Source organism: Spermophilus citellus (genome assembly GCF_964194105.1).
Source record: "Spermophilus citellus genome assembly, chromosome: 6".
Taxonomy (NCBI): Eukaryota; Metazoa; Chordata; class Mammalia; order Rodentia; family Sciuridae; genus Spermophilus; species Spermophilus citellus.
Genome location: NC_138187.1, coordinates 81,109,441 through 81,324,713, shown reverse-complemented (window position 1 = coordinate 81,324,713; position 215,273 = coordinate 81,109,441). Strand labels below are relative to the sequence as shown.

The 215,273-nt window shown below is 36.0% G+C and overlaps 1 protein-coding gene across 7 annotated transcripts; it reads left to right on the top strand.

Moving 5' to 3' along the window:
- The first annotated feature begins 74,961 nt into the window (after positions 1-74,961).
- On the top strand, positions 74,962-215,058 carry ARHGAP21 (Rho GTPase activating protein 21). 7 transcript variants are annotated; one of them, XM_081297759.1, is made up of 26 exons: positions 74,962-75,338; positions 76,726-77,166; positions 135,273-135,452; positions 137,859-137,883; positions 163,257-163,349; positions 165,036-165,114; positions 174,632-174,686; positions 182,385-182,414; positions 183,712-185,608; positions 193,488-193,646; positions 193,755-193,857; positions 196,427-196,463; positions 198,622-198,747; positions 199,719-200,003; positions 202,597-202,661; positions 202,740-202,876; positions 203,423-203,565; positions 204,359-204,514; positions 204,606-204,684; positions 205,178-205,251; positions 205,329-205,418; positions 208,318-208,443; positions 208,632-208,673; positions 208,976-209,081; positions 210,962-210,993; positions 213,187-215,058. In XM_081297759.1, the coding sequence occupies exons 2-26, from the start codon at positions 77,089-77,091 to the stop codon at positions 214,876-214,878; spliced, it is 5,889 nt and encodes a 1,962-aa protein (XP_081153885.1). In that variant the 5' UTR covers positions 74,962-75,338; positions 76,726-77,088; the 3' UTR covers positions 214,879-215,058. The 7 variants fall into 7 exon arrangements, with proteins under 7 accessions (XP_081153885.1, XP_081153881.1, XP_081153887.1 ...); XM_081297755.1 differs by having other exon boundaries at positions 202,737-202,876; XM_081297756.1 differs by lacking the exon at positions 74,962-75,338 and adding an exon at positions 75,354-75,738 and having other exon boundaries at positions 202,737-202,876.
- The last annotated feature ends 215 nt before the right edge of the window (positions 215,059-215,273 follow it).

The following is a 215,273-nucleotide window of genomic DNA, read 5'->3' as shown; positions in this document are numbered from 1 at the left end:
TGGTGGGATCTTTAAGAGGCGGGGCTTAGTGGGAGGAAGTTAGATCATTGGGGCTATGCCCTTTGGATACAGGTCTCCTCCTTCCTTCCCCTCTCTCTCCCCCTCCACCATTTGCTTCTTGGCTACTATGAGGTGAGCAGCCTCCACCACCACACTATGATGTACTGTAGCTGCTGCCACAGACTCAAAATCAATAAGACTCAGCAATCATAGACTGAAACCTCTGAAACTATGAGCCAAAATAAACTTTGCCTCCTTGTAAGCTGATTTCCTTGGGTATTTTATCATTGACACAGAAAGCTGATTAAAACAACATCTAATTAAGGGCAAGACAGACAAAAAGCTGCATGGCCTCCTAGCCAACAGAGCAGGAAGAGTAGTAATAAACAGAAGCCTGTTTCTCTATTTGAGTCAGTGTCAGGGAGAATAAACCCTGTACATATTCACTCTTTTGAGGGGTGAGGGGTAATCAAGGATTAAACCCTGGTGCACTTAATTGTTGAGCCACATCCCCAGACCTTTTTTTATTTTTTATTTTGAAACAGGATCTCACTAAGTTGCTTAGGGCCTCTCTAAGTTGCTGAGGCTGGCTTTGAACTTTTGATCCTCCTACCTCAGCCTCCTTAGGATTACAAGTGCTCAGTTATATTAATTCTTTTAAACATCCATGAAGTATCTATGGATTATTTACAGCCTCCAAGAATTGCTGGGCCTCCTTAATTTTCAATAACATTAAAAAGGGATGATTTTCTATTGGAATTGTTATGACAAAATACACCTGTTTAAAAAAAAAAAATGCCCAGGGTGTGTCCATCATATCCCGGAGCCAGCATCACACCTGGACTTTGAGAACTCCATCACCATTCTGCAATGATTTATGTAGCTCAGGTAACAGCATTACAATTACTGATAGTTGCTAATGTGGCCTGCTGGGAAACTGTGCAGGTAATTTCTTTCTTCTGGTTTAGTCCCTTAGCTATCAAACCAGGGCAGATTCTTTCGTGTCTCAAATGTCAGACAGCTAGCTGCCTCAAGTTATGACAGGAATGTTTTAAAATCTGGTTTCTCTTCATGAGGTCATTTCTTATGACTTGTTGATACACGGTCACTGGACCAGCCAAACAAACTTGTTCACTGCCTCTGAGCAAGGCTCTCACCCATTTCTGCTTTATCCTTTGGCACAAATGGTCTTTCCACATTGAATGCTTTTTACTTTCTCTCTTCCAATTCACATCTCTTTTACCTGTCTCCTTCCGGGTTACCACCATCCTGACCAGATTATCATTGAAGTTCTTCTGTTCTGACACATATACCAGAGTCATGAGGTAAGGGTCTACTTATATCCACCAACAGTTACATTTATGTATGGTGTGTGTCCCCAAGAGAAGGCACAAACCTTAGAATGGGAGGAATTGTATTTTCTGTTTCTTTTCTGTCACATCCCTGCCAAGATATTAATGGGGACAGCCTTCAGTTTTCAGTTAAGCACGTAATCCATGTACTAACTGCGTTTATTCTTTCACACAGGTGCAGGGAGCAGACCTCAATTTTAATCCTGGCCCTGTATCCAGCCACCTGAGTGGTATTAGCTAGGGCGCTTGGCCTCTTGCCCCTCAGCCTCTAAATTACAAAATGAGGAAATGGCTGAATGACTTCTAAAGGTTCTTTTAGTTCCAAAGTACAATGCATAGACAGTGTTTCTGTTTCTCTGCTGATCCCTCCAGCCTGCCCTCTCCCTTCCCAGTGCCACTGTTGAACCCCTCTGAGACTCTCCCAACATCTGGAACATTCTTGAGGCACATTAAGTATTAGGAGACCACCTGGCTGGCACCAGTGACAGCACCTGGATGGCTTTCTGAGCAGACACCCGAAAGATCCCCTGCTATGTTTTATAGCTATCCCTGAAGGTGAGCAGACTTGTTATTGGGATATCAACTCCAGATGTGTTCCTTTCTCAGACATAAAAGAACACCAGGTTCCCTTTTTCCCCCAAACCCTTGCTCCCCTGGGAGCCTTCTCAATGGCCTGTCTCAAGGGAGAGCTGTTTGTGTCATTTTGTCACAGACAACGGGTGAGGCAGCCACCTGGTCTGGTGGAATGCCCCTTAGCAAAGAGCCTTCATGGGGGGCCCTAGGTACCAATTTGACAAGGCTCACTAGGTGTGAACTTGGGTAAATTGCTTAAGCTCCTTTCTCACCTGGAGTTGTTAATGGAACACACATCAAAGGGCTCTTGTGAAAATTCCAGCAATTAGAACTGGGCTGTGATTGGGTTTGTGGCTCAATGAGAGGGCATTTACCTAGCATGGACACAGCCTTGGGTTCCATCCCCAGCACAAAAAAGAAAAAAAAAAAAAAAAAAAACCCTGGGCCAGTTACATAAAAAGAGCTCAGTAGGTGTTACCTCTTCTCATTAGCATTATTATTAGGGAGATTCTTAAATCAATTCCCAGTGGGGCTCCTTCCCCTGTGAGGACGGAAGCTCAGGCAAGGCAGAGAGGTGAGCTCACATAACAGCCAGCGGCTGCTGAGAAGCAGAGGAGCCCGTTGTGCCTCGTGCCAATATTTTTAGCAGGAATGGTGAATCATGAGCATTTAGTGTCAGAAGGACTTAAAATTGAAACAGCTTCTAACATTTCTCCAGTATTTTTACCACACTGTTTTTTATCTGGGCATAAAAATATATAGTTTTAATTATATCTTGCTCTGCAGAAAAAAAAAATTAAAAGAACCAGTTGCTTGGTGTCTCCCTTCTTTCAATGCATCTTTCATTCTTAATGAACAGTGAGCTTCTAAAATGATGACATCCAGTTGTGGGCGGGTGGGGGGCGGGGGCAGGGGGGTCTCTTGGTCAGGTAGAACTGGCGGGCTGGGCCTCCTGTAGCCCATTGTTATTACAGGAAATGAATGCATTGTATTGAAGGTTCTTTGTGATCCCATTGTTTCCCAGGCTTGGTCCTGTGTGGGACTGTTTGTACTCTAGCACACACAGCAGCCATTGTGTCCCCTGCAACATCCTACATGCAGCTGTGAACAGTTGTGCCCGAGCCAGTTTATCAGCCTCAGAATTCACTCCGAAAGGAATTGGGAACAACATACCAACAAGGGCCCTGCCATTCTCTGGGAATGTCCTTCGCCCTCCAACATTCCTCTTCCCACTTGGCCAAGAAAAACAAGCAAATAGAGGCCCCCTTTGATGCACATACCTCTGGGCTATTCAGAGGTGAGGCTTTGGGGTAACAATTTCCAATCTCTACAAGAAATCTTCATTCACAACTTTCTGACCCCTGAGCAGAGGGAACAGTCATGCCCACATTGCCAGATGTGGCTTTGCCCTAAGGCAGCAGAATCTAAAAGACAAAGGCTCTCCATGCCACTTGAGGGGGTGTCTACCCTGGTCATTTAACAGCATGATACCTATGAACCTAACCTGCAAAGTGACTCTCAGAACACTGTGTGGTCCTTTCAGGTTTAATTTGCCCCACCTACCAGAGGACATATAGTTTAAAACCATCAGAACAGGTCCCAGGCCATTTCTAGCCTGCTCCCAAACTAGAAATGGTGGTCCAGGAAGACAGGCAGTGACCTCATACACATCAATTTGGGGACTCAGCAACTGCAGCTACCACCTCTGGGTGTTTAGGTGTGACTATTGGGGCTTGGCTCAGTAAGGGTTGTCCTGGAAACATTGATTGTTTCCTCTTCAGCACAGGGCCTACAATTTTGGTTGGTAAGTGATAGTGTTTGAAGGTTTAGTTGTATGAAGAAAGCAAACCAACCATTTGGTGCTTCACCTAGGACTATAGTGTTCATTGACAGAATATTTTGCATGAGAAGACATAAGCTAAATATTTGCCATCCAACATATCAGTGTACCTATATGTATATGTACATATAAAATGGTGTGTATATACTTACCAGGATATCTCTAACAAACAACTTATCAAAATTTGCCAATAAATTTGGAGTAGGTAAAGTTTCGAATATTTATTTAAGTAGTATACAAATACATACATGTTAAGTTTTCCTGATTGGCTAAATTTCCAGTTTTCGCTGTTAAATGTGACCCTGTGTTCATTGCCAGGGCAAAGGAGAAAAGGAACTAAACTCAATCTCAAGCTTTCTCTTCAGTCTGAAGCCTTGTGGGGTTATGTTCAACTTCCATGCAACAGCCCTGGCACTAAAAGGCCCTTTACCCAGTTGTCCCTGCTGCTGCAGAAATTGACCTCCGCTGGGTGTGACTGCCCTAGCAAAAGAATGTTATCCTTAACCGTGGTTACTAAAGACCTCGATTCTCTGCAACTCCTTTGCTGAAGGAAGTCCCTGTTCTCTCTCCATCTCCAGCCTCAGCAAACTGTTTCTCTTGCAACTAACAAATAATAGAACAAATCTAGTCTTGGAAGGAGTGTCCCTGTGAACCACTTTTTCCTGGGATAGTTATTTATTTTTAAGTTTCTTTTTTAATTTTTCCAACAGGAAAGCGTTCTCCTGATAACCAAATTTCCAGTTTTATTCTCAATTCTTCCCCCTCAACTGATATTTGAAGCTCGGAGTGACAATAAAAATAAGTCCACATAGAAGGCTAATTATGTTCCCTTCCTACCATCCTCCTTGCCATTTTTCTGTTTTTCTTCTTCTCCATCTTCTTTTTTTTTTTTTTTTTTTGAACACTGAAAAACTGAACAGAAGAAGGAGGAGGAAGGAGGCAACAGAGAATGAGGACAGATCAGGCTTTAAAATAGAAGTGTGGATGTGGTTCCCTGCAGGATGTGCTCCTTGATCTAGTAACTGGTAATCTATAGTCTACTTGTGGTCACCAGTATTTAGATTTAGTATTTAAACAAATTTATTTATTTATTTTTTAATATTTATTTTTTAGTTGTAGTTGGACACAATACCTGTATTTTATGTATTTATTTTTATATGGTGCTGAGGATTGAACCCAGGGCCTGCATGGGCCAGGCGAGCGCTCAACCGCTGAGCCACAACCCCAGCCTCTTAAACAAATTTATAAAATAAAAATACTCATATGAACAAATAGCACAGGATACAAATTCATAGAAATTAGTCTTCGGAGTACATTTGCAAAACACTCTAAATTGAAAGTCCTTAAACATTTTCTTCACAGCTCCCCCAATTCACCCAAAAAATAATCTTGAAAAACTACGCCCTTGTTCACCTGTTTTAAGGATAACATTAAAATTTTTTCAACATAAGTTTAATTAGTTGCCAAAGATGTAATTTCCACTGGACTGTAAATGTTAATATTTGAAAATGAAACTGCATATCACTTGTACATTTGTCTGATGGAAACTAACTATCCAGATGATTGCATGCCCATTCTCATCCACTAAAATCTATGTGAAAAACTGTTGTTTAATATTTGGAAATGATACGTCCTTTTTTTTCTTTTTCTCCTTGAATTTATATCCATGTCACTCTCCACATAATTTTATCCTAATGAAATTTATTTGTATCTTTGAGAGTCCTTTATTAATCCTACTGTTGGACTTCTTTTTAACAAAAATAGGTTTACAAACTGTGCTTATGGCTGGAGATTAGATGGAGGATTGATGGTTTGAGGGACTATAGCTCCCCTGAGAAATTACTCAACAGTTTGGCTCAACATCATGTTCAATGTGATAAGCACAAATGGCATGGGGTGTGGGACATAGCCGTTTCTACTGGTTCATCTTCAGTAAACAAGCATCAGAATCTCACTGGGGGAAGAGAAGAAGGCAAGCAAAACTCTGTGATATTTTGGGAGCATAAAGCAACACTACTTTGACCCTAAAGTTTTTTTTCTTTAAATACCTTTATTTATTTATTTTTATGTGGTGCTGAGGATCCAACCCAGTGCCTCACACGTGCTAGGCAAGCACTCTACCTCTGAGCTACAACCTCAGCCCTGACCCTAAAGTTAACAGCAAGGTTTGTCCTTACTTCTGTTAGACCATTTCTGCATAGGGCATCATGGATTCATGAAACTGTCACCCCAGGAAGCAGCATGTAGAATCAGCATTTGCAGACGCCAAACTAGCACCCACTCTGGTGGTGGCTGCCCTATTAGGAGTGGTAGAATGCACCCCAGAACTAGCAGTAGAGTCAATGTCGTGGGAAGTAGCTCCAATGGCAGACCCATCAGAATGCCACTATTTGTTTTAGCATGGTATTGGCAAGCACACCCCAACATCAGGCACAGCAGCCCTGAGGCAGCAATGTCTTCAGTGGTTGCTGGTGGCTTCTGTCAATACCTTTGCTCAGACAGAGGGGGCTTTGCTGCAACTTCCAAGATGACATCTTTGAAGGGAACCAAAGTGGAAGAGAAAACAAAGCCAACCCTGGAAAGCCTTATTTACAAGCACCAACTAGGCACTAAAAAAAAAAAAAAAAGAAAAAAAGCAAAGAAAAGAAAAGAAAAAAAAGAAAAGAAAAGAAAAGAAAAAATTGGTGTGGACTTTCAACAATCCTAGAGATACTGCAATCAAAGAGGGAAACCAGAACCAAAAAAATTAATTGCTTTCCTACAGAGATCTGCCTCTATTTATCCATAAAACATAAACTAGGAAATTTCCAGTATGGGATATGGTCCAATCAAATTAAGGAAAAATAGTATACTGTGGGTCAAATCAGGACAAGAGTAGAAGTAATAAAGGAAAGTGGAATTCAGCATGGTGAAGCCTATTTTCTGATTCTTGCACAAGTAGAAATGGGAGAAAAAAAAAAAAGGCATTTGCTGATAATCAATCACTAGTTCCAACCATAACCTCAACTGGACGGCACTAAGTAGCTGATTTTAGTTGCATTTTCAGGCAGTTTAAAGTTAGATGAGTGAGAAGTAATAAAGATGTGTCAAATATTTTACTGATGCCTGAAACAGAAGTCTCTCCTCCTCTCTGAGCAAAACTGGGTGGGGGAGGAGGCAGAAAGAGAATCTGTGGTCTAGAGAAGACATCATGCTATAAAAATTGAGGCCCTACATCTAGCGAATTGGCAAAATTAAAAATCAGTAGGCAGTTGAGCCTGGCACAAAATATGTTCCGAAAAGAACTTGCTGTATTCACTAACATGTTCCCTTTGAATTTTTTTTTTTTTCCCTCAAGATGAGAAAACAACCCTGTACTGAAACAACACTGAGCTAGGAAAGCATTCTGACTCCGGAAGACAAATCAGCATGTGCACATATTCCCAGAAGGCCCTAGACCCCATCCTACACTGGCAGGTGGCCCCCAACCCCCAGGTAGCTCTGGAAGAGGTGAAGACAGCTTCCCTGAACTCTAGGCTCTACTGCACAGGTGGATGATTGAGGCCACCAAAGCTCAGTCTCTCTTCCTCTGAACTATGACACATCTCTAGACTTTTATCCACAGTCCACTACTTGGTTTAGTTCCATATTACTTGTCTACTTTTTCTGGCTTATTTCACAAAATTATAAGCTCTTTTCTTCTTTCTTTATGTCCTCTGTACTACCCAGGATACTGGCCAGGGCTTTAAAAAATACTGTTAAATTGATTAGATGCACATGATTGAATTGCTGAGCATAACAAGCCATTGTCAGAGATAATTGAGGATAACCCTGAAAAACTTAACCCCTGCAGATCCTTCAAAAGTGAATATCTTGTAGGCTAGGGACATAGCTCAGTTGGTAGAGTACTTTCCTTGCATGCCCAAGGCATTGGGTTCAATCCCCAGAGCCACCAAAAAAAAAAAAAAAAGTGAATGCCTTTTGGTACAATCTCAGCAGAACTCTGTGCATTCTCGTGTTGCCTGTACCAGATCCTATCTTGCTGTGGGAAGATGGAAGATGTATTTATGAACTGGTAAATATATTTAGTGGAGCAAAGAAAAAAAATTAAATTGCCAAGCAGTTTTATCATATGTTAACTCACTCATTTCTACACTACAACACTGAGAGCTACTTGCTTTACAGGTGAAGAAAGCAAAGTTTATAAAGCTGCAAGAAATTGAATTAGGAATCAAACTGGAGCACAGATCCAACAGATGCTGCATCCTGGCTCTTTCTAGAACACTATGGTCCTTCTTTGGGAGGGAAATCGAGGTTAGGACAACTAGGTCTGCTAGTGCTTGCTGACCTTTGGCTCCTGTGTTGCAGGTCCTCCTCCAACCTCTGTGAACTCCTTACCTTTCCACAGTGTTGGGCAAAGTTTCAATACTGCACAGCTTCTCAGCCAAATCTAAAGCTAGTTATGTCCTTCCAAGCATATTGCATCTATTAATAGGAAAGGAACCAGATAAGAAAGGAGACTTCCTGAAGAGAAGGAAAGAGGAAATGCAGGGATGTTGCATGTGCAAGTAAAGCATCTCCTGAACCCATTCAATTCATAGATGGAGTATAGTGTGCAGCTTTATTAGCCATACTCTAAGTTTTGCCTTGGAAATATTGAAAACTCATATAGCAAATAGATATGGTGGGTCTTCAAAAAGGACTCCTTTATATGTCCTCTGAGACTTGACTGCTAAGAAATTAGCTCCACATCTTACATTTGATTCACACCTGTGACTCCAGACTATTCTGTTTTGTTTTTCCTCTAATAGGCTTTTTGAAAACCAAAAGTAACACTCCTGACATCCTGTCGTTTGAAATAACACAGTAATAATCATAGCAAGCACTTATACATTACTTAAAATGAGTGATATATTATTTTTAATTTTATATTCACTATGTACCCTGGGAGCTGATTTATATTGCATCCCCATTTCACAGATTAGGAAGCTAAGGCATAGAGATTATCTTGCACAAAGTCACAAGATTAAGAAGTTATATCTGAAAAGAACTAATAATAATAAAAACAACAACAATAATAATAAAGATTAACATGTGGTGGAACCAGAATTCAAAATTAAGTGACTTTACTCCATCCTGGGTTCTTATCAACTCTAGGAGAGTTGAAGGGTGCTACAGAAAGAATGATAAGTGAATCATCTTAGATGCAACTAAACTATGGTGACAAGCATTTTATTTTATTCTTGCCTTTGCTGAAGTTGTCAAGAAAGATAAAAAGGAGAAATTCAGAGTCTGGTGTCCTGAAGATGAAGTAACATGGTTATAATCTCATGTCAGAGCTGCAAATGCTAGAACTCAAAACAATTCCTACCTCCATAGTATCTGGTTAGCCCATGTATCTGTGGCAATGGATATTTTAATCATTAACATCCAAGGAGGGCATTATGGCTTGGATATGCAGTGTTTCCCCAAAGACTTGCTGAAGATTTGTTCCTAAGTGCAGCCTTATTCAAAGTAGGGCTTTGGGAAAGTGATTGGATCATGACCTCACTATTGGGTTAATTACTGGGAACTGTGGGAGGTGGGATCTGGTTGGAGGAAGTAGGTAAATGGGAGTGTGCCCTTGGGGTCTGTTTCTTGGCCCCTACCCCTTCTTCTCCTCTTTCACTCTCTCTATATACTTTTTTTTTTTTTTTTTGTACTAGAACTCAGGGGCACTAGATCACTGAGCCACATCCCCAGCCCTATTTTATATTTTATTTAGAGACAGGATCTCACTGAATTGCTTAACACCTTGCCAATGCTGAGGCTGGCTTTGAACTGGTGATCCTCCTGTCTCAGCCTCCTCCGGAGCCGCTGGGATTATAGGTGTGGGCCATCAAGCTGATGGTCTCTCTCTACTTCTTGGCTCCCAGGCGCTGAGCAGCTTTCTTCTGCCACACCTTTCTGCCATGATGTTTCTGCCTAGAAGCGAACTGACCATAGACTGAAACCTCTGAGATCATGAGTCACAATAAATCTTTCCTCCTCTGAGTTGTTTTTCTCAGGTATTTAAAAAGCTGACTAACACAGAGGGATGGGGAAATCAGCAACAGATAGGACCTCAGGCAAATGGGAAAAGCTAGAGTCAATGATTTTTGTCTGTATCATTCACTGCCAGGGGCCAATGAGTTAAGTTTACTAAAGAAAAAAGAAAACATATATCCCTACTCTTTGTCCTGTTGTGAAATGTGTCCCCCATAATTCCTCAGATAGAAAAACTGTGGCCATTTCAAGTTTCAAAGACTCCCACTGAAAGCTCTTTAGACTTTTGATTAAATATGGTGGGTTTAACATAAGCTGAATAAATCTAATAAAATATCAGGTTTAAAACAGTGAAAAGGCCGGTGCAGTGGTGCATACCTGTAATCCCAGGTTCAGGAGGCTGAGGCAGGAGGATCAGGAGTTCAAAGCCAGTATCAGCAAAAGTGAAGTGCTAAGCAACTCAGTGAGACCCTGTCTCTAAATAAAATACAAAATAGGGCTGGGGATGTGGCTCAGTAGGCAAGTGTCCCTAAGTTCAAAACCCGCCCCCCCCAAAAAAAAAAAACAGTAAAAGTTTGGAAAAAAACAAATGAATAATATATTAACATTTATTTAAAAGACAGAAAAAAGGAGGGGATAGCAAACCAGAATGGAGACCCCAATCACCTCAAGTGCCTGCAAAGAGGAACAACAAAGAGAGACTGTTTGCCCTCCCAGATCCTGAGAAAGCCTCAGGTTTTATAATCACCAAGTCATATTGAAAGTTGTATGAGGCAAAACTAAAAATATAGATGGAATAGTCTCCTCTTATCCATGGTTTCTCTTTCTGTGACTTCAGTTACCTGTAGCCAACTGTAGTCTAAAAATGTTAAATGGAAAACTCTGGACATCATTCATAAATATAGAATAACTTGTAGTATAGTACAATCTTATAAGTGTTCTATTTTATTATTAGTTGTTGTTAATCTCTAGCAGTGACTAACTTGTAACTTCAACTTCACTACAGGTACATATGTATAGGAAAAACACAATAAATACAGACTTTGGCACTCTCTTGCTTTCAGGCAGCTGTGAAACATCTTGGAACATATACCCCAGGGATAAGGAGAGCTACTGTGTTGGATGGAAGTCTGTATATACAGAGCAGCTTCTCTGCTTTTCCTCATAGAGTTGCACAAACTACCTGTCCCACTTCACTCTCCCACCCTCACATACAGGAAATAAGAAATTATCCTCAATCTGAGACTCTGGATATAAAAGGGCATGTCGAATATCTACTGCAAAGGACCCAAACCACTGGGAACTTTCACAACCTAAAAAATAAAGAGGAAATTTTCTAGAGAGGAAAAAAAGAAAGAAAAAAAAAGTTACAAAAAAAAATGTCAAAAATCAAAATGGCACTAAGATTTTTCATAACAATAGAAAAAATGACAGATCAATGTATTATTATCTTTTAATATTTAGAAAAATCAGAGGAAACTTTTTTTAAATTTAGACTTCTATATCCAGTCAAGTTAACCAAGGATAATGACAGAATATGGAATGATATTAGAATACTGAATGACATTCTTTGGGAAAATCAGGGCAAAAACCAAGAAACAGAAATTATAGGAAGCACAGGACCCAACACGGGATGACAGTTGTAAAGAAGGTGTGAAACCAGTCCAACTCTAGACAGAAGATCTCCCAGATTTAAAACAAAAACAAAAACTGATACACTTGATCGAGTGGAATATAGAATCAAGGGCTAGGGATGTGGCTCAAGTGGTAACACACTTGCCTGGCATGCGTGGGGTGCTGGGTTCGATCCTCAGCACCACATAAAAACTAAAAAAAAAAAAATAAAGATGTTGTGTCCACCAAAAACTGAAAAAATAAAAAAAAAATTAAAAAGGAATATATAATCAAGGGGCATACTCCAGAGCTATTAGAGTAGTTAAAATTAATGATTGCATAAATTAGGAAAAAAAATTAAAAAGAGTCAGTAACTCCAGGAACATATTTTAAATTTGAATAGGAAAAGGAACATAATCATGCTATTCCTCTTAACTTCGCCAAAAAATAATTTACATGGTCATAATAATACAAACTCTGAATATTGATTTCCCCAAGAATTATTATATAAATCAGAAAGAATGAGAAGTAGGGAGAGCAATGGTATCATCTCATCTAATAGATGATTTAATTCCATAATTGACTAAGTCCAAAAGATAGTGGCATAAACATAATTATGGAGGAAAAGGCCACAGGAAGCTGTGTTGAAGCAGATACCTTTAGAGAAAAGGACTGGGTTGGGGAAGCATCTTCTGATTGATTGACTGAGTGATTGGTTGGAAATGGGGTTCTTGCTATGTTGCCCAAGCCCCCAGGTTCAAGTAATCCTCTGCTTCAGCTACCAAGTATCTGGGACTCCAGGTCCTGGCACACACCATGGTGCCAGGCTTCTGCTTTTTAAAAAACATCTTGGCATTACTATTAGATTTATAAAACTGCATTCACGAGTTACTTTGATAAAAATTAAAAGTAATTCATTTTAAAAAGAAGTGTGAACGTGTTATTCCAGTCACCCATGGTGCCCTGTTTAAGTGTGGGCTGCACCTTGCATACACATAGGAAAGGAAACAAAGGTTTTGGAGACAAACCTCTTGTGTTAACTTGTGAAAGAGGATCACGAGACACAGGAAAATGAGAAAAATCAAAAGGATTCAGAGAATAAAAAAATTTAACTAGCAGTTTATGCTTGCCTTGATAATTGAAATAATCACATAACTGTTTAAGAGGGAATTCAACTATAGTTAAGATTATTCAGAGAGTTTATTCTTATCCCATATAGCTATGCATATAACAGTAGCATATATATCAATAGATAGCAAGTTTTATATTTGTGTATGTTATATATATGTGTGTGTGTGTGTGTGTGTGTGTGTGTGTGTGTGTGTGTACATATGTATAAATGGAACTTATGGGTATACATGTATGTTTCATGTATATTCCAAAACATTCACAGTGATTAGTAATATGGTGATTGATGTTGATATTGTTTGTAAATGATCTTGGGTTTTGTCTCTGTGCTGTTATTGTTATAATCAGAAAAAACAGATTTAAAGTGAGCTCTTTTGTATGCATTTTCTGTTTACTTTGCCTTTTGCATTCATAAAATTATAACATTTAGAATTGGAAGGGACATGAGATTGGATTAAGATGGTTAATGGAGCACAGATGCCTGAAAATGACAAAAGAGATTACATAATATAACTGGAGAACAGGAAGGGATATTCTTTATGGACCAGAAAGAAAAAGGAATTCCTAAATAAGAAAAGGCAGGCAGGACTGGATCAATAGAGGAAGCTGTTTTTTCAAAAAGCAAAAGGCTAGCACTGAAGGAAGAAATCATTCATGCTCTGAGCCCCCAACCTGAGGCTGGGAGGAGGCAGATACAGGGAGAAAGAGGGGAGTTGAGAGACAAACTTAGCATTGACTGGTTTCAAAAGTTCATTAGGAGCATCAGATGGGCCAACTTCTAATTTCTCCTTTCTAAATAGATGTGTCTGACCTCAGGGAGGAGCAATAATATGAGCTTTGGAAGAATGCTTTGGAAACACCCAGAAATAATGGGGACTCCCACATCCAGAAGACTAACTACTGGCATCCCCTCATCTGTCTGTAGGTAGATTCCGCCCCTGCTTGAGAATGCTACGAAGCAAATGAAGCAGAGAGGGTGTCAGGAGACTCCAGCAAGAATATGAGTTCACAGGTAAGAATGGTCAATCATTTGAGAAAAACCAGTATCCTGATACTCAATAAGTAGAAGTTCTTTTTTTTTTTTTTTTCCTGAGGACACAGGGATAATATCCTCAGACATACACACACACACACACACACACACACACACACACACACACACACAGAGAGAGAGGATATTGCATCCTTGAAACTAAACAGGACATTTTCTTTCTAGGAAAAGGGTATAGGCTTAGAAGAAAAATTATGATGATCAAAACAAGAATCTATGGGATCTAGTCTGTATTTTCCCTTTTTTGCATTTCTGACCATCTGTATTGACAAGGAACTCACTACCTTATCAAAAGTCTACTCTGTTGTTGAAGAGCTCAACTTTAAAAGGTTAACAGTTCTCTCTTATTATTGAACCTTGTCTGTCTCCTAGCTCTTAAACCCATTGGTCCTGAACCTACCTCTGGAACACAACTAAATCTGCTTACTCTTCTACCAAAAAAAGCAATTTAAGTCTTTGCAAACATGAATCTTATAATGCCTCTGCCAGAATGTCTGCTTGTCTGCAAGCTAAATGGCCAATTCACTCAACTGCTTGTCATCTGCCAGCTTCCAGAGTCTTCATTTTTCTGCTAACCTTTCTTTCAGTTTTTTCTAGATTTTTCTCCCATATCTAGGATAGAGACTACCTATAGCAGGCCTAGAATTTCTTATATTTCAGGCATTTTTACTCCTTTTCCCCACAATGCTATCATTACTTCCTCTGGTTACTCAATTTCTATTAATAACATCTAAGTTGACATGAGTGTGATGCTTTCTTTGAAAAACTCCAGGAAATGAGTAAGCAGATCTGTTTGTCTAATGTTAAGTATTAGTTCCGTCTGTTTAGTAAATATTTATTGACCGCAAGCATGCTCCTGAGACTCTAGTAGGTGCTATTGGGGTTCTAAGATGTATGAAGCAGAGTTATGGCCCTGAGTAAGTTTACAGTTCAATAGGAAACTTAAGATACATGTATAAATAACCTCCAATGTAGAAAGTGGTACAGATGGTAAAACAGAACGGATATGGAGCTACGGGGTCAACAGGGGATATTTAATATGAAAGCAGAAATGCTTCCTGAGAAACAATATTTCAGAAGTCCAAAGATAGACTCCTTACTTCTCAGATTCCTTTCTCCAACACTTGTTTGCCCCATTTTCTTTTCCCAATTTCCCAGTTTTAGGGCTGCTTGTGTCCATTTGTCCTCGTGGTTCCCTTGTGGCTTGAGGATGGGCTGAGAGGATTGGCCTTAAGAAACAACTCAACCAGCAACCCCACTTCTTGGCATTGCCCACCTCTCCTTTTAAAAAATTAAATGCAAGGACTTGAACATACATTTACGTCCATGTTCATCGCAGCACTATTCACAATAGCTCAGAGGTGGAAGCAATCCAAGCATCCAGTGATGAATGGGGAGATAAACAGAACGTGGTTATACACATACAATGGAATACTGTCCTGTCTTAGAAAGGATGGAAATTCTGACATACGCTACAACAAGGATCAACATGGAAGACAATATGCTGAGTGAAGTAAGCCAGTCTCCAAAAGACAAGTATTATATGATTCCACCTACCTGAGTTACCCAGGTTAGTCAAATCCTTAGAGACACGGTAGAACAAGTGGTTGCCTGGGGATGTGGGACTGAGGGGATGGGGAATTAATGTTTGATGGGCACAGAGTTCAGTTGAGGAAGATGAAAAAGTTCATGTGTGTGTAAGGGGGGTTGCTGGGGGTGCTGGGCATTGAACCCAGGACCTTGTGCATGCAAGGCAAACACTCTACCAACTAAGCTACATCCCCAACACAAAGATGAAGAAGTTCTGTGGATAATTGCACAACAACATGAATTCCCTTAATGCCACAGACCTAAACTCTTAAAATTGGTTAAATGGTAATTTTATATTATGCATATTTTACCACAATAAAAAAAAGAATCATCCCATCCTCGACACTTAGATATTACAGAAGTGCATTCCTTGTCTCTTCTCCTGGCTCTGACTCAGACTTTGCCCATTCTGCTAACTAGTGTGTTGATTTAGAGGTATTCCTAATATTGGTCTCTTGGCTACTGTGACTAGGACAAAATATTAGCCGAGGGAAAAACTGTTCCCAGAACAAGGCCTTGTCTTTAAGAGCACCAGCCAACAAAATTATGCCAGAGTCCTCTGGGGTGAATCTGGAACTTCACTCAGGGTCTCACATCCCCATAAATTTGTATAGAGTAGGCTCAGTAACTAACCAGGAGGCTTGCTTGGCTGTAGTCTGGACTGGACTTGAAACAAAAAAATTCCTGTCCCCATTCCTGTACCCATCCCTGCGAATCTGCCATTTTTCACAGAAGCTCAGTTTGAAGGAGACACTTTCCAGTATTTCTCCCTCCATCCCTAGGAGAGAATCTTAAGTGCATAGTGGGCAGCCTTGGGTCTTAGTGTTGAAGTTTTCAAGTTGGTGAATGAGCCAACAGATTTGAGGAAACTGAAGTAAGTCTGTCATAAAGAGCAGTCTATTAATTTATTTTGACAAGGGCTGCTTAATTTGAATTATTTATGATGCTTGATAGTCCACTGGAGACTGTCCACAACTCATTCAATAGGAGGCAATCCACAGAATAACCTGAGCCTCCCTCTCAACTGTCAAATCCTTCTTGCAAGGAAGGATGAGTCTTCATAAGATACAGAGTTATTCATTCATTCAGTAAATATTTGTTGATATTGATATGACAATTATATGGGTATATGATAATAATAGGTATAATATTAAATAGGTGTGTAATTCCTGAGATGAAAATTGACTAGTTATAGGTCCATAAATATCCTGCTTTTATAAGAAGACTAGCCTAGACCCCAAGCAATTATATCTCTTGGGTATTCAGGAAAGCCCCTAGTGCTAAGACTCCAATGTAATGTACTAAATTGTATCCCCCAACCCCAAATTCTTATGTTGAAGTACTAACCCCTAATACTTCAGAATGTGACTCTGTTTGGAAATAGGGTTATTAAAGAGGTAATTAAGTGTTAGAATCCTTTGGGGGCTGTGATACAAAGTACCATTGACTGGATGGCTTATAATCAACAGAATTTATTTCTCATCCTTCTAGTGGCTGGGAAGTCCCAGGTGAAGGTGCTGGCAGATTCAGGATCTGATGAGAACTCACTTCCTAATTTATATCCACATCTTCTTGCTGTGCCTTCACATGGCAAAAGGAGGGCTGTCTCGGGTCTCTTTCATAAGGCACTAATATTTATGAGTTCTTTATCTTCATGGCCTAATCACTTCCTGTAGTAGTACAGTTTTTATTAAAATAATGAAATACCTGAGGTTGAGTAACTTTATTTTAAAAGGGGAGGTTCAAGCTGGGCATAATGGCACACACTCATAATCCCAGCAGTTTGGGAGGCCAAGATAGGAAGATTGCAAGTTCAAAGCCAGCCTCAACAACTTAGTAAGGCCTTAAGCAACTTAGTGAGATCCTGTCTCAAAATAAAAAATAAAAAAAGATTTGGGAATATGGCTCAGTAATTAAGCACCCCAGTGTTCAATCCCATGGTACCAAAAAATAAATAAATAAATAAATAAATAAATAAATAAATAAATAAAAAAGGCGTTTCATTTGGCTCAGAGTTCTGGAGATTTGAGGGCAGTGTGCCAGAGCTGGCTGAGCTCTGAGAAGAACCTGATGGCAGATGGAATCATAGTGGTGAGAGCACATGTAAGAGAGAGAAATCACATCACAAAATAGGAAGACAAGATAGAGGGAGATGGGTTTGCTCTTTTGTAACAACTCTCTCATGAGAACTAATTCAAGGCCCCACAAGAACTGCATCCTAAGGGCAGCACCCCCCAGTGATCTAAGGGCCTGCAGCTTAGCTCCATCCCTTCCTAGTATTCCCACACTGAAGACCAAGTTTCTACCATGTGATCCCTTGGGAAGGTTCACCTCCTAATACCATCCCACTGAGGGTTAGGATTAGCCCCAGCGAACGAATATACTCTGCCATTGCCCAGCCCACTTCTTGTTCAATTAATAATCCCATTCCCTTTGGTGACATTTTGAGACAGAAATCTCATCCAAGACATTAGGACTGAACTGTTTGGATTCATGAGGAAACCGAAGAAACACATAGCTAACAAATTTTCTTAGCAACACAGTGTGCTTTGGGAAAGAAAAGAAATATGGTGGAGAGGGGGTGGATGCACCATGTTGCAGCTCAGCAAGCTGTTGAACTACTCAGAAAGCATATTTGTTATTCCTCACATTTCCTTCCAGTGTAGGAAGGCTCCCTGGAGCTGGCATTGCCGCATTAATGTGCAACACCCAGGAAACTATTTACCACAGTTGCCAGCAGCTGACTCAAATTATTCCATCTTTAAACTAAGAACCTCACCTAGATTATAACTTTCATGGACATGAAAATTCCTTAACTCTAATCCCCAGAGAAGGGTGATACCCTCAGCAGTCAGAGAAGGTAGGTGGTTAGCTCTTTACCTTTGCACTCCTACAGGTTTACCTTGGACTTCTGTCTTCACCACTAACCCCAACACACCTCACCAGAGCCATGAGTCACATCTCCTCCCCAACTTGGCAATGCCAAGCAAGGTTCACTTTTGCTTCTTCAAGAACATTGCGGGGCTGGGGATATGGCTCAAGTGGTAGTGTGCATGCCTGGCATGCGTGCGGCCCGGGTTCGATCCTCAGCACCACATACAAACAAAGATGTTGTGTCCGCAGAGAACTAAAAGAAAAATAAATATTAAAAAAAAATTCTCAAAAAAAGAAAAAGGACATTGCAGATTCGCAACCAAATAAACTCATTGGCTCAAGCATGTTTCTGGTTCTATAGTTTCTATTGATTGCTAAATTTCTTGCCAGGATTTTAAACTATTTTCTCAACGTTCCCCTGGAATTTCATTTATTTATTTATTTTTTATTTTGGGTACTGAGGATTGAATCCAGGGGAACTTACCACTGAGCCACATCCCCAACCCATACTAAATTGCTGAGGCTGGCTTTGAACTTATGATTCTCCTGCCTCAGCCTCCCAAACTGCTGGGATTACAGGTGTATGCCATCATGCCCATGCCCAGATTCATCTGGAATGTCTTGATCCCTGTTGCCAGTGAGCTTTTTTTAATTGTTAATGCACCTTCATTTTATTTATATGTGGCGCTGAGAATCAAACCCAGGGCCTCACACATGCTAGGCAAGCACTCTACCACTGAGCCACAACCCCAGCCCCCCTGCAATGTGCTTCTTAATTCGTTACCACACCTCTATTTCCAGTTTGTCCAGGACAGTGCCTGGCTTAGGTTTCTGCAGTTCATCTGGGTAACTTCATCCTGTTCTCACCTACTCACCTGAACTTGCCTTTTAAGTTGTCCTAGCTGCAGATTCTGCACCTGTCCCTGATCTCCTAGCCTAATACTGATACTAACTTTTCAGATCTAGTAAGAAGTCCCCAGGTTAAGCAAACTATTTGCACAAGTCACCTTTTTACTGTCCAAAGTCTGGCCAATATTTAAATACTTCTGCTTTCTTCTCATCTTGTAGAAGTAATATTTGTGTTCACTTCAACATTAAAAAAACTTTTCCAATATTTATTGAAAATTGGGCAAAACAATTGCCCTATGTTTTCTTCCATCAATATTACTGCTAGCAAATCCACCTGGCAAATCTAAGAACCCTATCTGCTCTCACATTGGAATATATGTTAGATGCATTATCATTTGCAAAATATGAAGTCAGACTTAAAATGCAGTTTCCATCCATTGTAAGTTATCATTACAATCACTCCTTTCTGTTTTATGACTTTTTTTTTTTTTGAGACAGATTCCAGGCTGACCTGAAATTCCTCAAATATCCTCCTGCCCCAGCCTCCCAAGAAGCTGGGACTATAGGTGCACAAAATCATGCTCCCAGAATCCTTTTCTCTTCTAAGGATTCATTACCTAAACCAACTCAACCACCTTATTTTGCACGTACCCAAACCACTCACTGGTTCTGAGGCCAGATAACAAGTTTATTGGGGTCACCTTGCACCCTGTTGTCTCCCTCCTCGGCAAATTAGCCACATTCATGCTGCATCTCCTAGAATTCTGGGATGCCTTTCTTACTCTCCCATTTCTGTCTGTACTTTTCTTATCATACTGCTTCTGCCCACTCAAAATCACAGCATTGTGTGTGCAGAGCTGTTTACGCCCAAGGCTGTGCAGTGTTTGCTGGGAGTAGAGTGGACTCCTCTGCACATAGTACTGCCCTAAGGAATACTAATTGCCTTGCTGATAAATTGAGGGGGAGTGGAGGGAGCCCCAGAGACAATACCAGACCCATTTTAGAACAAACGCTGGAAGCACATCTGCAGAAATGTCAGTAAGAAAACACATCCTTTTCTTTTTTCAAAATTTTTCTTCCTTTGGTTTCATCCTTTCTCTTCTCTTAGGCCATTCCAGAATCATCCCTTTCAAGATCTGAACAGAAAGACCCAGCCAAAACAAAACAAAACAAAACAAAAAAAAAAAACAGGGCTCAGAATCAGGGTCTCTGCTATTTTGTCAAGTTCAGGATTAGCTGAAAAAGCCCTGCCTTTCTGGTCTTGCCTCCCCCCATCACGAAGCACCATTTTCCCAAGTCATTCTTCTAATACGTCACCATTCACCAATCAGAAAGCTCAGTGGGGTGAGATTTAATTCATGTCTGTCAATCACGACACGAAGAAAAGGCCTTCAGCTGGCCACCGAGAGAATCCTCTGCTGACTGAACAAAGAATCCGTGGGGATCTCTGGTCCCAGCCACGTTCCCAGGAGTAGGCTCTTCACGGCTACCAGGCCCTTGCATGGTTTCAAAATAACTGTGGCTTTGGGAGCCGCAAGGCAGATGAAAGAGATTAAATCAGCAGAGCATCTCTGCGACGTAGGAGAGAATAAGATTGTGACTCTTGTGTTTGAGCTCCTCAGTCGCAGATCAGTATGTCCTTGGCATTAGATTTCTGTGTCACATCCAAATATTTTAATTTTCGAGTCAACTGCTGCAGCCTCCGGACTGGTGGTTGTATTAAACCAAGTCGTTTGATAAGATCTAGAGTATAAAAAATTTAAAAGCTTCACTTCCATGACCAGCATTGATCTTTGGAGGTTGGAGGGATATGAATAATAAATAAATGAAATGAAACACTTCCGTGGCAATTGTCGGTAACACAAACACAGGATTCAAAAGCAGCAGCTGGGTAACAAAGGAACAGTTCCTCACGTTCAAGGATTTTTTTTTTTTTTTTCTTAAATCAGTCACTGGGAAGTACAGCATGTTTTCTCTGCTCCCAGCTCCTCCTGTATATGTAATGGAATCAAAATGCTTCTGATTGTTGATACTGTGTATGGGGACCTAGAGCTGATGCTTTCCATGGTGCAAAACCTATCTCCACATTTCTTTCTACCCCAGAAATTCTTTCCATTTATTTTACACTTTTTCTTACAAAACATTTTCATGTTTATTCACTCCGTTTTCTAGCCTTTTTCTGGACCCTTTTTACAAACGGAAAAACTAAGGGTAGGTGGTACAGAAATTAATGAGGGGGCAGGGGGTCTGGGAATGGAAGGAACTAAAACCAAAGTAGTTGGGTTGAGGATAGGAAAGACCTGGTTTTGCACCTCAGCCCTTCCAGTTTCCAACTGTCTGACTGACAAGAGCTTAACCATTTTGATCTTTAGTTTTCTTTCCCATAAAGTGGAAATAATGTCTACCACACAGTATTCTTGCTTCAATTAGATTACACAGGTGAGGGTTCCTGGCACTTAGTGGGCTTTTTTCTTTTTTCAGTCAGGAGAAGGTTTATAGCAGAGCTGGAATATCTGTCCCTGTCCCACGAGGGACAGGTTACTACTGTCACAGGTCTTGTGGCATTATCCCTAGGCTACAGGGCCTTTGGGTTCCCTTCTTGCCCCACTATCAATAGCAACCCTTCCAGAAGTTTCTCTTTTTATTTGCTTATCCTCTATGGAAAAATACGGCAAGAAATTTTTCAGGAAGAGGTTAAAATTAACCCTTTAGACTTGGGGTCTTTATTGCCCTAAATGTTCCTATCACCTTAAGTTATTTAAATTTCCAATAGCCGTAGTTTTAGCTATTTGGCATGCTGATGCAGGAGGATCACTTTAACCCAGAAGTTTAAGGCCAACCTGGGCATCATAGCAACTTGTCTCTTAAAAAAAAAAAAAAAAAAAAAAAAAAAGGAACAAGCAAGCAATATTTGGGCTGGGGGTATAGCTCAGTAGTAAAGCACCTTAGCATGCACAAGGGTCTGGATTCAATTTCCAGCAGCCCCCTCCAAAAAGGTAGTGCCTGCCTTATAAAGGGGGAAGAGATAATGATAAAATTTAACAATGCAAGTTAGGCTAGGCTATAGCTCAGTGGTAAAGCGCTTTCTTACTATGCACAAGGACCTGTATTGCAAAATAAAATTTAAAACAAAATAAAGCACGTTAGCATCCTTAGCCTTTTCTCTAGGCTTGGTCTTTGAACTTGAACTTGAAGATTCATTTGGATTTTTTAAAACCTTTTTAACCTCAGTTGTAAAATAAGGTGTTTGAATGAGAGTTTTTATTCTTTTTTATTCATTTTTATTCTCCATGTAGCGTCCACTTTTAATTACCATAGTACAGGAATAATAATACTTCATATATAAGTTTTTATAAGGCCTAAATACCATTACATTTATATATGTATAATAAATTATATATATTTATTATATGTATAAATATGTAATATATGTATATACACATATACATATATTAGGTATAAATCTTAATCCAGAAATTCAGGTGTAAAAAATGTCATATATACATAATTTCTTAAAAAAAATCACATATTCTCTGACCCATAATCCAGGTTCCAGGAAATCTAACTTGGGGCTTCTACACCCATATCCCAGGACAAAATTCCAAAGCTTTATAGAGTAAGCCATCCCTTGGACTGAGAGGAATCCAGGACCTCCTGTGCATGCCCAAATTCACAGATGCTTGATCTCTTATACAAAATCACATAGAATTTGCATAAAACCTCATACATCCTCCCACATACTTCAAATCATCTCTAAGATAACTTATGATACCTAATAAAATATCACTGCTGTGTAAATAATTGTAATGCTATGTTGTTTGGGGAATGATGACAAGAAAAATCTGTGCATGGTGGAATACACAGTTGAAAAATCCAAAGATACAGAGAGCCGACTATACTAGAGTATAGCTGTGGATGGAGGGAGAGGGATTCTTGTCTTTTTTGAGATGTCTATCGCTCTGGTTTGCATGAACCTTTCAGTCAGTCCTGCCATGCTTGGGATAATGAGGCTGGAAAGCCCATTGCCTCTGGTCTCCTCCTTTCCTGAAGTCTTGCCCCTAGTCAGCCTTGATTTCTCCAGGGGGTCTCTTGTATCCTCCAAGATCACCATGCTAAGGAGCTGTATGTATCTCACTGAGTCGGCCATGATCTCTCACACTTGATTGTTTGCTTTTTCTGTCCTCTACCTGGAATATCTTCCCATGCCTTCCTTCCAAACAAATCCACTTGTTATTCATTCTTGAGCTTAAATTAACTTGTCACCACATTCAACCAGCCTTCTTTTATGCTGCCTCCTGACTGGGTTAACTCCTCCTTCTCCTAGCCACCTACATAGCTCATAAGTACAGTGCAACTGATGTCATCTTATTGTAATGGCCAGGGTGTGTCTCTTTCCACTACTCATCTGAAAGCAATCTGAGTTTCATCCTTATGATCCCAGCCGCTGCCTGACATATGACAAGTGCCCAGTGGAGGCTTCTTATGTAAATTCTTCTTCTTCTTCTTCTTTTTAGTTGTAGATGGACATAAGGCCTTTTATTTATTTATTTGTTTGTTTATTTGTTTATTTTTTATGTGATGCTAAGGATCAAACCCAGTGCCTCACATGTGCTAGGCAGAATCACGAGCCACCACACACCTTGTAGATTCAAACAGCAATTCTTTATTCCCGAACTCACACCGGCCTCTACACACGTTCTGGGGAAATCCAAGTTCTGCCGCACCATTCACGTCCCAAAAACTTTCTCAATTCCACGAGAACTCAACGGGAACTCAGGCAGCAGGATACGCCCTATTCCCAGCAGCAATAACCTTAAACCTGGAACTTCCCTAAACCCAGATTGTCTTAAACCGGGAACGCCTTAAAACCAAATTATCCTAAACTGGGATACTTCCTAAAACCTGCAGGATACACCCTAAACCTGGATCCACCCTCGTCCTTGAGCAGGGTCACCTTTCTCAAACACACATGCAATGTCACAGCGAATTTCCAAGGCAAGTCCATTTAACATGGGGTACACTGGCAAGGAAATTTCGATGCGTCATTCCTATTTGGCAATGGCCCTCAGCAGTAATTGCTCTACCACTGAGCTACAGCCCCGTTATGGAAATTCTTAACAGCATCCTTGCTCCTTAAGCCTTCTCTCCTGATGACTCTCGCCCTCTACACTTGAATTCATGGCAGTGATGTACATGTTTAAGCTATTTGGGTATTCATGTGACCCCCAGGTTGCCACAGATTTGCAGGAATTATATGTTCCCTCTTCTAACCTCCTACTTTCAGATCCAGGAAGGGATCTTAGTGGTTAGTCAGTCCAACTTCCCAGGTAACATAGAACTCACCTTATAGATGGTCACTGAGTCTCCATTTAAATTCTTCCTAAGGCTTTTATGTTAGGTAAATCGCGTGGCAGTGTCATGGAAAACATTAGCATGTGGGTAAACATTTCCAAGAACACACTGTGGCATGCAGGACTTACTTGCTTCACTCTGTTGAAAAGGACACACAGTCTGGAACAGATAGATGCCGAGAGAAAAGGGACATTCTGGTTTTGGTGGAGCTTATTTTTCTTTCAGATTAAAGTCCAGGCAAAAAGGAGACTTGACTGCCCTAATCTTGTGGGCTGTGTCCTCTGAATTGGTTCTGGCTGAAATTCTACAGGTGCCATGACTGGAGCCCTCTGCTCAGTCTTCCAGGAGCTTTTGTGATCTCCACAGTGAGTTTTGGACTCTAATAGTTTTTGGAGAAGGAAAAAAAAAAAAAAAAGAGTGAAGGACAGTGGTTCTTTGTGTCTCTCAAAGGAAGCACTGTTTTCCCAAACTGGCACAACCCACAGACAACGTGCTGCCCTTCATGTGAGATTGTTTTACTGACCCAACACACGGACTGCACTGTGCCAGCCTTTACACAGGAGGGAAATGCTGGTGTCTCTTGCAATATGAGGACAAGTTACAGAGCAGCAAATGGAGATAACCCTCTGAAGGTGACTGTCAACAATTCACAGCCTCCTCTTCCATCTCTGTGATAAGGGGAGTGCTTCCTGTCATGGGATTGTTTATGATCCCTCTGGCCTTAGGTTTAGAAGAAGTGAAATTTCTGAGGACATCTCTCACATTCCCCTATTTACTCATTATCCAAAGTTGAAAGTCAATGACATTTTTTATTAATCAGTTAAACATGACAGCAGAATACTCTTCAATTCATTGTACACAAATGGAGCACGATTTTTCACTTCTCTGGTTGTACACAAAGTAGAGTCATACCATTTGTATCTTCATATGTGTACCCAAGATAATAATGTCCATCTCATTCCATCGTCATTATTACCCCCATACCCCCTCCCCTCATATCTCTCCCCTTTGACTAATCCAAAGTCCCTCCACTCATCCCATGCCCCCCAACACCATCATGGGTTAGCATATACTTATCAGAGAAAACATTTGGCCTTTGGTTTTTGGGGATTGGCTTGAAAGTCGATGACATTTTAATCTTTGGAGACAACTATTTTCTGGGGCTATCTGAACTACCAGAGTGATTATGTATCATCTATTCATTGACGTTAGCAAACACTTGTTGAGGACCAACTGTATGCCACCCACTGTTTCTGATGCTAAGGATAAGTGAACAGACAGTCACCATGCACTGGGATGAGTGACAAAAGTGGCACTGGGTGCTCTGGAGCTAGAGGAAGGGCTCATGCAACATAACCAGGTGGAGTCAGGGAAGGTTTCATGTTATGGGTGGTGACTGAATTATTATGGTGGATCAATAGGAAAGAACATTCAGAGAACTGAAATTAATTTTGAACAGCTAAAGTGTGGGATGTATAGTAGAAGGTGATATTGATGAAAATATAGAAAGGTTTGCAAATGAGCCTTTGGGTGCCTTTTGGATTTTATTCTAAATGTAATTGGAAGCTTTTGAAAGATTGGTGCTGAATGGTGATACGAGCACACAGGCCATAAGTCAGGATAGTAAAACAATTCTACAAGCAAGGAAACAGTGCTGCCACAAAATACAACCTACAGAAGCCTGGAACTTGTCCTGTGTCCCTTGGGATAGGGAGAGTGGATGTTGTACTCTCTAAACCCTGTATTTCTAAAAACCTGTATTTCTAAAACCCTGCTTAATAGATACATGGTAGGTACTCGAAACGTTTGTTGAATGAATCAATGAATGGTTCTGCCCTCTGGAGAAGACGGCACAAATATAATACCTATTTTACAGGATCTCATATTAGAGGAAAGTATTAGCCTCATTCTTGAACACCACTATTATTTTACACTTATGTTTTCAGGCTCTGCATCCTTGAAGCCTTCAACTATTCTTCATAGAATATGGTTCTTTCCCCATTTCCTTATTGAATTGACTTTCATTTGCTTTCTCCCCTCTTATTAAAATACAGTCCTCAGAAATCCTAAAGCTTCAAATCAGTTCAGGTCAGAGAAACTTCTCAGGACTCTTCATATGGTTGCTTTTTTTTTTTTTTTAAAGAGAGAGAGAGAGAGAGAGAGAGAGAGAGAGAGAGAGAATTTTTAATATTTATTTTTAGTTCTCGGCGGACACAACATCTTTGTTGGTATGTGGTGCTGAGGATCGAACCCGGGCCGCATGCATGCCAGGCGAGCGCGCTACCGCTTGAGCCACATCCCCAGTCCCATATGGTTGCTTTTTTACCTCTGTTTAACCCAATTATTTTGGCAAACACTCAACACTGATGACTCATATTATACTATTAGTAAATTAATGTCCTGAAATACTTCTATATATTATTCTACTTTTGACCCATATCTCCTTCCACAAAAATAAAATACATCTAAAATATTTCCTCTATTTGGCATATAGGGTTTATATCTTTTGGGGGGGGGGGTGCTACTGAGGACTAAACTCAGGGCACTCCGCCACTGAGCCACAACCCCAGCCCTATTTTGTATTTTTTAATTTAGGGACAGGGTCTCACTGAGTTGCTTAGTGCCTCACCATTGCTGAGGCTGGCTTTGAACTCATGATTCTCCTGTCTCAGACTCCCAAGCTGCTGAGATTACAGGCGTGCACCAATGCACCCAGCTGTATTTATATCTTTTAGACACAAGGATACGGTTATACATTTAAGCTCTTTTAAGCTCTAACTTGTTTTCTTCGGCTCACTATCACAGCCTAGTAAGGCCATATTAGCTTCCACCCTGTCATCTGCTGACAGGGTCAATTGTTTAATCAAGGTCCCAGTTCAGCCCCCGATAGGAATATTTAACAGGTTCTATCCCTGTGTTCTACCAACTAGAAACTTCCTTAAGGACAGTGATTTTCAAACTACAGTGGGATCCTTTAATGGATCATGAAACAATTTTGTGGATTGAAATTGGCATTAAAAAAAAAAGCAGAGTATAGAATAGGGTACAGCAGAGTTGACTGCGTGTAGCAAATGCAAATTGTATTTTGTGAAACTTTTTAGTCATAGCACCCATTACTAAGATCTACATAGCACAATCACAGAAAGATATAAATAATATCATCAAATGAATTACATAATTAATTTGGAGAAGGAACACTTCACTACTTCTTTAAAACATATCAAATAGATTAATATAGAAATGAAGTGAGAGTCCCCATCATCACACTTGTAATTCTTGACTTTTTAAAACCCAAACTCTCATTGTTCAACCACCAGACAACTCTTTTCCATTAAGATGTAGTTTCAAAACTTTGATCTAGGGTACTCTAGTGTCTAGGGACCACAGAGGGGTCTCTGGGCTTCTAATCCCAATCCTAGAGTTCAGTTTTATACGCTCCATTTTCATATGCTATGATGCTGCAAACGATTTTATTTGGGAGTCCATTGGATGTGAGAGATTTTTATCTGGCTTAAATGCAAAACAAAACAATAAAAAAACACAAGAGATTGAAATCTACTAACAAAGATCACGCTTTCTAATAAAACTGATTCAAAATTGTCTGTGACTTGCTAATACCATATTATGTTAAGATTATTTCTCATGATCATTTGTGTTTCCTTCTGTTGGACCTAAGCAATACTTTTTTTTATTCACTAATATTAACATATTGATTAGCAAAAAATGTTAAAAGTTCCTTTTACAGTCCCCCAAAACCTTCCAGTTGTTGTTATTAATGATTTCTGTGGATTTCTTTATACATAATGGTCCTTGGTTTATAACTAGTTTTTCTTTTATCAAATGTGATATGGTGGTCATTAAAGCTTGTTGTAGAATTGACTTTGTTTTTCTGAAGATGATCATGGCCATGTGACTTGCTTTGACCAATGAATTAGAACTCAAGGTGACATGTGACTCTTCTGCAAGAAGGCGTTTCATTGCCAGTGCTAAAGACTGCAGTGTTCCGTTCCACCTCCCATGTTGATTAGAGAAAGGCCAGCGACAAAGACAGACATCCTCCTTGCAGGACCATGCTGAACAAGAAGCATAGCAAAAAAATGAGCCTTCTTGTCTTACGCACCTGAGATTTGGAATGTATTTGTAGCAAAAACATAAACTAGTCCATCCTAATATGTGGCTTATCATACACTTATTTTTTTTTTATACTTTAAGTCATAGTTACTTTTTGTTTTAATTTGTATCCTTGTTTCTATAGCAATAAATCTTGATTGTTCTTCCTATGGCTTCATACTACTCAGTGAGCTGTAATAATCCTCTCTTCTGACTTTCCAGTAGGGTTTTTATTTTTTTATTTTTCCTGTGAAATAGTCACATTACAAGAATCTCTCTTGAATGACTATCAATAATGGGGTAGTTGGAAGTCATGCTTTTTTCATTATATTTGGCAAAGAAAAAATATACTTCTTCTCAGAGGCTCTCCACCCTTCAGCTGTAACTCATTACTGTCTACCTAAATGTGCTAGACTGGCCAGAAAGCAAATGTTTCCCATTACAAATGACATTTATCAGCTAGTCTCAGGAATAGGTTTCTTTCAAAATTCATCTAATTTGGAAGTAACAGTTATGACTCACTACTGGATCTCTCAGTGCTTTCAAAGTGAAGAAGTATAATGGATGATATGATTAACCTTGAACCACTGCATCTTTTGTATGTATATATCAAATGTAACATTTATTTCTCCAATAAGATACTACTTTTGGCTACCAGTATCAGAGTACTTTCCTGAGTATGTCTGACAGTTCTTTCTTATTTGCAATAATACTTTGCATTTGAGGTTTTTCATAGAACATACCATTTATATTCTTTTTTAAAATTTTTTAATATTTATTTTTTATTTTTTTTTTTAGTTTTCAGTGGACACAACATCTTTATTTTATTTTTATGTGGTGCTGAGGATCGAACCAAGTGCCTTGCGCATGCCAGGCAAGCGCTACTGCTAGAGCCACTTCCCCAGCCCCCATTTATATTCTTCAAGGTTGTGATTTTATTTTGTACTGTTGTCCATAAATTCAATTACACTGTTAAAAATTTGGGTGTAAACACCCATGCACTCTTTAAAGTTGATTAAAATAGAGAAAGCCCACAATTTCCACATAGGTTTTGTTCTAAAAATTTATGTTCTGCTTTTTAGAGCTTGGGTGACATATCCTGAAAATAATTCTGAAATTCATCATTGATTCCCATTCTAGCCACCAAAAGTCATATTATGCCCGAAAGCAGATTTAATGCACATTTTTGGTGAGTTATGTTAAAAGTCTAATCATCATTTAAAACAATATTTTTTTTAAACAAACCCTTTAGTATTTAAGAAAAAAAAAAGGCACACATTGATTTGGAGAAAATGTTAACTACCAAACTATTTAATGAAAAGGGAAGAAACAAGGCAGCCCTACAAAGATGTTCTCTTTCATACAGCCATGGAAACAACAGACTGCTGATAAGTGGTTTTTAAAGAGTGTGGACATACTCTTCAGTGAATTGAGTCTCTTAAAACATCTGGTATAGCTTCGAATGGATCATAAGACAAAAAAGTTCTTGTAGGACAGATACTTTTAATTTTAAACTTACTTTCATGCAGTAGCTTAAAAGATACTTGAAATAGATTCAAGTTGAAGCAACCTAAAGTGAAATTAACTCAAATGGGATCTAGCCTTCTTCCAATTTTCCAGTTGTAAAGTACCAATTACGATCTAATAGGAATAGCTGTCTAATAATCATTTGGGTGGGGTGGGGGGGAGGGGATACTGGGGATTGAACTCAGAAGCACTCAACCACTGGGCCACATCCCCAGCCCAATTTTGTATTTTATTTAAAGACAGAGTCTCACTGAGTTGCTTAGGGCCTTGCTTTTGCTGAGACTGGCTTTGAACAGGTGATCCTTCTGCCTCAGCCTCCTGAGCCTCCAGTATTACAGGTGTGCGCCACCATGCCCAGCCAATAATCATTTTTAATGAGATGACGTAGTGACAAAACCCACCCACACTCCAGCAAGTCCATCCCTCCAGTGTCATGTGAAAAAGGAATGGGATGACTTTGAATCTTCTGCATGCATATATATGGAATAAAAAGCATCTATTAGTGATAAACTGTATATTTGTGGTGTCCTGCCTTCCTGAACCAAAGCTAAACTACCTCAGTATTAAATAAGCAGGGATTAAGATTTAAGGCATTATTTCTTCCACTTTGAAAGCCATAATATGGTGGCACATGGACAAGAGAGGCAAGTGAAGAGAAAGATCTGTGACCCAATGAGTAATTTATACAATGATTCTGCCTTTGGCCACAATTATTCAGTACTATAAACTCAAGAAAAGGGGGTTTTCCCCTGTTAGGAAATACTTTCCAAAGGAAATAGAGAACGGAATCAAAACAAATATCTCAGTTTTGGACATCTATGATTCAGATGTTCAATTAATACTGACGGCAGAAGTTTTCCCATCATTTGAAGAATGAATCTAGAGTCAACTGTGAGGTTAAGTGGTCTTGAGGAGATTATCTTGTTATTGTAAAACTGCCTAGAAGACAAATTAATTTTCTATAAATTGCCAGTATTGACCTGTTTGTTAAATCGAGGGAATGTCAGGCAGTTTGAAAACTCTGGGAAAAGGTAAGACAAAATAAAGAGCACTGTAGGAGAGTAGACAGGACCTGAATTTTGAACCAGGAGGTCTTGTTTCTATTTTGTCTCCTATACTAATTTCCTGATCATTTTGATGATTAAGATTTAATTTCTCTCTACATTGATATTATATTGGATTACTAGCTCTGTAATTCTATCCTCACTTTAACATGTCCATATCTCAGCAATCTATCACAGGTCTACTCAGTCATATATAGAAATTCCTACATACCAGGAGGTGGACAGCATTTGCTCATTGATATTAAGTGTTAAGTAATAAAAATCGCAGCGGATTCAACTACCAGTCATTGAGAGTTTATTCTAGGAAAGATTCTATGTTGAGTTTTTTACATGTATTCTCTCACTTAGTCTTCAAATTATCATTAGAGATTTTATGTAATTTATCCAAATCCTCCCAGCTCTAAAATGCCTACAGTAGAAAGAAGTAGCAGATATTGATCTTTTATCATCTGCTCAGAAATTAACTGCCATAGTAGCTTTGAATGAAAACATAAATCTAATACATCCATTCTTACTGGAAGTCAGATGTCTGTGTGTGTTGGCAACAGTTTAGGTAACATATGGATCCATTCATGGATATAATGTGCTCTAAATACATTCATAAAATCATATGATATTAAACCTATTAGGGATCTTAAAGACTGCCTAGTGATGCACTCACTGTTCAATACAGTAATCATAACCATATGTGGCTATTTAAATTTTAATTAATTAAATTAAGTTTTACTGGGTCTATCACTAGCCACATCCAATGCTTAGTGGTTACATGTGGCTACTTCCATATTGGACAGTATATATACATAAAATTTCCATCACTATAGAAATTTCTATTAGACAGTATGGCTATAGTGATTACATTCTAATTCAACCCCTTTGTAGCAATTAAGATGCCTTTGGTCACAAGTGGAAGAAAATCTGACTGAAATGGATTTAATTTAAGAATAAAAGGAGCGAGGCACAGTGGCACATGCTTTATTCCCAGCAGCTTGGAAGGCTGAGGCAGGAGGATTGCAAGTTCAAAGCCAGCCTTAGCAACAGAGAGGCACTTTTGCAATTCAGTGAGACCCTGTCTCTAAATAAAATACAAAATGGGGCTGGGGATGTGGCTCAGTGGTCGAGTGCCCCTGAATTCAATCCCTAGTACAAAAAAAAAAAAAAAAAAAAGAATAAAAGGGTAGAAAATTTATTGGCTTTCATAATTGAATGGCCCAGATCTTGACCCAGAAGTTATTCAGGCCATATGAGTTCTTAATTCTGTTACCTGCTTATCTCTCATCTCTGCCCTTCTGCTTCACTCCCAAAGCCCCAGCTTTGTCTTAAGCCCAGATCTACTCATGGTGACAATCATGGCTGTAAGACGTTGTAGACCTTCCTACCCTATCAAGATGAGGAATTTCCTTTTGAGGTACTTAGAAAGCTTTCTTCTCAGAGTCTTCACCATGTATATCATTATGTCTCATTGACCCAAATTTGATGGTTTCCAATGCTATGGTCAGAGAGATAGGATGTTCTGATAGGTTTAAGCCAATCAAGTCCATGCCATCATCAATATTACCCTAATTACTAATTTCATGGCTGCCATACAATGAATTAGTAGAGACTTCCCCCCAGATCCTAACATACTTTAAGCAGAAGGAAAGATAGGTTTTGGATAATATCTTAAGAACATGCATCATATCCTTTATTTACACTGTTTTTGCAAAACAAGGTCTAGGAATATATTAAAATGCCACGCTGAATGTCAAGGGACTCAAGCAACAGCAGAGCCTGAATTAAATTTCTGTATCCCACGCAGCACACTTTCCACAATATCACAATGGCTCCCCCAAACTATTTGATTTCAATGTGGTCAAAGTCCATAAAATATTTTGAACGCAGATTATATTAAAAGATACACATCTTCGGTAAGTAAATTAGGAAGTTTAAAATTATTAGATTCATTACAGTCATGGGAATTCAAGTTCAAGAGCCTTTCCTAAACCCAAGGAGGAGAAATACAGTGGACACCTATGACTCTGCATAATCCCGTGTAATTTGGTTAACCTCTGCTAGGTAGGGTTTTATAGCACGTGTCGCCTTTTGATACCTATAATGCAAATCAATACAGTAACCACCACATTATGGCATACTTGAGGCTTCTGGGTCTACATTAACGTTTTGTAAAGCTCTTTAACACTCCAGGGTAGAGGGTGCTACTGTATGTGAAGAACATTTTTATCCAGTCTCACTAAAATGGGAAGGAAATGGTGTCAGCAGCCAATAAACACATGTCTTTTGGGTCTTTGGTCCCAGTTTTAATAAATACGAAATCTGGGTCTTATATTAAATTTCTAAAGGTAATGTAAATTTATGCCCAGGAGTAATACCCCCAACATGGTTCTGCCTCAAATATAAATATACAAAAGAAAAATCCACACAAGTCTGTTTACAATTTAGGAAAAAAAAAAAGAAAAAGTCATGGTGATGAGTCCTGAATGTCCGAGCCAGTTTTAAGTCAGCTGGCCTTTGAGTTGCTAAGTGTGTTTATTTTTTCCGTTCTCTTCTGAAACCACCATTGCTACAAAATCCCAGAACCCAAACTGCAGTGAATCTACAGAACGACTCTATTCCCTCAAACCCTAGTCACCAAACTGTGATTAAATGGGTGTGAAGAGTAAAGCAGCTCAAGATTCCTAAAATGTCACATATTTGCAATTTGACCAAAATGGAACTGAGCCTGTAGGCTTGTCTCATTACTTTTTGGCAAGAATAAAGGGAATGGCCATGAAAATGCTCCTAAAAATTGTCCTTGTTTTAATCTGGAGGGGGAAAAAAAGGTATCAATTTATAAAATAAATTTTAATCCTAGTTAAAGGTGTCAATAGATCCATAGAACAGAGATTCTCAAAGAAGAACCAACCTCCCCAAAACTTTGGTGTTAGTGCTACGCCTGGAGAGGTAGACAGCTGAGCATACATTTCAAAACACATCTGTCACCTTTATTAGCTGCATTATGAAGAGCTTTCTCTCCTTCAAAATGGCTGCCCTCTTTCCTAGGTCTAAATGCTGGGTTTTCCAGGACAATAACCATCTCTGTTCTCTGAACTCATCTAATCAGCCCCTTTTAAACTGATAAACACATTTTAATGACCTCTGATTATGATGAGGCCATTTCTTTCTATGTAGAAAAGTCCATTAGAGAACTCAATAGACCCAATATTCTAGTCATAGTTTCCAACAAAAGATTCTACAGCGATAGCTTTGTCTATTTATTTGTTCTAGAAGTTTCTGAAGATGACAATAGCATATATGGTCCCATCTTAGCTCCTCAATTAAGACAGCAACCTTGTCTATCAGCTTAACTATCTCAAAAATCAACCAGCCTCCCTTCCTCCCTCCCTCCCTCCCTCCCTCCCTCCCTTCCTTCCTTCCTTCCTTCCTTCCTTCCTTCCTTCTTTCCTTTCTCTCTCTCTCTGTCTGCTTACTGGGAATTGAACCCAAGTGTGCTCTACCACCCAGCTCCTTTTTCTGATGTTGTTTATTTTGTTTTATTTTCTGAGATAAGATCTTGCTATGTTGCCCATGCTAACTTTGAACTTGCAATCCTCCTGTCCCAGCCTCCTGAATCACTGGAATTATGGGCATGCACCATCACTCCTGGCTGTCTTCCTTCTTTCTTAAGGAAAAAATAATGAAAATAGAATCTTCTGAGCCTTTTCCACACCCCTCACTGCAAACCTGTGCCTTTCAGGATGAGTATTTGACTTCCTGGGGACAATAGACAAGCTATTCAGGGTCTGATAGTATTATAGCATAGTCATAAAATGTTACTGATCTTAAAAATATTCTTGCATGACTTTCAGATATTAACCATAAGTCATTAATTAGACAAAATAAGAGAATATATATATGAATGTTTCACTGAGGTTCGACCTAAAGAAATGTAAAACATGTTTAGTTTATGTAAAGAACCAGTTAGGAAAACAAATGTTTCTTTAAAATATCCACTGCTACTCAGTGTTGTACTGGAGTTTATAATCTGTGCAAGAGGGGACATGATAGATTGGACAGGAACGAGTACAACTGGACTTATTCACAGATGACTTTGTAGTAAATGTAGAAAGTCCTGTGGAATTTAAAAAACACAACAGACAGTCCAAGAATAGATCCAAACATATATGATAAATTAATTTTCCCAAAGGTCCGGATACAACTAAATGGAGAAAAGAAAATTCTTCTCAACAAAAGACTCTGGAATGTCTGGATAAGCATCTGGGAAAAGAAATGAACTTTGCTATGTCGAGCAGCATACAAAAAAAGCAATCAGACTTGGATGGTGGAGCTAAATACAAAGCTAGAACTAAAAGCTTACAGAAGAAAACAGAATAATGAGATTTCAAAAAAATTAAGAACTACATTTACCAAGAAACAGCATTTAGAAAATGTAAAGGGAAGTCACAGACTAAGACAAATACATAAAATAAGCATACATAATAATCTATAAACACATATACAAGTTTATATACATATATATGTTATATACATAACCCAATGTATATAATATATATACACAAACCAACGTATAGAAAACAAATGACTTTTATCTAGAAAAATATATATGAAGAAAAATTACACATAAATATTAAGGATAAATAACTCATTTCAAAAAATGAGCAACAGCCTTGAACATACACGCCACAGGGAAAACCTGGGAATGGCAGATAAACACACAGATGCTCAATATTATTAGTTATCAAGGAAATACAAATTAAAACTAAAATGAAATACTATTTTAAAATGTTAAAAACTCACAACATCAAATGTTGGTGAGGGTATAGGCCTACTCAGACTCTCATAGGAATGTAAAATGATATGTCATTTTGGAAAAGTGTAAGTTTTTCAATAAAACTAAACATATAAACATACTTTATGATTCAATAATTCTTCTACTTGGCATTTACCCAAAAGAAAAGAAAAGAAAAAAACACAACATCTAGTACACAAGATCTAGTGTACACATTCTTGTGAATAGCCCCAAAGTGAAAACAAGCCAAATGTCTTATCAACCATTGAATGTATAAACAAATCATAGTACAATCATGCAATGAAATACTACTCAGCAAGAAAAAACAACAGCTAATGTACAATAACATTATTAATCTCAAAAAAGTATATTAACTGAAAGAAGATAGTCACCAAAGTATAGAATTTTATCACATGAAATAATAGGCAAAACTACCCTATGGTGATAGGAATCAAAACAGTGGTTGCCCATGGGTGTTGAGGATCAACTATAAGAAGGAATGAAAAGAGTCGGGTGCAGTGGTGTATACCTGCAATCCCAGGAACTTGGGAGGCTGAGGCAGGAGATTGGCAAGTTCAAGACCAACTCCAGCATCTTAACAAGCCCCTATGCAATTTATTGAGATCCTGTCTTAAAATTAAAAAATAAAATAAAATAGGATGGGGTGATACTTCAGTGGTAAAGTGCCTCTGGGTTCAGTCCCTAGTACCAAAAAAAAAAAAAAAAGAAAAGAAAAAAAAAGAAAAGAAAAGAAAAGAAAGAGCAAAAGAACAAAATAAGGGAACGAGAAAACTTTCTGAAGTGATGGAAATGTTTTTCTAGATTGGGACAGTGGTTTCATGAATTAATATATTTATCAAAATTCATCAAACCGTATTCTTTCTATTTCTGCATTGTATTCTACATAACTCTTACTTACAACTCAGGTAAATATTAACCTTGTCAGATGACAGATGATAATTGATAGTTTGCATTTCTTGTTTATAAGCTATTAGCAAATATTTTGCAAATGAGTATTTGTTTAATTTTTTAAAGTAATTTTCACATTTCTATTCCATAAAACATCTATTTGGACTTCAAAATGCCAGTGTTTATAAAAATTATGTATATTTCTAACCCTTGATCCAAGAGTTAACAGTTTTAAGAAATACAAACATTGCTGAGACGTGCAAAAAATGGAGAAAATATATATATAAAAAAATGCTACTAAAAGTTTGGGTGAGATCGAATGGATTCAAGACTGAAATGAAATTCCACAATCACAAAGATAGAGAATGATGATGAAAGTGAAGAACAAATAAAAATTACAAGAATAGTTCCACGCCCCAGGACTAATCCAGGAGAAATAGTGGATGTGAATAACCAACAAACAAGGATCGTGTGGAGGAGCATAGCTCACGAAATATGTGTTACAACTGTGAGCCCTGCCACGACCTTGGGTCCTGTTCTCATACCACACATACCTCTCATTCCATGGGACACAAATATGCCTTTCATATTAGAAAGAAGACTATTTCCTATATGCTCAGTCTTTTCAGTGGCCACCAGCAAAGCACAGGACAGGCAGTTGGACAGAAGCTACTTATGTTCTCCAAACCCTTTTTTTCCTCCTGAACAGCTATCTATTATTCTCCGAAAGTGTGTCCACTGGACGCATCGAGAGCTATCTTTGAGGACAACATTTTAACATGTGTTTTTAATAAAACATATCACTTGAGAAATAAGAGGTTATTAGCATTAATAACTATTAAGATCTGTTGGAATGGAGGGAGTCAGGAGGCTATGGCTATTTATTTACGGTTTGCTTTATTTTAGAGTTGCTGGCTTGCTCTATTTGCTCTGCTTCACTATAAGCACAAACCTCCAAAGGGCATGGAGTGTGTTTTACCTCTTGGTGTATTTCCTGGGAAGCTTTGAACATGTCTGGATTTTAACAATTGTTTACATTATTAAAATCAATAGAATCGCCTTTCACTTTTCCCTGGGCATTTCCAGGCCCTGGCAAAAGTTCCTCTACTCTGACTCTTTTTTGACTCTTGGTGTGTTTTGAAGCAGGATATTTTTAATTCATTTATACACCGCTTTAACTGAGTTCTTTCTTCTTTTCTGAGGACTTCAATCGCTAAACAGATAAACCGTTTCCGTTTGTGGTAGGAGTCCTCTGTTCTCTATGATTTCCTCCAAAAGAAAGAGCAATAAATAAAACAGAGCAAATATGAGCTGTGTCAACACAGCAAAACACCTGCAGGACAACAACTCCAAGTTGACAAAGACTTATGCAACTATTTAACGGTTTGTCCTGGATCTGACAGCAAGATTTTCCTGACACTAACTCTCTCCCTGACAGTGAGGTCATGACCCTTGAATCTGGTAGAGAAATGGAGTATAATACGGTATTGTTGCTTCTGGGAATCACAAAATAAAATATGTGATTGGAGTTCGTAATAGAAGATTTATGTAGATTAGCACACAGGCAAAAAAAAAAAAAAAATGATGGGAGCAACCCAAACATCTAAAGTATATCTAAAAGGATATACTGCTTGGAAGGTAACATTACATCAGTCCTCCCTTGGGCCAGGCGCATGATACAACAAATCTAGGAGCATCTATAATTTTCATCATAGTACAGATGAGGAAATCATCTCTGAGTGGAGGTGTTTATTCAGGGTCACAAAATCATATTCCTCTTAGATATTTCTGACTTCTATGTATTAACATCTAATTCAGTTTATGAAATATGTAGTATTATTAGCTACTATCAGAATCATTCCTCAATATTGTTTCAAACTCATTAATATGACTCTGGTTTACAAATACAGGAAGTTTTTCCCAAGTGCCCATCAAAATAACAATGAAATTATGGAAGAAAAGAAGAAAAAGTCTCACAAAGAAAATTAAGATATGCACATCAGAATCTTGGATGATTCTTTACTAAACAAATATTATATTTGGCAAATACTCATGAGATATTTGAGCATTTATTCCGTACAGGCACTATGCTTGCTACTAAGAATATACCATGAACCAATAAGATCACCTTTCTGATCTTACAGAGCTTATGTTAAGGGGGACTAAAAAAAATCTGCCCAATATGGCTTCATAATGTACCTACATCACATGAAAGAGGTGATTTTTACCATCCCTATTATGCCTGAATTTAGAGGTCCTGTATCTGAATCAACTAAAATATTAGGTAGAAGATATTTTACAATAGATCCAGCCCTATCTGGCAGCCACAGCCTGAAACCCTTCTTCTTTTTTTTTTCTTTTTTGTGGAGGGGGAGGGGTGTATCAGGGATTAAGCTCAAGGACACTCAGCCACTGACACATACCCAGATCTTTTTGTATTATATTTAGAGACAGGGTCTCACTGAGTTGTTCTTAACACATCACTTTTGCAGAGGCTGGCTTTGAACTCACAATCCTCTTGACTCAGCCTCACAAGCAGCTGGGATTACAGCCATGCACCACCTCTCTGGGTGAATTATTTCTTCTTGTTCTTGCTCTTCACCTCAATCTCCCATTTTCTCAACACCTTTCCATATTTTTACATTGGTGGGACAGCATGTGTACAATCCTTAGCAAAGTCCTCGAGTTAGAATAAGTTCCCATCAATGATGGCCACTTTTCATTATCACTTTTACTCTTTATAAAGCAGGGGTAGCAATCCAGACACTGACTGGGCAGAATGGAGATCTCAGGAAAACTGGAGGTAGTACACTGCAGGTGTAGACTCCATGTGTGACCTTCCAAAGGCAGAGGGTGAAGACTGGAGCAATCCCAGGTCGGTTCTCCAGGGAAACAGAACCAGTGGGATGTGATCTATCTCTAGATGGACTTATCCTCAGGTAGTGGCACACGGAATTATGGAAACTAAGTTTCCAGGTCTGTAGTCAGCAAAGTAAAGAACCAGGAGAGCCAAGAGTGTAGATCCACGCCCAAGGCCAGAAGGCTTGAGACCCCAGAAAAGCTGATGTTCCAGTTCCAGTCTGAAGGCAGGACAAAACTGGTGCCCCAGCTCAAATACAGCCAGGCAGGAGGAGCTCCCTCTGACCCTGCCTCTCTGTTTCATTCAAGCTTTCAGGGATTGGACCCACCCACATTGGGGAGGGCAGTCTGCTTCCCCCACTCTACCCAGTCAGAAGTTCATCTCATCCAGGAACACCCTCACAGACACCCACAAGAACCTCTGACCATGTCTGTGCCCCTCCTAGGCCAATCAAATGGCTACTGAAAATCAACCATCACAGGTACCTAGTGACTAGAGTAATTTTTCCTGAACTCCATAGTTTCAAAGTCCAAGGAGTGATATGAGAACCTCAATTACTGAAAACACCCCAAAACTGCCCACTAGACATTTTAATCTGTTCTCAAACAGATCCAGGAAGGGAACTCAATCTTCCCCTGAGTATGCAGAGTAGAGCCCTGGCAGCCCACTCTAGCTGTTGACAAAAAGCATGCCTAAATCTCAGTTTACTCAACAATGAGCAAGAGGGACTGGGGATATGGTCAGTGGTAGAGCATTTACCTAGCAAACGTGGGGCCCTGGGTTCAATTCTTAGCAACACACACACACACACACAGTCTAGAGGAAAAGAATGATCTCCCCACAGTTCTCAAGAATTTCAGGAATCTTCAACAGAATGCAGGAAGATGGTATCTCAATGAATTAGAGCAGAAAGACAAAGAGAAAGATAAAAAGAGCACAAAGTGAGATTATTTTTTAACAAAAGGATGATTTGAAAAATCAAAATGGTTAAAACACAAACACAAAACTATAAAACTAAGTCAGGCATGGTGACATACACCTGTAATCCCAGTGACTCAGAAGGCTAAGGCAGGAGGATCAAAAGTTCAAAGCAAGCCTCAGCAATTTAGTGAGGCCCTAAGCAACTTAGTGAGACTCTGTCTCTAAATAAAAAAAAGTGGGGGGCTGGGGATGTGGCTCATTGGTTAAGTGCCCCTGGATTCAATCCCCAGTACCAAAAAAATTAAAAAAAAAAGAAAACAAGGAATCAAGGAATAAGAAAATATAATGTCCAGGTTCTCTGCCCTACGTCATTATTGTTATTCAGAATTGCTCAGGCTTCCTAGTCATGAAATAAGACAAGAAAAGAAATAGACACTAATATCAGAAAGGAGAAACAAGCAAAGCAACACAAGCTAATAAGAGGTTCAATAAGTTCTATTTTGAGTACATAGCTAATACTGATCACTTCCCTGTGTGTCAGGAAACAGTTTGGCTACGCATAGGCAAAATTTCCAATCTCAAATCACTGTATGTTATAAAACACCAAAGAATAAACTCAATGAGAAACAGGTAGGCATAACGTGAGATCATTATTAAGGGTTAGTACACCTGTTCACCTGATAAAAGAAGACAGATAGCTGAAGAGAAAATCTTTTGCTACCTCCTGATGGCAACAATTATGACACCACATTGCAAAGGACAGAGCAGAAGGAAGAGAGAAGAGCTGGGACCCTTTTGGTAACCAGTAGTCACCAGTTCATGCCTTTTCATCCTATCCAGCAGGGAAGGCAGGGAGGGAACCCAGGAGAGAGTCAGTTTCTTGATCAGTCAGTCTGGTTGATCCTGCTGTATGATCTGCAAGGGTTTCCCTTCTTCAGTGGTCTCAGTGGACACACCAAGAGCTTTGTTATAGAGTCTTCACTTTCTAAGCACCAAGACTCAAACACAGTATGGATTTTCACATTGCATTAAATAATTCAATGTCTTAATATATCAATTCCATAACTTTAAAATTTTGCATATATTCCATAGAATATAATTTATACTTCTTGTAGATGGTATAAATTATATTCTATGGAATAGATTCCTATAGTAACTCTCAGGATGCTCCATTGATATCTTTTGGAGAAGTTAAGGGACCATATTTTTAAAAATTTTCTCTGGGTCGGATGACGTGTGCTTGCCTATAATCCCAGCAGCTCAGGAGGCTGAGGCAGTAGGATCTCCAGTTCAAAGCCAGTCTCAGCAAAAGCAAGGTGCTAAGCAACTCATGAGACTCTGTCTCTAAATAAAATACAAAATAAGTCTGAGGATGTGGCTCAGTGGTTGAATACCCCTGAATTCAATCTTCAGTAACCCCTGCTCCCAATTTTTTTATCTGTTCATTTTTTTCAAACAAATTTGTTTATGTAGCAGAGAAGGAATTTAGAGTTCTAGCAGTGGCTTTAGAATAAGCCACTATTAATCTGCCTCTGTATTTAGATTAGTTTTATGCAGTGTGCTTGTATTTGTATTAATATACTTCTATTTTTAAATCCTTTTTGTCCCAAAGGCTAGAATGTGTTCATTGCTGAATGTCAGCCTTAATGAATTATAACTTTAAATGGGCTTTATATATATAAAAATAATGCTATGCTTCCATTTAACTTTTCAGTTTATGCTTACAAGTCATTCTTATGATAAAGGGACATCTGAAATGACTAAATGATTATGTTCTATGCCATCTGAATGTCACTCACTATTCTAAATAGCTTATAAAAACAAACGTCAGCATGCTTGCCAAAAATTAAGATCACAATAATTCCTTTCCCAATGAGTATAACTTATATAATCACTATGTGTTCTGTTCATTTGATATATAACTGTGCTTGTGCCCTAAGCTGTGCTATTACATAACATTTTGGGTTAAATATTAAATTAAAATTAACTGATACATATTGGATCCACCTGCCAGGACATGAAAATATAAACAATCAAGAACATGAGAATGCAAGCTATAAAATGCATGATGACATCAGAAAGACCCTACCCACTGCCCTGATAGCTTTTGGTCATGCTTTATATAATGGCTTCCTGCCTTTGAGAAATAACCAGGAATCTTCTCTCTCCAGTTTTACAACACTGAAGGTTTCCCGTGGCTGCTTTTCTGTTGTTGGCTCTTTCCCATTTCATTAATTTACTCTTAAGCACTTCCTCCTTCTCATTAAAGCAGTCTACAATTCTTTTAAAATCAGCATGAATTAGGTACTCCAAGCATGATTATGTAACTGTATTAATATAGTGTGGGTTCAGTATTCTATTGCAACAACAGCCAAGATTTTTCTTTGTTTTCCTTATTATTCACTTGGTATAATAGCTTGTTATTAAGAGATAAAAAGAAAACATAGTATCTTAAGTAAACACAACATTTGGCACCATCACTTATTTTTAGATTCAGATAGATCCTAACACCCAGATCTGAATATTTTTTGTTTTATTTAACAGGAATAGTAAAATTTTCTCCACAAACATCCAAACATCTATGTCTCTTGTATTAAGATAGCATTACATTTCAAAATTGTTTTTATGATGTATAATGTTAAAAGTTTTTCAAACAATGTAGAAGAACATAAAATAAATCTTGACCCTACCACCTATCATCCAGTCCCATTCTTATTTAGATTTTCCTGCAAAAATGCCTTTTCATAAGAGTATATGAATTATATATACACATGTATATCTACTTTCATCATGTATTCTATTTCTACTATTACTTTATATATCAGTGCACAAATATCTCTCCAATTCATTTGAACAAACACATAATATTTTATTTTGGATATATATATATATATATATATATATATATATAATTTATTTATTAATTCTATAGTATAGCCATCTAAACAAATATGCATTTCTTACGGAAATAGCTTTGAACATTTAATGAAACTCATTTTAGGTTTCTACATTGTAGGGGCCAAGGTTGTGGCTCAGTGTAGTGCCCTTGTGTAGCATGTGTGAGGCACTGGGTTCTATTCTCAGCACTGCATACAAATAAATAAAATAAAGGTCCATCAACAACTAAATATATATATATATAAGAATTCTGCATTGTATTTGTTGTAAAATGAATATGAAAAAATATATACTTCTCCCATAAATTGTAGATACCATTTAAGGCTTATACAATGACTGGGATGTGCTATAAAATGATCATTGTTACTAATGATTTTATTATCATTTTCTTGTCACTGACAAAATAACTTCTTTCATATTTATTCTTGAAGGATATATTTTACACTTTTAAAAATATGTAAATCTTTACAGACAATTTTAAAAAAATTTTTTTAGTCTTCAGTGGACACAACATCTTTATTTTATTTTTATGTGGTGCTGAGGATCGAACCTAGCGCCCTAAGCATGCCAGGCGGGCTCGTTGCCACTTGAGCCACATCCCCAACCCTTTTACATCCAATATTAATTTACTATGAACCTTAGAAGATTAAATATATCTTATATAAGTAAGCCTTGCTTATATCTTTGGTTTTGAGTAGAATAATCTGGTTTCAAAATCCTCTCTGTCTACTCATCTCTTCGAATTTCCTGAAATAATTAAAGGAGCTTAACATTAGGCAGACAGTAAGTCCTGCACATTCTCAGAAATTCAGGGAATCTCAATCAGATCTGTTCATGATCCTGTGAGTTGTAGAAGCACTTGCATTTTCAGATTGAAAGAATTTATCAAGTATTTATCAAGCATGAAGAGACACTCGCCTGAGCATAGGCTAATGACAGACAGGAAGTGTGAGGGCAAGGAAAAGCCCCATAAACCATATAGACACGCCCAATTTAAAAAGGCAAAACCAGGATTATTTTCTCTAACATTAAATATCAGAAGGAAATATCAGAAGGAAAAGAAGCAAATTTTAAATTTTGGTAAAATTATGCTATCAATTTTATGAAATGCCCATGAATTCTGTATAACTAAAAATTATCAAAGGTATTCATTGAAGTGCTTTGCACAGATTAACTCATTAAGCCTTCAAAACAAGATAGGTGTTATCCCCATTTTAAAGACTGGAAAGACTGGAAAACCGAGGAGGAAAGGTAGTCTATGTTTGCAAAGTCACAAATGATTGCCAGTCTCACAAGGATGTTGGCCATGTAAGAGCAGAACTTGATCTCTTAAAACACTTCTTTAATTTGACCCATCATAAAAGATAATGTGGTACTTTCTCCTTCTATTGCTTCTAAATAGAATTTTAAATATGGACATTATATATAAAACAAGCATAAGAAAAATCACATGTTCTCTATCAATAGCCATTAGGGAAAAGCAAATTAAAACCACAATAAGATATCACTATCTTAAAAAATAATGGTAGTGCCAAATGCTGGTAAGGATGCAGAGAAACTGGATCACTTGTACATTGCTAGAGGAAATACAAAATGTCACAGACATTCTGGAAAACACTTTGGCACTTTCTTGAAAAACCTGTTCCTACCATATGACCCAGCAATTGCACTCCTGGATATTTATCCCAGAGAAATGAAAATATATGCAAGAAAACCTGTTTGCGAGTAGCTTTATAGCAGTTATATTCATAACAGCTAAAAATTGGAAACAAAGCAGACATCTTTCAAAGGCTGAATGGGTAAACAAACGGATTCATCCATGGAATATTACTCAGCAATAAAAAGGAACAAATTATTGACACATACAACAATCTAGATGAATCTGCAGGGTGAAATCTCCAGGAGTGAAAGAAGACAATCCCCAAAAGTTACACATTATATGATTCCATTTATATAACATCCTGGAAATGACAAAGGTATAATAATAATGGAGAACAAATTAATGGTTGCCAAGAGTTAAGAGAGGTTGAGGAGAAGGAAAAAAAGTCAGATTGGCTAAAAATGAAAGTATAACTTGTGGGATTTTTTTGAAGCAATGGAGTGTTGTATAGTTGGAGTGTACCAAAGTCAACATCTTTGTTGTACTAGACACGCTCAGATTAACCACTTTAACATACTTTAGTGGAGAAAAGGTAGAATATGCTTGAAATTCTTCAAACTGAGAGGTCTGAAAACATTTGTCTTTAAGTGAACTAATTTTATAAAATTATGAAGTTACGGAATTGATATGATAAGACATTGAAATATTTAATGCAATGTGAAAATCCATACTGTGTTTGAGTCTTGGTGCTTAGAAAGTGAAGACTCTATAACAAAGCTCTTGGTGTGCCCACTGAGACCACTGAAGAAGGGAAACCCTTGCAGATCATACAGCAGGATCAACCAGACTGACTGATCAAGAAACTGACTCTCTCCTGGGTTCCCTCCCTGCCTTCCCTGCTGGATAGGATGAAAAGGCATGAACTGGTGACTACTGGTTACCAAAAGGGTCCCAGCTCTTCTCTCTTCCTTCTGCTCTGTCCTTTGCAATGTGGTGTCATAATTGTTGCCATCAGGAGGTAACAAAAGATTTTCTCTTCAGCTATCTGTCTTCTTTTATCAGGTGAACAGGTGTACTAACCCTTAATAATGATCTCACGTTATGCCTACCTGTTTCTCATTGAGTTTATTCTTTGGTGTTTTATAACATACAGTGATTTGAGATTGGAAATTTTGCCTATGCGTAGCCAAACTGTTTCCTGACACACAGGGAAGTGATCAGTATTAGCTATGTACTCAAAATAGAACTTATTGAACCTCTTATTAGCTTGTGTTGCTTTGCTTGTTTCTCCTTTCTGATATTAGTGTCTATTTCTTTTCTTGTCTTATTTCATGACTAGGAAGCCTGAGCAATTCTGAATAACAATAATGACGTAGGGCAGAGAACCTGGACATTATATTTTCTTATTCCTTGATTCCTTGTTTTCTTTTCTTTTTTTTTTTTTAATTTTTTTGGTACTGGGGATTGAATCCAGGGGCACTTAACCAATGAGCCACATCCCCAGCCCCCCACTTTTTTTTATTTAGAGACAGAGTCTCACTAAGTTGCTTAGGGCCTCACTAAATTGCTGAGGCTTGCTTTGAACTTTTGATCCTCCTGCCTTAGCCTTCTGAGTCACTGGGATTACAGGTGTATGTCACCATGCCTGACTTAGTTTTATAGTTTTGTGTTTGTGTTTTAACCATTTTGATTTTTCAAATCATCCTTTTGTTAAAAAATAATCTCACTTTGTGCTCTTTTTATCTTTCTCTTTGTCTTTCTGCTCTAATTCATTGAGATACCATCTTCCTGCATTCTGTTGAAGATTCCTGAAATTCTTGAGAACTGTGGGGAGATCATTCTTTTCCTCTAGACTGTGTGTGTGTGTGTGTGTTGCTAAGAATTGAACCCAGGGCCCCACGTTTGCTAGGTAAATGCTCTACCACTGACCATATCCCCAGTCCCTCTTGCTCATTGTTGAGTAAACTGAGATTTAGGCATGCTTTTTGTCAACAGCTAGAGTGGGCTGCCAGGGCTCTACTCTGCATACTCAGGGGAAGATTGAGTTCCCTTCCTGGATCTGTTTGAGAACAGATTAAAATGTCTAGTGGGCAGTTTTGGGGTGTTTTCAGTAATTGAGGTTCTCATATCACTCCTTGGACTTTGAAACTATGGAGTTCAGGAAAAATTACTCTAGTCACTAGGTACCTGTGATGGTTGATTTTCAGTAGCCATTTGATTGGCCTAGGAGGGGCACAGACATGGTCAGAGGTTCTTGTGGGTGTCTGTGAGGGTGTTCCTGGATGAGATGAACTTCTGACTGGGTAGAGTGGGGGAAGCAGACTGCCCTCCCCAATGTGGGTGGGTCCAATCCCTGAAAGCTTGAATGAAACAGAGAGGCAGGGTCAGAGGGAGCTCCTCCTGCCTGGCTGTATTTGAGCTGGGGCACCAGTTTTGTCCTGCCTTCAGACTGGAACTGGAACATCAGCTTTTCTGGGGTCTCAAGCCTTCTGGCCTTGGGCGTGGATCTACACTCTTGGCTCTCCTGGTTCTTTACTTTGCTGACTACAGACCTGGAAACTTAGTTTCCATAATTCCGTGTGCCACTACCTGAGGATAAGTCCATCTAGAGATAGATCACATCCCACTGGTTCTGTTTCCCTGGAGAACCGACCTGGGATTGCTCCAGTCTTCACCCTCTGCCTTTGGAAGGTCACACATGGAGTCTACACCTGCAGTGTACTACCTCCAGTTTTCCTGAGATCTCCATTCTGCCCAGTCAGTGTCTGGATTGCTACCCCTGCTTTATAAAGAGTAAAAGTGATAATGAAAAGTGGCCATCATTGATGGGAACTTATTCTAACTCGAGGACTTTGCTAAGGATTGTACACATGCTGTCCCACCAATGTAAAAATATGGAAAGGTGTTGAGAAAATGGGAGATTGAGGTGAAGAACAAGAACAAGAAGAAATAATTCACCCAGAGAGGTGGTGCATGGCTGTAATCCCAGCTGCTTGTGAGGCTGAGTCAAGAGGATTGTGAGTTCAAAGCCAGCCTCTGCAAAAGTGATGTGTTAAACAACTCAGTGAGACCCTTTCTCTAAATAAAATACCAAAAAGGGCTGGGGAAGAGGCTCAGTGATTGAGTGTTCTTGAGTTCAATCCCTGATACCCCCCCCCCCCCGCCAAAAAAGAAAGAAAATAAATAACTCTTAAAATCTAGCCATAGGATATAAATAGGCATTTCTCAAAAAATACATATAAATCACCATCAGGTAAAGGAAAAATTGTTCAATATCACTAAATCATTGGGGCTGGGGTTGTGGCTCAGTGGTAGAGTGCTTGCCTCACCTGTGTGAGGCACTGAGTTCAATCCTTAGCACCACATAAAAATAAACATATAAAATAAAGGTATTGGGTCCATCTACAACTAATTTTTTAAAGTCACTAATCATCAGGAAATGCTAATTACGAACACAATGAGATATTATCTCATACCTGTTAGAATGGCTATCATCAAAAAGATGAAGCACAAGTGTTCAGCAAGCATGAGGATAGTGTGATCCAATAATCCCACTATTGGGAACATATTCAAAGGGAAAAATACAATTATGTCAAAGAGATATCTGCCTTCTCTTGTTCATTACAATCTTGTTCACAATAGCAAAGATATGAAATCAACCTATATGTCCACCAATAAATGAACTGACAAAGAAAATGTAATATACATACAAAATGGAACAGCATTCTGCCACAAAAAGGATAAAATTCTGTAATTGATAGCAACATGGTTGGAACCGGAGACTATAATGTCAAGTGAAATAAGCCAGGCACAGAAAGACAGATACCACTTGAATTAACTTATATATGGAATCTTAAAAACAATTTAAAAAAATAACAACAACAGCAATCAAACTCATAGAAGTGGAGAGTAGAATTGGTGGTTACCAGGACCTGATGGAGTGGCAGAGGAATTGGGTAGATGTTAGTCAAAGGATATAAAATTTCAGTTAGAGGTAAGTTCAACACAGCGATTATACAGCATGGTGACTGTAATTGATAACAATGTTCTGTATACTCAGAGGTGGCTAGGAGAAAGGATTTGGGGAGTTCTTATTATGGGGAAATGAATGGATGGTGAGGAAGTGGATCAACTTGATCTGAACATTCTACAGTCATTCTGTGGTGTACCATAAACATACTTATTCTTTATTTGTCACTTATAATGTTTTTAAAAAAAATTTTATTAGTTGTAGATGGACACAATACCTTTATTTACTTATATATGTGGTGCTAGGGATTGAACCCAGTGCCTCACACGTGCAAGGCAAGTGCTCTACCACTGAGCCACGACCCTAGCCCCAGTTATAATCTTTTAATTAATAGCATAAAATAAGATGAAAAAATGTAATAAATAGTTCAGTAATTACACTAAGTCTTTGGGGATTTAAGAACTCCAGTTAAAAGAGACTCTCATATTGGGTTAAATAGAAAATCTAGCTGTTTGTTATGCACAACAAACGTTGCTAAAGTAAAATAAGACAAAAAATTAAAAATAAAGGAATGGAAGCAACTAATATGAATAAATACAAAAAACTAACATGAATAAATAAAAACAAAAGGGAGCAGAAAAATAATATAAATATCATGGAAATTAAAACAACTATATAGAATAATTAATATTAATGAAGTTACTATCCAAGTTTTTTTTTATTGGTTGTTCACAACATTACAAAGCTCTTGACATATCATATTTCATACATTAGATTGAAGTGGGTTATGAACTCCCATTTTTACCCCAATTACAGATTGCAGAATCACATCGGTTGCACATCACATTTTTACATACTGCCATATTAGTGACTGTTGTATTCTGCTACCTTTCCTAACCTCTACTATCCCCCTTCCCCTCCCCTCCCATCTTCTCTCTCTACCCCATCTACTGTAATTCATTTCCCACCATGTTTGTTATCCCATTCCCCCCATAACCTCTTATATGTAATTTTGTATAACAATGAGGGGATCCCTCCATTTCCATGTGATTTCCCTTTTTTTCTCCCTTTCCCTCCCATCTCATGACTCTGTTTAATGTTAGTCTTTTCTTCCTGCTCTTCCTCCCTGTTCTGTTCTTAGTTGCTCTCATTATATCAAAGAAGACATTTGGTATTTGTTTTTTAGGGATTGGCTAGCTTCACTAAGCATAATCTGCTCTAGTGCCATCCATTTCCCTGCAAATTCCGTGATTTTGTCATTTTTTAGTGCTGCGTAATACTCCATGGTGTATAAATGCCACATTTTTTTTTCCATTCATCTATTGAAGGGCATCTGGGTTGATTCCACAGTCTAGCAATTGTGAATTGTGCTGCTATGAACATCGATGTGGCAGTATCCCTGTAGTGTGCTCTTTTAAGGTCTTCAGGGAATAGTCCGAGAAGGGCAATAGCTGGGTCAAATGGTGGTTCCATTCCCAGCTTTCCCAGGAATCTCCATACTGCTTTCCAAATTGGCCGCACCAATTTGCAGTCCCACCAGCAGTGTACAAGAGTACCCTTTTCCCCACATCCTCGCCAGCACTCATTGTTGTTTGACTTCATCATGACTGCCAATCTTACTGGGGTGAGGTGGTATCTTACGGTGGTTTTGATTTGCATTTCCTTGACTGCTAGAGATGGTGAGCATTTTTTCATGTACTTGTTGATTGATTGTATGTCCTCCTCTGTGAAGTGTTTTTTCATGTCCTTGGCCCATTTGTTGATTGGGTTATTTGTTTTCTTATTGTCTAATTTTTTGAGTTCTTTGTATACTCTGGATATTAGGGCTCTATCTGAAGTGTGAGGAGTAAAAATTTGTTCCCAGGATGTAGGCTCCCTATTTACCTCTCTTATTATTTCTCTTGCTGAGAAAAAACTTTTCAGTTTAAGAAAGTCCCATTTGTTGATTCTTGTTATTAACTCTTGTGCTATGGGTGTCCTATTAAGGAATTTTGAGCCCGACCCCACAATCTGTAGATTGGAGCCTACTTTTTCTTCTATCAGACGGAGAGTCTCTGATTTGATATCTAGCTCCTTGATCCACTTTGAGTTGACTTTTGTGCATGGCGAGAGGAGGGGATTCAGTTTCATTTTGTTGCATATGGATTTCCAGTTTTCCCAACACCATTTGTTGAAGATGCTATCCTTTCTCCATTGCATGTTTTTAGCTCCTTTATCAAATATAAGATAGTTGTAGCTTTGTGGATTAGTCTCTGTGTCCTCTATTCTGTACCATTGGTCCACCCGCCTGTTCTGGTACCAGTACTATGCTGTTTTTATTACTATTGCTCTGTAATATTATTTGAAATCTGGTATCGCTATACCACCTGATTCACACTTCCTGCTTAGAATTGTTTTTGCTATTCTGGGTCTTTTATTTTTCCATATGAATTTCACGATTGCTTTATCTATTTCTACAAGAAATGCCATTGGGATTTTGATTGGCATTGCATTAAACCTATAGAGAACTTTTGGTAATATCGCCATTTTGATGATGTTAGTTCTGCCTATCCATGAACAAGGTATATTTTTCCATCTTCTAAGATCCTCTTCTATTTCTCTCTTTAGGGTTCTGTAGTTTTCATTGTATAGGTCTTTCACCTCTTTTGTTAGGTTGATTCCCAAGTATTTTTTTTTTTTTTGAGGATATTGTGAATGGAGTGTTTTTCCTCATTTCCGTTTCAGAAGTTTTGTCACTGATATACAGAAATGCCTTTGATTTATGTGTGTTGATTTTATATCCTGCCACTTTGCTGAATTCATTTATTAGTTCTAGTAGTTTTTTTGTAGACCCTTTTGGGTCTTCTAGGTATAGAATCATGTCATCTGCAAATAGTGATAATTTAAGTTCTTCTTTTCCTATTTTTATGCCTTTAATTTCTTTCGTCTGTCTAATTGCTCTGGCCAGTGTTTCGAGAACTATATTGAATAGAAGTGGTGATAGGGGGCATCCCTGTCTTGTTCCAGATTTTAGAGGGAATGCCTTCAATTTTTCTCCATTCAGAATGATGTTAGCATTGTAAAAGCATAGATAGCTTTTACAATGTCAAGGTAAGTTCCTGTTATCCCTAGTTTTTCTAATGTTTTGAACATAAAGGGATGCTGTGCTTTGTCAAATGCTTTTTCTGCGTCTATCGAGATGATCATATGGTTCTTATCTTTAAGTCTATTGATGTGGTGAATAACATTTATTGATTTCCGTATATTGAACCATCCTTGCATCCCAGGGATGAATCCTACTTGATCATGGTGCACAATTTTTTTGATGTGCCTTTGTATCCGATTCGCCAGAATTTTATTGAGGATTTTTGCATCTAGGTTCATCAGAGATATTGGTCTGTAGTTTTCTTTCTTTGAGGTGTCTTTGTCTGGTTTCGGAATCAGGGTGATGTTGGCCTCATAGAATGAATTTGGCAGAGCTCCCTCTTTTTCTATTTCCTGAAATAACTTGAAAAGTATTGGTATTAATTCTTCTTTAAAGGTTTTGTAAAACTCCGCTGTATACCCATCTGGTCCTGAGCTTTTCTTGGTTGGAGGTCTTTTGATTGCTTCTTCTATTTCATCTATTGATATTGGTCTGTTTAAGTTGTGAGTATCCCCTGACTCAGTCTGGGCAAATCATATGACTTAAGGAATTTATCGATGTCTTCACTATCTTCTATTTTATTGGAATATAGGTTTTGAAAATAATTTCTAATTGTCTTCTGTATTTCTGAAGCGTCTGTTGTAATATTGCCTTTTTCATCCCGTATGTTAGTAATTTGAGTTCTCTCTCTTCTTCTCTTCGTTAGCATGGCTAGGGGTCTGTCGATCTTATTTATTTTTTCAAAGAACCAACTTTTTGTTTTGTTAATTTTTTCAATAGTTTCTTTTGTTTCAATTTCATTGATTTCTGCTCTGATTTTAATTAATTCTTGCCTGCTGCTACATTTGCTGTTGTTTTGCTCTTCCTTTTCTAGGGCTTTGAGATGAAGTGTGAGCTCATTTATTTGTTGGTTTTTCCTTTTTTTTGAGGAATGACCTCCAGGCGATGAATTTCCCTCTTAAAACTGCTTTCATTGTGTCCCATAGATTCCGATATGTTGTGTCTGTATTTTCATTTATCTCTAAGAATTTTTTTATTTCCTCCTTTATGTCTTCTGTAACCCATTGATCATTCAGTAACGTATTGTTCATTGTCCATGTGATGTAGGATTTTTCCTTCCTTCTTTTATCATTGATTTCCAGTTTCATTCCATTATGATCTGATAAAGTGCATGGTATTATCTCCACCCCTTTATATTTACTGAGGGTTGCCCTATGGCATAATATATGATCTATTTTTGAGAAGGTTCCATGTGCTGCTGAGAAAAAAGTATATCCACTTGATGATGGTTGATATATTCTATATATGTCAGTTAAGTCTAGGTTATTGATTGTGATATTGAGGTCAATAGTTTCTTTATTCAACTTTTGTTTGGAGGATCTGTCCAATGGTGAGAGAGGTGTGTTGAAGTCACCCATGATTATTGTGTTGTGGTCTATTTGATTCTTGAACTTGAGGAGAGTTTGTTTTATGAACGTCGCAGCGCCATTATTTGGTGCATAAATATTGATAATTGTTATGTCTTGTTGGTGAATGGTTCCTTTTAACAGTATATAATGTCCTTCCTTATCCCTTTTGATTAACTTAGTCTTGAAGTCGATTTTATTCGATATGAGAATGGCCACCCCTGTTTGCCTACGAGGACCGTGTGCGTGGTATATTTTTTCCCAATGTTTTACCTTGAGCCTGTGTATGTCTTTTCCAATCAGATGTGTCTCCTGGAGGCAGCATATTGTTGGATTTGTTTTTTTAATCCATGTTGCCAGCCTATGTCGCTTTATTGGAGAGTTTAAGCCATTAACGTTTAGAGTTACTATTGATATATGGTTTGTACTTCCTGCCATGTTTGATTATTTATCTCTTTTTTTTTCTAATTTAGTTTGTTTCTCCATGATTAGCTTTCCCCCCGTCCTCTGTCTTTACCGAGGCACTTCCCGCTGATGGTTTTGGTTATTGTTTTTCATTTCTTCCTCATGTAGAGTTTTGCTCAAGACGCTTTGCAATGCTGGTTTTCTGGCTACAAATTCTTTTAGCTTTTGTTTATCATGAAAGATTTTTATTTCGTTGTCATATCTGAAGCTTAATTTTGCTGGATACAGAATTCTTGGTTGGCATCCATTGTCTTTCAGTGTTTGAAATACGTTGTTCCAGGATCTTCTTGCTTTCAGCGTCTGTGATGAAAAATCCGTTGTTAACCTTATTGGTTTACCCCTAAATGTAATCTGCCTCTTTTCTCTTGTAGCTTTTAATATTTTCTCTTTGTTCTGTATATTGGATATCTTCATAACAATGTGTCTTGGCGTTGGTCTACTGTGATTTTGTGTGCTCGGTGTCCTGTATGCATCTACAATTTTTATATCTGTTTCCTTTTTTATTTTTGGAAAGTTTTCTGTAATTATTTCATTCAGCAAGTTACTCATTCCCTTGGCATGAATCTCTGTGCCTTCCTCTATCCCGATGACTCGTAAGTTTGTTTTTTTTAAGTTATCCCAAATCTCTTGGATGTTTTTCTCGTGATTTTTTACCAGCCTATCTGAGTTGGCTAGACTCTTTTCAAGATGATATATTTTGTCTTCATTATCTGACGATACTCTCGATTGAGTTTTTAATTTGGTTTATCGTTTCCTTCATTTCTAGAATTATTGTTTGATTTTTTTATAATCTCTATCTCCTGATAAAGATGCTTAACTTCTTCTTTTATCTGTTTATGTAATTCATTTTCAATGTGATCTTTAAGGTTCCTTTCCATCTGTCTAAGGTGTTCCTTGAGTTCTTTATATGGCCATTTTTCTGATGACTCCAGGTCCTCCTGAATATTTAGGCTGTCCTTCATTGTTTGTACTCCTTTTCTTCCTTGCTTTTTTATGCTCATGATACTTCAAAAGTCTAGTAAATTAAGACTAGAAGTATAGTTTCAAGATGAAAGAATCTGAAGCCAAAAGTGTACATTTATCAGAGAAATGCTTCCTTATTAATTTTGTTTAAAATTGGTGGCACAAGCCTGTAATTCCAACTATACAGTAGGCCAAAGTAGGAGAATTACAAATTGGAGGCCAACTTGAGCAACTTAGCAAGACCCTGTCTCAAAATAAGACAAAAAGAGGGCTAGGGGAGTAGCTAAAAGTAGAACACTTGCCTAGCACAGTGTTTGGCAATTCCCGACTCTACCACCACCACCACCACCACAACAAATTTTAAAGATGAAAGCAAGGGAAAGTCATCCCCTACCACTGGAATTATGAATCAAGTGAAAAGAGAAGAAGAAAACCAAAATATATAACATTATGATTAGGGAAAAAAAAAAACAATAGAAATCGTCTACTCAATAAAATTTGTTTAATGTAGCTAAATATTTGGAGAAAATAAAATTAGAATTCATAAAAATTAATTTCAGACAAATGAAAGATTAAAATATAAGAACCTATAAAAACACAAGGAGAAAATGCAAATTATGATGTATATAATCTTTGATGTAGGAAAATGACTTCTATGAATGGTACCAAAGATAAAAACCTATAGTGCTGGTCATTGATAGTTTTGTTCACATATATTCAACATTTTTATACATTCGATCTATTACCTAAATAAATAAATAAATAAAAGAACAAACCATATGAGAAAAAGTTTGAGGAAAAAATAATAAAAATTGCTATTATTTGTATGTAAAGAGTTCTTGCAAATCAACAAGATAGGATCAAATCAAGAAGTTCATAGAGAAAAGCATCACCAATAGTTCCACATCAGTCACTCTGGATCCTCAAATGTCAAGACACCATAGGTGCTAGCCAAATCACAGTTATTAGGGGGAATAGGATATTTTAGTTTGATAAAAGCAGACAAGAGAATACAGAGCCCTATGGAAACTGCAAGTTGTCATGTTAAGCCAAGTTGTCTTTCTAAAACACTACTGGTATGAGATTAAATCTTAAGAGAAATGATTTCTGTAAGTAACAATAATTGTTGGAATTTAATAAAAAAAGGGAATCAACTTGGACCTAATAAAGTAATTTTCTTTTAAAGCTATAATTTGTAATTTTTTATTGCGGTAAAATACATATACCACTGTTTTTACCATTTTAGGTATATGATTCAGTGGCATTATGTATATTCACATTGTCATGCAACAATTATCACCATCCATCTCCATAACTTTTCACCTTGCAAAACTGAAACTTGGTACCCATGAAACAATGACTTGCCACTTCTACCCACAACCCTCCATTCCCTGGCCATAACCATTCTACTTTTTGTCTCTATGAATTGATTTGCTCTGGTAACCTTGTAAGTGAAATCATAATAGCATTTGTCCTTTTGTGACCGGCTTATTTCACTTAATGTGATGTTTTCAAAGTTCGGCTATATTCTAGCATGTCAGAATTCCCTCTCCTTTTAAGATTAATATTCCTGAGTGTGTGTATGTGTATCTCAATTTTTTTTTTTTTAGCTATTAACCCATTGATGGATAACTTCACCTCTTGGCTACTGCAAATAATGCTTCTCTGAACACGGGTGTTCAAATGTCTGTTCAAGTCCTAGCTTTCAATTCTTTTGGGTATCTATCGAGGATTGGTATTGCTAGATCACATGGTAATTCTATTTTAATTTTTTGAGGGACCACTCTACTGTTCTTCCTGGTAGCTGCACCAATTTACATTTCTACCAATAGAGCACAAGTGTTCCAATTTCTCTACATCCTTGCCAATGCTTGTTATCTTCTCTCCTCCTCCTCCTTCTCCTTTTCCTCTTCTTCTTTCTCCTTCCTCCTCTTCTTTGCTAGAAGGCATCCTAATGTGGGTGAGGATAAGTTGCGATTATAACCATTTTAATCCATTGTTATAATCAAGAATTCTATTTATACTTAAAAAGAATGCTTGCAAAATACTCTGAGATTTATTAACTACAGCTGGACATGCTAGGCTGTGTAGGCTACCATAGCACGTTGTTTAGGCAGGGTTGTTTGTCTCCTGGCAGCTGACAAAATTGCAGATACAGATTTTTAGGGAGAATCAGGTTCTGTAGGGTTACTTCAAAACACCACTTCAAGTTCATGACAGTAACAGCACATTATGGAGGCTATTTTCCCCCTCAGCCCACCTAACTAATGGTCTACAACAGCCAAGTTGGTCCTGCAACAGCCAAGTCCTACATATATATTTAAGTTGTTTCAGTTTTTATAGTGCTTCAATATTGACTTCAAATATCCACTGATTGAATTTATGATTCTTCTCCACGAAAATAAATTAAGCATTATGTTTTTATTAAGGTTTTTATGTAAATACACACCCATGAAACAATACAAAAGTTGCAATTCAATTCTTCACTTTAGAGAGATTTTCTATGGAAATAAGAAGGAAAGAAATCCCTTTGGAGAGGATGAATTCCCTCCTGTATCACTCAAGAAAAATAAAGCTATTTGGATGGGTTTTTATCACGGACTCATGCCACCACCCCCCCCCCCCCGATTTGTTTAATTTTATACAAAACCAGAATACCTTCCTGCTGCACTGCCAGATGGCTAAGGTCATCTCATGGTGACATCGCCCACACGTGCCTTAATGAAGTCCTAACAGAACAGCTCACATTTCTGGACTAAATAAGAACTCCTAAAATGCCTTCTGTTCAAGAATAGAAGCATGCAAGTACAATCTTTCACACTTTCAGAAGTGTCAAGTTCCCCTGGTGTCTCTGATATAACTGTTCCTTTTCCACAACTTACCTCTGCAGCAAATGGTTTTTAGCCCTGACAGAAGGATGGGATCACCTGCAGAGATTTTTTACATTTTGATGCCTGAACTCTCCCCACCCCTCTGAGACTGGTAACCTGAGCATCAGGAGCTTTTTAAAATCCCAGAAGTTTGGAATGTGCTGCCTTAGTTGAGAAGCACAAAGTTCTATATGTGTGATCAAATTTAGGTGTTACTTAATTTATCATTTCTATCAATTCAATTCCTAGCCCAATGAGTTGACCTTTTCAAAAATATAATTTGAATTGTAAATCAGACTTTACACCAGGGTTCTAAGATCCTCTTTGGGTGATTAAATAGCCTTATTTTATTTTGAGATGGGGGTCTCTGTGTTGCACAGACTGGTTCTGAATTCCTGGGCTCAAGTAATCCTCCTGCCTCAGCCTCCTGAGTAGCTGGGACTACAGACCTGTGACATCACATCCAGAAGAGAACTCAATCTGAAATTCATAAAGTAGATTTCACAGTGTGAACTCCCCTGAACAAACAGGAGGTCTCTGACATGTAGCAAGTCGTTATTTGGGTGAAGCACAAATCCACCCCAGATGTGCTGCAAAGTTAGTGAGCAGGAACATGCTCATCTGGTTTCAGTGTTGCTGAGCTCAGTAGGCCACGGATGGGCTCCTTGCACAATGCCTGTCTTCTGGTTAAAGAAAATGCTGGTGAAAATGAAAAGAGCAGTTACCTCGTGCTAGGAACATATACATCATAAACCTCCCATCAAAAAGTATATCCATGTTGATGTAACTTATGATTTTGCCCTCTTCCCCAAGAATATCCATATCCACCATCCTCTTCAAGATTTAGACTCCTTTAGACTCCTTCATACTGAGAAAAAGAGAAACATGTTAGCAGGTCATGATGGCGCTCGCCTGTAATCCCAGCAATTTAGGAGGCTGAGGCAGGAGGCTTGTGAGTTCAAAGCCAGCCTCAGCAAAAACGAGGTGCTAAAAAACTCAGTGAGACCTTGTCTCTAAATAAAATACATAATAGAGCTGGGGATGTGGCTCACTGGTCTAGTGCCCCAAGTTCAATCCCCAGTACCAAAAGAAAAGAAAAGAAGAGGAAAGAAAAGAAACAACATGTTAGAGGGGCTGGGGATTAGCTCAGGGGTAGAGCACTTGCTTTGCACCCAGGCGCTGGGTTCAAGTCCAGGCAACACACACAAAAACTCAAGTTCATGCTTGTTCTCAAATTGTGCAACCATATGTTTCTTCTATCTTTTGTTTTTCTCCATGACTTCTAGCTTTTGTACTCAGTTCCTCTTCAATTTGCAGCTGATTGCTTCTGAAAATCTTGAAACTATTAACCATCCTTGATACTATGTTGTATGGCCATGCTGGGTACTACATTCTGCAACCACATTTTATTTAATCAATCCCCTACTGATATAAATTTAAACTATGTCCATTTTTGATAGTCTGAAATAATGATATCTTTGAATATTTATTTTATGACTGGCTTCCTATCTGAACTCCTTGATTACTAATAGTTTGCCAGTTGTTTCCATTAGCTATTCTAGTTACATAATTTATCTGTTATAATATTGGATTTCTTCTCCAACTTTTTCAATATTTCTAACTTTTGCTTTATTTTCTTGTCTTGCACATGTTTGTAATTGCTCACCGAATCATTTTTATTTTTATGATGGCTGCTCTAAAGTCTTTGTCAGATAATTCTAACATCTCTGTCATCTTGTCCTTGCCACCTATCCATATTATCTTTCATGGATTAGTTTGAGTGCTTCCTGGTTTTTGTTAGGATGAGTGGTTTTCAGTTGAAATCTGGATCTTACTTACACCTTCTGCATTAGCTGGCTTTATTTGATATCATCCTGTAGAGGAAGCAATGTTGCCAATGCCTTACTGCCATAGATGTGGGTGTAGAAGTCTAGGTTTCTCCTTCAGCCTCTGCTGATCTCCAGGACCCATTATTGCTGGGGTTAGGGAGGTTCTGTCTCTACACTGGGCCTCCACTTCTATGCCCCTGGCTGGTAAGTGTGCCTTGCTGTTTCTCCCAATGTGATTGCCACTGTGTTGGGGTGGCCTTGTTACCAGTGGGCAGTAGTCAAAGTCCTGACTCTATATTAGGCTCCTCATACATCACCTGGGGTTGGGGGGAGAAGGGAGCAACTTATTACTGCAAAGTAGGAGTTGAGTTCCAAGCTTCTTTCAAACAGTTCCCACTGATACTGTTAGAGGCAGAGGATGAGGGCCACTAATACAGTTTGATGAGCATGGAGTTTTGGTTGGAGGTGGCATGGCCACAGTGTTTTCTCTGGTGTCTCACTGGAGTATTTATTGTTTAAAGAATTTCCTTGTTGCTTGACTGTATCTCCCCCATCCATTGGCTAGAAAGAGTAGGGTTCAGATAGGGCTTTCTGTGTCTGCGCCCACTCCGGGTGCCAGTTTCTTCAGCTCCTAGTGTGAGATAGATGAGGCAAAAAGAAACCCCAGGGGACATGCCACTTTGTGACCCCTAGCTAAGTTTCCTCCTTTTCTACTTCTTTCTGATACTTCTTATGTTTGCTCTATATGTAATGTCTAGGTTTCTTATTGTCCTTAGTGAGAGGAATAAGAGAGGAGAAGTATAAAGAATTTTATTGGAGTGAGTACTGAATGATTTAACTGTACCATTTGGATATGTTAAAATCAGGAGAGATTTATTATTGTACAAAATTGCATCTGAAAATGCATAATCCCCTGTCATGGTACATTTAATATATTATTTGTATTTAATACTAGTGTTTTATTTAAGATTTAAACTCAGGCTGTTTCTCCTTCTGGAGATGGGCTGTATTCTCCCTTGCATGTTTACTCATTTCTTTCCCCCAAAAGCCTTTCCACCCTCAAAATGGTCCCATTCTCTTTTGTTTATGTATCTGCTTTTCCCAGTGCATCTGTCACCTGTGTCTCTAAAAAGAAAAAAATTTAAAAATCAATATTCACGTGTGAAATTGTCCCCAATTTTCTTTTTTTAATCATATATTTATCATCCAAGTTTTTTTTTTTTTAAATGTTTTGGAAGCTTTTCTTTAACTAGGCCCCAGGACCATTTTTAAGTTGCATAAAAATTAAAGATCTGGTGGGAAAAAATTTCTTTCTTCCAGCAAGTCTCTTGGTATGATACTCTCTGAAAGGTAATTCTTCAAGAAATTCCCTAGTTTTCCTCCACTGTGGTTGGTTTCTTTAAGCATGCTTTGTTCTGAGTCAACTTTTGAGAGTTGTCTTCCTGATTTTCAGATATATAAACATCTATAGTTATCCCTTGTTATCGGCAGAGGGATTGGTTCCAGAACAGCTCCCCTCCCACACCCCAACTTCTGTAGACACCAAAATCCATGGAAGCTCAAATCTCATATAAGTAGTGTCTGATTTGTACATAGCCTACATACAGTCTCCAGTATATGTTAAATCATCCCCAGGTTACTTATAATACCTTAATGGTAAACTGTTATACTGTGTTGTTTAGGGGCTAATGACAAGAAAAGAAAGTCTGTACCTGTTTTATTCAGATGTAGCCGTCGTAGGCCACACTACATACTACACATCCATAATGATGAGATTTTTTTCAACCCAGTCAGTTGAATCTAGGGATGTAAAATGCACAGACATGGGAGGCCTAACATATCAAGTACTGTATTTGCTTTGACTTCTTTTATTTTTCCTTTGTCTGCGGTTTTCATTTTTATTTCTCATTCTTATTTTCACATATTCGTGTTGTATTCCTTTTTTTCTTATTTAATATTTCAACAATCTGTTATTGCTTTTATTATAAAATACTTATTTGTATATTTCTGCCTTTTGCTTTCCAATTATTTGCTTTGGCATTTTTAGTTCTTTTAATTCCTTCTTTCTGCTTTCCGTAGGTTTGACTTTTTAATTCTAATTTCTTGATTGTTAAAAAATAATTTATTTATTTTTCTTTCTTGATAATGAAAAGGTATGAGGTTCTGAGTTTTCTTATGTGTATGGCTTTGGTCACTATCATCAAGCTTTGTTAACTACCATTCTCATCCTCCTTTTATTAATTTTTATGGTAACAGGGATTGAGCCCAGGGGTGCTTAACTACTAAGTCACATCCCTAGTCCCTCTTTAAATTTTTTTTTTTTTTAATTTTGAGATACGGTCTTGCTAAGTTGGCTAGAGGCTTGCTCAGGCTGGCTTTGAACTTGTGATCCTTCTTCCTCAGCCTCCCAAGCCACTGGGATTACAGGTGTGTGCCACCATATCCGGCCTTTTGTTAATATTTTGACATTTTGGTTTCAATCAAAATAATAATGTGAGATTTGTTTAGGAGTTGGAACTTTGCATCTACTTTTATCTACTGGTTGTATATGGCAAAAAATGTTATGTAACTTTTACATTTTAGAATTTATTAAAGTCTTCATATGGCTTGATATATTGTTTATTCTTACAGTGGTTTCATGGAGGCCTAGAAAGAAAGTAGTCCTTTATTTTGTACAGGAGAGTCTAGTAGGTTATTAATTTAAACTTGTTGACTATGTCCTTTATGTCTTCAGTATTTTTATTTTTCTGCCTACTTGACTGACAAAACAAGGACTGAAGAAAACCATTTTAAACTTGTCCTTATAAAATAGAAACAATGCTTTCTCATAAACAGATAAACAAAAACTCCAAATGCTAATCACGGTACCTCTTCCCTTCTCTTTCCTATTCCCAGTTCCATGCCCTAAAGACAAATGCTATTACCAGTTTCTGGTTTTAGTTTGTGTTGTGGAATAGAGAGACTGTAGTATATAATCATATGTTATGGATAAAACATATCATATGCAAGTTGTAAAATATGTACATGTCCTCAGAACTTTTAATTAAAAAAACAAAACAAAACCTAAAGTGTTAGAGCTCTAGTCTCACCCTCGCATTCTCTTTTCTTTGCTTCCTTCCTCCCTTCTGAAGGTAATGTGAATCATTCCGTGATTTTTTTTTAATATATGTATTTTTTAGTTGTTGATGGACCGTTATTTTATCCATTTATTTTTATGAGGTGCTGAGAATTGAGCCCAGTGCTGCACACATGTCAGGCAAGTGCTCCATCTCTGAGCTATAACCCCAGCCCCCATTCTGTGATTTTTGTACTTTTAAAACATGTATATATATATATCTCACATGTATGGACACATATACATTATCAAGTTGCTCTCACTTTGTTTTTTTACTCAGGATCATTCTTTTTATATATTCCTGTAGAGCACAAGCCTAGCAAGTGTGAAGCCCTGGGTTCAATCCCCAGCACTGGAAACAGAATAAAACAAAAAAACAACAAAGCATAACATATATACATCTCACAGCGCCAAGCACCTCTCAGGCTGAATCTACATTTACCCATGCCCCCCCATGCCTACTCCGAACCATGAGTGTTGGAGATATTTATTTATTGCTCTGCCTTCTGGATAACTGCAAATTCTTACCAATCAGTCATTGTACAAGCAAAAATGATAAGTTAATGACAACATACTTGAAAGCTGGGACTCATAGCACACACAAAATATTCATAGAAGTAATTATACATATGACATGGAGGTAGATATATTTTTAGACAGTTTGTTTATTTCTGGACTGTTGATTTTGTAATTGTTTATTTGGGCAAACAAAATGAAGATTCCATTTTGGATACCGCTAAATACACCAGTATAGTTTTCCCCCTGAGTTTTGCATCCTGAATAACCAAAGTCAGTTTCACCATCTGCAAATGCACTGAAATATACTGAATAATAAACTTCTCCTTCAATATAAAAAAATTGATATGTTCATTCATTTTAACTGTTAAATAAATTCATACTGCCTAAATGAAGCATATTTTATCCATTTACTTATAGAAGAACAGGTTATTTCTTCTTTTTTAGAAGGGGCTACTTTATACACATGTAGTTGTATATATAGACAGGACAATTTTTCTGGGTGGAGAGTCAGAAGTAGAATTTTTTTATAGTAGGATATGGGAATCCTCAACTTTCCTAGCTAACATCTGGGCCTATGGGGGACATTTAAGGTCCAAACTTACATGTGCTTTCCAAAGTGATTTTTCATTCACTTTTCAACATATGATTTATTGGGTGTGTAGTATATGTCAGGATCTATTCTAGGAATAGATAAGGAATAAATAAGAGACTTATTTCCTGTTCTCCTGAGGATTACATCTAGATTGGGAAGATGAACAATAAAAATAAATGGAAACACCAAGTAGCAATACTGTTTTGAAAAATTAAAGCATAAAGGGTGGTTTTATGGTTTGGATCTTGAATGTACCCCATGGGCCCATGTGCTAAAGCCTTGGTTTCGAGCCTGTGGTGCTGGTGGAAGGCAGTGAAACCTTTTAGAGATAGGGTTTCGTGGAAGGAAGTTAGATCACCAGGGTGTGCTTTTGAGGAGGATATTGGGATCCCAATCCTTTCCTCTCTTTTCCACTTCCCTGCTGTCATGAGGTGAGCAGCCTCCACAGACACACTCCTGCCATGTGGTACTATATGTCAGCACAGGCCAGAAGCAATAGGAGGAGGCAACTCAAATCTCTGAAAGCCCAAGCCGAAATAAACCATTTCCTCCCTTTAAGTTGATTACCTCAGGTATTTGTTACAGCAATGGAAAGTTAATTCAGGTAGAGAGAGAGAAAGAGAGAGCTGTTGGGTTGGAGGGGGTAAAGATAGAAGCACTGCTATTTTAAGTAGGGTGATCAGGGAAGATTTGTTTAACAAAGTGAGCTTTAAGCAAAAGCTTGAATGAAGGAGGCCCAGGTGGATACTTGGGGGATGCTTATTCTAGCCAGGAGGAAGAACAGCTGCCAACAGTAGGTGTGATAGGAGTAGGTGTGGTGGGAGTTAGCCCAGCTGTTAGAGGAACACCAGCAAGCTGACAGGAGTAGCCTGGAGGTGGAACACATAGGCCAATGTAAACTATTGTAAGATTTTGGCTTTTTGTCTGAGTGAAATGGGAAGCCATTTAGAGGATTGTAAGCAAAGTGACATGATCTGATTAAGGTTCTAAAAGGGTTTCCCTGGCTATTCTGCTGAGAGTAGACACTAGTAAAGAGAAGGACAGAAGCCAGAAGACTAATTAAAGGCTGTCATCTTAATCCAGGTGATAGATGACTTGGCTGGGACTTAAGTGACAGCTGTGGAGGTGAAGGATTATGGATCTAATTTGATGTTAGAGATGACAGCTGTCTGATGAAGAAGAGAGGTCAAGGCTGCCTCAAAATTTTAGATTTTCAGCAACCAGATGAACAAATTGCCATTCAATATGGGAAGAGTAGATTAGGACATTTTAAGTTTTAGATCCCTACTGGATATTTTGATGGGGATAATATTCATTTCAGAATTTGGTGCTTGAACAACTATAAGTGTCATATGCTGATTTTATAAATTTGTATTTCCTACTTGGAGTGTATAGAGCTTCTGTTTGTATAAACACTTCAACATTCGATTTTATGACTTATTTTTGCCAGTCTAACGGGTTCAAAATGATCTTATTATCATTTTAATTTGTATTATCCTAATTCCAGTGATACTGAACATCTTTCATTACATTTAGTGGTCCTCTGTATTTTCTTTTTTGTATTTAGCTTTTCTATTTTATTCATGTGGTTTATAGGACCTCTTAAGAAAGTCTGGATATAAATCTTGATAGATTATATAATTTGTACATAATCTGTGCCTTGTCTTTTTAATTTGATTTCTAATTATTTCATCACTCAACCATTACTTAAGACAGCTTGAACAGTTTAAGAACATTTTCCCGTAATCCCCTATAGCCAATGAATAAATTAGAGAAATTAACATTTTCCTACCTTTACTTTACTCCCACCACTCAATTTATGTTCCTACTTTTATCTTAGTACTTTTCTACTTTTCATTGTGTTTTTCTCTCAAGATTTTATATCATTCATATTCTGTAGCATCACAATAATAATTACAGTTGTTTTAATTTCACTATCAGTCCTTCAGAATCATCTTTTAGTAGATCATACCATCATTTGGAGAAAGGTGATGTATTTCCTGAACCTTTACGTATTTGAAAATGTCTCTCAGCTACTTTTAAATATGAATGACCACAAGGTTTTGATTTTTTAAGCCACATTTTTTTTTCCTTCCAAACTTTTCGTATCAATTAATGTTGAGAAGAATTCTGAGGTCAGTACTGTTTTTCTTTCGGGTCAGGGGTTGGCAAACTTCTTTTGTAAAGGGCCAGATAGAAAATACAGGCCATGTGGTTTTCTGTAGCAAGTACTCAACTCTGCTACTGTGGTACTAATGCAGCAGTAAACAACACATAAAAGAGCAAGTGTGGCTGGCTCCCCATACAACTTTATTTACAAAAACAAATGGCAGACCAGATTTGGTCTGTGTGCCATAGTTTGCCAACCCCTGTTTTAGGTGACTGATTTGCTTGTAGGAATCCTTTTCTTACACTTCATTTAATAATTTCCCTCAAATACTATTTTTTTTTTGTGGGGGGAGGGCGGTCTGAAGATTGAACTCAGAGTCACTTGACCACTGAGCCATATCCCCAGCCCTATTTTGTATTTTATTTAGAGACAGGGCCTCATTGAGTTGCTCAGCACCTCGGTTTGCTGAGTCTGGCTTTGAGCTTGCAATCCTCCTGTCTCAGCCTCCTGAGCCACTGGGATTACAGGAATGCACTCCTGTGTCTGGCCCTTTTAATAATTCTTGAAACATGGTAAATCCACTTAACCTTGAAATTGCAAAAAAGTCTTCACGTTCAATTAGGACAAAGGCTAAGCTCCTGTACCAAAGAGACTTTAAAAATACTATCGTACTTATGTAAAAATCTGGCTATGTAGAAAGTTACATCCTTTTCAAGGAACAATCAGAAGTGGACAGGTCAGGTCTGTTGTGATAGTTCTATTTTCTTTGACAGAGAGCTTTCATTTCGGGTCAAAAGCAGATGTTCCAGTTCTCGCTATTGGTAGTAGGATTCCCAGATGAAATATGGGATATCCAGTTCAATTTGAATGTTAGGTAAACAACAAATAAATTCAGTATGTCTAAATTATTGCACAAGACTTACACTAAAAATTTATTTTTTGAAAGACATACACTACAGGGGCTGGGGATGTGGCTCAAGCGGTAGCGCGCTCGCCTGGCATGTGTGCGGCCCGGGTTCGATCCTCAGCACCACATACAAACAAAGATGTTGTGTCCGCCGATAACTAAAAAGTAAATATTAAAAATTCTCTCTCTCTCTCTCTCTCTCTCTCTCTCTCACTCTCTCTTTAAAAAAAAATTAAAAAAATTCTCTCTCTCTCTCTCTCTCTCCTCTCTCACTCTCTCTTTAAAAAAAAAAAGAAAGACATACACTACAGATTTGTTATTTATCTAAAATTTAAGTCTAAGTGGGCCTCTTTATTTTTATTTGTTAAACCTGGCAACCTTATCACCAGCCACTGTGAAGTGGGGGAAAGGTCTGTGGAAGCACAGATATAATCCTTCTAAGGGAAGAACTCTATGTGACCCACAATCATTCCTGCCCACATTTCATTGCCTAGAACTTAGTCAAAAGGCCACACCTAATTAGAAGGAAGGCTGAGAATAAAGCTTAGCTTGTTAACCAAGTGCCCAAAAAAATGTTATTATTGTGAAAGGACAGAACAGATATTGGGGGACATATAGCAATTGCCATATTTTGCTTTTTTTTTTTTTTTTTTTTTTTTTTTGAGTTTTACTAGTTCTAAACTCTTCGTCAGAGACCTAAATTTCTCTAAATCAGATTTTCACCCTTACCAGTTATCTAATATCCTGTCTAATCTACCCATCTTTTCATCTCCTGTCTAATCTCCTTTACCTTTATATTTGGTGTGGTTTTTAAAAACTTGTCATCCATTCCCCTGTTTTCTGCTACCTATTTCTTATCCTTTCTTATTTCTAATCCATTTATTATTACTGCAGTGGTATGCTTTTTCCCTCTTAATATCTTCTCTTAGTACTTCCTCCTCTTCTTCCTCCTCTTCCTTCTCCTCCTCCTCCTCCTCTTCTTATTTTGTACTGGGGATTGAACCCAGGGGTGCTTGACCACTGAGCCACACCCCCAGCCCTTTTTGTTTTTTATTTTGAGACAGGGTCTTACTAAGTTGCTTAGGGCCTCACTGAGGAACTTGTGATCCTCTTACCTCAGCCTCCTGAGCCACTAGGATTAAAGGTATGGACCATTCTCTTAGCTCTTCTAATTCCCATTATAGTCCCTTGGGATTTCACTTTTGATGTATTTTATTTCTCAGGGTGTGAAACATTTGTGTCTATTTTTTTTTTCTGTTTACTGTTTACTAGGGTTAATCTTCCTCCATAATACATTCTTTCTTGCCTTTTAGAATAATATGCTACTTTACTTCATCTTTCTTCCCTACAATTTAAAATGTTTCCATGAGCCCTTTATTTCCTTTACATTCATATTTTTGAAAATCAGGATTTGCTAACTAGATTTTCTATTTAAAAAAATTATTTATTTTTTAGTTGTAGATGGACACAATGCCTCCATTTTATTTATTCATTCTTATGTGGTGCTGAGGATTGACCCCAGGGCCTTACATATGCCAAGTGAGCACTCTACCGCTGATCCACAACCCCAGCCCTAGATTGTCTATTTATACATAAAACAGAGTTTTTTTTTTAGATGAATTATCTATCAGTGTCTCAGGCCTCTTGTTGGCTGTTGGAGTCAACCAATGAGGAGCTATATAGGGCAACTGGAAGAAGACAAGAGATGAATTCATAAAATGTGGTATAAGATTGGGCTCTGTGCAGTTTGCATGTTTATTTTTTTATGTTGCAATTTAAAAAAATTAAGATATAATTGAAAAAATCTTTTAGGGGAAAAATTTTGCAAGCCTGCATGTATCCTTCCTAAGCCCAGATGTGAATTGCCACATATTATCATGCAATCTTTTCCTATCTGAAGGAAGAACCTTTGGTGAGTTGACTTTTGGATTAGTTGAGGAATGCAGGCAATTATAAGACTAGAGGAACGCAATGTACCATGCTAGAGAATATTGAAAGATTCCCAGAGTATCATTGCCTCAAGGAATGGAGAAGTCTTGAGATGTCTTTCCTGCTTCTGTCCCATGAAGATGAAAGGAAAGGCTAGGCCTTGACTTTTTCTTTTTCAAAATTATGCTGAGAAAAATCTGGTTACTCTAGATTAGGTCTATAACACTAAAAATCAAATGCTACCACAGTTTCCTAATTAGAATGGTTAGAATTTAGCATTCTTGTCCAAGATGATAAAAACATATTTGTAATATGGGTTTCTACCAAGATTACACAGAATTTTCACAGGATGTTCCTGCTCCTATTTAGGTGGGTGGGTGGAAACATTTAAAGAACTGGCCTCATATTTTTAAGAAAAATTAAAGTAATGATAAATGAAAATCATGATTCTTTGGGTAAAATAAAAAGTTACACTTTTTTTCAGTCTTGGTTTTTTCCTTAAAATATAGAAATCAACTCTTAATAATGCTGTTTTCTATGACCATCTTACCACTAAATTTTATGTATGGGGATTTGGGTGACCATTATTGAATCCAGAAGAAAATACTGAATACAGTATTAATTTCAACTATAGGTTGAAATTTTGTAATTACTACCCAAATGCAAGTGATATTAAATGACAGTGTTGTGACTAAGAAACAGCTCAGTCACCAGAGGTGAAGGTAGGTCAAAAGATACAAGATGGCATTTCTGTCCAAAGTACCACAAATAATAAAATACCACTGCTAAGAATATTAAAAAAAATACTACTGCTAATAATTACAACAGTGACACAATTATCATTTGTTTTATGAATAATTTTGTAGTGATTTCTATGGTAAAAGTTGGGGTAGATATTATGGGTATCTGAAAACAAGCCAAAGCCTCAGAAATCTTCCCTAGAGATTTATAATCTTAATAGAAAAGGAGGGGCTGGGGATGTGGCTCAAGCGGTAGCGCGCTCGCCTGTCATGCGTGTGGCCCAGGTTCGATCCTCAGCACCACATACCAACAAAGATGTTGTGTCTGCCGAGAACTAAAAATAAATATTAAAATTCTCTCTCTCTCTCTCCTCTCTCACTCTCTCTTAAAAAAAAAAAAAAGAAAAGGAGATAATATTCTATTAAGTAATGGTACAAGATTGGGTATGACCAGGTAACTAATTAATGCCAACAAACAAAAATAAATATTAGTACTCTAGTCCAGAGGTGGAAAAGATCATAATAAGCTGAAGGCAAAGAAATTATTCAAAAATACTTACTGTGTGTCACATTTTGCTAGGCACTATATGTACTGAATTAAATAGTGAGAACTTATTAATAGTGAGAACTTATTAATTCAGAAATTTATAAAAAATAGTAATTATGTGAACAGAATAAGTTTATTTAGCAAATGCAGAATATTAAACTAGTAGAGGCGATAAGGGAAGAACCCTAGAATTTGTTTATTGTAAAGAATTACTATCATCTCTTAAATTTTTTTTTAATTAAAAAAAAATAAGATAGGATCTCACTATTTGCCCTGGCTGGCCTGAAACTTGCAGTTCTCTTGCTTCAGCCTCTCTGGGAGCTGGAATTATGGGTGTGCACCACCACCAATCCTGCCTGGCTGCTCCTACCTCTTGGTTATAATTATTAAATGCCTTGTAAATAAGGTGGGATTTCTGTGGCTACTCAGTTTCATGTGAAAGTGTTTTTCAAAGAAATATGAGTAGATAATATGTCTTCTTGGATATGAATCAGAAATAAAGTCCATAGTGTTTTCCTAAAACCCAAAAAATGCTTGCTCCTCTGAGGGTCAGTGATCTTAAATACTTCAGACACATAGTTTTGCAAATGCTTCATCCTGAATTATGAATTTCACTTGTGGAATTCACTGGCAAACACTTGTGCTTCTTAGAATTGCCAGCTTCTATATTCAGAGTAGAAATCATCCATAGATTATAATGGAATGAACTCAGACCAGAGGCTGGGACACTGTGGTTCTATTTCTGGCTTTGACATTTTTTCTTGATAGTGGTTCACCAAAATAATATTATTATATCATTAACAAAGTCCAAATACGTTTTGAGGATATAGTTTCCACCTTTAAAAAATCTTGCCTGTGTTGCAAGAATTACAGTGTACGAGTTGGTCTTGTAGTTATTAATATAGGGTCAGTAATTTCTAAGACTAATTCAGGGATATGCTAAGAAGTTAGATGGTAGGAAATCACAAATTAGCCAAATGTTGAGGAAAATATCAGCCAATTAAGGTAAACAAAGGCAGAATTACCGTTAGTCCTTGCTTATCTATGATATTTGGGATAAAGAAAAATGTCAAGATATTGACCATGAAACCCAAAGTTGGTTGTATCCTTTCAGTTACAGTGACCCTCCAACTTTGTTTCACCAAATCTCTCCTTGGAGCTGTTAACACGTAGCCACAGGATATAAGTTTGGCTCCTTTTCCTTTCCCTTGCCCTCCCTCTGGTGGAGGTGTTAATGAGTGAAATGTCCAAGATGGGCAGCTGAGTAGAATTCCAAAGGTTTGCATTTTCCACCAACTACACCATCAGCCTTTGGAATGGAGAATTATTGGTTGTTGATTGCCACTTCCAGATGATCTGAGGGTGCCACATCACGTGGGTCTACTCAGAATGAATCTAAAAGAGAGTTCATATATTTATTAAGATAATATTATTGCTTATGCCTTCAGAAAAGAACAGACCTAATTTTTAAATGGGTTAATATGTTCCTAATAAATATCAATAAAATGTTATAAAGTGTAGGGTTCCTACCATTTGACCCAGCTATTCCCCTTCTGGGTCTATTCCCTAAAGACCTAAAAAGAGCATGCTACAGGGACACTGCTACATCGATGTTCATAGCAGCACAATTCACAATAGCAAGACTGTGGAAGCAACCTAGATGCCCTTCAATAGACGAATGGATAAAAAAATTGTGGCATTTATACACAGTGGAGTATTACTCTGCATTAAAAAATGACAAAATTATAGAATTTGGAGGGAAATGGATGGCATTAGAGCAGATTATGCTAAGTGAAGCTAGCCAATCCCTAAAAGACAAATGCCAAATGTCTTCTTTGATATAAGGAGAGTAACTAAGAACAGAGTAGGGAAGAAGAGCATGAGAAGATGACTAACATTAAACAGGGATGAGAGGTGGGAGGGAAAGGGAGAGAGAAGGGAAATTGCTTGGAAATGGAAGGAGACCCTCAGGGTTATACAAAATTACATACAAGAGGAAGTGAGGGGAAAGGGAAAAATAATACAAGGGGGAGAAATGAATTACAGTAGAGGGGGTAGAGAGAGAAGAGGGGAGGGGAGCGGAGGGGAGGGGGGATAATAGAGGATAGGAAAGGCAGCAGAATACAACAGACCTGAGTATGTCAATATGTAAATTAGTGGAAGTGTAACTGATGTGATTCTGCAATCTGTATACGGGGTAAAAATGGGAGTTCATAACCCACTTGAATCAAAGTGTGAAATATGATATATCAAGAACTATGTAATGTTTTGAACAACCAATTAAAAAAAAAAGAAAAAAAAAGTGTAGGGTTCCTATTGGGAAGATGGGACAAACGCTTGCTTCATAATAATTTAATAATTGACATTTAATAATGGCTTAGTTCTTTTATAACCAGAATAATATTGTTACATTTTTAAAGCTCATTTGCATCTATTATCTCATTGGTGATCTCAGCCCAGCAAGATGTAGAATGTGCTGTCACACTCAGAGGCCCCAGTAGAGGACCAGGACCCAGTTTCCCAAATCTTAGTTCTGTGCTTTTGTGCTTCTCCATCCAGATAGCCTAATATACATAAAATGAATATATTACAATGGTTCTTAAAAAAATTTCTAAATTTTGCAACATCTTAAGCATATCTATCCCAGGGATTCGATTAAATTGGTATTTAATAGACTATGAAAATTAGTAATTACTTAGTTGAGTGTTAGCTAAAATTAAGTTGCTGTTGTTATTAAAAACCATGTTAGGGGCAGTATATTGTTTTGGATAAAAGAATGGATTCTAGAGCCAGACTTGAATCCTGGCTGTGCCCCACTTATTAAGTTATATGAAAAGCTTAGTGGAATACCTAGCAGGAGGCAGTATTATCTACATGGCGATCACTGTTATTATTCGACAGTTCTAGTACTTACACAGGTAAGTAATAATTTGCCATAGGTTACATGGTAAATGATGAAGCTGGGTTATAATCTTGATTTTTATATTTTACTGCCTCTTATAGAAACGTTGCCTCTTTCTGTTATTTTCCTATAATTCCTAAAATGTGTTTTATTTCTTTTTCAAACATCTCCTTTCCTGGCCAATATTTTATTTTCTAGTACCATACTGAAAATCTTTTTCAAAGTCAACATTTAAAACAATTTCTATTACAAAAACTTTAGTTCAAATCTCCTCAGTTGTTAGGCTCTCATTTTATGCACACATGCACATTTGCATTTGTAAAGGAGCTGTTTTGTGCTTTAATCTATTTTTCCTTTCTGGACATATTCTCTATGCCTGCTAGTGTAAACTACTTGAATCCTACATTTCTATTCACTTTTTGTTAATTTACCCAACAGTATCCAGCACTAGATGTGCTATGGATCAGTGAGTGAGCTGTTTAGTAAATTACCACCGGACCAGCAGGCCCTCCCTATACTTTTATTCCTTTTTTTTTTTTTTTTCATTCTTGGTTATTGGCTGACTAGTATGCTAAGCGGCTGTCTGGAACAGGCAAATTTCAAGGCCATAAAATGATTTAGTCAATTTAGAGCTAAAAAACAAAAACAAAAACAAGAGCTCTTCAATTTTTAATTTTAATTTTTTTTTTGAGTGTGAGGATTTAGTTGTTAATTGGTGCTTTCCACTCTAAGGAAGACCAAACAACGGAGACCTAGGTATTCCTACCCCAGAGAGTGTTTTTTGTCTCCCCGCCTATCAAGAAACAGAACCGGAGGCAGTGGTCAAGGAGCAGGGGAGGAGAGGTGTCTGAGTCTTTAGAAGATAAGTGTATAAGAAAGAAGGAAAAGATAGAGACACCCCTTAGCTTCTTGGTTTTGTTCTTTTCTCCCTGAGGATGGTGGTGGCAGCTGATCAGACACAATAGCTAGCAGTCCCCCGCTGAAGTGAGGATAGAAATGACCCTCAACAGCACCAGCAGGAGGACTGGGGAAGGGAGGAGGGCTGTATTTAGGAGGGGGAGAGAAGAGGGTGACAAGGTGAAAAACGCCGCCTCCACATCAAGCTACTACTCCACTTCGGGGAGGCAAGGACCCAAGCCGGTGAGCCACCTCCCGCGACCCCTAGGCGAGATGGGAAGGGGAGACTGAGGCGGGGCTGGGGGGGGGGAGCAGGGGGCGGCGGCTTTACTCTTGGGGGCGGGGCAAAGGGTGGAGGGAGACCTGAGTCAGCAGCCTCTGATTGGTTCCTGTTCTCTTGTCGAGCCTCCCGATTGGACAATTTGCAGCGGGAGATGTTGTGAGGCGCGGCGGGGTGGAGCAAGCCGCCCGGGGTCTAAGACCGTGCCCTGGAGTCGGGTGGGGAGGGACAGCGCGCGGCTGTGCTCTGGGTGTGGAGCCGCAGTGACCTGTAGTGCAGAGAAACACAGCCACCTTTCCTCAGTTCTGCTAGTCGCTCCGAAGCAGCTCAGCGGCTCTGCAGATTTTTTTTTTTAAAGGAAAGAATTGAATGAACAACGCTCCGATGCTACCTGCTCCCTTTTTTCCCACCACGGGAAAATATTTTGCTGTCTGATGTGAGGAGGACACTCCCTTATCTGGAAGTCCCACATCTCCCAGCTTCGTGCTCTTCCCGCTTCAAAAAAGGGGCCAATAATTCACCAAGACATGTCCTTCGCAGTCTGGGACCTTTGATCCCTCGGTTCCTTAGATCTCGCTATATGACTGTCTCCCACTAAGCAACCCGGACACCAGCCACCAAATCTCTTTCCCAGGATAAACCCCCGCTCCTGGCCGCTCCGTTCAGCGCCCGGGAGGTCGGAGAGGGCGGGAGGTTTTGTGAGCCTGGTTTTGGGGTGCTGCTGGGCGTGAGGGTTTGTGGGTCCCCAGCCGCGTTGGAAGGGGGTTGGCGAGCACCCCTCCCGCCCCTGGTTAATCCTCCTCCTGCATCGGTTCCCTGGGACCGTATTATTCAAGACAGAAAATATTCAGTCCCAGAGCCTCCCCTGGGGAGGGGAGGGGAAGGAGGTGGAGTGGGAGGAGGTGGATCCAGGGAGGAAGAAGCGAGAAATCCGCCCCCGGGAAACAGCTCCGCGCGGCTGCGGAGCCAGGCGTTTCTGTCACTTGGCGATCGCGGGCGCCGAAGCAGGGCCCCGGCCGGGCCCGGCGAGGCGAGGGGAGAGTCCGGCGGCCGCCGCCCCGCCCCACGCCCTCCCGCGGCGGCTGAGAGCCCGGGGCCGGCCGGGGCAGGTCGCGGCGGTGCTTGGGAGCGGCCGGCCGGGGGCGGCGGCCTCGGAGCGCAGCGGCGGGCAGCGCCGGCTGGTCCTCCCGCTGGGTTCAGCTGGCGCCGGCGTGCGGAACACGCTCTCCGACGGTCGGCAGCGCAGTGCGGGATCCACTCGCCCCGCTTCCTCCGGTGCGTGTTTTCTTTTCCGTTTTAGCCGGGAGGGCAGAGCGCTGGCGGGGCTGTGGAGAACCTGGTTCGCAGCGGGTTCCCTCCCTTCCCGCCACCTCAAACCAGTGCCGGAGCTGGCGCGGGGCCGCAGGGAGTCTGCGGCGGGCGTCCGGAGGGGGCGGAGGGGCCGCGCCCGCGTGTGCGGAGCCTAGGAGGGCCGGCAGGAGGAGGGAAGGGCACAAAGGCCGGTGGCGGGCGCCGGGGTCCGGCCGGACGGCCGTGGAGGAGGGGCGCCTCGGGCCGCTCATGAATATTAACCGAGCCTGCGGCCTAGCGCCTCCCGGCCGGGCCCGTCGCCCGGCCCGCGTCCCCGCTCCTGCTGGCAGCCGCGCGGGGCAGCTGGGCCCGAGCGGGCGGGAAGGTGAGCCCCCGGGTTTGGATCGTTCCCCCACGCCTCCCCGCACCTTTTTCCAAGTACACATTTGGGCCACTCTTCTCGGGAGCTCGAGCTCCCCGACCCGCCTCAGGAAGGGGCGGAGGAAATAGTGGTAGGTGGGTGGTGGTTTTCTTTTTCCTTTTTTTTTTTTTTTTTCCCCTTCCCTAGGTGGTTACAGGGGAAGGGATAGTGTCGGGTCGTAGTTGGGGGAACAGCTACGAGAGAAAAGTTGCCTGGGCTGAGGCTTCGTCTGTGTAGCTCCAGAATAATGCCCTGGAGCTGGAGCGGCGCCGCGTCCCACTCGCGGCCGCACGCCTCCTTGCCCGGCCCGGTCGTCCCCACCCAGCCTCGCCGCGGGCCAAGGAAAACAGCCGCCTCCTCGGGGACGCCGGCTCGGGCGGAGGGGCAGGGTGCGGGCGGCCAGAGTCACCCGGCGGCCGGGGCAGCCCGCCTGGAGACTCCGCCAAGCCTACGCCGGCCTTGGCCCCGGCCCCGGTCTGCTTTTTGTTTGTTTTTTGGGGAGGTGGAAGGGAGCTAGAAGGTTGTAGGAAAGTATCCCGTTTTGTCCCCGTGGGGAGAAACATCCCTGAAGTGTGCGTATCCGGGTGATGCAGAACATACCTACTGCCTCTGTTCTGCCCAGGAAATTCATTAATTAAAATGCACTTGAACAGGGAATTTTTTTTTTCTTGAAGGCTGCACAGCAGCCAGCTGTGTTTGATAAAACCCTCGGGAAATTCTGAGGTTTCTCGTTCTTCTGTGTCCCTCTTGAATTTATAAGCTTTTCCTTTAATTTTTTTTCCCCCAAAATTTGATGCATGCAAAGATGAGTTCTTTTTTCACTTGTATGGTTCGTCTTCTTGGACCGAATAATCCGAGTGCCGGATACGCGAACTTGATGTCGACATGTGGCAAGGCTAAAGATCGGTGTCTGGAGAAAGTTCATGCCCTTTTAACTTCTCCCTGTTGTAGGAAGGACCTCTTCAGGAGCAGACGCTGGAGCGACCCACTGGGCTTCCTTTTGGCCCCCGGAGTTAGCATTGCTTAGAAGGGACCGCTTTCTGCAGTTGGCCTGGACATTGACTGTTAAGGAGATCTGTCTCCTTTGTTTTTTTTAAGTCTCAAGAAATGGAAGAAGACGGTGGAGTCAGTTGAAGCCAGCATTGGAAGCTTCCTGAAAAACCTTCATTCCCTGGCACGTTGTTTCACTAGCCCTGCATCTTCTCTCCCAGCCTGGTGTGAAATTCTTGCCCTTTTGACGTGTGGTGGCATTCCCCACCCAACCCCCAATGTGGACTCCAAAGGATTTGCCCTTTCTTTGCAATTTGAAATGAAATGATGGCCACACGTCGGACTGGTCTGCCTGAAGGAGATGGTGACAAGCTCAAAGCCTGCCGGGTCCCAGCCTGTGAGGTAAGCCAAGGAGGCCATGCCATTGGTGGCTGTTCTACAAGTAGGGAGTTCAGCTGTTACTGGGACTTTGAGCTGGTTGGTGAGAGTGACCTAGTTGACCAGGAGCAAGGTGAATCCTTGCCCACTCTTACTTCTCGGGGCTTCCAGTGATTCTTTTGCAAATATTGTCCTTGTCTTTGACTTGTCACCATCTTGGTCACCCCTTCAGAATGTGGAGCCCTCCCATTCTGGTGACTGTGAATACTGTAAGCCTGAGAAAAGTACGTCTCAGTTCCCTTTTTCCTTCAGCTCCCAACCTCCAGTATTTTACATGTTGAGCTGGTTGGGTTTGGTTGTGTGTGCATTTGGTGTGTATGTGTGTGCAGGGTTTGCCCTCTCTGGTGGAGAGGGTAGGTGGTGCCACTTGGAACCACTGGAGAAGGTCCTGGCTGCTGTTGATGCAGATCTCTGCTTTGGGTAGGAAAAAAAAATTTTTCCCCATGGACATTTTAGGCCCAGCCTTGGAAAACACCTTGTAGTGTTGTAATTCCAACTCCCTGAAAAATCTCCTGCCTTGACTGTTATTTTATTTATGCCCTTCCTTTCACTGCTTAGAAGGTCTGTGAGCTGCCCTGGGGTGTCAGGTGTCTTGCATTACTGTTTGAACTAGCATCTTGAGAAGGGCCCAGAAGATTTTGCTCCAGGTTTCCTGAATTTTTTTTTGAGCAGGCAGAACAGAACTCATAGAAAAATCCATTGATTTATGGCATCTATATACCCTGTCACTTTCTCATATTTTTTCTTTTTTTCTCCTTGTATTTAAAAATTGGAGTATTTGGAATTTCTTGCCATAATGAGTAGATTGTGTTTAGTTAGTTGTGTATGGTTTCTGTAATTTGCTTGTTAAATACACTGAATATTGTTATCCTGGAACTTTCTTTTTGAGACATCTATACTTTTATTGAAATCCTGAGGATATTTATTTGGGTCTCCTAAGTGTTAAATTTTAACTTCATAGCCCTTGACACAAGTCTAGTTCTAAGTGTGTGAGTCTGGGCATTGTACTGAAAATGAATTGGAAGTAAAGTTTTGGTCCATAAAACATACCTTGTGCTGTTTATTTCATATTGGAGTAGAAAGTTTGTGCAGAAACCAGGGAGGTACAGTGTGCAGATACTGCACAATTTATTAGGCAGAACTGTAGGTTTACATTTACAATCAGCATTTACTTCTTGACATCTGTAAACACCTGGTTGCAGGTAAAAGCATGATTAGGTGTAACACCACAGTCTTCAGATCATGGTAAACCATAATAACTCCTTTTGGGAGGACTGCCTACAACCTGGTGATTGCTTAATGTGTATTGTAGTTACATAATAATATGTACTGAAGTCCTAAAGCCCTATTTGTCATTGTTTTGTGAATACTTTAATTAGCATGCTATTTGCATTATATTTGCAAGAACTAATGTTTATTTGATTTTTTTGGTGTGTGTGTCATTTAAGAGATGCCTCAAACCAAGAATTTAGACAGAGCAGTTAGTAGCACACTTGGCTTTTTTAAACAGTGACAGTTGTATATTTTTTTAAGAGCTGTGAAATTTGTTTTTATTTGGACCTTACTTCTGGCTTTGCTATATTGTTTCTAATATGGAAAAGAAGAAAGAGTATAAGCAGTACTTGAATTTGGTATTAAGCTGTAATATTATTTGGCTTTTTAAAGACTAGGTAGATATTTTGCTGAGATTCTTTGTGGAAGCAGAAATAAATCCTCCGGAAACTTGTGTGGTTATTGTCTGTGTTTAATTGTGATGTGAATTTATTCCCGATTGATGCCTCTGATGTGAATATTTTTTAGTAATAGAAAGGGAGTTGCCATTGGAATGCTTTGGATTGATATTTAAGTTTCTGAACACCGCACTTAATTTTATTAAAAAGATTTTGTTTTATAGGACTGTCATTCTTTAAAAAATTTCAAAAACCAATAGCTGCATTCCTATATGTGTTCGAATGAACTAAACAAGAGACGAGCATGTGTGTGTTAGTAGTAATGCTGTCAATCAGCCAAAAAACTCAAATTTGTGGGAGAGAAGAAATCAATGTGGCAAATTAATAGGTGTCTGTTTCATGTCTTTTCTAATTAGCTAACTCCATCTTCTATGAAGTCTGTTTTGCTTTGTTGAAAACAATCTGAGATTTTTTGTTCATCATAAATATTTCAGTCTAATGATGTTGCTATGTGAAATAATTTAGGCACTCCCCTGAGAATATATGGGAGAACCCCCAAACACATAACCAACCAGTAATCCCAGCGACTTGGGAGGCCAAAACAGGAGAATTGAAAGATCAAGGCCAGTTTCAGCATCTTAGCAGAACCCTGTCTCAAAATTTAAAAAGTAAAAATAGATGTGGCTCCGTGGTAGAGCACTCACCTAGCGTCTGTGAGGCACTGAGTTTGATATTCAACACCATATTAAAAAAATAAATAAAAAAATACATAAATAAAATAAAGGTTTTTTTTTTTTTTTTTGAATAGAAGAACTGTTGCATCTGTGGGTTCAATCCCTAGTACTTCCCCCACAAGGGGTGAGAAAACAGTTAACCATGGCCCTCTTCAAATAAAGAGTTGTGATAATTCAGTAGAATATGTCTTGGCATTATACAATAAGCATATCACAAATTGTATTCGAACAAATTTATATACTTTGTATATCTAAAAGGTGTGTTTTCAAAATTGGTTTCATTCACTATGTACCACGTGTTTATAGGTGTGTGTTTATTCTGGTCTGTGAAGTATTCTGACAGCAAGCCTTGAGTAACTGCTCATAAAATCACTTTATATAGACTCTTAGAATCCTCTGTAGTGTGACTGCGCCTTCCTGTATTATATAGTTTCATCCTTTAAGTTCAACTTGCTTTGTTTTTTTAAACCAAAGAAGTGAAAACTTTCATTCAGCTTTTTAGCCATTTTTTATACAATTTCACTTTCTATCTGTAGTTCATACTACTGTCCAGTAATGGAATTTTTTTTGAAGCATTTTTATTGTTATTTAAAAACTGTATTTACTATTGCTAATTAACTTTTTTTTTTTTTTTTTGTATTTTGCTTCTTCACCTAGGCTAAGGTTATTCTAGCACTGAAATGTATTGATAGCTCATGAAAACTATTTGTTGGTTGTTTATAGAATAGTGTAAACAATAACTAGGCCATTTGGTGTGGTGGTGCTCGCCTGTAATCCCATGACTAGGGAGGCTAAGGAGGGAGGATCCTAAGGAAAAAAAAAATAACTAGGCCATTTTTCTGTGTATGAACTTATATGAACTCATGCTTTGGTTATCTTTCTGGCCTACTATCCATTTTGCTTTTGTTCTAGACTCCCTTTCTCCTTCTCAGACTCTCTCTCCCTTTCCATCTCTTTCTTACCCTTACTCCATCACTCTCCTATTCCCTCTTCCCCTTTATATATCTCTTTTTGTTCTTTCTGCTTTTTATAGTGTTCTTCTTCCACTGCTTGTCTGGTTTATATTGGATTTAACCAGAGCCAAATCTGTTCCATTTCTCCACTCTTCTCACTCCCTGGGTTTTATTTATTAATTTATTTTTCATGTGGTATTAATCCATATCTATGATTCCCAATCTATAATTTTATTTCAGATTTTATGGTTGACTTCAACCTAGGTAGCCAGTTTGCCTTTTTACTTAACAGTGTTTTGATAGTTAACAGGCATTGCAAACTCAACATATTCCACCCCTGCTACCTACCTTCCCCTTTTCTGTACTCCTTCTTTTAATGAGTAGTGCTACTGTCTACTTATTTGTCCAGATCAAAAACTAGGTCATTATCCTTGACTCCTCATAGCTAAAATCCTGTTGAGTATATTCCAAATCCCAGTGCCACTACCCAAGTTCAGGCATCAGTTGCACCTACCTGATGAACCATGAAAACAGGCTTCCTAAGGAGTTCAGTAACCCAGCTGTGCTCCTTTCCAGAGTTTGATCCCTACCATAATCAGTGATCCTCCTGAAATAGAAAGGCCAATACAGAGAGTAAGGAGAGGGAGAGTAACAGAAAAGTGAGCTACATTCTTCCCATATAAAATAATTTTCTTACTTCCTATTGCCTTTGAAATAAAGTTGAGACTCCTTAGAAGTATTAAAAGACTTGGGCTGCCCTTCTCCTATCTCCCTTGTTACTTCTTTCTATACTTCCTGTACTGAACTCCTTTCAGGTCTGTAGAGACAGAACAGTATTTCTCTTAACTTTAGAAATCTGTAAATATATTCTTTCAACCTTTTTCCACTCTCTCCTCCCCCTCTTCCCGATTCTCCATGGCTGATCTTCACTTACTCTGATCTTTTCTTCCTCAGGAAAGCCTTTTCTGACTCTTCAAGCCTGGGATTAGTAGTCTGTAGTGCATTATCCTAAAACAGGATGAACTGTGAGCAGCATTTAGAAGTCTGTTTATCTCTAGCCCCCATGGATTGTGGTCCTCATTAGAGCAGAGACTATGTTTGTTTCCACAGTGTCTGACACATAAGTGTTCAGAATATATTTGTTGAATGAATAAATATGCACAAAAAGCTTTAAATTTTATTAAATGTTCACTTAAATTCTAGTACACTGTACTCTCTTGATTATTCTCCTTACTTATTGTCCCCTCCTGATCTTCATACACCTCAGGGCTCAATTTGATCTTCTTTACTTCTTCTATATTCAGTTTCATGGTTTTAAAATATCAAATATATATTGCTAGTTCATATATATGGAATATAACACACACATGTATAATGTATATACACATACAAATACCTCTGTGTGTGTGTGTTCACTTCTAACTTACCCCTCTGTCTCTTAAATTCAGATTCCTACATCCAACTGACCTGACCACTATGAATCTCCACTTGGATATTAAAAGGCATATCCAAAACCAAATTCCTGATTCTCTGCATCCGTTCCCCATCTTCCTCCAATTGCTCCTATTAGTCTGCCTCATCTCAAGCAATAGCAATTTGACCCTTCCAGGACAGGCATCTTGGAGTGATTTTTTTTATGTCTTTCTTTTTTTCTCAGATATGGCATGCAAATCTGGTTGACTGGTCTCTCAGCTTCAGTCCTTGTGAGCCTGGAGTCTGTAACAGTAACAGTAATCACACAGTAATCTCCCCACAGTAATCAGAGTAGATCATTTATAAATCAGATCTTGTCACTCCTTTTTTCAAATTCCTGTCAAAGGGTTTCTCATTTCTCTGGAGATTATTAAAGGCCAAAGTTTTTATGGTGATCTGTAAAGCCAAGAACAACCTACTCTCCTACCTCCCTGACCTCACTTTCTGTTACTCTTCCCCTCCTTACTCTGTACTGGCCTTTCTTATCTTCACCATGCACATCAAGCTTGGTTAGTTCCCCCAGAGCCTTCCCACTTGCTGAATCTTCTTGGAACAGTCTTCCAGGTTTCTACTTGGCTCACTTCCTTGTCTCTTAGGGCCATTGCTTAGAGGTCACCTTCCCAGTGAATCTTTGCCAGCACTCTTTTGTGACTCCCCTGCTCCTCATGCCTGCCATGCCTTACCCTGCCCAGCAGCCCTCCTTCCTTGCTTTATTTATCTCTATATCATATAATGTCCACTTGAAGTGCTTATATATCAGATTTGGCTTATTTATTTGATACAAGTAATGTATATAGAATGTAAATATTAAGAGTGCAGAGTTTGTCTATTTCATTCATTTTGTATTTTATGTGCTTAGAACAGTATCTAGCCCTTAATAAGTTCTCTGTAAATACATTGTTTAAAAATTAATCAAGACTAGAAAAATTCCAAAATGTTATTTAGTTTGTGTGTAGGCATATAAGTATGTGAACACTTATTTTAGATTATGCAAAACATGTAGAGTATGAAGTTCATGTTTTTGCTTAGATTTCCTCTCCACCTTAAATTCCATTCTATTTAAATTATAACTGCTGTTCAAATTTCTGAGGCGTTTTTTTTTGTTGTGGTTTTTTCATCTTTCTTACCTTTGGGAAGCTGGTTACCAAGTAATAATAACCAAGATAATATGCAGTTTAGAGATATGAAATCATTTTCACTGAGGGGTAATGAATAACTAACAACTGGAAAGATAGGAAAAGCTATAAAAAAGTAATGTGTCTCTTTTAACAATGTTTTATTTCTTAAAATGAATATCCAGTATATGTTCCTTTTTATGTATTTTTATTTCTTCTGTCGTAAATATTTCGTGATCAGTTCAAAAAGAGATCACAACATTGACTATGATAAAATGTCAACAGTTGTTAATTCTGGATAATGAGAATATTGAAATTGCATTATTTTCTCTTTCTTGAATTTTTTCTTTATTTAATTCTCAGACTACTATAAAAAAGATACTATTTGCAGATTTTAGAAAATAGGTTGTGTTTACCATTTTTGTGAAAATCAGGTTGCCAGCAAACTACAATGCTTAAAACAATATTTAAATAGTTTTAAAGAAGTTTGTTTTCTTCTTTGGAGGCCTAGGATTTATTCTGGGCTAGCTATAACATAACTATTACTTAATTTCAATGTTTGTATTGCTACAGGTTAGGGTTAAAGGCTGTGAGGATGAGAATAATGGCAGTGGCAGCATCCGGTTATTGTTGCTGAGCGGCATTTCTGCATTTCTGCATTTCGAAGAAGCCTGGTGAATGTATGGAGTGGGACATATCACTAGATAAATGAGTACTCAGATCTGGAGAAAATTTCTCCATAGATTACTTTGAGTTCCTTGGCATTCATTCCTTCTAAGTACAGCATCTTTCAGAGTCCATTGTGTCTTTTATTTGTTTTGTTTTTGTGGTGCTGGGGATTGAACCTAGGGCCTTGTGCATACATGGCAAGCAATCTACCAACTGAGCTATATCCCCAGCCCAAAAGTCTGTTGTGTCTTCATTTCATGTTCTTCATTTCTTTAGCTACTACCAGGTTAAGTAACAGAACAAAAGTAATATTCAGTTTCTTTTGTTCTTTGTTTTGTGAAGGGACTTGTCTTCTTATTATATTTAACACTGTGTTGATTTAAGTGTGGGTAGTGCGAGTGTTGATAAGATGCACAGATGCTGTTGTTGAATTCAGCTATTTTCTGTTACAGAAGGAACATATGGTAGGCACTTGTTTTTCTTTCTGGTTGATGTGATTAGATTACTAAAATGAATGGTTATTGTACTTGAAAATTGTCTTAGTATTTATCTACTTTTAATTGACCTTAAGGAATTAAATGTTCTAAAATATTATAAGCCTTCTATATGTTCTGTTGCTTTGAAGTAGACATCTTTGTGTAAAAGCTCAGTTTTGGATTGGTGTAGTTGTGAGTAGTGCCATGTATGCAGTGCTTCTTATGATCTTTCAGATTCTTTGTCTTTCTCGTAACCTAATAAGACTTAGTTTCTGGACTTCATATTCTTTTGTTTACTGCAATAATTTTTACTATATCTTAAGAGGACTTATATTCTTAAGAGCATCTTGATTTCCTCCGTATTTACAAGATAGAGTATCATTAAAAATCAGTGGATACAAAACTGGATTTATAATTATATGTAGACATTTCTTCTGAATGTGGCTTAGCTAGTCTGATCTTGTAACTAATAGACACTTTAACCTTAAGGTATCTAGACATCCTTAATACTCAGTATCTTTCTAATAAATAAAAATTCTGTATTTAAAATAAGTTATGTAAGCTTGATCAGTAAGACCTGCTTTTTCATCTTCAAATTCTGCATGTTGGCTTCTGGAAATACATTATGTACTAGTGGATGTGAGGAGAAGGGAAAGCTCTGGGCACACTGTTAAAATCAGATCTTAAATGTAATGCTTTTAGGGAATTGTTTTTCAGTTTGTTTTTTCATTTAATAATGTATCATAGACATACCTCTTTGTCTAAAGGTTGTATAGATAGGTCTTGTCCATTTTGTAAACGGAGGAAAAGAAACTTTAAAAGTACAGTCCAAATCTGTTTTCAAAGGCTATAATGTAAAAGAGGGATTAGATTTATTTGTATGATTAAAAAGGGTAGAACTAGGATCAATGGATAGGTAGATGGGCCAATTTATTTAGTCCACTAGTTGGAATTTTTTTTTTTAATTAGAAATTAACTGAAGTTTAGGTGTTTTTGAAGAGGTAGGGTAGTAAATGACCTTCAATTAAATGTATTATTGAGGAAATTTCCTGCTTTGCTAGTAATTTAAATCAGGCAATCTGGTGAGCATTAGAATCACTTGGACAACTTTTAAAATTTCGGATTCATGATTCTACCGATTTTTTTTTTTTTTTTTTTTTTTAGAGAGAGAGAGAGTGAGAGAGGAGAGCGAGAGAGAGAATTTTTAATATTTATTTTTTTTAGTTCTCGGCGGACACAACATCTTTGTTGGTATGTGGTGCTGAGGATCGAACCGGGGCCGCACGCATGCCAGGCGAGCGCACTAGCTACCGCTTGAGCCACATCCCCAGCCCCCATGATCCTACCGATTTAATAAATCAAAATCCCTGGGTGTGACCTCAAAACCTTAATTTTGGGCAGTCATTGCTTAATCTAGTTGTTATCCAAGTTTGGAACCAACAGGACTAGATGACATTCACAGATCCTTCCAAGATCTAAATTCTTATGATACCCTGATTTTGGAATTGTTATAAGCAAACTGAAGTCATTGTAAAGAAAACAGGCAGACATATGAAGGGAAATTTTAAATTTTAAATGGCTGTAAACCAGTGAACATTTCTCTCTCTCTCTCTCTTTTTTTTTTTTCTTTTTGTACTGGAGAATGAACTCTGCTTTACCACTGAACCACATCCCCAGTCCTTTTTTTTTTTTTTTGGAGACAGAATCTCTTAAGTTGCTAAGGCTGCCTAGAACTTTTAATCCTCTTGCTTCAACCTCCTGAATTGCTGGGTTTATGGGTGTGTGCCATGGTGCCTGGCAATAAGGTATTCTTTTCAAATAAGGTAAATTTTGTGTCAAAAGAGCACTTTAAAATTACAACAGTTGTAGATGTTGTACTTTTTATATGTATGCTACATACTTAAATCAAAAGTTAAAAATTTTAAAGTGATAGAATTCTTTGTCTTATTGCAGCTAATATTGTTGCTTTTAAGCTGTATTATGAAAGTGTTTTGTTGGCATCATTTACAGAAGGGTATTTTTTAAAAATTAAATTTATTTATTTTACAGTAGAATGCATTTGGACATATAGTACACAAATGGAGCACAACTTCTCATTCCTCTGGCTGTACGTGGTTCAGAGTCTTCCAGTAGTGTAATCATACATGTATATAGGTTAATAATGCCTGTCTCTTTCTCTGTCCTTCCCATCCCCACAACCCCATCCCTCCCCTCTACACAAACCAAAGTTCCTTCATTAGAAGGGTATATTTTCCTTAAGCAAAAACTCAGAATAAATTAGTTTGTGCATGTTGTAATCACTTGTTCATATTAAAACTTTACCAAAAATAGGAAAAGTTCAGTGGAAGAATATATAAATGTAAGATGTCCTTTATCTAGTTACACATTGTGAAAGGTAACAGGAATCATTCCACCATAAATCTTTAATAACTGATAATTAATAAAGTATTTCCCCCTGCATACCCTTGCCCATTTCATAGCAGTGGCAGTTCTCTCCCTGTTGAATCAATCTTGTCTTTAAGTCTCATTGAATTGGATAATATGATGCAAGTACAATGCAAACTAATTGCAATGTCTAATTGTTAATTCTGCAAAAGAAGCAGGATTTCTTTTTTTTTATTTTTTTAATTTTTATTTTATTTTATTTTCTTTATTGGTTGTTCACAACATTACAAAGCTCTTGACATATCATATTTCATACATTAGATGGAAGTGGGTTATGAACCCCCAATTTTACCCCAAATGCAGATTGCAGAATCACGTTGGTTACACATCCACAATTTTACATAATGCCCTATTAGTAATTGTTGTATTCTGCTACCTTTCCTATCCCCTACTATCCCCCCTCCCCTCCCATCTTCTCTCTCTACCCCATCTACTGTAATTCATTTCTCTCCTTGTTTATTATCCCATTCCCCTCACAACCTCTTATATGTAATTTTGTATAGCAATGAGGGTCTCCCTTCATTTCCATGCAATTTCCATTTTCTCTCCCTTTCCCTCCCATCTCATGTCTCTGTTTAATGTTAATCTTTTCTTCCTGCTCTTCCTCCCTTCTCTGTTCATAGTTGCTCTCATTATATCAAAGAAGACATTTGGTATTTGTTTTTTAGGGATTGGCTAGCTTCACTAAGCATAATCTGCTCTAGTGCCATCCATTTCCCTGCAAATTCTATGATTTTGTCATTTTTTATTGCTGCATAGTACTCCATTGTGTATAGATGCCACATTTTTTTTATCCATTCATCTATTGAAGGGCATCTGGGTTGGTTCCACAGTCTAGCTATTGTGAATTGTGCTGCTATGAACATCGATGTGGCCGTATCCCTGTAGCATGCTCTTTTAAGGTCTTCAGGGAATAGTCCGAGAAGGGCAATAGCAGGGTCAAATGGTGGTTCCATTCCCAGCTTTCCCAGGAATCTCCAAACTGCTTTCCAAATTGGCCGCACCAATTTGCAGTCCCACCAGCAATGTACAAGTGTACCCTTTTCTCCACATCCTCGCCAGCACTTGTTGTTGTTTGACTTCATAGTGGCTGCCAATCTTACTGGAGTGAGATGGTATCTTAGGGTGGTTTTGATTTGCATTTCTCTGACTGCTAGGGATGGTGAAGGAAGCAGGATTTCTTGAAGTTGGTGAAAGTGATGAAGGCAAAGCCACTGACAAAGGATCTGGCAGTGAGGCCAGTTAACAAATGAAGAAAATGTAATCAAGGTTGATAGGCATCTCAAAGGAGAGCAAGTTGAATTCGAAGAATTAAGAGAAGCTTTTGAGAAAACTGATACCTTTGGGTATGATTTCGTAGAAGGGGATGTATTTCTTTGTTTTTTTAATATTAATTTTTTAAAGTTTAGTTTAGCTTGTTTTTTTAAAAAAATTTAATTGTAGATGGATACAATACCTTTATTTTATTTACTTTTTAAAAATATTTATTTATTTTTTAGTTTTCGGTGGACACAAAATCTTTGTTGGTATGTGGTGCTGAGGATCGAATCCGGGCCGCATGCATGCCAGGCGAGCGCGCTACCCCTTGAGCCACATCCCCAGCCCCTATTTACTTATTTTTTAATGTGATGCTGAGGATCAAACCCAGGGCCTCACATGTGCTACACAAGCACTCTGCCACTAAGCTACAACCCCAGCTCAGGGGTGTATTTCTTTTCTTTCAGAAAGTGAAATTTAGTTGGACTCAAGTTTTTTGTTTTTTTTTTTTCCTTTAGCTTTTTGCCAAGAGACACTAAAACGTAAGCATGAATGTTTTGATGGAAGAAGAAATGGGTATAGTGAACAGATTTCCTTTTTTCTATAGACAGTGCTACTGAGAGTTAATAGAAAATTCTGTCTTTTCTATTTGACTTTGAAATGAAGCTATTTAAAGGTCCAAGGTTAGCTTCCTAAGAGGTTGTATTGTTAAAGTAGTCCTTATATGCCTAAAGTTCAGTCAGTGTCTGCCAACATTTCTGATCCCCATGGGTCTTTCCTTCCCAGGAGCACCAGTAATGCCTTAGCAAAATGTGCAGTTGATTCAGATCTTTACTGTTAGGAACATGACACTGCAGACTTTGTGGGAGAGATTAGGTAACATTGGAGTCTACTTTGGGATGGTATGAGCCAGACTAGAATCTCTAGCAGAAGGTCTTGACAGAACCATAGTTTATTGCTGCTAGAACTGTCTCTGCCCTGAATGTGCAGATACATGGATTCTCTCCAGCTCAGGAACTTAGAATACTTTTTTCTTGTTTAATCCTTGACTGATGCCACCACCCTTGACTGTTTTTATTTAACCAACATAATTTTTATTTTTAACTTTGATTTTCAAACAAGTTATTCAAACATTGTATTTGGATCATTCTGTATCTCTAGGATAAAGGTAGGCCTATATTTAAAGACCTAAAATGTACATGTAAATCAGGAAACATAACAATAATCCCAAACATATGGCTTGGAAAATAAATGCTACTACTTAATTTTCCTAAACTATAGTGAAGTGTTTAAAATTTATTTATTTTTTTATACAGTTATTGATTTGTGGAGAGACTATCCCTCTGTTTCCCACACTGGTCTTGAACTCAGGTTATCCTCCTGCCTCAGCCTTTTAATTGTTGGGATACTTGGCATATTTTTGATAGGAGAATAGTGTGTCTTTTGTACTTTGTTTTGAATTGACTGCAGATTAGATAGAGATGTTATGTTAATATCTTAAAAGGATTTTGAACTTGAGAAACCAGTTGGTACTATTAACTAAAACAGAGTACACCAATATCAAGAGTAAAATGGAGGATATTATTCAGAGCCTACAGACATTGAAAGGACAAAAAGGGAATTTTATGAACAACTTTATGTCAGTGAATTTGATCACTTAAATGGGCAAATTCCTTGAGAGATGTAAATGACCAAACTAAAAAAGAAATCTGAATAGTGCCATATGTTTTGAAAAAATTGCATTTGTAATTAAAAATGCCCCTACAAAGAAGATTCTAGATCCAGTTGGTACACTGATATATCCTATCATATATTACATCTAGCAATATATGAAAAGGATAGTGTGTTATGACTACATTGGAGTCATCTTAGGAATGAAAATTAGTATCTCAGTGTAATTTACTGTTATAACAGAATAATGTAGAAAGTTCTTATGATCTCAGTAAATAAAGAAAAAGCATCTGACAAAATGTAAGTCATTTAGTATCAAAACTCAGAAAATGGAATATAATGACACTTTCTCAGTATGATAAAAATAATCTATGAAAAAAATCTACAGCTATTATACTTTGTTGAAATGTTGAACATTTTCCTGCTAAGATCAGAAATGGAGCAAGGATGTCTGCTTTCAACATTTCTGTTTAATATTATACTAGAGGTCCTATTTAATAAGTCAAGGAAATAAATAAGGAAAAACAAAATTGGAAGGAATATACAAAAAGCAACATAAACAACCCAACTAGAACTAGGAAGTGAATTTTTCAAGGTCAGAGGTTGCAGGGTTACTATACAATTTTTCCTTCCTTCTACTGGGGATTGAACCCATGGGATACTTTACCACTCAGCTACATTCCCTGTCTTTTAATTTTTTAATATTTCGAGACAGGGTCTGAGACTTGATCCTTCTGTAATCCCGGTCTCCAGAGTTGCTGGGATTACAGGTGTGCACCACCATGTCCAGACTTTTTTTTATTTCTATATATTAAAAACAACTGGAAAATGGAAATTAATAGGAGTAGCATTATTTCAGTATTTTAATGAGGACCTAAATTGAGACTCACCTACAAATTACTTCATAGAACTCAATACCAATCAAGATATGGCAGGCTACTTTTTTCTTTCTTTCTTTGGTACAAATCAACAAGACTTAGGTGAAATGCAAAGAACATAGAGGAGCCAGATCAATTTTGAATAAGAACAAAGGTGGAGGACTTACAGTACTGTTTTATAATACTTATTAAAAAAGATAATGTAGAATTGGTGTACTGATTGACTTATACGAGAAGCGAAGAAAATGGAGAGTTAGTTGGTCTTTTTTTTTTTTTGGTACTAGAGGTTGAACTCAGGGACACTCAACCACTAGGCCACATGCCCAGCCTTGTTTTGTATTTTATTTAGAGACAGGGTCTTACTGAGTTTTTTAGCACCTTACTAAGTTGTGTGAGGCTGGCTTTGAACTCATGATCCTTCTGTTTCAGCCTCCTGAGCCACCAGGATTACAGGCATGCACCAACACACCTGGTTGAAAAAGGAGAGTTGGAAAACCCATGTATTTCCATTTGAGTTTGGTGGTACTATGGAACAAGTGGATAGTAATATGAAAAAAAATGAATTTTCATCTTTATATCATATCACACAGAAAAGTTAACCCAAAATAGATCATTGATGTAAATGTAAAAGCTGACTATAAAACTTCTAACGAAGAACAAAATAATATACATGGTTTTTGAGTTGACAAAGATTTCTGTGACAGGACACAAACAGCATTAACCAGGGAAAACAAAACAAAAGACTAGTTAGACTTCGTCAAAATTAAAAACTTAGACTCTTTGTAAAATACCTGTAAGAAAATGAAAAATCAGCTAGGTGCACTTGTGAATGCCTATAATCCCAGTGACTCAGAAAGTTAAGGCAGGAAGATGGGCAAGCTTGAGGCCAGCCTGGGCAGTTTATGGAGATCCTGTGTCAAAATAAAAAGGGCTGGGGCTATAGCTCAGTGTTAGAGCATCCCTGGATTCAGTCCCCAGTACTTAAAAACAAAACCAAACAAAACAGGGAGAAAAGATTCACAAAATATATATCTGATCAAGGACTGGCTTCCAGAATATATAAAGAACTCTTATGACTCAATAGTAAGACAAACAACCCAGTTTTAAAAATGGGCAAAAAGTTGAACTCCACACAAGATCTGTAAATGACAAATAAGCACATGAATATGTTCAACAACATTGATAATCAGGGGAAAATGCAAATTAAAACTACAACAAGATATCATTATGCACCCCTTAGAATCAAACTAAAATTAAGAAGAATAAGTACCGTGTGTGTGTGTGTGTGTGTGTGTGTGTGTGTGTGTGTGTGTAAAATTGAACTTTCATACATTGCTTGATAGGGATGTTAAATGCCATGTAGTAAAACATTTGGCAGTTTCTCCAAGAGTCAAAGATACATCTACCATGTGGCTTATTTTTATGTATTTATGTTCATTTAACAGTTAACATCCCCAAGTTTTAAACAGCCCAAATGTCTATCAATAGATGAATGGATAAACAAATTATACTATATCCATGTAATGAAACAAATTATACTATATCCATGTAATGAAACACTGCTCAGCAATAAAAAAAAGAATGAATTAAGGATACACACAACAACATATGTGAATCTAAAAAATGTTGAGAAAAAGAAGCCAGACATGAAAGAGGCATGAAGGAACATGGTGCTGTGGAAATGCTCTGTATCTTAATTGTTTGGTAGAGTTGATTATATGTATTCATTTATCAGAATTCATTGAACTATACATTTAAAATGGATCCTTTTTATTATTTGAGCCTCAGCAAAATTGATTTATAATAAAAAAAGATTGGCAATAGCAAATTTCAGTGAGGATATAGAGAGCAGCTGAAGCTCTGATATATTGCTGATGACAGTTTAAAATGGTGCAACATATTTTAAAAAGCCTTTGGCAGTTTCATGTATACTTAACCACTTAGCTACATCCCCAGCTCATTTTTATTTTTATTTTGAGACAGGGTCTTCCTAGGTTGATGAGGCTGGCTTTGAACTTGTGATCTTCTTGCCTCAGTCTCCTGAGCCATGGGGATTATAGACATGTACCACCATGCCTGTTGGGAGTTTCTTGTAAAATTCACTGTGTATCTACCTTAGGACCCAGCATTTCCATCCCTAGATTATATCTCAAGAGAAATAAAACACATGTCCACGAAAAGATTTGTATAGGAGTGTTCATAGGGTTGACTGATGGTAATCCCAAAGTAGAGACAACTCAAATGTCCATTAACAGAAAACTGATAAAAATTGTAGTATATTCATACTATAAAAAAATATTTTTCAATAATAAAAAGCAGCCTGGATGAATAGCAGAAACATACTAAACAAAAGAAGGAGGAAGACAAAAGGGTACATGCTATGTGATTTCATTCATAAAAAGTTATTTATTTATTTATTTATTTCATTAAAAGTTTTAGAGCAGACAGAACTAATATATAGCAGTAGAAACCAAATGGTTGTCTTTAGGGTGTGTCTAGGTGAGTACATAGGGAAACTCTCTGGAGGTCACAGAAATGTTCTATATCTTGATGTGGTTATAAGTTATGGACTTGTAAGATTTCATGAATTGTACACTTAAGATCTCCATATTATACTGTAAATTAATATTTATACATGAGAACACAAAAGACAAAATTAAAATGTAAAACATGTTGGAAAAAATTAAGAATATAAAGAAGTTAAAGAGAAAAACTAAAACTGTTGGATAAGACAGCACCTTACCTAGTACTAAAATATTAGATCTGTTCTCTTCCACTCTTGTTTCCTCAATTTTTTTAAAAGAAGAGAATCAGAATGTTTTTAGTGTCTATGATTCTTCAGGTCTAATTTCACAACTTTAATAGAAAATTGCTTTCGGGTAGTTGAACTCTTAAACCCTGGACTTAAATTAAGTTGTACCTCTAATATATTCAGTTACTCTTATCTTCCTAAGTCCTTCAGCAAAATTGTAGTAATTTTGTTTTTTTTATAGAGGAAAGTTTTAAAATTTTATTTCCTTAATTGTAGGTCATAGTAATAAATAAAAATAGTGAAACTGAAAAACAACTGAGAGCATATATATTGCAACAAATTGTTAGGTTGCAAAAAGTTGATTTTTGAGTTTAATGAGACTGGTAAGCAAATACTAGTTGACTTCATAGAACCTTTGATTTGTTTTGGAAATGAAGATAAGTAAACTTCTCTGAGTACACTTAGTAAAAAAGTGATAACTAGTTTGTTAAGTATTGTTTTCTTTAGTTATGCCCAATGACTACATTTTGGTGTTCAGGAATTCTTGATTAACTCTTCTTTTTTTTTTTTTTAATACTGTAATAAAGTATACATGACATAAAATTTACAATTTTAACCTATTTTAAGTGCATAATTCAGTACATTAGATGTATGGTCATAAGGTTGTATAATCATCATCTCTGTCTTTCCAGAATGTTTTTTATCATCCCAAACCGAAACTCTGTTAAGTAATAACTTCCTATTCGCTCTACCTCCTAGTAACCTCTATTCTATTTCAGTTGTAGATTTGCCTATTCTAGATACCTTATATCAGTGGAATCATACAATATTTGTTCTTTTGTGTTGATTTACTTTACATAATGTTTTCAAGGTTTATCCAATTATTGGAGTTCTAGTTATTAGAGCTCCAGTATCCTTTTATGGCTGAATAATATACAATTGTATGAATATATCATTTTTTATTATCCATTCATCTGTTGATGGAAGCTTGGGTTGTTTCCATCTTTGGCTATTGTGAATAATGCTGCTATGAATGTTGGTATACATGTTTCTTTTTGAATCTCTATTTTTGTCTTTTTTGAGAGTGGGATTGATGGCAGGGTGCTTCAGGCAGAGAGAACCATGTGGGAAAGGCAAAATGTGAGAGAATGACTAAATACAAAAAATGCCAAAAAATTAAGGAAGAAAAGTCCTATTAAAATAGTAATATAATATAAACCATATAAGATTTTCCTCTTCCATTGTCTTTATGTAACATGAAATGCACACATTTTAGTGTTTGAAAAGTCTTTGCAATGCTTTTCTTTCTAGTTCAGAACTGTTTTGGCACGTGAGGGTGTACCACATAGGACATCTCTGGTATGTTTTGTATCCAGCGTTAGATTCTTAAAAAAACAGAAACAAAAAACTAGGGTTTGGCCAGCTGTAATCCAGTGAGTAATTTTTTTTTTTAAAGTTAACCTGTAAAATCTGTTAATATTCACAATCAAACTGATTTGAGGACCCTGAGAAACAAGAATTAGTGATAATATTTTTAAAGTTTTCTGTTTTGAGGGGTTAAATTATAGAGTTCTCTGTTTTAATAAATTCTGGTTTTGGGTGCTTCATCTGTCTAACCTTTGCTTCTGCTATTTTTTTTTCCTTGACCACTTTATAGTCTGTAAACTGGTGGGGCAAGAAAAATGCGTTTGTTTCTTTTAGATTAACTGTATATTTCTAGAAGAATTTGTTTGTTAAGATGGTCTTAGGGGCTGGGACTGTAGCTCAATGGTAGAGCACTTGCCTAGCACTTGAGAGGCACTGGGTTTGAGGTCAGCACCACATAAAAACAAACAAACAAACAAATAAATAAACAAATAGATATAGTGTCCACAAAACTAAAAAAAAATTAAAAAAGATGATTTTAAACTTTTGACAGGAAAACAGTCTAGTTGGATCACTCGCTCTCTCCCCCACCCCCTTTTGAGAGATCATGAGAATAGATTCCCAACAGCTAGAGATCAGAGAGTTTTTGCACAGAGTAGTATAGTTGTTAAAGAGCCATATAGTTTTTTACTCTTATTTTTCTTGGTCTGTAAATATATAAATCAGGAAAAAGTTATTAGTAGTCCTTTTGATATTTGCTATACAGTAAGTAATTGCATCATTTGTCTTTGACTTTGAATGTTTTGCAACTTTTAATATTTTTTATTTCTGTTGCATGTTAGACATTTATGCTATTGACATTTATTAGCCTTAATATTTATTTAGTGTTAAAGTACTATTCAGTACTTTGTAAGTGCTAAACTGTAATGTCTGTTTTCTAGAAATATACAATGAGAGGAAGTAGATTTTAGATAATTTTACAGTTATTAAAGGAGAACATTTTAACTCATTAAGTACCTCAAATCTTATTTATCACAGTTAATCTTCATAACAACTCTGCAAGGTATGTACTATTGTATGCATTTTTAAATTGTGGAAACTGGGGTTCAGAGTTAACTTCAAGATCACACAGATCTTCTGAATATCATTTCTTGACATTTATAGATTGGTCATATTCTTGATGAAAACCTATGGTTCATTTAAAGATGACCTACTGTAACAGGATTTAAGGAACATAGACTTATTTCACTTATTGCCTTGTTTTCCAACCTCATGTCTTGCTGGAAATGATATATCCATAGTACTCTGGCTTATGAGAAGTCTGAAGTCTTTTCATGTCTGCTCATGTTCCTTCTGTATGAAATACCTTTCCCCCATGTCTTGTCATTTATGTAAGTCCCACACTTCCTTCAAAGTTTTACTTGGTTTGTAAGCTTTTCTGACCTTATTAATCCCAGGTAGAAAGTATTTTCTCAGTTTTAAGGTACATGGTCTTGCTTTCTATGGATTTCTTCCTACATGTTTTCTCTTCTAAACTCTGTCTAGTTACCTTTATTTGTAGTGTTGTTTGTATAGATCTGTATGTAATCCCTTATCTAGAAGGGTTGGGTATTTCAGAATTCACGAGTTTTCACATTTTAGAAACGTAAGATGATGCAGGTTCTAGGACAGCATTCAACCATCAGAAGTAGCTGCTATGAAATGTATGACTGTTTACACTGTAGGAAATGTATGACTATTTACCCTGTAGGCTTGGAAAGGCTTATCATGAGCAGGTCAGGTTTTTCTGTCGGGGAGTTACAAGAGATGTTTTCACTTTCAGAGCTGTTTGAAATTTAGAAACATCAATGTGGGGTTATAGATATAGATTAACTACTTTTTGTGAAGTATAGACTGTATTTTCTAAAAAATCTTGTAATTGTATGAAACTTTATAATATTTTTGCTTCTTTCCCTTTATTTGTGGAAATGAATTGGTTTCTTAATCACCTTTCAAAGTTTGTGTACTCGTGTCTATTAATTTATCTATACCTGTCTGGTAGATGCAAATGTATGTCATGTATTTCAAAGGTCATTGTACCTTGAAGTTGTCCCATTTTTGGCCAGTGGACTTCTTTTATTTTGATGATGAATCCTTTTAGACATGAGCCTCATTGTCTTTGGGGGCTTGCTAATTATCTGGTATGATTTTCTAGTTCATCTTTTATGTAGTTTTTCACTCCAGGACCTAGAATCAGCCATGTCTTCAAGAAAATCCTGGGTTCTTCCAGTGGGAATGATATTTCAAGACCATGTGTGGTTAGGGATGCTCATTGCTACTGAGTTACACTTGACTGTAGGTCTTTACACACACACACACACACACACACACACACACACAGACACACACATGGAGTTTGACTTTTTTTTTTGAAACAACTTTGAGTTCACATAAAAGCTGAAAAATAGTACTGAGAGTTTCCTTATATCCTTTACCTAGAGTTCCGTAACATAAATGTCTTATATAATAATAGTATAATTATCAAAAGCAGGAAATTAGTAATAATATTGTTATAGTATTACTGTTATACTTTTTTGCCTTGTTAATTTTTTTGAGATAATGAGTCATAATGATATTTCCTTTCAAATTCAGGACTAGAAGTTTTTATTTTTTGGCATTAGATCTGGTTCTTTCTCCTTCCACATTAAAAATGAGGACAAAATGAGGCATTAGTATATATATTGCCAAATTACTCATGTGACTTTATTCCAAATATCACACACAACAATCTAGAAAAATAGTGAAAAAGTAGCACCCTATCAATATGATTACTGAAAACAGTTATATTTCTTTCCTGGGCTTTCCCTATTTTCTTATTAAGTTGTACTATATCTGCTTTATCAAACTATATAGGCATTATGTATATACTCTCTCCTTTTTTTCCCCCTCTTTTTTCTGGTACCAGGGATTGAACCCAGAGGTGCTTAACTACTAAGCCACTTCCCAAGCCTTTTTTATTTTTTGTTTTGAGACAGGGTCTTGCCAAGTTGCTGAGGGCTTTACTAAGCTTCTAGTTGGCTTTGAACTTGTGATCCTCCTGCCTCCCGAGCTGCTGGGTTTACAGGTGTGTGCCACTGTGCATGCCTGGCTACTCTCTCCCTTTTAACCCTTTTACTTTTGGTACAGATAGCTATATTTAATGCTCTAGATCTTATGCCCATGTTTGTATAATCATGTAGATGATCTGGAGCTCATTCTGTGATAGATTCTTTAGGAGGAGGTATGGACACACAATTCCTAGAGTTCTCACATGTAGATAAGTTTGTGACCTTTGTAACTTAAAGTGTTTGGCTGGGCATGTTATCTTTGATCACGTTTATCCTTTATTATGTTTATCCTTGATCACGTTTTCTTTCTTGTGATGTCTTCAGTATGATGCTGCATTTTGTTGTTTTAAAAAAACTTTTTGCTGTTTAAAAGTCTGATGGTCGTCTAATCCATGATAAATCACTTGGTGTTTCTGCTTAGATACATAAAGGATTTATTTATTTATTTTTTGGTCTTTCAAGCTTTGCAATTTTGCTAGATTATATCTTCATGATGATCATTTTGAGTTCATAGTTTCAGGTATCCTTAGTTCCCTTCAATGTACATTTTAGTATCTGTTCTGTTTTCTGCTTGGCTGTTTGGTTTTCTTCTTAAGGGATTCTCTTGTACACATACTGAAATCTCCTTGTCTATCTTAAGTATTTGTTACATTCTCCTATATCTCTTCTAGCTTAGTCTTTATTTCTGAATTAATTTCTTCTGATTTCTTTCCTGAGTTCCATCAGCTCATTTTTGAGTTTGTGCAATTGCAAAATAATTATGTTCTTTCATATCTTTTTTTTTTAATGTCTTTTAACTTGTACTACTCAATTTGAGTTTTGTTTCTAGTAGTGTCTCCTCAAATATGCAGCTTTTTCTTGGGAAGGAGATTTGCTTCTCCATTTTGTAGTCTTGAGTTTGGATTTTCTAACTAACTCTGTCTCCTTCAGACATGACCATAGATTCGTATTTATATACCTCGTGTCGAGTGGGTAAAACTTATCCTAGTTTTAGTTGTTTCTCTCATATTGGCTGTTGTTCTTTCCAGTGAGTACCTCTTGGCTGTTTGGGCCTACCATGATAAATTACATAAACTTGTTGGCCTAACACAACAAAAATCATATTTGCTCACACTTCTGGTAGCTCCAAGTATTCCTTAGTCTGTGGCAGCATAACTCTAGTCTCTACCTTTGTCTTCATGTGGCCTTCTTCACCTGATGTTCAGTCTTCCTCTGCCTTTTTCTTGTAAGGTCACACGTCATTGTCCCATCTAGGTAATTCAGGATGATCTCAAGATCCTTACCTTAATTATATCTACAAGACTCTTTTCCTAAATAAGGTCCATTCTTTGGTTCCAGGTGGATGTATCTTTTTTTAGGGATGATGCATTATGGGCAGTCTGTTCAGTCACATGCCCTGCTGTTTCCCTTTGACTTTTTCTCTGAAGATCCTGATGTTGTGTAGAATTTGTTATTATTAGTGATTTGTCTGTCCTCACTTTTATTTTGAGGTTCATTGGCATACCTTTTCAACTTAACTTATTTATTTATTTTTTGTGGTCCTGGGGATTGAACCCAAGGGCCTTGTGCATGCGTGGCAAGCACTCTACCAACTGAGCTATACCCCCAGCCTGTCAGCTTAAGTTTTGTTGTTAATATTGCCCATGTGATATTTTATTTTTTTGGCTTGCTGTCTACATTTTCTTTTTTCTGGGGAGGAGAGAATTTAGGGGAGATTTCCAATCACTTTTAAATAAGGAAGAGTTGGATAATCATTTAAATTTTTCCTTCATGAGTTTTCTAAAGGATTTTTCAGGTGGAGATGTTCCCCATGGGAACCATGAAAGTGTAAAAATCAAACTGTGAGTTCAAACTGTACTACAAAGCAATAGTAACAAAAACAGCGTGGTACTGGTACCGAAACAGGCAGGTGGACCAATGGTACAGAATAGAGGACACAGAAACCAATCCACAAAATTACAACTTTCTTATATTTGATAAAGGGGCTAAAAACATGCAATGGAGGAAGGATAGCATCTTCAACAAATGGTGCTGGGAAAATTGGAAATCCATATGCAACAAAATGAAACTGAATCCCTTTCTCTTGCCATGCACAAAAGTTAACTCAAAATGGATCAAGGAGCTAGATATCAAATCAGAGACACTGTGTCTGATAGAAGAAAAAGTTGGCTCCGATCTACATACTGTGGGGTCGGGCTTCAAATTCCTTAATAGGACACCCATAGCCCAAGAGTTAATAACAAGAATAAACAAATGGGACTTACTTAAACTAAAAAGTTTTTTCTCAGCAAGAGAAACAATAAGAGAGGTAAATAGAGAACCTACATCCTGGGAACAAATTTTTACCCCTCACACTTCAGATAGAGCCCTAATATCCAGAATATACAAAGAACTCAAAAAATTAAACAATAAGATAACAAATAACCCAATCAACAAATGGGCCAAGGACCTGAACAGACACTTCACAGAGGAGGACATACAATCAATCAACAAGTACATGAAAAAATGCTCACCATCTCTAGCAATCAGAGAAATGCAAATCAAAACCACCCTAAGATACCATCTCCCTCCAGTAAGATTGGCAGCCATTATGAAGTCAAACAACAATAAGTGTTGGCGAGGATGTGGGAAAAGGGTACACTTGTACACTGCTGGTGGGGCTGCAAATTGGTGAGGCCAATTTGGAAAGCAGTATGGAGATTCCTGGGAAAGCTGGGAATGGATCCACCATTTGACCCAGCTATCGCCCTTCTCGGACTATTCCCTGAGGATCTTAAAAGAGCGTACTATAGGGATACTGCCACATCAATGATCATAGCGGCACAATTCACAATAGCTAGATTGTGGAACCAACCTAGATGCCCTTCAATAGATGAATGGATAAAAAAAATGTGGCATCTATACACAATGGAGTATTACGTAGCACTAAAAAATGACAAAATCCTAGAATTTGCAGGGAAATGGATGGCATTAGAGCAGATTATGATAAGCGAAGCTAGCCAATCCTTAAAAAACAAATGCCAAATGTCTTCTTTGATATAAAGAGCAACTAAGAACAGAACAGGGAGGAAGAGCATGAGGAAAAGATTAACATTAAACAAAGACGAGTGGGGGGAGAGAAGGGAAAGCATATGGAAATGGTAGGAGACCCTCAATGTCACACAAAATTACATATAAGAGGTTGTAAGGGGAAAGGGGGAGGGAAACAAGGGAGAGAATTGAACAACAGCAGAGGAGGTAGAGAGGGAAGATGGGAGGGGAGGGGAGGGGGGATAGGAAAGGTAGCAGAATACTACAGTCACTAATATGACATTATGTAAAAATGTGAGTGTGTAACCGATGTGATTCTGCAATTTGTATTTGGGGTAAAAATGGAAGTTCATAACCCAATTGAGTCAAATGTATGAAAGATGATATATCACGAGCTTTGTAATGTTTTGAACAACCAATAAAAAAAAATCATACTGTGTGTTTAGGAATGATTTGTAAAATATTGATCTCATTAGGCCTTGAGATTTTGTTTTGTTTTGTTTTGATATGAAGTTTTGTTTACTGAATCTTATCTAGTAAGGTTTACCAGAATTACCTGAGAACTGGTGAAAATCAGATGCCTGGAATCCTTCCCTCCCCACCCCCAGATTTTTTAAGAATCTTAGGGTGGGGATGATATAGTGTCAGCGTAGGTAGTTAGGGATTTTGCTGCAATCTCATCTGCTATAACTGCTGTATTGTGCAGTTATTTAAGGAGGGAAGCAACTTGTGTTTTGCCTACAACTAGTATAATGACCTCTTTGTTCCCAAGATAAAAATTATTCTAAAACTGATTCATGTTTGATACTTTCAGGGCCAAAGATTTCTATTATATTTAGAATTGTCCTCCCACATTTATTAACTTATCCAACAAGTATTTGTTGTGTACCTTTTAAGTGAGGATACAACAGTAAAGAAATACAGATGTGGTCTAGTTCCTGCCTTCATGGGTATACATGGATAATAGGCAGTGCAAACAATGGAATAAGTACTTAGAATGTGAAGAATAAGATTTTAGATGTGCATGGAGCTATGAAAACATACAATAAAAAGAGCTCATCTAGTGTAGGGCACAGAGAAAGTTTTCTGGGAAGATGGTGTTCAAGTAGTTCCAGAACGAGTTAGCAGGGTAAAAAGAGAAGAATGTCCTTGCAGAAAGAACAGACTTAGTTTTGGAATATGCTACAGTTGAATGTAGCTATACTCAGGGAGAGTTTCTCTCATTGGAGACAAAAAAGGACGAAACCAGGGGAAGGGAAAAATATAGAAGAGAATAACAGCCTTTATTGAATCTTTCCAAAATTTTTAAGTTAATTTTTATAGAAAGAACAACTCTCATTTTTGTTCACATTTCATCAGTTTCCATTATCTTCTATAATTATAGTAACACAAAATGGACAAAAAAGGAGCTTTGTGCTTAAATACAACTGACTTGTGTTAAACTTGACTGTCACTAGATGGGAGCAGAAATGAGTGGCTAGAGTGTCTTCCCACATGTAAGAGTTAGCTGGCCTTGTGATCAGACAGAACTCATACAGAGGGAATCAAGAATTTTTGTTTATTAGGCAAGGTCAAGTTGTCCAACATCTACCATAATTATAATTTTGGCTTATTGAGGAAGATGAGGATGGAAGGAGGTCAAGGTCAGCATCTCAGGGGATGCCACCAATGAAGGGACAGGTGATTTCAAGAAGAGCTAGTTAGAAATCATTATTTATTTATTTTTTTTTAGGAAACCTCAGTTTTCAGATTTTGAAGACCTTGAATTTGATTTTCATATTTATTCTTTGATCAGCCTTGCAATTTTATTTCTCTTATGTTTAACCTGAATTTTTTCAAAGTCATTTGGCCACTGCTGACCTTTTTCATCTAACTCTAATTCATATTCTACATCCTATGGAACTAGTGGGAATGTACTTGGAGAAGCCCTGCTGTGTAGGCAGAAAGGAGCAAGGAAACGGATTTAGGCAAGGTAGTCAGATGATTAGTTTTAGGTTTAAATTTATATATACATTGCTTTTCAGCCTTTTGGCTAAGATCAAGTGTAAATTTATATATAAATGCCCGATAGGAAAGATTCCAGAAAGGAGTGAGATGGGATGTTTGGGAGACCAACTAGAGACCCCTCTAATAGTCTAGGGAAAGTTGATGGAGATCTGAATTCAGGTCATGGTAGAAGAATAGAAAAGTGACAGTTCAGAAGTGACAGGATTTGGTAACTGGATACAATAAGAAAGGAAGAGAGAGTCTGGGAAGACTCTAGTTTCTCTGTTTTGGTGACCAAGGGGATGAGTTGTGCTGTCATCATGCAAATTAGGGGATTACAGTGGTAGGTGAGGTTGTGAGAGGGAAGATAATGAGTTTGGTTTTGGACGTGTAATGTAAGGTGTTTAGGTGTGTGTGATTAGCAAGAGCTTAGTCATACAAATTTGGATCTTGGGATAATGGGTAGCACTGAAAAGAGGTTTGGAAGTAATTCATAGTTAAAATCAATTCTGGAGGATGACCTCATCTAGGTATAGTATAAGAAAGGAGAAAGTGGGCCAAGAAGAGAATTCTAATTTAGATAAGGTGAGCAGTCTTAAGAATATTGATAAGAATAATTTATCAGGTGTCTGTTAGATAACTGTCTTAAGCATGTTATAGATGTTATTTTATTTCATACAACAACAAAAAACTTCCATGAGGGCAATGTTACTATTCCTATTTTATGAATGAATGATTTGAAGTTCAAAGGTAAGGTCATTAGCTCCTTGTCTAACATGTAGTAAGTAGTTATTGAGGCAGTGGAGTCTTACTAGGACCTACACTGCCTCTTGCAAAGAAGACAAAGGAATTAAAGAAATAAAACAAAAAAGAGAGTGATAATATGGTATTCAGGACTAGGAACATTAAAGGAGCTGTTAGCAATGCGAGATGCTATTGAGAGATTAAGAAAGGACTGAATATTCTTTGGTACTCTTGGATTGAGTCAGAGTAAGGGTTGTTGATGGTGCCACAGGCTTGTGTAGGAATTTTTTGTTGTGGAACGTAGTTTGCATGATTAATTAAGTCACTTTTCCAAGTTGTGTTTTCATTGAATAAATAAATGCTAGCCTGTGATACCTAAAAAGAAGAAAAAGTGACAATTTTCTAAAAACTAAATAGTTTTAATTCTTGGATAAGACTTATGAGAAAGGCTTTTCTTCATAATGTAAATAATTTAAGTATACCAGTGATTGGGAAGATGATGTAGTTCTGCCAGTTAGCTGTAGTGGCTTAGACAGGAAAGGGAGGGGAAAGATCCTATGTGCAGATCACATCACTGCAGAGCTCTGGTGGCAGGCTGCTGTGCTGACAAAAGCTGAGTCAGAGAAGAGAGGAAGACTGCACTATAGGCAGTCATGGCCCAATTCAGGCTTCTAGACTGCATGATCAACCATAATTGGAGTTTATTGTGCAATCTGTATTGTGCATGGAGTGGTCAGGTTTGTTTAATAAATATGTAATTTTGCTTTTGAATTTAAAACTGCTATAATGTATAGAGCAAAGTGAAAATGCTAAGAAAGCATTTTTCTTTTAACAATACAAATGTAACCTTTTAAACTACTACTTTTTGTTGGAATGCTTCCTTAACATGCCATAATATAAATCTAATGATCTGAATTACTCTAAAAGAATTAACTGAAGTAGCACAGATGAGACTATTTGTAGAGTGTTAAGTTGTGGGGGAAGGGAGTTGGAATAAATTACTTAAATAATAAAACTAGCAAATAATAAAGTATTTATTAATACAATTGCAAAAATGTTAATATCTTTGGAGGTGTTTAATATTTTGTTTATAAGACGGTAGACAAGATTTTGGAATGTCTTATTTTTTATCTGGCTTTTCATTTATAATGAAAAAATGGTTCTTGATTTCTTTCACAATGGGATCAAACTGAAGTTCTTTTTTGAACTTTTTCTGTTATTAGCCAGGCTTTTGAGAAAATACTTACTTTGCAGTGGAGAAAATTTGCTGGGTTATTTTTACAATAGTTATCTGCTTTTGAGTGTTCTTCTCTAAGGAACAAAACCCATATTTCTCTTCAGTGTTGTTATCAGGTTGTTATCATAAATAATATTGTACATATTTAGCATAATAGCCTTTCTTACATAATACAAAGAAACATGGATGATAGCTTTTGTTCCACTCAATATTGAATATTTTAAAATTATGAATTAGTTTCTTCATGGGTTATTAACCATTTTGTGGCCATTATCTTCCTTATTAAAAACGTATTTTTTGAAATTTATAATTAAAAACTTAATTTTAAAATATTATTCAAAGTAATGAATGATAAATGAAACATATGAACCCACTTTGCTTCTTCCCCCATTGTCAGTTCTTCCATAGCCATGACAAACTTCTTAGTATATGAGACTTGAAATTAGTTCTAAGTGGACCTTTGGCTCCCTAAAATTTTTCTGTATGTCTTATTCTTTCTGTTCTGGAATTGTTAAAAATAAGTTTCATAGTTGAGCCTGGGGAAATTAGAGATGGAGAAGATCATTGGGTCTATATTTCTTCCAGTGTAAGATTGATCCTTTAGTGCACTTTATATAGTCTTCTCCCTAATGGATTTACATTACCGTAAAACTATGGATTTTTGAATAGCTACTAAGACAATAAAAAAGGTAGACACTGCAGTTAATCTTACTATTTAAAATGCATATATCAGAATTCCAACAGAGCTGAAACAACAACTACAAAATTTTTGTATGTTTTGTAACTGCTTTGTAGCTATTACTAAACTCATTAGTCTCCTCATGAGAAAACTTTCTGCTAAACCCTTCCTCATTCTGGCTAATGCTAAAGGAATATATGAGTTTCAGTGGATCCAAGAGATGAATTGATCCAGTGAGCCAGCTAATAGCAAGTGCTTTGGGATATGCCTTTGCTTGGGGTTTTGCCATGATTGCTATTGCTGCCTTCCTTGTGGTTTAGATCTGACATTAGGCCTTTTAGCTCTTAGCATCTTTCAGAAGAATTTGCAGAACTTAGCAGAAAGTAAAAATATCATGTGACAATATGTCCCAGGACTTTGGTGTCACTACTTAAAATTATTTGGTGAGGCTCATATATTCAGTACCTTTGGGACTAGATATTGGAGAGGATATTGGAGATATTGGGGATCATAAAAGAGTAAAGAAACTTGAAAAAAGTCAGTTGTCAGAGATTAGGGGCTGGTAGGGACTGCAGATAATGGGAGATTAATCTTTAGGAGAAAAGTTGAGTTTCACCTCTGAGATATATATAAATCTAAAATTTTGGATTTTTATGTGAACTTGTCTTAATTTTTAAATGAAGACTAATTCAAAATAGTAGGCCCTAAAGCAAAACACATCTGGTATCCAGGTGTGGTTTAGGCTTCCAGTGTATAATTTCCGATTTATAATAAGACTTATAATAGCAGTTGATTCCTTTGAGTTTCACCAGTGAAACTAATCAATGCCCAAGAATGCTACTAGTTAAAAGCTGATGGTATAGGTAGGGATGAAGTATGGGAGAGAAGGAAAAGGAGTAAATAAAAAGGTAGATGAGGAAAGAGGGAGGCAGACTGAAGGAAATACATGAAATGATAAGGGAAGTATGAGAGTGCTACCATACTGAGAATGCTGATCAGTATGGTATGCTGAGGACTCTGATCAAGGTTACCTTACTTATTACATTGTTGTAGGGAGGCAGGATAGTGCTATAGTTGAGTGCACATTTTAGTGCCCAAGAACTAAATTCAGGGCCCAAAGATGACCCTGGCTTTGTGATGGCTGTGTGACTGGAGCATTGCTTCCTCATCTCTGATAGTACTGCCGTTAGGGATTACTGTGAAGATTAAAGTGAGATAGCCAGGAGTCAGCATTTAGCAGTGTCTGGCACACTAGGTGCTTGGTATATGCTTACAAGTTATTATTAGCATATTAGATTGATATAGTATGTAGAGAGGTGATGTTATATGAGATGTATATTGGAAATAAAAATAATGTTAAAATTGTAAATAAAATGCTTGATCACTTGTAAACATTGGAAAATATAAATTAAAATTGGTTTACATAATTTAGTCTTTCAAATATGACTCCTGTTAATATTTCAACGTGTATATTTCTAGTTTTTTCTTGGTTCTTTTATATTTTCTAGTTTTTGTGTTTGTATTTTACAAATATAAAAATCATATTATGAACATTTTTCCAGTTTTGAGGCAATCATTTTTATTGGTTACATAATTGAGAAGATTTTCATATTTTAATCACATAGTTGTTGGATATTTAAATTGTCTAGTTTTGCTTTTATAAAGTGGAGATATTTTTGTGGTGAAATTTGTTTCCTGTTTATGATTATTTTCACTGGATATTGTCTCAAATGAAATTACTGGGTCAGAGTGATAAAATTTTTTAATTTTTAATTTTTTTAGTTGTACACATTACATTTATTTTATTTATTTATTTTTATGTGGTTCTGAGAAATTTCAAATGTTCTTACCAATATTTAGAGCTAGTGGTTGAAAGTTGGGAGTGGAGTTAGATACGAGAAGTTGAGCATCAGTATTTCATATGTATGATGTATCCCATCACACCAGTTCTTGGTTTTCTTTCAGATGCAAATGACAGTTGTTTCTATGTATGTATAGTAGCCATATGTAAAAAGAACTCATAAGGAATACTGGGGGCCATTGCGTTACCATTCTTTGTGTATATTTCTATATGTAACAGCCTAAAGTCTGTTTTCAGTTTAGCAGCCAGTGTTATCCTTTAAACATCAGAGCAAGGTATTCTACTCAGAGCCCCCAGAAAGACTGCCAGTATCACTTGCATAAAAGCCAAGGGCCTTCCTTCCTTATCTCCCTTACCTTGTGGACATTTATGTTTCCCCTACTCATTCTTCAACACACTGGCCTCTTTGTTGCAGTCTCAGGGCCTTTGCACTTTCCCTCTTGAAACACTGTCCTCCCAGATCTTGGATTGGCATGCTTCCTCACTTTCTTATGTTTTTTATTCACATGTCCCCTTTTCAGAGAAGAGTTTTGTTCAAGTTTGTTTTAAAATGTTAAAAATGGAAAAATAACTGTACCATCATTTTCTTTCTTTTAAAGAAGGTAGTAAAATGATTGGAATTTTTTTTATTTAACAGAAATGGTCATTCTGTATAAGTTCATTTTTGCTTTTCTTTTGTAGGGAAACCATACGGAAAATTGAAAGAGCTTCTTCATATACTTTGTTGTTCTTATGATCATAATAATGATGAGTTTCCTTCTACAAACTATTTATTTTTTCCCCTTCTTTCTTTATTGTTAAGAGAGAGTTTTATCCTTGGATTCAGTTTGTTACTGAGAGCTGTTAAAATGCTCTTGCTTCTAATACCAGTGGAAGGAGGCATTAAATTCAAAAGTTAGGAAGTTGGGAGTAGGTCTTTTGACATTTAGGGAAACTTTTTTTCTTGCTATTCTTAGTGTGATCTGGGGAACAGCATTACGTGCATACCTGGGAGCCTCTAAGACATGCAGACTTTCAGTTCCCACCCCAGACTTTCATAATCACAACTGCATTTTAACCAGATCCACAGTTGATTGTGCTGCATATTAAAGCTTGGCCTTCAGAAATGGAAAGAGTTTTAAAGGTTCTTATTTTCTATTTAAAAAAAAATTAAAGGAGATACTTAAGTTTACTTCTTGTTTAAATATTACTTTACATTATAATTTTAATTTAAAAATTAAGGTAAGTATAAAAGTATTATGTTGTTATCACTTACCATATTATTTACAAAATTATATTTACAGAAAAACTTTTTTAAGTGGCCAAATTTTCTTCCTCCTATTCTATCTCTTTCTCTTTTTCCCAATAACTAGAGAAGAGCTCAACTTAATCCAGAATACTTGAACACATAGAAAAAGATCTCAACTTTTGATGTTTTACAATATTTCATTATCAAAGGAGAGAGTATTTAATTATTGTTATTTTAATCAGTTAGGAGCCTAAAATGACTTCAGGCTAAGGACCCTGAGGGTTTTGAGCTTTTCCCTTAACTTGATCTCCAGGATGGCCTTTGGGTAGCTTCATGGATGTGATTCTGTAGTCCTCTCTTCTCAGCTCCTTGTGTACACTCTTCCTTTCTCTGTGGACAGGAGATAGGTAGGTGATATCAGCTGGAAGCAGCATGGGAAAAACTTGCTGGTGGTGAATACAGTATTAACAAAGACAATTTTCCACAGGTAAGGTTTGCAGGTGACAGTGGGTATGTGCAATTAAAGGTCTATTCATCATTGTTAGGAGAAACCCAACCAGACCACTTGCGTATTTCACCAGTGATACTTGGGAATTATTAACAGAAAGCTTTAGAATTACTGCTGTCAGAAATACTGGCCTTCAGCATAGGAGGAGAAAATACCTACAATTGACCCCATCATGCTAAGTCTCTAAGACAATGAAAAAGGCCCCAAGGAGCTTTAGTTCAATATTTTGTGAGATATTCAAAATAGGTCACATTTAGTGAATACTGATAACCTCCTTTAGTGTTTTATGATAATTATGTGGAGATGATTTTATTGGCACATTCTGGTTCTACACAAGAGGAGACTGATGAAGTGGGCTAAGTAATTTGCCCAAGTCACACATCTCAGAAGTTGCAGAACAGAATGCTGACCCAGCTGTTTGAACTTCAGAGTCCAGCTCTTAAAGCCCATACTGTACTGTCTTTATACTTAGTATAGTATTTTAGTCATCAGCTTTTAAAACTAGTAGTTCTATGGGGCTGGGGATGTGGCTCAAGCGGTAGCGCGCTCGCCTGGCGTGTGTGCGGCCCGGGTTCGATCCTCAGCACCACATACAAACAAAGATGTTGTGTCCACCGAGAACTAAGAAAAAATAAATAAATATTAAAATTCTCTCTCTCTGTCCCCCTCTCTCTCTCACTCTCTTTAAAAAAAAAAAACAACAAAAAAAACTAGTAGTTCTAAAGCTATGTTAGAAATGAGTAAATATTAAAAAATTATCTTTGTAAATATGTAATTAATTATATGTTTATATAAATTATGTATCCTCACCCCCATTGATGGCCAATTTAGAGAGTAGTAGTGAACAGTAGACTGAAAGGGATAAGAGTAGGAACAAGGGAAAGATATGGTGGGAATGTCTGGAATGATAGACACATGCAAAAGACAGAAGGTTTTCTCTTTTATTGTAAAAGAGAAAAGGTTAAAGAGTAGTCAAAGAAAAGTGGGAAAACAAAGGAAAATTAGTAATTATGGAATGATTAGTAATAACTGTAAATTTTAGGTGCCTTTTGTAATGTTAATTTATTAATAAGTTACTTGCTTAGCAGCTTCTGTTACTGAAACCTTAGCATTGCTAATATATATGCATAAACATATTGAATTGTTGAGCATGATATAAGTAATATAAACATTGAGCAAAAAATTCAGTGTTAGTTTTAAAAATGTGTCATTAATGACATTTAACAATATGCATAATTGCTTTTGAGCTGAAATGTAGTTACTATTGAATTCTAAGCAGTTTGCTTATCTAGTTCATATTAAAGTGGCTAGCTGTCTCTGCATCTATAATGTTGAGGACCCACTAGCCACCTTTGTTGTTTGTATTTGGTCTATGCCTTTTGTCTGAAAACTCTGATTGATGGCTGAAGTCAGGTTTAAATGAATAAGGAAGACAGAAGTGGAAATCTCTGAGGGGAAAAAAAAAGTAGATTTCAAGGAGACAGTCTAAATGGTGTGTTGATGAATGGAATGGCAGACCCGTCTGGATTTCTTGCAGAGAACTGAACTTTACTGCAAGGAGAAAGGCACTTAAAAACATTAACTTTTGAATGTTACCTTCTTCCCACCTTTGGGAAAAACAGTTTGCTTAAGAAGTCACAAAGTTTGGTGGAAAGAGTCCTGGGCTAAGAGTAAAGACACCTATATATTTCCTGTTTTGCCACTACTTAGTTGATTGATTCTGACCGAATCTTAAGTGTCTGGATTTTAGGGTGTTTTTTTTTTTTTTCCTTTAATGTATAAACTGATTAGATGATTTCTAGGCTTAATTCCAATTCTAACAAAAAGTGATTCTTAGGAAAGCAGGGCCCCCCCCACACACAAACACACACACTGTAACACACACATAAACACACACACTATATATATAACTATATATAGTATGCTATGGCATAGGGCATGAAATTTTAACTGGATCTTGCACAAAGTTAGTCATGATTGCTTACATAGAGGTACCATTCTTAGTGACTTTCAGTTCAGAGGATGAATGGGAGAATTCTTCACTTCATACAACTTCATAGTAGGTGTGTTAAAAAGTGGCATGCATGGGCTGGGGTTGTTGTTCAGTGGTAGAGTGCTTGCCTAGCACGCATGTAGCACTGGGTTCCATCCTCGGCACCACATAAAAATAAAAAAAAGTCATTGTGTCCACCTACAACTAAAACAAATATCAAAAAAAGTGGCATGCCTGATTTTTCAATGGTATAGAAACATAAACAAATGTAGGACCTATATAATTTACTTGTTTTATCAGCAAAACGGCTTAGAATGCTTTTCCCTAAATGTGATAACTTTTACTCTCTGTACCATCTCTTAGAAGAAGATAGGGCTCAACCTATTAGGCTTTAAAGTAGGGACTAACACATACATCAAAGTGATGACCAGTGTAAAGCTAGGGATTATCAAAAGATGCTAACTGAAAAGGAATGATAAGAGCAGGAAGAAGAAAAAATAGCATAGGAAAACAAGAGAGTGTGGGTTAGTCAAAAAGTAGGGGGTGTGTGGCTCAATGGTAGAGTGCTTGCCCCTAGCGCATGTGAGGCCCTGGGTTTGATCTTCAGCACCACATAAAAATAAATAAATAAAGTAAAGGTATTGACAACTGTAACTAAAAAATAAATATAAAAAAAAAAAAAAGCTAAGGAAAGCAAGAAAGTGGAAGCCTGGTCTCACTTTTCTTTTGCTGGAAAGCATGTCTTTATTTTCCATATTCTAAACCTCATCTTTGATCCTTTACCACAATCCCCTGTACAAGACCTTTCACACATCTCTCAGTAGCTAATAACTTCCAACTACCCTGCTTCTCTGCACAGTTTGTGATTTGCCTCCCCTGGGACATTTCCCCCCAGGCAGATGAGAACTAATAATGATAGGTTGCCCCTAGAAACAATATGTTTTATTACCTAGCTTCAGACCCCTGGGAGTCATTCTGATTTTGATATTCATTCTTGAATTTCAACTTGTCTCTGAAGAGTTAATGCTGCTGCTTGACCTCTGCTGTTCTGTAATCCTCACATCCTCATTGCTCCTTAAGAAGGCTCTGTCAGTAGCAGTGCTTTCCACTCTCAGCATTGGCCTGAAAAGGACAGTCAACACTGACCATCTCAGAGGACCCAGTGCTGTCTTGGTAAATAGAATGTCCTCTTACACCTCTGGAGGATCATTGTTAACTGGTTGATTTGGGGGTCAAATATACAGACCTTCTCTAGCATGTCCAATTCTTTGAGTCTTTAAATCCCTTCCACCATACTCTGCCTTAGCAGTTCTGCCATCTATTTAATCCATTGTGCTCTGTTGTCCTATGTATTCGACACCTATGAAAACTTTAAAAAAAATTTGTAGGACACCTATAAAATTGCTCAATTAAAAATTTTATAGGTGTTTTATATATAGGATGATGGGACATAATGGATTAATATGGAATCTTAGTTTTTCAGGTTTCTTAGAGTCATTGCAGTAGTATATTTGAGCTTCCATCAAACCCTTGCCTTAGTATTGAATCCTGTGACATGTTAGGGTGTCTCATCTTAACCTTAACTCAGCTTTATAGTCTATCTTTTTTTTTCTTTCTTTCTTTTGTCTTTTTTTTTCTTTTGTAATTACTGGAAATTAGGGATTGAACCTTCTACTTTTAAACTATGCCCCCAGCTCTTTCCTTTTTAAAATTTTATTTTGAGATAGGATCTTGCTAAGTCTCCCAGGCAGGCCTCTAATCTGCCTCCCTTAGCTGTGTATCACTGTGCCTAGCCTAGTTTTATATTTTGTTCCCTTGTTCTACTATCCTCAGAACCACCCTAGGGCATACTCTCTCATATACCTGTGTATATTAGCTAGGTTCTTTTGGGATAGAATCCCTTTCCTTTTTTTTGTTTGTTTGGTCTTGTTTTTAAGCCTTTTTAGGTGGGACCAGATCAACTTCAGGCTAATTTTGCCTCATTATTACCTGATGCCCCATGAATTAATGAGGGTTTCCCATTCTCATGGTGGGAGTAGGCACCATTCCTGGCCCTAAGTGAGTTTAAGGATTGGTCCTTCTCATTTTTTCAGTGATTCTTTCCTTTTAGGCAGTTTTTACACAGGCTTGCTGGTGTGGATCCCCTGCCTGTTCCCAATGCTCCCCTTGCTTCTGCGCTCTCTCTGTGTCTTTGTCTTGTCTGTCTGTCTCTCTGTCTCTGGAACTCTTTATTCTCTAGGACTCTGCCCTGGGAACTCAGGCTTCTCTGCCTGGTTTGCCTTTCCCTGAAGCAAGGGCTTGAACTTTTGGAACAGTAAGCTAGGACAGTTAGCCTAGCTCACTTCACTATTTTCGGGGATCTCTGTCATCTGTTGTCTGATGTCCAACATCTGGAAGCTGTTGCATAATAGATATTATCTTGACTTTAGGTTGTTTTATGTGGCAGAGTATGTTAGTTATATGTTGCTGAGTAACAGATTAACTCTCAAGCTAAGTGACTAAAACATTAACATTTATTATCTCAGTTTCTCTGTGGGTCAGAAATCCAGGCTCACCCATGTAGTTGATGGTAGGATTGAGATCCTCTGAGACTGTTGAGCCGAGGGTCTCTGTTCTTAAACTGGCTGTTGGGTGGAGGCCCTCTTAATTTTTTGCCACTGTCCTCTCCTGAGGGCAGCCTACAACAGGGCAGCTTGTTTCATAAGAAGAAACAAGGGAGAATAACCAGATAGAGAATGTGAGCAAGACAAAAGTCACAGTGTTTTGGAATATAACCTTGACAGTGGTATCTCATCACTTTTATAGAATTTCATTCTTATAAGTAAGTCACTAGGTCCAGCCCACATTCTGGGGGAGGGGATTGCACATAGGCATGAATACCAGAAGGCAAGAATCATAGTTCCCTTTCTTCTTTTGTTTTTCTATAGTTGTGATTGATTATAATACATTTTAGAATTGAGAGATGTGTTGGGAATCTCCCCAAATAAGCTTTGGTTCATTGATTTGCCAGAAGGCTTACCAGATTCAGCATACAGTAGTGCTAAGCTATGATTTATTACAGTGAAAGACACAATGCAAAATCAGCAAAAGGAAAAAGCAGATGGGACAAAGTTAAGAGGAAACCACACACAAGTCCTTTCCCAGTGGAGGCACACAGGATGTACTTAATTCCTCCCAGCAACAAATAAGTATAATAGTGTGAAGCATTGTATAACTTATTCAAGAAAAGATTTTTAACTGAGGACTGATGCTTATTCAAGAAAAGATTTTTAACTGAGGACTGATCATAGAGGTATCTTCTGCTTAGCACACACCCAAATTGTAGACTCTCTGGAGGAAAGCAGGGTCCAGCATAAATTACATTGTTTTCACACAGAAGTTAGGCAAAATAAGCTACTTTTATCAATTAGAAAATGGTGGGAACATTCTTAAAATCCAAACTGCAAGACATTAACCTTCCTGTGTTCTAAGGAGAGCAACCACATGTGCTATGTTAACATTTTTGTGTATAAGATGGAAGGGGATTTATGTTGAGCTTATAATTAATAATAGTGATCAGATAAAATATTCTGCTAAATTTGTTCATTCTGAGTCTAAGTGTAGGGGAAATGAGTGTAGGGGAAATGATACTTTCTAGGGCTTGGAGAGTACAAGAACTTAATTCTCGAAGTAATCCCAACATTGAGATCCTAACTTGGATGTTGACAACACATACTTGTTTTGAGCTTAGGAGGAAAAAAAGATGTTTCAGTGGTGAATTGATGTATACTATTTGTTATACAAATATTTATTCACCATTTGGGTTGGGCCTAGTTGCTATGCTAGGGAAGTATGGACTATAGAATGGTGAGCATATCTGTCTGCCATTTTGAGGATTATAATCTAGTGAGGGAGGCAGATATTAAACAAATGAACACAGAAATATATAATTACATAAATAGTTTCTTTATTAAATTCATTTTCTATTTATTCAATACTGCTTTTTATTTAAAAAAAATTTTTTTAGTTGTTGATGAACATACATTTATTTATTTATTTATTTATTTATTTATTTATATGTGGTGCTGAGAATTGAACCCAGTGCCTCACACATATGAGGCGAGTGCTCTACCACTGAGCCAAGACCCCATCCCTCAATACTGCTTTTTACATACCTGCTTTGTGTTATTTTTCTGGCATCAACAAAACAAAGCCCTTGCTCTTGAGGACCCTAGCTTTTAATTAGGGCTTGGTAGGTGCCCAGATAACAAATGAATAAATGCATAATAAATAAATGTATAGTATTTCACACAATCCTGTGTGAATTAAGGAAGAAAGGCCGTTTAAACACCTGCATTTCATTTAGGGGGGATTATAAAGTAAAATTCCTAAAATGGGTAGGTTGGTGTGGTGAACTTTGAGAATTATGTGGCAGGGGCCTGTGAACAGGGGGAAGGTAATAAATGTGCTCATGGGGGCTAGTGAGTTTAGGACCTAAATATGAAAAGGGTTTGGCTATACCTTCCAGTGTATTAGGAAGCCTATTGTGGAGTTTTTAGTATGACAATCAGATTCATGTTTGGTTTCCTGTGTGTTTAAATAGAAATATACCAATGCACAACATTTGTAAATTATAAATACACAGGCTGGTGAATTTTTTTTATTTATTTTATTTATTTTATTTTTTATATTTATTTTAAGGTGTAGATGGACACAACATAATGCCTTTATTTTTATGTGGTGCTGAGGATTGAACCCAGGTCTGTGCTAGGCGAGTGCTCTATCGCTGAGCCACAATCCTAGCTCATGAATTTTAAAGAGTGAAAACACCTGGGTAATCATTGTCTACATAAAAATTCAGAACATTAACAGCACCTTGGAAAGCCTCTGCCATTCCCCTTATAGTAATTATTTCTCCTCTACAGATGATCACTATATATTGGTTTTGCATTTAGTCAGAATTGGAATGACTGACATTTCATATTTCCAGCTTATAAATTTCTAGTAAATTTATAATATATTGGATTTGTATTTTTTGTGTTGTACATACTTTATAATACTTTAAGATAGTCCTTGCATAATATTCAACTTTTTTTGTATTTATAGTTATCTAAAAATTGTAACAGTTTTACCTTGGAAATGGTTTTTGAAGTTTCTAATTGCTCAATCTTTGCTTTACTAATATTGTTGGGTTATTACTCTTTTAATTGGAGCATTTTTTAATATGTAAAAATATCTGTTAAACTGATTCATTTTTTACTTGCAGTTTCTGGAAATAAATTATTACATTTAAAGGCAGTTGTATTTATAGGACATAAATTATGAAATTTTAAAAATAATGCTTTCCAAAAGATTTGTATCAAGATTCCTTTAAATATTAAGCTCCAACAATTTCCCTGAAATGTGTCTAAAATATTTTTTTTGATATTATGACTTTTCATGATTATAAAATGAATACTTTTTGCATTTGGAATTTTTTACTTAGCTGGGATTTGAAAGAGAACATAATTGAGTACAACCTTGAAACAACTGTGTACTTGAAAGGGATATTAAGGAACTATGCATTACCACATTAGAAATTGGCTTGAGGTAGCCTCGACTTTTCTCAAGGCCTGTCTTCCCTACAGGGAACTATAGGATACTCTTAGCTCAGCTTTATGTCATTTGCAGTTGTTGGACTTAAAACATCTCAATGCTGAATCCACTTGATGTTTCCACACAAAGTTAGGGAACATCTCAGTGCTCAGACTAATCAGATTGTAAGATAGTTATCCTGTGGGAGACTTGCTATCTCTTCTCCGAGACCTGGAGTCTATCCACTACCTTGGGTGATAAACCTCTAGGATATTTTATATTTTTAGCTTCCTTCTCAGTCCCCAGGGATTGTTGTTAGGGGTGGGGGATTGTTGTTGAGACATTCTTGTCAATCCCCATTCATTAATTTTACATAGGAACTGTTCTGAATTCCAGTGGTACCTTATAGTTTATTGTTTTATTTTAAAGAACCTGAAGACTGTATATTTTCCATGTTGTTTATATTAAAGGACCCTAGGAATAGGATGTTACATAACAAAGATGTTTAGCCTTACTAATAATGAAGAAAACAAAAATTAAAAGTAAGAAGCATTTTCATTTTATCACTTGAAAAAAAAATTAAAATAACCTTGTTTTAACTGGAATATGGTTATAACAGTCTTATGCTGTCCTTGGGTTTATGATTTTGTTCTTCATTTATGGACAGCACTTTGAAATTATGTATCTAAAACTAGACAAAAAGTAACAATTGGAGCCAGAAACTCTGTTTTTAGGAATTTATCCTAATGTAATTATAGTTTTTCACAAAACACTGGTCTACAAAGTGGTTGTAGAATGCCGCAGTCTGGCTGGGCACAAAATCAGGAGCCACTCAAGCAGGAACAAACTTTATTTCCAAAACTCCCGCGAATGCCATGCACAAGGCCTTCTCCTAGGACACACTACACCAACAGGAAAGCCCTCCTCCGGAATTCCCTCCTACCGCACTTCCCCAACCAATGGGAACTCTCTGGGAGTCCTGAGAGAGAGCTCCAAAGTAGCAGGCCCAGGGGAACAGCAGGGGTCTAAGCTCCAATTGAATGTTCATCTTAACATAAGCCATTATCATCTCAATGGCTTGCTGGCGTCACCTTTCAACCAAAAATGCCATGCATCATTCCTACTTGGCTATGACTCTCAGCAGTAGGAATAATAATAATAGGAGTAGTATTACAAAAATGATAATGAATAGTACATAATTATAAAGAGAAGATTGAATAAATAGTTTGTTTATGTGATTAAATACCATGTGTTAAATACCACACATATAGGTATATATATTTTTATGGGGAAAGACAATTGTAAAATATTAAGTAGTTGAGAAGAAAAAAATTCCAAAGTATACATTTGTGTATATTTACAAAAAAGTCTGGAAGGATATATACATTTGTATATATAGTTATATAAAAAAATATGGACCTCATTTTCACTAAAGGGGAATGGTAAATAAGTTATTTCCTTTTTGCTTATATTATATAACTCATGAATATAAATTATAAAGAAAAAAAATGAGGTGTTACCCATTAGCTGTTGAAAAATGAAATGTCCCATTAGCTGTTGTCCTCAAATTACTAAAATAATCTGTTAATGGTGTGGTGTAGTGGAAAAATTCCAGATCAGAGACTGGTAAATTCAGTTGTAGTTCACCTTTGTCGCTAATTAGCTGTGAAACCATCAGCAAGTCTCTCTGGTCCTCAATATCTGTATTTGTAAAATAAATTGGTTGAACTAAGTCTATGATTTTTAAATTCTTTAACTGTTCAAATTTCCAAGGAAGTATCAGGATAGAGCATGTTTCTATGTGAACTCCCCTGCCTCTATCTCCAAACAGAGCAGCTCTGTATAATGGGTATTTTATATATTGAGTTTCTGTTTTTATTCGTCGTTCATAGATTTGGGATAGGGGGAAAGAAAAGAAAAAGAAAACCTCATCTTTAAGATTCAGCAATTCAGGGCTGGGATTGTGACTCAGCAGTAGAGTGCTGGCCTAGCATGTGGGAGGCGATGGGTTCCATCCTCATCACCACATAAAAATATATAAATAAAGGTATTGTGTCCAACTAGAACTAATATATATATATATAATTTATTTATTTATTTAAAAAAGAAAGCTGAAAATATTAAAAAAATTTCAGCAATTCTAGGCCCGTTTGGTGCTGTTCTTTTTACACTTCCTACTCAACAGTTTCATCTTATGTATCAGCATGCATTCCTGGAAATATCAGACTATGATGATCTACATTCATTGACAGCTAATTAACAGAATGCTTTTACCCTAGCAGACATAAAGAACTGTATTTTTACACATGTGCAAATCATCTCAGCATTTTTTTAGTTGTTTTTCCACTTAGTCCTGAATCATTGGAGTACTCTTGTCTTCCTGACCTATCCTACTTTAATTTGGACCTTAGTGAGCTTGGGTCACTAATTTTTGTGTAATTTTAGGCCAGTTACTTAGCCTCTTGGAGTTTCAGTATTGTTTTATAAGATGGTGAATGACCAAATTGGATTGTTATCTCCAGGTTTCCTTTAGCAGTGAATTTTTGTGAAATTATATAGTCTGAGGTGGTAACTAATGAAGTTGAGTTCACTGTTAACATTAGTTGCTGTTATTATTGATGCTACACTTGGAATTATATTTGGAAAACATGTATTTTAAACAAGATGAGTTTCTAATGCTCTAGATCATCATGGTGCTGTTGAACAGTGAAAGCACCAGATATGGATCTGACCATTTGCTTGGTACTGCTTGTATATGTTCAGAGCGGATTTTATTCTTTTATTAATAGCTAGGATAATCTGAAATTTAAGCCTGACATTAAAGTTTGATTCCTGTCTATCCAATGGATAAGGAGATAATTGTTTTAAATTTGAGGATACAGTCTATTCTTTTACTCAGAGTAAACAAGATTTTATTCATATCACCAAAAATAACTTTGAAAATATCTCCACTGTATTACCTGTGATTTATAACTTCAAGAAAATATATATAAGAATAGACATATTTACCAGTTTCTGTACCTTCACCTTTTTAATGTGAAACAGTGCTATATGCATTTACCATCTCAGGAGAAAAATGAGGAAATATGTAAATATGAGCAATTCCTCAAAAAAAAGTTTTCCAGTGATAGTTTTCTTTTTTGTTATCTCTAGTTTATGTAAACCTTACTCTTTTAATTCGTATAAATCTAATCCTTTTTTTTCTTGGTATCAGGGATTGAACTCAGAGGCACTCAACCACTGAGCCACATCCTCAGCCCTATTTTTAATTTTATTTTAGACACAGGATCTCACTGAATTACTTATTAGCACCTCACTTTTGCTGAGGTTGGCTTTGAACTCTCGATCCTCCTGCTTCAGCCTCCTGAGCCGCTCGGGATTATAGGTGTGCATCACCATAGATGGCAAATTTAATCCATTTTTGAGGGTCTCCTTTCTGTTAAGGTTTTGTGTTGGGCACTGGAATAAAACTTGGATGTCTTCAGGAAATTGTTTTGTGATAAAAAATATTGTTATAGAAATGAGTAATTATAATATGGTAAAAAGTTGTATAACAAAGGCATTCTTTTTAATAATGGACCCGGGAAAGTGTTTCTAAGTATCAGAGTACAGTGGTTGGGAAGTTTTTGCCTAAGTTTTTGGCACTGAGGAAAAACATTAGCACAGAAAAAAATGTGAAAACTAATACAACTTCTTAGCAGGCATATGCTATACAACATTGCAGCCTGATGTGGAAAGTTGCTGCTGCTTGAATGCATGTTCACTATGGGAAATACATGAGTTGTTTAGGAAAAAAATAAAAAGCTCCTATTTCCAAAGATTCTGTGTGTATGGGTTTGTGAGATTAAAATAACTTGGATCATATTGTGAAGTTTTATATCTTCTTTTTTCCTTAGCATTGTACCTTGTGCATTTTCCCATGCCATTGAAAAATTTTCAGTAGCTATATTGTAATTAACCATTGCTCTTTGTTGTTGTTGGACATTTAAATAGCTTCCAATTTGAGTTTTATTGTACCTTGAGATGAATATCTTATGATTTTTGCCCTGTTACTATTTAGTTAACTTGCTTAAACAGTGTAAAATTTATGTTTGTGAATAGATAGTGCCAAGGAGGTCTACAGAAAGATTGTACTCCTAGTAGGAATATAGGAGCATTGCCATTTGATTTCATCTTGAATAACACTGTGGGACCCCCCCCCAATTAATTTTAGTGTAGTATCTTTTCTTCAATGTACTCTCATACAATGATACTTTAGAAACAAATTAATGTCATATTGAATAAGATAGTTCTATTGGTACATTAATATATCTGGAAAAGAAGAAGTTTGCATGTTTAGCTTACTTCTTGCCTTTAGGATGTTACATATTTACAAAAAGATAAGAAGGGAAAAAGCAATTAAACAGAAATTTTAATCTTGTTAATATAGAACTGCTACATGATTTGTTGAGGAAGAAATATGTGAATGGATAAAGTTACATTATTAAATTTTTTATTTTTAAACATATATTGGATTTAGTCATTCTAGTCTGCACTTTTATGAAAAAAAAGTCAACTAAAGTTTACATATTCCTGGAAAATTTTGTTTTTGGCAGGTATTTAGTTTGAAATTTTCGTTTAAGTTCCTTAAACCTTCATTAAAAAAGAAAATGCTTGAAATATATATTTTTCTGAGACTCATTTTTTAAATGCCAAAATATCCTCTCAAAGTTAATAGTTAAATATGGCAGTTGTTAATTGAACTTTTGGGATCTTGTATCCTCATATTTAATCATAATTAATATTTGAAGAATTTTTATTATAGTCACAAATATTAAATAAAATATTTATTAAATATTAATATATTAAATAGAAATATTCTTTATAAAGTAGAATTTGAGCATTCTGTTCTTTAGGAAACAACTCTGCAAGTTACTTAATATATACTAAATGCTTTACAAAATACTTTTCTTTAAAAAAATTTGTTTTTAGTTGTTGATGGACTTTTATTTTATTTATATGTGGTGCTGAGAATCAAACCTAGTGTCTCACACCTCCTAGGCAAGCGCTCTACCGCTGAGCCACAACCCTAGCCCCTAAAATATTTTTCATTTGATTTGTTTTTCTCTAAAGTCAAAGCCAGAAATCACTACTTAAAAGTAGGAGGTGGATGATTTCTAATTTCTTTGAGGATAGTACTAAGGGAGCATGAATGAAACTTTGAGGGCAAAATATTGAACAAAGCCTGTGCATGTCCAAAGGGCAGGTGATTTCCTAACCTTGTTCTCTTATCTTTGAGAGGTGATAGGGTTAGACAAGAGTGGTGACTGCTTTGGCTAGAGTCCAGATCATACATTTCAAACTCACTGTTTATTAACAAGCTGTCTTCTGGCATTATACTATAAAAACACATCCTATTTTAAAGAAACCACTTAAACACTGCATGTGTGTATAAAACAAAGAAATCATATAAATACTGAGTAACTACCTTGAAGAAACTGGTATAAAGTATATCTTTACAATAAGAAGATTTTCTTAGCAACATTAAAAAATTGTACAAGCAAAATAACTAGGGAAAACCCCTATTTCCATTTATTTGAGAAGGGATAAATAAGATGTGGTATATTTACAAGGACTGTATACATCAGTGAAAATAAATGAACCAAAGCAAACAGTGACTAGCTCTTCATCAAACTCTTTTCTTTCTGGCAGGCATCTAGGTCTCACACCTCCCAGGCATCTCTACTGTGTTTGATGAGTACTTTTAATAACAGAATTAGAAAGTAATTTCAGAGACTATTAAAGAAGAAACAATGACTGTAGAAAATATGCTAGTTAAAATCAGTTAATCTTCTGGAATAAGATTTAAGATTATAAGAAAAGTTATATAAATGTCAGAAGAAAGTAAGGATTCTCATTCCAGGCATAGTTTTGAAAATGTTTTTTTTTTTTTTTAACTTTAGAAAATTAACTCAAAACGTTTCCTGTTATCATGAAGACAACAGTCCCTAGGAGGACCAAGGGAGAGAATTAAATAAGCATATATTAAACATGTCTTTAACAATGGAAAATATGCTTAGGAAATGGGTCTGAATGATCAGTGGTTATGAAGAGAAGTGCATTGTGATTTTCTAAGACTGATAATAGTGTTACCAGATTATATGTGTCATAAATATATCAGAATAACTTTCTAAGTCATCAGAGCAGTCAAACTATTTGTGAAACATTTCTAGATGATTCACAACATTTTTTCCAACTTAAAAATAGCTATGAATTTGAAGTTTTAAAAGTGAGGATTTAAGAGCTTTGAAATGTTGGGATCTGAAATAAAGTAAATCAGAAAAATGTAAAAGTGCTATTTAGGTAAAAATTACAGTAAAAACTCAGAAACCTGAATAAATAAGGAAATCATATCATGAAAATACCAGCAATTCAAAATAATCCATAAACAAAACAATACAGAAACAACAGCAGAAAGGACCTATGTCAACAATCAACTTATAAAAGTCAGCTATATAAAAGTATTATAAATGAATGTCCAAGTGAATAATAGTCTTAAAAATTGACAGGTTTTATATTTCAAAAAATTCATTCCAACTGTTTAATTTGAAATATTATGGGCAAAAGTCACCTAGATCTTTAACCTTTTAGTTGTGAGAGCATTATGGTTTCTTTAGTCATATTAAATATCTCCCCAAATTACCTTTTGAATAATACATGAAGATATAGCTAGATATTTAGCATCAAAACAGTTTCCGTCATTTTCAACATGGATTGGCAAAAACAAAACAACAAAAACCTTTAAAATTAGAGTCTTCATGTTAAGAGTTGTGAGGACTGGGCATAGTGGCATACACTTATAATTCAAGCTACTGGGGAAGAAGCTGAGGTAGGACAATCAAAGTTCAAAGCTAGCCTGGGTAATTTAGAAAAAAGGGCTGGGGATGTTGCTCAGTGTTAAAGGACCCCTGGGTTCAATTCTCAGTACTTGAGGAATAGTGTGTGTGGTGGCCATCACCACACATAATTAACATATACAAATTGTATTTGAGAGTCTTTTAACTAAATTGAAATTAAACAAGTAAAATTCTTTAATTCAAAACATTAGGTTTCCACATACATGGAAACATTTTGCAGAGAAATATCCTATCAGTCCTGGTATGTGAGGGATTATTTGCTGTAAGATTAATTCTCCCTAGCATTAGGACTGTGGGGAAAGTGGGTTAAAAACAAGCAATATCTAAATTGTTTCTGAGCATGTCATTACTCCCTTTCTACATGTGGCATATTCTGGAAAGAGTAGGCTAACTCTATCATTTACTAGCTGTCTGTTTTTAGTAAGTTACTGAACCACTGTGAGTCCATTTCTCCAATACATTTGTGATGTATGTAAAAATCTTAAAGTTTTGACTGGTGGGGGTATTGCTCAATGGTGGTGTGCCTGCCTACTGGGCATGAGTTGATGTTAGGAATTTTGGGGGTGGGGAGTACTGGAAATTGAACCCAGGGGTGTTTTACCAGTGAACTACATTATCACCCTTTTTATTTTGAGGTAGGGTCTTGCTAAGTTGCTTCACGCCTTCCTAAATTGCTGAGGCTAGTCTTGAATTTGCAATCCTTCTCCTTCAGCCTCCTGAGTCGCTGGGGTTACAGGTTTGTGCCATTGTGCCTCATTTAAGATGAGCACAATATAACATACTTTCTTATGCTTTATCATGAGTAATTTCTGGAATGTACTAGGAAGCTGACCTAATTCTACTTTAAGTACAAATAATTATAGAAGATAGCTTAAGACATATATTTGTTATGTATACCAATATTCTTTCATAACTCTATTATATTTACTTGTGTGACAGCCCTCTCTCTTTTATCTCTGACAAAATTTAGACTTTGTACAATTTGATTTAAAGTTTCTCCCCCCCCCCTTAAGATCTATCTTTATTGAAGTATAATTTACAAACAAAAATTTTTACCCATTTTAAGTATACATTTCATTGTTTGTGGAAGATTTATATAGTTGTGAAATTTTCATCACAATATTTTAGAACATTCTCACTATCTTCTAAGTTCAGTCATGCCGGTTTGTATTCTCTATGTGAGGCTTATATAACTTGTATTGTTATACGATGGGTGTTTTCCCCTTATACTTTCTCTCACCCTTCATTTAGTTTGCTTTGTCTAGTTATTATATCTAACTTTTATAGTTAGTTTTTATCCTTTATTTTGGCTTCTCTTAACCTTGAGTATTATTCAATCAAATGACCTTGTTATGAAGTCTTTTAAGGGAATCAAATGACAGTTCTCAGTCCACAGGAATTTAACTGCTATTACTGTAGTCATTCCTTGGCTTCTTGCCCTTTCATGCCATTTGTGTACATGACTTGGTTGCTCATCATGGGGAAAAGAGATGTATGTAGAGGAATAGTATTAGAGGTCTTCTTAAGTGGAGAGTCTATGACTGCTGGGTCTTCCCACAGCTTGCCCTTTTTGTATAATCCAAGAGATCAGAGGCACTGTGGGTATGTAGAAGGAGTGAAGAAGGAACATATGAATATTTCTTTGCTGCTGCTGCTGCTACTTCTTTCTTTCTTTCTTTTTTTTTTGTATACAGGCCCATGAAAATGTAACCCTCCCTTCTTTCCTGCAGAGAAAAGGTAGGAGATTAGAGGAACTTCAATGCGATGTTCTGGATGGGTTGAATAATTGCAACAACTGAGCTGTACCATTAAAAAAATCTTAGTTTTCAGACAGCAAAAATGACATTGCCTCCTCTTCATCCCATCTTTTCTTTTTGTATAAATAGTTCAATGAAACAAGATATAGCGATCAAAATCCCAGTGATATCTTCATAGATATAGAAAAAGCAATTATGAAATTCATCTGGAAAAATAAGAGACCCAGAATAGCCAAAGCAATGCATAGCAAAAAGAGTGAAGCAGGTGGCATCACTACACCAGATCTTAATCCATACTACAGAGCAATAGTGACAAAAATGGCATGGTATTGGCATCAAAATATACTTGTAGACCGATGGTACAGAATAGAGGACACAGAGACATACCCTCATAAATACAGTTATCTCATATTAGATAAGGTGCCAAAAACATATATTGGAGAAAAGATAGCCTCTTCCAACAAATGGTGCTGGAAGAACTGGAAATCCACATGCAGCAAAATGAAATTAAGCCCCTATCTCTCACCATGCACAAAGCTCAACTCAAAGTAGATCAAGGACCTAGGAATTAGACCAGAGACCCTGCACCTAGTAGAAAAAAAAAAAAATAGGCCCAAATTTCCATCATGTCGGATTAGGCCCTGACTTCCTTAACAAGACTCCCATAGCACAAGAAATAAATCAAGAATCAATAAATGGGATGGATTCAAACTGAAAAGCTTCTTAGCAAAAGAAATCAGTGAAGTGAAGAGAGAGCTTACAAAATAGTAGCAATTTTTTACCACACACACATTTGATAGAGCACTAATCTCTAGGATGTATAAAGAATTCAAAAAACTTAACCCCCTAAGACTCCCAAGAACCCAATCAATAAATGGGCCAAGGAAATGACAGACAATTCTCAGAAGATAATACACAATCAATCAACAAATATATGGGAAAATGTTTCAACATCTCTAGCAATTAGAGAAATGCAAATCAAAACTACTCTAAGATTTCATTTCATGCCAGTCAGAATGGCAGCTATTAAGAATACAAACAACAATAAGTATTGACGAGGATGTGGGGGAAAAGGCACACTCATACATTTGTTGGTGGGACTGCAAATTGGTGCAACTAATATGGAAAGCAGTATGGAGCTTCTTTGGAGAACTTGGAATGGAACCATCATTTGACCCAGCTATTCCACTCCTTGCTCTATACCCAAAGGACTTAAACAGGATACTACAGTGACACAGCCATCATCAATGTTTATAGCAGCATGATTCACAATATCTAAATTGTGGAAGCAACTTATATGCCCTTCAATAGATGGGTAAAGAAACTGTGGTATATATACATAGTGGAATATTACTCCACACCAAAAGATAATAAAATCATGGCATTTGCAGGTAAATGGATGGAGTTGGAGAATATCATGCTAAGTGAAGTAAGCCAATCCCAAAAAATTAAAGGCCGAATATTTTCTCTGATATGTGGATGCTGAACCATAATGGGGCGGGGCATGGGAGAAAGGGAGGACCTTTTAGATAGGGCAAAGGGGAGGAAGGGGAAGGTAGAGGGCATGGGATAGGAAAGATGGTGGAATGAGATGGACATCGGTACCCTAAGTACATGTATGAAGACATGAATGGTGTGACTCTATTTTGTGTACAGCCAGAAACATGAAAAACTGTGCTCTATATGTGTACTATGAATTGAAAAATTCATTCTGCTGTCATGTATGACAAATTAGAACAAATAAATTTAAAATGTTAGTTTGCAGACAGCAAAAAAGACATTGCTTCCTCTTCATCCCTTCCTTTCTTTTTGTATAAATAGTCCAGTGAAACCAGACATAGCAAGTCTAGTTCAGAAACTTGCAACATGAAACCATGATCCAAGTTTGCTATATAATTTAAAAGAAAACTTGAATGTATTTGGGAGCTGTGAGGCCAAGTAATAATGATATACTAGAAATGAATTTAATACACATAGTTTTTAAAGTATTAGAGTCCTACAGAAAAAGAAAATGAAAAAAAAAGGCAGTAAATTAGATCAAAGAGCTATTGGGGCAAGAATCTAGGCAGGTTATAAGTTAGGAAGAGACAGTGAAAAATAATGTAATAGCAAATATTCTAGCCTCAGATTCAGGAAACCATGATTTTACTTTTTTTTCCTGATTGTAGTCAGCCATGATCTTGGATATATCACTTAACCAAATCTGTATCTTGGTTTACTCTTATTACGGGAAAGGGCTCACTTAGATTAAATCTCAGTCTTTTGTGCTTTTAAATTATGTAATCAAGGTGGCAACATGAACATGAGCACATGAACAGAAATTCAACTTCATTAGCTGTTAGGAATATGTAAATTAAGATCACAGGATATCACGTACCTATCACAGTGACTAAAATATAGTAGTACCAAATGTTGTGGAGGATGTGGAGAAACAGAAGCATTCATGGATTGCTGGTGGGCAATATAAAATTGCCAAAGAATTGGACAGTTTCTTATAACGCATGCAGTTACTTTATGCTGTAATGTGAATGTTTGTGTCCTCCCAAAATGTGTATGCTGAAATCCTAAGCCTCACATTGATGGTTTTAGGAGGTGAAGACTTTGGAAAGTGATTAGGTTATGAAGGCAGAGTCCTGATGAATGGATCTGTGCCTTTTAAAAAGAGACCCTGAGAACTTCCTTCTACTTCCATCATGTGAGAATACCACAAGAAGGGGCCATCTCTGAGGAAGAAGACACTCACCAAACACCAGGTCTGCAATTGCTTTGAACTTGAAGTTCCCACCTTTTAGAACTGTAAGAAATAAATTTCCATTGTTTATAAGCCACCCAGCCTGTGCTTTCTATTATAGTAGTCCAAATGTACATAAAACAGTAATTGTACTCTGGATATTTATTCCAGAGAAGTTGAAATTTGTCACATGAAAATAAGTCCATGAATATTCATAGTAAATTTATTAAAAAAGAGGCCCAAATCAGAAACAACTTAGATGTTCTTTTTTCCTTTTGTGGGGATCATACCTAGGGCTTTATACATGGTAGGCAAATACTCTGCCACTGAGCTACAGTCCTAGCCCTTATATGTCCTTTTACAGGTTAATAATTAAATATATTAAGTGAAGCACATTCATACCAAGGACTACTACTAAGCAAGCAATAAAAAGCAATGAAGTATCGAGACACTCAACAACCTAAATGAATCTCCAGAAAATTATAAAAAATCCAATCCCAAACAATTTCTGAGTATAATATGAGTCCATTTTTTATAACATTCTTGAATTTACAAAAATGATGGAAAGGTAGAATAGATTGGTGGTTGCCCAGGGTTAGGGACTGGGTGAGGGGGGAGAGTAGGTATAGTTGTGAAGGAGTATAGGAAAGATCCTGTGGTAATGGAACTAACGGTTCCATACCTTGGTTGGGGGAGGATACACAAACCTATCCATGTGGTAAAACTGCACAGAATCCCCCAGCCCCCCAAATAAAAAAGAAAACATGAGTACTAGTAAAGATGGGGAAATCTGAAGAAGATAGGCAGATTATATATGTCAATATTTGGGTGTTTTCCTGTTGAAGGAAAATGCACAAAGGTTACATGAGCTCTCTCTTTCTCTATTATTTCTCACAACTACCTGTGACTCTAAAATTGTCTCAAAATGAAATGCTTAATTTAAAAAATAAATTAAAAATTTAGTGCATATTTTGTTCATCCTGGGAGCTATGCTTTGTGAAACTGTGTTGTATACAAAGTACATTCTCTGTGACTATTTACTTAATGAACAAGAAGAGTGAGTGCTTGAGCTAAGAGCATGAGCTGCATATGTAAAATGATGCTTTCATTTGGATTAAAAAAGGAGAAGCCAGTCCCCACTTAAAGCTTAACCAAACTGGGTAATTAAGCCTAGAATAATCTTTAGCTTCCAGACTCTACCTAGTAATCATCTGATCACTTTTGCAGTCACTTGGGACAACGCTGCTTGAATTCTCCATGTTGATCAGTTTGGTGTTGTCCAAAGACAAAATTACAACAAATTATTATCTTATTAATTGGCTTTATTTGTGATTCTGGAATAGGGAAACACCTTACTCAATAAAACAGAATAAATACTCCCATGATATGAGCAGAAGGGGTTGGTTTTATAGACAGAAGATCTAAAGAAAGCAGAAAAAATTAGCAGATTGGTCATTTCAAAGTTGCATTCCTTGTAGGGTGTGCACAGGCGCAGGTGGGGAGCGTGGGCACAAAAGAAAACAACACACTAGTTAACACCAGGTTACTTCAAGTGTCTTTCTTTAGTAAGGGTTACAGCAGAAGGAACTTTATTATCATGCTGATTGAAACTGGCCTGTTTGGAAATTTGGTTGTTATCTCTCTCTCCTGGTTTCTCAGAATGTCATTCAACAAGGTAGTTTCAGTTTGATTTGGAACTTTAGTATGAGTGACTCTATTTTGGTTTTTAGTCTCATCTGTTGGGGCCCAGTGAAGGAGCTTATTTTATGTAGTGGCCTCGTATAATTTTATTTGACAGTGTTATAACAAACCCAAAATCTGAGAAGGAGAGATATATGATAAGTTTATCAATAATTAGTTTCTAACATACAAAATTTCTTTTTTGAGGGGTGGGTATTGGGAATTAAACCCAGGGTGCTTTACCGCTGAGTTTCAGCCCTTTTTAAAATTTTTATTTTCCTACAGGTCTTACTAAGTTGCTGAGGCTGACTTAGAACTTGTGATCCGAAATTTCTATAGTTGACTGTAGAATTCTTGTTCATCCAAAGAGCTAAAAATAGGGAGGAAAAAAATTATCTGCTATGTAAGATCCAGTTTCTTCTCATCTATTGATTGCTTAACCCAGCTTTTTTAAAAAAATATTTTTTAGTGTTGGATCTCTATTTTATTTATTTGTATGTAGTGCTGAGAATTGAACCCAGTGCCTCACCCATATGCTCTTCCACTGAGCCACAACTCCAGCCTGCTTAAATCAGCTTTGTTTCCACAGTCTCTGTTATTTGCTGAAGTTCAGAAAGTTTGCTTTAATGCATCTTTCCAACTGCATTTTGCACATTAGTTATGTTAAAACATTGTGAAATATTGTGACTTAAAGGATTACCAGGAAAAATAAATTTAAAAAGATAATTAGAGAAGATGGTATATGTTGTGTGTGCAGAGAAAGAACAAGGAACTAATATTTATTAAATGTTTCTATGCTTGGTATTTTACATATGTTTCTCACTGAGTATACATTAATTCTTTGAGAGAGTGCTTTATTATTATTTTATGGGTGAAAAAATTGAGGCTTAATAGAAGTTAAGTAATTGTCCTCTATTATAAAATCAGCAAATGGCAGAGCCAGGATTAGTGACTGATCCCAAGTTCTTTTTTTTTAAATATTTTATTTATATATGGACACAATATTTTTATTTTGTTTATTTTTTTTAATGTGGTGCTGAGAATTGAACCCAGTGCCTCACATGTGTGAGGCAAGCGCTCTGCAACTGAGCCACAACCCCAGCCCAAGTTCTTAATCACAGTGCTAAAACTGAAAATTAAAATGTTGAGTTAGATAAAAAGAGACAGAATCAAAATAGAATCTTCTATTCAAAGTAGTATCCTTTAGATATAAAATGATTGTTAATTTTTGCAGTGTTAAATAGAATTACTTTTAAGAATGTTTATGTGTATATTTGATAAATACAAAATAATATATGTAATACATATTGACATCATATGACATAATAAAATGAACCCTTAGAAACTCTTCATAGATTTCAACATCACAATGCTGTTGAAGAAACTTCTGTATTTCTTCCAGATTTCAGACCCTTTCTTTCGTATGCATTTTATTTTGCCACCTCTGATAGCCTCTTCCTGAGTTTCCTGGTAGTTATTTCATTACCTCTATTTTTGTTTGAATATCTTAATTAAGGTATGCTAGACATATAATCAATTGCATATATTTAAACCATATAATTTGACCTTTTTAGACATGTATGCACCCTTGAAAACATTACCATAGTCATAAGGTAATGAACATATTAATCACTCACCCACCCCAGTTTCTTCATGCTGCTTTGTGGTATCTCCCTCCCTACCACCTACCTGAGCAACCATTAATCTACTTTTGGTCAGTATAGAATAGATTTTAGCATTTTTTTCTAGGATTTTATACAAATGGAATCATATAGTAGTATGTACTAGTTCTTGCTTTGGGTTCTTTAAATCAGCATAATTAACACATAGCTACATATATCCATAGTTCATTTCATTTCATTGCTAAGTAATCTTGTGTTGTTTATATTTATAGTTTATTTGTCTATTCATCTATTGATAAAGCATTTAGGATATTTTCCAGTTTGTGGCTATCACAGAGAAAGCTGCTATGAACATTTCTGTATTCATCTTTATATTAACATGTACTTTCAGATTTCTCTTAGGTATTTACCTAGGAACAGAATGGTTTCTTCATATAGTAGATAAAATATATTTAACTTTTTGAAAAACTATCAGGCTATTTTCCAGTGTTTGTACCATTTTAGGTTCTTACTAGCAGTATCTGAAAGTTTCAGTTGCTTCTTATCCTTCTCATCCAGCACTTGGTATAGTTAGTCTTTATAATTTTAGTACTTCTAAGGGAATGTAGTGATAATTGTGGTTTTAGTTTGTATTTTCCTATTGACTATATGTTGGTTATCTCTTCATAATACTTATTTGCATCTAGGTAGACTTCTTTGGTAAAGTATGCTCATCTTCTGCCCCCTTTTGCACAGGTAGAGGGTTGAAGATTGTTGCTTAGGGCTTTGCTAAGTTTTTGAGGCTGGCTTTGAACTTGTGATCCTCCTGCCTCAGCCTCCCTAGTTTCTGGGATTACAGGCATGCACCACCGCACCTGGCTCTTTGATGTCATATCTGAGAAATCTCAGCCTAACCTTAAGTTCATAAAGATTTTTGTCTGCTTTTTTCCCCAGTAGTTTTAAGTGTATAATCATTTGAATTAATTTTTGTATGTGACATATGAGTTAGAGATAAAAGTTTTATATATTTTGCATGTGGATAGCCAGGTGTACCAGGACTGTTGTGTTGTAGTATTTGTGTAGTACGAAGTTAATCAAGAAAAACATGTACAGATGTTCATGTTTTTCTTGATTTAAATACCTAGGAGTAGAGTCACTGCATCATGCAATTGTGGGTCTGTAGCTGGACTCTATTCTGTTCTATGGATCTATGTCTCTTGTTTCTAACACTGTATTTTCTTGATTACTATAGGTTTTTGAGTCTTGAAGACTTGTAGTATATGCATACTAACTTGGTTCTTTTTTGAAGCTATTTAAGCTATTTTAGGTTCTTTGCATTTTAACGTGAATTTTAGAAATAGCAGCTTCTTTGCAAAAGTTTCCTGGGATTTTGATTAGGATTGCACTGAATCTACAGATGAATTTTGGAAGAGGTATGGGTTTTTGAACCATGAACATGGTATATCTCTTCATTTATTTAAGTATTCTTTAATATGTCTCAGTAGCCTTTCAGAGTTTTAGTTTGCAGGTCTTGCAAGTCTTTTTTTCAGACTTATCTCTAAATATTTCACATTTTAGTGCCACTTTTTAAATTAATTAATTAATTAATTTATTATATATATTTTTAAATGTCTTTCTCTTTTTACCAATTTCTTTTCTTTATTTTGTTTATTTATTTTTATGTGGTGCTGAGGATCAAACCCAGGGCCTCACACGTGCTAGGTGAGCGCTCTACTGCTGAGCCACAACCCCAACCCCCATTTTTTTAATTATAAATCTTTTAAATTTTCAATTACTCATTGCTAGTCTGTAGAAATACTGTTGACTTTGTATATTACACCTTACTTTTATTCACATTCTAATCATGTAGTTACTCCTACTGCAAATTCAACTGGGTAATGTTATTATCTACCTATCTTCCCATCTTCATATGAAGCAAATCTTTGTGGAAGAATAGATAAATTTACTGGTAAGAGATAATAAAAAATATAGTAGAATCAAGCATATTCAAGTATTTTCTGTTTGATAAAGGTGACATTTCAAAAAGGCTGGCTTGAAATTGAAGTCTTATCAGCAGTATAGACAGGTAAAGTTTGAGATACCTATCTGTGGAGATGTCTGGGCTAGAGATAAATATTTGGGAGTCATCCACATACATGGTGTTTATTAAGGCATAAGACTGAATGAAATCTCCAGATGACAAGAGTATGGTAGAGAAGTATATGGACCGAGTCTTGGATACTTCCAAGTTCAGAAATTTAGTAGACAAAGTAGCAAAGGAGACAGAGAAAAAAATAGCCCATGAGTTGGGAGGAAAATCAGTGTGGGAAGTAAAGTGGAGAAATTTTTCAAGGAGGAAGTAATCCCCATGTTATCTGATAGATAACGTAAGATATGAACTAAGAATTGACCATTTAGTTTATCAGTGTAGAAGCCATTGGTGATATTGACAAGATCAGTTTTAAAGAGTTATGAAGGTAACAGCCCAGTTTAATGAGATTTAAGAGAAAATGAGAGGGAAAAAAATAGCAAATATAACTTTCAAGAGCTTTGCTTTAGCTGGTGGTGCACAGCTGTAATCCCAGTGGCTTGGGACGTATAGGCAGGGGGATCGTGAGTTCAAAGCCAGCCTCAGCATCTTAGGGAGGCCCGAAGCTACCCAGTAAGACCTTATCTTTAAATGACATTCAAAAAAGGGGCAGACATGTGGCTCAGTGTTCAAGTGCCTTGGGTTCAATCCCCAGTACCAAAACAAAACCAAAAAAAAAAAAGCTTTTCTCTAAGGAGAAACTGACAAACAAAATGTTTACTAGAGAGGTTGTATGAATTTTGTAGTTAAGATGAAAGAAAGAAGTTGCAGAACATGTGGATGCATATGGGAATGATAGAGTGATGATGCAGAAAAGAGAGGGGAGAATTACTGGATCCATATTTTTGAAAACTACAGTGATGGGATCTAGAATGCAAGTGGCAGGGCCTTAGGAGACTGGACAGTATCCATTGTTGGGCACAATTGCAGACAGGCTGGTAGGTGTGACAGAAGATTAAGTTCTCTCTTCTTTGCTGCTACTTTCTTAATGTAATAGAAAGTAGGGTCATCTGCTACAAGGGAGGAAGGGAGAAGGGATGAAACATTTAGCTGAATGGACCAGAGAGAATGTATTATCATTGACTTGACAGCATTATGGGGTCTATTGAGGTTAATGATCATGACTGTAAGTGAAAATATTTTTGTTTTTCTCCATATATGTTTGTCTGCATAGGAACAGATCTAAAATAGGCAGTATTGGTTTATCTGAGGTTAGGTTTTGTCAGGTGACTGAGCAAGTAAGAATGTGTCAGAAGACGAAGGAATGAGTTGAAGTTGGCTTAAGAGGGAATTAAAGACTTAGGGTCGGTAAGGAACTGGGAAAGGGTGGTAAGATCCCCAGATTGAATAATTGTAAGGGCTGGGGTAAGAGGGAGAAGCAGGTGATGGGTCTAAGTAGGGTTCTTGATTTTGAGTAAAAGGCTTTCACTCATGACCAAGCCAAAGCCAAGAGTGCAGGAGAGTTCAAAGACCAGGATATGTTGGAAGGATTATCGATGTGGATTCTAAGTTTGTGCTCAGAACCCGAAGTCCTTTTCTATTATTTTAAAATTATTTTTGTTGCCATTGGACTAATAAGGTTAGGACTTAATTTGTGAGAGTTCCATATATCTTTCATAATTTGTTTTTTAGTTCTTTGTGCACTGTGAGATTTTATTATCTTTTATTCCTTTGTTGCATTTTAAATCTTAGTGATTGTATTTCTAATTTCCAAGAGTTCCTTTTTGCTTTTGATTAATTTTTCATAACATCATAATTTTCTAGACAAAAATATTAGTTTTTGATGATCACATGATTTGTTTCAATACATTTAATTTATGAATCAGAATATAATTCTTTGTTTCCATTAAGTTCATATCTGTATTCAGATATTATATGTCACATGTAATTTTTTTCTAAGTGAGCACATATAATGTATTCTCTAGTTAACTTTTACAAATCTTTTAACTTTAGGTATCAAAAAATAAAGATGGAAAAGAACAAAGTGAAACTGTATCACCATCCGAAGATGAAACGTTCTCCTGGCCAGGTCCCAAAACAGTTATGCTGAAAAGAACATCTCAAGGCTTTGGTTTTACATTAAGACATTTTATTGTTTATCCCCCAGAGTCTGCAATTCAGTTTTCATATAAGGTAAGATAAATAAACTTGGAAAAAACACAAGTCCATTTCTATTTCTTTTTGGTCTCCCAGACATACTTGCCTTCCCTACTGTCTTTTCTTTTTTTTTCCCTATCTTATTGTTGTATTTTCATTTTGATTATCTTTTTTTAAAGATTTTTTTCATTTTCTAGAACAAAAACTTTAGTCTTCTCTGAAAGATCAAACTAATTCTAAACTCCAGATTTATTTTTCAAGGTCTTCTAGACTGCATTCTATTTTTTCTAATATGTAACATTTCCCTAATATCTAGAAAAGTGGTAAGTTTTCTGGGCAAAGTATACAGCAGAGATTATTCATGAAAATATTTTGATAGTTATAGAAAATTAACAAGATTAGAACAATACTTTCAGATATGTAATATGATGGTGAGTTAGGATTTTAAAACAGCTTCTTGTCAGAGTACATGAAATGAATATACTGTTCCAGATAGCAATACAGTCTCAAAAGGGGAAACATACTAATTATGATTGCAGTTGACACATTGAATACTTGCTCTGTTCTTTACTATTCTTTATGTCCATTATCTTACTTGATCCACACCAAAATCCTATGGAGCAGTCTTATATAACAGATGTGAAAACTGATCTGGGTCATATAATGGGTAAGTGTACTAGACCTAGGGTTTGATTATGGCTAATAAATATGTATTCAAGGAACTAAATCTGTTTTTAAAAGGTAGTATCTAATTGTATCTGGAAACCATCTCTTTCTTATTATATTTTTGTTAAGTACATCTTTCTAGTAAAATGTTTTACTCTTTTTAAAATCAGAATAGCTTTTAAGGATTATAAATAATTATTAATTTAGAAGTAAAATTTACCAGCATGGGTTTCCTGAAATATTGTAATACTGCTGGCTAACATTCTTCTTTACCTTAAAAAGGTCTAAAATAATATTACTAATATATTAGGTTACATATCAGAGTACTTGATAATTATATTTTAGGGTTGGGTATTTTTATCTTTTTATTTTGTTTTGAATAAAAACTTTGGGTCATGACAAACAGATAGATAGTTACAGTTTTTATAAGATAATTTTACCAAGCTTAGATTAAAAGTATATATATATTTTTAAAATTTTTAATTTGTTTTTAGTTGTTGATGGACCTTTATTTCATTTGCTTATTTATATGTGGTTCTGGGAATTGAACGCAGTGCCTCACACGTATGAGGCAAGCACTCTACTTCTGAGCTACAACTCCAGCCCCAAAAGTATATTCCTAATGGGGAATATTTCTAGAAATTTCAGTAGCATAATATAATTGTTAATAGCATAGTCATTGGAGTCAAAAGAGCTTAGGTTTGAGTCCCATCTCTTTTTTAACTCTGTGACCTCACTGGTTGTGTGTTTAAATGATATAGTACATACAAAACACTTAGAACAGGAATTGACATATAATAATTGTCCAGTAAATTTCAGCTATTAATACTATTATTTCGAACAGATAATCTTGCAAATAGGTCTCAGTCTTGTATATTTTTCATGAAAAATAAACATTGAAACCTCCCCTTTTTTGTTGCAATGGTAATTGAACCAGGACCTTATGCATTTGAGGAAACATACACCCACTCAGCTACGTCCCCAGCCCCAAAAGACTTTTTTTTTTTTAAATCTCATATTGTATAGCTTTTAGAAAGCATGTAATTAATATAACAATGTCTTTATTATGTCACTTAGCTGGCAGCATTACTGGTCTTAGAACAGAGCTTATAACCAGAAGAAGAAGAAAACAACATTTGAGCAGCCAAAGTAAAGGTCAAAAATTATGTAATAAATTATCAGTCCTTAATCAAATGTCTTGTTTTTCTTTCTACAGTACATGGTAACTTCCATATGGTAGAGGCTCAGCAAGTATTTGAATAAATAATTTTTTAACTAGTTTTTTAAAGGTTGTTTCTAATTTCTCAGCTAGATATAGGTAACAGGGCATGAAAGCAGCAAACCAAGTAGATAAACTTCCAGACTGAGTACAAGAATTTAAATATGTAGCAACTTAGCACTAATTCATTTATGTAAACAGTTTTGGGTCCTGTAATAGCTTCTAAAGTCACCACATTTAAGTACATGGTAGTAATGACCAGTCAGCCTTCTCTCCCAAACTCAGCTTCATTTGTTCTACTGCTGACTTGGTGACTCCTCTTGAATATCTTCATTAGATACCTCATAATCAACATGTCAAAAACTGAACTCCTAGTATCCTCAGTTGGCTTTATTTACAGCTTTCTCTTCTCTATTTGTGATTCCACCTTCTGACAAAAGACACTTTTAGTGAGATTATAATTGGGAGGTTAGTTTGGATTAAATTGAGCCTTGCTATGATTTAAAAAGAGTTTTTAAATGTGTATTTATAAATGGTTATTGTTTTTTATTTTGTAGGATGAAGAAAATGGAAACAGAGGAGGTATGCTGTAAAATTATTAATTTTTCTCTGAATGTTTTTCTACCCAGGTTGTTCTGTTTTTAAGTAATATTAACTGAGATAATGTGTGTTTGGAAGTTCAAACATGTAAGAGTTTTCAGATGTAAGATCATAGAAATTAAATATTTTTTTATTGTAGTCTTCAAAGTTTTATGAATTCTATTGTTACAGTTTGATAATTATTTTATTATTGATATCATTATTTTCAGGAAGGTATCTGAGATTTTTATTTTAATTAATAACTTCTCAATTTAGTGATCCTTTTGAGAAAGAGTGTTTTGCATTTTGTCATAGGTTTATTGACTCAGATATTGAAGAGAAGAAGATTTGGAATCTTGTAGTTAATTTTATTTAAAAATTATTTAAGGAGCTTAAAAAGAGAATTATGCTGAGGTTAGGATTATTTCTTAATAACATTTTTTTTAATTTTAAATTTTAGATCAACTTTAATTAGTTAAAGCTTACATACAACAAATGAACCCATTAAAAACTATTCAATTGCATAAAATTTTAAGACTTAAGTTGCAAAAATAGTATAGAACGTTTCCAGATAGCTTTTATTTAGCTTTCCCTGTGTTAAAAACTTACATAACACATGATATAGTTAACAAAAGTAAGGAATTAGCATAGGTATGGTATTATTGCTTTAACTTACAAACTTTATTTGAATTTTATCAGTTTTTCCACTAGTGTCTTTCTGTTCCAGAATCTTACACTGCATTCAGTTGACATACCCCCTTAGTTTCTTCCAGTCTGTGACTATTCCTCGTGTTTTTTTTCTATTTTCTTTTTTTTTAATTTTTAAAACTTTGTGACCTTGACTTTTGAAAAGTACTGGGCAGTTTTTATTTTATACAATATCTTTGAATTTGGATTTATTGAATATTTTCTCATTGTTAGTTCAAGTTTATGTATTTCTAGCAAGAATACCACATTTGTACCTATTTTAAGTGTACAGTTTGGTGAGTTTTAATAAATGTTCTATGAAACCACTGTCCCAATTGTGATATGATATCAAAAATAACCTTTCCATCATTCCATAAAATTTCCTTGTATTCCTTTGTTACTCTCCTCACCTTAGCCCATCACTAATTTGCTTTCTGTTACTATGATTAGTTTTGTCTTTTTCAGAGTTTCTCATAAATGGGTCAGTATAATTTATTCTTGTTGTGTCTTTTGCAACATGCATATTTTTGAAGTTCACCATATTGTATGTTTGAGTATTAACAGTATCACCTTTTTGTTGTTGTTGGTTAATTTTCTTCTTTATGAATTTACCACAAATTGTTTATGGATCCATCAGTGTACCTTTATAATATCCATATCTTACAAATCTGAATTGAGGTCTTGGAAAGGTTATAAGGATTAAAATGAAGAGGAAAATGGTTTCTTTCAGCACTATCAAAAGTAATCTGAGGATGTAAAACCAGGTAGGACACTTCATAGTTGTCATTTATGCAGTATGGGCCACTTCTCTGTCACCATCTATCATGCACTAGGGTTTAGTTTGAATTCCAAACACTGTTCAGCATGGGTTACAAATAGGCTTTTGTTGGGAAAAGGAAAACTTACTGCAAACCAGCTTCAGTAAGAGCACAAAGAATGTGTGTCTTCTTCCCAGCATCCTTCAGGCTGATAGTCTGATGCCAGGGAACCACTGGGCATTTGACATCTAGAATTTTGTGCCTATCATGGGGTAAATACATATCTAATAAATATATAAAGACATGAAACTATGCTGATCATTATGTATCTGACATAGCTTATGTAAGTGATTCAGTTTAGTTAATTATTTGCTTTGACAGGAAAATAAACATTTGCTAAAGAAAACTGAAGGATCTTTGTCTAGCAAAAAATTTAGAGAGGAATAATAATGTGGCAGCAAAGGGTATGATCTGCTGGGGAAGATTATAATTTACCTATTTGTTAATTTATCCCTAATCTCATTCAAAAAAAGTTTTGTGCCAATATGCAAAAATACATGCATTATATAATAAAATAAATAAGGTTAAAAATAGATTTAGGGTTGAAGAATGAATTGACATTCAGGAGATTTATTACTCATAAATTCATGCACCTTTATCAAAGATAGACTGTGAATTTGTTTTTGAGCGCTCCAGTGGTCAAAGAAAAAGTGAGAGTATAATTAGTTAAGAATACTCAGTTATCCATAAGAAAGCATGCTGATTACATCAAGGTCTGAGACAGTTGTCTCCTGTAGATATTCATAATGGAAAACAGTGATACAGTAGATAATATCTTTACCAGCATTCCTTCATATGGCTATCTTTAAAGTGATTTTTCAATGTAAGCTGACTTCAAAGCCCTGATTCAATTCAGTTTAAAGTGCTTCTCAGCTGGGGAGAGTATTGCTCACCAGGGTATATATGGAAATATATGTCTATGTCCTAGACATCTTTGGTTGTCATAATTGAAGAAGAGTGGGATTGTGCTACTGGCATCTAATAGGTAGAGACCAGAGATACTGTTGAACATTCTTCACTGTTAAGTAAGAAATTTATGAAGCCTAGAATGTCTGTATTTCTTTTCTTAGAAGAATAATATGAAAAGGTTGGAGGGTATATAAGAAAATTGGGTTATAAAATACTTCTAATATATTGGAAAGGAGAACTGCTTGATTTGGGTGAGGGGAGAAAAAGAGGAATAGTGGCATAAATTAGCGTAAGATCGAGGACTTACCCAGTACCTGACATTATAATACATGTTATTATCCTTTTTCAAATTAGCTATTCTAACTCTTTTAACTCTACCATCTTATTTCTGTTGACTTATGTTTAATATCCTCCATCATTTAATTTTGTTTTAAAAATAATTATTTAAAAAATGGTCTGACTTACATACAGTCAAGATTAGTAGATAATGTAGAATATAATTAGTATATTATGAGAATAAATCTATGAATCCTTCATTGAGGAAGTTAAAATCAAGGAAACTTATTCAATATTTCTGAATACTTTTAAAGACAGTTCACATAAAGGCCAGGGAGATCTCAAGTTTGGAGGCCCTAAGTACTTTTTTAGAAGTAACCATCACTTCTTACTCAGTTCTGACTGCCTGGAAAATTTCCTGAGTTAAAGAGTTAGTTATTTGTGATAGGCCTACGTGGTTGTATCTCACTCCTTCAAATGTAGGTTTGCTTTTGTCAGCATAATCCACAAGATCTATTTAACTTAACATAATAATCATATATCATTTCAACTAAACTGATCAACCATTGGACCATGTAATTATTTATAGAATATAGCCTATTTAGAGGTAGACTCAAAATTTATTATTTTTATTCAGTAGAATTTAACCATTTTTGTTTTATAATCTCATTTCCTTTAAAACGTATTTCTAAGCCTATGGAGATTTTGAAATCTTCTCATATAGAGTTTTGTTTTAATGTAATAGAATCCTATCCGCCAGTGTAATGATCAGAGTCAAAGCCTAGAAACACTGGAAAGAATATAATTGCAGAATTTTGTTTACACTCCTAAGAGATCTTGTTATAATGCCAAGATTCTGTTAAAAAGTTTAAAGGTTTTGTTTTGGCAATTTAATAAAATCTCTTGTACCACTTAAATTTCTAATTATTTTACTTACCCAGTTTTCCATTGTGTTGTTTCTTATAAAATATTTTATATGTGTGTACTTTTTTATGTTTTTAAAATTATTTTTCTTCCTTTGGTTAGTTTCCTGTAACTATGATGAAATAATATTTACAGGAAAAGGTGATTTTAGGTAGAAAAATATTTTTCAGTTTTGATAATAGTTACTAATGGGTAATTGATATCTTGTTAACATCCTGTTGTCCTTTAAAATCTTTTTTTAATTTTTTTTTTTAAAGAGGAGAGAGAGGAGAGAGAGAGAGAGAGAGAATTTTTTAATATTTATTTTTTAGTTCTCTGTGGACACAACATCTTTGTTTGTATGTGGTGCTGAGGATCGAACCCGGGCCGCACGCACGCCAGGCGAGCGCGCTACCGCTTGAGCCACATCCCCAGCCCCACTTTAAAATCTTTAGAGAAAATATTCATATGTAATCAAAATAAGAATAAGGTCATTAATTATTTTCTACTTATTCCATGAGTAAACATTCTATCCTGGTTTCTACTGCTGTTATATTTGTGCAACATTTTGTTAAGGAACTTAAATAACTTTTAATGTTAAAATTTATATTCATTCTAATTGTGATGGTGCATGCCTGTAATCCCAGAGGCATGCAGAAGCTGAGGCAGCAGAATTGAATCTTCATAGGTTCAAGGCCAGGCTCAATAACTTAGCAAGACCCTGTCTCAAAATAAAAGGGATTGGGGATGTAGCCCAGTGGTAAAGTACCAAAAAAAAAAAAAAAAAAGAAAGAAAGAAAGAAAGAAAAAGAAAGAAAAAAATATGTAGGGGAAAAAAGCAAGTGGGTATTATATAAATTTTCTCATTAGTAAAAATTTGTATTGTGTTTGTAGGTGATTCTGAATGTATAGTTGGGTAGTCTGTATGGAAGTATTTGAATAGTGACAAAAATTAGAAATTTATTCATGTAACCTAAGGACAGTTGTGTTAATTCTACAAAACAACTGAGTATCTCCATATTTAAAGACAGGAGCTATGGTATACCCAGGGTCCTGGAAATTGGGACTTGGAAAGCAACTAAATGCTAAGTAACAATAATAATATCTTAAAATTTGAGCTTCCAAAGCCTAACTCTGATATTTTAAGGATGATTTAAAGGATGTTCATAGTGAGTATCATGAACTGACCTCTGTATGAGATACAACCCTCACTATACCTTATTTCTGACTCTCTCTCATAATACTTACAAATCCCTGAGAGAGAAGTCTAATTGGCCCAGTTGGTATTTAATATCAGTAATATTACAATCCACACTGTTCAGAGATCGATGTTATTTGGTTTGTTTATGAGAAAAATTTGTAACACTGAGTAAATGTATATTTTATGCCACTGATTTCAATTAATGTATTGAAAACCTGTTCTTTCATAATACTATAGCATTAAAATATGGACCTGAGAATGTTGGTGGAGGAAGGTTTGCTATGGGTAGGTCAATGGTGTAAGGGTGGGTGGTGAGATGTCAGAAGCATGTTTTCATTGCTTTTAGTGCAGCAGTACTATGCAGCTCCATGGATCTCTTTTCTGATGTCTTTGGGGTGGCACATTAACTGAATCCCTCCGGATACATATTTTAATCAATGTTGACAGTTTAACTATTTGAATTTCTCTGGTAGTTAGGTAAATATACTAACTGGTTATATAATTTTATTTAATGCTGCTCAGTAGAACAACTATAGGTATCTTACTAGGCTTTGAGGGTATTTTACGAAGTAGAAAGTAGGAAGGATGATGACGATGATGACAGTGGCAGTGTCTTGCGTTATGACATGTCACGTGCTGTTCTCAGACTGCAGGAACAAAGTCATTCACTATTCACAACAGCTTTCTGGAGTGGATCTGATTATCACCTTTGTTTTTTAGATGATGAAACTGAGGCATAAAATATTTAACTAACAAGAGGTGGGGCTGGACTAAACCTCAGGCAGTCTGGTTCTGGGTTTTCTTCTATAAATTCCTACTGTGGCTCCTCAGAAAGATCTTTATTCTTACATAATTCATTCTTGGAAATGTATAAGAAAGAGAGTTATTTTCTCTTTAGAGGTAAGCAGTATTAAAAGAGCTATAGTCCCAATTTTGGCTAACATAGTACAAGAATTTCATAATTTTCTTTAATTTTTATTCTTTATTTTCACAGTTTGACATGTTTAATTGGCTTAAGTTTGTTGAGCCTTTAGTTAAGATTACAGCATTGGTTTTAATATCTGAAATTGCTTCCATTTTTTGAGTTTTTAGTTATATTTTTGATACCTATGCATTTTAAGACTGATAATACATTTTGGGTTTTTTTCCCCCACTTTTATGAAAAGGTGAGGGCAGTCCTAAGTATTTACCTAAAATAAATGAAACATACATCTGCAAAAAGATTTGTATAGAAATGTTCATAACCACATTTTGTGAATGTGCTTATTTAAAAAAAAATAAACATTTTCAAAAAAAATACACATTATTTCAAAAGAAATAAACATTGGATTCAACCCAATAATTTATTAATATGTAAAATAGGTAAATTGTGGTATATATACATAATGGGATGCATACATAGGCATATGGATGAATCTAAAGAACATTTTTTATAGAGGTAAAATTAACACAAAATTCACCACTTTAAAGTGAATAATTCAGTGACAGTACAGAATATTTATGAAATGTTGTACATTCACCACCTCTATCTAGTTCCAAAACATTTTCAACACTCCAAAAGGAAATTGTGCATTTTCTCTCCTATGTTCGTGACAATCACTGACATTTTGTCCCTGTAAACTTATGTATTCTGATTATTTCATATAACTGGAATCATATACTATATAACCTTTTCCAAGTGGCTTCTTTTACTTAGTGTAGTGTTTTAAAGGTTTATCCACGTGTAGCATGTAGCAGTACTTTGCATCTTTTTGTGGCTGAATAATATCTCATTGTGTGTGCACACCACAGTTTGTTTATATAATCATTTATTATACATTTATTATACATTTGGGCGGTTGCTACCTTTTGGCTATTGTGACTAGTGCTGCCATGAACATAGACATACAAGCATTTGTTTGAGTCTCTTGTTTTCAGTTTTTTTGAGTGTGTACTTAGCAGTGCAAATTTCTGGGTCATATGGTATTCTGTTTAACATTCTTGAGAAACTGCCAAACTTTTCCACTGCAATCCCACCAGCAATGTATGAAGATCTTTTGCATATCCTTACGAACATGTTTTGTGGTTTTTGTATTATAGTTAACTTAGTAAGTATGCAATAATATCTCATGTAATTATGATTCACATTTCTTTAATGACTAATGATGTGGGGCATCATTTCATATGCTTGTTGGTCATTTGTATATTTGGACAAACACCCTTTTAATTTTTTTATTATTTATTTTGTTTTACCTTTTTTTTTTTAATATTTATTTTTAGTTCTCGGCGGACACAACATCTTTGTTGGTATGTGGTGCTGAGGATCGAACCCGGGCCGCACGCATGCCAGGCGAGCGCGTTACCGCTTGAGCCACATCCCCAGCCCCCCCCCCCCTTTTTTTTTTTTGCAGTGTTTGGCAGAGAACTCAGGGCCTCACAAAGTGCTCTACTATTGAGCTATACTCCCAGCCCTATTGCCCTTAAAATGGGCAGTTTGAAAATAATTGGGATCTTTGTCTTTTTGGTGTTGAGTTGTAAGAGTTCTTGATATAATCTTGATGGTAAACTCTTATCAGATATATAGTTTGCATTTATTTTCTGCTATTCCGTAGGTTGTCTTTACTTTCTCCATAGTGCCTTTGATGGACAAAAGCTTTTAATTTTGATGATATCTACTTTATGTGCTTTTTCTTTGGTTGCACATATGTTTGCAGTCAAACATTTTGATGAGTGAAAGAAGTCAAATGCAAAAGAGTACATACTATTTGATTCCATTTATTTATATGAAAATCTAGGAAAGACAAATCTAAACAATACTTAATGTAGTGTGGTTGTCTGAACTGACTGGGAATGAGCACAAGGAAATTTTTTGACATGATGAAAACGTCTCTCAGATCTTGATCATATTGATGATTACATGGGTATATACATTTGTCAAGACTTTTTGAATTGTGTACTTAAGTGTGTTTCATCATATTTTACCTTATCTAAATAAAGCTGGAAAAATAAATACAAATAATTTATTCATATATTATAGATATTTAGGAATTTCTACCAGTTTTCCATAGTGTTTGTTTCAGTTTATACACTCACCAACTTACTATGAACGTTCCAGTTGCTCCTTATCCTTTTTAACACTTGGTATTTGTTAGTCGTTTTTTAGTCAATCTGGTGGGTATATGATGGTATAGATTGTAGCTTTAATTTTGATATTTGTGAAGACAAATGAGGTTGATTACCTTTCATTTGTCTTTTATCTGTGTATTCTATTATTGATTTGTAGGTGTTTAAATATTCTGAATGAGGACTTTGGACATGTCCAATCTATGACTTGCCTTTCTCTCTTTTTTTTTAATTTTAATTTCTTGGTACTGGGGATTGAACCCAGGGGCGCTTTACTACTAAGCTATGTTTCTAGCCCTTTTTAATTTTTATTTTGAGGCAGAATCTCCCTAAGTAGCTCAGATTGGCTTCAAACTTGAGAACCTCCTTTCTCAACCTCTTGAGTTGCCGGGATTACAGATGTGCACCAGTTGAATTACCTTTCAATTTCTTATTTGTAATTTTGATAGAGAATTTCCTATTTTAATGTAGTAAGATGATTGATATTTTCTTTTATGGTTCTATTTAAGAAATTTTTATTTTGCTCTTCATAGAAGTTCCCCCAAACTTTGTTCTATTCCATTGGTCATCTTCTTCACACTAGTACAGCACTGTCTTAATTACTGCACCTTTATAATAAGGTTTGCTATTGGGTAGAGTAAGTCTTCTAATTATTTTTCAAGATTACCTGGGCTATATAAAGCTTTCAGAATAGTCGGAAAGGTGTAGGATGGGGGAGTTTGGATTACCCAGGCTACATTTTTCCATTTGTAGTATCAAAAGTTTTAGAATGAGGTTTTCAGTTTCTACACCTAACAACAACAAAACAACAAAAATCCTGCTGGAATTTTGATTGGTTTTGTATTGTTTATAGTACTTAAAATACTTGAAATATTGAATTTTCCAGTCTGTGAATTTGGTGTAGCTCTCCCATGAATTAGTCTTCTTCTTTGTTTTTTTCTTTTCTTAATCTGTTAGTATAGTGAATTATATTGATTAGTTTTCAAATGTTATACCAACCTTGCATTACTGGATTAAGCCAAGCTTTTTCATATATATGATGTTTTTTGCATCATCAGGCTTGATTTTCTCTTTTGTTTAGGATCTTTGCAGTGGTTGACCTCACCTGGAAGTCTTTGGGCCTTGATCTTTGTGATAATTGGTGTATCATCTTATATCCTCTGATGGCAGATACCATGAAGAAGCAGTTGCCAAGAAAGGATGATACAGCAAAAAATTTATTGGGGGAAATGCTTATAAAAGGATAAAGAGCAGGATATGATAAAGGAATGAAGACATGATACGGATTTAACCCCTGTGAGAGAAGAGAGGAAGTCTCTGCTTGGCCAGTGGGGAGTTCCAGGCAAAGATTGACTTTTAGAGGAATCCTGCTTTGGGCAGGAATGGAGAACTGTGAGCATGGTTGGTTGATCCAAAGGCTGGCAGCTGGGTCTGTTAATCTCTATAGTCCCTTCAGTAGGTTCTCTTGAAGGAAATCTAAATGATATACCTTTATGATTGACAGGGTTGGGCATTTTCTTTTTCACCCCTGTTCACAAGTTTTGTTCTTTTGGTGGCCCCAGTTAAAAGCATTTGGTGTTTTCTAGGACTTTTCTTCGTTGGATAGTCCTTCATGAATACCCCTTTCCCCACTTTTTTCCCCCTTCCCTCAGCCTCTTTAGTGCTGGAAGCTCTGTGATTTGTACTCTGTCTAGTTTTTCATGTGTGGAGGAGTTGAATCTGAAACCAGCTACTTCATCATTTGTAGATTTAGAGATTCTTGTCTATTTACATTTAATGTAATTATTTATATATAAGCCTTCAGTTTTATTTTGAGGTTTATGTTGGTTCAGACTTTCTTTGCTGAGATTAAAATATCAGTTCTCTTTCATACATTCTACTTAGAAGTTAAGTAGCATATTGGTATTTTTAGTGGTCATACTAAAAATTATAATATGCAAGCTTACCAAAATTTTATTATCTTATTATCTTCTGAAATAATATAAAGACTTTAGAACATTCCAGTTATCTCCCTTATACCTACATGCTATTTTTATGCTGTTGAATTTTCTTAAGTGAAATGTCTTTATTTCATCTTCATTTTTGAAATATGTTTTTGCTTGGTATGGAATTGTTTGAAGATACTACTCTCTTTGGCTTGTATGATTACTAGTAAGAAGTCATATATCTGCTTTTTAAGATTTTTCTCTGGTGTCTAGCTTTTCCATGGTAATGAGTCCAGGTAAGGATTTCTTTGTATCTTTCTTTGGGATTCATTGAGCTTCTTGTGACTGTGTATAGATGTCTTTCATTAGTTCTAGAATATTTTCAGCCAGTTTCTCTTTACATATTGCCATTATCTGTGTCCTAATGCTCTCTTTTCATTTTTTCTGGGGCTCCAAATAAACATGTATTAGATTTTCATATTTTTGCTCGGAAAGAGGGAAGTTCAGGGAAAAAGTGATAACTGTTCTCAAGTGTTTGAAGGGATACTTTGTACAAAATGGAGTAGATTGTTTCATGTTTCACAGTCAGTAAAAGATGCAGACAGACATGTTCCTTAATTCTCCACTGAAAATTCCTGCTCCTGTTTTAGAAACAATGTAGTGATTGTTCATGTATGTCATAAATGAGAATTCTTGCTTCTTGATTTACCTGTGTAGGGAGATAGTGGCATTGATACAAATATGATATAAATAACTAAGAGGCAAAAATTGGTCACTATACTATGTAAAGTAAATATTTTCTATATACTTATACCCTTTAGTTTTCCCTTTTCTCCTCTCCCCTCTGTACCCCTCTACTCCTGTCCCCAGACTGATCTTGAACTCTTGGGCTCAGATGATCTTCCTGATCACCTGGGTGCTGGGACTATAGGCCCATGCCACTATATGTAACCTTCCGTGTGTTGATGAAAAAAAAGTTTTTATATATTTCAGAACAAAGATCATTAAGGATAGATCTTTTATGGCTGAATTTTCAGTGTCTAATAAAGTACCTGGAACACAGATGGAACTCTAATGTTTGTGGATTGGGTATGTTGAATAAAGGGAACTGCACTGTGATTGATGCTGTGCTCGCTGCCATCTCACTGCCATGCAGTGTGCAGCATGCCAGAGTCTGTCTGCTCCTGAGAAAGAAAACCTTTTCTTCTCTGCCTTCCTACTTTTCTTTCTCTATATTCTCATCAGTCTCCCTAACACAAGTGCCAGTGACAGTTCTTTTTATTTAAAATCATATTTCATAGCCACATGTGTAAACTAGAATAATAATGCCAAAAATATAGAAGTTATAGGCTTACACAGGAATTTAGACATCCTCTTTCTAAAATTACTTGGTAAGGTGGTCAAGTTAGATGAGATACTTAAAAACAAACTCTCTTAACTTTGAAAGTCCCAGATTATTGTAACCATAATTATAGTAATCTATAATGAAGGGAATTCAGTTGGATTAAAGTAGATACTGGTAGAAATCCTGTTATTAGGAGTAGAGTTTAAGACCTTGAAAAACATACTGCATGAAATGAGTCAAGAAAATAAATGCAGTTTTCAGAAAAGTCTCTTTTAAGAGTTCTAAAAGATTTACAAAGCTTGAAATCTCGGACTTCAGAGAGCTAATTGTAGATACTGAACAGATAGGACTATAAAAGTAAAAATGTCAAGACAGGTATATGGTTAGGGTATTTATATTCTCTGGAATATTAATCTCTCTTCTGGAAATAAGTTCTCTGTGGAAATGTTGTCCCAGAGGCAGCTTTGTAATTAGGTAATTTCGTGCTGTCTTTTTCTAGCTGTCCCATAATTTGTGACCTTGGTCATAGACACCACCTGGATAGTTGCATTTTCATTTCGATTGCTCTCTAGTTAGTCTACATCGAGAATATGCAATTCATAAATTCATTTAATAAAAAGTTAATTGTAATAGTTAACAGTATCTGCTTTCAGTGTTTAACAGGTAACTTTTTATCTTTGGTATAAAAAACAGAACAGAAATATTTGCATATAAATGCTGAATATATTAAACTGAAAAATATTCTTGTATTATTTATTCATTCACTTAGCAAACATCTGTTGAGTCACTGCCATGAGCCGCAACCAAAGTAATTGCTGGGAAGGAAGCGACATGGCCTCGGACCTCATTTCCTTCAAAGTGTTGTTCAAATATCACCTGTTCAGAGGACTTCCCTGACCATTTCATAAAAATAGCCCTGCCTTTCACTCTCCCTTTCTTTCTCACTCTGTTTATTATTCTCCATAACATCATCATCTCTCAAAGTACTTTTTCTTGCTTAAAATTTTTCTTTCTTAGTTGGACTATAGAGCAGGGACTTTTTTTTCTTTTTAAACCCCATAATACTTCCTGGCATGTGTACATTTAATGAAAAAATAGAAGTACATGACACAGTCTCTGACTTCAGAAAACTCCAAGTCTGATGGAGGTTGAAAGTATAAAATAGTTATTTCATTGCAAAGATAAATTCATGCCTGTACTCAGAGGGTCTTGGGACACTGAGGCAGGAGGATTGCAAGTTCAGAGCCAACCATAGCAACTTAGCAAGGCCCTAAGTAACTTAGCAAGACCATGCCTTAAAATAAAAAGTAAAAAGGGATAGGGATGTAGTTTAGTGGTTAAGCACTCCTGGATTTAATCCCTGGAACCAAACAAATACCTCCCCCCCAAAACACACACACACACACACACACACACACACACACACACACACACTCCCCAAACCAAAAAAGGTATGTAGGATTGTTATAGGATCATGGTGTAAGGAATCATTTTACCACCAGGGAAGAGTACTCAGGTGGGGTGTTCGTTTAGGCTGTTATGAACAAAGAGGACTTCTTTAAGAAGAAAGAAAAACAGCATTTCTGAACAGTTTTCAGACACATTTAGAGGTTAGATTTGCCCAAATTTGTTGGAAGAACTACAGGATGGATTGCATCCAACCCCCAGTTATGTATGACTTAGGGAGAATTAGGTTTGTCTTTTCTAGTTTTAGTGACTGGATAGATGGAGGTGCAATTAACTGAAGGGTAGTGAAGGGGAAATTCATGAGTTTTGTTTGGGATAATTTCTGAAGCCTGTAGAACATTCAGTACCTGGTTGAAAATTTGAGTCTAGAGCTCATAGAAAGGTGTGGTTGGTTGTAAATCTTACTGGATATGTTATAATTAAGTTTTAGGCATGATGAATCCATACATAGAGAGTATGAAGACATGCAGGATAAAGAAGGTAACATCTAAGATACAGAGAAAGAAGAATCAGAAAGTAAATCTGAGTAGTAGTAGTAGTAGTAGAATGGTATGAGGACAACCAGGAGAGCTGGTAATGTGTTAACTAAGAGGTGATAATTTTAAGGGGACAGTGGAAAACTTGTCATTTGTCATAGAGAATTCATTAGGATGCAGGAGCTGAAAGTGTAGCTCAGAGGTAGAGCATGTGCTTGGCATCAGTAAGACCCCAGAACAAAAAACAAACACACAGACCTCCTGAAACAAAACTATTCCTGGAGAATTCACTGGGATGGGGACCTAGTAGATACTGAAATTCAGACCAGACCTGAAAAAAAGGTAAAGTTACTGAGAACAGTTTTAGTATAGTGGATGGAAGTGATGAGGAAAGCAAATTTCAGTGGGTTGGGACATAAATTAGAGCAGTGAACCTCATGAGGATGGGGGTGGGGTGGTATGGAGGATGATTTTTGTCCTCCCCAGGGGATATTTGTTAATATCTGAGAAACCCTGCAATAGAGGTAGGTGATGATGAATGAATGTAGACTGCATTTGTAAGAAGTGTAAAAATGAAATGATGGAAATGAAAGCAATGTGGAAAGAACTTTTGTTTTTTTAAGTTTGGGAAACTTTATGTCCTTAAGAGATTTTGAGAGAATCCAGGCGTGATGATTGCACACCTGTAATCCCAGTGGTTTGGGAGGCTGAGGCAGGAAGATCCAAAGTTTAAAGCCAGCCTCAGGAACTTAGGGAGACCTTGTCTATATAAAAAGGTCTGGGGATATGGCTAGTGGTTAAGCAACCCTGGGTTCAATCCCTGGCATCCCCCCAACACCCCCCCCCCCGCAAAAAAAAAAAAGATTTTGAGAGAAGACTTGGAGACTGACTGAAGTTTTATAAATAACTAGAGAGAACTATGGAAGCAAGGTTCTGAAGAAGGCTTATGACAAAATCCTCATCTGTGATAGGACAAAGGGAAAGATCCAAATAGTATGAGAAAATCAGAATGGAACAAGTTAGCATATGGCTGGAATTCTCCACAGTTAGAGATTGGCAAATTGAATGTTTTGAAAGGTCCATCCAGGGGAAAAAGAAGTTGAGGTTCCTGGTGAATTTTGATTTGTGGTTGATCTTAGTTTAGACCTGTTACCTATTCCTTCCCTATTATCTTCCCCCAGAAGTAACCACTCTCATGAATTTGGTGTTTATTACTTCTTCTGTTTGCTTTTTGCCTTAATAGTTTGTAATTTCTAATGTTAGCTCAACAAAGTATTCTACTTGATAATCTGTTCTCCATCAAAGAAAAATGAAGTTTTAAAAAAAAATCATTTAGACTTAACTTAGATATTTATTTCAGTCTACATTGAGATTTTAGCCTTTTTTTTTTTTTTTTTGCAGTGCTGGGGATATATAACCCAGGACCTTGGACATGCTAGGCAAGGGCTTTATCATGGAGTTACCCACTCCCAGCCCCTTATTGTTATTGAAGATTTCATCTGAAAAATACATATTAATTTCAACAAGCTATTTAATTAGGTTTTTTTTTTTTTTTAAATAATTGGTGCCTGGTGCTTTGATGTTCCATTATATCATGTACATCTTTGGCTTTCAACCTTTATGGAGGGGCATTTTTTCACAGGCTTATCTGACGTTCATAAAATTCTTTCTCATTTCAGTAGCCTTTTTTTATGTATAGAGCTGTTTAAAAAAATGTAGTGAGAGACTATTTTTTAAACAACAAAGAAATCAATGAAAAGAATACTTTAAAAAATAACTGTCATTATATAAGCAGAGATTTGGTTCCATTAGAAAAAATTCTTTGGTAGTCCGAGAACTCAGAAGAAGGAAAAAAGCTTAACCTTGATGACATTTGTTATTTTTCATTGTTTTGCTTTTATTTAAAATGTAGAGTGATTTTCTTGTATAAAACGCCCACCTTAGTTTGTCCCCTAAACTAGAATGATCTCTGTCTTTGTGGATTTTTCTTTCAGGGTTTATAATAGTTATACTTCAAATTTTGTTGCTTTGTAATCTGTTTGCTTTACTCTGTTTGCTTTAGATACTTAAAACTTCAAATTTGAAAATATTTTAAATGTTGCATGTGTTTTTTGACTTTAGCTTTCTCTAAAAAAGGGAGGTAATTAAAGATTTAAATCATTCTCTTTTTTCATTTTTAAAAATTTATATATGGCAGCAGAATGCATTACAATTCTTACTACATATATGGAGCACAATTTTTCATATCTCTGGTTATATACATAGTATATTCATACCAATTTGTGTCTTCATACCTGTACTTTGGATAATAATGATCATCGAATTTCGCCATCATTAATAACCCCATTTCCCCTACCTTCCCCTCCAACCCCTCTGCCCTATCTAGAGCACGTCTATTCCTCCCATGCTCCCTCTCCCTATCTCACTATGAATCAGCTTCCTTATATTAAAGAAAACATTCAGCATTTGTGTTTTGGGGATTGGCTAACTTCACTTAGCATTATCTTCTCCAGTGCCATCCATTTACCTGCAGATGCCATGATTTTATTCTCTTTTATTGCTGAGTAAAATTCCATTGTGATATATGCCACATTTTTTTTAATCCATTCACCTATTGAAGGGCATGTAGGTTAGTTCCACAGTTTAGCTATTGTTAATTGTGCTGCTATAAACTTTGATGTGGCTATGTCCCTCTATTATGCTGTTTTAAGTTCTTTGGGTATAGACAGAGGAGAGGGACAGCTGGGTCAAATGGTGGTTTCATTTCCAATTTTCCATCTACATACTGCTTTCCATATTGGCTGCACCAATTTTCAGTCCCACCAGCAGTGTATGAGTGTACCTTTTTCCCGTATCTTCACCAACACTTATTGTTGTTTGTATGCATAATAGCTGCCATTTGACTAGAATGAGATGAAATCATAGAGTGTTTTTGATTTGCATTTCTCTAATTGTTAGTGATGAAGAACATTTTTTCAGGTATTTATTGATTGATTGTACATCATCTTCTGAGAAGTGTCTCTTCAGTTCCTTGACTGGGTATTTTGTTTTTTTGGTGTTTAGCTTTTTGAGTTTTTCATATACCCTAGTGATTAGTGTTCTATCTGATATGTGAGGGGTAAAAATCTGCTCCCAAGATGTAGGCTCTCTAATCACCTCACAATTTCTATTGCTGAGAAGAAACTTTTTAGTTTGAGTCCATTCCATTTATTGATTCTTGATTTTAATTCTTGTGCCACAGGAGTCTTATTAAGGAAGTTGGGGACTAATCCCACATGATGGAGATTAGGGCTACTTTTTCTTCTATTAGATGCAGGGTCTCTGGTTGTATTTCCAAGTCCTTGATCCATTTTGAGTTGAGTTTTGTGCATGGTGAGAGATAGGGGTTTAATTTCATTTTGTTGCATATGAATTTCCAGTTTACCCAGCACCATTTGTTGAAGATGCTATCTTTTCTCCAATGCATGTTCTTGGCACCTTTATCTAATATAAGATAATTGTAGTTTTGTGGGTTAGTCTGTGTGTCCTCTATTCTGTACCATTGGTCTACCAGTCTGTTTTGGTGCCAATACCATGCTGGTTTTGTTACTGTTGCTCTGTAGTATAGTATAGTGATGTCACCTGCTTCACTCTTCCTGCTAAGGATTGCTTTAGCTATTCTGGGTCTCTTATTTTTCCAGATGAATTTCATGATTGCTTTTTCTGTTTCTATGAGGAATGTCATTGGGATTTTGACCAGAATTGCATTAAATCTATATACTGCATTTGGAAGTATTGTCATTTTGATAAAATTAATTTTGCTTATCCAAGAGCAAGGTAGATCTTTCCATCTTCTAAGATCTTCTTTGATTGCTTTCTTTAGGGTTCTGTAATTTTTATTATATAAATATTTTACCTCTTCATTAAATTGATTCCCAAGTATTTATTTATTTATTTGTTTGTTTGTTTATTTATAGGCTATTGAGAATGGGGTAGTTTTCCTTTCTGAGGATTTGTCACTGATATACAGAAATGCCTTTGATTTATGGGTGTTGATTTTATATCCTGCTACGTTGCTGAATTCATTTACTAGTTCTAGGAGTTTTTTGGTGGAACTTTTAGGGTCTTTTGGGTATAGAATCATATCATCACAAAATAGTGCCAATTTGAGTTTTTCTTTTCCTATGTGAATCTCTTTAATTTCTTTCGTCTAATTGCTCTGGCCAGTGTTTCAATAACTATGTTAAATAGAAGTGGTGGAAGAGGGCAGCCCTGTCTTGTTCCAGTTTTTAGAGGGAATGCCTTCAATTTTTCTCCATTTAGAATGATGTTAGCCTGGGGCTTAGTATAGATAGCCTTTACGATGTTGAGATATGTTCCTATTATCCCTAGTTTTTTGAACATAAAAGGGTGCTGTAATTTGTCAAATGCTTTTTCTACGTCTATTGAGATGATCATATGATTCTTATCTTTAAGTCTATTGATGTGATGAATTACATTTATTGATTTCCGTATGTTGAACCAAGCTTGCATCCCTGGGATGAATTTCACTTGATCATGGTGTACAATCTTTTTGATATGTTTTTGTATTCAATTTGTCAGAATTTTATTGAGAATTTCTGCATCTCTGTTTATTAGAAATATTCGTCTGAAGTTTTCTTTCTGTGATGCATCTTTGCCTGGTTTTGGGATCAGGGTGATATTGAACTCATAGAATGAGTTTGGAAGTGCTGCCTCTTTATTTCCTGAAATAAATTGGAGAGTATTGATATTAGTTCTTCTTTAAAGGTCTTGTAGAACTCTGCTGTGTATCCATCTGGTCCTGGGCTTGTCTTGGTTGGTAAACTTCTGATGGAGTCTTCTATTTCATCACTTGTTATTGGTCTGTTTAAATTGTCCATATCTTCCTGATTCAATCTGGGAAAATTATAAGACTTAAGAAATTTGTCAATGCCTTCAATGTCTTCTATTTTATTGGAGTATAAGTTTTCAAAATAATTTCTAATTATCTTCTGTATTTCTGTAGTGTCTGTTGTGATATTACCTTTTTCATCGCATATGCTGGTAATTTGAGTTTTGTCTCTCCTTCTCTTTGGTAGAATAGCTAAAGATCTATTTTATTTATTTTTTTAAAGAACCAACTTTTTGTTTTGTGAATTTTTTCAGTTGTATCTTTTATTTTTATTTCATTAATTTCAGCTCTAATTTTAATTATTTCTTGCCTTCTACTGCTTTTGCTGTTGATTAGTTCTTCTTTTTTTAGGGCTTTGAGATGTAGTATGAGGTTATTTATTTATTGACTTTTTCTTATTTTAAGGAATGAACTCCACGCAATGAATTTTCCTCTTAGTACTGCTTTCATGGGTCCCAGAGATTTAGATATGTTTTGTCTATTTTCTCATTTACCGCTAAGAATTTTTTAATCTCCTCCTTGATGTCTTCTGTAACTCATTGTTCATTCAGTAGCACATTGTTTAGTCTCCAGGTGATGGATAAATTTTTCTTCTGTATTTTGTCGTTGATTTCCAATTTTATTCCATTATGATCTGATAAAATGCATGGTAGTATCTCTACTTTTTAATATTTGCTAAAAGTTGCTTTGTGGCACATTATATGGTCTATTTTAGAGAAGGATCCATATATTACTGAGAATAAAGTGTATCTGCTTGACACAGGTTGAAATATTCTATATATGTCAGTTAAGTCTAAGTTATTCATTGTATTATTGAGTTCTATAGTTTCTTTATTCAACTTTTGTTTTGAAGATCTATCCAGTGGTGAGAGACGTATGTTAAAGTCACCCAATATTATTTTGTTGTGTTCTGTTTGACTCTTGAACTTGAGAAGAATTTGTTTGATGAACATAGTTGCACAATTGTTTGGGGAATATATATTTATGATTGGTATGTCTTGTTGGTGTATGGTTCCCTTGAGCAGTTTGTGATGTCCATATTTATCCCTTTTGATTAACTTTGGCTTTAAGTCTACCTTATTTGATATGAGGATGGACTGCTTCCGCAATCCATGTGAGTGGTATGATTTTTCCCAATCCTTCACCTTCAGTCTGTGTATGTCTTTTCCTATCAGATGAGTCTCCTATAGGCAGCAAATAGTTGAGTCTTTTTTTTTTAATCCAGTCTGCTAGCCTGTGTCTTTTGATTGGTGAGTTTAAGCCATTAACCTTCAGGGTTATTATTGAGATGTGGTTTGTATTTCCAACCAAATTTTTTAATTTTTGTTATTTAACTTAACTTGATTGTCTTTTTTGATTAGTTTTTCTTTTAGGATATTACCTCCCTCTGCTGATTTTCATTGTTGTTTTTTGTTTTCTCTTCATAGAATATTTTGCCAAGGATGTTTTATACTGCCGGTTTTCTAGCTATAAATTCTTTTAACGTTTTGTTTATCCTGGAAGGTTTTTATTTCATTTTCAAATCTGAAGCTTAATTTTGCTAGATACAAGATTCTTGGTTGGCAACCATTTTCTTTCAGAGATTGGTATATGTTTTTCCAGGATCTTCTAGATTTCAGGGTCTGTGTTGAAAAATCTGCTGTTATCCTAATTGGTTTTCTTCTACATGTAATCTGATTCCTTTCTCTCATGGCTTTTAAAATTCTCTTCTTATTCTGTTATGTTGGGCATTTTTATTATAATGTGCCTTGGTGCAGATCTGTTGTAATTTTGTAGATTTGGTGTCCTGTAAGCTTATTGAATTTGAATTTCCAATTCATTCTTCATGTTTGGAAAGTTTTCAGATATTATTTCATTGAATAGATTATTCATTCCTTTGGTTTGGACCTCTATGCCTTCCTCTATCCCCAAAACTTGGTCTCTTTATGCTATCCCATATTTCTTGAATGTTCTGCTCATGATTTCTTATCATTATCGCTGTGTGGTCTATGTTTGCTTTCAAGATTATATATTTTATCTTCATTGTCTGATGTCCTATCTTGTAAGTGGTCTATTCTGTTGATGATGCCTTCATTTGAGCTTTTAATTTGGTTTATTGTTTCTTTCATTTCAAGGATTTCTGTTTGGGTTTTGTTTTTTAAGAACCTCTATCTCCCTGTTGAGGTGATCTTTTGCTTCTTGGATTTGTTTATGTAGCTCCTTGTCAAAGTGACCTTTCACTGCTTGTATTTGCTCTTATATCTTCCTTGAGTTCACAGAACATTTTAACCATGTATATCCTGAACTCTTCTCTGTAATTTTTTCTGCTGTGGCTGCTATTGATTCTAATGATGTGGTGTCTTGATTTGTTGGTGGTACTTTCTTCCCTTGTCTTTTCATGTTGCTCATGTGTCTTCCTTTCCAGCTCTGTGGGTCTGTGGTGTTATTACTCTATAGGTTTGTAGGGTTCCAAGATTCCTCCTTTGTGGGGAAGGACAATATTAACTGATCCAAATATCCACAAGATATCACCTATGAACAATTTGTTGTTTACAGTTTATTCTCAATGTACAGAAATGTTAGGTTCAATTATTATCTAAAATATAATCAGTAGTTTTCGTAAAGGTTTACAGTTTCTGACAGTGGACAATGAACTGGGAGTGGGGAGTAGGACAATATGCTGAGGGGGAAAGATGTGAGAGTATAGAGTTAGTATATCTTAGGAAATGTGAAAGAGAAATCTAATGAAGAGGGTAGCAAGAGAATAGACAAGAAGTAATTTAGGGTAGACAAGTACGTGGGAAGATAGTAGAGTACATAAAACAAACACACATATGTATTTAGAGAAATACAGGATGTTAAAATAGTAAAATTTGGTGGGGGAAAGAAAAATGAAAGAAGAAAGAAAGAGGGGGAAAAGGGGCATATACAACACCTCTATATTATATTATTAATATGACTCAGTCCTGAAAATCCTATTTCATGCAAAGTTCTTTGTTTCACATATGTTGGGTATGTGAGGGCCGGAGGATAGAGGGGTAGAAGAGAAAGAGAAAAAAAAATACTTGAAAGAAGAAACCAGGGTTGTTGCTCGTTTTAGAGATCTGTTTCTCTTCTCATCCAATAGGTGGGGCTTTCTGTTTTAAGCTGGTGCCTCTGCCCTCAGGGTGGTGTAGGGAACCAGGGTGGGAGGACTGGTCCCAGTGTAGGGTATCTGGAAGCGGGGAGTGCCACCCACCAGTCTCTGCAGGGAGACTGCACCACACGGTAGCCTTTGGTTTTAGACACCAGTCTCTTTGAAGACAGATAAGTGGTTTATGTCAGAGATACTTCATTATTATTAATTAATTTATTTGTTTATTTTTGGTGTAGTCTTTTACCTTTCTACCTGCTTTCTTCTTTTTTTCATTGGCCTATATTTCTCAACTTCCTTATGACAGTTGAATTTTATGGATATTCTTTCAACCAGTATGTTTTAATTACTTGCAGTACAATGTGCTTTATGTCATCTTTTGAAGGCTTACAATCATAAGTTTTATTAAATAACTACTTATACTATGTATTACATAAACACTTAATGGATTACCTCTTTGAATCCTTAAACACATATAAATAATTTGTGTAAAATCCAGGTAAAGAATGCCCAGTTAAATTTGAATTTAAGATTATTAACTAATTATTTTTAGTTTAAAAAAGTATTCAGCAACTTCAAAATGTTATAGTTCTATATTGAAAAGAAATGGTAGAGTTGAGGTTTTAAACCATGTTAATCTGGTTATAGGGCCTAAGGTCTTAATTACTACTGCATTATACTAGACACTGAGAGTAATAACTCACCTGGACATTCAGTGTTTGGATGACAGCTCCTCCCTATATGTTGTTAGTTTTTTACTCATATTCCCCAACTGATCTTATTAATATAATGTAGAAGGATATGCATTCTTTCTGATTTCACATATAATATTCAACTTCAAGTAAATTTATATGAGCTTTTTCATGTATTCTTATTAAATCTAGTCACTTTAGCCTTTTTTGTCCTTTTAAGATCATTATCTTTTTTACTGCAAATACAGAAATATTTAATTACATGTTTATGCTAAAAAAGACACATTTTTCTTTCTTTTGATAAGGTCAAGGGAATAGCACTTGAATAAAGTACTTAATAGATTTTGAAACATGTCTCATATGTTTTATAAAATTGAGAAACTATGAAGTATAGATGTGAAAAATCAAAAAGGCTTTTACTAAGAATGAAAGCTGTTGGGCTCTGCTAAATATTCATACAGAGAAGTAAAAAAGTAATTTTCCCTGTTTGGGTTTTCATAATTCAGGATCAGGCTTTTAGTTTTGCATGTCCCAGAAATATACTTGCAAAAACTAAAGACCCAGGAGCTGGGTGTGGTGTCACATACCTAATCCCAGTGACTTTAGAGGCTAAGGCAGGAGGATCACAAGTTTGAGGCCAGTCTAACTAAGCAAGACCCTGTCTCAAAATATATATTTTAAAAAGAGCTGGGGATGAGGCTTAGTGGTAAAGCACCTCTCGATTCGATCCCCAGTACCAACCCCCACTCATCTCCACCCCAAACAACTAAAGACCCAGGAGATTGAATGACACATTTTAAATTTGATACTTTTTATCAAGTTCCAGCAGAATTGAAATCCACCTATGTTAAAGAGGACACTATTAATGTTACTCTGTCCTGTTGAACTCAAAACTTAAGTGAAAAGAAGTATATTTCTTAGTGAAACTGGTTTATATTTGAGGGATACTTGGGGACAATTTTCTCTTGTGTAGCAGAATTAGATATCTAGGTAGAATTGATAAAATCCAGAAAAGAAAATGAACAAAAACCAAAAGTGCAACTCTCAGGAGATGTAATGGTGCTTACAATAGGATTGGCTTCTCTTTTAATCTGTTCCATCTTCATATGTTTTCAGGCATAGTGTATTGAGAGATTTATCAATGGCAAAGTATCTCTGACTTTACAACGGCAATCATTCAAAATTAGTATTTCCTTTATAGACATTAGCACACCAAATTATTTTGGACCACCTCTGTTCTGTGTAAGTGAACTTTTCTATCAGAATTTCCAGAAGTCACCCCATTGCTACCCAGCCAAGTTTTTATTATTTTGTAGACTTCATTACTAGTCATTTACATTTTGTATTTTTAAATATAAGTATGGTATAATCACCTTTGAGACACAGTGGACTAGAAGACAGCAGTTTAAAAAAAAAAGTCTCATTTGTTATATAACTCTTTCCATCAAAGCAGTGTCTTGATATGGTAAATCTTATTGAATCCTCAAATCTCTAGCCAAGGAGATAGATGAATTTCCTCTAATGCCACCTGTTGTAAATGTTGGCTTGGCCATAGAAGGACCTAGTCTGATTAATTACCACTTGATTCGAAGTCAATGTTTGCATTTAAATTGAAAAGAACTTTTTTCCTTTTAAATTATAGTCATCTTTCACATAACAGCAATATATTCTGAGAAGCTAAGTGCTTCGTTAGGTGATTTTGTTGTGTGAATGAAAATAGTTTGTACTTACATAAACCTAGATGTTGTAGCCTGCTACACACTACGCTATATGGTATAGCCTATATGTGGCCTATTCCTTGACCAAAACTCATGATGCAATTCATGACTGTAATTGTTAATGGACTACTGGTAATCAATACAGCTCAACAAATGGATTACTTTCAGTTACTTTTGAAGCAACATAGAATGTCATATGTCAAATTTAGACCTGGGTTCAAGCCCCTACTTATCCTCTTTGCAAGTCTTTTTTCTTGTGAGACAAATGGCAATTTTTGTTGTCAGGCAAATGCCCATCTTGAAGGCTTATGTGAATTAAATAATACATTTATTTAGTAATTATTTAAATGCCTGCTGTATGTCAGGCATTGTTGTAGGTGCTATGGTTATCAGTGAGCTTGCAAAACTTCCTGCACTTCATGTTAGTGGGAATGCCGTACAACAAATCTGTAAGTGAATACAAATGTAATTTTAGTCAATAAGTAAGAAGTTCTATGAAGAAAATAAACCTGGCACACAGAAAATTTCAAGTGGCAAAGCAGGGATTTGAACACATGTCTACTGACTTCTGAAACAAAAACAATTTGTAGTTTAATTAGCTGAGTGTGATTAGAGGTACTGATAGATATTTCATCATTAAAAAACGTCTTCAGAGCTACCTTTGTGTATACACTGTGATAAAATTTAGTTTTGTATGCAATAAGCTACGAATTCTTTATATTCACAATCATTTTCTGCCCAGCATTGCTATTTAACAACAATCATTTTCTGCCCAGTGTTGTATTACTCTACACATGTATATACCTCATTTTTGTGGTTATATTCTTCTTTGAGTGTCCAAACTGAATGTGTCTTCTACTTCAGTGGTTCTCAAACTTCAGTGTGCATCACAATCACCTCAGAGTGACTAATTCAGTAGATCTGGGGAGGGGTCCACAGATTTGCATTTCTAACACATTTCCCAGGTGATACTAATGCTGCTGGTCTGGGGACCACACTTTTAGAACTCTTATCTACCTTTTTTGTCCTCCCACAGTAGTTATGATAGTATTTATCAGTTAGCCAAAGTGTCCTCTCATCTCTCAATCTTCTGTTGACTTCTATTTTACTGAAACTGTTTTGCTCAAATTTTAGCATGTATAAAGATCACCTGGGAAACTTGTTAACAAAGCAGATTTCTGTTTGGACTTCAGAACATTCATTTTTAGCAAACACCTTAGTTGTTAATGCAGATGATCCATGGACAACAGCTTGTGAAATCCTGACTGTATGACAGAGTTGATCATGTTCTCATTTCCATGACTATGTTTTGTATTTGTCTGTTTTTTATAGTATACAGATATTTATATGTATGTCTTTCCTCTCCCAGTATCCTTGAAGGGAAGAAACCTCTTGTTCATCATATTTTAATACTTAGCACAATGCAGTAATTAAAAAGCAGTAGCCTGGCACTTCCTGTATAATGAACTTTGCCACTTGTTAGCTGTAAGTCCTTGGAGAACTTACTTAATCCCTCTGACCCTCAGTTTTCTTTTTTATGCAATAGTGGTTGTAAGACTTACTTACTATGAAAATTAGCAGTTTTAAGGTATGTATAGTGTGTAGTATAGTAATTGACATACAGAATGTACTTATTAAATGGAAACCATCAAATGTAGCTTTCACTGTGTTATGGAAGAAGCAAAATAAATGTTAGAGTTAATGAAAACCCCTATTTTGTGACTTTATCATCCAGATTCAAAAATATGCTTTTATTGCCTCCTCAGAAATCCCCGCTTGTCTGAATTAATATTTTGGTATTTTGATAAAATATTGTGAAGTAAAATCATGCCTTGGGCTTTTTCTTTCCCACAGGAAAACAAAGAAACCGCTTGGAACCAATGGATACCATATTTGTTAAACAAGTTAAAGAAGGAGGACCTGCCTTTGAAGCTGGATTATGCACAGGTGCTGATAATTTGCTTTAAACAAAACCTTTTATTTTTACTTCATTTCTTCCTTCTTCCACTTTTTTTTTTTTTTTTTTTTTTGAAGTTTGGTAGTGCTGAGGATTAACCCAGGGCCTTGTGCATGAGAGGCAAGCACTCTACCAACTGAGCTATATCCCCAGTCCCTTCTTTCACATTTGTGTGTTCCACATTTTTTCTTTTTCTTTTATGAGTTTGTCCCTTTTTCTTTGTGTCTAGTTATATGTTTGATACTAAAATAAATGGGTTCAAAGAAAACTAATAAATTGATAAATTGTTAGTTACCCCACACATAACAGGCTTAATGGCTCTTATAAAGATCTATTTTTCATATATTGAAATCATATATATTGAATCCTACAGAGGATTACCAGATAGCAAACTGATGGAAGATATTTATTTGACATAATTGAAATAATTTCAGATCTCCAAGGTCTGGAAGTTGCCTGATCAGCCAGAGGTGAATTAATTCATTTTCAGCACAAAGAGTGGCTTAGGTTTCCAGGTAGCCTCCCTTGATCTACAGGTATCAGTGGATGTGATCTAATTAGTTGAATCTAGTGGCTATTTCCTCTAAAATATTTTATGATTTCTGGTTTTAATAAACTAAGTAGAGATGTCATAGATGAGTGAATGTTTTAAAATAGTAATTCTTTTCTGCCTTGGGTAAAAACATGAAATAATTTAAAATGGGAATCAATGAAAATTTTATTGTCTTGAATAAAATGTATTTTTAGCTACAAATAATAGCTAAGATTTATTAAAATACAGTGTTAATGTAAATCTTAATTATCCTTCTCATCATACTTAAAGTAAGCCTAATATGTATGTTAGTGTTCATATGGTATTCCATTATATAGAATGTAACTTCTATGATATTGTCAGTGTCACAAGATAGAGAAGCTGAAGTGAGATCGTTGAGAAATACAGAGTAATTTTTTCCCCCTATTTTCCTCTGTCCTTTCTCTCCTTGTCCATTATCTCTCTTTCCTTTTTTTTGTTCCTCTGAGTTTTTCTAAGTAATACAGTGTTTTTCGCCATTAAAATGAAGAACAAATTAATATATAGAGTCAAAAAGCGTGTGAATACCCATTTTAGTTTTATAGTACAGACAAATCAATAAATCATATATAGATCAAAAGAATACTAAAAGAAAATCAGCTGTACTAAAATTTGAGGACACTGATGAAATAAAAATCATCAATTTTTTGAAACTACTGAATAATGTTCTCTATCAGATATGACAGTGTAACCGGAGAGATAACTAGTAGTTCCATAACTCTGAAAACAACTGACGGGGATATTAGTAGTGTAGCTGTGATACATGGTGACTCTACCTTTTGAATTTTCTAAATTCATCAGTGTCAAGAACTCTTATTAGAATGTGGCTATATTTCATAAGTAGCTGAATATATTTAGATTCATTTTTGTAAAAGGTACTTTAAAATATATGAACAAAGATATATGAAAAATAAGGACATTTTCAGGGCTGGGATGCAGCCCTGGAAGAGCTGGGTAGAGCACTTGCCTAGCATGTGCAAGGTCCTGAGTTCAGTCCTTAGCACTCGGGGTGGCGGGGGTGGGGAAGATGAAGAAATATTTTAAAATAATTCTAAAGTGACTTTCTTTAAGACTTCCTCATGTGTCATTTTATTCCTCTTTGAAGGTGACCGAATTATAAAAGTCAATGGAGAAAGTGTTATTGGAAAGACCTATTCCCAAGTAATTGCTCTAATTCAGAACAGGTAAGATTCTTGAAAATGAATTGATTTATTTTGGCCAAAGACGGGTTTTATAAATCAGTAGCAAGCAGATTTAATAGCCTCATATTCCTATAAGGAATTGGATGACATGGCAATTGGAACTTTGCTTTGTAGTAGATAATATATTTGAAAGTTGTCAAGTATCACCTACCTAAGGATAACTTAATAGGTGGCTTTGCTTTGGCAAATTTGTCAGATTTGCGATTAAAATCCTTTTAGATTCTGACGGGGCTGGGATTGTGGCTTAGAGGTAGAGTGCTTGCCTAGTGCTGTTGAGGCACTGGGTTCGATCCTCAGCACCACATAAAAATAAATGAATAAAAATAAAGGCATTGTGTCCACCTACAACTAAAAAACAATTTTTTAAAAATCCTTTTAGATTCTGGGAGGCACACATTTTAGATTTACTGTAAATTTCCAATTTTTTTTGAAGTGGCAAATATATAATTTGTTTAAAGTAACTGTAAAGAAATACCTAGTTGGGCTGGGGTTATGGCTACATGGTAGAGCACTTGCCTAGCATGTGTGAGGCACTGGGTTCAAACCTCAGCACCACATAAAAATAAATAAACAAATTAAAGGCATTGTGTCCATGTGCAACAACAACAAAAAATTTTAAAAAAAGAAATACCTAGTTGATTTTAAAACCTCTTACTAAGATACTTTAATTTTCATATGTTTTATTAAAATTAATATATCTTGGGCTGGGGTTTTAGTTCAGTGGTAGAGAACTTGTCTAGCATGTATGAAGTACTAGGTTTGATCCTCAGCACCACATAAAAATAAGTAAATAAGATAAAGATATTGTGTCCAACTACAACTAAAAAGATATTTTAACAAAAATAATTTATCTTACTGATATCTTTTTGAATAATCTTTTTGGCTTAAATTTATTCATTTGTTGTAACCAACAGAGCAAGACGTTCCTTTTTTAGTTTGTTTGCCATAATCTGTAGAATGATAGAATTTTGAGTTATAAAGGTAAATACATATTTTTAGGCCTCAAAAATAATGGAGTTGAATGTACTCTGTTTCTTTTACCCATCAAATTTTAAATTACAAGTGAAGAAATGAAAAGCCAAAGAGGTCGCTATAATTGAGTTTCTGTCAGTACTAGGTCATAAGGGGCTAGGGTTGTCACTCAGTGGTAGAGTGCTTGCTTAACATGCATGAGGCACTGCGTTCTATACTTAGCACCACATAAAAATAAGCTATCTACAACCACAAAATAAATAAAAATTTTAAAGATAAGAATAGGCCATGAATCTGGGTCCAATATCCAGATCACCAGTCTATTCTAACAGGTCTTTTCATGTTCAAATACTATAACTTTTGGATATTTAATGGTTCTTGTCAGACTCAACTGTCTACAGCTTGATTGAAGGTTTTATTTTCTAATTTTTTTTTCAAGCTCCTCTAGCCATGTCTAAAGCAGTTCATGCTATAATCTAAATTATTTATGGTAATGCCCTAAGAAATTGTCATTTTTGAATTTAAAATTAAATGACATGATCATGATTAATTGAGATCAGAGTATTCTCTTTAATGTCGTTAATATTTAATGAGATTCTTAGAGAAAACAACTCTTTAAATCTTGCCTCTTAATGTTGGTGGTGAATTTAAGGCCTCTATGAGAGGCATTTTCTTTTCCTCATAATTGAGATCATTCATAAATACAATAATATTTTGTCTATAATTTAAGGATTTTTAAGTGTATTTGTTAATATCTCTTTAAAAATATTATTTTCCCAAGTAATCTTTGTTTTCTTTAAAATGTACATAATCCCATTGTTATTGGTATAGATCTTTCAGAGTAATAATACTTTGGAATGATAGTCTTTTAATTTTTTTGCAATAAAATTAATTTAAAAATTAGAGAAACACTTTTTCAATGATCGTATTTTCTTTTAAAAGTTTTATTTCTTTGTCTACAGTTGGTAGCAAATCTCCTTGCAAGAGAATTTTTCAAAACAGTAGTGTTTATTTTCTGCCAACTCTGAATATTGAAATACAAGTACCTCCATCTTTTACTAGTTAACTTTATTAGAACCTGTGGTTCTCATTGTTATACCATTCTCCGAACATTTATAATCCTAAAAATAATGGTTTAAACCTACCCAAAAGAGATGGATTAATTTTAAATTTACTGTGTCCCCCCCCCCTTAATCTTCCAATTATATTGGGGGAAAATATGATTTTTAGTAGATTAGCTATTGAAGCACTTGGTGGAGATAGCACCACTGTCCTTGCTGTATCTAAATGTAATTCCGGATCATGGGATTCCATTTAATTTATCCCTTTTGTGGTGCTGGGATAAAACCCAGAGTCTTGCACATGCTAGGCAAGTGCACTACCACTGAGCTACACTTTCATCCTCCTTTCAACATTTTTAAAGCTAGAGAAACTTCTCTATCGTGTTATTTATTTATTTTCTTTATTGGTTGTTCACAACATTACAAAGCTCTTGACATATCATATTTCATACATTAGATTGAAGTGGGTTATGAACCCCCAATTTTACCCCAAATGCAGATTGCAGAATCACGTCGGTTACACATCCACAATTTTACATAATGCCCTATTAGTAATTGTTGTATTCTGCTACCTTTCCTATCCCCTACTATCCCCCCTCCCCTCCCCTCCCATCTTCTCTCTCTACCCCATCTACTGTAATTCATTTCTCTCCTTGTTTATTATCCCATTCCCCTCACAACCTCTTATATGTAATTTTGTATAGCAATGAGGGTCTCCCTTCATTTCCATGCAATTTCCCTTTTCTCTCCCTTTCCCTCCCATCTCATGTCTCTGTTTAATGTTAATCTTTTCTTCCTGCTCTTCCTCCCTGCTCTGTTCATAGTTGCTCTCATTATATCAAAGAAGACATTTGGTATTTGTTTTTTAGGGATTGGCTAGCTTCACTAAGCATAATCTGCTCTAGTGCCATCCATTTCCCTGCAAATTCTATGATTTTGTCATTTTTTGTTGCTGCATAGTACTCCATTGTGTATAGATGCCACATTTTTTTTTTATCCATTCATCTATTGAAGGGCATCTGGGTTGGTTCCACAGTCTAGCTATTGTGAATTGTGCTGCTATGAACATCGATGTGGCAGTATCCCTGTAGCATGCTCTTTTAAGGTCTTCAGGGAATAGTCCGAGAAGGGCAATAGCAGGGTCAAATGGTGGTTCCATTCCCAGCTTTCCCAGGAATCTCCAAACTGCTTTCCAAATTGGCCGCACCAATTTGCAATCCCACCAGCAATGTACAAGTGTACCCTTTTCTCCACATCCTCGCCAGCACTTGTTGTTGCTTGACTTCATAGTGGCTGCCAATCTTACTGGAGTGAGATGGTATCTTAGGGTGGTTTTGATTTGCATTTCTCTGACTGCTAGAGATGGTGAGCATTTTTTCATGTACTTGTTGATTGATTGTATATCCTCCTCTGAGAAGTGTCTGTTCAGGTCCTTGGCCCATTTGTTGATTGGGTTATTTGTTATGTTATTGTCTAATTTTTTGAGTTCTTTGTATACTCTGGATATTAGGGCTCTATCTGAAGTGTGAGGAGTAAAAATTTGTTCCCAGGATGTAGGCTCCCTATTTACTTCTCTTATTGATTCTCTTGCTGAGAAAAAACTTTTTAGTTTAAGTAAGTCCCATTTGTTTATTCTTGTTATTAACTCTTGTGCTATGGGTGTCCTATTAAGGAATTTGGAGCCCGACCCCACAATATGTAGATCGGAGCCAACTTTTTCTTCTATCAGACGCAGAGTCTCTGATTTGATATCAAGGTCCTTGATCCATTTTGAGTTAACTTTTGTGGATGGCGAGAGAAAGGGATTCAGTTTCATTTTGTTGCATATGGATTTCCAGTTTTCCCAACACCATTTGTTGAAGATGCTATCCTTCCTCCATTGCATGCTTTTAGCCCCTTTATCAAATATACGATAGTTGTAACTTTGTGGATTAATCTCTGTGTCCTCTATTCTATACCATTGGTCCACCCGCCTGTTTTGGTACCAGTACCATGCTGTTTTTGTCACTATTGCTCTGTAATATTGTTTGAAATCTGGTATCGCTATACCGCCTGATTCACACTTCCTGTTTAGAATTGCTTTTGCTATTCTGGGTCTTTTATTTTTCCATATGAATTTCATGATTGCTTTCTCTATTTCTACAAGAAATGCCGTTGGGATTTTGATTGGCATTGCATTAAACCTATAGAGAACTTTTGGTAATATCGCCATTTTGATGATGTTAGTTCTGCCTATCCATGAACAGGGTATATTTTTCCATCTTCTAAGATCTTCTTCTACTTCTCTCTTTAGGGTTCTATAGTTTTCATTGTATATATCTTTCACCTCTTTTGTTAGGTTGATTCCCAAGTATTTTATTTTTTTTTGAGGATATTGTGAATGGAGTGTTTTTCCTCATTTCCGTTTCAGAAGTTTTGTCGCTGATATACGGAAATGCCTTTGATTTACGTGTGTTGATTTTATATCCTGCCACTTTGCTGAATTCTTTATTAGTTCTAGTAGTTTCTTTGTAGACCCTTTTGGGTCTTCTAGGTATAGAATCATGTCATCTGCAAATAGTGATAATTTAAGTTCTTCTTTTCCTATTTTTATGCCTTTAATTTCTTTCGTCTGTCTAATTGCTCTGGCCAGTGTTTCGAGAACTATATTGAATAGAAGTGGTGATAGAGGGCATCCCTGTCTTGTTCCAGATTTTAGAGGGAATGCCTTTAACTTTTGTCCATTCAGAATGATGCTAGCCTGAGGCTTAGCATAGATAGCTTTTACAATGTCAAGGTAAGTTCCTGTTATCCCTAGTTTTTCTAATGTTTTGAACATAAAGTGATGCTGTACTTTGTCGAATGCTTTCTCTGCGTCTATGGAGATGATCATATGGTTCTTATTTTTAAGTCTGTTGATGTGGTGAATAACATTTATTGATTTCTGTATATTGAACCATCCTTGCATCCCAGGGATGAATCCTACTTGATCATGGTGCACAAATTTTTTGATGTGTTTTTGTATTCGATTCGCCAGAATTTTATTGAGGATTTTTGCATCTAGGTTCATTAGAGATATTGGTCTGTAGTTTTCTTTCTTTGAGGTGTCTTTGTCTGGTTTCAGAATCAGGGTGATGTTGGCCTCATAGAATGAATTTGGAAGAGCTCCCTCTTTTTCTATTTCCTGAAATAACTTGAAAAGTATTGGTATTAATTCTTCTTTAAAGGTTTTGTAAAACTCCGCTGTATACCCATCCGGTCCTGGGCTTTTCTTGGTTGGTAGTCTTTTGATGGCTTCTTCAATTTCATCCATTGATATTGGTCTGTTCAAATTGTGTGTATCCTCCTGACTCAGTCTAGGCAAATCATGAGACTTAAGAAATTTATCGATGTCTTCACTATCTTCTATTTTATTGGAATATAGGTTTTCAAAATAATTTCTAATTGTCTTCTGTATTTCTGTAGCGTCTGTTGTGATATTGCCTTTTTCATCCCGTATGTTAGTAATTTGAGTTCTTTCTCTTCTTCTCTTCGTTAGCATGGCTAAAGGTCTGTCGATCTTATTTATTTTTTCAAAGAACCAACTTTTTGTTTTGTTAATTTTTTCAATAGTTTCTTTTGTTTCAATTTCATTGATTTCTGCTCTGATTTTAATTAATTCTTGCCTTCTGCTACATTTGCTGTTGTTTTGCTCTTCCTTTTCTAGGGCTTTGAGATGAAGTGTGAGCTCATTTATTTGTTGGTTTTTCCTTTTTTTGAGGAATGACCTCCAGGCGATGAATTTCCCTCTTAAAACTGCTTTCATTGTGTCCCATAGATTCCGATATGTTGTGTCTGTATTTTCATTTATCTCGAAGAATTTTTTGATTTCCTCCTTTATGTCTTCTGTAACCCATTGATCATTCAGTAACATATTGTTCATTTTCCATGTGATGTAGGATTTTTCCTTCCTTCTTTTATCATTGATTTCCAGTTTCATTCCATTATGATCAGATAAAATGCATGGTATTATCTCCACCCCTTTATATTTACTGAGGTTTGCCCTATGGCATAATATATGGTCTTTTTTTTTTTTTTAAAGAGAGAGTGAGAGAGGAGAGAGAGAGAGAGAGAGAGAGAGAGAGAGAGAGAGAGAGAGAGAGAGAGAGAGAATTTTTAATATTTATTTTTTAGTTCTCGGCGGACACATCTTTGTTGGTATGTGGTGCTGAGGATCGAACCCGGGCCGCACGCATGCCAGGCAAGCGTGCTACCACTTGAGCCACATCCCCAGCCCTATATGGTCTATTTTTGAGAAGGATCCATGTGCTGTTGCGAAAAAAGTGTATCCATTTGATGATGGTTGATATATTCTATATATGTCAGTTAAGTCTAAGTTATTGATTGTGATATTGAGTTCTATAGTTTCTTTATTCAACTTTTGTTTGGAGGATCTGTCCAATGGTGAGAGAGGTGTGTTGAAGTCCCCCATAATTATTGTGTTGTGGTCTATTTGATTCTTGAACTTGAGGAGAATTTGTTTTATGAATGTCGCAGCACCATTTTTTGGTGCATAAATATTGATAATTGTTATGTCTTGTTGGTGAATGGTTCCTTTTAACAGTATATAATGTCCTTCTTTATCCCTTTTGATTAACTTAGTCTTGAAGTCGATTTTATTCGATATGAGGATGGCCACCCCTGCTTGCTTACGAGGACCGTGTGCGTGGTATATGTTTTCCCATCCTTTCACCTTCAGCCTGTGTATGTCTTTTCCAATCAGATGTGTCTCCTGGAGGCAGCATATTGTTGGATTTGTTTTTTTAATCCATGTTACCAGCCTATGTCGCTTTATTGGAGAGTTTAAGCCATTAACGTTTAGAGTTACTATTGATATATGGTTTGTACTTCCTGCCATGTTTGATTATTTATCTCTTTTTTTTTCTAATTTAGTTTGTTTCTCCATGATGAGCTTTCCCCCCGTCCTCTGTCTTTACCGAGGCACTTCCCGCTGATGGTTTTGGTTATTGTTTTTCATTTCTTCCTCATGTAGAGTTTTGCTCAAGACGCTTTGCAATGCTGGTTTTCTGGCTACAAATTCTTTTAGCTTTTGTTTATCATGAAAGATTTTTATTTCGTTGTCATATCTGAAGCTTAATTTTGCTGGATACAGAATTCTTGGTTGGCATCCATTGTCTTTCAGTGTTTGAAATACGTTGTTCCAGGATCTTCTCGCTTTCAGCGTCTGTGATGAAAAATCCGTTGTTAACCTTATTGGTTTACCCCTGAATGTAATCTGCCTCTTTTCTCTTGTAGCTTTTAATATTTTCTCTTTGTTCTGTATATTGGATATCTTCATAACAATGTGTCTTGGCGTTGGTCTACTGTGATTTTGTGTGCTCGGTGTCCTGTATGCATCTTCAATTTGTATATCTGTTTCCTTTTTCATTTCTGGAAAGTTTTCTGTAATTATTTCATTCAGCAAGTTACTCATTCCCTTGGTTTGAATCTCTGTACCTTCTTCTATCCCGATGACTCGTAAGTTTGGTTTTTTTATCTCATCCTATAACTCCTGGATGTTTTTCTCGTGATTTTTTACCAGCCTTTCTGAGTTGGCTAGACTCTTTTCAAGATGATATATTTTGTCTTCATTATCTGACGTTCTGGCTTCTACTTGCTCCACTCTGTTAGTGATATTCTCAATTGAGTTTTTAATTTGGTTTATCGTTTCCTTCATTTCTAGAATTATTGTTTATTTTTTATAATCTCTATCTCCTGATAAAGATGCTTAACTTCTTCTTTTATCTGTTTATGTAATTCATTCTCAATGTGTTCTTTCGCTGCTTGAATTTGCTGTCTTGTATCCTCTTTAAGGTTCCATTCCATCTGTCTAAGGTGTTCCTTGAGTTCTTTATATGACCATTTTTCTGATGACTCTAGGACCTCCTGAATATTTAGGCTGTCCTGCATTGTTTGTACTCCTTTTCTTCCTTGCTTTTTGAAGCTGCTCATGTTACTTCTTGTTCTGTTTGACTGATGAGTTACTGTTTACTCCTATAAATTTATTAGATGCTTGGGAGGAAAGGTATTAGAAGGGAAGGGAAGAAGTCACTGTAGCTGCAGGTTTCAATGAAGTTATCTCCTCCGCCGCAGTCTGATGACGTCAGTTCTCTGCCATGGTGGTATCTCTTGCAAATGGCGACAGTTCGTTTCCCTTTGCCAGGCGACAAATGCAATGAGTGGGTCCTTACTGTCTCTCCCAAGCCCCGTTTCAAACCTGTGGCCACTACCTATGAAGGCTCGGTAGGCATTTACCTCCGTATGATGAGAAGGGCTGACTAGTTGTTTCAGCTGGATGGATTAGTGCTGAGTCACAGCTGTTTGTCTGTGGGAAGCAGGCGAACGGGAGCTTGAATTCAGCCGATCCGGGCTCAGAGTGTGTTCTGAGAGGCCCAGACTGTTTGCCCCAGATCCACGTCAGCTCAGCATTGCCTAGTGATCCAGAGAAAACATTCAGCCTTTGTTTTTTTGGGGGGGCGATTGGCTTATTTCACTTAGCATGATATTCTCTAATGAAAGGACCACTTTTAAAATCGGCAGCTCGACCAGCCCCCGCTGCTTCTGCTCCCAGGAAGATGTCCGAGCGCCCAGAGTGCAACCCCAGCGCGAACCCTCTATTGTGTTTAACAGAAATTTTATAGCACAAAAATAAATAAGGCTTTGAGCTTTTCCTGAAAAGATTCTAAAATTAAATCACAGCATGAAAGCAAATAGTTGAGATATTATTGGTTATTAAAAATGAATCATTTCACTAGTTGCAATGGTGAACTGATTTGCTTCATTTATGAAGCCAAGAGGCAATATTTAAAATCAGAATGTTTAGTATTGCTTAAAGTGTTGTATTTGAGAGCCTAGAGGTGGTAGAGCGTATGCTTCGCTTGCTGAAGGTCCTTGGTTCAGTCCACAGGACCACACATACACACAAATAGTTAAATTTGAGGGTTCTTATTTATTTTAACAAGTTTATTTTTTTTTTAGTTGTTGATGGACATTTATTTATTTATTTATTTGTGGTGCTGAGAATCAAACCCAGTTCCTCACACTTGCAAGGCAAGTTCTCTACCACTGAGCCACAATCCCAGCCCCTATTTTAACAAGTTTTAACTTGATAATAGACTGTGTGATAAAAATCTCTTAATTTCTTTATGACTTGAATAAAATAATAAATAATAAGTAATGGTGTATTTCTAAATTTGAAGCACATTATAAAGAAGACTTGATGAGTAGTAAAGACATACGGCAGTGCGCCCTTTTTTGTACATTATTTTTCCTATATAGAAATGACTTATTTTTGTTCTAGTGATACAATCTGGAAAAGTAAAAATTAAAAAATAATTAAACTCTGAAACAATTTAAAATATATTTCTTAGTTAACTCTTTTTTCTTTTAAGTCTTTTGTATACATTTCCCCCTCCCCTAAAATAGTATTTGTATATATTCAATTTCAGTGATACAACATTGGAACTTAGTGTTATGCCAAAAGATGAAGATATTCTCCAAGTGGTAAGTTTTTATCTATTCAAGTATGAATTGTTTATAGTCAGAAATATTAATAAAATAGTTTTGAGATGAAGGTGGATTACATTTTAAAAAAAGATTATAGAAAAAAGTCCTCCACTTTCATTTAGCAGAGTATAAATTTGTTTACATTTTGTAAAAACAAAAAACAAAAAATACTAGTCAATTATTTTCAATTAAGTGACAAGAGAATTGAGTGATATTGATTTCACAGTGAACGCTCAATGTTGTCCTTTAGGATGAGACCAGCATTATATCTAGGTAATGCTTTGAACAAAAGCCAAATATCAGAGTGCAAGTGCATATCCATAGGAATTAGATTTTTAGAAAACATACAAGCACAGAAATTTTATGAAAGCCATTTCCTAATGTTATAATAACTATCACTGTTTAAAATTACCAAGCAGTTTTGTTAAGAGTATCAATTCATTCCATTAGAAGTATTGGCCACAGTGAATTGGATGTATAACTTAAGGAAAATATATGCTATGCTAGGAGAAATGAAATTATGTACGTGAAACATGTTTTTCTGATTTTTATGAAAGGAAGAAATGTATTGGAATACTTAACTCCTTTATTTAGCTTCAGTATTTCTGAAAGTAAATTTAAGGTGATAAAAATGTAAATTTCATGCAAAACATATTTTCTTTTGATTCACTTTGTAGTTCAGTAGATAAAGTACACTGAGGAAAGCACTTTAAATAACATACTGGCCTCCAATAGATCTAGGAAATAGGAATGGACACTGAAGTATTTTTTAAAATTCTTTTTTTGTGTGTGTGAATAATTGAGTTTTTTCTTATTACTTATTTCTTATAACTTATTGCTTATTTTTCTTATTACTAAATTAAGGAATAAATATCAAAATAGATTCTACTATCATGTGTAACTAAAAAGAACAACTAAAACAAAAACAGGGAACTTAATTTGAACTTAGCTAAAAAAAAGTCCTAAATAATCTTCTGTATAATTTTTTGTTTACAAAAAAGTTGCTCATGTGGATCCTTGATTCTCATTATTCATGACATGTAAAATATAATAAACTGAAATCTCTGGAGATCAACACAGTGTTTTCAAGGGGTGTTGATTTTACATAGAAATGACTTATTGCTGGTAACAGATTACCTTTCTGAAGTACACAGTTCTGTGGGATTGGGGAGGCTCAAGAAGGAAGGTGCATGGGGTTGTGGATTTAGCTCAGTGGTAGAGTGCTTCCCTAGCATGTGTAAGGCATTGGGTTCCATCCTCAGCACCACATAAAAAAATGAAATAGTGGAGCTGGCGTTGTGGCTTAGTGGTAAGAGCACAATGCCTAGCATGTGTGAGGCCCTGGGCTCGTTTCTCAGTACCACATATAAATAAAAGAATAAATAAAGGTCCATCAACATCTAAAGAAATATATAAATAAACAAATAAAATAGCAGTATTGTGCCCATATACAACTATAAATAAATAAAGGAAGGAAGGAAGGGAAGAAGTTGCAGCTGTCTGCAGCAATTTTCTTAGGCACATAGATAGTTACAGATTACCCACCCTGATAATTCAATATGGTATTAGAGCAGCAGCCATTGAAACCAATGGTTGTGAGTCATTAGACTAGAAACAGGATGTTCCTCTAATCCTCTTCTGTACAAAGTACTAGAAGGTAATGTATTAATGTAGTGAAGGCTATACCTTGATTCAGCCTTGAAATTTGAAAACTTGAAGACAGACTTGACTTCTCAAACTGAACTGATTTCTCATCTTTAATCCACTCTTTCCTTGCCAAGGTAAAAGCATTGGTTAGATGCCTTTTAGAAAGAAGAGCTTGTTTCTAGAATGAATGACATTATACTGAATTTCTAAGGAACGAATTAAATGTAGAATTCCAATGTAACCCATTGTGCAGTAGATAGAAAATTGCAAACCACTTGATGCAACAAAAAGAATTTTCTAGTGATATGATTAGTGGAAATTAAGTTACTTTGTCTTGCTCTATTTTATTTGTAATGGGTAAATTTAAAATAAAGGTAAAAATGCAATTGTTACAAACATAGGGGAAAGTAGTAGCTGACATGAGCATATAGATCTTCAAGGCTCATCAGTAAATATTTTGGTATACTGTAACATAAAATTCACTTTTAAAACATGTTATTTGAATTATTTTAATCATTAAAGTGTAAAAGCACATGCCCTTAATAAAATAATAGAAAACTCAAAAAAAGGGTTTTTGTTTTGTTTTTGTTTTTTTTCCTGGTGATACTAGGGATTGAAACCAGGGCCTTGGGTATGCTAGGTAAGCACTCTACCACTGAGCTATGTTCCCAGTGAAGAAAATTTTGTTTTTTGTTTTTGTTTTTTGGTACCTGAGATTGAACTCAGGGGCACTCAACTCACTAAGCCACATCCCCAGCCCTTTGTTTGTATTTTATAGAGACAGGGTCTCACTGAGTTGCTTAGGGCCACGCTGAGGCTGGCTTAGCACTCACAGTCCTCCTGCCTCAGCCTCCCCAGCTGCTGGAATTAAAGGTGTGAGCCACTGTGCCTGGCCCAAAAAGTCTGTTTTTAAACCTTGCCTTAATTCATATTTTAATGTACTTTAATTTATTAGGAAGCCAAATGAATGTGTGTATTAATTACATATACATATATAATTAATATGTATAAATATATATAATTAATACATTACACATTGTTCTACAAAGGACATTAGGCTATGTCAACTTCTTCTTTGCATAAACTGTTTTTCACTAGAAAAATACAAGTGTCAATTTTTAGAGCTATTATATAACAGAGTTTGGGATTTTAAAAAACCATATGTAGAAGTACTATGTCTCTAGCCCAGATCCTTGAGCTAAAATATTTTATTAAGAATCTTCAGGAGTACTTAAGGACACTGATCTTAAATTGATACTCAAAAGATGCACTTTAAAATATGTGCCTATCCCTGTAAGGGTAAATATTCATTGTAAAAGGAAAAAAATAACATGAATTTTTTACAGCCACAGTAAAAATCATTCACCCATGGAAAAGCCCATAGTAGTTTATATGTGCTTACCTGGACAACAGTAGGGTTGGGTAGTATGTGGTGTTTGTTTCCTGAAATGAGGTATGAACCAAATTATTCTAGAAGTGCTCAACTCATCTTTGAGAGGTGGCATAGAAAATTTTATTTGGTTTAATGTCTAATTTAGATAAATAGTTATCTAGTGATAGATTGATAGATGGTTGAAAGCATGAAATAAAATTAAGAATAATTATGTTTCTAAACTACTGCTGGTTATAGTTCTTCTGTGTGTAGCAGCTTTTTTAAACCAATATACTTTCTAGATTAAAAGAATGAAGAATAATACAGTCTAGTCATTTGACAATTATTTTATAATACTATGTTAAACTGGGATAAAAATATATATTCATGTTTTAAGGAATTACTACATAATAAAAGATATTTCTTGTTTCATTTCCAAAAGAACAAAAAGTTTTTGTTTTGCTATCAAGTGCGCATGAATGAAATAGCTACTACCCTTCAAGTAGCCTAAAGAATGGGGTTGTCTTAATTCAGGCTGCTATAACAGAATACCTTTAATGGGCTGGGTGGCTTAAAAAAACAAAGATTTATTTTTCACAGTTCTAGAGCTGGGAAATTCAAAGCTCAAGGTTTCTAGTAAGGGTATATTTCCTCAGGGATGGTGTCTTACTTAGTGGTAAGTAAGGCCAAGGCAGCTGTGTGGGGCCTCTTTCATAAGAGCACTAATCTCATGTATAAGGGCTCCATCCTCATGACCTGATCTCCTCCCAAAGGCCTCATCTCCTAACACTTACCACTCAGGTGATAACCTTTCAAAATATGAAATGTGGGGCCACACAAACAGACCACAGCACTGATTGCAGCAATCCTTTCTTGAATGGCCAGTACAAGTTTGGTTAGAAGTCCAATGCGCTATCCATTGCATCACAAGAGACCATTAGCAAATCCTTCCTTAAATGAGATAGTGATAGGAGAATGAGATTTGGGCATTTTTCTTGATGTGAGACACAAGATATTTTGTTAAGCATTGGGTTCATTGGACTCAGAGTTTAAATTAATCAGTTCTGTTAACTCTGTAGATTCTTGGGTAGGTTTGTTGTTTGGCCAGAGCATTTTTAGCCTGCTCTGTGCTGTTCTTTGTTAATAACACTGTTAAATACCTTGTCTAATAGAATAAGGAAGAAAGCATTGGTGCTAGGATTTGAACTCGGGTGAGTGTGAGACTGAATCCTGTTCCCAACAACAGTGTTGTGCTGCCATCAAGTACAGATTTGTTTCTGGGTTGGGGGCTTACCTTAAGTCACACTGCTAGTTAGTGTCAGGGCCGTAATTCTAACTCAACATCTCTGGACTGCATCCAAGGCTCTGTTTGTCCCTTCCCACCTGTACCATTCCTTTCTCTCTGTACTTCACTGTAGCATGGCCAGCTTGCATTTTAGTATATCAACAGGCAGATGGTTATTTCTCACTTATTTTTCATGACATTAAATTAATAAATTAACTTTTAAAGATGAACTGTAGCTAAGAATTTTAAAAATCTCATCAGCCTCTTTGTTCTGTAGGGCATTTTATTTTGCTGGGTTTTTTTGTTGTTATTTGTTTACCATTTAATGGTATAGATATGATAATAGTGATTTTGATGTGACTCTTAAAACTGAACTGAAAGATTATTTTAGGATATTTAGTTACTGTTTGGCACGGTACCTATACTTAAGACTCAGACTATTAATATAAAAGTTTATTTAATATGCTTTTTACAATTCTGATTCCAAATGAAGAATTCTGTGGGTCATCTTTCTTATTTCTCCCTCACCTTTTTGCCTTTGTTCAGAGATTTTTGGATGCAATAAGCACAAAAAAGTCTCTGCTATTTTATTTTCATTAGGTATGATTTCAATTTTAAAATGTAAGCTATAAACTCCAAAATATAAAACTTAAGTGCAAGGCTAAAGGAAACTCAAGACAGGGTGTGGAGTGGTAAGTGGTGTGAAAAGGGGGCTAAATGACAAGAACTGGCTTTTTTTTTTTTTTTTAAACCATATTCTATTTGGGGAAAAACTTAAGTGTTAATCTTTTAAACACATGTACATATTATAAAGTATTCATTTGGGTTTAAAAAGTAAAAACCAAAATTTGTTAATAGTTGAATATACAATTTTTTTTTTTTTTTTTGGTGCTGGGGATTAAACCCTAGAGCCTTATGCATACGAGGCAAGCACTCTACCAACTGAGCTATATCCCCAGCCCTGAATATTCAAGAATATTCAATTCTTAATGACACTGGTTTGATCATACCATTTCAGACAACTTATTAACACAGTATGGTTTTGACACAGTATGGTTTTGACATCATTATATAAAAATATAATTACTTTGGGGCTGGGGTTGTAGCTCAGTAGTAGAGTGGTTGCCTAGCATGTGTGAATCACTGGGTTTGATCCTGAGCACCACATTAAAAAAATAAAGATATTGTGACCATGTGCAACAAAAGAAATACTTTTTAAAAAGAATATAATTATTTTGTTTAAATGATATTTTGTGCCATTTAATTGGTACTTACTGACAAGTCAAAGATTCCCAATGGGTAGTTAAAACATTGACCGTCAGACCATGATGACTCAATGAAAGATTTGCTACTTTGTAAACAAGGACACAGAGAACACCTGACAGCTGTGAGCAAGTTACAGAGTTTTCAGATTTGTTCCCAGAATATGAAACCATTTGCATTTAATATTCACCTCAAAGAGCCTCACTCTGTGTTCTATTCCAGATGACCCACCCAGTATTTGTCTAAGCCCCTATGAATGCTTTCTTCCTAGAAGGAGCCTACAGCAGGCCAGTAGTTTTCTAAGGGAACACTTAGAGGTATCATGGAGAAAAGGATTCATTAAGATGCTTATTGTATAGTCCTGATTTATTTCTCTAATATGATTTGGGAAATAATTTGTCATATACCATACCCCTCAGAATAGCCATACATGTTCCAGAATTTTCTCAGGAATGTCTATGACCTGCCAGTCACCATATGCCAGTATAACACATACTAATCCACAATGTGACCTGAGGGGCACTGTTATTTCTCCATGGATAGTAATTTGGAGTAGTATTTTTCCCAAATATGAAAATGAAGAGCCTTTAAATAAGAAAGTAAATAGTATAAACAAGGTTTTTGGTGTTCATCAACTGAGAATATATGAGGAAATTTAGCAATGTTCTTAAATGAATTCATATTTTATTATCTCAACTGTATTTGCTTATATTAGGTAATAGTTCAGTATATGTGAGATGTTCTGCTTAATTAATTTGTTTTTAATGTATGGTCCAGTGTATGAATTTAAGGACCCCTTGTTATATCTTTACTCAGAAGTTGGGACCTGTGGCTATAGGTAGGCTATTCATCATTTAGACTTGCTATACAGGATTCTTATACATATCTGAAATATATGTATTTTAAAAGTATTCAGTAGTTTAATATTTTAGTAATATTTAAAATTACTAAAATAATATTCCTCCCCAAATTTGGAATAAAAGAGGTATCTTTAAGTTATTAGTTCTACAACAGCATTTCCCAAGCAGGATATTCTAATCATTTTAAAACCTTTGGAAATAGATAGGTTCTATAGTAAATAAGTTCCTACTTTTCCTTCAAGTTTCACAATGTATACTAATATAGAGATTTTGAGAAGTCCAGAAGCTTCCCAACTTCTCCTACATCACTGGCTATAGGGATCTGCCCTTCTTTTCAAGTGGTACATAATGAGATTACACAAACCTGCTGCAGGAAATACTGCACCAGACTACAGGATGCTCTCATTCAGGCAGTTTTTTTTTGTCGCAGAAAAGCAATGGTGTATATTCAGTCAGCTTATATAAGATAAGCTTGTTATGTCCATGCACATACCCAAGATGCAAGATGCATGTTCATGCAAGATGGTGTTTATGCTGTAAAAATGTTATGGTATGCATATTTTCTTCTTATATACCTAGCTTTAATTTCTCACTGCATTCCAGTCTTTGTTCTGAAGTACTCATTGTAAGTTTTACTCTGGAAGTAATATTTGTATGTATATTTTGAAGTCATTTAATAAACTGGTAAAACAGCACAAAAGGTACAATGTTGAAAGGTCTTAATTTCTGAGTGAAATTTATTTAACAAAACAGTCATTTTTTCACCCAAATCATAGTGTAAAGGCAGCTGCAGTTAGCTGACAGCTTGTGGTTATGCTCTGATTTACTGGGGAAGAAGGAGGTTGTACTATTTTAAATGCATAATAGAGCATTCGTTTCGTCATCTGGATAGCAGAGATGGAAGAAGCTCAGGGGAAATGAGAGGCATCAATGTTGCTCGTGTGGAAGGGAAGCCTTTGTAGCACATCATCAGATAGCAGTGCATATTGAAGAAAAAAATCTGTTAAGGATGCACGTCACCAAATGTATTTTGCTTCAAGAGTGGTAGACCAATCAAATAAGACCTAGATAAAAGCCTGAGAAAAAGATGCTCAGAAGGATACTGAAGTTATTCTTTATGCTTCACTGCCCTTTACCTCTCTTGGTACCTTCCAGAGAAATCAGTATAGATGTATTTTTAGCTTGCTGTTTCCAGCATCAATATGACAACATGATTCTGTCTTTATATCAGTAAGCAGCTTCTGCTATGTTTTCCTATTTTCTGCTAGCTACAATTTACAAAGGATGTCACAGCTCTGGTAAGAAATGCACAGTAGCCATTTCCTTGCTTTTAAAGTCATGTTTTTTAGAGATTTGTAATAAACCAATCTATTAAAACTGTAAGTTTGCTTAGAGAAATCTCTTTATAGTGTTAATCTTACTAATTTTCAGAAAGCTTTAATGGTGTTTTCTTTCTTTTTAATGTTTGTTTGATTGTATCCTATATATAACTGGTTTAAAAGCATAATATTTGTTTGCATCAGTATTTTTTTTAAGTTTCTCACCCTCTTCTTTTCTCTAGTACTTTGATGTGATGTTATGTTATGTTGTGTTGTGTTGTGTTGTGTTATGTTATTGGCTGCATTTGAGTTTTGCAAGCTGTCTAATGCAAAGACAGAAAATGATGATAGTCTTGAGTTAAGCTTGTTTTGATTAGGGGAAGATATATTACCACACCTAACTCCCAGATGCTAACTGTGTTACATTGGTGAGCTGTTTTGTAGTCTCTGTAGTTAATTTCACTTGTTCTTAAATTTTTTAAAATACTGCAATTCATAAATAGTTGATAAGAAATAATTTGAGCTGCATGCCTGCCTGTTAGTAATAAAGGTCTTTTTGTAATAAATAAGAGACCAAATAAATTTATATAACTTTGCATGAACTTAAAATAAAAAATGTAAATTATAAACAGAAAGATGAATTTCCTTTTCCCCTGTTTTTTTTTTGCCTTTATTACACGTGCTTAATTTCTTTAACATGCATATTCTGTTATTTTAAATATTAAAATATTTAGCATGGCTGTTGAAAGGCTTAATTTATCAAATGGATTATTATGGATTCTGGAATGGCTAATTGAAAAGACACTTCAATAAATTATATTTCATTATTGATAATTGTGCTTAAAATAAATGTTTTTGGTTAAGATTTTTAATATTTTCACCCTCTGTCTATCAAAAGAAAAAAACCTTTTGCTGGGATTTAGTAGGCGACCATTTAACCTGCCAACTGCTGAAAAATCATAAAGCTTTGAATGAGTAGAATTCTAGAAACAACATGGCTATATATTTAATTGCTTAGGGAAAATTTGATGTTGTCTTACATCTTTTGAGAAAATAAGTGATTGTAATCCCTTTATGTTGCACATTCTACAATCTATTTGATTTCTGCAAGAAAATTTCTTTTCTAGATTTGTGGAATTCTCATGTTGTGTTTGCATGCATGCTATAGTGAGTGTCATTCAGGATCAAGGAAAAATATTAAAGTAAAATAGTGAATTACAAACATGGGACTTGTTTTGTGAATTTGAAGTGATATTTTTCTTTCATTTCCATACAGGCATATTCTCAAGATGCCTACCTGAAAGGCAATGAAGCCTATAGCGGCAATGCTCGTAATATACCTGAACCTCCACCAGTTTGCTATCCCTGGTTGCCATCTGCCCCTTCAGCCATGGCACAGCCAGTTGAAATATCTCCTCCAGATTCGTCATTGAGCAAACAGCAAACCAGTACACCAGTCCTGACACAACCTGGCAGGGCTTATAGAATGGAAATACAAGTGCCTCCATCACCAACAGATGTTGCAAAATCAAACACAGCAGTGTGTGTTTGCAATGAAAGTGTAAGGACTGTCATTGTGCCTTCTGAGAAGGTTGTAGACTTGTTATCCAGTAGAAACAACCATACAGGTCCTTCACACAGAACTGAAGAAGTAAGGTATGGTGTAAGTGAACAGAACCCTTTAAAAATAGTGTCAAGAACCACATCACCACCATCATCAATTCCTACTGCCCATCTTATTCATCAGACTGCAGGTTCTAGGTCATTAGAACCTTCTGGAATTTTACTTAAATCTGGAAATTACAGTGGACAATCTGAAGGAATCTCAAGCAGTAGATCTCAAGCTGTAGATTCTCCTTCTGTATCTGTTAATCACTATTCCCCAAATTCCCATCAGCACATAGACTGGAAAAACTATAAAACTTACAAGGAGTATATTGATAACAGACGATTGCACATAGGTTGTCGGACAATTCAAGAAAGATTGGATAGTTTAAGAGCAGCATCTCAGAGCACGACGGATTATAACCAGGTGGTACCAACCCGCACTTCTTTGCAGGTACGACGCCGAAGCACTTCTCATGATCGAGTGCCCCAGTCTGCTCAGATTCGGCAACGCAGTGTCTCCCAGGAAAGACTGGAAGATTCTGTGCTAATGAAGTATTGTCCAAGAAGTGCATCTCAAGGTGCACTGACATCTCCACCCGTTAGTTTCAGTAATCATAGAACTCGTTCATGGGATTACATTGAGGGACAAGGTGAAACCTTAGAAAATGTTAATTCTGAAAGTCAAATACCTGATTCAAATGGGGAGCGAAAACAGACTTATAAGTGGAGTGGGTTTACTGAACAGGATGATAGACGAGGTATTTATGAAAGGCCCAGGCAACAAGAAATTCATAAATCTTTTCGAGGTTCAAATTTGACTGTGGCTCCAAGTGTTGTTAATTCTGATAATAGGCGAATGAGTGGTAGAGGAGTGGGATCTGTGTCGAAGTTTAAAAAAATTCCATCAGATCTGAAAACACCGCAGTCCAACAGGAATTTTCAAACTACTGGTGGAACATCACTGCCGCGAGGTATTTCACAAGACAGGTCACCTCTTGTAAAAGTCCGGAGTAATTCTCTGAAAGCACCTTCTACACATGTCACAAAACCATCATTCAGCCAGAACTCACTGGTGTCTATCAAAGACCAAAGACCGGTAAATCACTTGCATCAAAACAGTGTATTGAATCAGCAGACGTGGTTCAGAGCTGAAAGCACCCCTGATCATCAAGTGGAGACTGGGAAGGCCCTCTCTTTATCTGGAGCTTCTGTTAAGCCTGGCCTTCAGAAGAGCGAGACTGTGGGCACTTCAGGTTTAGAACTCTCTCTTATTCAAAGGAATCAAGATCCAAATTTACAAGAGGCTGAACTTCAGCAAACAAATGCTTTAGATAATAAAGAAACTGTCATCCTAAGAGAAAAACCTCCATCTGGTCGCCAAACACCACAGCCTTTAAGGCATCAGTCTTACATCTTAGCAGTAAATGACCAGGATACTGGGTCAGATACCACCTGCTGGTTGCCGAATGATGCACGCCGAGAGGTCCATATAAAAAGAATGGAGGAAAGGAAGGCCTCAAGTACCAGCCCGCCTGGCGATTCCTTGGCTTCCATCCCATTTATAGGTGAGCTCATTTAGAGTCATTGGCTAATGCATCAACTATGTAAGTCTTATCAGAAAAGTATAATTTGTAGTTCCACAGGTATAGAAATCTTGCACTGTGATTTTAAAACATGTGTTCTGAATTTTATAGGTTGTGCTTCAACCAGAACCATCATCTTTTATCCTTAAAATTATTTCTGGTTTCAATTTTTCTTTTTTTAAAAAACCTTGTATTTAATACCTATTTTTTACTTTAATTTTGGTGAAACAAATTCCCACCATCAGGAACCAGGAGACTCAGTAAACCAGTTGTACCCAGATGTTGACTCACCTGAGTCAGAAAACAGTTGGAATAGCTTTAGTGCTTAGTATTCCATCTCTTGTTTTGATCTTCTTCCATGCATCCCATCTGCTGCCACACTAGCTTCCTTGCTATTGTGGAACATGCCAAGTGTGTCCTGTGACAGGTCTCTGATGCTGCCAGTTCCCAGCCCTGGAACACATTCCACAGATAATCACAAGGCTGTCTCCCTCCCTTTGTTTTGGACTTTTGCTTAGATATTACCTTATCCAAACAGTCTTTCCTGTCCAATCTATCCAAAATAGGTGCCCTACATATATCCACAGAGGTTATTTTGTACTTTTTATCACATGTTTCTTTGTATTACCAAAATAAAAGGTACATGAAAGCTGAAATTTTAAATTTAAATTTTAATCTCTGGATCACTTTGATGTCCACAATCCCTTAGAACACTGCTTGGCATAGAAAAGGCATTCACTTAGTAAATATTTTTTTGAAATGATGACTAGATATGTAGCAAAAACCCAAAAAAGTTCTCTTAATTACTGTACAGCTCTAAGACATAATCTGAAAACATTGCTACCATTATCTTCATTGATATATGAGAACTTTTAAGCTGTAGAGAGATTAAATAACTTTCCTAAAAGCATACTATTAAATGGTAGAGATAGGGGCTCTATCCTCATTCCACTTCATCACAGAGCACAACTCTGAGGGTACCATTGCTACAGAGAGCATTGCGAAGAGCACCCTTCAGAGTTTTATGACATTAGGCCCTTGCTCTGCCACCAGGGCACACTTCTACACCCCCTGGTAACTCATAGGTTTACAATAATTTTACAGTATAATGTGCTTCTCTTTGAGCAATATTTCTGGGCTTTTCTTTTCTAGAGAAACTTCAGTTTTTTGCGCTATTAGAATAACAGGTTATATTATCTAAATCAACTTTAAAAGAAAAGGTTCCATATGATTTAGAATTTTTATAACTATGATATATTCAAGTTGTAAATATTGTGGGGAATCTTAACCAAAATTGTATGTTCATAGGTATCTTTAAGGCCAAGCTCAGTGAATAGTATAATCTTGAAGCTTGTTATAGATGGAACTTAATATATCATTTAGAATAGATATTTTATAGAAAGCAGCTGAGGGCTAATGATTGTTTTATGACCTTTTAAAATATAAAGAGTCCTATCACCTGTGACTATATTTCATAGGTTTGTGAGATCTTATCAAGATAATATATTTTCTTTCTACATAATAAGAATGTTAAAATCAGATGACATTGGAGTAGTAAAAATTGTGCTCAGGAGGTTGAGGTAGAGGAATCAGTTGAGCCCACTAGAAGTTGGAGGCCAGCCTGGGTAAAAGAGATGCTGTCTTAAAAATAAAAAAGATAATTTGGCTTTATATACTTGATGTTCACGTCATTTGACTTAAACTGAACATATTCTTTGGAAGGCAAAAAGAAAGAATATTTATCACATTTAAAACAAATCTATAAGTGGCTTTTATTCTCCTTTTCCTTTAAGGACAAGGAAAAATCCCAATGATTTTAAACAGATACAGAAGGTGTAGATTGACTTTTCAGGACATGTGCAGTGAATGTCCTTTATGGCAGGAGTTTTAGACCAGTCATTCCGTTTCCATATTTTTAGTTAAAAAAAAGAGATATGCACACACACACACAGAGATACATATACCAGCTGTTACTATTTTTGTAATTCATATATAATTTTAGTCATCATTTCTTCCAATTTGTACAGATTTATGCCTCCTCTTACAATCTATAGTTTATTCTATTATTGACCTAACTAATATTATAATGTTAATATAACTTAAATTTTTGTGATGCCATTTGGAGAGGAAGTAGGATTACCCTTTTTTTAGCAGAGGTGAAATAGAAAACAAAATTATATCAAGAAACTGATTATTCTGCCACAATCTATGCAAAACTTTGATAATTCTACTGAATTATATAAAATTATTCTCAACTATAATTATAACATTTAAACTACATTGATTATGTACTTCTTTCTAGAGTGATTTTTTATCTGTGAGAAACAAGCCTCCTACCTCAGCTCATGTTAGAAGGATTTTTGTTTCCCTTGTGTTCCAACCTGCAGCACTGGACATTGGGTATTAGGAGGATATATGCATATTTGTCAAAGGGAGCTAGAAACAAACTACATTCCATGCTTTTTGTTTGTTGCTTTCGTTTCTAATTGACTCTAATTACACTTATTTGAGGATACAGTGTAATGTTTTGATACATGTATACTTTGTGTGATGGTCAAATAAGCATTTCCATCTCAACCATTTATCATATTTTGTGACAAATGCATTCAAAAACAGCTAGTTATTTTGAAATATATAATTTATTATTATTAAGCATAGTTGCCCTTATTTCTCTTATTTAACTATAACTTTGTACCTATTGATCATCCTATCCTTATCCTCCTGTACCCTCTACTTTCTCTTGCTTCTGGTAACCATTATTCTACTGTCTACTTCTATGAGATCAACTTTTTTAGATTTCACCTGTGAGCGAGTTCAGCTAGTATTTGTCATTGGGTTCCTGGATTTGGGTTTGGTATTTGTTTAGATTCCTGGATTGTTTAACACAATGTCCTCCGAAGCTTTGTTGTTACACATTACAGAATTTCATTTTTTTTAAGGGGGAAATAGTATTCTGTTGTGTGCATATGCCACATTTTTAAATTTATTTGTTCAATGATGGACACTTAGATTGATTCCATCTTTTGGCTACTGTGAATAGTGCTACAGTAAACACAGGAGTGCAGATGTCTGTTTGACATACTGATTTCCTTACCTTTGGATATATATGTAGTAGTGGGAAAGCAGGATCATATGGTAGTTCTACTTTTTTTAAAAAATATTTTGAGTCTCCATACTGTTTTACGTAACAGCTATACTAATTACATTCCCAACAACAGTGTGAAAAGGTACCTTTCTTCCATCCTCACCAGGACTTGTGCTATTTTCTTGTTGATAATAGCTGTTCTAATTGGAGTAAGGTGGTATTTCATTGTGATTTTGATTTGCATTTCCCTGATGATTGGTGATGTTACTTTTTCATAAAATATCCTGGCAATTTGTATGTCTTCTTTTAAGAAATATGTCTATGCAAGCCCATTTTCAAACAGGTTATTTGTTTTCTGCTATTTCATTCCATGTATATTATGGGTATTAATACCATGTCAGATGTGTAGTTTGCAAGCATTTTCTTTCATTCTGTAGATTGCCTTTTTTTACTTTGTTTCCTTTGCTATGCAGAAACTTTTAAGCTTGTTATAATTCTTTTTGTCTGTTTTTGCTTTAGTTGCCTCTGCTTTTAGGCTCTTTGTCCAAAAACTTCTTGCCCAAATTAATGTCATTGGAGGACTTTCTTCTTTCTTCTAATAGTCTCATGTCTTACATTTAAGTCTTTAATCCATTTTGAATTAATTTTTGTATTATATTTGGTGTTTCATAACAGTCATACATAACATTTCACAATGTTTGCTTAATTTTTGTATGTTTCTGTTTTTTACTTCATTTGTGAAATCTTAGCTATCCTTCTAGAACATTTAATTGGTAACAAGCCATAGTAAATATTTCTTAGTCACACATAAATAATAAATGCAAAATAATAAATTTATATCTCCATTTGGAAAAAGATCCAAATTGATTTATGTGATACATGTTATTTGTGAAAAACACTTTTTCAAAAGAAAATTTTTGAACATTGTTTTATTCATTTTACAGGTTAAGAAACAATGATACTGAATTTAAAAATATATAATAGCATCAATGTCCTCAATCTTCTGTTTGTTATGAAGAGCTATGGGGTTTTTAGTGAAAAAAGTAAAATAATTCTTCATTTTCTAACCCCAGTTCTTTGATTATATAATTCAATTTAATGGGAAAGATTGATAATAGCAAGCTTATAGCCCTAAAATATTCTGTCAATACAAATATTCTGAAAATAATCAGTCATCTTTGTTCTAGTCATGTCATTTACTATATTAAGACATTTAAACTAAAACATGTAAAACATATATTTGTGAACTATAAGTTTGATTATTTAAAAATCTAGAAATTGAAAACATGACAACCCAGGGGTCTTGTTTTTCATTTGAACAACTATCTGTTTTTCTACCTTGGGAAATCTTTGAGGAACTTTATACTGTTCTGTAATGGTTATACTAAATTTACATTCCTGTCAAGAGTTCCCCTTTCTCCACAGCCTTGATAGCCTTTTTGATAATAGCCATCCTATATTGGGGTAAAAAGTACATTGAATGCAGAAAGATAAATGCCACAGGATCTTATCACATGTAAAATATGAAAAAGTTGACCTTATAGAAGTGGAGAGTAAATAATGGTTACCAGAGACCAGGGAGTGATGAGGGCAGGGGAGAAGGAAGGGGGAAAATTTTTTCAGTGGATACAGAGTTCTTTTTAAGTAGAGGAATCACTTTTTTAAAAAATTAAATTTTATTTGTATATAACAGCTACACATAGTAGTGGAATTTGTTGTGACATACCTAACACATCACATAATGTGATCAGTTTCAAAGAGAATAACTTCTGATGTTCTGTTGCACAGTAGAGTGACTATAATGTTTCAAAATAGCTAGAAGAGACGATTTTGAATGTACTTACCACAAATGATAAATACATATGATGGATAATCACCCCAATTTGATCATTACACAATGTATATGTGTATTAAAGCATCAGTTATACTTTATAAATGTGTACAACCATTTGTCAGTTTTAAACAATAGCCTCCAAAACATAGTAAGTCAAAAGAGTTTGAATACCACCAGCAAATCCAGACTCAATTTTTAAAAAAGCTTGGCTTTGAAATTTTATTTAATGTCTAATACATGTACAATGTAATTTCATTCCCTGTTTTATTTTAAATAATACACATTTTTAAAATTACTTCACAAGGCATGTCATTATTCTCCTAAAAGATTTATTTCACAGCATCTCATAGGTACCCTTTAATAGATATGATGACCACATATGCCCAGAGATAGTTTCTTGGCTTTGAAAAATGTTATCTTATAGGAATATCTTGTCAATTTTTAAAAAATAGGCTTAAAAATTTTTTTTAGTTGTAAATGGACACAGTACCTTTATTTTGTTTATTATTTTATGTGGTGCTGAGGATTGAACTCAAGTGTCTCACACGTGCAAGGCAAGCGCTCTACCACTGAGCCACAATCCTAGCCTCTAAAAATAGGTTTTTATATCTTTCTCTTATCAATTTTTTTCAGTTGCTCTCATGTGAACTATTTTGTAAGTTGAATGTTTTTGATACGAAAATCTCTTTTAATTGTTATACAGTTATACTGCGTAAGCCAGATAGTTTCTACACAATATGGTATTTTCCCATTCATTGCAGTATTTATGAATCTTTATAAAACCCACTTACTGTATCTCTATCATATGAAGAAACTTTTAAATTTTTGATAATTTAAATCCTAATGATAGTTTTAAATACTATAATTTTTAGTAATAAATTTTTATCTTCACTAAATTAGTTAAAAACTTCACTTATCTCCTTATTTTTAGAGACAGAATTATTGGATAAACTGTCATATACTTAGTAAAAGTGACCCGAAGATTTTAATAATGTTTTCTTTTCTAAAATGTAAAGGTGCTTTTAATAAAAATTGTAAAACCAGAAAACAAGTTTAAGATGTTCAGAATTTATTGATTTAGCATAACATTTAAATGTTATACTTTTATAGGCATGAGCTCTCCTTGTTGGAATACTGCTGATCATTAGGATGATACAGGAGTCTTAGAATTTGGTCAGAATTACAATAGCTTGATCTTTTAAATAAAAAAATCTACAGAGACACAGCCACATCAATCTTTATAGCAGTACAATTCCCAATAGCTAAACTGTGGAACCAACGCCCTTCAGTAGATGAATGGATAATAAAAATGTGGTATATATATACACAATGGAATACTATTCAGCATTAAGAGAGAATAAAAGTCATGACATTTGCAGGTAAATGGATGGAGTTGGAGAATATAATGCTAATTGAAGTTAGCCAACCCCCCCCAAAACAAATGCCGAATGTTTCCTCTGATATAAGGATGCTGATTCATAATGGGGTTGGGGGGGGGAAGCATGGGAGGATTAGAGGAACTCTAGGTAGAATAAAGGGGAGGGAGTATGAGGGAAGGGGCATGGGGGTAGGAAAGATGGTGGAAATGAGATGGACATCATTACCCTAAGTACATGTATGAAGATCTAAATAGTGTGACTACTTTGTGTACAACCAGATATGAAAAATTGTGCTCTATATGTGTAATATGAATTTAAAGCATTCTGCTGTCATATATAACAAATTAGAATTTAAAAAATTAAAAATCAAAACCATTTTATCATTGTAATATAAAGGGTATCATAAGACATTTTAAAGATTATAGTTCCATTTTTCTATTAAATTATATTCTCTTGGCCTCAAATATTAGAATTTATACTTCTAGTGTTTTTATAAATTTTGATTAAGCTTTTGAAAAGTTTACCAAAGGAAAGACAAACAAAGCAGGACCTCAGGTATCAAACTGGGTTCAAATTCCATCTTAAAGCTTTGAAACTTTATGCAAGTTATTTAATCTGTCTTGGTCTTTGTGAAATAGTACTTCTTATGATTTCACAAGTATTACAGGAAGGAATAATACAAGGTATTTGTAATGGTGCTGATAGTAAGTTGGCTATATGATGGCTGTTATACATGCATGTGAATTTGTATATGATAGAGACAGGTTTTGGGAAACTTAAAATTCATAGTACCTAGAAAATACTCATTTTTCTACAAGGGTTCAACGGTATCTGCTCAAGAAGGCAAATGGGGAAGACCAAAACTAACATCTACCTGAGAAAGAGGGTGCCTTTTGTGATTTACACAAAGGTACCAATTAAAATAGCCACAGCTACAAACTACAAACTACAAGCTTTATTGTCTTTCAACAAAAATTGAAGATGCATTTGTGTGGTAGGGAGGGAAGAAGTAAGGAATTGAACACTGAAAGGTAAATATTATCCAAATTACCCTTCTTAGCTTTCTGAATTAATAATTGTAATGCATTTAAAATTTGAAAAGTAGTTTTTTTAGGGTGCTGTATGATTATTACTCTACTTTGGTAAGTTTAAATTCTGAATACCTATAAATTTTGGTACCTTGGTTATCAGTTGGTAGATAAAGCAACTCATTTAAAATATTTGTTATGCTGTTTTCTGAGAATTACTTGAAATTACTAGAGTAAAAGCTGTGTAAATATTTTTAGCAGATCAGATATTTAATTTGTGTGTGGTTTGTTGGTTAAGTATTAAAATCTATCTGGGGGCTGGGGTTGTGGCTAAGTGGTAGAGCACTTGCCCAACATGTGTGAGGCTCTGGGTTTCACTCTCAGTTCTGCATATAAATAAATGAATAAAATAAGGTCCATCAACAACTAAAAAAAGTATTAAAAAGAAATCTTTATTTTGTAGTAATGATTATTGGCTATTATTAATACATTTGAGTTTTTAATATTCTAATGTTTATCTTCCCGTTTCTTATAGATGAACCAACTAGCCCTAGCATTGATCATGATATTGCCCACATCCCTGCTTCTGCTGTTATCTCTGCCTCTACCTGTCAAGTCCCCTCAATAGCAACTGTTCCTCCCAGTCTCACAACTTCTGCTCCTTTAATTCGACGTCAGCTGTCCCATGACCAAGGTACATTTAAAGAGTGGTTATACAAATCATATGACAAACAGATCTTTTCACCATTAAAAGAATCTGGAAACCACTTGTAAATGTATGAATATTGGGTTCTAATTACAGAATCTGTTGGACCACCTAGCCTGGATGCCCAGCCCAACTCAAAAACAGAAAGATCAAAATCATATGATGAGGGTCTGGATGATTATAGAGAAGATGCAAAATTGTAAGTCTTAGGTGTACTATTTTAAATATTTGTATATGGATGGGTGTTCAATATAAGTTTGGCATATAGATATGGAATTTAAGGCCTTAGATTTTTCTAATTTCTTGTCATTAGAAAGGCAAAAAATGAAATCCAAGTTGTTACTTGGTAATATATCCAATTGGATTTTTAAATATAATTTTTAAGTCAGTGATACACAAACATGGTATGTATATATACACATACCTGCAACCTCTCAATACCACTCAGGCATAACTGATAGTATTTTCTTGTGTATAATTCTAGAGCTATTCCATGTATAAAATCACTTATATACACTTACATGTGTTTGTGTTCTAATTATTTTGATAAATAAATGAGGGTTGGTGTGCATATGGATCAAGAGATCCTGTAGTTCAATATTCTTGCCTCTTTTTCATAATTGCTTATATTTCCACTGAAAATATTTAATCCATAATCTAGATCTTATTAGTAGAAATTTAGATTGCTCAAATCTTATGCTTCAACAATATTTCATTGACTATATTACATAAAGTCAATTTAGCATGTTTGAGTAATAAGTCTTACTAGGATTATACATCAAGGGATATGTGTATATTTTTATTTTAATATCTATTGTCAGTTGCTGTTCATAAAGATTATATCAAGTCACATTCCCACCAACTATGTACAGAAGTCTCCATTATTCACCAATGCAGTGTATTATTTTTTATTTTAAAAATAAATCTTACGGTATTATATTTTAATTTGAACCATCAATTGAACATCATTTCATGTATTTAACATTTTTTATGAACTGCTTTTTCATATCATTTGCCCATTTTCTGCTGGTTTTTCTTATTGATTTCTGCATAACCTTTAATATAAACAAAACTATCACTTTTCCAGTAATAAGCATTACAAGTCTGTTCCCAATTCAGAATTTTTATTTGGCTTTTATTTTTAAACCATGAAAAACATGTAAAATGTTTACTGTTGTTAAATTTAGGGAATATGTTTATGGTTTGGGGGTTTTGAATCATACGGAAGATGTCCATCCTAACTCCAGAATTATGAAATTTTGCAATGTTTACTTATGTTTTTCTTTTTTGTATATTTACAACTTTGATTTTCCAGTTGTCCCCAAAGCATCTATTGTGACTCATCCTTTTACCACTGATACACCATCTTTATTACACACTAAATTATTTGTATTTTCTTTTATTTTGGGGCTCTGTTCAATTAATTTATCCATCTGGTCATATATACCAGATTCAATTAATTACAGTAGTTTTATGTTTCTCTTATTTGGTAGAGGTGTTACCCATTATTTGTGCTTTTTTGAAATTCTGCTAGCTATAAATCAGCCTTTCTAGTTCTTAGATATTTTATTAACATGATATTTAATATTGACCTCTTTTGTAATATAGGCTCTTCTGTCTTTTTTTTAAATTATCTTTGTATAACATACTCTGAAGTATTCATTAGATTTTTATTTCATTATAATGTTGGGCCAGCCACTGTGGTGAGGTATGGCCAGAACACAGTGTTCTAGCCCAGCAGGAGTTTTTCTAATGATCCCAGGTTGGATTTGGGAGCTATTTTAGCCTTTAGTTTCCCCTCACTGAAAGATGTCAGTAACTGCCACATTTCAGTCTCCTTTGTCCTACACTAGCTGTTCACTGCTTCCTACAGAGATGACAGGATTTTGTTTCCTCGTTCTTTTCTCATATCTTGAAGTTTCTGTCACTGACTCTAGCCCTTGTTCCAAACAAGGGGAGGTTGGTTTTGATTTCTCAAACAATAAACTGCAGTTTTGAGATATATAACAAATGGTATCCTCTCTGTGTCCATTTTGTACTTCACTGCATTTAGCCACCCTTCTTTGTACACTTCAATTTAGAGGTAGTATCCCCCCACACTATTCAAGATTGTATATCTGTTTCTAATTACCTTGTTGATTGTTATGGTTTCTATGAGGAGAGGATAGTGACATTTTTAGTAATATCTTAAAATTCTGAGTTCTGCAAATGAATTTTGAAAAGTTATTTTGAATACTTTAATGTTGACTTAAGCCTTTCTGGAGACAATATTTGTCATTCACCTTCTTGAAAGCACTCACATTGTGGCTGGAGGGTAGTGCTGGGCTGGAACAACCTGGCAGTGCTCTGGGTGCTGCATTTACAGGTCAGGATACCCACCATGCTCTCTAGATGACTGCTGACATCAGCTACTTACAGAGCATAATTAGTAATGTGGAAATCCTTACCCTAGTTTCATAGCCACGATTAACTAATAACAGAAAGACAAGTGTTTATCCTGAGTGGTTTTTTCCTTTGATCTTAGATGAGAAAAATCCCACACTTTACATAGAAACAGTTTTGATTTGCCAAATAAACTAAGAAAGTTTCTATCATTGAAAATTTAAGTATTTATAAAATTGTGGGTTTTTTCATTTACATTGAATAGTGAACATTTAACATGATAATGATAAAATATCAGCTCCTTAATTAAAAGGTTATTTGCAGTCTTCAAATTCTTACATTAAGGTGTTTTTGTACTAATTGCAAATACACTTCTTTTCCAACAGATCCTTTAAGCATGTATCTAGCCTGAAGGGCATCAAGGTTAGTATTCAGTATTTTTAAAACATCAAGCAAATAAATATTACCTTAGTAGTTTACTTTTCATAAAGAAATATTTTATCCACTGGATATTTAATATTTAAATATCATATAACTTTTATACTGTAACTGTTGACTACATTTTGGAAAATATTAATGTTTCTAATTTCTACACACATTCACACACTGCTGATTTTTTCAATTTATGGCCCCAAATCTAACTTCTCAGCAATCTTTCTGTATTTTGTTGTGTGTTTATTTTTCTGTCCTTAGAATTATTTCGTGACTTCCCTCCACCCTTTTCTTTCAGCCCACCTCTATATGTTGTTCTCTAACCTTCGCTCATGCTTCCTTAAGAAAAGTAGAAATGATAAGACAGGAATTTCCTTTCTTACCATCTCCAAAAGTATCTGTCACCTGCATTTATGCCCACACTTTGTGCCTTCCTTATCTCAAACATCTTTTTACTTGACACATTATCCTGTGGAAAACCAGTACCCACGGCCTTTGGATTGGGTCATCACTCACTCATGCCTCCTTTTCCTCTGCAGAATCACTTTCCAGTGGCTCATTCACCATTGTATAATAGTTATGTTGTACTATTCCCTACATTAAATGGAAACCTTCCTGGAAACCACTCTCTCCTCTAGATAGCACTCTTCCTTTCACCTCTACTTTTTATATTAATCTCCTTGAAAAGATTGTCTGTTCTCTACTTTTCAGTGCACTGTTCACGCCGAGGTCACCAGAGACAATTCAAGTTCCAAAACTAATGATTACTTTTTTTTCCTCAATTTTTAAGTTGTAGATGGACACAATCCTTTATTTATTTTAATGTGCTAAGGATTGAACCCAGTGCCTCACCCATGCTACACAAGTGCTCTACCACTGAGCTAAAACCCTAGCCCCTGATTACTTGGTTTTTAATTTACTTGACCTTTCAATATTATCCAACACAATTTTCCATTCCCTTCTTGAAATACTTCCGTGTGCTGGATTCCATCTTAGCATTGTTTCTGCTTTCCTTTTATCTCTAACTCTACTTCACTGGCGGGTTCTGTTTATGCCTAGCATGTACAATGTTGGAATGCTTCGAACTTGTTCTTACCCATTCTTTATCTACCCCGATTTTTTTGATGATCTTACACAGAGGTATCCCAGTATTTGTGTTGCTTTGATCTTCTCCCCAAACTGTAGCTCATGTAAGCTACTGCCTATATGACATTTTCATTGAGATTTTTAATGAACAGTTCAGCTTTACATGAGCAATATATCTTGATTACCTCAGACTTAGTTTTCCCGGGTCTGAATAAATTCACTTCTGTTCATCATTGCTCAAGCCACATTCTAGGAATTAGTCTTGTTTCTTTTAGTTCACTCTCCCCACCCCCACATCAATCCTATTTATTCTCTAAAACATACCCTCAATCTTTGCATACCTCCCTCTTTTCACTTATCTAAGCCACTCATCTGTCTCTTGGATTCCTTCAATAACTCGCGTAATTCATCTTTTCATCTTGCCCTTTTAGAATCTATCCTTGTGTAGCATTCAGTTAAATCTTTGAATTTAACTAAATGTGAACACATAATGTTACTTCCTGCTTCATCACTTTTTAACAGCTTCCCTTTACTTATCCTACCATAGCCTAAGGACCCTAAACCAAAACATCTAGTAACTCACATTGAACAGTGGATATTTAAAATAATAATGATGAACATACATTCTCCCTGAAATTTTTATCCCTCTGGCCTTTTATGGCAAGCCCTTTTTTCCTCCAGATGTCACCTAAATGTTACTTCTTCAGAGAGGCCTTGCCTCAGCACCACCAACTTATAGTTTCTACTCAGTCCTTGATTATTGCATCTTGCTATTTTCATTTTTCAGTTGGCAAAATCTCAAACTGATCATTTTTTTCTGCTAAAATATGGATTCATGAAAGCAGGAAAAATCAGTTTATATTTTTAAATTCCTTCAGATGACTTTAATAATATTTTTTTAAATAAGACTAGAAATATTTCTTATGCAATTAGGAAGTTAGGATCTTCCAAAAATAGCTCTTCACTTGGAACATAAGACTTTTGGCAAAGCAACTTCAAACATATAAATATTTATAAAGGAAAAAGCTGACATTTGACTATGTTTTCTTGGCCTTTTCTGTAGATCACAGATAGTCAAAAGTCATCAGAAGACTCTGGATCCAGAAAAGATTCTTCTTCAGAGGTTTTCAGTGATGCTGCAAAAGAAGGGTGGCTCCATTTCCGACCACTTGTCACCGATAAGGGCAAGGTAGTGTGTTCACTCAGCTCCTGTAAATGTCAGGAATGCAGGCCCCAACACAACACACTGCATTATGTGTAAAATGAAAAGATGTCCAGATTAAAGGGGAAAATATCTCCTTCTGCATAAAGGAAAGATTATTTAAGAAGATTCTAATCTTGATTTTTTTTTTTTTTATATTTTAGTCTTTGTATTCACAATAGGTAGAATATCTTCTCTTATATTCTGCTAAGGTAAAAATAAGAAAGAACTCTCTTATTAGTTTACTAGCCATAGATAATGACAGAGTAGGCCTTTACGAAGTGGCATTTCTCCTATTCATAATTTTTGTTGTTGTTTTAAGTTGCCTTTATAATTTTCTTATTTTATTTTACAAATATTAGGTTATATAAATGAATACCAATATATGCTTCATCAGGTAGACTCCAAATATAATAAAGAATTTCCTATAATATTTGGTCAGCTTGTTGATGAGAACATTTCAATATTGTAAGAATTTAAAATTTTTTAGAGGACTTACTTTGGATATGGATATTTTTGCTTTACCATACATATAAAGTTGATCAGCTTTGGTAACTTAATTCATCATTTGTACATGTCGTTTTGGAAATTTCTTCTGCAATGTTTATCATTTTCAAGCTAAGACTTAAGATCCATTTTTATCTAGAGATTTTTCTGATTGATTTTTTAAATTCTCCATTTCCTTGGCATTTTAAATATATTTTGCAAAACTTTAATTTCTTTTTTAATTTTATCTTTCCAACTAAAGTTAGCATTTCACTATCCTCAATTTTGATATGAATACATTGCCTAATTTGGTTATATATACAAAATATGTATTAAGGTAAATTAGATACCTTCTATACTAGGTGTGTGTTTGTGTCTATATGCACATGTTAAAGGTGTTGTTTAATATGCTTATCCTGTCACAAAGATTTAGCCGTATGTTATATATTCATGGAATGATTTGTGTTTTCCAGCGTGTTGGTGGAAGTATTCGTCCTTGGAAACAGATGTATGTTGTACTTCGGGGCCATTCTCTGTACTTGTACAAAGATAAGAGAGAGCAGATGCCTCCTTCTGAGGAAGAGCAACCCATCAGTGTTAATGCTTGCCTGATAGACATCTCTTACAGTGAGACCAAGAGGAAAAATGTGTTTCGACTTACCACATCCGATTGTGAATGTCTATTTCAGGCAGAAGACAGAGATGATATGTTAGCATGGATCAAGACTATCCAGGAAAGTAGCAACCTAAATGAAGAGGTAGGTGTTAAGAATCTGATACATTTTTACAAAACATTATAATGTGCAATTTTTACTTAAAAAATGGACAATCAAAATGAAAGCTCAAGTGTACTTATTAGATTATTTTCACTTATTGAAAAAATTACCATTACTGAACTAGAAACAGACTATTCATATTTTGCGGACCTTCTCAGAAGCAATAAAACACAGGTAGGAGACCCATGTTCTTAGTCCTGATCATTCTAGTCATCCCTTGCTAAATGTGGAGGATTAGTTCTAGGACCCTTCCTGGCTACCATAATCTGCAGATGCTCAAGTCTATTATATAAAATAGTATAGTATTTGCATATGTCCTACAAACATGCTCCTGTGTACTTTAAATCTGTACCTATAATACCTAATACCATGTGAATGCTAAGCAAATCATTGTTACACTGTATCATTAAGGGAATAATAAGAAAAAAAGTCTATTTCAGATGAGGGACTTGTGAATAGAGAGGGTCAATTGAACCTTTATGTCCAAATTCTTCTGTGTCTGTTCCCTGCTTTCAAAAGCAGGATTATTGTAGGCTTAGGTTACAGTGAAAATATACACACCTGCAATCACAGTGACTCAGGAGGATCACAAATTCAAGGCCAGCCTCAGCAACTTAGCAAGACCCTGTTTTAAAATTTTAAAAAGGGCTGAGGATATATAGTTCACTGTTGGAGTGCCCCTGTTTTCAATCCCCAATACTGTGGGGAAAAAAATTACTATGTAAAGGCAGAGATACTGGCATGATTTTTGTTAATTGAATTGTATAGGCAAAAATATAGCCTAGGGTAGTATAATAGTTGGTTTCTAAGAAAATGTACATTATCTAAAATTATAAGCCAGCTTTTATTTTTAATAGGGAATAAAGTTTCTGAGAGTTTATAGCAGGGTTCAGTAGTAAAGATAGTTTTAAAGGTATATAGCTATAAACTCTGTGGGGGGAAAAAAAACAGCAATGATGAAATAAAACTTTTGCTCAAGAGTACTACTTTTTTTTCCTTCATATTATTAATTAAGTTTTCCTCCCACATTATTCTGACTTTTCATGTGATGACCCCCAAAAGCACACCAGATTCTTTTCTTTTGCTCACATTATTCAGAATGTTCCTTGTAAAGCCACACAAATTATGTTCTTCAATTTAATCATTTTCATTGTAATATAATTCAAATTATGAAAACTTAATACCATGAGGAAAAGTGCCTGTTGCTTCTTCCTTTGGTAGTTTTCCCCCTGCCTTGATGATAGTTAATTTTTAACACCAGATCTTTATCAACACAACCTTTGTTTTGCCACCGCTTACTGTAGACAGCATCAGACCTAAATTCTGTGAAAGAAACAGGGAGAATAATTCACAGATGTAGATTCAGCTTTAAGTAATGGTTTAAAGGAGTTCCCATTTAATAAATACCAGCTATGTGTTATTTGTGTATTAGGCATAGTATCATTAAAATGCCTCAGATGATTTCATCTGAAACAACCGTTTTGAGGTTTGATGGAGATACTGCTCGTGAAGAATGTAACATATTGCCTGGCAGTTAATAAACATTGACTCAGTGTCAGTCATCATTGTCATCTAATCTTAAAACAGGGATATTTCCCCTAGTTTTGTGCATTAAAAAAATGATTCACTGAGCATAAGCCATATGGCAGACACTGTTTTTTAAAAAAGTTTTATAGTTGTAGCTGGACACAATACTTTTATTTTATTTATTTATGTGGTGTTGAGGATCGAACCCAGTGCCCCATACATGCAAGGCTGCGAGGCAAGTGCTCTACCACTGAGCCACAATCCCAGCCCTGGCAGACACTATTTATAAACATTTTACATGAATTAATCTTAGCAATCATATAAAATGTGTCCTATTAATATCATAATAATTTTATAAATAAGAAAACTGTGTCAAACAGAGATTAAATAATTTCCCCAGGATTACAAATTTAATGTAAGAGTTAGGATTTAAATTAAGGCAATCTTATTCTAGATCTTACTCATTTGATTCATTGGAAAAGTCCATTGAAAACTTTGGAATAAAACAATCAAAATTTTTTGTAAATTGTCTTTCATTATAAGCAAAATAAACAAAAAAATTGAGGACACACATCAATGTATAATTGGAATCACTAGGAAAAAATTATGTTCAGCTTTGGATTTATCATTTTATAAACACTAACCCGCTGAGGTTAAAAAAACAAGTTCTTGATAATCTGCCCCTTCTGATACTAACTGACCCTCAATCTCACTGTTAGTACAAATTATTAATTAGTAAATTCTGGCAGTATTTTTCCGTCTTTTATCCAAGAGTATTAAGTGCTGATCCTTTAAGTATTAAACTCTGCTGCCCTGTCATTTATTTAGAATGACAGATCAATAAGTATTGAACAACTTCTTACTTGCTGAAAATATTCTAATTATTGCGTGAATACAGAAAATAAAACTTTTGGCAATGTCAGGAGGTAATTGGAACATTTTTCACATAGTGATGTTGAATAGAGGCTTTAAAATGGCCCCCCTCATAAGGATCTCCTATTTATGTTTGGAATTGACTTTTTAATATTACCTTCTGTTTATTCTGTAGGACACTGGAGTTACTAACAGGGATTTAATTAGTCGGAGAATAAAAGAATATAACAATCTGATGAGGTGAGAATCCCTTCCTGCCTACAGTTAATTTGGATGTGAAATAGGAAACCATTAAGAAATGTTTATTTCTTTTAGCAGCAAAGCAGAACAGTTGCCAAAAACACCTCGCCAGAGTCTCAGCATCAGGCAAACTTTACTTGGTGCTAAATCAGAGCCAAAGACTCAAAGCCCACATTCTCCAAAGGAAGAATCTGAAAGGAAACTTCTCAGCAAAGGTATTGATGTTAGCTTTCTTGGGTAAATTTAACAAATAAAGTGTTTAAAATTGGGATCTTAAAGGTATTTTCATGTTTTTCTGTACCATTTCTACTGACTCAGACCCAGGGTCAGCTAGATCACTAGAGACCTAGTGTAGGCTAATGGGACCTTTTCCTTTAAAGTGAGGCCCAAGACACCAGATTCTGTAATCAAAACAAGGTAAAGGAGAATGTAACACAAAAGAGACATGGCAGATTTGAGTGACTCAGAATGCAGATGCTACCATTGTGAAATGGAACCAGTAGTTTTGTTGATTGTACTTCCTTGCTGTTTTAAAGAAAATCATGATATGGACTGTAAAAGGGTGAAGAAGTATTATTATCTGTTACATTAAATGGAAGGTTAAAGGGAGTGGCCATTTAGGAAGAGATTTAAATATTTTAGATAAATGTAGGGTGTTTTACATAAGAGGATTCCAATTAATATAAAGGATTGTTAGTCATGATTTAAATACTCTTATTTCCATTTTCTTATGTGATTTTATTTTCAATAACAATCAAAAGATGATACCAGTCCCCCAAAAGACAAAGGCACATGGAGAAAAGGCATTCCAAGCATTATGAGAAAGACATTTGAGAAAAAGCCTACTGCTACAGGAACATTTGGCGTCCGACTGGATGATTGTCCGCCAGCTCATACTAATCGGGTAGGAGACACCAACCAGCCGGGTTTCCTGAATTCATTCATTTGTAATTATAGGATCTGAGTGTACAGCCTTTCAGATAATAGGGACTGCTTCCTCTGTTGAGCATTTTCCTCTTCATCCAGATCTTAGTTTCCATGAGTTACTCTGACCTGTATATGTCAAGTAATTTTATATATAATACTTTTTTTCCAATGTATTAACTCTAAAATAGAATTATTTAGTCAATAAGAATGTGTCTGAGGGCTGGGAGTATAGCCCAGTTGGTAGCCTTGCAAGCTCAAGGCCTCGTGTTCAATCCCCAGCATACCGCACCCCCCCCCCCAAAAAAAAAGTATCTAAAAGGGTCAATATGAATTTATTTTCTGTCTTTTGCATCTTACAAGTATGATAACAACCTTAAGTACACGTATATTTGTTTACAACTCCATGCTAAGATGCATATTGTGAGTTGATTGCTACTGTATCCCATGTCTTCTCTTGACCTTATTCCCGTTTATTCTCCTAAACTGTTTCCACATCCTTCTTAATTATTCCTTTCCTTTCTAGATTATCTCCCTGAGGGCCTTTTATGTTCTGTGTTGGCCTGTTCATTCTCTTCCCACTCTCTCAAAAATGTCTTGTTGGTTCCATGTATTCCCAATTTCTGAATGTCTATATTTTCTATTTTAGTTTTTCATAATGGCAATTTACATATTTCCTTTTGGATGAAAGGGTACTTGTAGCTGTGATATAGAACTACTATCTGAACATAAATTTTTGTGTTAAATAAAAATGTTTATTTCTTGTTTTGCAGTATATTCCATTAATAGTTGATATATGTTGCAAATTAGTTGAAGAAAGAGGTCTCGAATATACAGGTATTTACAGAGTTCCTGGAAATAATGCAGCCATTTCAAGTATGCAAGAAGAACTCAACAAGGGAATGGCTGATATTGATATACAAGATGATGTAAGTTTATTTCTATTTGAATAACTGATCTGTTTTCCCCCCTTTGCTAATATTGGCCAAAAAATACTGTATTTCTGTTTTGCTTACCTAGAAATGGCGAGATTTGAATGTGATAAGCAGTTTACTAAAATCCTTCTTCAGAAAACTCCCCGAACCTCTCTTCACAAATGGTAAGTTAACTCCCATGAAAGCTGCCAGAGAAACAAACTGTTAGAAAACCGTAGACTGATGGAACCAAAAAAAATATATATATTTTGTTGAAGGAAACAGAAGGTTGTGTTTAGTTATACAGTGAAAAACAGAATTTCTAAAAATATTTCCATTCAGGGAAAAAAATATATTTTCCTGTTCATTATTGTTTTAGTCAAAAGTTCTCACACATAATAAGATACCATTAATAGGAAAACTTTTACAGAAATTTGAATGCTACATGGGCCACTGTAGTTGCTGGGGGGAAAACTGGACAGGCTGTGTGAACAGAAAATTTCACTGAATCTTCTTCTATTATATGGTTTTTAAACTTCAAACTTTATCTAAAATGTAATTTGTAGACATTTACATTTCGAAGGCCAAGTTATTTGGGAATCTTCTACTTTTCATTGTGTTTAAACCTTTACAGGGTTACCTAAAGATAAATTGTTTTATTATTCTTATTGTTGTCAGATAAATATGCTGATTTTATTGAAGCCAATCGTAAAGAAGATCCTCTAGATCGGCTGAAAACATTGAAAAGACTAGTAGGTATTATTTTTTTAGTTTGGGAGGCACAACTAAAATTCAACATTTGAATCCATCATAAAATAATATGTTTTAGATCCACGATTTGCCTGAACATCATTATGAAACCCTTAAGTTTCTTTCGGCTCATCTGAAGACAGTAGCAGAGAATTCGGAAAAAAATAAGGTATGTGAAGTGCATGTTTAAGAAATATAATTTTAGTGGCTTTAGTTTAAAAGATATCCTTCATTGCTTCATGCCCAATTGTCAAAAATAGGTTTAGAATTCAACAAAAAACTCTAAAAATACATCAAACTGGCTGAAGAGCACTCCTTAATTTTTTATTTGTTCTTTTTATATGTGACAGTATCATGTACTTTGATATATTATAGATAGATGGAGTAACTTCTTGTTCTGTGGTTGTACATAATGTAGAGTTACCCTGGTTATGTATTTATATATGAACAAAGGAAAATTATGTCAAGTTTATTCTACTCTCTTTTATATTCCCCTCCCCACTTACCTCCTCATTGTGTGTTGGCATTCATATATCAGAGAATATTCAGCCTTTGGTTCTTTAGGTTGGTTTATTTCACTTAGCATGATAGTCTCTAATTCCATCCAATTACTGGCAAATGCCATAATTTTATTTTTCTTTATGGCTAAGCAGTATTCCATTGTGTAGTATGCAGCACATTTTCTTTATCCATTTGTCTGTTGATGGGCACCTAGGTTGTTTCCATAGCTTAGCTACTGTGAATTAAGCTGCTATAAACATTGATGTGGTTGTGTCACTATAGTATGCCGATTTAAAGTCCTTTGCATATATACGGAGGAGTCTGAAGAATCTTCATACTGCTTTCCATATGGTTGCATCAATTTGCAGTCCCACCAGCAATGTATGAGCGTACCTTTTCCCCCACATTCTCGCCAACACTTAATGTTATAATTGTATTCTTGATAAATTGCCATTCTGACTAGAGTGAGATGGAATCTCAATGTAGTTTTTAGTTTGCATTTCTCTAATTGCTAGAGATGTTGAGCATTTTTTTCATATATTTGACCTTTTGTATTTCTTCTATGAAGTGCCTGTTCAGTTCCTTTGCCCTTTTATTGAGTTATTTGCGTTTTTTCTATATTCTGCAGATTAATGCTCTGAGGTGCAGGTGGCAAAGATTTTCTCCCATTCTGTAGGCTCTCTCTTCATGGTCTTGTTTCCTTTGCTGTGAAGCAGCTTTGTAGTTTGATATCATCCCATTTATTGATTTTTGATGTTATTTCTTGTGCTCTTGTTGAGGAATTCCATTCCTAAGCCAACATGATGGAATTTGGGCCTACTTTTTCTTCTTGTAAGCACAGGATCTGTGGTCTAATGCATACTTTCCTTATCCACTTTGACTTGAGTGTTGTGCAGGGTGAGAGACAGGGGTTCAATTTCATTTTGCTACATATGTATTTCCAGTTTCTCCAGCACCATTTTTTGAAGAGGCTGTCTTTTCTCCAATGTATGTTTATGGTGTCTTTGTCTGTATGAGATAACTATTTATATGGGTTTGTCTCTGAGTCTTCTATACCATGGGTCTTTGTGTCTGTTTTTGTGCTAATACCATGCCAGTTTTGTTACTGTAGCTCTGTAGTATAATTTAAGGTCAGGTATAGGGATGCCTCCTGCTTCACTTTTTCCCTTGAGGATTGATTTGGTTATTCTGGGCCTCCTCTTTTTCCAAATGAATTTCATGACGGCTTTTTCTGTTTCTATAAAGAATATCATCAGAACCTTAATAGGAATCGCATTAAATCTTGGTAGCATTTTTGGTAGTATGACCATTTGACAGTATTAATCCTGCCTATTCAAGAACATGGGAGATCTTATCTTCCCTTTTCTAAGGTTGAAGAGTACTCTTAAAAGCAAAATATCTACAAATACCAGTTGTCACTATTGTGGGGGAGTGGGGTGCTGGTGATTGAACTCAGAGGCACTCACCCACCAAGCCACATTCCTATCCCTATTTTGCATTTTATTTAGAGACAGGGTCTCACTGAGTTGCTTAGCACCTCACTTTTGTGGAGGCTGGCTTTGAACTCGTGATCCTCCAGCCTCAGCCTCCCTAGCTGCTGGCCTTACCGGCATGCACCATCGCGCCCAGCCAGTTGTCACTATTTTAAAGAAGGTTATTCATGTTATATTTAACCAGCATGAAAAAGAAACATTACACTTTTTCAGCTGCATATCACCTTTTTGAGCAGGTGATGTATATACACGGTATACAGTGAAAAATAATATTTTGTTTTAAACAGGTTTTTCTCCCCCTTTTAACACCACATTATTAAACAACTAAATTTACTAGAATATTAATATTCATGTTCTGTTTGACTCATTTTTAAAATGTCTCTTATTTGTTTAAATATCTAGACAAAATTCACACATTGTATTTGGTGACATAATTATTCATCCTTTTCCTCAGTGATAATCATTACAGTGTTAGCAAAATGATGATTTTCTAATTTTGTGGCATTACTCCCTTAAAGTTCTCCAGAAACCAACAAGACTGAGAAGAAAATAAGAGAACACCAGAAGCTAGGAATACCACTATCACTCCCTTTCTTCAGAGTGATTTCAGTTTAAGATAGAGAATAATGTATATGTTCAGGTCAGTTCAGTGGCTGTGCATGATCTGGAAGTAGCGCTCAATTATAATAAGGTTGAATTATGAAATGAGCAGTATCAACCCCTATTGCTTGCAGATCCAGAAGATAACAGCAGTGTCAGGCAATGTCCTAAATTGTGATACAACTACAAAGGGTTAAAAAAATTGCTTTGTATTTTTTTCCTCTGTCAAAAATAACTTATTAGATCTAAAATGCCAGACCTACAAAGGGATTTCTTATATTAAAATTTTGGGGGGGCAGGGGATGTGGCTCAAGCGGTAACGCACTCGCCTGGCATGCGCGAAGTGCTGGGTTCGATCCTCAGCACCACATAAATAAAAATAAAGATGTTGTGTCTGCTGAAAACTGAAAAATAGATATTAAAAAATTCTCAAAAAATTTTTTTTAAATTTTCCACCATCATTTATTCTTTCAGATGGAACCAAGAAACCTAGCAATTGTTTTTGGTCCAACTCTAGTGCGAACATCAGAAGACAACATGACCCACATGGTCACACACATGCCCGACCAGTATAAGATTGTAGAGACACTCATCCAGCATGTAAGTTCGCTCTTCATCTCCAAGACCATTCATTTTCATGAGCAGCTGATACTTGGTAGGATAGGATAGAATTTGGTCTTTTTTTTTTTTTTGGGGGGGGGGGTCTAAAAAAACTATCCTTCAAGATATAAAGTATATTTAGGGGGTTATTTAATTTTTCTTTTCACCTCTTTTATTTTAAATTTTAGCATGACTGGTTTTTCACGGAAGAGGGTGCTGAAGAGCCTCTTGTAAGTATTGTGCAGCAGCATTTGCACTCAGTTATTTTCATTTGGGACTCAAGATCCTGATGCTACAACAATGTCAACCTCCCGCTTTGTATGCTATTGCCCGCTTTGCATCCTGGAAGCAGGTCTCTAGCTCCTTAGTCTCTGATCATATAAAGCTTTTTTTGCAGTTAATGATGTATAACCAATATAAAAATGTTAAGCACAAGCACTCCATTCAGTAATGTATCTTTTACTAAAATGTTGTTTGAATTTTAAAATATCTTTGAAGAGATGATGAAGAGATCTTTGTTTGTTAACCATAGACCTCAGTGCAGGAGGAAAACACAGTAGACTCCCAGCCAGTGCCAAACATAGATCATTTACTCACCAACATTGGAAGGACAGGAGTCTCCCCTGGAGATGTATCAGGTAACTCTTGCCTGGGCAGTATTTTGCTCTAGGTTAAAAGCTACATTCTTGTAACATGAAAGAACAAATCAGTCATGAGTAACGATTCACTATGATTTTATTCTTTTTCTTTTTTTTCCTTTCTACTAATAAATAATCTACCTTTTCTGATTGATCTTAATTATCTTCTAGTGCCTATAATGCCATTGACAATGCATGGAGTTGTAATGTTTGTCAGAATGGAAATATGAGGGAAATGAGCATGCAAACCACTGTTTTGTTCTTTTTTTTTTAATTCACAGTTTCCATGTAATAGTCATCACAAGGTAAAACAGATATATGCTACTGAATATGTGGTTGCTGTGATGGCAGAAAGTATGATCTAGACTGTATATGTAGTTCTTATTCCTGACCTAGAAGTTCTGTTTAAGAGCAGCAAGTTACATGTGTCAAACTGCTAATGGACACCATTCTCAAATACAGTGTATTATCTGTCACTATAGATATCACAGTAAAAGTCAATCTCTTTGACCTTTATTTTCTTCTGTTTCCTATTGCCACCCTAATGCTTGGTTAAGTATTAGTTTTTATAGGCTCTTTTGATGAAAAGTTTCTCCTGCCAGACTGTTGCACTAATCTAGCATGTTGTTTCACACAATGTTCTCCCTTTGTCTCTAGTTCTTGTTTTAGTCCTAAAGGGTTTTTTCAGCACTTACTGACACAGGCAAATCTATACTGATGTTGAACAGGCGAAGTGGGAGGAGTCTATCACACGGTAATGTCACTAGTGGATTCTGTGATGTCCCTGATGGACAGCTGGAACTGTAGAAAGAAGGAAGATTGTTGTCCACACTGTAGCTGCCTTGTCTGCAGAAACCCCCGATTCTTGTAAATGCAAACACAGTTGATCTGTGGTGTAAAGTTTCTCTTAAGAATATTGTAAACAGATCAATACTACTTTCTTAAAAGTTTTTTGCTGTTTCTTGTTATTTCTGAAGCAGACCCTGAGGAGAAATAGCATGGTATGGTCTACCAGTTCTTAAAGTCATAAAGCATTTAGCCATGTGTTAAAAGGGGTGTGGCATGGGGCTCAGCTCATTAATTTTGAAAACCAATTTCCCAGAAGTTGAAAGATAAAATTTCAAAATTCATATTATTCTAAATAGTGCTAGCCCCGTTCTACCCTCTTTATAATTGTATAATCTGAGTTTTTGCCAGACAGTAAAATTATGGTCTCCATTTTTCCATTTCCATAATAGCGTCTGTTAATAGATAATTATAAAACTGGTAGCAATTTAACCAAACTAGTCAAAAAGATCCCTGACATGAAACTGGGGTCTGAAGCACAAAAATCAACATTATCTAATAAAAACCAAAGTGACCTGGTAGCAGCATTATCCTAATGCCTCTTTTTGTATCCATATGCATACAGTATATGCTTATAATATTTAAGTCTGACAAAAATAAACAAATACACCAATATGAGTGTTTCAATTTGTAGCTAGGATAGCCAACAATCTTAAAAGTTCTACATTGTGTATCAGTTTCAGATACAGGATGTGGTACATGATATAATTCTTAAAAGGTCTTCAAGCTTCTTTATTGCTAGATTTAATATTTAGAAAATAAACATTAGTGTTTCTGTTTTTGTTTAGTACAGGGCTCCTTTGCCATTCCTATCATTGAGCTGGTTCTGCCTACAATTCACAGCATCCTTTCATGGCGGTGGCTTTCTGTGGTGCAGCTTGCATCTTTGTGAGCTCTGACTATCCACTGTGTTCTGTTGTTTTGAGTTTTGCTTTCACATTTGTTCTGTGCCTGTCTTTTCCATAAGTTTTGCATTGTTTGTTGAAAGCAGGAAAGATTGGCTAATACTGACCATGTTTTATTTAACTTCTCAGATTCAGCCACTAGTGACTCAACAAAATCTAAGGTAAATTATCTTTTTGTTTTATACAGTTTAGAAATATTTGGGGGGTGGAGGAAGGGATTGCTTTCTGGCTCATGTTATGAGCCAGAACAACAAATTCCAATAAATAGAAAAATTAGTCTTAAACTAGTACTGAGTTGTGAGTTAGAAAACTTTCCAGAGTTATTCCAACACATACAGAATTGGAGAGAATGGTATGAGGTACTCCTTATCCATCGTCAACAATTACCAGTCCTGCTGCTTCTGTGCTAACATGATATCATTTTATCAGCATTATGAACTTCTGTTATTACTATACATTGTTATAGAAAATGCATATATTCTTGCCAATTTGGCTTTATTGTTAGTATTTTTACATAATTTTTATTCTATTGATAGTAACACCAGATTACAATTTTTTTTTTTTTTTGAGCAGTTTATAGGAAATTCTTATGTAGCATTCTTAGAAAGTGTTTTGGGGTGTGGCCTCCATGGTAAGGTGCTCTCCTAGCACATGTGAGGCCTTGGTTGGGTTCAATCCTCAGCACAACGTAAAAATAAACAAATGGAATAAAGGTATTGTGTGCAACTAAAAAGAAATGTTTTTTGAATCACTGTGTAGACTGGTGAGACAATAGCAAACTAGAATTGTATGATTAAATTATAATTCTAACAGAAGTCTGTTTTTATCACCAGTATCACTTAGGACTTTCACCATCTTTGTGCTCCTAGTGTTTATTTTTAAAAACCTGAAACCTACAGAGAAGTTAGAATAACACCCAACCCTTTTACCTAAATTAATCTCTTGATTTTATTATATATAAACACACTTTTTTCCCAGAGTCATTTGAGACTTGCTTGTACAAGGACATTCTTCTATATAATGACACTATAATTATACTCAGGATACCAACATTAGAATACATTATTATCTAATGTACATTTTCTACACAAAGGATTTTCTTCCATTTCCCTATCTAGATGCAGTCCGGTTTTATTCCTTATATTTCATTGTTCTAGATTAATAAAAGTCTAAAGGGACATGACAGTTTCCAAAAGTTTTTGCCAGAAGAAAGGATTTTTTTGAAATCTCTGCCTTTAACATGTTTCTTCATCTAAGTGGTGGTCTACCGTACCCTCAATGTAGTGGGTGTCTAAATGCTGTAACTACTTCTACCACTTTCTCAATTGTTAAAAAAAGAAGTCTAGTCCCTTGTCCAGTGTCCTATACAACAAGCTAGATAATGGAACATCAGGTCTCCTAATTCAGAGCCCAATCACAACCATTATCCCCTCTGGTCTTCATCAGAGTGTGAGAAAATGTGAGTAACCATTTAGAATGTAATGGATATTTAGGAAATCCTTTATAACATGAAAACAAAATCCTATTAATCTGTGATTTGATCCTTTTTAATGTAGAAGCCTTTTTAAAAGACCTCATTTTCTCAGTTTCACTTGTCTAAAATTTTTATTGCAAGAGAAATATAATTTCTGATCCATTACTCGGCATACTTCCTGCCTCCCTATCTTGTTGTGTGCTAAAACAAGAATTTATTGACCCTTGTCCCCAGCCATTCCCTTAGCATACAGACATTATAAACAAACTAAATAGTTGTAGAAAGGACCTATTATACATAAAAGATGACTTTACCAATAATGGTACATTTAAATGATTCCATGATAAGGTCAAAGGATCTTTGATCTTTATGTTATTTGAGATTTTCCAATTGTGTTGTTACCATTAGATAAATGAAGGCATTTCTAACCTGGTCTACTAAAGCAAATACCTGAAGATTCAATCTGGCTGAACCAATGGAAATCTATTTTGCTTATACGATACTGTCAAATGTAGTCTGTAGTTAGAAAATTGAATTCACCATAAAATGTTAATGGCCTATTTCAGTATATTATATTCAATTTTATTAGAACATTATTTAATTATTAAACCTATGTTCCAGATGAAAGAAGCAGGGAAAGTCAGTTACAGGAAAATTATTAAGAATCAGGAGAGTTATTTGCCTCTCAACACAAAAGTGTTCCCTGAAAGACAGATGTATTTGAGTTATGACTTGGCAAATAAATAAACCAGGCAAGAGATGGGATTGGTGGTTAAATAAAAATTTGTCTTTGGCATAAGTTTAAAAGGGGGTATAAAAAACAAATTACAACCAGCATGGTTCTTTTGTTCACAGTCTTATTTCTCTGCTTGCTTCCCAGGGTTCTTGGGGATCTGGAAAGGATCAGTATAGCAGAGAACTGCTTGTGTCCTCCATCTTTGCAGCCGCTAGTCGCAAGAGGAAAAAGCCAAAAGAAAAAGCACAACCTAGTAGCTCAGAAGACGAATTGGACAATGTATTTTTTAAGAAGGAAAATGTGGAACAGTGTCACAATGACATTAAAGAAGAGTCAAAAAAGGAAAGTGAGACATTAAGCAGAAAACAAAGGCTCATCATTGCCAAAGAAAATAGTTCTAAGACAGACAGCAAAACAAAAGATGAGAAGACATCTCTACGAAAAGGGAGCACACCATCTGAAGAACCCTCTCCACCACACAGTTCCAAACATAACAGATCGCCAACTCTTAGCAGTCGTTTTACTATCCTGAAAGAGAGCTCTAAATCACTTCTCACACAAAAGTCCTCCCATTTTGAAGAGACAGGGTCTGACTCTGGCACTTTGCTTAGCACATCTTCCCAGGCTTCTCTGGCAAGGTTTTCTACCAAGAAATCCACCAGTCCAGAACCTAAACATTGTGAGTTTTTGGCCAATGTTGGCACCATCACCTCAGATTATTCCACTACATCATCAACTATGTACTTGACTAGCCTCGACTCCACTCGACTGAGTCCTGAAGTGCAGTCTGTGGCAGAAAGCAAGGGAGATGAGGCTGATGATGAGAGAAGCGAACTGATAAGTGAGGGGCGGCCCGTGGAGACAGACAGTGAGAGTGAGTTTCCTGTCTTCCCCACAGCTTTGACTTCCGAGAGGGTTTTCCGAGGAAAACTGCAAGAAGTTACTAAGACAAGCCGTAGAAACTCAGAAGGAAGTGAAGTAAGTTGTACCGAGGGAAGTTTAACACCAAGTTTAGATAGCCGGAGACAACTCTTTAGTTCACATAAACTTATTGAATGTGATACACTATCCAGAAAAAAGTCTGCAAGATTCAAGTCAGACAGTGGAAGTCTGGGAGATACCAAGAGTGAGAAAGAAACACCTTCAATAACCAAAGTGTTTGATGTCATGAAAAAAGGAAAATCAACTGGGAGTCTACTAACACCAACCAGAAGTGAATCAGAAAAGCCAGAACCCACTTGGAAAATGAAAATAGCAGATCGACTAAAGCTGAGACCCAGAGCACCTGCAGATGATATGTTTGGAGTAGGGAATCAAAAAACAAATGCTGAAACTGCTAAAAGGAAAAACATCAAGCGCAGACACACACTAGGAGGACACAGAGATGCTACTGAAATCAGCGTTTTGAATTTCTGGAAAGCACATGAGCAGAGTGGGGAGAGAGAATCTGAACTTTCAGCGGTGAATCGATTAAAACCAAAATGCTCAGCCCAGGACCTCTCAATCTCAGACTGGCTTGCCAGGGAGCGCCTACGTACGAGCATATCTGACCTTAGCAGAGGAGAAACCGGAGACCCCCAGCTGGAGAACCCTGGCACATCAGAAACACCCAGAACCGAGACAACTTGGTCTTTGCAATCTGACACTGGCAGTTCTTCCAGTACTTTGGCTTCAACAACTAGGCCCCATCTTTCCATACCACCACAGTTTCCTGACCAAATAAATGGAGAAAACTTCCAGAACATGAGCCAAAATGCTAGTTCTGCAACTAATACCCATCCTCATAAACTGTCTGAAACCCCAGGGAATAAAGCACAGTTTCATCCCTGTCTTTAAACTGGGGGTATGTCCACTCTAGCAAATAAAAAGCTACTGTTACACATTTCAGTAACTCTGTAAATATTTTCTTGTACCAGAATTGTTATTATGCAGCCTTCATTTGGGCTGGTTTCATCATTTTGCACTGTGAAATAACTTTACAGTGCATTACTACAGCCAGAAGAACACATATATATTTAAAAATATATTGGATAGTTGTATACAAATGAGCAAGGTATTTGTTGCAACTCACTACATAGTATATACCCCGAATTACTGAGAAAATCGCTGACATTAGTATGCAGCAAATTTGTTCTTTTGGTTTCATCACTAACAAAAGTGCCTCATCATAAAATCCATTTGATTTTTAGGGTGCCATATTGTTAAAATTAGATAACTTACATTAAATAAAT

What these genes read in the sequence shown, in the direction of transcription:
- ARHGAP21 (XM_081297755.1), top strand. Translation starts at nt 77,089, where the DNA reads ATGATGGCCACACGTCGGACTGGTCTGCCTGAAGGAGATGGTGACAAG. An exon ending in CGCCAGCTCATACTAATCGG is followed by an intron (nt 203,566 to 204,358) that starts GTAGGAGACACC and finishes CTTGTTTTGCAG; the next exon opens with TATATTCCATTAATAGTTGA. An exon ending in AGGGTGCTGAAGAGCCTCTT is followed by an intron (nt 208,674 to 208,975) that starts GTAAGTATTGTG and finishes TGTTAACCATAG; the next exon opens with ACCTCAGTGCAGGAGGAAAA.